The following is a 288,358-nucleotide window of genomic DNA, read 5'->3' as shown; positions in this document are numbered from 1 at the left end:
ACCCTTTTTCAAAATTGATTGCCTCTAGTTTTGCTCTTCCCCACAAGTGGAAACACTCTCTCTTTGTCTACTCTATCAAAACCTTTCATAATTTTAAAGACCTCCATTAGGTCACCCCTCAGCCTTCTCTTTTCAATGAAAAGAGACCCAGCCTATTCATCCTTTCCTGATATGTATAAACTTGCATTCCTGGTACCATCCTTGTAAATCTTTTGTGCACCTTCTCCAGTGCCTCTCTACAATATGGCGACCAGAACTGTACACAGTATTCCAAGTATGGTCTAACCAAGGTTCGATACAAGTTTAGCATAACCTCTATTTTTCAATTCTATCCCTCTAGACGTAAACCCTAGTGCTTGGTTTGCTTTTTTATGGCCTCATTGATCTGCGTCACAACCTTGTGATTTGTGTATTTGTACTCCCAGATCCCTTTGTTCCTTATTTTTCTTATTATCAAAATGTAATACCTCACACTTACCTGTTAATAGAATTAATTAGAGCATAGCTGTTTTTTCTGCAGTGCAGGCTGAGGAAATGGGAGATGGAAAATTGAGGTGCCACAGTGCCATCACTGGAAAGTGCTTGTAATTAAACAGAGACAACTTCGCATAGACTGTTAAAAACATGTGGTATTTTGGGTAGGAAAAGACCAAATGGTCCACCTAGCCTGTCACTGTTGTGATTCCTTAAGTTTCATGATTAAGACACCCCCTATTCACCAGGAGCCATGGAGTAGATATAAGCTATTTCCTCTGGTGGGGGAATGCAGAATGGGGGGCACAATCTTAAATTTAGAGCTAGTCCATTCAGGAGTGAAATCAGGAAGCACTTTTTCACAAAGGGTAGTGAAATTCTGGAACTCTCTCCCCCATAAGGCTGTGGATGATAGCTCAATTGAAATTTTTAAGACTAAGATCGACAGATTTTTATTCAGTAAGGGTATCAAGGGACATGGATCAAAGGCAGGTAAATAGAGTTGAGAGACAGATCATCTATGATCTAATAGAATGGTGGAATAGGCTCAAGGGGCTGAATGGTTGAGTCGTGCTCCTATGTAATTCCTGGGAGAAGCAAAATGTCTGATGAACACACAAGGCCAATTAGGGGCAAAAAAAATCAGGAAAATTCCTCTCTGATCCCTCTAGATGATCAATCGAAACTAGTCTAGGAGACTGCATTGATCATGACATATTATTTGGTACCTACCACTTGTATGACGTGATCTCTGCACCAGCCAGGAACCGATCCACCTCCTTTGAAGGTATGCAGTGAATCAACACTTGCCACACAAGCTGGCAGCTTGTTCAATAGGAATACTATAACAACAACAACATCTTGTATTTATATAGTGCCTTTAACATAGTAAAACATCCCAAGGCGCTTCAGAGGAACATTATAAAACAAAATTTGAAACCGAGCCACATAAGGAGATACTGGGACAGGTGACCAATAACTTGGTCAAAGAGGTAGGTTTTAAGGAGAGCCTTAAAAGAGGAAAGGGAGGTGGAGAGGTTTAGGGAGGGCCTTGGCAGCTGAAGGCACGGCCACCAATCGTGGAGTGATTAAAATCAGGGATGCTCAAGAGGCCAGAATTGGAGGAGCACAGATATCTGAGGGTTTTGGGACTGAAGGAGATTAGAGATAGGAAGGGGCGAGGCCATGGAGGGATTTGAAGACAAGGATGAGAATTTTAAAATCGAGGCGTTGCTTAACCGGGAGCCAATGTAGGTCAGCGAGCACAGGGGTAATGGGTGAATGGGACTTGGTGTGAGTTAGGACACAGGCAGCAGAATTTTGGATGACCTCAAGTTTATGGATGTTAGAATGTGGGAGGCCGGCTAGGAGAGCATTGGAATAGTCAAGTCTAGAGGTAACAAAGGCATGGAGGAGGGTTTCAGCAGCAGATGAGCTGAGGTAGGGACCTGGGGAAAGAGGAACTGCCTTAACATCTAACCTATTCCTGCCCTTGTCAAATTTATAAGCGTAACTCCTAGTCCTCCCCAATCTATTTAATTGAAATAATTTGTCAATATGTACTCTTTTCCCTTATAAATGCCAACATACCAATTTATAATGCAAAATGTTGACAGGAATGCGTGTAGGTATAAGATTGTTAATATATTAATTGATCTCCTGTGGTGTTGCGCACAGGAAGTGAAGACGAAGTATTGTCTTCAGATGATGCAGGGTTAAGGAGTGGGGTATAATTGGAGAAAGTCTAAGGGGGTAACTGGGACACTGGAGGCCAGAAGAGCAAGAAGCATGACTGGATAGAGAGAGGGAGGGAATGGAAGAGCGAGGGGATTGGAGAGGCGGAGGGGAGAGGGAGGAAGATGAGGACGGGGTGAAGGAGGGGCAGGAGAAAGAAATCACAGGGATGAAAGAAAGGGGGATATTGGGAGGGAGCGATGAGCTGGGAGAAAGGCAAGACTGGAGACTGTGGAATAGAGGTGAAAGGTGGAAAATGATGGAGGGGCAGGGATGGAAAATGTGGCAGAAAAAGAGAAAGACGTATCTACTCTGCAAGTAACATCAGACACCAGCTCAAACTCTCACTTCCAAATATTTTTGCCAGCAGAATAAGAACCATTAAACGTTCTTATTAAAAATACTCATAGAAATTTGAAGTTGGGCTGTGGACCAGCAATGGGGTGAAAAACTTGGCTGTCTGGTTGAGCAATGGACAAAACCAGTAGGATGAGGCCTATAACGATGAAGATGAGGGAAGGGAAAAGGAAACCAGCGTAGTCGAGAGTGGACCACAGAATAGGCGAATGGAAGGGATCAAGTCAAAAAACTGAACTAATTCTCTTGAATTCACATACAGTTAACCATAGTCCTATTTTTTTTTGTAAATTTGGATATTGTGCCTCCTATACCCAAGTCCAGATCTATCCATATATGACATAATAGTCCCAATATTGGTCCTAGGGGTCATTGCTGTTTACATCCTTCCAGTCCAAAAAGTATTCCATTAACTACAAATTGCTGTTTTCTGTCTTTTAACCACCTTCCTATCCATGCTGCCATATTTTCCTTAGCACCATGTGTCTTAATTTTATCAATAAGCCACTTATGGGCCACTTCATCAAAAGCCCATAAGTGACTTTACAAATCCATATACACAACACCCACTGGTTTTCCTTTATCAGTGCATTTTATTATTTCTTGGGGATAAGACCATCTTGCGGTCTAATTTTGTCCTCAAGGCCAATAATATGTGCATGAAAAGGAAAATCAAATGGCAGGTCAAGAACAAAAACTTGCATTTATATAGCACATTGAAATGTTTTACGACATTAAAGGTGCTATATAAATGCAACTTCTTGAGACTACCTCAATTTTGGCATTCATAACTTGCTTCCTGCAGCTTTGTTAAAACTTCAAATTTAATTTTTTTATCATTTGGAGAAACTATCCAGTTCAGTCTATTACTGAATTTATGAAACTGAGAATGAGGTTTCAGTGATTCGACATGTCATTGCTGCTTTGTCTATATTGTCATTAAAAAAGTAAAAGTCATCTCTTCTGAACAGGTGATCAAAATGGTGAGGAAAACATAACAATGATGTTAAAGAAAGCACATGACTGCAGAAAGACGGCAGAGAATGCTGCAAAAGCACTACTAATGAAACTTGATGGTAGCTGTGGTGGAGCGTGTACTGTAACAGGATGTAGTATACAGCCATGGGAAAGTCTTTCTTCTCACAGCCACACCAGGTGAGTAATATGATTTCAGAATTTTGCTCTGCAGCCAGATTGTTTTGCATAGGGATTCTTATTAGTTCAACTTTGCTATTCCCTTAAAAAAATCACTAAGATTATTTTCTCACTGTCTATCTTAAAACACAGCCGGTGAAGAACCACCACAGAAGTAACCAAACAAATCAGTGAAATTTCTTCAAGTCTTTTCATTGACTGTTGATTCCCTCCATTCCATTACCTATCCCCAAAATTAAAATTGAATGTCATAAGTACTATAACAATTACATAATTTTGGGGGGGGACAACACGAAGCTTACCTGTAAAGAAGCTATTCTATGTTAATGGATCCAAGATGTTTTCCCTGCACGGATCTGTTCTTTTTTCTGGGCTGCAATTTGAATTCTTCTTTGTTCCCAGTGTTTGGAACGTTTAACTGAGTCTTTTTTAAAGAGTCCTTGCTCCTGTTAATCAATTCTATATTCAAGAAAGACATCCATCCATAGGAGTTGTAGTTAAGAGTTTTCCTGAGGAACTACAATTGCCAGAGTGCACTGTGACAACCTGTACTCCATGACTATGGCCTGGACTTTGTGGTAATAATAATGGTGAGGCTATCAGCAATGTTCCCTCTAATTTTGTTTGGCCCTGTGTGGCCTCTTTGGCCCGCGCAGCCCCTTATTCAAAATACTGCGCATGCATGTGTTTGTATTGAAAAGCCGGCTGCGTGGGTTCCTTGGACAGAAAACATTGGCTATCAGCACTCACCGTCATTATGTCCGCATGTGTGCAGTTAAACATGGAAGTCAGGAAGTTGCTGTCCGATTTGCCCTGCTCCTCCACAAGCTTTGATACACCAGTACCTCATCGAGAGATTCGGCATTCAAACACATGGGGCCTGAATTTTCGATCGGAGGCTTCCTGCGGGCAGATGCCTCCAATTGGAAAAAATCTACGCACTTAGATGTTGGCTCTGTAGGTCCCGAGACTTGTGATCCTGGGCCTCTGCTCTACGAAATGCACAGAGGCCCAGGTATCCCAGGGGCGCATGTGGTTCGCAAGTGCCCCATGGATCACTTGGGCCGTGGGGAACCAATCAAAGAAGGGAATCCCCCTTCACACTTTTGACAGTTCTCTATGCACGGATCTGTCAAAAGTATGAATGGGGATCACTTAAAAAAAAAAGTTAAACATTAAATACATTTAAAAAAAAATCACATTTAAAATTACATTAAATTAAATATTTTAAACAAATGTAATTTTTTTCAAAAAATAAAAAAAATTTACAGGGCTAAAAATAAACTTACCTTTTTTAAAAGTATTTTAAAATTATAAATGAGTGAATTTTTTTAAAACTCTTATGCTGGTAAAAGCAGGCCTACACCTGCGACCCCTGTGTGACGAGGTGGGTAAGCACCCATAGGGGCTGCGCAAGTGCCGGGGTTAGACATGTGAAGCGCATGAAGAACTCTTGACAGATCGCATGCATGCCCGGGAGAAGGGCTTCCGTGGGCAGAGAGTTCCGCTTTCTGCACAACTTCGTTGGGGTTACTAGATTTCGTAATAAACCATACGTGAAGGGCGTGAAATTGCGGTACTTACCCACTAGATACCCACTAAACACGCCAAAAAGAATTTGGGCTTGACCATTCAAGTGTAAGTTAAATTTTAATGGCGTGCAAGTCTTTATAGCTACTAAACAACCTCTCTGGCACTGAAAATTTACTTTTACAGGTGCAGAGTCTCATTCCTTCAGATTATTGGAAATTAAAAACTTTTTCTTTTTCTCTTTTATATCTCTCTCAGTCCCATCTTTCTTTCTCTCTTATTTTGTTTTCTGTACATGATTTTACATTGAATTAAATGTTCTAACTTACACTTCCTGATTTAGACTTTGCATGTCTTAGTAAGGATTCTTCAATCTGATTGGTTGAAGAGATGAATGTACCGTTTCTCCTGCAGTCTGTGTCTTATTATACCCAGACACAACATTGGCGACAAGGCAAGTTCGAACCTACCTGCAACTCTGCATCACCTCCCGGGGATTCGTTCCTGGAGATCAGTGGATTGGAGGTCAAGGCCAGAGACTCGGGCATCGACCACGGGCAACCGCCCAGTCATCCAGCAGAGAATCGAGAATTGCGGGGGAGGCTGTCGAGAGCCAGGCTTGGCTTTCCAGTCAAGGTGGTCCAGCAAAACGGGCTGGCAACAGGTAGTGCGCAGAGCCTTCCCGGACAGCGGCGGGCTAGAGCCCGACCGAGCGGCACAGCAAAGGGCCGAGCAGCGTCGACGGGGGGGAGAGAGAGAGAGAGAGGGCAGAGCGCACAGGGCGCAGCCGATGTTCAGGGGCCAAGCAGCGTTGGAGAGAGGGAGAGAGAGACGCGCAGAAAACCGCGAGGCGCCGCCATTGCCACGAGGACCGCCGAGAGCGGCGTTGGCAGCAGCGCAGGAGAAGCGCGCGAAACCTACAGGGCGCCGCCATTGCCACGAGAAACGCTGGGAACAGCGTTGGCAGCAGCGGGGGAGGAAGGAAAGCGCGGGAGATGCCATTTTAAGCCATTGGGAGACGCCATTTTAAACCACACCCAAAATGCCAAAGAGTGGCAGTATCACCGCATTTGACAATGAAGTCGAAGATTGGACTACATATGTCGAACGAATAGAGGTGCACTGCAAGGCAAATGAGGTGTCAGATGACAAGAAAGCATCGGTATTGTTAAATTTAACGGGTGCAAAGACGTATGGTTTATTACGAAATCTAGTAACCCCAACGAAGCCAATGGAAAAGAGTTTTGAAGACATAGTAACGATACTACAGGGACATTTAAACCCCACACCGCTGCTGATAGCAGAAAGATTCCAATTTCACAAACGGAACCAGCATAAAGATGAAAGCAATGCTGATTATTTAACAGAACTGCGCAAACTATCGAAACACTGCCAGTTTGGAGCGGGACTGGCAGATACCTTAAGGGACAAGTTTGTGTGTGGGCTTCAAAGTGAAGGAACCCAGAAACGGTTTTTATCTGAAAAGGACCTTACGCTGAAAAAGGCTTTCAGCATTGCGGTATCATATGAAGCAGCAGCACGGGGTGCTGCAGAGATACAACAGAGACCGCAAGAATATGGCACAAACGAAATGTCATATGGAACAGAGAAGTGCTATCACTGCGGCAGAACAACACACGACCAGAATGATTGCTGGTTCAAAGACAAAGTGTGCAGACAGTGTGGAAAAGTAGGACACATAGCACGAGTCTGCAGGCCGGGAAAGAAAACCAGCAATAAGAAATCTACCAAAGGAAAGTACAAGAAGGTACATAAGATGACGGAGAATAGTTCAGACGAACAAAAGAGTGATAACGACTCCAAAAGCAGGGAACCGAGTTGTCTGAAACTACATAATGTGATCACAACGGAGGATCACCGAACCATTTGGGTCACTCTCAAGATAGCAGGAGTCCAGGTAAAGATGGAATTGGACACAGGATCAGCCCAACAGTCATAAACCGACGGGACTACGAGCGGCTATTCTCACACATACCCTTGAGAGACACAAAAATTATTTTGAAGATGTACACGGGGCAAAAAGTCTACCCCAAAGGAAAAATAAGGGTGACCGTTATATATAACGGTAAGGAAACACCAAAACTAGACCTGTATGTATTGCAAGATGGAGGACCACCATTACTGGGACATGAATGGATCCAGAAAATACAACTGGATTGGCATTCCATACAGGCACTGACTGTGGCTGACAAAAAGGATGACGACGTCACACCTGGGCGACTGTCAAAGATCCTAACTGACGCGAAAGAAGTGTTCCAGCAAGGACTCGGAACACTAAAAGGCATGACAGCGACGATTAAAATTGAAGAAAACGCAAGTCCAAAATTTTTTAAGGCCAGACCGGTACCTTATGCGATCCGCCCAGCCGTCGAAGCAGAGCTGGAGAGTCTGGAACGTTCAGGTGTACTGTCCAAGGTAGACTGGAGTGAGTGGGCTACACCCATCGTCCCTGTGATGAAAAAGTCATTGAGCAGCACGCCTGGGGAACCAAGGAAGGTTCACATCTGTGGGGACTTTAAGGTAACAGTGAACCCGGTCCTTCACACCGTACAATATCCACTTCCGCGGATTGAAGATATTTTCGCCTCGCTATCTGGAGGGAAACGCTTCACTAAGATTGATCTGGCCCAGGCGTATCTGCAAATGGAGGTAGAAGAAGCATCAAAAAAATACCTCACAATCAACACCCATAAAGGTCTCTACCAATACAACCGGCTGGTATTCGAGGTAGCATCAGCTCCGGCTATTTGGCAGAGGGCAATGGAACAAGTCCTGCAAGGGATCCCAGGGACCCAGTGTTATTTGGATGATATCCTGGTCACGGGCGAAAATGACAGCGATCACCTTGCCAACCTGGAGCAGGTGCTCACTAGATTGCAGGAATATGGGCTCCGAGCTAACCGCCCCAAATGCGAGTTTTTAGAAAACAGATCTCGTATTGTGGCCACGTTATCGATAATGAGGGGTTACATACGTCCCCAGAGAAGATTGAGGCAGTAGTTAAGGCTCCAGCACCGGAAAATGTGTCACAACTGAGGTCGTTCCTCGGGCTGGTAAACTACTACCATAAGTTCTTGCCAAATTTGTCTACAATACTACACCCACTGAACACCCTACTGCAAACTGGGGTGCCATGGAAGTGGAGTGATGAATGTAGACGAACTTTCCAGAAGAGCAAAACACTAATCACATCGAAAGAGGTAATGTCCCATTACAACCCAGCATTACCAATTCGGTTGGCATGTGATGCGTCACCCTACGGCATTGGAGCGGTGCTGTTGCACAAATTCTCGGACGGCTCAGAGAGGCCAATAGCCTTTGCGTCACGATCACTAACCTCAGCCGAGCGTAACTACACCCAGATTGACAGGGAGGCCCTCCGCCTAGTGTGGGGAGTGAAAAAGTTCAATCACTATCTGCATGGGCAGAAATTCACCTTGCTGACTGATCACCAGCCTCTTGTCTCCATTTTTAATCCGAAGAAGGGCGTTCCGGTGATGACTGCGCAACGACTACAAAGATGGTCACTTTTTCTAGGGGCGCACCACTATGAGATTGAATATATGGGCACGAAACAGCATGGAAATGCTGATGGGCTATCACGCCTGCCACTGCCTACTGCGGAGGAAGCACCAGCAGTGGATCCTGTCGAAATATTCCATTCGACTATAGTTGAATACCTACTGGTAACTAACGCTTGTATCGAAAAGGAAACCCGAAATGACCCGACACTGTCTCGGGTATATGATTTGACGGTGAAGGGATGGCCAGCACATGGCGACTCACTGTTGCCAGCATTCTCGACAAGGAGAGAACAGCTGTCAGTGTGCCGGGGGACCTTGATGTGTGGATCCCGAGTGGTAATTCCACCCAAGTTAAGGGATAGAGTGCTCAATGAGCTTCAGGAGGGTCATCTGGGAGGGGTAAAAATGAAGAGCCTAGCCAGGGCTTATGTGTGGTGGCCGGGAATCGATAAACAAATCGAGGACCTGACCAAGAGCTGCTCAGGCTGCCAGAAAGTCCAAAATGCACCACCACAGGCCCCTCTACACCCATGGGAGTGGCCCTCATCTCCATGGCAACGGGTGCATATTGATTTTGCTGGTCCATTCATGGACTCGATGTTTTTAATAGCCGTGGATGCGCACTCGAAATGGCCTGAGGTCATCAAAATGTCCTCCACCACCACGGAGAAAACTATTGCAGTCCTACGGACCATTTTTGCCAGGAATGGCTTGCCAGAACAGATTTGCTCCGACAACGGACCACAGTTTGTGTCCGAAGAGTTCCGGAGGTTCTTGAAAAAGAATGTGGTAAGGCATTACACATCCGCCCCGTATCATCCAGCCACAAATGGATTGGCTGAGAGGTTCGTACAAACCTTTAAGAAGGCAATAAAGGCTATGTACAATGACAACATTCCGCTGCAGCACAAGGTGGACAATTTCCTGTTCGCCTACCGGAATGCGACACATGCAGTCACCAACCAGGCCCCAGCCATGATGTTCTTTAACCGAAGGTTAAGATGTAGCCTGGTGTTGCTCAGACCAAACGTACGAAGAGATGTTGAGAGTAAGCAATTCCAGCACATCCATGAGAAGCCAACAAGGAGCTTCAATGTAGGGCAACCAGTCTTGGCCCGCGACTACCGAACAGAAAAATGGCAGCCAGGAACGATATGCACACGGCAGGGCCCACTAAAGTACACAGTGGACGTTGAGGAGAACATCTTGAGACGCCATGCTGACCAGATCCTAGAGCCACAGGAACAAGTCAACCCCATGCCTCGCCCATACGTACCTGGTGATGAACCCGACGTACAGGTCGCATCTACCCCAGAAACAGTAGCATCGGAAGCTGATGAACCAACCGACGACAGGGGACCAGAATCGCCTCCGCACCAAGAGCAAGACACTCGGGAAAGGCGCTATCCAGAAAGGATCAGGAAGCCTCCCCAAAGACTGAATATATAAATAGACTATTTTCAGCTAATGTTGCATGTTAAAAGTGTTAATTGTAATTAGTTTGATATTTAATTGTTAAATGGGTGTTATGGTACTGTTAATCTAAAAGGGGAGGAATTGTAATGTATGTACCTTTAAGGGGGGAACTACTTTTTACAGCTCATGTATACTGTAGTACCGGCAGTGACCACACCTGTATATAGCACTGAGTAGTAATCTGTACAGTCAGTTCCACTGTGAGCCACGTTGAGTAAACACCTGTTGTACCGTTTCTCCTGCAGTCTGTGTCTTATACCCAGACACAAAAATGCACTGTTGCTTGCCCTGTTCAGACAGGTCCCAGATCCCCTGTAGAGCCCGCTGAAATGGATCTCTAATTACTGTAAGTTGCCACACAAAAGCCCACAAAGTCTGTGGGCAGCCGTAAACGTAATGAATGGCAAGCACTGATGGTTCGGTGCTGACTGCGAAATTTATGAACAACTGAGGCACGTGCTGTTTTCAGTTATAAGATGGTTTAATACAAATTCTGTTGTTTGTGATGAGATTTCAAGTGTCACTGAGGAGGGAAGATGGTTTTGCTAGGGCTAAAGTGTTTGTGCTTTTGGGTTCTAGTAAAGGCTGTCTTCATTTTGGACATAGTTCTTTAGGACCAAGCTGAGTAAGACAAAGGATACTTTGATCCTTCTCCCCTTTCTTCAATGGCAGAAATACAGTTTAATTTTGGGGCATACAGTTCTTCATGGTTTAGAATTCCTAATGTGATTTAGGACCAAACTATGAGGTGGATTTGTGATTAAAAGAAGGGGGGAAGGCTTTGACCTACACTGATCTGTCATTGGAGGGGATAGTCAGCCTCCCAGCAAACGCATCTCTTTACCAAAGCTTCTCAACACTTTGGATGGTATCGAGCTTCTTGAGTGTTGTTGGAGCTGTACCCATCCAGGCAAGTGAAGTGTATTCCATCACACTCCTGACTTGTGCCTTGGGGAGTCAGGAGGTTAGCCACTCACCACAGAATACCCAGCCTTTGACCTGCTCTTGTAACCGTGGCATTTTTATGACTGGTCCAGTTGTTTCTGGGCGTCAATAGCGACTCTTTCCGCCCCCCCCCCCCCAACCCCCCAAGATATTGATGGTGGGGGATTCAGCAATGGTAATGCCATTGAATGTTAAGGGCAGGTAGTTAGACTCTTTCTTGTTGGAGATGGGCATTGCCTGGCACTTGTGTGGTGCAAATGTTATTTGCTACTTATCAGCCTTAGCTTGGATGTTGTCCAGGTCTTGCTGCATGCAGGCATGGACTGCTTCATTATCTGAGGAACTGTGAATGGAACTGGACACAGTGAGCTATGGGAGGCCTTCAAGGAGAAGATAATTCAGGTACCATCTAGATATAGTCCTATCAAGGGGAAAGGAAGGGCATCCAAAGCTAGAGCTCCCTGGATGACTGAAGAAATTGGCATTAAAATGAAACAAAAAGGAGACTTATGATAACTGTTAGGTGCGTAATACAGTAGAGAATCAAGCAGAATACAGCAAGCGCAGAGGAAAACTGGAGAAGGAAATATGGGCAAAGAGAGGAAAACTGGAGAAGGAAATATGGGCAAAGAGAGGAAAACTGGAGAAGGAAATATGGGCAAAGAGAATTTATGAGAAGATTAGCGGGTAACATAAAAGGGACTACTAAAGTATTTTATAAACATATAAAGAGTAAACGGATAGTCAAAGGAAGGGTGGGGATGGTTCGGGACCAAAAAACAAATCTTCCTGTGGAGACAGAGGGCATGGCTGAGGTACTAAATGAGTACTTTGCATCTGCCTTTACTAAAAGAATGGATGCTGCAAATGTTGCAGTAAAGGAAGAGGGGGTGGAGAAAATGGATAGGATAGAATAGATAAAGAGGAGGTACTTAAATAGCTGTCAGCACTCAAAGTAGAAAAGTCACCAAGTCCAGATTGGATGCATCCAAGGTTGCTGAGGGAAGTAAGATGGAAATAGCGGAGACATTGGCCACAATCTTTAAATCCTCCTTGTATACGGCCGGGAGTGGTGTCAGAGGACTGGCAAATATTACATCACTGTTCAAAAAGGGGGACAGATAAATCAGGTAAGTACAGACCAGCCAGCCTAACGCAGTGGTGGAGAAACTTAAGAGACCAGAACTCAAGGTCTTCTCTTGGCAGCTTTTTTAAAGGGTCACAAGGGAACTATAAGTTCTGATGATGGGTGAAATCTAAAATGTTAACCTTCTTTAGATGCTGATTAACCTAAATATTTTTTGTTTTCATGTTGATAGAGATTTCTTTCTTGCAATTTTCTTCCTGTATGTGTTCGCCTCACTATAATTTTTCTTGGGTTTTATACATAAGAGCATTGAATATAAAACAAATAAGTGACGTGAAATTTGTTCAAAACATTCATTCCTTCATAGTTGCAGCATTCCTGTAGTTCTGGGCATCCTACCCAATCATTCCCGCCTCCTAGTATGGCCCCCATTTTTGCTCTCTCAGGTCTATGGGGTGCAAATTTGAGCATATCTGTTGCATAACTTGTTTATTTATCCATCACAAGATCTGGTTGGGCCACATTAAGTGCTTTTGGGTCTCGCTCTCTGTCAAAACTGTCCACTACCCTAGGATCATCCTGGAGAACTGGATTCATACCTGGCACAAAAGAAGATGGTTGTGGTTGTTGGAGGTCAATCATCTCACCAGGAGTTCCTTGGGGTAGTGTTGTGGCCAGACTATCTTCAGCTACTTCATCAATGACCTTCTCTCCATCATAAGGTCAGAAATGGGGCTGTTTTATGATTGCAGTATTCAGCTATATTCACAATTCCTCAGATAATGAAGTAGTCTGCTTATAACAGGACCTGGACAACATCCAGGCTTGGGCTGATGAGTGGCAAGTAACATTCATGCCACACAAATGCCAGGCAATGACCATCTCCAACAAAAGAGAACCTAACCACCTGCCCTTGACATTCAGTAGCATTACCATCGCCGTGTTCCCCAGCAGCAACGTCTTGGAGATCACCATTGACCAGAAACTTAACTGGACCAGCCACATAATTGACATTGCTACTAGAGCAGATCAAAGGCTGTGGCAAGTGGCTCACTTCCCGACTCCACAAAGCCTCTCCATCACCTACAAAGCACAAGTCAGGAGTGTGATGGAATACTTTCTAGTTGCCTGGATGGGTGCAGCTGCAACAACAGTCAAGAAGCTCAACACTGTCCAGGGCAAAGTAATTCGCTTAATCGGCACCTTATCCACTAGCCTGAACATCCACTCCCTCCATCACCGGCGTTCCGTGGCTGGATAAGGGAGAACCAGTGGATGTGGTGTATTTGGACTTTCAGAAGGCTTTCGATAAGGTCCTGCATAAGAGATTAGCGTGTAAAGTTAAGGCACATGGGATTGGGGGCAAGGTATTGACTTGGATAGAGGACTGGTTGGCAGACAGAAAGCAAAGAGTTGGAATAAATGGGTCTTTTTCCGAGTGGCAGGCAGTGACTAGTGGGGTACCGCAGGGATCGGTCCTTGGACCCCAGCTATTCACAATATATATTAATGATGATCTAGACAAGGGAACTAGATGTAATATCTCCAAATTTGCAGACGACACAAAGCTGGGTGGGCATGTGTGCTGTGAGGAGGATGCCGAGAAACTCCAGGATGATTTGGACAGGTTGGGTGATTGGGCAAAAGCATGGCAGATGCAATATAATGTGGATAAATTTGAGGTTATCCACTTTGGTGGCAAAAACAGGAAGGCAGACTACTATCTGAATGGCAATAGATTGGGAGAAGGGGAAGTGCAACGAGACCTGGGTGTCCTTGTGCACCAGTCGCTGAAGGTAAGCATGCAGGTGCAGCAGGCGGTTAAGAAGGCAAATGGTATATGTTGGCCTTCGTAGCGAGAGGGTTTGAGTACAGGAACAAGGATGTCTTGCTTCAGTTGTACAGGGCCTTGGTGAGACCAGATCTTGAGTATTGTGTGCAGTTTTGGTCGCCTTATCTGAGGAAGGATGTTCTTGCCATGGAAGGAGTTCAGCGAAGATTCACCAGGCTGATACCTGGGATGGCAGGAATGGCATATGAGGAGAGATTGGGTCGATTGGGCTTGTACTCGCTGAAGTTTAGAAGAATGAGAGGGGATCTCATTGAAACTTATAACATTCTGACAGGACTGGACAGACTAGATGCAGGAAGGATGTTCTCGATGGTCGGGGAGTCCAGAACCAGGGGTCACAGTCTAAGGATAAGGGGTAGGCCATTTAGGACAGAAACGAGGAGGAATTTCTTCACCCAGAGAGTGGAATTCTCTACCACAAAAGGCAGTAGAGGCCAATACATTAAATATATTCAAGAAGGAGTTGGATATATTTCTTACAGCTAAAGGGATCAAGGGGTATGGGGAGAAAGCAGGGACAGGGTACTGAATTTGGATGATCAGCCATGATTGCATTGAATGGCGGAGCAGGCTCGAGGGGCCAAATGGCCTACTCCTGCTCCTATCTTCTATGTTTTATGAGTATGTGCTATCTACAGAATGCACTGCAGCAACTTGCCAAGGATTCTTTGGCAGCACTTCCTGAACCCGCGAGCTCCACCGCTAAGAAGAAGAAGGGCATCAAGTGCATAGGAACACCATTACCTCCACGTTTCCCTCCAAGTCGCATACCATTCTGACATAGACATACGTATATCATTCTTTGTTCACCATCTCTGGATCAAATTCCTAGAACTCCCTACGTAACAGCACTATGGGAGCACCTTCACCACTGCAATGGTTCAAGAAGGCGGCTCACCACCACCTTCTCAGGGCAGCTAGGGATGAGCAATAAATGGTGGCCTTGCCATGATAACCACATCCCAAAAGTAAATTTATTTAAAAAAAATCCTCTTACATTTTAACTGTGCATTTTTTTCTTTTTCAGTCTGCTTTCCTAGGGCCTTGCTTCTAGTTAATTTTGTTTGGTTTTAATGGCCTATCTTGCTGATTTATATACGGACTGATTCACAACTGCTACCTATAACACATCTCTTCTGATCGGATACCTGTTCTATTCAAACTAAGGTGCATATAGCAGCCTGGTAGTAATGAAATTCATGTTCAACTGGTTAGCATTGGCACCAACTTTAACAGAACGAGTGTGTGGTAAACCACTTTTATCGTTCACTATCGTTACACTATAGTTATCACTGGTATATCGTTACTCTATGGTTATCACTGTTCACACTGTTGTATCACTATACGAGGTCGCCTCTTGTCACGCTGCTATACCTGGGCTGACCACTGCTGACTCCGCCCATGACTCCACCTACCTGCCCAGGTATAAAGGTAGTCGACTGGCTGGCATTCCTCCTTGTTGTATCCGATCACCCACGAGGGTGGGCTCTGTTATTTAGCCAATAAAAACCTATAGTTACTTTCTTAACTCGTCGCTTTTCATTGGATGAATTGATAGGTATATCAATTTTATTGGCTAAATTTTAAAATGTCGACACTTGAGCAGTCAAATGGCCAGCCAAGCGACCAGCCAGACGCCCAGCTACAACAGCCACAGCAGCCGGCCTGGCTGCGAGCCCTCAGACTACCGTACCTGGACCTAAACCCACAGGCAGCAAACTCAGCCCTCGACTTCGAACACTGGCTGAGCTGCTTCGAAGCCTACCTGGGAGAATCCGGCGTGCCTCAGAAATCCATGCTAAGAGTTCTGAACGCCCAAGTGAGCCCTAAAGTATTCGCACTCATCCGGGACCTTAAAACATACGAGGACGCCATCAACTGGCTGAAAAGACAGTACCAAACCCCGGTAAATTCCATGTATGCCAGACACCTCCTAAGATCCCGCCCGCAACAGCCAGGAGAGCCCGTGGAGGAATTTTTACGGGTGCTACAAGCACTCGGCAGAGACTGTAACTTTAAAGCGGTAACGGCGGCAGAAAATACTGAAGACAATGTCCGCGATGCCTTCGTGAAAGGCCTGCGGTCCGACTACTCACGGCAAAGACTAGAAGCAAGGGACCTCGACCTGGACAAAGCTGCAGCCCTCGCTCTCTCTCTAGAGGTGGCCCATCGGGACCTCGAGGCATACTCAAGGTACTGTAACTCGCGACCCTGGGACTTGGGACCGACCCCGACCACGATACCCCCCGCAGCAACCCCCCTGGGATCTACCTCAGCATCGGCGTCCCGGACCCGATCGAGACCGCCACCCCCGGTACCGGCTCCAACATCGGACCCCCGCGATCGGGCCGCCGGCTGCTTCTTCTGCGGCCAGGCGAAACACCCGAGGTCGCGCTGCCCAGCCAGGAACTCTACCTGCTCAAACTGCATGAAGAAAGGCCACTTCGCTAAGGCCTGCAGAGGTGGATCATCAGAGGCCAGCAGTGCCTCATGCGAGCTGTGGGGGCGGCCATCTTCCTTCAAGGCAACAGAGGCCAGCATCCCCACATGTGAGTCATGGGGCGGCCATCTTTGATACAGGCAACCGACACCAGCAGTGCCTCATGTGAGTTATGGGGGCAGCCATCTTCTCCGCCATTTTGTCCAACCTCGTGGGAGACGCCATTTTACCCACCACGCCCGACCGCCACCGTGCCTCTAGACCCGACTACCGCCTCAACCGCAGACTACAACAACTCGCTCAGCTATACACTAGCCTCCGTCACACTGGACCAGGCCCGCCCGCATCACCTGTCCAAGTCGATGATGGACATCAAAGTAAACGGCCACGCCACGACCTGCCTGTTCGACAGCGGAAGCACGGAGAGCTTCATCCACCCAGACACGGTGAGCCACTACTCCCTCCCTGTCCTGCCAACGCGCAACCGGATCTCGATGGCATCGAGGTCACACGCCACAGATATCAGCGGTTACTGTGTTGCGACCCTGTCGGTTAAGGGTACGGAGTATAAAAATTTTAAACTCCTCGTCCTGCCCCAGCTATGCGCTGCCATCCTACTAGGCCTAGACTTCCAATCCCACCTCCAAAGCGTCACGCTAGCATACGGCGGACCCCTCCCCCCACTCACAGTCGACAACCAGCAGATTTTAAACCGCCCACCGCGCAACACCTGCGGCCTATCCACCCTCAAGGTCCCGCCACCTTCCCTGTTCGCTAACCTCACCCCCGACTGCAAACCCGTCGCTACCAAGAGCAGGCAGTACAGCGCCGGGGACAGAGCTTTCATTAGCTCTGAGGTGCAGCGTCTCCTGAAGGAGGGCATCATCGAGGGGAGCACCAGCCCCTGGCGTGCCCAGGTCGTGGTCGTTAAGACCGGCAATAAAAACCGCCTGGTCATCGACTACAGCCAGACCATAAACAGGTACACCCAGCTGGACGCATACCCCCTTCCCCGCATATCTGATATGGTCAATCAGATTGCGCAGTACCGGGTATTCTCCACCATCGACCTTAAGTCGGCCTATCACCAACTCCCTATCCGCCCTGAGGACCGCCAGTATACAGCCTTCGAGGCAAACGGCCGCCTCTACCACTTCCTTAGGGTTCCCTTCGGCGTCACCAACGGGGTTTCGGTCTTCCAAAGGGAGATGGACCGGATGGTTGACCAGAACGGGCTGCACGCCACGTTCCCCTACCTAGATAACGTCACCATCTGCGGCCGCGACCGGCAGGACCACGATGTTAATCTGGAGAGATTCCTCCGTACGGCCCAACGGCTGAACCTCACCTACAATAAGGATAAATGTGTGTTTAACACCTCGCGCCTTGCCATCCTCGGCTGTGTAGTAGAGAACGGAGTCATCGGCCCCGACCCCGAAAGAATGCGCCCCCTCATGGAGCTACCCCTCCCCCACTGTCCAAAGGCACTGAAGAGAACCCTGGGGCTCTTCGCCTACTATGCCCAATGGGTGCCGAATTATGCGGACAAAGCCAGACCCCTCATGAAGTCCACATCCTTCCCCCTTACGGAGGAAGCGTGCGCAGCCTTCTCCCTCATTAAGGGAGACATTGCCAAGGCCACAATGCACGCAGTGGATGAGTCCACCCCCTTCCAAGTCGAGAGCGATGCATCCGACTTCGCCCTAGCCGCCACCCTTAACCAGGAGGGGAGACCGGTGGCCTTCTTCTCAAGGACCCTACAGGGCCCTGAGATCCGACACTCGTCGGTCGAGAAGGAGGCCCAGGCGATTGTGGAGGCGGTACGACGCTGGAGGCACTACCTGGCAGGCAAACGATTTACCCTCCTTACCGACCAACGTTCGGTCGCTTTTATGTTTAATAACAAGCTGAGGGGCAAAATCAAGAATGACAAGATCTTGAGGTGGAGAATCGAGCTCTCCACCTATGATTATGATATCTTGTACCGGCCAGGTAAGCTGAACGAACCCCCCGATGCTCTGTCACGAATTACATGCGCCAGCGCGCAAAGTGATAGACTTCAGACCCTCCACAACGACCTCTGCCACCCCGGGGTCACCAGACTTTACCACTTCATTAAGGCCCGCAACCTGCCCTACTCCATCGAGGAGGTCAGGACCATGACCAGGAACTGCCAGACCTGTGCCGAGTGCAAACCGCACTTCTTTAGGCCGGACAGAGCAAGCCTGATCAAGGCCACCCGCCCCTTCGAGCGCCTGAGCATCGACTTTAAGGGGCCCCTCCCGTCCTCTGACCGTAATGTGTACTTCCTCAACATTGTTGATGAGTACTCCCGTTTCCCCTTTGCCTTCCCCTGCCCAGACATGACCAGTACCACGGTCATTAAATGCCTGAACGACCTCTTCGCCTTGTTCGGGTTCCCAAACTATATACATAGTGACCGGGGCTCCTCCTTCATGAGCGAGGAACTCCGTCAGTTCCTACTAGCGAGAGGTATTGCTGCAAGCAGGACCACCAGCTACAACCCCCGAGGGAACGGCCAGGTGGAAAGAGAGAACGCGACGGTATGGAAGGCCGTCCTCTTAGCCTTAAAGTCTAAGGGCCTCCCAACCTCCCGCTGGCAGGAAGTCCTCCTGGCAGCGCTGCATTCCACCCGGTCACTACTTTGCACTGCCATCAACGCCACCCCCCATGAACGAATGTTTGTTTTCCCCAGGAAGTCGACTACGGGAACCACGCTACCAACCTGGCTGACCTCTCCGGGGCCCGTCTTGCTGCGAAAGCACGTGAGGGCCCATAAAACGGACCCCCTGGTCGAGAGGGTGGACCTCCTGCACGCCAACCCCCAGTACGCCTATGTGGCATACCCAGACGGGCGGGAGGACACAGTCTCCTTACGAGACCTCGCACCCTCGGGCACTCCGGAGACACCACCTTCACCCCCCCCCCACCACCCCCCCAATTCCAGCCCAGGTAGATGGCATGCCGGAACCCCACGAGCCTTCGCCGACCACGCAGACACCAGCATTAACACCGGATAATGCAACACCGCCGCTGCGACGATCAGAAAGGCTTACGAGGCCTCCGGACAGACTGACATACCAGAACTGGTAGTACACTTCACCCCGCCGGAATCAAATCTAAACAAGGGGTGAATGTGGTAAACCACTTTTATCGTTCACTATCATTACACTATAGTTATCACTGGTATATCGTTACTCTATGGTTATCACTGTTCACACTGTTGTATCACTATACGAGGTCGCCTCTTGTCACGCTGCTATACCTGGGCTGACCACTGCTGACTCCGCCCATGACTCCACCTACCTGCCCAGGTATAAAGGTAGTCGACTGGCTGGCATTCCTCCTTGTTGGATCCGATCACCCACGAGGGTGGGCTCTGTTATTTAGCCAATAAAAACCTATAGTTACTTTCTTAACTCGTCGCTTTTCATTGGATGAATTGATAGGTATATCAAAGTGAAAGGGACACAGAGGAATGGAGGCTAGCTATTTAGATGTACTTTGAGGAACTGACAATGAATGAAGGTTACTGGTCTTGGCTGTAAAGTAACTACTCTTGATAACTACCTGCAATGGGTTATACATTCCTGTGCTGTAATTTTACCATAGCACAATATTATCCCCCCCTCCCTATGCACACTTATATTTCTTGTGTCGATCTTTATTTTTTCATTCATTTTATGGATATGTTCTTGATTAAGTGAAATCACTCTGCCTTCATTAAGGAACTTTAGTTTTTTAAAAAACTCAATTTTAGTGAAGGAGCTTGGATAAAACAGGTGTTTTGCAGTCATAGTATGTCTTTGAAAATATAGTAAGCTGATTTTAAAAGTTTTATATGACTCAATTAATATTTTAACACTAAGGCCTAGAAATTCAGTGTAGCCACTTTTGGGGCGGTAAAGTCGGGCGGCCGCTAAATTTTGCGCCTGGCGCAAAGTCGCGCCCCCTTCGCCAATATTCAGTTGCAACGCCCCAAGAGGTTGCTGCTGCGCTAAAACAGGCGATGCACGACTATCTTTAGGCGCTAAGCCGGCGGTGCTGAGCGATACCCCCGAGGCCGGGCGCAGCGCAGGTGCGGCGAGTTCTTGATTGACGGCAGACACTCTGGCGCCGGTCATCTCTTAAAGGGGGAGGGTCAATTTGTTTGCCTGCCACGCCCTGCACACTGCAGCCCTCAACCTAGGCCTGACCACTTCAGCTTCACCTGTACAACGCCCAGGACTATGGAGAAGGCCAGGGAGAGAGCGCAGCGCTTCAGCGACGGAGACCTGAGGGTGCTGGTTGGCGGAGTGGAGCGCAGGTGCCATGTTTTGTTCCCAGAAGGTGGCAAGAGGCCGCTGCCCAGCGCCTACCGGAAAGCCTGGAGGGAGGTGTCCAACAGGGTGTCTTCCAACAGCATGGTTGCCAGGACTCCTGTGCAATGCCGGAAGAAGTTCAATGACCTCACTCGGGTTGTCAGGGTGAGTACCCTTTCCAGTGTCCTCCTCATCCTTGCATGTGCACCTCACTTTATGGGCAAAGGGACCTGAAAGCCCTAATGGCCAGCCCTCATTCAGCAGCTATGGGACTGGCATGAAAATCAAGTGCACATTCAGCACTTTACACACTGTCCAAGCTATTCGACCATGGGAGGCAGTGCAGACAAGATCAGGGCTACACACTGTACTTAGAGGCCGTCCTTTCTCTTGCAGGCCAAGGTTGCGCACAACCGGCGCAACCGCACTGACACCGGCGGAGGCCGTCCTGACCTCAAAGAGCTCTCCGACCTCGACCAGCGTGTGGAGCGCACTATGGGAGTCCGGCTGATTGGCCCCGTCGCCAGTGGAGATGCCGACCCTGTTCTGGGCACCAATGGTAAGGGCATCACCTTTTGGACCTCTCTCGTTCCACTTGCGCATCAGATCAGCATCCTTTGCCACTGTCCGACCAATGCGGTGAATGGCACCACTCATGCCTCCCTCGCTGCCGCCCTGTCCTCACTCTAAAGCTACTCTTGTGCCTTCCTGCTTTCAGATGGTAAATCGCCAGGTGAGGAGGCGGGCCCTCAAGCTGCCACTGTCAGCCCTTCGGAAGACGAGGAGGAGGAAGAGGAAGCCGGCCCATCAGTGCCACCCTCAGCCGCGCCAGCCCATGGCGATGTAGGGGACACGTCTTCCCTGGAGGGGAGCCGGGGGGAAGGGTCGGAGGAGAGTGAAGCTCCGGGGCCCAGCGGCCTGCAGCAACGCGGGAGGGGTAGGGAAGCTCGGCGGACTTCTCCCCAGAGGGTGAGTGCGGCCTCCAGTCCTGCGACGGTCAGCGCAGAGGAGGTGCGCCTCCTAGAGGAAATGGCCGTCCAGGCTGTGCGCAGGCACATTGAGCTCATGGCTGCAGTGGCAAGGATGCCTGACTCCATAGAGTCACTGGCAAGGAGTGTGCAGGAATTCGGGGCAGCACAGGCCAGGAGTCTGCAACAATTCAGTGCAGCACAGGCCAGGAGTCTGGAACAATTCAATGCAGCACAGGCCAGGAGTCTGCAGGACATCGCGGCAGCACAGGCCAGGAGTCTGCAGGACTTCGCGGCAGCACAGTCGGCTTCTAGCCAAGTGCTCAGTCGTGCCGTCCATTCACTGGCTGGTGTCATGCGGACACAGACCAGGGCCACACGGGCACTAACTGCTGCCACCCTCGCTGGATCAGCCAGGCATCGCAAGGGCACTCGCCGCGCAGCAGCAGCCCAGCAGCCTGTCCTTCAGCTGTTTGCTGCGCATGCTGCAGTGCTGGCCCGTGCGAGTGCCAGTGTCTCAGGCGACCAGCGAGCACCTGCGATCTGCCAGGTTGCCACCATTCCTGCAGCCGACACTGCCACTCCACCATTGCAGCTGCCACGAGCTGCTGGACAGACTGCTGCCGCCCAGCCAGAGTTGGAGCAGTCAGCAGCCGGCCACTCCAAGGCCAGAGCTGGTGCAGGCCGACCCCCAAGGGCATCTGCCGTCTCGCCATCTGCCCCTCAGCAGTCTTCCTCCAGCCTTGCTGCAGCCACTGGGCTCGCATTGAGGAGGAGCAGCAGGGCGGGCAAGGGCCAGGCAAGGATGCGCAAGGCATCGCCCTCGCAGGCCAAAAAGTAGAGGTATGCACAAATGCCTGGTGTTTGTTGTAAGGCCGACACTGGTGCAGTTGTTTTTGTGTAAGGCCGAGACTGGTGTCTTTATTTCTTTATGTAAGGCCGAGACTGGTGTCTTTCTTTCTTTTTGTAAGGCCGAGACTGGTAGTTTTGTGTTTTTGGAGGGGGCTTCTCCACATGAGCATGTAATGTGGGAAGGGCGGAGGTTTTCAATAAATTATTGTTGTTAAATTGCAGTGTGCATGGTTTTTTGGTTAAGTCCTGGTTGCCCTGCTCGGCTGAGGGCTTGTGGAGCGGCTACATTCATCTGCTGACATTGGCACAAGCCAGTCCCTGAGAGGGGGCCTAGAACCGACGTTCAATAAGCCGGCGACGGGCAGCCCTTGCACTTTGTGCCTCCCTCCTGTGCTGGTCCTCCTCCTCCTCCTGCTCCTCCTCCTCAGGTGGCCCTCCAATCTGTGGTGGCAGTGGCTGAGTCCTGCGGATAGCCAGGTTGTGCAGCATGCAGCAAACGACCACGAAATGGGAGACTCGCTCCGGCGAATACTGTAGGGCTCCACCAGAACGATCGAGACAGCGGAACCGTTGCTTCAGGACGCCGATTGTTTGTTCGATGATATTCCTGGTCGCTTGATGGCTCTCGTTGTATCTCTCTTCAGGGGTGCTGGGCGCACGGAGCGGGGTCATCAGCCAGGTACACAAAGGATAGCCTTTGTCCCCGATAAGCCATCCGCGTGGGTGAGGCTGGGCCTGGAACATGTCTGCCACAGAAGTCTGTCGCAGGATGAAGGCATCGTGGCTGCTGCCTGGAAAGTGGGCATTGACAGCTAGGATGAGCTGCCTGTGGTCACACACCAGCTGTACGTTCAGCGAATGGTCGCCCTTCCGGTTGCGGTAATCCTCGGCATTCTCCAGAGGTGCCCGCAAAGCCACATGCGTGCAGTCAATGGCGCCCTGCACCATGGGGAAGCCCGCGAATGCTGCAAAGCCCATTGCACGCTGTTGCTGCTTGGCAAGGGCCATGGAGAAGGAGATGAACTGACGTCTCCTTTGGAAAAGGGCATTGGTCACCTGGCGGATGCAGCAATGCACGGCGAACTGGGAGATGTTGGCAATGTCCCCAGTAGCGGCTTGGAAGGAGCCGGTGGCATAGAAGTTGAGAGCCACCGTCACCTTGACTGCCACCGACAGAGACGTCCTGCTCCTCAGCTGTGGCTGCAGATCACCGCCAAGCAGGTGGCAGATCTCTGTGACCACGTCCCTTCTGAATCGCAGCCTCCGAACACACTGCTCAGACATGTTGAGATAGGAGAACTGCTGGCGGTATACCCTGGGTGGGTAAGGCCTCCTTTGCCGACGCCTGTTGCCCCCTCTCCGTCTAGCCAGGGCTGCCACTCTCTCACGGCGTCTGTGAGCCCTTTGGATGTAATTGAGAAAGCCTGCGTTGACACCCATTGCAGCCCCCATAATATGCTGGCAAACAATGAGATGTCAATGAAGGCAAAGACTACTGGAAATCTGTGGCCTGAAGCCAGAAGTACCTGTCCGAGTGTTGGGCCAAAGCAGAAAGCTATCTACCTTGGTCTCTCTCCAAAGATCCGTTTCGCAAGAGGGAGTGCTGCAAAATGGCAGCCTTTTATATTGCAGGAGGAGTGCCCTTTAATTTGCGCGCCCCGCATCGGCTGAGCACCGTTCCACTTCACAGTCGCTAGGGGCGTCAGGCGCACAATGGGGCGTTGCCACTGAAGTTCCGGTTTGGGGCGCACAAAGGGCGTTGCACGAGGAAATGACGTCATGATCTGCGCGCGCAGCGGAGCGCGCACAAAGACTTTGCGCCGGCGCTAAATCTCGAGTGAAGTTGGGGCGAGGCGCAGTTCTCGCTGCGCCCGGGCGCTACCCGCCTAGCGCCCGACATCTCCTCCTAAGGCGCTAACGGCTGGCGCAACCAACTGAATTTCTAGGCCTAAGTATTTGACACAAATGCTTCTGTTCCTCAGCAGAGCTTTAATCTTATGCATGTGCACTATATGCAACAATCAGAAGATAATAGAAATTATATTTGAATTTGTTCACAATACAATCTGAGGGATTAAACTAACAGCAATAACCAAGTTTAAAAAAAAACCTAGATCAGTCGGAAGATATGCTTTAAAATATCAGTTATTTGGAGTCATAAAATTTCTTGTTGATACATTGATTATATTTGTTGTCTCTTTAGCACTACAAGCTCAACTGCTAGTAGCTGTGATACAGAATTTACAAAAGAAGATGAGCAGAGATTAAAGGATTATGTCCAGCAGCTCAAGAATGACCGAGCGGCAGTCAAGCTAACTATGTTAGAGCTAGAAAGTATTCATATTGATCCACTTAGTTATGATGTTAAACCTCGAGGAGATAGTCAACGACTTGATTTGGAGAATGCAGTTCTAATGCAGGAACTCATGGCTATGAAGGTGAGCAGAAGAATCTCCTACTTTTAGCATTTTAATAGCTTATTTTACAAAATATAATGAAATAGTAACTGCATTTAAAAGCTATTGCCTAAAGGTAACTCAGTAGGCTGATACTACATTATGAAGCAAAAACAGAAAATGTTGGAAGTACACAACAGATCAGTCAGCATCTTTAAAGAAAAAGGGAGGATAATGTTTTGAGTATAATCTTTTATCAGAACAGCCTATTGCAGTATAATGCTTAAAGTCAGATTCATGTCTAGAAACTAGAAGGCAATATTTTATACCTGTATCTTAAATATTGCAATCTATATTTGTTTTATAATACCTTTACTAAATGAGTTTAAAAACAAGAGAAAACATTTGTTGATTTTAGTGAGTGAAGAAATGAGGTTTCATTTTCGCTGTGTGATACCAATAAACAATAGTCTGTTAGTGTACCTTCATCACTGATTGGAAAATGATACCCAGATTAAATAGTGATATAAAGAAAAAACTGAAAATGCTGGGAGTACACAAAGTCCAGCAGAATCTATGAAGAGAAAAGACAGATTAAATGCTTTGAGCGTAGATGTTTTTTTCAGAACTAGAAGTTGGGTGTTGTGCAACCTTTACAGGACTGAACAAAATGAAGGAGGGGAGAACAACAGGTAAAAATCAAGTCAGGAAAGCTGACTGCTATCACAAAGATGCAATTAATTGGTTTAATAGTCTGTGACTAGTTGATTTTAAATTGTAATGGAATGTAAATATGCTAGGTATAAAAGGATCATCTAATTTAGAGGCTGAAAAGCATCAGTAAAACAAAAAGGATTAAAACAACTGCAAGACATGAATTTATAGAGTGCCTTATCACATTTCTCAGAAATGCATCAAAGTGTTTCCGATACAATAAATTATTTTGAAATACAGTGACTGCTATGTATGTAAACCTGCCATCCATTTTGTACACAGCAAGATCCATGAACAACAATCAGTTGATGATGAGTTGATCTGTTTTTCATGGTGTTGGTTGAGATGGTTGAAATAGGAATGTTGGCAGGGCATTTGGAGAACTTGCTGTTCTTTAACTTCTACTTGAACCACAGGAGTAATGTTTCAATGGAAGGAAGGTAATCAAGTAGAAAGTGCCAAGCCACAGGGAGGTCAGGATCATGTTTTTGGACAGAATAAAAATGTAGGCCAAAGTTATAGAATAGTACAGCACAGAAGGAGGCCATTCAGCCCATTGAGTCTGCACCGGCTCTTTTGAAGAGCAACATGGTTAGTCCCACTCCCCCACTCTTTCCCCGTATTCCTGCAATTTTTTCTCCTTCAAGTATTTATCCAATTCCCCTTTATTGAATCTGTAACCAACACCCTATCAGGCAGTGCATTCCAAATCCTAACCACTTGTTGCATAAAAAAAGTTTTTCCCTCATGTCACTTCTGGTTCTTTTGCCAATCACCGTAAATCTCTGCCCTCTCGTTATCGATCCTTCAGCCATTGGAAATAGTTTTTTTATTTACCGTTTATGACTTTAAACACCTCTATCAAATTTCTCCTTAGCCTTCTTTCCTCGAAGGAGAACAGCTCCAGCATCTCCAGTCTATCGACGTAACTATAATCCCGCATCTCTGGAACCATTCTAGTAAATCTCTTCTGTACCCTCTCCAAAGTCTTCATGTCCTTCATAAAATGTGGTGCCCAGAATTGGACAAAATACTCCAGCTGGGGCTAAACTAGTCTTTTATATAGGTTTATCATTACTTCCTGGCTTTTGTACTCTATGGCTCTATTTATAAAGACCAGGATCCCATTTGCTTTATTAACTGCTTTGTTAACCTGTCCTGCCACCTTTAAAGATTTGTGCACAAACACCCCCAGGTCTCTGTTTTTGCATCCCTTTATGTATTGTGTCTCCTCATTCTTTCTACCAAAATGTATCACCACACTTTTCTGCGTTGAATTTCATCAGCCTGTCTATGTCCCCTTGAAGTCTATTACTATCTTCCCCACTTTTTAACTACACTTCCAAGTTTCATGTCATCTGCAAATTTCGAAATTGTGCTCTGTATCCCCAAGTCCAAGTCATTAATGTACAGTATATCAAAAACAGCAGTGGTCCTAGCACTGAACCTTGGGGAACTGCACACTATACCTCCCTCCAGTCCAGCCATTCACCACAACTCTCTTTTCCTATCACTTATCCAATTTTGTATCCATGCTGCTACTGCCCCTTTTATCCCATGGGCTTCAATTTTGCTAAAACGTTTAATGTGTGGTACTTTATCCAATGCCTTTTGAAAGTCCATATTCACAACATCATCTGCACTGCCCTCATCCACCCTCTCTATTACCTCATCAAAAACTCAATCAACACAATTTGCCCTTAACAAACCTGTACTGGCTCTCCTTTTAGTCCATGCTTGTTCAAGTGGCTGTTAATTTTCTCCTGTATTATTGTTTCTAAAAGCTTCCACACCATCTGTAATTGCCAGGTTTATTCTTCTCTCCCTTTTTTGAACAAGGGTGTAACATTTGCAATCCTCCATGTCCTTTGGCACCACCCCTGTATCCAAGGAAGATTAGAAGATTGTGGTCAGCACCTCCACAATTTCTACCCTTACTTCCCTCCGCAACCTAGGATGCATCCCATCCAGACCGGGTGACGTAGCCACTTTAAGTGCTGCCAGCCTTTCTAGTACCTCTTTATTTTTTATCTCATCCAGTATCCCAGCAACTTCCTCGTTTACCGTAGCTTTGCCAATGTCCTCTTCCTTCGTAAACACTGATGCAAAGTACTCATTTAGTACCTCAGTCATGCCTTCTGCCTTCACCACTAGATCTCCATTTTGGTCCCTAAATTGGCCTCACCACTCCTGTGACAACCCTTTTCCTGTTAATATGCCTATAGAAGACCTTTGGATTCCCTTTTATGTTAGTCGCCAATCTATTCTCGTACTATTTCTTTGCCCCTCTTATTTCCTTTTTCACTTATCCTCTGTACTTTTTATGTTCAGCCTGATTCTCCCTTGGATGCCCCAACTATAATCTTTCAAAGTTCTCTCAATTCGGGAACCGTTCTTTAGATTGCACCACACCTTAGGAAGGATATATTGGCCTTTGAGGGAGAGCAGTGTAGATTTACTAGAATGATACCTGGACTCCAAGGATTAAAATACGAGAAGAGATTACACAAACTAGGGTTGTATTCCCTGGATTTAGAAGGTTAAGCAGTGATTTGATTGAAATTTTTAAGATATTAAGGGGAACAGATAGGGTAGATAGAGAAACCATTTCCATTGGTTGACAAGTCTAGGTCTCGGGGACATAGTCTAACAGTTAGAGCCAGGCATTTTAGGAGTGAAGTTAGGAAACACTTCTACACACAAAGGCTGGTAGATATTTGGAACTCTCTTCCACAAATAGGAATTGATGCTAGATTAATTGTTAATTTTAAATTTGAGATTGAATTTTTGTTAACCAAAGCTATTGAGGGACATGGAGCGAAGACGGGTATATGGATTTAGGTCACAGATCAACCATGATCTCATTGAATGGCAGAACAGGCTCGAGGGGCTAAATGGCCTATTCCTGTTCCTATTAGGATTACGTGGTATAGTGGGCTAGATAATTAATGTGGACCCAAAGCTTGAATATTTTTGACACATGCATTTAACACACGCTAATACATCTTTTTATGATGTGAAACTTATATTTCTGTCATTTGAAGGAGGAAATGGCGGAACTCAAAGCTCAGCTTTACTTGATGGAAAAGGAGAAGAAAGCACTTGAATTGAAGCTGAGCACTCGAGAAGCCCAGGAACAAGCTTACTTAGTGCATATTGAACACCTGAAATCGGAGGTAGAAGAACAAAAGGAGCAACACACGCGATCTCTTAGCTCAACCAGCAGCGGAGGAAAGGATAAACAAGTCAAAGTAAATTTCACCATTAGTCTAGTTGATAAATACAGTGCAAGAAGCATGATAATACAACACTGATGCTGCTTAAATGATTCTTTCAGTAGACAAGTATACACTGAGCTAGAAAAGAATTGCTGACTCTGAACCTGCTGATACCAACTGCAATATTTTCCTCAATAATTCTCTTCTCCTAACCTCTTAATCATTAACTGTACCTCAAATCATACACTCATTGGAGGAGAAATTCAGTAGGTTGCGCCACCCGTTAGCGCCTTAAGATGGCGCTAAGTGGGTCGCAAGCCAACTGGTGCCCGGGCGTGGCACTGCCCATGTTTCCCGCTAAATTCCGCGGGACGTTAGTAGTGGCGCTAACCGTTAGCGCCGCTGCCGATGACGTCATCAGTGTGCGCAGCGCCCCGCTGATGCCCCGGCTGCGATATTTGGCAGCACCCCCTGATTTACCGCCGGACGCTATGTCCGACCGGTTCAGGAGGGCCTACCTGCGGCCGGGGAGGCGCAAATTAAAGGCGAGGTGCGGGGCGGCCATTTTTGTTGTTGGCCGCCTGCCAGCACCTGCCTGCGCTCACGTCCCCGGCCTCCTGAACCCCCCCCCCCCCCCCGCGGAGTGCCGGCTGCGCTCCAAGAGCCCGGCACTTCTCGGTGCCGGGCTCTTTTGCCTGTACTCCTGATCCTCGGGGGCCCAGCTGGGCCCCAGATCGCACTGCACAATGCCCCTCCCCTTTAAGAAGGGGAGGAAGGCCTGACATACCGCAGCGCGACGTGCCGCAGCGTGTGGCGCTGCGGCACGTAGCGCCACGATATTCACTTGCAGTGCCCCAAGAGGGATGCGGGGCGCCTCCAGTACCGCCGCGCTTCCCTTTGGGGCGCAACAACTCAATTTCCGGTGCACGGGCGCAAATGCTTCCGGGGCGCTACTTTTAGCACCCTGGCGAGGCTGGCGCCCCAAACGGGGCTATACTCAATTTCTCCCCCATTCTGTCTTCCACTGGGCACTTATTTCTTTTTCTTTTCTTTATTCCCTCTCTATCACACACAAGCACTCATTGACACACATACACATGTAATACCCACTGGAAATGTTATGTACGCTAAGTATGGTTATCAATCTTTAACTTAGACACTGTATTATCATTGTTATAAACCCCTGGGTTAAAGTTGCCATGTGAAGGTACGGCAAGAACTTTTAAGGACACAATGTGACTAAGAGCAGACTTTCCATAATTCTGCACCAGTATCAACTGTTGCAGACAGTGAGGCTGCGCTGTCTCCAGGCAGAAACCCCAGGAGGAAGGGGTGGAGTCGGGTTTTTCGAGCGGGAAAAGCTGCAGAGAGTGACTGGAAGAGGAGAGGGCAGGAGCTCTGAAAAGAGGGCTCAGGAGGCAAATGGCTGCCGCATCCCGTCCCGGGCTTCCAAACTCGGCCGCCGCTCTTCGTATTAGTAGCACTGCATCCTGAACTGGCTGGCTGCAAGTCACCAGTACCGGGGGATCGTCGTCTGAACCCAGATCTGCAAGGCAGAGGTCTGGGGAGAGCTGCTTGCCTCGTGCTGATGGGGAGCTACTTGGAAAAGCTGCAGAGAGAGAGAGAGAGAGTCACCAACTCCAGCGGCTGCTGTGTGCTCTGCATCCAGAACTCAAAGTGGGATTCAGTGATCGTGAAGAGAATTCAACGAAGGGGTTCGGAGTCGTAAGTCTTGCAGACATTATACATACCATGAGCTCCAACTTAAGCGCGCCAACGAAAGAGTGCACTCGAATTTGGACACAGGGACAGTCCTTTGAATCCATGTAAATGGAGAATGTATGTTTATTATGTCTAGAGTCATTCTAATGTATGCAAATGTCTAATTTAGTTCATTGACCTGTAATCTTCTTATACTGTCTGATGTTAAAACTATAAAGTAAGATAGTTAGAATTAAGCCATTGTAGTAGTGATCTCCTTACTGCACTACAGAATACTGTCTACAACAGAGACCACATCTCACATATATCTAAAGAACCGTGAAGGGGTTACACACAAACTACAGAAGAAAAGTTGTAGAGAAGCCTATCACAAGATTACAAATAATTGTTGCCATGACATTAATCTTTCTGTGATATTTTACTTGGCGGAGGTGCCAATAATTATAGATACTTCTAAGGACAATCAATGCCATTCCTCCAAGATGAGCCATCTCTCTGTCTCCCACCCTCATGCTCTCTACATCTTCAAGACTTTTCTTCCTTTGTGTGCTTGTGAAAACCGTTCTCCCATTCATTTCCAAACCCCCCCTTTCATCTACCACCTCAATTTAACTTTAAACCATTTAAAATTCACTTTGTGCCTGCTGAAACACCTCTTTATCAATCTTGCCATTCCCTCTCATCCTTGCAGTAAGTTTAACCGCAAGACTGTCCAGGCATTCCGAGATCCACCGAAAGTGGTTTATTCACTTCCTGTGTGTTTACAATGCCTTGATGGCATCACCACATGGCACTCTCGTAGTTGGGAGTGGAGGTGAAATTTACGTGAGGCTGCTGGGAAGGAAGGGAGGAGGCCCTCTGTTTACATCAGGACATGTCTCTTCTAATCTCTGCCGTGCCAATGTAACCCAAATTCCTTCTGTGTCCATTCGTTTGTGCATTTTGGCTGCTGCTCCGTAAGAGCCCATTACTTCTATCCACATTTTTCTTTCTCTTTTTTGAGCCCTTCCCTGCTGTCTCATTTCCTTCCTGTCACCCAGTCCTGCTAGCTTTCATTTCTCCTGGTTACTCCCCCCCTCGCCCCCCCATACCAGTGTATTTCCCTCCAGAATGTCAGTTCAATCACAAATAATTCCTTTCCATATACAACCTTATTGTGGATTATTGTATTGACATTCTGGTTCTGACTGAAACTTGGCTCGTGGGTGACAACAACATGCCACTTGCTAAAGCCTTCCATACGAGCTATGCTTTCCACTAGTTGCCCCTGCCCAAACTGCCATGGTGGTGGTGTAGCCCTCATCACCAAGTCATACCTTAGTCTCTCCCCCTACTCCTCTCGTCCTTTCATCTCTTCTGAACACCACCTTTTTCTATCCCTTTCACCTCTCTGCTAAAATCCTTGTTGTCTGCAGCCCTTCCCAGCCCCATCATGAGTTTCTCCCTGAGATATTCTCCCTGCTTTCCTCCCTCAGCCTCTGCACTGAGTGACTGTGATTTCAATCTTCATCTCTGCTCCCCGCCCTCTTTCCTCTGAATTCACTGACCTCTTGCCCTCCTTAAACTTTCCAACCCATATTCACGATCACCTCCTTGACCTTGCCATCTCCCATTTCTCTACTCCCATGGTGTCTATCGCAGACAAGACCATCTCTGACCATTTCCTTGTATCCCTCGATATTCATATCTCCTTTCCTCCTTCCAACCCCACTTCTTTCTGTGTCCATCCCTGGAAACAACTCTTCCCCCCCCCCCCAAGTCACTTACAACTGTACTTACTAAATCCCAACTACCTAGCCTTTGGGCTTCCATTTGCCACAATGCTGCTGAAGCTGTTAGTCTGTCTGACCACTCCCTCATGTCTACTTATTATGCCCTTGTCCCAGGAAAACCTTTACTCCTAACCCAGTCGATCTGTCAATCTCCTGTTTCGCCCCAATTTTTGCTCACTCAAATCTGAGGAACATAGACTTGAGCATATCTGATGCACAGCCAGTCATCACCAGATCTGGCTAGACCATATCAAGCACTATTGGGCCTCACTCTCCTCTATCGAAACTACTTATTACTTCAATATAATTCTGAAGAGTAAAGATGACCTCCGGCTTCTTTTCTCCACTACCAACCGTCTCCTTAAATTCCTCTCCCCTGCGCCCTTCACCCTCACCTCCAATAATAAGTACGAGGAGCTTGTGGGTATCATTGTCACTAAAATTGAGATCATCCATTCAGCTGTCTCTGCTGCTTCCCCTTGCCCACCGGGCCAAACATCCCCCAGACTCCGCCTCCCCCCTCGTAACCCGAATTTACATATTTTCTAGTTTTTCCTATCTCCCCTCATGCCCTCTCTGAGCGCATATTATCCATGATGCCCACCTCCTGCTCCCTTAACCCTATTCCCACTGATTTCATCCTCCTTCCTGACCATTGTCTCAAACTCAACCAGACTATTTGGGCATCATATTCGACTCCAAGCTGAGCTTCCGACCCATATAAAACTCGATAAAGCGGGCAGTAAGCAGCATGGATACAAAATTGGCTACGGCATAGAAAACAGAGTTGTGGTGAATAGCTGTTTTTCAGACCGGAGAGAGGTATACAGTGGTGTTGCCCAGGGTTCAGTGATAGAAACAGATTCAATAGTAGTTTTCAAAAGGGAATTGGATAAATACTTGAAGGCGAAAAAATTGCAGGGAGAGATGGGAAAGAGCCGGGTAATGGGACTAGCTGGATTGCTCTTCGAAAGAGCCAACGCAGACTCGATGGGCCAAATGGCTTCATTCTGTGCTGCACTATTTTATAATTCTATGATATACTTCATCACAGAGAGTGTAAACTTGTACCTCTGTACTTATCATCCACCTCCACCTCTGCCTTAGCTGATCTTCCGTTGAAACCCCCATCCCTGCCTTTGTCATCTCCAGACTCCACTCTTACCAATGTTCTACTGGCCAGTCTTTTATCATCCACCCCCGTAAACATCAGTTGATCCAAAACTCTGCAGCGCATAATCTATCCTGCACCAAATCATGCTCACTTAATGCACCTGGCTGACCTACATTTGCTCCTGATGTCCCAACGCCTCAAATTTGAAATCCTCATGTTTAATTATCTTCACAGCCTTATCCCTCTCTATCTCTGTAGTCTCCTCCAGCCCTCCAAGAACGTTCTGTTCCTCTGATTTTGGCCTCTTGTGCATCCCCCCCTTCCTTCGCTCCACCATTGGTGACCATGCCTTTAGCCGTCTGGCCTTCGTGCTCTGAAATTCCTTCCCCAAACTTCTCTACCTCTCCACTTCCTCTCTCCAACTCCCTTCTTCATTAAATGCTCTCCTTAAAATCTATCTCTTGATCAAGCCTTTGGTCATCCCTCTTAATATCTCCTCCTTTGGCGCAACATCAATTTTTGTCTGATTATGCCTGTGTGAAGTGCCTCGAGATGTTTTTCTGTGTTAATGGCACTGTAATTGCAAGTTGTTACTGATAATGATGTTGAAGAGGTGCAAGGACAGGCATTCGCAGATTAGATCATAAAATACCAGCATTGTTTGGTTCTCCTGAAGAGGAACCAATGGTTTTGGGAGAAGTTTGAGATTACCATATAGACTTGTGTGTAAGATAAGAATGTTCTTTGCTTCTAGAAGGAGAAAACTTGAAATTACCTGTAGTTTGATAAATGTACACTAGTAGCATATTTTGCTTTTATACTTTTATGCATATGAAGGTAAGGGATATTAATGCTGGGGAATGAAACTCGTCTATTTCAGGGACCCAATGTCAGCATCAAGCACTCTTGAGTCTGGTCTAGAACAGCATTTTTCATTTGAACTGATTTATGACTACTTCAGTTACAAGTATAATTCTTAATTGCAGTACAGGTTAGCGTCCTGAATCCGGCAACCTCTGGACCGAGGCCAAGCTGGTTTTCGTGTTTTCCGGACTTCGGAACATGTTTCTGATGTCCGAAGTCCGGAAATATCGCAACCTGGGCTCGGGCGTCTTCGGACATCAGAAACACGTCCCGAGTCCAGAAATGCCTGGGCCCAGGTTGCGATATTTCCGGTTTTTGGACGTCACCTTGTAGTTCTTCTCCTCGCAGGCCTTCTAGTCCTCGCTTCTTCGCAACGCATGGTAAGCCTCCCTCTCTTGTTTTTGCAACGCAGTACTCTGTAACTGTACTTAATGTGAGCTTCCCGGCCTGTATCTTTTGCTGGTGGTGGAAACGGTTTGACAGGGTGTCCGGATTCCGGAACATTTTACAGATTCCGGACGACCCTGCCACCAATCGTTCTGGATTCCAGAGCATTCCGGAATTCCGGATATTTTAATATTCTTAAGCAGCTGGTGACACAGTATGCTGAAAGATGAAGGGACTCTCTTCATTGCTCCATAAACTTTTCACGTAGGACAGTTGTAAACCTTTTTGGTTCATTCATTATAGCCTGAATTGAACATATGTGCATTTGATGTTACTTCACCATTTATATCCCAAAGGGTGTATTATTTCTGACTCTTTCCTTGTTTTTTTATCTATCAGGAATGCAGTGATGGAATAACACATCCTGTAACACTAGCTGAACTCAGAACATACAATGACAGTGAACTTGCAGTTGAGTTAACAAATGCATTGAGGCGGTGAGTGGAGTTTTCATCAGATGAATGTGATTTCAGATGCATTAAACCATCTATGTACTTTTTACTTTTTAACAGCAGTGAACTACTTTACTATTTAGTTTTGTTTCTTGTCATAAGTTAATTCTATTGCCATAGAATGAATTTGTCACCATCATTCTAGGGTCAAATTTAGTACTGCAGTGTGCATGCAAACATTTTCTATGTCACACAATATTCCAGAGTATTGGTAGTATTTATCTGTTAAAAATATATTTGATTCAAACAAATTGAGTTGCTAAAAGAAAAATAAGCAAAAATGGATTAGAAATTAATTTTTAAATTTTATTTTTGTTTCTATTAACTTTTTTGTCCATGGAGAGAAAATTGCTGCAGCATTTGTGCTGCTCCATGTAAGGCATTTTCCTCCCACAAAATCCCTCTGGCATTCTGTCCCACTTGGCTTGAAAGCACATTGGAAGTCCATTTAAATTACCTTTTTTGATCTAGCAAAGGAAAGCATTGACTTGTGCTGCCAAATAGAACAGAGTTCCTCAAGGCACAATGTGTAGGTGCCCATGCCAATGTTCCCTTAATTAATAGAATTCAGCTGCAAAGCAATATACAGTCGTTGAATTTTTTTTGTTTTCCCTATGTTTTGGGGCAAAAATTGCTGCTGTTCGATATTCTTCACATTTTGAACAATAAATTATATGTTTCTCACCCTAAGCCTTGAAAGGTATATTTGCTATGCTAACATAGATATAATTTACTAAATACTGCTTATTATTCCGTACTACATATGCAAATTGGGTTAATTACAAAGACTTGCCCAATAGCTCCTGGGAGAATACTGGCAGTAAATGGTCCAGTATTAAACATGTGGGTACTTTGAATTTGGCTTCAGGGTATAATGATGCATTATTAATTTTCTTAACACAACGGAACAATAATAACTACATGCAAATTTTAAACCAGTACATTATCTTCAGGTTTGGTTTTACTCCACAAGCTATGCATCCACATTATATGAGGTGGAGGATATAGAAAGGTTTCAACATAATAAAGCAGTATAAATACATATTTAATACCAAATTCCACAATGCTAACAAATGTTTTAGTGGTTGGCTGAGCATGCAATACTGGATTCTGCAGATACAGGCCCAATTATTGTTTCAGCCTCCCCACGTTTATCTGTCTTCCTCAGAAAATTCCACTGTGTTGCTGTTGATAACTAATATTTTAAATTTCTAAAACAGTTTTTAATTCAGCTAAAATGGTCTGATGCCAGTCAGATAGCAACAATGTCAGATTAATACTAGTAACCTTTATTCAAGCTCCATGTGCCTAACTTGCAAATATTGAACTGTTCTTTAGTTAAATAAGCAGTACACAATATTTTAATTTCTATACATTTCTTTATGTCAGTTTTTAGGTATTGTTTCAGACAACTGACAGTAATAAGCCAGCCAATGTCAAGCCAATCCTGCTTGCTACATAGATATTAATATTCTGTTTAGTATTCCAAATATATGTTGGATTTGAATGTTAAATTTGCTGAATCGATTGTCTGGAATTCTAAATACCTTAAATTCAGCAAACCTGCATTTGGTTGAGCCACATCAGATCTTATTACGAGATCAGAACCAAGTCAAATTCCATCACCTGCAATAGCTTCTCTTCCCGCTCCTGCATCGTTACCTCTGGTGTCCCCCAAGGATCTATCCTTGGCCCCATCTATTTCTTATCTACATGCTGCCCCTTGGCGACATCATCTGAAAACACAGCGTCAGTTTCCACATGTATGCTGACGACACCCAGCTCTACCTCTCCACCACTTCTCTCGACCCCTCCATGGACTCTAAATTGTCAGACTGCTTGTCCGACATCCAGTTCTGGATGAGCAGAAATTTTCTCCAATTAAATATTGGGAAGACTGACTCGTTCCCTAACCACTGACTCCATCCCTCTCCCTAACATCTGTCGCAATCTTGGTGTCATATTTGACCCGGAAATGAACTTCCGACCACATGTCCATGACATAACTACGACCACCTATTTCCACCTCCGTAACATCCTTGCCTCAGCTCATCCACTGCTGAAACCCCCATACTGTTGTTACCACTAGACTTGACTATTCTGAGGAAGGATGTTCTTGCCATGGAAGGAGTTCAGCGAAGATTCACCAGGCTGATACCTGGGATGGCAGGAATGACGTATGAGGAGAGATTGGATCGATTGGGCTTGTACTCGCTGGAGTTTAGAAGAATGAGAGGGGATCTCATCGAAACTTATAAAATTCTAACAGGACTAGACAGACTAGATGCTGGAAGGATGTTCCCGATGGTCGGGGAGTGCAGAACCAGGTGTCACAGTCTAAGGATAAGGGGTAGACCATTTAGGACTGAAATGAGGAGGAATTTCTTCACCCAGAGAGTGGTGAACCTGTGGAATTCTCTACCACAGAAGGCAATAGAGGCCAATTCATTAAATATATTCAAGAAGGAGTTGGATATATTTCTCAAGGCTAAAGGGATCAAGGGGTATGGGGAGAAAGCAGGGACCGGGTACTGAATTTGGATGATCAGCCATGATCGCATTGAATGGTGGAGCAGGCTCGAGGGGCCGAATGGCCTACTCCTGCTCCTATCTTCTATGTTTCCAATGCACTCCTGGCTGGCCTCCCACGTTCTACCCTCCGTAAACGTGAAGTTGTAGGAATGTCTAATTCCTATCAAAAGACTGAGGTCGACTCAGGCGATCAATCAAAAGATGTTTAATGTAAAACTAACTGGCCTAGAAATTCAGTTGGGCGCGCCAGCCGTTAGCGCCTTAGTGGGAGTAGATCTCGAGCGCTAGGTGCTTATCGCCCGGGCGCAGCGCGATCTGCGCCTCTCCCCAACTTCAGGACACATTTAGCGCCGGCGCAAAGTCTTAGCGCGCGCCCTGCTGCACGCGCAGATCATGACGTCATTTAATAGTGCAACGCCCTTTGTGCGCCCCAAACCGGAACTTCACTCGCGCCGGCCCATTGTGCGCCGGGCGTCCCGAGCGACTGTGAAGTGGAATGGTACACAGGCCAGCCGGGCCGGGGGGAGCGCTAATTAAAGGGCACTTACCCAGCAGTATAAAGGCCAGCCATTTTGCAGCATTCACTCTTGTGCAACGGTTTTTTGGACAGAGACCAAGGAGGAGAGTTTACTGCTTTGGACCAACACTTGGACAGGTATTTTTGGCTCAGGCCAGAGCTTACCAATTATCTTAGCCTTCATTCAGAGCTCAGTGTTTGCCAGCATATAATGGGGGCTGCATTGGGTGGCAACGCTGAATTTCAGCCTTATGCCAGAAGGGCTTACAGACGCCGTGAGAGAGTGGCAGCCCTGGCTAGACGCAGAGGGGGCAACAGGCGTCGCCAACTGAGGCCTTACCCACGCAGGGTATACCGCCAGCAGACCTCCTATCTGACCATGTCTGCCGTGATGTGTGTTAGGAGGCTGCGATTCCGAAGGGAGGTGGTTACAGACATCTGCCGGCTGCTTCAGAGAGATCTGCAGCCACAGCTGATGCGCAGGACGTCTCTGTCGGTGGCAGTGAAGGTGACGGTGGCTCTCAACTTCTATGCCTCCGGCTCCTTCCAATCCGCTACTGGGGACATCGCTAACATCTCCCAGTTCGCCGTGCATTGCTGCATCCACCAGGTGACCGAAGCCCTTTTCAGAAGGAGACATCAATTCATCTCCTTCCCCATGACCCTGGACAAGCAGCAGCAGCGTGCAGTGGGGTTTGCAAGAATAGCGGGCTTCCCCATGGTGCAGGGCGCCATTGACTGCACGCATGTGGCTTTGCGGGCACCTCTTGAGCATGCCGAGAATTACCGCAACCGGAAGGGCTACCATTCCCTCAATGTACAGCTGGTGTGTGACCACAGGCAGCGCATCCTAGCTGTCAATGCCCGCTTTCCAGGCAGCAGCCACGATGCCTTTATCCTGCGACAGACAACTGTGGCTGACATGTTCCAGGCACAGCCTCCCCCAAGAGGATGGCTTATCGGGGACAAAGGCTATCCTTTGTGTACCTGGCTCATGACCCCGCTCCGCGCGCCCACGACCCCTGCTGAAGAGGCATACAACGAGAGCCATCAAGCGACGAGGAGCCTCATAGAACAAACAATCGGCGTGCTCAAGCAACGGTTCCGCTGTCTCGACCGCTCCGGGGGAGCCCTCCAGTATTCGCAGGATCGAGTCTCCCAATTCGTCGTCGTTTGCTGCATGCTGCACAACCTGGCTATCCGCAGGACTCAGGCACTGCCACCTCACGTTGGACCACCACCTCAGGAGGAGGAGCATGAGGACGACGAGGACGAGGAGTACCAGCCCAGGAGGGACGCACAAGGTCCAAGGGCCGCCCGCCATCGGCTTATTGAATGTCACTTCTAGGCCCCCTGTCAGGGAATGGCTTGTGCCAATGATAGAACATGATTGCAGCCGCTCCGCAAGCACTCAGCCGGTTAAGGCAACAAACACTTCAAAGATCAAACATGGACAATGTGAATAAATAAAATGCTTTATTGTACAAACTCTGGGCCCTTCCCACATGAAAACCAAAAACAGAGGAAACCCCCAAAAAACACTCAAACACATTACTCGCTCCCACAACCTGGGGAGGATTAACAAAATAGGGCAACTAAAATGGCCGTCATTCTCGGCCTTCGTCCAAAACAAACATCACATCATCGGCCTTCAAAAAACAAGCATCCAATTCTCGGCCTCAAGAAGCAAACACAAATGGCCACACATTCGACTTTTTGGCCCGCTAGGGCGATGCCTTGGCCATCTTTGGGTGGCCCCTGCCCGCCCTGCTGCTCCGCCTCAAAGTAAGGCCATTGGCTGCTGCAAGGCTGGGGGCAGGCTCCTGAGGGGCACATGTCGTGACGGCAGATGCCCTTGGGGGTCGGCCTAGTCGAGGTCTGGGCGTCGAGCGGCCGGCTGTTGATTGCTGCAGCTGTGGCTGGCCAGCATCGGTCGCTGCAGCAGCTCCTGGCAGCTCCACTGGGGGAGTGGCAGTGGCGGCTGGAGGAATGGCGGCAAGCTGGCGGATGGCAGGCGCTTGCTGGTCGCCTGAGACACTGGCACTCGCCCGGGCCAGCACTGCAGCATGCGCACCAATCTGCCGAGGGACAGACCGATGTGCTGCTGCAGCGCGCCGGGTGCCCTGGCGATGCCTGGCTGACACAGCGAGTGTGGCAGCAGTGAGTGCCCGTGTTGACCTGTTCACTGACCGCAGCAGAGCAGCCAGTGACTGGACGGCACCACTAATCACCTGGCCAGTCGCTGAAAGATCTGCCCGGTATTCCGCCCGACTGGTGGCCTCTAAGGGCCCGAACTGGGAGCCTCGATAGAGAGGGAATCGATGGACTCAGGCAACCGTGCCACTGCCGCCACGAGCTCCGTGTGCCGGCGCTCCGAGTCCGCGGACAAGTCTTCGAGGCGTTCCATCTCCTCGGCGAAGAGCATCTCCTGACTGGAGGCCGGACTCTCCCTCTGGGGAGAAGGCCGCCGAGCTGGCCGGCCCTTCCTGCGTTGCTGGAGGCCGCTGGGCCCAGCAATTGGACTCCCCTCCGACGCATCCCCCCTCTGGGGAGAAGGCCGCCGAGCTTCCACCCCCCTCCCGCCTTTCTGCAGCACGCAGGTCCCAGGAGCTCTCCTCCCCTTCGACACTTCCGCCACGCTGCCCTCCAGGGAAGACGTGTCCCCTACATTGGTCTGGGCGGCCGCGGCTGAGGGTTCCCCTGATGGGCCGCCTTCCTCTTGCTCCTCCTCCTGCTCCTCCTCGGAGGGTCTGTCACTGGCAAGTTGAGGGACCTCCTCTTGACCATCTGAAAGCAGGAAGGCACAAGAGTAGCTTTAGAGTGAGGAGAGGGCGTCAGTGCGGGATGCATGAGTGGTGGCATTCAGCGCATTGGTCGGACAGTGGCAAAGGATGTAGATCTGATGCGCAAGTGGGACGAGAGAGGTGCAAAAGGTGATGTCCTTACCATTGCTTCCCAGAACAGGGTCGGCATCTCCACATGCAACGGGCCCAATCACCCGGCGACCCATGAGGCGCTCCACGCGATGTTGCAGGTCGGTGAGTGGCTGGATATGGGGTCGTCCTCCCCCGGTCGCAGTCCGGCTCTTGCGATTATTCGCCAGCTTGGCCTGCAAGAGAAAGGACGGCCTCTAAGTACAGTGTGTCGCCGTGATCTTGTGTGCACTGCCTCCCATGGTGGAATAGCCTGGCCAGTGTGTCGCCATGATCTGGTGTGCACTGCCTCCCATGGTGGAATAGCCTGGCCAGTGTGTCGCCATGATCTGGTGTGCACTGCCTCCCATGGTGGAATAGCCTGGCCAGTGTGTCGCCATGATCTGGTGTGCACTGCCTCCCATGGTGGAATAGCTTGGCCAGTGTGTTCAGTGCAGAATGTGCAATTGATGCTCATGCCTGTGCCATAGCTGCTGGATGAAGGCTGGCCATTAGAGCTTTCAGGTCCCTTTGCCCATAATGTGAGGTGCACATGCAAGGATGAGGAGGTCATTGGAAAGGGTACTCACCCTGACAATGCGTGTGAGGTCATTTAACTTTTTGCGGCATTGGGCACTGGTCCTGGGGACGTCGCTGTTGGCTGACAGCTTGCTGGCGACATGCCTCCAGGCTCTCCTGTAGACGCGGACCGTCGCCTTCTTGCCATTGTCCGGGTACAAAACATGGCGCCTCTTCTCCACAGCAGCAAGCAGCACACTCAGATCACGCTCTGAGAAGCGCTGCGCACGTTCACGGGCCTTCTCCATGTCTTCAGGCGCTATTTGGGTCCAGCAGCAGTGTTCAGGCCTAGCTGGAGGGCTCCACTATCCAGGGCGTGGCAGCAGACACAGTCGACCCTTCCCCCTTAAGAGCTGGCCGGCGCCAGGGTGTCTGCTGTCAGTCACGAGATGGCCGCACCTGCGCTGCGCCCGGCCTCGGCGCTATCGATCACCACCTCCGGCTTAGCGCCCAAAGAGAGGCGTCCAACAGCAGTTTTAGCGCTCGCCCGAACTAGTAGGGCGAAGCTATCGGAGAAGTGGCCTAGATTTGGCGGCGGCCACAAACTTTAGCGGACGCCCCACTTTAGCGCCCCAAAAGTGGCGTCAATGAATTTCTAGGCCACTGAGTTTAACAAACAAATGCATGAGAACTACGAATACAGGTCTAGTCAGTTCGGAGGCTCCACAAGGACTGCTCCAGCGGTCCCGTGGACGGCGTCATGACATCATCACATTTTTCCCGCTGTTGGAGGATCACGTGATTAACGGCATGACGTCATCGCGTTTGCCCGCGCTCTTAAAGGGACCGCGCTCTGTACATGCAAACAGTATATACAAAGATACAGGTTCAGGCTGTAGCTGACAGATTGCTAAAGGGAATTATGTACAGTTGTTCAGAGTCCCTTAGTGGCTCTGCCACAAAGTCATCCAAAACTCGGCTGCCCGTGTCCTAACTTGCACCAAGTCCCGTTCACCCATCACCCCTGCGCTCGCTGACCTACATTGGCTCCCGGTTAAGCAATGCCTCGATTTCAAAATTCTCATCCTTGTTTTCAAATCCCTCCATGGCCTCGCCCCTCCCTATCTCTGTAATCTCCAACCCCACAACCCCCCTCGAGATATCTGTGCATCTCTAATTCTGCCCTCTTGAGCATCCCTGACTTTAATCGCTCAACCATTGGTGGCCGTGCCTTCTGTTGCCTAGGCCCTAAGCTCTCTAATTCCCTGCCTAAACCTCTCGTTCCTCCTTTAAGATGTTCCTTAAAACCTACCTCTTTGACCAAGCTTTTGGTCATCTGCCCTAATTTCTCCTTATGTGGCTTGGTGTCAAATTTTCTGTCTTATAATACTCTTGTGAAGCGCCTTGGGACATTTTACTATGTTAAAGGCGCTATATAAATACAAATTGTTGTTGTTGATATGCAGTGTTTATTTTTGTTAGTTTACCTTTAAAGTGTCATTCACAGTAGCAACCAATGCAAGTGAGGAGGAGGAGGAGAAAGGAAATACTGTGAGCATGCAAGGAAGGGAGGTGGCAGACATTTTTCGCTCCCTGCTAAAAATAAAGACTGCCAGAGGCAATAGAACTGTTTGATTTAAAATGCATGCCACCGAGTAGCAGGCTTTGCATCATTTGTTTGGATGTTGGTGCTGGTATGACCCCTGCTGGCTGGTTTAAAATGTGCATGTATTGTTACATGAACCTAAATGCAAATGTTTAAAGTTTTGACATACTGTATGAGAAACTTTATTTTAGAAATTATTGTTGGAGGTAGCTATAGAAAAGACTTTGATTCTGAAAAATACTAGCAGAACTCAAAAGTGGATAAATCACCAGGCCTAATAGCAGAGGCTCTGAACACGATATTTCAATGCTCCTTAAATATATAAATTGCACAAGGGGACTGCTTGGTGGATAGGAAACAAAGGATTTGGTTTAATGGGTTTTGCTGATATTGAAGAGGGTTGGAAGTGGTGTACACTAAAGCGGGAGGGACAATGTTGACTCCATCTTTGTTCTCTTTATCTAGTTGATTTGGACTTGGGTAAATGGAGCACAATATCAATGTTTGCTGATGACACAATAGTAGGGGTTTTGGCAAACATAAGAACATAAGAAGTAGGAGCAGGAGTAGGCCATACGGCCCCTCGGGCCTGCTCCGCCATTCAATAGGATCATGGCTGATCCGAATCTAGACTCACGTCCACTTCCCTGCCCTCTCCCTATAACCCTTAATTCCCTTCTCTGCTAGGAAACTGTCTATCTCCGTTTTAAATTTATTTAATGTTGCAGCTTCCACAGCTCTCTGGGGTAGCAAATTCCATAGATTTACTACCCTCTGAGTGAAGAAGTTTCTCCTCATCTCAGTTTTGAAAGGGCAGCCCCTTATTCTAAGATTATGCCCCCTAGTTCTAGTCTCACCCATCAGTGAAAACATCCTCACCGCATCCACCCAATCAAGCCCCCTCACAATCTTATACGTTTCGATAAGATCGCCTCTCATTCTTCTGAACTCCAATGAGTAGAGTCCCAACCTACTCAACCTTTCCTCATACGTCAACCCCCTCATCTCCGGAATCAACCGAGTGAACCTTCTCTGAACCGCCTCGAGAGCAAGTATATCTTTTCTTAAATATGGAAACCAAAACTGCACGCAGTATTCCAGGTATGGCCTCACCAATACCCTGTATAACTGCAGCAAGACTTCCCTGTTTTTATACTCCATCCCCCTTGCAATAAAAGCCAAGATTCCATTGGCCTTCCTGATCACCTGCTGCACCTGCATACTAACTTTTTGTGTTTCATGCACCAGGACCCCCAGATCCCTTTGTACTGTAGCACTTTGCAGTTTCTCTCCATTTAGTTAATAACTTGCTCTTTGATTTTTTCTGCCAAAGTGCATAACCTCACACTTTCCAACATTATATTGCATCTGCCAAACCTCTGCCCACTCACTTAGCCTGTCTATGTCCTTTTGCAGGTTTTTTATGTCCTCCTCACTGCTTTCCCTCCCATCTTTGTATCGTCGGCAAACTTGGATATGTTGCACTCGGTCCCTTCCTCCAAATCGTTAATATAGATTGTAAAGAGTTGGGGTCCCAGCACTGACCCCTGTGGAACACCACTAGTTACTGATTGCCAGCCCGAGAACGAACCATTTATCCCAACTCTTTGTTTTCTGTTAGATAACCAATCTTCCACCCATGCCAGTGTATTACCCCCAATCCCGTGATTTTTTTTATCTTGATCAGTAATCTTTTGTGTGGAACCTTGTCAAATGCCTTTTGGAAGTCCAAATACACTACATCCACTGGTTCCCCTTTATCCACCCTGTATGTTACGTCCTCAAAGAATTCGAGCAAATTTGTCAAACATGACTTCCCCTTCATAAAACCATGCTGACTCGGTCCTATTAAATTATGTTTATCCAAATGCTCTGTTACTGTTTCCTTGATAATGGACTCCAACATTTTGCCAACCACAGATGTTAGGCTAACTGGTCGATAGTTTCCAGCTTTTTGTCTACTTCCCTTCTTAAATAAGGGAGGCCTGTGAAAGACTTCAGAAGGACAATGACCAGTTAATGAATGGGCAGGCAGGTGGCAGATACAATTTGATGTGGAATGTTATGAGGTAATGCACTGTAGGCAGAAGAACAAGGTATGGAACCATAACAAGTTGCATTTATTTAGCACCTTTAAAGTGGAAAGATATTCCAAGATGCTTCTTAGAGGTGTAATCAAAAAATTGGATGCCAAGCCAAATAAGTGAGATATTGGGGGGTAACCAAAAGCTTAGTCAAAGAGGTGGGTTTTAAGGAGGGTCTCCATGGAGAGGGAGGTGGCAAAGCAGAAGGGTTTAGGAAAGAAATTTCAGAGCATGGGACCAAGACCGCTGAAGGCACGAGCAAAAGGAAATGGGGAGGCACAAGAGACCAGAATTAGATATATGTAGAGTATGGGAGGCGGCGGGGAGCGTGGGGGTGGTGTTGGTTATAGGGCTGGAGGAGCTTACAGATATAGGGAGGGGTGAGGCCATGAAGGGATTTCAATACAAGAATGAGAATATTAAATTTGAGGTGTTGGGGCACCAGGAGCCAATGTAAGTCAGCGAGGAAGGGTGGTGGGTTAGCAGGACTTGGTGCGGGATAGGATGCAAGCAGCAGAGCTTTGGATGAGCTGAAGTTGATGGAGGGTGGCGCATGGGAGGTCAGCCGGGAGAGCATTAGAATGGCTGAGTCTGGAGGTGACAAAGACATGGATGAGGGTGTCAGCATCAGATAAGCTGAGATAGGGACAGTGGCAGGTGATGCTACAGAGTTGGAAGTAGATTATCTTTGTGATGGAGAGCATATGGAACCAGAAGCTCAGCTTGTGGTTGAATATGATGCCGAGGTTGCGAGCGATCTGACTCAACCTGCAACAGTGGCTAGGGAGGGTGATGGAATTGGTGGTAAGGGTATGGAGTTGGTGGTGGGGGCAGAATCATAGAATCATGCAGCACAGAAGGAGGCCATTCAGTTCATCGTGCCATTGCCGGTTCTTCAAAAGAGCTATCCAATTAGTCCCACTCCCCTGCTCTTTCCTTATAGCTCTTTTTTTTTCCTTTTCAAGTATTTATCCAATTCCCTTTTGAAAGTTATAATTGAATCTGCTTCCACCACCCTTTCAGGCAGTGCATTCCAGTTCATAACTTGCTGCGTAAAAAAAATGTTTCTTCATGTCGCCTCTGGTTCTTTTGCCAATTACCTTAAATCTGTGTTCTCTGATTACTGACCCTTCTGCCACTGGAAACCATTTAACATAGAAACATAGAAGATAGGAGCAGGAGTAGGCCATTCGGCCCCTCGAGCCTGTTCCGCCATTTAATGAGATCATGGCTGATCATCCAAATTCAGTACCCTCTTCCTGCTTTCTCCCCATATCCCTTGATCCCTTTAGCCTTAAGAAATATATCTAACTCCTTCTTGAATATATTTAATGAATTGGCCTCAACTGCCTTCTGTGGTAGAGAATTCCACAGGTTCACCACTCTCTGGGTGAAGAAATTCCTCCTCATCTCAGTCCTAAATGGCTTACCCCTTATCCTTAGACTGTGACCCCTGGTTCTGGACTCCCCCACCATCGGGAACATCCTTCCTGCATCTAGTCTGTCTAGTCCTGTTAGAATTTTATAAGTTTCAATGAGATCCCCTCTCATTCTTCTAAACTCTAGCGAATATAAGCCTAATCGACCCAATCTCTCTTCATACGTCATTCCTGTCATCCCAGGTATCAGTCTGGTGAATCTTTGCTGCACTCCCTCCATGGCAAGAACATCCTTCCTCAGATAAGGTGACCAAAACTGCACACAATACTCAAGGTGTGGTCTCACCAAGGCCCTGTACAACTGCAGCAAGACATCCTTGTTCCTGTACTCAAACCCTCTCGCTATGAAGGCCAACATGCCATTTGCCTTCTTAACCGCCTGCTTATTTATTTATTTACTCTATCAAAATCCTTCACAATTTTGAACACCTCTATCAAACCTGCCTTTAACCTTCTCTGCTCTAAGAACAGCTCCAGTTTCTCTAGTCTCTTCATGTAACTGAAATCTTTCATCCCTGATACCATTCTAGTAAATTTCCTCTGTACCCTCTCGAAGGCCTTGACATCTTTCCAAAAATGTGGTGCCCAGAATTGGTCACAATACTTCAGCTATGGTCTAACCAGTGTATTTTAAAAGTTTAGCATAACTTCCTTGCTTTTATACTCTATGCCTCTATTTATAAAGCCAAGGATCCCATATGCCTTTTTAACAACCTTCTCAATGTATCCTGCCACCTTCAAAGACTTGTGTACATACACCCCTAGGTCTCTCTATTCCTGCACCCCTTTAAAATTCTACCATTTAATGTATATTGCCTCTCCTCATTCATCCTACCAAAATGAATCACTTCATATTTTTCTGTTAATTTTTTTTCTGCCATGTGTCTGCCCATTTCACCAGTCTTTGTCCTCCTGAGGCCTGTTACTGTCCTCACTGTTTACCACATATCAGAGTTTCATGTCATCTGCAAACTTTGAAATTATGCCTTGTATACCCAAGTCCAATCAATATATATCAAAAAGAGCAGTGGTCCCAACACTGACCCCGGGGGACACCACTGCACACATCCTTCCAGTCTGAAAAACAACTATTCACCACTACTCTCTGCTTTCTGTCCCTTAGCTAATTTCGTATCCACTCACCCACTGCCCCTTTAATCCCATGGGCTTCAATTTTGCCAACAAGTCTTATGTGGTACATTATCAAATGCCTTTTGAAAGGCCATATGCACAACATCAGCTGCACAACCCACATCCACCTTGTCGGTTACTTCATTAAAGAGTTCAATCAAGTTAGTCGAACACGATTTGCCTATAAAAAATCTGTGCTGGCTTTCATTTATTAACCCGAAGACGATGGCTTTGGTCTTCCCAATATTTATCTGGAGGGAATTGTGATTCATTCAAGACTGGATGTCGGGACAGGCAGTCTGACAATATAGAGACAGTGGAGGGGTCAAGAGAGGAGGTAGAGCTGAATGTCATCAGCATACATGTGAAAACTGACGGCATGTCTGTGGATGATATTGCCAAGGTGCAGAATGTAGACGAGGAAGAGAAAAGGGCCGAGGATATGGATCCTTGAGGGAGTCTGGAGATAATGATGCGGGGTGGGAAAAGAAGCCATTGCTGGAGATGCTTTGGTTATAATTGGATAGGCAAGAGTGGAACCAAGTGAGAGCAGACTCAACAGAAAATGCTAAAGGAACAGAGACCTAGGAGTGCAGATACATAGGGAGCGATTTTGTGAATGGGGGTGCGTTGGAGGCGGGACTGCTGCTTGTCGGGTTTTAGTCCTGCCTCCATCGATTTGTGGCCAACCCACGCTATTTTCCCTTGATTTACCTTGTTACGCCCACTCAACGGGCTTAGCAGGCCAATTAAGGGAAAGCCGGTTGCAGAGCACGTCAACGTATGACGTTTCATCTGTCAAATGAATTGTCATAGTTTGACAGCTCTGTGAAGCTGTCAAACAGTGACATTCTCTGCAGTTTGATGAGGTCTTGTATGCAAGACCTCATCAACCTTCTTTCTTTTACAAAAATGAGATAGTTGTTGCATCTGAGAATGCAACGGTCATCTCTCATCTGCAACACGGAGGTGCGAGACTCTCCGCATACAAACTGACTGAAGCCCGCAGGAAGAAACAAAGGTAAGTACACTTTTAAAAACACTTTGCACTTACCTCAGATACTCACCTCTACACTCTTGCACCCATCACTTACCTTCACACCACACTTTTGCACCGACCCCCGCAGACCCAGTACTTGCCTCGATGAGCTGGCGTGTTTTGGAGCCCTCGGGAAGCCCGCACTTGTAAGGGCAAAAAGGGGATAATCCTATTTTCTGTCGGTTAACTACCTGTTAACAGGCAGTTAATAGGTTTTAATCCCTTCCCGCCTCCAAGGAGACGGGACCCGGTGTGGGATGACTACCAGCCTCCTAGGAAGATGGCATGGAGGTGGGTTGGGCACCCGCCCCTAAATTCTGCCATTTTCCCGGCTGTCCCGCCTCACCAGGGCTGGCAAAATCACCCCCTAAGGTTTGAGTACAGCTTGATCAAGCCAATTTTTTTAAAAAACACAATTTAGGGTTTTATAAATAGGAGCATAGAATAAAAAAGCAAAGAAATCATGCAAAATGTGTACACGGCAATGATTAGGCCCTGGTAAGAGTACTACGTGCAGATTTGGGTGCCCTATTATAGAAAGGCCAAAGCCACAGAAGAGCGCACATCGTAAACTTACCAGGGACTAGAAACAATAGTTATGAGAAGAAACTTAAGATGCTGGGACTATTTCCACCGAAGTAGAGAAGGCCAAGAGGAGATTTAATAGAGAGATTTAAAATTATGAAGGGTTTATTTGGGTGAACAGAGCAAAATCATTTCCTCTGGGTGGAAAGATAGAAAACAGGGTGTGGTTGAAAGAAGAGTAGATAAAAATTTGAAGTGGAGGGAGATACGGGGCTATGGGGAGAGAGCAGAGCAGTGGCATTAGTTTTGGATTGTTTCAACGAAGAGCCATCACAGGTATGATGGGTCAAATGTCCGCTTTCTATATTGTAAACTTTTATGGAATCCTTTACTACAAATGGTTGTTGAAGCCATGTCTAATCATTAGTGAGTGAAAAGAGCAAGGAAAACTGAGCTAGCGTGGAAAGCTAATACCAGCATAGGCATGATAGATTGAATGGTCCTTTTCTGTACCAAAATTTGCATTATTTTATTCTGTTTAATCTTGTGTTTTGGTTGACACAGAGAGAAAAAACTGAAATCTCGTGTGCAGGAATTGGTAACTGCTTTAGAAAGAATGACAAAAAGCAGTGAAGTGCGACATCAACAGTCTGCAGAGTTTGTTAATGATCTCAAAAGAGCAAACAGGTATGGGATTTGGTACTGCAAAAGAATAGAACTGATATTTGAATGTGGTACTTTTCCTAGCAAAGCAGTTGCTAATGTGTCATTTCAAGTGCTGAAAAGTTAGCTGGTTGGGAGCAGGACTGTTGTTTTCAGGGATGGATATAAGCTGAGAATATCAAATACAAAGTTTAAATAGTGGCTATCATCTAGACAGGTAGAATCACATGACAGTTTTCATTTTCACAGCAATGTAAACCATGTGAACTTAACCATCCCCGTGCTGTAAGTTCTCTTTTACACTGGAGCTTTCTGTGCGAATCTGTTCCACGAGCTGACTCCCCACATTTGCACTGCTGAATCCAGCTCCTTTGTCTCAGTGGCAGAATTGTAGACCCAGTGTTTCGTGGGTCTACAATTTTGCCCCTGTGAAAATGGAACCTAATATAGTAATGTAAATAGCTCATGGATGACAGACCCAGAATTCAAACTAAACAAGTACCCTTGCAAAAGCATAGAATGTACAGCACAGAAACAGGCCACATTCTCGCAACTCTGTAAAGAAATTCCTCCTAAATTCTTTATTTAATCTGTTAGTGGCTATGTTATATTTATGTCCCCTTGTTCTGGACTCACCTACAAGTGAAAACAGTTTGTCTACATCCACCCTATCGAACCCCTTCATAATTTTAAAGATGATTCTATGAGGTCTCCTCTTAGTGTTCTCTTTTCCAGAAAATAGAGCCCCAACCTGCTCAATCTTTTCTCTCAATCCGTTTAGTTCTGGTAACATCCTTGTAAATCTTTTCTGAAGTTTCTCCGGTGCATCAGTATTCTTTTTGTAGTATGGAGACCAGAATTTCACACAGTACTCCAAGTGTAGTCTAACCAAGGTTCTACATAAATTTAACATTACCTCCCTGGTTTTGCATTCTATTCCTCTAGAAATGAACCCCAGTACTTTGCACTCTTTATGGCCTTATCAACTCGTGTTACTACTTTTAATGATTTATGTATCAGTATTCCCAGATCTCTGTGCTTCTCTAACCCATTTAGTTTCTTGCCTTCCAAGGAATAATTAGGATCCTTATTCCTCCTGCCAAAATGAACCACCTCACACTTGGCTGTATTGAATTTTATTTGCCATTTATCTGCCCACTCTGCAGGCCTGTTTATGTCTTCCTGTATTTTGGTGCAGTCCTCCACTTTATTAGCTATACCCCAAATTTGGTATCATCTGCCAATTTTGACGTCTTACCTCCATTTATGTATATGGTGAACAACAATGGTCCCAGCACAGATCTCTACCAAACACCACTTCCCACTTTCTGCTAGTCCGATTCTCCCATAATCCATAGCTGCTCTACTGTTGCACACTAGCATTTGTGTTTTCATTTCTTCTTTCTAAGTACAGTATGTTTGTGCTTCTTGTCTTGATGTACATCATCTTGTGATTTCTCTAATATAAAAAATAAGATTTTCTTTCTCACCACCTTTCCTGAAGGCACTGCATCTTGCTCTGGTATAGTTCCCTAGACACTGGCAGCTCTCTGGTACCTTGTCCGTGTGCCATTTTTGTGTGTGAGCCTAGACAATGGGTGTCACCAGCCTATTTGGCCAAGCTTGATCTTGTTCACATCTGATTGACACATTTCCAGTACAGTCAAGATAATAATCAAGAGCAGTAAGCCTGACTGATTTGCTTCTCTATGCCCATCTCTTCCTAGGGTGCTGAGGCCAATTGTCGCACCCCAACTATTGTTTTGGCCAATGTTCTACTGGTCAGCCAGCACAGGCTACAAATAGGACCCGAGAGCTTCTGGTCTGTATGGCTTTGTGCCACACGAAGCAGTGCCTCAACCCAATGGTGATAAAGGGGGGGGGGGAAGGCAAACTTTCAAAAGAAATTCTTATTTCTAATAGCCCTTTTTTCTATATCTCAATTTAGGGGGACTGTATGCCACAGTGGGGGTTAGCACTCTGTCCTATCACCTTTGAGACCTAATTTAGGTCAGTCTGATGGAAAGAAGGTTGTCCTGTGTACCGGGTACGGTAACATATTGGTTATGTTAATGGACTAGAAATCCAGAGGCTTGGACTAATGATCCAGAGACCGCGAGTTCAAATCCCACCATGGCAGCTGAGAAATTTAAATTCAGTTAATTAAATAAATCTGGAATAAAAAGCTAGCATCAGTAATAAAACTATCGATTGTTGTTAAAAACCCATCTGGTTCACTAATGTACTTTAGAGAAGGAAATCTGCTGTCCTCACCTGGTCTGGCCTATATATGACTCCAGACCCACAGCAATGTGGTTGACTCTTAACTGCCCTCTGGAAATGCTCTAGCAAGCCACTCAGTTGTACCAAACCGCTACGAAAAACAAGAAAAATAAAACCGGACGGACCACCTGGCATTGACCTAGGCACCGGCTCCGAACACGACAATGGCACGCCCGGCAAAGTCCTCCTCACTAACATCTGGGGACTTGTGCCAAAATTGGGAGAGCTGTCCCACAGACTAGTCAAGCAACAGCCTGACATAGTTATACTCACGGAATCATACCTTTAAGCCAATGTTCCAGACTCCTCCATCACCATCCCTGGATATGTCCTGTCCCACCGGCAGGACAGACCCACCAGAGGTGGTGGCACAGTGGTATACAGTCAGGAGGGAATGGCCCTGGGAGTTTTCAACATTGACTCTGGACCCCATGAAGTCTCATGGCTTTTTTGTCAAGCATGGGCAAGGAAACCTCCTGCAGATTATCACCTACCGCACTCCCATAGCTGATGAACCAGTACTCCTCCATGTTGAACACCACTTAGAAGAAGCACTGAAGGTAGCAAGGGTACAGAATGTACTCTGGGTGGGGGACTTCAATGTCCATCACCAAGAGTGGCTCGGTAGCACCAGTACTGGCAGAGTCCTGAAGGACATAGCTGCGAGATTGGGCCTGCAGCAGGTAGTGAGAGAAACAAAGGAAGATCGTTGTGGTTGTTGGAGACCAATCATCTCAGCCCCAGGACATTGCTGCAGGAGTTCCTCAGGGCAGTGTCCTCGGCCCAACCATCTTCAGTTGCTTCATCAATGACCGTTCCTGTATCATAAGGTCAGAAGCAGGGATGTTCGCAGATGATTGCACAGTGTTCAGTTTCATTCACAGCTCCTCTGATAATGAAGTGGTCCGTGCCTGCATGCAGCAAGACCTGGACAACATTCAGGCTTGGGCTGATAAGTGGCAAGTAACATTTGCGCCAGGCAATGACTATCTCCAACAAGCAAGAGTCTAACCACCGCCCCTTGACATTCAACAGCATTACCATCGCCAAATCCCCCACCATCAACATCCTGGGGATCACCATTGACCAGAAGCTTAACTGGGTCAGCCACAAGAGCAGGTCAGAGGCTGGGTATTCTGCGGCAAGTGTCTCACCTCCTGACTCCCCAAAGCCTTTCCACCATCTACAAGATGCAAGTCAGGAGTGTGACGGAATACTCTCCACTTGATTGGATGAGTGCAGCTCCAACAACACTCAAGAAGCTCGACACCATCCAGGACAAAGCAGCCTGCTTGATTCGCACCCCATCCACCACCTTAAACATTCATTCCCTCCACCACTGGTGCACTGCAGCTGCAGTGTGTACCATTCACAAGATGCACTGCAGCAACAAGCCAAGGCTTCTTCAACAGCACCCCCCAAACCCATGACCTCTACCACCTAGAAGGACAAGGGCAGGAGGCGCATGGGAATATCACCTCCTCCAAGTTTCCCTTCAAGTCACACACCATCCTGACTTGGAAATATATCGCCGATCCTTCATTGTCCCTGGGTCAGAATCCTGGAACTCCCTCCCTAACAGCACTGTGGGAGTACCTTCACTGCACGGACTGCAGCGGTTCAAGAAAGCGGCTCACCACCACCTTCTCAAGGGTAACTAGGGATGGGCAATAAATGCTGGCCTTGCCAGCGACACTCACATCCCAGGAACAAATAAGAAAAAAGGAAGTGAACTTCTATGATTCAGATTAAAGCATGCTATTGAGACCCAGCTAATGCTGAGACTGGGCAGCATAAATAAAACCAATTATATATATTTAAAAATCCTACAAAAATTCAAAATGCATAATGTAAAAATCATAAGTACCTTTATTGTACTGCAGTATTATTCCTTGCCTAATGGAAACGCCATAAAGAATTGAAAATAGTTTGCACATCTGCAGTGTTTAAACCTCTGAATCTGTTGTACTGTAGTATTGTACAGTACAAGTGAAAAATGCTCTTACTGATTTTTTTTCTTTGTATGAATGGTAGGCGCAGATTTCTAGTTCTTTAAAGCCTGTTCAGATGACATTGTTTTCATGTAAGTGATAAAACTGCCCATGAGGTGCATCCTGCTTCATATAGGAACTGTGATACAATTTATTAGGGAAAATATGTTGTGTTGGTTGAAGGAATAAGAAACAGCTGAGAAGTGTTCAGTGTAATGGAAAGAGGAGCAAGTAAACTAATAAGAATGACTTCACCAGTGGGGTTTAGTTGTACTTTAAATGGGTTAAGCTTTCTTGATTCATAAGTAACACAAATCTTTCTAAGTACAACATTTAGAAAATATTAAATTAAGAATCAATTCCTACACATTTGTTTGAATAATGTCAACAAATTTGTTTTTATTTACTATTAACACTTCAAGATTGAATGTTCAGTTCAAATTGATTTGTATCCTTCCCTATTGCAGCAAGATGTGTAATCAGCCTAGGGTGTGAAAGTGACAAATGCTTATGAGGAAGATGGGCTTTACAGCATAAATCCAAACTTTACAAAGTGGAATAACAATGGTTTGGTCACATTTACAATTTGTAAATTGTGTTGACTCTTTTTAATTACAGTAACTTAGTAGCAGCCTATGAGAAAGCAAAGAAGAAACATCAAAACAAACTGAAAAAACTGGAAGCACAAATGATGGCCATGGTGGAGAGACATGAGACACAAGTGAGAATGCTAAAACAGAGAATCGCGCTGCTCGAGGAAGAAAACTCTAGACCCCAAACAAATGAGACATCACTGTAAGAAAATAGACTGATGGCTGCTGTAAATTCATCAGTTCTGCCACATTGACTCAGAAGACTTAAATATGAGGATAAGAAAAGTGATTTTGGCACCTTCTGATTAGTGTGAACTTATCCAGTTACCACATGTAAAGCACCAGCATAACATTATGGGGAAAAATACTTTTAATAAAAATGACAAGTGGCAATGGACCAAATCTGGGACACCAGTAAATCAGCTCTTAGCTGTGCCTACAAACATTTTTGAACATTATATTTCCATCTCAAAAGAAACATGCATATTTTAATATTGTCTAAATATGGCAAATGGACATCTATAACTTGCTTTGCAAACAGCTTTGTGTTATCACCACGTTGTACCAAATAGGCACATAACTGTATAGCAAGGATTTGAGGGTTTAATAGATGCTGCTGCCAGCTGCTTATGTTTCAGTCATTAATGTTCAATTCAAATTCATGAAAATTACAAATATGTTCTGTCAAAAATGTTAAATCATCTTCATCACACAATGAGGCTGTTGTGTTGCAATTATCAAGGTTGACATCATGTGAAATAATTCTTCTGGTGAAGACTGGAAATAAGTGTTTCATGTGATATTGATGCAGAACCAGGAACATGGCAAATTAGCTGAAAAATGCCTCAAACCCCTCTGGGCTACATTTATACTTAATTCATTACTGTTTTATATGGATTTTAATGTACTGCATCTCACCCACAACTTAAAATTAGCTAGTCCATATTAGCTATCTATAGAATGGACTACCTCATGGTTAAAAATGGATTATAGAAAAATGATCCTGAATATTTTCCAGTACTTTATATTGGACATAATTGTGTTTGTTGTTCATAACTCTGTTCAACTAATCATTTTACCAGAATTGAATTTGCCTAGGACACAGCAGATGGCATTGGGTTTGGATATTCATTTTATTCTGAACCAAAATAACCCAGGACGTTTGAACACAAAGGCAGATCAGAACTGGCCAAATTGGTTCCATTAGTACAAATACAAGGTTGCTGAAACTTCTGATTTAATTTGCTAGCTCCACATATGATGGCTGGTTAACCACACAGATAAAAAAAGCCATGGGACTCTTGTTCCTTTAGGAAACTTCTGGTGCACATCCAGATGGCCTTTCTTCTCAGCTCTATATCATGTAATTTCTAGACAGCTATAGCTCTTTTTCTCCCATTGTGAGAATGGCTCAGTCAAAAGAGAAGCTTCTTCTCAACCTGCACAGAAGAACCTATAATTATTTTAATGGCATTTTGGGGAAATTCATTTTGCTGTCTAAGGAGATGTGGGTGAGGCCTCAGAAATCAAAACCTGCTACATCCTGACTAGTTCTTGCTTCTGGTACATGGAGTAGGATAAATTGGAGAGAGGGAAACTTTACCTAGGAAGTTCTGATTGGCAGGGGAAATATTTTAGATTTAAACGTTTTGAATACAAGCAACTTTGTAGGCCACGTATCTCTATTTCTTGGGACATACCAGTATCCTTTTTGTTTGTTCAGCTCCAGAGACTGATGTTGCAAAAGATTTTGATGAAGCTATTGCACATTTCAGCATTGCCATTTTGTTCAGGTTTATATTATCCCCATTAATTGAGAACAAATTCTTTGTGACTTGAGTCATAGTCACCCATAATTAAAAGTTGTACAAATTTTGTAATGACAGATGAAAATAGCTCTCAGTTGAGTTTTTATTTAAACCCAAATGCACCCTGGATTGGAATATCTCCTCAATGCAACTTGCCTAATTTAATATCTTTGAGAAACTGCTATCCACTTGCATAATTTCCACCAGTCAGGATATTGGGAAATTGCTGATGCTTAACACACCTGGCCAGACAGGACAATCCTCACATTCTGAATTAATTTTCAACACCATGACCCAATCAGGCTGCTCTTGATTTGCTATTGAACAAGATCTGCTGATCTTCTAGGAGTACCTCCCAAATTATGAAAACTATTCTGCTATTAACTATGGTTTTTGCTGTAAGAGCCATTTAGTTCCTTGGTGAAATTGCCATTCCTCATTTAATAGACTAAAGAAAGAACTTGCATTTATATAGTACCTTTCATGACCTCAGGACGTCCCAAAGTGCTTTATAGTCAATTTTGAAGTGCAGTCAATGTTGTAATGCAGGAAACGCAGCAGCCAATTTATGCACAGCAAGGTACCACAAACAGCAATTAAATAAATGACCAGATCATCTGTTTCAGGTGCTGGATATGGGATAAATAGACTAGAATAATCCTTTGCCTTTCCTTTTTTTAAATTTTCCATTGCTTTGGAGGTTAAGTGCCTTTTTGTGTCAAACACCACAAGATGGAAAAGGAATTATGTAAATTTAAAAATAGCTTTGGCATGGAACAGTTCATAAAGCCCTCTACCATGAGACTAACATTTTGAACTTCTCTATCTTCAAACAAAATTCAGTCAAAGATGACACTAATGCATCACTCTTTGCTACCAGTTGGGACAAGTTATTAGATGAGTGACCACTGTCTAGCACAGAGGCCTGCTGAAAAAGATATACCTGTGGCAAATTAGTGCTTATATCTGATTTTGACCTCAAGGCAAACTGGTGCTCCCATCTTTTAATGAGGTACAGTTTGGAAAAGGTTAACGAGCAATAATAGTTGAAGTCTAATTTTAAACTCACATTTAAGTATAGTAATCATTTTTAAAAATTAAGATATACTCCCCATACCCTATTTTCTCTCTACCATTCTCAAGTTTCTTTATTTTCACTTGAGAGGAATACAGTTCTGAGTATGTGTCATCTGTCCTGTCTTAGAATTAAACATGCACATAAATTTGGGGCAATCTTGCAATCATTGTAAGGAAAGTGGGACTTTATTAGTCTCATTGAGGAACCTTACAGTAGATACCTCTTGCAGTCAAAAGAATTGCCGCTTACTGGATGGTGCAGGATGGAAATATTGGGTTGTCCTGGCCCAAAGGGTTACTTATTAGAGGTGTTCTTCCTAATTGGTTTACCTAAACTACCTATGGTATGTGGAATACACTTTATTTGAAAAATCACTTAAAGGTGAATACATGTAACCACTTTTCTCAGTTCTGATTTCAATTTAATAATTGTCTAATATGTTTCAATGTGTTTGAAAATCATGTTTCTTCCAGGAAAGTATTTAAATAATTTGTAAATTGCTGCAAAAGAAAGTTAGTTTTATTTATAGTTTAAAAGTACAATATGTGAGTTAACAGAACAGGAAATTATTTATCTCATTGAACTTTGTTCCATTTACACGTATTATAGAAGACAGGAGCTGCTGTCCACAGTATAATGTAGATATTCATAGTGCCACTGGAGAGGCCATAACCTTTCCTTTGATGGCATGAAATGGGATGGAGGGCTGTGAGCACCAAAGTGAATCCCATCTCTATTATGAATTAAATGTGTGGCTACAATCCTTTATCATGCTTCATTGGAGTGCCATTTCAAAACCAACCATCTGTTCCCAGTCTACCTCTGATCAGAATTTGAAATCATGAAACAAGAGAAAAGGAGGGCTGAAAGGCACTAGTACGTTTATATGCATTTCCCTTCTTATTTATTATGCATTTGGATTATGTAAATTCAGTAGAATACCATTTCCTTTTGTATAACATTGTGTTGTAAAATTGAAGGGGTTTTTTTTTGGGTGAAAGAATTCTGAATTTGGAGCTAGACAGGTGGACAGAGAACAGGAGGAATGTCACAAGCCAGGATGTCAAATATATGACTGCACTAATGGCTTAACTTCTATATTTAAATTAATATGTACAGCTGTTTTGTAACAAGATATTGTGATTGCATTTACCTGCAAAATGTCCAAATGGCTGGCACCTACACCATATTAGTTTGTTCCAGTTCTGTTGGAATTAATTTGAGAATTTGAGCACCTCATCTTTGAGGGCTGTGATGATTTTTATATATCCTATTGTATTTAAGTTTATAACTGCTTTTTTTTTAGTTTTCCTAGTTGCTGTAAAATGTAAAACTGTTTGATTTTATAGAATTGTACAAACTCTGCATTTATTTATATGAAGAGACATTTATAATACTTCTATTATTTTCCAAAAGACCTTGTATCTAGAATAAATACTTTTATTGACAACTTGTAGTGTTAATGCTTTAGCAACATTTTGAGACTCGTATATACCCGTTAAAAACCTTTACTTGATCACCTATGGGTAAGGTAGCATACGGGTTATATTACTGGACTAGTAATCCAGAGGTCTGAACTAATAATCTGGATTAAGTGAGTTTAAATTCCACCAAGGCAGTTTGTAAATTTGAATTCAGTTAATTAAATAAATCTGGAATAAAAAATAGTACGAGTATTAGTAATGGTGACCATGAAGCTATTGGATTTTTGTAAAAACTCAGCTGGTTCACAAATGTCCTTTTAGGGAAGAAAACCTACCGTCCTTACCCGGCCTGGCTCCCGACCCATGTCGTTGACTCTTACCTGCCCTTTGAAATGGCCTAGCAAGACGCAAAGTTGTATCAAACCACTACAAAGTCCTCCTCACTAACATCTGGGGACTTGTGTCAAAATTGGGAGAGCTGTCCCTAAGACTAGTCAAGCAACAGATTTCTACTCTCAGAATTGTACCCATCAGCCAACGTCCCAGACTCCTCCATCACCATCCGGGATATGCCCTGTCCCACCGGCAGGAGAGAGCCAGCAGAGGTGGTGGCACAGTGGTATACAGTCGAGAAGGAGTGGCCCTGGGAATCCTCAATATTGACCCCATGAAATCTCATGGCATCAGCTCAAACATGGGCAAGAAAACCTCTTGCTGATTACCACCTACTGTCCTTCTTCAGCTGATGAAACAGTCGTCCATATTGAACACTACTTGGAAGGGCACAGAATGTACTCTGGGGGACTTTAATGTCTATCACCAAGAGAGGTGTGGGAGCACGACTACTGACCGAGCTGACTGAGTCCTAAAGGACGTAGTTGCCAGACTGGGCTTGCGTGGTGGTGGTGAGAGAACCAACACGAGGGGAAAAACCTACTTGACCTCATCCTCACCAACCTACCTGTCCGTGACAGTATTGGTAAGAGTGACCACAGCACAGTCCTTAAGGAGATGACGTCCCGTTTTCACATTGAGGATACCCTCCATCGTGTTGTGTGGCACTACAACCATGCTAAACTATTCAGATTCAGAACAGGTGTAGCAGCAGCAGAATTATAAGAAATAGGAGCAGGAGTAGGCCATTTGGCCCTTTGAGCCTGCTCCACCATTCAGTAAGATCAGGGCTGATCTTCTACCTCATCTCCACTTTACTGCACTATCCCCATATCCCTTGATTCCCTTAATATTCAAAAATCTATCGATCTCTGCCTTGAATATACTCAATGAATGAGCATCTACAGCCCTCTGAGGGTAGAGAATTCCAAAGATTCACCACCATCTGAGTGAAGAAATTTCTCCTCCTCTCAATCCTAAATGGCCGACCCCTTATTCTGAGACTGTGACCCCGGTTCTAGACTCCCCAGCCCTGGGATACATCCTCCCTGCATCTACCCTGTCCAGCCCTGTAAGAATTTTGTATGTTTCAATGAGATCACACTTCATTCTTCTAAACTCTAGAGAATATAGGCCTAGTCTACTCAATAATGTTAGTCAAAACGTCATGATAGGGGTGGGTTAGGGATGGGACACCACCTTCATCCTTGCCCTAGACAATCCCCCATCCCAGAAATCAGTCTGGTGAACCTTCGTTGCACTCCATCTATGGCAAGTATATCTTTCCTGAGGTAAGGAGACCAAAACTGTACACAATACTGCAGGTGTGTTCTCAAGGCCCTATATAATTGCAGTAAGATGTCTTTTCCAATATACTCCAATCTTTTTGTAATAAAGGCCAACATACCATTTGCTTTCCTAATTGCTAACTTTTTTGTATTCCACCTCATGACCCTGCACATCCCTCACTCTACCATTATCATCAATCCAGGGAACCAACCCTGGTTCAATAATAATAATCAACTTTATTGTCATTGTTAGTGCACAAGTGCAGTACAACGAAATGTAGGCTTGCGGCTCCTGAGAGTGTACATTTTGATTAAGACATTTAACATTCAACATTCATTTGGCTTGTAATACATAAACATAATAAAGTGCATTGGCAGATGTGCAGGCTTTAGAGTTTATTTGTAGAGTTCAGTAGGATGACAGCCCTGGGAAAGAAGCTGTGTGGAAGAGCATGCTAGGAACATCACCACATGTACCTGAAAATGAGGTGCTAACCTGGTGAAGCTGCAACACATGCATGATAGCAGTCACAGAACTAAGTGATCCCACAACCAATGGATCAGATCAAAGCTCTACAGTCCTGCCATTTCCAGTCGTGAATGGTAGTGGACAATTAAACAACTAACTGGAGGAGGAGGCTCCATGAACAGCCCCATCCTCAATGATGGCGGAGCCCAGCACATGAGTGCAAAAGACAAAGCTGAAGCATTCACAACCATCTTCAGCCAAAAGTACCAAGTGGATGATCCATCTTTGCCTCCTCCTGAGGTCCCCACCATCACAGATGCCAGTCCTCAGCCAAATCGATTCACTTGATGTGATATCAAGAAATGACTCGGTGCACTATGCAGCAAAGGTCCTGACAACAGCTCGACTAGTGCTGAAGACTTGTGCTCCATAACTAGCTGCACTTCTAGCCAAACTGTTTCAGTACAGCTACATCTACCCGACAAATTGGAAAATTGCCCAGGTATATCCTGTCCACAAAAAGCAGGACAAATGCTGTAAATACTTTGTAATACATTGTCAATCCAATCCGGCAAATTACCGCTCCATCAGCCTACTCTGAATCATTAGCAAAATGATGGAAAGTGTTGTTGACAGTGCTACCAAGCTGCACTTACCAATAATCTGCTCACCGATGCTCAGTTTGGATTCCGCCAGGACCACTTGGCTCCAGACCTTATTACAGCTTTGGTCCAAATGTGGACAAAAGAGTTGAATTCCAGAGGTGAGGGTGACTGCCCCTGACATCAAGGCAGCATTTAGCAGAGTCTGGCACCAAGGAGCCCTAGAAAAATTGAATTCAATGGGGATCAGGGGGAAAACTCACCACTGGTTGTATTCATACCTAGTGTAAAGGAAGATGAATGCAGATGTTGGAGACCAATCATATCAGCCCCAGGACACTGGCATTGTCCTAGGCTCAAACATCTTCAGCTGCTTCATCAATGACCTTCCCTCCATCATAAGGTCAGAAGTGGGGATGTCTGCTGATGATTGCACAGTGTTCAATTACATTTGCAATTCCTCAGATAATGAAGCAGTCCATGCCCATGTGCAACATGGCTGATAAATGGCAAGCAAAATTCAACAAGAGGGAGGCTAACCACCTCCCCTTGACATTCAGTGCTGTTACCATCATTGAATTCCCCACCATCAACATCCTGGGGATGACCATTGACCAGAAACTTAACTGGACCAGCCATATAAATACTATGGCTTCAAGAGCAGGTCAAAGGCTCTGTATTCTGCAGTGAGTGCCTAAATTCCTGACTCACTAAAGCCTTTCTGCCACCTACAAGGCACAAGTCAGGAGTATGATTGAATAGTCTGCACTTGCATGGATGAGTGCAGCTCCAACAACACTCAAGAAGCTTGACTCCATCCAGGACAAAGCAGCCCGCTTGATCGGCACCCCATCCACCACCGGCGCACCGTGACTGCTGTGTGTACTGTCTACAATATGCACTGCAGCAACTTGCCAAGGCTTCTTCGCCAGCACCTGTAGGGGTTCACAAAATTCCCCTATTTTCCCTGAAGATCGGGAAATATTTGTCCATGTCGTGGATGAAGAATTATGTGTTTTGAATTGCCTCTGGGTAGGACAGTGTTTTTAAAACATACCCAGAATTGTGAAAGGCTGCATTGGGCAGAGCAGCACTTGGGCAACATCAGGATCTAAGACAGTACATTTTATTAAAAATGGTACCTCTGAGTTTTGAGCTGTGTATAAATCACAAAAGGTTTTAAAATGGCAGTCAGAAAGCATGGCCAAAAGACAAAAGCAGCTCACAGCTCGTGGAGTATGTCTGTGAAAAAGTGGGAGGATCAAATACAGTGGCAGTCAGACCTGCCAATCAAAGGGAGTTCCCTTCTCAGAAGCAATTGATGTTTGTTTATTGACTTAAGGGATTAACTCACTTGAACTAAACCGCAGAACAATCGGCTCTGTTTACACAGCAATCTAGCCCCATTTCAACACCACTTATACCCAATGGATATATCTAAACTCCGGAAAAAGGACGTTGATAGGGGACAGATCAGTACGGATGGGTTTGAATCACCCATTACTCAGAACAATAGGGCAGTTGGATTCCCTTTTGTTTTAGCCCAGGTGAACTCCGGATGTGGGCGGGTACACTTCGGCCCCAGAGTGCAGACACATTAAACCACTCCAACCACTTTGAATCAGCCAATCACAGTCCTTCTCTTGTATATTGGAACTTTTGGGCGCGAGTTTTGCACACAGACTTTTTCAGCGCCAAACAGGAGTTGGCAGGATATAAAAGATAGCTCCTGAGAAGCTATCTCTCTCTTACTTCGCTGGACCACAGGTGAGCAGGTTTTCTGACTCCTCAGCAAGGCAACCTAGTAAGGAGTTAGGGGTGGTAATTTAGGGGAAATTGCTAAGATTGTTTAATTAACATTGTAGACATTTATCCCTCGTTTTTGCCGTCTGCCTTCCCCTGTTAAGCAATTTACTGTAATTACTGTGTTCATGTGGTATAGTTTAAAATTTGATTTTAGTTTAATAAAGTTTGACTTTCTCACACCCAGACCAGTTATCTGTTTTAATATATCATTAATGATAAGTCCTCCAGTCAGAACTGGAAGGTGGGGTAGCGATTCGAAACCGCTGTTTGGAAATTGGTTTAAGGGTAGCAGGCAAAGGCTGCTGACCAGGTAAATTACCGTAAACCAAGTAAAGGGTTGGAATTGGTCAGAGTGCAGGCAAAGCTGCCTGACCAGGCGAATTACCGTAAACCACGGAAAAGGTGCCCCCCTACAAATTGGCGACCGCGGCAGGACTGGAGGCAGTTTTTGATATGATGTGGTCTGGATCTGGAGAAAGCATCAGCTATTGCTCTTGTTTTTAGCCTGTGGGAAGCCCTGCAGAAGTTAGCGGCAGCATTTAAGCTGACCTATTATAGTATAGGTGGCTGGGCTAAGGAGGGTGAGATGAGGGTGCAGGAGGAGGTTAAAGAGGCCAAGAATCGGGAGTCCCAGCTTGAAAAATGCCAGGCGGGGGTAGAACGCCTCATAAGAGAGGTGAACAAGGCCAGAGATAGTGGGATGAGGGTGCGGGAAGAGAATGCACGCCTCACACTAGAGGTCATGAAATGCCAGGCATTTATAGAGCACCTTGTGCAGGAAGTCACAGAGGCGAGGGACAGTGAGATGAGGCTCCAGGAGGAAAACGCACACCTCATCCAAGAAGCTAGCGAGGGCAAAAGCCATGCAAGGAACAAGATAGAGTTCCTAAAGTACCAAACTTACAGTTCAAAGAGGAATGAGATGAGACTGCGGGAAGAGGATGCCCGCCTCACCTCAGAAGTAACAGAGCAGGAGGAGAAGGTTAGGGAGGTAAAGGCAGCTTATAAGCTGGCCTGCGACCAAAGGTTTAGTGGAGCAGATCATACCCCATGTAACAGAAAGATAGAGAGTTTGGGTATGGAGTTAAGGAGGACTAAGCTGCTTAAGCAGGGGAACAGGGAAGGAGAGTTCTGGGACCCCTGTAGAGCAGGTCCGGTAGCAGAAATCCGGGACAAGGGAGGCACATGGAATAGTTTTGGCCCCAGACCAAAGGCAGGTCCAAGTCCAAAATTCCCCATTTAAAGCCACCCGGGTAAGAGAACATGAGTTTGCTGACCAGGCAAGTTCAAGTACAAAGCCTGTAAGGACAGGCGCTGTGGCTTGTTTCCAGGGAAAAGTTGTCCAGCCACAAATTGGGACACTTCCCTGCCCCAGTGTAACCTAAATTTTGGCCAAAGCTTAAATTCGAACCAAAGTTTAAATTTAAACAAGTTATGTGGCTCAGAAACAAAGAAACAGCAACCTGAGATTAGAAATCTGCAGGCTGCTGCCAATCCATCCACAGAGACTGCCCGCGCATGCGCAGTTGCTGGTCTGGAGACAGGAATCCCCCAGTCTAATGAACAGCAGGTTTGCTCAGGTGCAGTCGCGCGCCTGAGGGGAGAGGTTTCCCAAGACCAGGTTCGCGCAAGCGTAGTTCCCCAGCCCATACCCCCAGCGGATCCTCCTCAGTTTTCTGGCGCGGTTGCGTGCCTGAGGGCAGAGTTATGCCAACAGGAGGTTCGCGCAGGCGCAGCCGCGCGCTTGAGAGGAGAGGTTTCTCAACACCAGGTTCGCGCAGTCACGAACTTGGAACCCCCAGCGGCTCTTGCTCACCATGAGGCTGAACGCGCAGGCGCAGTAGCCTGCTTGGAAGACCCAATGGTTCTCCCTACCCTTTTCAGAGAAATTGTTCGCGCAGGCGCAGTTGCCTGCGGGACCCCAGCGGCTCTTTCTAAGTTTTCCTGCGCAGGCGCAATCGCCCGTTTGAAGCCAGAGGCTTCACAGCCTCTGCCGCGGGACTCCGAGGAGGAGGTTTGCGCAGGCATAGTTGCCGACGGGACCACAGCGGCCCTTTTTCAGTGTTCTTACACAGGCGCAATAGCCTGCTTGAATACAGAGGCTTCACAGCCTCTGCCGAGGGACTCGGGAGGAGATTCGCGCAGGCGCAGTCGCCTGTTTAAAGGGACCAGCTTCCCAGCCCGCTTCTAGAGTGGTCCCCCCATGATGTGGGACCTGGGGAGGCAGTGATAACAATTCCTCTTTCAGGGGAGCTGGTAACAGGTTCTGGACATGGGGAGGAAAATTTCCAGCCACCAGCAGCGGGTGGTGAGGGAATACCTGCCCCCATTACAGGAGTGGGTAGGGAAAAGGAGACAAACCCGGAGTACCGGCAGGCTGCCAGGTATATTATACAGTCTGGGATGTTTGCATCAGGGGGAGAAGGTTCCCAGCCAGCTAGGGCTGCGACCCAGGCTCAGGGTCCGCCAGCCAAAGTTTCACCCACAGAGACACCCCTCAGAAGGTCTCAGCAGGTCCGCAAGCCCGAGACAAGATGGTCACCCACTTTACAGTGGAGTAAGGCAGGCTCCCGAACCAGGGAGAAGCCAAAGAACAGGGGTCCCCAACCAGCAGCCATAAGCTGCGAGGGACCAGAGGCAGGAGGCAGTCCAGCTTTGCTGCAGCCAGCAGTAATCTGCGACAGTGCCAGAGATTAGCCTGGCCGTCCGGAGATGGGCGGCATTTGTATTATAGCTATGTGTGTATATAGCTTGTTTAAGGTGTAAATTGTAAGTTTAGAATTAACTGTTGTAGTTTAAGTTTAAGTTTAAGTTTATAAGTGTGCCAAATGTTTGTATTTTTGGTCCGAGGTCGAGGGACCCGACCATTTCTCCACCTAAGGCAGCAGGTCAGTGAGACCTGGCTGTATGTCCTTTTAAGTTCTTTTGCAGGAGCGTGGAAGAAGAAGCAGCCCTGTTCGCCCAGCCTGAGCTGGGCATCGAAGGAAGATATGGAGATACAGAATGTTGGGGATCACCTCGCCACTGGACAAATCCAGAGGGAAACCCCGCAGCGACCTTTGGGAGAAACCGGACAGGGTCCGGAGGAACTTGCCTACTCCTCCTACACGGAAGAGATGGCCCCAGCTGGGTGGGACACGGCCCCCAACCCAGCACTATCCTGACTGAAGTTCACTTGCAGGAAACCTTGCTGTTGAGGAGTCATGGTGGGGAAGCGCGGGCGCCTTGTCAGATAGGAACGCGTTCCCTGGGAGTGGGTGGTGATGGCCCAGGAAAGATTGTAAAGGGGAGGGGGAGACCCAATAGTCGCGTGGGTGCGTTCGGGGAAGGGAGGAACTCACCCGGGGCCCACGGGCAAAGTTAGAGTGTAAGTGTGGCTGGGGAGGATGAGTGGGTGGCCGGATCTGGGATCCAAGTTTGAGTGTGGGGCCAGGGAGAGCCACCACACAGGCACCCATCATTTTCTGCAGCCAGTTGAGGGAAGACGGGAGGGGGAGGGACTGGGAGTCGCGATCCCATACTCCCCAGTCTCGGTCTGTGCCAAGGTAATTTTAAACATGAGGGGCACCCCGCCTCCACAAATGCACAAGGGAACGGCTCGGGGCTGGTGGAGCAGGCTGGTCTGTAAATCCATTCTGCATGTTTTAAAGGTTTAAGACCATTCAAGGGGGTTGGAGGAACATTTACTGCCCGGGAGGGAGGAGCAATACCCACTTGAATTTCGCGACCCATCATTGGCATGTGATGGTCGGGGTTTGTTTAAGCATGTTGTTCAAGTTTTTTGTATTTTGTGTTACAGCCCCAAGTTGAGTAGAGGCATAGGATCCTCTCCATGCTTGGGATCATTTTGATTACATTGTATGACTAAGATTGCAACATTTTGTAATAAGTTTTAATGTAACAAGTGATGCAGGGGTATGAGAGCCCTTATTGTAAATTGATGTATCTGTACGATGCCTACCGTACCACAGTTTTTTCTCAAATTTGAGGGGAATAGACGGGACGGGGATCAGTGGTAGGTAGCTGTTAGGTAAATACTGGGGATGGTTGTTTGTCGGGGGCTCAGAAATTTTGCACACTCCTTCGAGTGGATACTACAATCAAGTTGGAAGTATCAAAAGGGCGGAATGTAGGGGTTTGCAAAATTCCCCTATTTTCCCTGAAGATTGGGAAATATTGGTCCACATCGTGGATGAAGAATTATGTGTTTTGAATTGCCTCTGGGTAGGACAGTGTTTTTAAAACATACCCAGAATCGTGAAAGGCTGTGTTGGGCAGAGCAGCACAACAAGTAAGTTTAATTTTTTAAGGGTTTTTTAAACTCTTGGGCAGTTTAAACCGGAAGTAGAATCCGGGTATAAAAGGGGAGGGGCTAGTGCAGTGCATGGAGTGCTTTGTGCATTGAGTGCTGTTGGAGTTTTGCTAAGTGGGAGAGTTCGGATAAGTGGGAGGTGAGGGTGTGTTTTTTGCTCTGTTTTGTTCCCCACTCCCAGGCTTAGACAGCACTGCGGAGGCGGAGCAGCGAGACGAGTCAACCAAACAGGCTCCACAGACAGTATTCAAGGAGGAGGTTGGTGATCAGCTGGTTGGTTGGTTTTCTTCCTTCTCTTCTCTTTCATACCTTTAAGTTGGTAAGTCCTATTGAATAGTGGTGTGATATTATCATATATATCCGGGCAGGGTCTTCATAACTAATAATAAGAAATTTAATTAATTATATAGAATGGAGCAGGTGATGTGTTACTGTTGCGAGATGTGGGAGCCGGTGAACCCCATTGAGGCTCACGGTGATTACATCTGCGACAAGTGTTTGCTGCTAGAGGAACTCAAGTTCCATGTTATGGAGCTTGAGACCGAGCTTCAGACACTGCGACACATCAGGGAGGGGGAGAAGTTCCTGGACTCTATGTTTCAGGAGATGGTCACACCTATGAAGTAAATTACTGCAGATGTAGTCCGTGGTCAGGGACAGGACGGTGTGACTACGAGTGAGGAAGGTACAGGGATCCAGGATGTAGTGTTGAAGGAGACGCAGCCCTTGTTCTTGTCCAGCAGGATCGAGGTTCTTACTCCCTGTGAGGGCAGGAGCGGGGACTGCAGGGAGGATGAGCAACCTGGCCACAGCACCGTGGTACAGGGGGCCATTCAAGTGGAGGGAGTAAAAAGAAATGTTGTAGTGGTAGGGGATAGTATCATTAGGGGGATAGATAGGGTTCTCTGCAGTCAAGAGCGGGAGTCCCGAAGGCTGTGTTGCCTGCCTGGTGCCAGGGTTAAGGACATCTCTTCTGGGCTGGAAAGAAACTTGGACTGGGAGGGGGAGGATCCAGTTGTCGTGGTCCATGTTGGTACAAACGACGTAGATAAGACAAGGAAGACGGTTCTGTTAAAGAAGTATGAGCAGCTAGGGGTCAAATTAAAAAACAGAACCTCAAGGGTAATAATCTCTGGGTTATTACCTGAGCCACGAGCGAATTTGGCTAGGATAAATAAAATTAAAGAGTTAAATGCGTGGCTCAAAGACTGGTGTGGGAGAAATGGGTTTTGCTTCTTGGGACACTGGCACCAGTACTGGGACAGGAGGGAGCTGTTCTGTTGGGACGGACTCCACTTGGCCAGTGCTGGGACTACAGTCCTGGCGAATCATATAACTAGGGCTGTAGAGAGGGCTTTAAACTAATTAGTGGGGGGGAGGTTTCTAGAGAGCAAATAATAGAAATGACAACAGAGAAGGTCATAGACTTAGGTAGCAGTGGGGGAATTAAAAAACAGGATGTGTCAGGGAGGGACAGAAGGTATGGAATAAAAAGTAAAGTACTAAAAAGGGAAAAAACAGGAACTAAGTGTTACAAAACATATTTGAAAGTTCTTTATCTGAATGCACGTAGCATTCGTAACAAAATGAATGAGTTAACGGCACAAATAATGACATATGGGTATGATCTTGTGGCCATTACAGAAACATGGCTGCAGGGTGACCATGACTGGGAATTAAACATACCAGGTTATTTAACAATCAGGAAGGGCAGGCAGGAAGGGAGAGGAGGTGGGGTGGCTATGTTAATAAAGGAAGGAATCACTATAATACAGAGAAATGATATTGGGTCAAAGGAGCAGGATAGTGAAACAGTTTGGGTGGAGATAAGGAATAATAAGGGGAAAAAAACACTAGTGGGTGTAGTCTATAGGCCTCCGAACAGTTGCAACTCTGTTGGACGGAGTATTAATCAGGAAATAGTTGAGGCTTGTAATAAGGGAACAGCTATAATTATGGGGGATTTTAATTATCATATTAACTGGACAAATCAAATTGGGCAGAGCAGCCTTGAGGATGAGTTCATTGAGTGTATTAGGGATGGGTTTCTTGAGCAGTATGTAACTGAACCGACCAGGGGGCAAGCAACCTTAGATCTGGTCCTGTGTAACGAGACAGGATTAATTAAAAATGTCCTAGTAAAGGATCCCCTTGGAATGAGTGACCATAACATGGTTGAGTTCCATATTCAATTAGAGGGTGAGAAGGTTGGATCTCAAACAAGCGTGCTGAGCTTGAATAAAGGAGACTATGAAGGTATGAGAGCGGAATTAATTAGAGTGGACTGGGAAAATAGATTAAAGGGTAAGACGGTACATGACCAGTGGTGTACATTTAAGGAGTTATTTTACAACTTCCAAAAAAAATATATTCCACTGAGGAAAAAAGGGTGTAAAAGAAAAGATAGCCATCCGTGGCTAAGTAAAGTAATTAAGGATAGTATCCGACTAAAAACAAGGGCATATAAGGTAGCCAAATCTAGTGGGAGGATGGAAGATTGGGAAGTCTTTAAAAGACAGCAAAAAATAACTAAAAGATTGATTAAGAAAGGGAAGATAAATTATGAAAGTAAATTAGCAAAAAATATAAAAACAGACAGTAAAAGTTTCTATAGTTATATAAAAAGAAAAAGGGTGGCTAAGGTAAATGTTGGTCCCTTAGAGGATGAGACTGGGAAATTAATGGTGGGAAACATGGAGATGGCAAAAACACTGAACAATTATTTTGTATCAGTCTTTACAGTAGAGGACACTAAGAATATCCCAACACTGGACAAACAGGGGGCTCTAGTGGGGGAGGAACTAAATACGATTAAAATCACTAAGGAAGTGGTACTTGGTAAAATAATGGGACTCAAGGCGGATAAATCCCCTGGACCTGATGGCTTGCATCCTAGGGTCTTGAGGGAAGTAGCGGTAGGGATCGTGGATGCATTGGTAATAATTTTCCAAAACTCACTGGACTCAGCAAAGGTCCCGGCAGATTGGAAAACTGCTAATGTAACACCCTTATTTAAAAAGGGTAGTAGGCAGAAGGCTGGAAACTATAGACCTGTTAGCCTAACATCTGTGGTTGGTAAAATGTTAGAGTCCATTATTAAGGAGACAGTAACGGGACATTTGGATAAACATAATTTAATAGGACAAACTCAGCATGGTTTCATGAAGGGGAAGTCATGTTTGACAAATTTGCTTGAGTTTTTTGAGGAAGTAACATACAGGGTGGATAAAGGGGAACCAGTGGACGTAGTGTATTTAGACTTCCAAAAGGCATTTGACAAGGTGCCACACAAAAGATTATTGCTCAAGATAAAAAATCACGGGATTGGGGGTAATATTCTGGCGTGGGTGGAGGATTGGCTCTCTAACAGAAAGCAGAGTGTTGGGATAAATGGTTCATTCTCAGATTGGCAACCAGTAACTAGTGGTGTTCCGCAGGGGTCAGTGCTGGGTCCCCAACTCTTTACAATCTATATTAACGATTTGGAGGAGGGGACTGAGTGTAACATATCAAAGTTTGCAGATGATACAAAGATGGGACGGAAAGTAGTGAGTAAGGAGGACATAAAAAACCTGCAAAGGGACATAGACAGGCTAAGTAAGTGGGCAGAGATTTGGCAGATGGAATACAATACTGGAAAGTGTGAGGTTATGCACTTTGGCAGGAAAAATCATAGAGCAAGTTATTATCTTAATGGCAAGAAACTGGAAAGTACTGTAGTACAAAGGGATCTGGGGGTCCTGGTGCACGAAACTCAAAAAATTAGTATGCAGGTGCAGCAAGTGATTAAGAAGGCCAATGGAATGTTGGCTTTTATTGCTAGGGGGATGGAATATAAAAACAGGGAGGTATTGCTGCAGTTGTACAAGGTATTGGTGAGACCGCACCTGGAATACTGCATACAGTTTTGGTGTCCATACTTAAGAAAAGACATACTTGCTCTCGAGTCAGTACAAAGAAGGTTCACTCGGTTAATCCCGGGGATGAGGGGGTGGTCATATGAGGAGAGGTTGAGTAGATTGGGACTCTACTCATTGGAGTTCAGAAGAATGAGAGGCGATCTTATTGAAACATATAAGATTGTGAAGGGGCTTGATCAGGTGGATGCGGTGAGGATGTTCCCAATGATGGGTGAAACTAGAACTAGGGGGCATAATCTTAAAATAAGGGGCTGCTCATTCAAAACTGAGATGAGGAGAAACTTCTTCACTCAGAGGGTGGTAGGTTTGTGGAATTTGCTGCCCCAGAAAGCTGTGGAAGCTACATCATTAAATAAATTTAAAACAGAAATAGACAGTTTCCTAGAAGTAAAGGGAATTAAGGGTTACGGGGAGCGGGCAGGAAATTGGACATGAGTCTATGTTCGGAATGGTCATGGCCCTGTGGGTAGTGGAGTGGGCCCAGGGGCCGTGTAGCCTTGTTCTGCTCCTACTGTGTTCTAATTCTGTGTTAGATTTCAGGAGATGGTTTTATTCCTGTTCCTGGCTGGGGTGGAGATCGCCTTTACAGAAGGTAAGTACTGTAGAAAATATAGGGACAGAGTGATCTCCTGGAAGAATTTCGATCGCCTAGATGGGTCGGAGAGGAATTTCCCAGATTTTTTTCTCCCAAATTGGCCATTGGGTCTTTATCTGGTTTTTCGCCTCTCCCGGGAGATCACATGGGTTCGGGTGGATGCAGAGTGATAGAAGATTTGAGGTTAGGATCAGATCAGCCATGATCTTATTGAATGGTGGAGCAGGCTCGAGGGGCCGATTGGCCTACTCCTGCTCCTATTTCTTATGTTCTTATGTTCACTTGGGCAACATCAGGATCTAAGACAGTACATTTTATTAAAAATGGTACCTCTGAGTTTCGAACTGTGTATAAATCACAAAAGGTTTTAAAATGGCCATCAGAAAGCATGGCCAAAAGACAAAAGCAGCTCACAGCTCGTGGAGTATGTCTGTGAAAAAGTGGGAGGATCAAATACAGTGGCAGTCAGACCTGCCAATCAAAGGGAGTTCCCTTCTCAGAAGCAATCGATGTTTGTTTATTGACTTAAGGGATTAACCCACTTGAACTAAACCGCAGAACAATCGGCTCTGTTTACACAGCAATCTAGCCCCATTTCAACACCACTTACACTCAATGGATACATCTAAACACCGGAAAAAGGACTTTGATAGGGGACAGATCAGTATGGATGGGTTTGAATCACCCATTACTCAGAACAATAGGGCAGTTGGATTCCCTTTTGTTTTAGCCCAGGTGAACTCCGGATGTGGGCGGGTACACTTCGGCCCCAGAGTGCAGACACATTAAACCACTCCAACCACTTTGAATCAGCCAATCACAGTCCTTCTCTTGTATATTGGAACTTTTGGGCGTGAGTTTTGCACACAGACCTTTTCAGCGCCAAACAGGCAGGATATGAAAGATAGCTCCTGAGAAGCTATCTCTCTCTCACTTCGCTGGACCACAGGTGAGCAGGTTTTCTGACTCCTCAGCAAGGCAGCCTAGTAAGGAGTTAGGGGGTGGTAATTTAGGGGAAATTGCTAAGATTGTTTAATTAACATTGTAGACATTTATCCCTCGTTTTTGCCGTCTGCCTTCCCCTGTTAAGCAATTTACTGTAATTACTGTGTTCGTGTGGTATAGTTTAAAATTTGATTTTAGTTTAATAAAGTTTGACTTTGTCACACCCAGACCAGTTGTCCGTTTTAATATATCATTAATGATAAGTCCTCCAGTCAGAACTGGAAGGTGGGGTAGCGATTCGAAACCGCTGTTTGGAAATTGGTTTAAGGGTAGCAGGCAAAGGCTGCTGACCAGGTAAATTACCGTAAACCAAGTAAAGGGTTGGAATTGGTCAGAGTGCAGGCAAATTACCATAAACCACAGAAAAGATGCCCCCCTACACACCTCCCAAACTTGCGACCTCTATCACCGAGAAGGACAAGGGCAGCAGGTGCATGGAAACATCACCACTATGCAGTTAAATATTAAGGGGGATTCCATTGTCCGGCGTTGCCAGTGAAGAGCAACACTCACAAGGAGCGCATCTGGGGAATTCACAGAATCAATCCTTGTATCTATTCTTACCATAGGAAGAAATATTTTGTACACATTACCTTGCTAAAATATGTGGTTGTACCATGATTATGATAATTCATTGTTTAAGGATTAATAGTATGTATGAGTGGGAAGGATAATACAATATTATTTGTTCTGACATCAACAGGCTTCAATAGTATTTTCCTGGGGGGGAAAATTGGGTAAAGGAGACATCATCCTCGATATATGTAACTGTAGTTACCTATTTCCATTAAATTTGTTATTTAAAACGATAGAAAATAAGACAGCATACAAATACTAAGAAAAATAGCTGGATGTGACATAGGTGACTGCACTGTTATGGTACAAAATTAATGACATCAAATTCATTAGTTGAGAATCAATCCAATTGTTCTCAGTAGATGACTGGTACAGATTCGAAGCATGCAGGATTGGAGCTTGCAGGCAAGTCCAAGGAAACACTGAACCAACATCACCCTGTGGGCTCTGGACACAAACCTGCTGCTTTAGTAAATCAAAAGGGCTTCCATTCTATTAATGTGCAACTGGTGTGTGATTACCAGCAGTGCATCATGCAGGTTTGTGCCCACTTTGCTGGCAGCTGCTGTGACACAGTCATCTTGCATCCCTTAACTTTTAGCCCCTATACAGCAAGTGCGAGGCTGGGGACAAGAGCTATCCCCTAAACACTGGGCACATGACTTCTCTCAGGAACCACGCTCAGTAGCCAAACTGCACTACAACCAGTTTGATAGGCTAACTCTGCTCGATCCACGGCTCAATTAGAACCGTTATTGAGCAGGCCACTGCAGTCCTCAAGCAACTACTCAACTGTTTAGACAGGTCTGGTGTGTTCTAATACAGCTCAGATAGTATGTCCCATATAAGTTTGTTGTCTGCTGCATAACTTTGACCTGCAACTGGAGCAACATGTGGAACCACTATTGGACGAGCACCTTCAGAGAGACAAGGGATACAACATAAAAAATGAGATGGAGAATGGTGAAGGAACAAAAGGGCCCCAACACCTGCCTACTAAAAGAAAGACAGACCTGCATCTATATAACGCCTTTCACAAACGCAGGATGTCTCAAAGTGTTTTATAGCCAATAAAGTACTTTTGAAGTGCAGTCATTTTATAATGTAGGAAATGCAGCAGCCAATTTATGCATAGCAAGCTCCCATAAACAGCAATGTGATAATAACCAGAGATCATTTTTTAGTGATGTCGATTGAGGGATAAACATTGGCCAGGACACCGGGGATAACTCCTCTGCTCTTCTTCGAAATAGTGCCATGGGATCTTTTAGGTCTACCTGCAAAAGCAGACAGAGCCTTGGTTTAACGTCTCATCCAAAAGATGGCACCTCCAACAGTGCAGCACTTCCTCGGTACTGCACTGGAGTGTCCCAACCTAAATTTTGTGCTCAAGTCTCCTGGAGTGGGGCTTGAACCCACAACCTTCTGACTCAGAGGCAAGAGTGCTACCAATTGAGCCATGGCAGCCAGAAACTTAGAAGATAGGAGCAGGAGTAGGCCATTTGGCCCCTCGAGCCTGTTCCGCCATTTAATGAGATCATGACTGATCATCCAAATTCAGTACCCTGTCCCTGCTTTCTCCCCATAGCCCTTGATCCCTTTAGCCTTAAGAAATATAGCTAACTTCTTCTTGAATATATTTAATAAGTTGGCCTCAACTGCCTTCTGTGGTAGAGAATTCCACAGGTTCACCACTCTCTGGGTGAAGAAATTCCTCTTCATCTCAGTCCTAAATGGCTTACCCCTTATCCTTAGACTGTGACCCCTGGTTCTGGACTCCCCTGCCATCGGGTGTCAGGGCGAGGCTGGTTCTGGACCCAAGTGTAGACAGACGAGGCGAGAAGCAGGTATGCAGTCTTAAATAAAAGTACTTTACTAGAATCACACAGGTAAACAGTTACAAACATAGGCGCTCAAGACAAGCTACCACTAGGCAAATGGCTTGTCAAGACTGAGCACAGAGGGAAGAAACCACAGAACTTAAATACAAGCAAAAACAGGTGAAACCAATAAACCAGATGAAAGGCAGTTAAGTAAACTAGCAACAATTTAGCAAAGGGAAACAAACAAGTGAAGGTGCCATCTAGGGGTTACTCAGGGAACTAACCGGCACCCTCACAGGACCCCCTCCCCTAGGAACGGCTCCTGACATTCCTCCTGGACGATCAGGGTGGCGACGGCGAAAATCCCTGATGAGTTCAGGATCCAAAATGTCCCGGGCCGGAACCCAGGAACGCTCTTCAGGACCATAACCCTCCCAGTCGACCAGGTATTGAATGCTCCTCCTCACCCAGTGACTATCAAGGAGGCGACAGACAGTGTAGGCTTGCTGACCGTCAATCATGCGGGGCGGGGGGGAGGTTTGGAAGCAGGAACCAAGGGACTGGTAAGTACCGGCTTGAGGTGAGAGACGAGAATGTGGGATGTATCTTCATTGAACGAGGAAGGAAGAGCCGGTAGGCCACAGGGTTTACTTTTTCCAAAATCCTAAAAGGTCCGATGAACCGGGGAGCCAACTTGCGGGACTCCACATGGAGCGGAAGATTCCGGGTAGACAGCCAGACCTTCTGTCCGGTCCGGAACCGAAGAGCTGGGTGGCGGTGTCGGTCAGCCTGCACTTTCTGCCGAGAAGAAGCGAGCTGCAAGGCGGATCGGACCCTCCTCCAGGTACGGCGGCAGCGTTGGACGAACCCCTGGGCAGCTGGGACTCCTACCTCCCTCTCCTGTTCAGGGAAGAGTGGCGGCTGGAAGCCATATTGACATTCGAAAGGTGAGAGGCCAGTGGAGGAGCTCTGAAGGGTATTGTGCGCGTACTGTGCCCAGACCAGATACTTGCTCCAGGTGGAAGGATTGGAGGACACAAAGCTTCTTAGCACCCTCTCCAGATCTTGGTTGGTTCTCTCAGTCTGGCCGTTAGACTGTGGGTGGAACCCAGAGGAGAGACTGACGGAAGCGCCCAGGAGGGAACAAAAAGCCTTCCAGAACCTGGATGAGAACTGGGAACCATGGTCAGAGACGACATCCAGGGGCAAGCCATGGAGGCGGAAGACATGTTGGACAACCAGCTGGGCAGTCTCTCTGGCAGAGGGAAGCTTGACAAGAGGGACGAAGTGAGCAGCCTTGGAAAAGCGATTGACCACAACCAGGATGGTAGTGAATCCCTCAGATGGAGGTAGCCCGGTGATGAAATCCAGGGCGATATGAGACCAGGGATGGCTGGGGATGGGCAAGGGATGCAGGAGACCAAGCGGAGGTTGTTGGGATGTCTTGTTCTGGGCACAGATGGGACAGGCGGAGACAAAGGCCCGGGTGTCAGCTTCAATAGAGGGCCACCAGAACCTCCTCTTAAGGAACTTGAGAGTCCGACGGATCCCAGGATGGCCAGTCAATCGAGAAGAGTGCCCCCATTGAAGGACCTGGGCGCGCACCTGACTGGGGACATAAAGGCTATTAGGAGGGCCTCCTCCAGGGTCAGCCTCCTGACGTTGGGCCCCTCGCACCACAGTCTCAATCTCCCATGCGACGGGAGCAACGATGCAGGAACTGGGGATGATAGGTTCCGGGGTCCGGTCCTTTTCCAAGGGGTCAAACTGTCGAGAAAGGGCATCTGGTTTGAGGTTCTTAGACCCTGGGCGGTAAGACAGAAGAAAGTTGAACCGGTTAAAGAAGAGAGCCCACCTGGCCTGCCGAGGGTTGAGGCGCTTGGCGTCCTGGATATATGTCAGATTTTTATGGTCGGTCCAGACGACAAAAGGATACTCTGCTCCCTCCAACCAGTGTCTCCACTCCTCCAAGGCCAACTTAACTGCCAAGAGCTCCCTGTTGCCGACATCGTAGTTACTCTCTGCTGGCTTCAGGCGATGGGAAAAGAAGACACAGGGATGTAGCTTTTGGTCCTTAGGGGAGCGCTGGGACAGGACAGCCCCGACTCCAATATCCGAGGCATCCACCTCTACGATAAAGGGCAGGGTGGGGTCAGGGTGTACCAGAATGGGAGCAGAGGTGAAACGCTGTTTGAGTTCCTGGAAGGCCTGTTCCGCTTCGGAAAACCAACTGAACCGTAAAGACGAGCCCTTGGTCAATGCAGAGAGGGAGGCGGCAATGGATCTGAAGTTGCAGATGAAGCGTCTGTAAAAGTTGGCGAATCCCAGGAACCGCTGAACCTGCTTAACCGACGTGGGACGCGGCCAGTTCAAGATAGCTTGAACCTTGCTAGGGTCCATCTGGACGCTTCCACAGGAGATGACGTAGCCCAGGAAGGTGACCTTAGAAACGTGGAATTCACATTTCTCAGATTTGACAAAGAGATGGTTCTCCAAAAGCCTCTGCAGAACCTGTCTGACGTGTTGGACATGCTGCTGGGGGGACTTTGACAAGATGAGAATGTCATCCAAATAAACAAACATGAACTAGTTCAGCAGGTCCCGGAGCACGTCATTGACCAGAGCTTGAAAGACAGCAGGAGCATTAGTGAGATCAAAGGGCATGACGAGGTATTCCCTGGTGTGGAGATGCTGGTGTTGGACTGGGGTGGACAAATGTAAGAAATCACACAACACCAGGTTATAGTCCAACAGCTTTATTTGAAATCACAAGCTTTTGGAGCGCTGCTCCTTCATCAGGTGAAGTGGGGAGATGCATAAAAACACAGCTTATATAGTCAGAGAATAATGTCAGATGTTTACAGGTAATCTTTCTAACTGCCATTTATCACACCTCGGCAGAGAGATAATCACAGCAATCAAATGTTTAAATGGTGTCCAAACAGGTCAGTCAGGAAAACATTACATCAAAGAGCAATGAGGTGGGGTCACAAGGGGTCAAATGTTGCAGATGCTGGGGTCTGTATGAAAAACAAAAAAACAGACAACAAACATTTTTTTTGCTGGAAATCACAGCAGGTCCGGCCGCATCTGTGTGGAGAGAACAAGCCAACGATGACTCGAGTCTGGATGACCCTACGTCAGGTGGGGTTACATGTAGCATGACATGAACCCAAGATCCCGGTTCAGGCCATCTTCATGGGTGCGGAACTTGGCTATCAGTTTCTGCTCGATGATTTTGCATTGTCGTGTGTCTCGAAGGCCGCCTTGGGGAATGCATACCCGAAGATCGGAGGCTGAATGTCCTTGACTGCTGAAGTGTTCCCCGACTGGGAGGGAACACTCCTGCCTGGCGATTGTTGCGCGGTGTCCGTTTATCCGTTGTCACAGTGTCTGCATAGTCTCGCCGATGTACCATGCTCCGGGGCATCCTTTCCTGCAATGTATGAGGTAGACAACGTTGGCCGGGTAACATGAGTATGTACCATGTACCTGGTGGGTGGTGTCCTCACGTGTGATGATGGTATCTGTGTTGATGATCTGGCATGTCTTGCAGAGGTTGCTGTGGCAGGGTTGTGTGGTGTCGTGGTCGCTGTTCTCCTGAAAGCGGGGTAGTTTGCTGCGAATGATGGTCTGTTTGAGGTTAGGCGGCTGTTTGAAGGCGAGTAGTGGAGGCGTGGGGATGGCCTTAGCGAGGTGTTCGTCGTCATCGATGACATGTTGAAGGCTGCGAAGAACATGGCGTAGTTTCTCCGCTCCGGGGAAGTACTGGACGATGAAGGGTACTCTGTTGGTTGTGTCCCATGTTTGTCTTCTGAGGAGGTCTATGCGATTTTTCGCTGTGGCCTGTCGGAACTGTCGATCGATGAGTCGAGCGTCATATCCCATTCTTACGTGGGCGTCTTTCAGCGTCTGTAGGTGTCCATCGCGTTCCTCCTCGTCTGAGCAGATCCTGTGTATTCGCAGGGCTTGTCCATAGGGGATGGCTTATTTAACGTGGTTAGGTGGAAGCTGGAGAAGTGGAGCGTCATGAGGTTGTCCGTGGGCTTGCGGTAGAGTGAAGTTCTGAGGTGTCCGTCTTTGATGGAGATTCGTGTGTCCAAGAATGAAACCGATTCTGAGGAGTAGTCCATGGTGAGTTTGATGGTGGGATGGAACTTGTTGATGTTATCGTGTAGTCTTTTCAGTGATTCTTCACCGTGGGTCCATAGGAAGAAAATGTCATCGATGTATCTGGTGTATAGCGTTGGTTGGAGGTCCTGTGCAGCGAAGAAGTCTTGCTCGAACTTGTGCATGAAGATGTTGGCATATTGGGGTGCGAATTTGGTCCCCATGGCTGTTCCGTGTGTTTGGGTAAAGAACTGGTTGTCGAAGGTGAAGATATTGTGGTCAAGGATGAAGCGGATGAGTTGTAGGATGACGTCTGGAGATTGGCTGTTGGTGTTGAGTACTGAGGCTGTCGCAGCGATGCCGTCATCATGGGGGATACTGGTGTAGAGTGCCGAGACGTCCATCGTGGCGAGGAGTGTTCCTGGTTCGACTGGTCTGAGGTATTCCCAGTGACCGCTAGGGGTGATAAAGGCAGTCTTCCATTCATCCCCCTCCCTAATGCGGACCAGGTTGTACGCGTTATGGAGGTCAAGTTTGGAGAAGATGGTAGCTCCCTGCAGCTGCTCAAACGCTGAAGCCATCAAAGGGAGAGGATAGCGGTTCTTAATGGTAATTTTGTTAAGCCCCCGATAGTCTATGCAAGGCCTGAGACCACCATCCTTCTTCTTTACAAAAAAGAAGCCAGCACCCGCTGGGGAGGTGGAAGGGCGAATGAAACCTGTAGCGAGGGCTTCCTTGATGTATTCTTCCATGGAAACTGATATACCTATCAATTCATTCCATGAAAAGCGACGAGTTAAGATAGTAACTATAGGTTTTTATTGGCTAAATAACAGAGCCCACCCTCGTGGGTGATCGGTTCCAACAAGGAAGAATACTAGCCAATCAGTCACCTTTATACCTGGGCAAGCAGGCGGAGCTATGGGCGGAGTCAGCTGAGGTATGCCTAGGTATAACAGCGTGCGTGGCAAGAGGTAACCTTGTGTAGTGATAACAACAGTGTAAACAATAGTGAACGGTTGTGAACGATAACAGTGGTTTACCACATTCACCCCTTGTTTAAAATTGAGTCCGGCGGGGTGAAGTGTACTACCAGTTCGTGTATGTCAGTCTATCAGGAGGCCTCGTAAGCCTTTCTGATTGGCGCAGCAGCGGCGGCGGTGGTGCAGTATCCGATGTTAGTGCTGGTGTCTGCGTGGTCGACGAAGGCTCCTGGGGTTCCGGCATGCCGCCTACAGGAGCTGGATTTGGGGGAGTGGTGGGGGATAACGGTGGTATCTCAGGGGTGCCCGAGGGTGCGAGGTCTCGCAAGGAGACTGTGTCCTCCCGCCCGTCTGGGTATGCCACATAGGCATACTGGGGGTTGGCGTGCAGGAGGTTCACCCTCTCGACCAGGGGGTCCATTTTATGGGTCCTCACGTGCTTCCGCAGCAGGACGGGCCCCGCAGAAGTCAGCCATGTTGGTAGCGAGGTTCCCGTAGTCGACTTCCTGGGGAAAACAAACATTTGCTCATGAGGGGTGGCGTTAATGGCAGTACAAAGCAGTGACCGGATGGAATGGAGCTGGTGGTCCTGCTCGCAGCAATACCTCTCGCGAGCAGGAACTGGCGAAGTTCCTCGCTCATGAAGGATGAGCCCCGGTCGCTATGTATATAGTTCGGGAACCCGAACAAGGCAAAGAGGTCATTCAGGCATTTGATGACCGTGTTACTGGTCATGTCTGGGTAGGGGATGGCAAAGGGGAAACGGGAGTACTCGTCAATAATGTTGAGGAAGTACACATTACGGTCAGAGGACGGGAGGGGCCCCTTAAAATCGATGCTCAAGCGCTCGAAGGGGCGGGTGGCCTTGATCAGGCTTGCTCTGTCCGGCCTATAGAAATGCGGTTTGCATTCGGCACAGGCTTGGCAGTTCCTGGTCATGGTCCTGACCTCCTCGATGGAGTAGGGCAGGTTGCGGGCCTTAATGAAGTGGTAAAGTCTCGTGACCCCGGGGTGGCAGAGGTCGTTGTGGAGGGTCCGCAGTCTATCAACTTGCGCGTTGGCGCATGTACCTCGTGATAGAGCATCTGGGGGCTCGTTGAGTTTACCAGGCCGGTACAAGATATCGTAATTGTAGGTGGAGAGCTCAATTCTCCACCTCAAGATCTTGTCGTTCTTGATTTTGCCCCTCAGCTTGTTATTAAACATAAAAGCAACCGAACGCTGGTCGGTGAGGAGGGTAAATCGTTTGCCTGCCAGGTAATGCCTCCAGCGTCGTACCGCTTCCACAATCGCCTGGGCCTCCTTCTCGACAGAAGAGTGTCGGATCTCAGGGCCCTGGAGGGTCCTTGAGAAGAAGGCCACAGGTCTCCCCGCCTGGTTAAGGGTTGCAGCTAGGGCAAAGTCGGATGCATCGCTCTCCACTTGGAAAGGGATGGACTCATCCACTGCGTGCATTGTGGCCTTCGCAATGTCCCCTTTTATGAGGGAGAAGGCTGCGCATGCTTCTGCTATCAGGGGGAAGGAGGTGGACTTCATGAGGGGTCTGGCTTTGTCCGCATAATTGGGCACCCATTGGGCATAGTAAGTGAAGAGCCCCAGGGTTCTCTTCAGTGCCTTTGGACAGTGGGGAAGGGGGAGCTCCATGAGGGGGCGCATTCTTTCGGGGTCGGGGCCGATGACTCCGTTGTCTACTACGCAGCCGAGGATGGCAAGGTGTTAAACATACATTTCTCCTTATTGTAAGTGAGATTCAGCCGTTGGGCCGTACGGAGGAATTTCTCCAGATTAACATCATGGTCCTGCTGGTTGTGGCTGCAGATGGTGACGTTATCTAGATAAGGAAACGTGGCCTGCAGCGCGTTCTGGTCAACCATCCGGTCCATCTCCCTTTGGAAGACCGAAACCCCGTTGGTGACGCCGAAGGGAACCCTAAGGAAGTGGTAGAGGCGGCCATTCGCCTCGAAGGCGGTACACTGGCGGTCCTCAGGGCAGATAGGGAGTTGGTGATAGGCCGACTTAAGGTCGATGGTGGAGAATACCCGGTACTGTGCAATCTGGTTGACCATATCAGATATGCGGGGCAGGGGGTATGCGTCCAGCTGGGTGTGCCGGTTTATGGTTTGGCTGTAGTCGATGACCAGGCAGTGTTTATTGCCGGTCTTAACGACTACGACCTGTGCACGCCAGGGGCTGGTGCTCCCCTCGATGATGCCTTCCTTCAGGAGTCGCTGCACCTCAGGGCTAATAAAAGCTCTGTCCCCGGCGCTGTACCGCCTGCTCTTGGTAGCGACGGGTTTACAGTCGCGGGTGAGGTTAGCGAACAAGGAGGGGGGCGGGACTTTGAGAGTGGAGAGGCCGCAGGTGGTACGTGGCAGGCGGTTTAAAAACTGCTGGTTGTAGACTGTGAGTGGGGGGAGGGATCCACCGTATGCCAAAGTGACACTTTGAAGGTGGCATTGGAAATCCAGCCCTAGTAGGATGGCAGCGCAGAGCTGGGGCAGGACGAGAAGTTTAAAGTTTTTATATTCCGTGCCCCTAACCGACAGGGTCACCACACAGTAGCCGCTGACGTCTGTTGAATGGGACTTCGACGCCATCGAGATCCGATGGCGTGTTGGCCGGACAGTGAGGGAGTAGCAGCGCACCGTGTCTGGGTGAATAAAACTCTCCGTGCTCCCGCTGTCGAACAGGCAGGTCGTGGCGTGGCCGTTTACTTCGATGTCCATCATGGACCTGGACAGATGATGCGGGAGAGCTTGGTCAAGCGTGATGGAGGCCAGTGTATGGCTGAGTGAGCTGCTGTAGTCGGCAGGTGAGGCGGTGGTCGGGTCTGGAGACAAAATGGCGGCCGAGTGCGGCGAACAAAATGGCGGCGCCCATGACGCGGATCCCCACGAGGTCGAAGTTGGACAAAATGGCGGAGAAGATGGCCGCACCCATGACTCACATGAGGCACTGCTGGCATCTGTGGCCTTGATCAAAGATGGCCACCCCCACGACTCACATGAGGCACTGCTGGCGTCTGTGGCTTTCCCCCTGCAGGCATTTGCGAAGTGGCCTTTTTTTCCGCATCCGGAGCAGGTCGCGTTCCTTGAGGGGCAGCGCGCCCTTTGATGTCTCGCCTGGCCACAGAAATAGCAGCTGGCGGCCCGATCGCGGGGCTCCGCTGCCGCAGCAGGTCCCGAGGGTGGCGGTCCCAATCGATTCTGGGACACCGACGCCGTAGTAGGTCCCAGGGGCGGCGGTGCGAGGGGTATTGCGGCCGAAGTCGGGCCCAAGTCCCAGGGTCGCGCAGCACTGTACCCGGAGTACGCCTCGAGGTCCCGATGGGCCACTTCCAGGGAGCGAGCGAGGGCTGCAGCTGCTTTCAAGCCGAGGTCCTTTGATTCGAGCAGTCTTTGCCGTGAGTAGTCGGACCGAAGGCCTTTCACGAAGGCATCATGGATATTTCCTTCAGCATGTTGTGCAGCCGATACAGCTTTAAAGTCACAGTCCCTGCCGAGTGTTTGTAGCGCCCGTAAAAATTCATCTACAGACTCTCCTGGCTGTTGCGAGTGGGATCTTAGGAGATGTCTGGCATACATTGAATTTACTGGGCTCCGGTACTGCTCTTTTAGCAGGTCGAGGGCCTCCTCGTATGTAGTAAGGTCCCGGATGAGTGCAAATACTTTAGGGCTCACCTGGGCGGTCAGAACTCTTAGTTTGTCGGCTTCCGATGGCACGCCGGAGGCTACCAGGTAGGAGTCAAAGCAGCTCAGCCAGTGATCGAAGTCGAGGGCTGAATTCGCTGCCTGTGGATTTAGATCCAGGTACGGCGGTCGGAGGGCTCACAGCCAAGTCGGCTGCTGGGGCTGTTGTAGCTGGCCGTTTGGCTGGTCGTTTGGCTGCTCCAGTCCATTCATTTCAAAATTTAGCCAATAAAATTGATATACCTATCAATTCATTCTATGAAAAGCGACAAGTTAAGATAGTAATTATAGGTTTTTATTGGCTAAATAACAGAGCCCACCCTCGTGGGTGATCGGTTCCAACAAGGAAGAATACTAGCCAATCAGTCACCTTTATACCTGGGCAAGCAGGCGGAGCCATGGGCGGAGTCAGCTGAGGTATGCCTAGGTATAACAGCGTGCGTGGCAAGAGGTAACCTTGTGTAGTGATAACAACAGTGTAAACAATAGTGAACGGTTGTGAACGATAACAGTGGTTTACCACAGAAACATTCTCAGGGCCAGAGAGAGAGTAGAGCCGACCCCAAGGGGGGCTAGTGCCAGGCAGGAGATCAATGGCACAGTCGTAGGACCGGTGTGGGGGGAGTGTAGTGGACCGCCTCTTACTAAACACAGCATTGAGGTCCGAATATTCAGGGGGCACATGAGCAAGGTCCAGCTGATCAGCTGGCTCGGGAGAGGAAGGACGGGGCAGACTAGGGAAGACCTTAAGACAGTTGGCAAGACATGAAGGACCCCACTCCAGCACAGTCCCGGCAGTCCAGTCAATGTGAGGGTTGTGAAGAGAGAGCCACGGATGTCCAAGAACGAGAGGGAGCTCAGGTGAATCGATAAGGTGAAACTGCAGCAACTCTTGATGTCTCTCCCCTACTTGGACATGTAATACTCCAGTGATATGATGAATACGCCCAGAACCAAGGGGTCTGCCGTCGAGGGCGGTGACTTGTAAAGGCTTGTCAAGGCGGGAGAAAGGAATTTTCAGGCTGCGCACAAGGGTGGCATCGATAAAACAGCCAGCGGCCCCAGAGTCAATAAATGCCTGGAGGTTGTACTGTTGTCCCTCCCAAGAGAGACGAGCGGGAAGCAGGGTTTGGAAGACAGAAGGGGTAGGAGAAGGGATTTGATCTGTTCGTATTTTCCCAATCCTCCTGGCTTTTTCCTGAAGCTCAGGGCATGTGGCTCTGAGATGGCCAGACAGGCCACAGTAAAGACAACGCCCCTCTCTCAATCTCCTCTGTCTCTCAAACTGGGAGAGCCGAGTTCTGCCGAGTTGCATAGGTTCCTCTTCGGCGCTAACAGGTGGACTCGGGGGTACTTGGAAACTCTTGGTCAGATTCGAAACATCGGGAGATCTCACCTCTGTGGAAGTAGTGAATCTCCTCTCTCTACCATGCTCCCGGAGGCGGTTATCCACTCTGATGGCAAGGGAGATGAGCGTGTCAAGGTCCTCCGGAACCTCTCTGGACACCAGTTCATCTTTGATAGATTCGGAGAGGCCATGAAGTTACGTGGAGAGAAGGGCCTCGGTGTTCCAGCGGCTCTCCGCAGCGAGTGTGCGGAACTCAATGGCGAAGTTGGCTACGCTGCAGTTGCCCTGGCGGAGATTCAAAAGTCTCTTAGCTGCCTCCCGTCCACTCACAGGATGGTCAAAGACTTTGCTCATCTCTTCGACGAAAAGGAGAATGTTCGAGCAGACGAAAGATTGCTGCTCCCAGATAGCGGTAGCCCAGGCGAGAGCTTTTCCCGAGAGTAGTGATATGATGAACGCTACCTTAGAGCGGGGTGTTAGGAACATGGAGGGTTGGAGTTCAAAAACTAGGAAGCACTGGGTCAAGAAGCCGCGACACTTGCCCGGATGACCGTCATAGCGCTCTGGCGCGGGTAGGTGAGGCTCTCGGTGAGTCTGGAGATCGGCGACTGGTGGGGTAGCGCCCAAAGGAACTGACTGAGGAGGAACATCCTGAGCAGAAGCCACAGCGGCTGGGTGTTGAATGGTCTGAGTCCACGTATCTACCTTGTCCGAAATGTTTTGGAGAAGTTGCTCAAGGCGGCTGAGGAAAGCACCTTGATGGGAGAGAATAGAACAAAGTTTCTCCATCACTGCTCGGTCCATACTGGCTCAGTCTTGCTGTCAGGGCGAGGCTGGTTCTGGACCCAAGTGCAGACAGACGAGGCGAGAAGCAGGTATGTAGTCTTAAATAAAAGTACTTTACTCGAATCACACAGGTAAACAATTACAAACATCGGAGCTCAAGACAAGCTACCACTAGGCAAATGGCTTGTCAAGACTGAGCACAGAGGGAAGAAACCACAGAACTTAATTACAAGTAAAAACAGGTGAAACCAATAAACCAGATGAAAGGCAGTTAAGTAAACTAGTAACAATTTAGCAAAGGGAAACCAACAAGTGAAGGTGCCATCTAGGGGTTACTGAGGGAACTAACCGGCACCCTCACATTGGGAACATCCTTCCTGCATCTAGTCTGTCTAATCCTGTTAGAATTTTATAAGTTTCAATGAGATCCCCTCTCATTCTTCTAAACTCCAGTGAATATAAGCCCAATCGACCCAATCTCTCTTCATACGTCATTCCTGCCATCCCAGGTATCAGTCTGGTGAATCTTCGCTGCACTCCCTCCATGGCAAGAACAGCCTTCCTTAGATAAGGTGACCAGAACTGCACACAATACTCAAGGTGTGGTCTCACCAAGGCCCTGTACAACTGCAGCAAGACATCCTTACTCCTGTACTCGAATCCTCTCGCTATGAAGGCCAACATACCATTTGCCTTCTTAACTGCCTGCTGCACCTGCATGCTGTAAGAGTTTCGCAAAATTCCCCTGAAAACAAGAGAAACATTGGTCCACATCATGGATGAAGATTTATGTGTTTTTGAATTGCCTCTGGGTCAGATCAATGTTTTGAAGCATGCTCAGAGCCACGAAAGACTGCTGGACTGGACTACAACGGAGTCGAGGAAGTATTCACACACATTGAGAAGGAACGTCTTTTAAGGCTTGTGCTTTTGAGCCCGGTCAAAAACAGAGGTTTACAGCTTGTAATGTGTTTGTGTGAACGACCTGTCAATCAAACCAGGGAGGTCAGGAGTTGCCTACTTGACCCGAGGTCGATTATGGCTGGCTATGATTCAGCAGCCAATCACAGTCCCTTTTTTGTGTACTGGTCAGACAGAACGACAGCAGAATGAAAGACCTGTCAATCAAACCAGGGAGGTCAGGAGTTGCCCACTTGACCCAAGGCCGAGTATGGCTGGCTATGTTTAAACAAGCAATTCAGCAACCAATCACAGTCCTTTTGTTTGTGTACTGGAACTTTAGGCGGGGATTTTTCCAGACAGAGCGGCAGCAGCAACAGGTATAAAAGATAGCTACTGAGAAGCTATCGGGGCTCTTTTTACTTCGCTGGATCACAGGTGAGCAGAGTGTTCTGACTCCTCAACAAGACAACCTAGCAAGGACTTTGGGGTGGTGATTTAAGGGAATTGCTAAGATTGTTTAAATAACATTGTAGCCATTGTATCCCTCGTTTTTGCCGTGTGTACCCCCTTGTTATATACTTTTGTTGCATTTACTATGTTCGTGTGGTATAGTTTATATTTGATTATGGTTTCTTTAGTTTAATAAATTTTGACTTTGCTCATATCCAAACCAATTGTCCGCTTTAACATCATTAATTGTAAGTCCTCCAGTCAGAACTGAAAGGTGGGGTAGCGATTCGGAACCGCTGTTAAAATTGGTTTACAGTGCAGCAGGCAAAAAGGCTGCTGGCCAGGTATGTTACCATAAACCAGGTAATAGATGCCCCCCCTACAAATGGCGACCCAGATGGGACTGGAGGCAGTTCTTGATTTGATGAGTGATTTGGATCTGCAGCAAGCATCAACTCTTCTCTTTCTTGCTTTCAGTCTGTGGGCAGTCCTGTGGAAGGTAGTGGCAGCGTGTAGGCTGACCTATCGGGGTATAAGTGGCTGGGTTAGGAAGGGTGAGAGGAGAGAACAGGAGGAGGTTAAAGAGGCCAAGAGTCAGGAGTCCCAGTTTGAAAAATGTCAGGCATTTATAGAGCGCCTGGTGCAGGAAGTCACTGAGGCCAGAGATAGTGAGATGAGACTGCGGGAAGAGAATGTCCGCCTCATCTCAGAAGTAAAAGAGCAGGAGGAAAGGTTTAGGGAAGTAAGGACAGCTTATAAGCTGGCCTGCGCCCAAAGGTTTAGTGAAGCAGATCATGGCTCCTGTAGGGCAGAGATAGAAAGCCTGAACATGGCTTTAAAAGCAAGGGGGATGATTTGCATGATCAGCCCGAAGGCAGGTCAGCCGGATTTTACTGGCAGCCCAAGTGAAACCATCCCACAGGCAACACCCAGGGAAGGGCTGGATAGGTAATTAAAGATCCCGAGACCGCAGCCCACAGCCCCGAGTCTCCAGGGGCTCTGGCGGCAAGACGGGGTGGACAATGAGGTGGTAGGAGGACGCCAGCAGGTCCCGCTAGGCAGGCAGGGACCAGGACCAGTGTACCCCCTCCGACAACGGAGGTACGGTCAGCCCGTGAATGCTAATGACCCAGGGGCTGTTCAGAATACCTTCCTCGTGCCTTATGATACCTCACAGCTCAGAGGTATGGTGAAACACATTCCCATGCTCTCTGAAAAGGGAGACCCCTCACTGCACTTCCAACAAGTAGACCAGGCAGCCGGTGTTAACGGCTGTGATGATGAAGAGAAAGCCAGAATGTTGCTTTTCTTTGTGGATAGCAGGCTCTATCAGACCCTCTCAGATGAGGCCAAGAGAGGGCAGAAGGGTTTTGAGGACATGAAGGAGGAAATACTGGAAGCCATGGGTGCGAGCGACGGCAATCCGTTCGATCGCGTAAGAAAAACACTGCAGCAGGAAGGGGAGACTCCACAGGCATTTGCAGATAGGCTGTGGCCAGTCTACAACAGTGCGTGTACAGGGGGACAAGATAGAGCACAGCTGAACCAGCGGCAGCGGACCCAATGGCTTCGTTGCCTGGTGTACAATTGCCTGCCCCGGATAAGAGCAAAAGCTGATGCTTGGTTTGACTCCCGAGACCCCCTAGCTACCGAAGGGACTGTAATCCGGCAGCTCACGGTAGCATTTAGGAACGGGAGGAATGGGGAGAACCCCCAGCAAAAGGGTAAGGTCCACGAGGTTAAACCTGGGGATCGATATAGGAAAGAATGGCACCAGGAGGGGAGCCATCCCTCCCAGAACAGGGTCACTTGTTACAAGTGCGGGGAGGAGGGCCACTGGCGCAGGGATTGTAAAAAGCCTGGGAGAAATGATACAGCCAGGAATGCCACAGCCCCAGGCCAAAGGGTAGAGACAGGAATTTCCCCCGCCTCAGTCGAGTCGCTACTGGAGGCAATGCGGTTTCTCCTGACCAACCAGGGAAGGGGAGCAGCCATCAGTGGTGCTACAGCCCCCTCGCCCACCTCTGCCTCCCCACAATGACTGGAAAGAAAGGGGTTTAAAGTCAACCCCAACCAGGCAGCTGGGAGTGAGCCTGAGAATAGGAATCCTCAGCCCACAGCAGGCACAAGTTCTCAGGCAAGTGCGGTGGCTTGTGTGGGGGGAGGAGCCATCCCTGGGCAGAGTAAGCTGTTTAAGCCAGGGAACAGGGAAGGAGAGTTCTGGGACCCCTGTAGAGCAGGTCCAGTAGCAGAAATCCTGGACAAGGGAGGCACAAAGTGGATAGTTTTGGCCCCAGACCAAAGGCAGGTCCAAGTCCAAAATTCCCCATTTTAAGCCACTCGGGGAAGGGAACATGAGTTTGCCCACCAGTCAAGTTCAAGTTCACAGCCTGTAAAGACAGGTGCTGTGGCTTGTGTTCAGGGTAAAGTTGTCCAGCCCACAAATTGGGACACTTCCCTACCCCAGTGGGACCTAAATTTTGGCAAAAGTTCGAATTTGAAATGGTTAGGTGGCTTAGGAACAGAGAAACAGCAGCCTGGGATCAGAAATCTGCAGGCTGCTGCCACTCCATCCACTGAAACAGTTCGCGCAGGCGCGGTCGCGTGCCTGAGGGGAGAGTTTTGCCAAAAGGAGGTTTGCGCAGGCGCGGCCGCCTGTTTGAATACAGAGGCTTCACAGCCTCTGCCGCGGGACTCCGGGGAGGAGATTCACGCAGGCGCACTCACCTGTTTAAAGGGACCAGCTTCCCAGCCAGCCTCTAGAATGGTTCCCCCTATGATGTGGGATCCTGGGGGGGCAGGGATAGCAATCCCTCTTGCAGGAGACATAGGGAGGGAGCTGACACCAGGTTTTGGATCAGGAGAGAGAGATTTGTACCAGCAGGCTTCCAGATATATTATACAGTGTGGGCTATTTGGACATGGGGGAGAAGGTTCCCAGCCAGCTAGGGCTGTGACCCAAGCTCAGGGTCCGCCAGCCAAAGTTTCCCCCACAGAGACGCCCCTCAGAAGGTCTCAGCAGGTCCGCAAGCCCGAGACAAGTTGGTCACCCACTTTACAGTGGAGTAAGGCGGTCTCCCGAACCAGGGAGAAGCCAAAGAAGAGAGGTCCCCACTCAACAGCCAGAAGCTGCGAGGGACCAGCAGCAGGAGGCAGTCCAGCTTCGCTGCAGCCAGCAGCAATCTGCGACGGGGCCAGAGATTAGCCTGGCCGCCTGGAGACGGGCGGCATTTGTATTATAGCTGTGTATTGATTGTGTTTTGATTGTAGCGTGGTTTTAAGATGTATTTTAATTTTAGAATGTTTTCAAATGTTTTGAGTTTAAGTGACAAGTGTGCCAAATGTTTGTGTTTTGGTCCGAGGTCGAGGGACCCGACCAAGCCTCCACCTAAAGCAGCAGGTCAGGGAGAGACCTGGCTGCATGTCCTTTTATGTTTTGCAGGAGAATGGACGAAAACCAAGGCGCAGCCCTGTTTGCCCAGCCCGAGCTGGGCATCAAATGAAGATATGGAGACAGAGTGTTGGGGATCACCTCGCCACGGGACGAATCCAGGAGACCCCGCAGCGATCTTCGGGAAAAACCGGACAGGGTCCGGAGGAACTTGCCTGCTCCTCCTACAGGGAGGAGATGGCCCCAGCTGGGTGGGGCACGGCCCCCAACCCAGCACTATCCTGACTGAAGTTCACTTGCGGGAGACCTCGCTGTTGAGGAGTCATGGTCGGGAAGCGCGGGCGCCTGGTCAGATAAGAACGCGTTCCCCGGGAGTGGGTGGTGATGGCCCGGGAAAGATTGGATAGGGGAGGGGGAGACCCAAGAGTCGCGTGGGTGCGTTCGGGGGAGGGAGGAACTCACCCGGGGGCCCGCGGGCAAAGTTAGAGTGTAAGTGTGGCTGGGGAGGATGAGTGGGTGGCCGGATCTGGGATCCAAGGTTGAGTGTGGGGCCAGAGAGAGCCGCCACACAGGCACCCATCATTTTCTACAGCCAGTCGAGGGTAGATGGGAGGGGGAGAGACTGGGAGTCGAGATCCCATGCTCCCCGGTCTCGGTCTGTGCTAAGACATATATTTTAACCATGAGGGGTACCCTGCCTCCACAAAGGGACAAGGGAACGGCTCGGGGCTGGTGGAGCGGACTGTTGGGGAAAATCCATTCTGTGAGTTTTTAAAGTTTAAGACCATTAAACGGGGGGGGGGGGTGGAAGGAATATTTACTGCCCGGGTGGGAGGAGCATTACCCACTCGAGTTTCGCGACCCATCATTGGCACGGAATGGTCGTGGTTCTATTTCAGCATTTTGTTTAAAATGCTTAATTGGAGTTGTTTTTTGTATTTTGTGTTGCAGCCCCAAGTTGAGCAGAGGCGTAGGACCCTCTCCGTGCTTGCGATAATTTTTGATTACATTGTGTAACTTAGATTGCAACATTTTGTAATAACTTATGATGTAAAAAAAAGGTGATTGTAAATTTGGTTTACACTGTATAATTTTATAAGCGTGTAGGGGTATGAGACCCCTTATTGAAAACTGAAGTATCTGTAAGATGCCTACCGTACCACGGTTTTGGTTTTCTCGAATTTTGAGGGGAATAGACGGGACGGGGATCAGTGGCAGATAGCTATTAGGTAAATACAGGGGATGGTTGTTTGTGAGGGGGTCAGAGAATTTTGCTCACTCCTTTGAGTCGATACTACAATCAAGTTTGAAGTATCAAAAGGGGGGAATGTAAGAGTTTCGCAAAATTCCCCTGAAAACAAGAGAAACATTGGTCCACATCGTGGATGAAGATTTATGTGTTTTTGAATTGCCTCTGGGTCAGATCAATGTTTTGAAGCATGCTCAGAGCCACGAAAGACTGCTGGGCTGGACTACAACGGAGTTGAGGAAATTCGTGGAAGTATTCACACACATTGAGAAGGAACATCTTTTAAGGCTTGTGCTTTTGAGCCCGGTCAAACACAGAGGTTTACAGCTTGTAATGTGTTTGTGTGAAAGACCTGTCAATCAAACCAGGGAGGTCAGGAGTTGCCTACTTGACCCGAGGTCGATTATGGCTGGCTATGATTCAGCAGCCAATCACAGTCCCTTTTTTGTGTACTGGTCAGACAGAACGGCAGCAGAATGAAAGACCTGTCAATCAAACCAGGGAGGTCAGGAGTTGCCCACTTGACCCAAGGCCGATTATGGCTGGCTATGTTTAAACAAGCAATTCAGCAACCAATCACAGTCCTTTTGTTTGTGTACTGGAACTTTAGGCGGGAATTTTTCCAGACAGAGCGGCAGCAGCAACAGGTATAAAAGATAGCTACTGAGAAGCTATCGGGGCTCTTTTTACTTCGCTGGATCACAGGTGAGCAGAGTGTTCTGACTCCTCAACAAGACAACCTAGCAAGGACTTTGGGGTGGTGATTTAAGGGAATTGCTAAGATTGTTTAAATAACATTGTAGCCATTGTATCCCTCGTTTTTGCCGTGTGTACCCCCTTGTTATATACTTTTGTTGCATTTACTATGTTCGTGTGGTATAGTTTATATTTGATTATGGTTTCTTTAGTTTAATAAATTTTGACTTTGCTCATATCCAAACCAATTGTCCGCTTTAACATAATTAATTGTAAGTCCTCCAGTCAGAACTGAAAGGTGGGGTAGCGATTCGGAACCGCTGTTAAAATTGGTTTACAGTGCAGCAGGCAAAAAGGCTGCTGGCCAGGTATGTTACCATAAACCAGGTAATAGATGCCCCCCCTACAATGCTTACTTTCAGCGACTGGTGCACAAGAACACCCAGATCTCGTTGCACTTGCTCTTTTCCCAATCTATTGCCGTTCAGATAATAATCTGTCTTCCTGTTTTTGCCACCAAAGTGGATAACCTCGCATTTATCCACATTATACTGCATCTGCCATGCATCTGCCCAATCACCCAATCTGTCCAAATCATCCTGGAGTTTCTCTGCATCCTCCTCACAGCACACACACCCATCCAGCATTGTGTCGTCTGCAAACTTGGAGATATTACATTTAGTTCCCTCGTCTAGATCATTAATATATATTGTGAATAGCTGGGGTCGTAGCACCGATCCCTGCGGTACCCCACTAGTCACTGCCTGCCACTTGGAAAAAGACCCGTTTATTCCAATTATTTGCTTCCTGTCTGCCAACCAGTTCTCTATCCAAGTCAGTACCTTACCCCCAATCCCATGTGCTTTAACTTTGCACGCCAATCTCTTATGCGGGACATTATCAAAAACCTTCTGAAAGTGCAAATACACCACATCCACTGGTTCTCCCTTATCTATTTTACCAGTTACATCCTCTGGCAGCAACTTATTGAAGAGTGTTTCAACTGAATAATCCTGCATTAACTGTAATGTCCAACGCCTATCCCCACCCTCCAATAATTGACTTTACTACTTTACTAGCTTACACAAAAACCTACACACGATCACCCCGGTGTGAGCTCAAAGTGCCTGCCTTAAGTGACCTCATACCTATTCTAGTGCTCCTATGAAGTGCTCCCAATAACTTCAGCATAGGAGAGGGAAGGCTGCTGTGGCTCAAATGGGGGCTCTTGAGTTACTAATGGTCAGCCAAATTAGGAGCTTGGGCATGAGAGGGCCAACTGCAGCAGCTTGATAGCTGCCAAGGGCAGTCTGCCCCCAGCTAGCACTACAACCAGTTTGATAGGCTAACTGGGTGGGCGTTAGTTGTGGGTGTAGCATGTGTGCTGTCATCTTGAGAGAAGGCAGTGTGTTCCACTCCCATTGCACTATCTGGTTGCTGCTCAGCATTCCCACCGATCTGTGGGAGAACAGACTAGGAAATCCATAATCTGACTGAAGCACCTGACCATTCGGTCTTCCAGCCTGTCCAAGGCAGAGGAGGTAGTGGAGCTCAATGTCTGCATAGCCCCATTGTGAGCATCCCTGGCAGATGCTATTTACTGGTGCCATAGACACCTACAAGGAGGACCTAGCTGCAGCATGCATTGAGATGATCATACACTGTATGGTTGACTGCAGAGTGTTGATGCTATGCATCAGAATCCCACACCATGTTGCTGTAGCTCCCTGGCAGGTTGTCCAATACACTGAGCAATTGTTGGTATACAGAAAGCATTTTTCATTTGATGGCTGGGCTCCTAAATTCTGCATCTCTGTCCTTTCCAGCAGAGGTGCGACACAAACAGCCTCCAGCAAGCCATTTTCTGGGCTGTCCTTCCTACTTGCATCTGCTCCACTCACTTGTTCTCTGTGAATCACTCTGTGCAGACCCCTCTAACTGACAATCCATGCCAGGGTGTAAAATTTCTGTATTGGTGCTCGTGTGGCTACAGAACCTAGAAAAAGCACAGAATGAGAAGAGTTAGTATGTAATGGCAAGGGTAAGCAGCAGCAAATGGGTGGCAGTGCAGATGGTGTATGTGTGAGCTAATGAGTTAAATGGAAAGAGAAAAAGAAGAAAATGCCCAAACGCCCCGCTGTGCATGGCATCCAGCCTTGCTATCACCAATGCTGCATGTCCTCCCTCTAAAGTCAAAAGGAGAAAAAAACTGTTGGTTAGCGCCTCGGGGGGGCGCGCTAACAACTTATCGCCCGAGCGTGACGATTTTAGCGCAGCCCGCGAAATTGACCTGGCGGTTTGCGGTGGCACTAAACACTACCGCCATTATCATCTGCGCTCGGAGATTACGATGTCATCCAAACGCGTAGCACCCTGGACCGGAAATTGAATCTCGCCCCCTGCCTCAGCGCCTGGCGCTAGGAATGACAGGTAGAGGGGGACAGTTTGCAGTCGGCTGGGAGCTGGGGGAGCGCTGTTTAAAGGCGTGCACTTCCTGCTTTTTCCTGTTAACAATTCTGCATACGCAGGTTGAGAGAGGGAGAGAGGCATCTAGACATTTAACGCTATCCTACTTGAAGGAGTTTTGTTCGTCAGCAAGGCTTTTCAGTTTCCCATTTCCGTGAGCTTTATTACTACCACTTTTAGAAGGTTTAATGGGGGCTGTACTGGCACGGGGCCACGTCCTCCAGCTTCACCCTTGGAGGCAGCGGAGGCGGAGAGAGAGAGTGGAAAACGTGGCCAGAGGGAGGAGGGCTAACAGGGCTCTGCACATGAGACCTCACCCTCCATGGGTATTCCAGGAGCAATTTTCATACATTAATCTGTCTGAGGAGCAGTGTTTTAGAAGGCTCCACTTCAGCAAAGAGGTGGTCACAGAGCTCTGCCACCTCCTGCAGTCAGAGCTCCAGCCTCAGCTCAGGACCAGGATGTCTCTGTTGGTGGCAGTAAAGGTGACAGTGGCTCTCAATTTCTATGCCAACGGTTCCTTCCAGGCTTCAACGGGGGATATTGCGAACATCTCCCAGTTTGCTGTCCATTGTTGCATCCGGGAGGTCACAAATGCTCTCTACAAAAGGAGAAGGGAGTACATCTCATTCCCCATGACCCAAGACAAGCAGCGTGAATGCGCATGTGGCTTCGCTAGGATAGTGGGATTCCCCATGGTTCAGGACGCCTTTGACTGCACGTACGTGGCATTGCGGGCACCTCATCACAATGCAGAGGTGTTCTGCAACCGCAAAGGCTACCACTCTGCATGTTCAGTTGGTGTGCGACCACAGACAGCGCATCTTTGCCATCAATGCCTGTGGTGTATGTGCCTTTAAGAGCAATTATGGTGTATGTGCCTTTAAGAGCCCCAGGTGTGCGTAATGCCGGTAATTGCCACTTGGGCTATATAAGCCTGTGTATTGTGTATATCCTTTAGAAACCCCCCCCCGCCAGACTTGCTTAGTAAATACCTATGAACCAACTCCTGTCTTCAGTGTCTTTATCTACACACGGACACTACAGTGGCGACGAAGTGGAAACGGACTTACCTGCAATTTGGCAGCACCTCAAGGACATCGATTCCTCCAGCGTCCAGAAGACTCAAGGAAGTAAGAGAAACTGTGGTTTCACCAGCTGGCCAAGCTGGTGACAGGTACTGCGCTAATCCTTCCTGGGCGTCAGGCTGGAGCTCCAGCGGCGGGCTCTACAGCTGAGACAGGCAGCGAAATCGGAGGCAAGCAATAACGGACTGGGAGGGTGCACTCGAGAGACGGCCGGCGCGGCAAGCAGGTCAGCGTTTAGACCTCCGTCGGGAACGAGTCTCCAACAGTGAATAAACGGAAACCACAGTAAAACAGCGTTGTTATCGGTAGCAGCGGCGGGAAAGCGGCATATCGTTGCTACAGAGAGAGAAAAAAAAAGCGCAGGAAGCGCCATATCTTTTCTGAAATGCCTAAATCTGGTAATATTGAGGCTTTTGATGGCGAAATAGAAGATTGGACCACATACGTGGAAAGAGTAGAGGTTTATTGCACTGCAAATGGAATAACGGATGAAAAAAAAGCTTCAGTACTTCTGAACTTAATGGGCGCGAAGACATACGGGCTGTTATGAAATTTAATCACTCCAGCCAAACCAAAGGACAAGACTTTTAAAGAAATTGTTGATACCCTGCCGGAGCATTTAAACCCAACACCGCTGCTGATAGCGGAACGATTCAAGTTCTTCAAGAGAAATCAACACAAGAATGAAAGTAACGCTGATTACCTAACCGAATTAAGAAAGCTATCAAAGTACTGCCAATTCGGAGCAGGACTATCGGATTATCTTCAAGACAAATTTGTTTGCGGTCTCTTAAGTGAAGGAACACAAAAAAGACTGCTTTCTGAAAAAGATTTAACATTGGACAAAGCTTTCAGTATGGCTGTATCATACGAAGCAGCAGCAAAAGGAGCTGCAGAGATACAACAAGAGACACAGGACTTCGGCACCCATAAAATGACACAGGAGTTCGGAAGATGTTATCGCTGCGGCAGATCCACCCATAACCAGAGGGACTGCTGGTTCAAGGGCAAAGCATGCAGGCAATGTGGTAAGATTGGACACATTGCACGGGTATGCCAATCTGGACAAAATAAATCCACTGACAGAAAACAAAAAATCAATAAAGAAAAGTACAGGAAGGTACAAATGATGACGGACAATAGCTCCGAAGACCAGAATAGCGATAGCGACTCCGGAAACAAGAGACTAAGCTGTCTCAAATTACATAATGTACTTGCCAAAGAGGATTACCAAACCATTTGGGTTACCCTCACAATAGCAGGGTCCCCAGTTAAAATGGAGCTAGATACAGGATCAGCTCTAACCGTAATAAATCGACGAGATTACGAGAGGCTATTTTCGCATATACCTCTAAAAGACACATCCATTATCTTAAAAACATATACGGGGCAGAAAGTCTACCCCAAAGGAAAAATAAGGGTGCCTGTGGTATACAACGGCAAAGAAATACAAAAGTTGTATTTATACATTCTACAAGATGGTGGTCCACCATTGTTGGGACGTGAATGGATAAGGAAGATACGTTTAGACTGGCACTCCATTCAGGCACTGACGGTGACCAGTAAGGAAAAAAACAATGATGACATCATACCTGAACGATTAAAAGACATCTTGGCCAACGCCAAAGAAGTGTTTCAAGAGAAACTAGGAACCTTGAAAGGCATCACCGCCTCAATAAAAGTGGAAGATACAGCAATTCCAAAATTTTTTAAGGCAAGACCGGTGCCATACGCAATACGTCCGGCAGTCGAGGCAGAGCTGAAGAATTTGGAAAAGGCAGGCGTATTATCCAAAATAGATTGGAGCGAATGGGCAACACCCATCGTTCCAGTCATGAAAAAAACATTGAAAAATAACTCTGAGGAACAGAAAAAAATTCGCATCTGTGGGGACTTTAAGGTGACTGTAAACCCGGTCCTTCACACGGTACAGTATCCTCTTCCGAGGATAGAAGATATTTTCGCCTCACTATCCGGAGGGAAACGTTTCACAAAAATTGACTTGGCACAGGCATATCTACAGATGGAGGTTGAGGAGACCTCTAAAAAGTATCTCACAATAAACACACACAAAGGCCTGTACCAGTACAATCGACTGGTTTTTGGAATAGCATCAGCTCCAGCTATCTGGCAAAGAGCTATGGAGCAAGTCCTGCAAGGGATTCCGGGGACTCAATGCTACCTAGACAACATCCTTATAACAGGAGAAAACGACAACGAGCACCTTGCCAATTTGGAGCAGGTGCTCACTAGACTGAAAGAACGAGGCCTACGAGCAAATCGCCCCAAGTGCGAATTTTTCCAAAATCAGATATCATATTGTGGCCACATAATTAATAAGGAAGGGTTACATAAGTCACCTGAACAAATTGAAGCAGTTATAAAAGCCCCAGCACCTGAAAATGTTTCACAATTAAGGTCATTCCTGGGATTAATAAATTACTATCATAAATTTTTACCGAACTTATCAACTATTCTACACCCTCTTAATGATCTTCTACAGACAGGAGTGATTTGGAAATGGAACGAAGACTGTAAACGTGCCTTCCATAAATGTAAAGACTTAATCACATCCAAGAAAATTTTGGCTCATTACAACCCATCACTACCAATCAGACTGGCGTGCGATGCATCCCCTTACGGCATAGGAGCGGTATTGTCCCATAGATTCCCTGATGGCTCGGAACGGCTGATAGCTTTTGCGTCACGCTCATTGAACTCAGCTGAGCGTAACTATGCCCAGATAGACAGGGAAGCACTCAGCCTGGTATGGGGAGTGAAGAAATTCAACCATTACCTACACGGACAAAAATTTACCTTGCTGACTGACCATCAACCCCTCATCTCCATATTCAACCCTAAAAAAAGGTGTCCCCATTATGACGGCACAAAGACTACAGAGGTGGTCCCTTTTTCAAGGGGCACACCAATACAACATTGAATACAAAGGGTCAAAACAGCATGGAAATGCTGACGGTTTATCACGCCTACCGTTGCCAACGATAGAAGAGGCACCTACAGTAGACCCAGTAGAGATATTCCACTCTACCATAGTGGAATGTCTACCGGTGACAAATTCTGCCATTGAAAGGGAGACAAGAAATGACCCTACTCTCTCACGGGTCTACGATTTAACAATGAAGGGATGGCCAGCACATGGCGAACCACTGTTGCCAGCATTCTCGCAAAGAAGAGAACAGCTGTCAGTGTGCCGAGGAACCTTGATGTGTGGATCCAGAGTGGTGATTCCACCCAAACTCCAGGATAAAGTGCTAAAGGAGCTTCACGAGGGGCATCTGGGTGGAGTGAAAATGAAGAACCTAGCTAGGGCGTTTGTATGGTGGCCAGGTATCGATGGAGACATCGAAGACATGACCAAGAGCTGCCTAGGATGCCAGAAGGTCCAAAATGCTCCGCCACAGGCCCCTCTACATCCATGGGAGTGGCCCTCATCTCCCTGGCAAAGGGTGCACATCGACTTTGCTGGTCCATTTATGGACTCAATGTTCTTAATCGCAGTTGATGCACACTCCAAGTGGCCGGAGGTAATAAAGATGTCCTCCACCACCACGGAAAAAACCATCACAGTATTAAGGACCATATTTGCCAGGAATGGGCTGCCGGAGCAGATATGTTCTGATAATCGACCGCAATTTGTGTCCGAAAAATTCAGAAAGTTCTTAAAGAACAATGGGGTAAAGCACTACACGTCCGCCCCATACCATCCCGCCACCAATGGATTGGCTGAAAGGTTTGTCCAGACCTTCAAGAAGGCCATCAAGGCCATGGGTAATGAAGACATAAAACTTCAGCACAAGGTGGATAACTTCTTATTTGCATATAGGAATGCAACGCATATGGTTACTAACCAAACTCCCGCCATGATGTTCTACAATAGAAACCTAAGATGCCGGCTGGATTTGGTCAAGCCCAACATCCGAAGGGACGTGGAGAACCGGCAGTTTCAGGGCATGAATGAAAGGCCAACTAGGGCCTTCCAGATAGGCCAACCGGTTTTGGCCCGGGACTACCGTACCGAGAAATGGCAGCCTGGAACCATCTGCACACGATTAGGACCACTGATGTATACCGTGGACATCGGAGACAGCATAATAAGGCGCCATGCTGACCAAATCATCAAGTCATCCGAAAAGGGACAACCTACACCACCACTCTATACATCTAACGATGAAGTAGAGATACCCATATCTACCTCCGATCCGGTGATACTGGAGCCCGATGAACCCGACACTGGCCTTCAAGCCGAATCAGCCTTGCCAGAAGAACCTACTACACCACCAGAAACTACTACACCCCCGAGGCGTTATCCGGACCGAGTCAGGAAGCCTCCTGAGAGACTAACTTATAATTAATTAATACAGCAATGTATATTATTTTGCATATAACATGTAATTAATAATTACTTAAAATATGATGTACTAGTTAGCTAGAAGGGGAGGAATTGTGGTGTATGTGCCTTTAAGAGCAATTATGGTGTATGTGCCTTTAAGAGCCCCAGGTGTGCGTAATGCCGGTAATTGCCACTTGGGCTATATAAGCCTGTGTATTGTGTATATCCTTTAGAAACCCCCCCCCAGACTTGCTTAGTAAATACCTATGAACCAACTCCTGTCTTCAGTGTCTTTATCTACACACGGACACTACAATGCCCACTATCCTGGCAGCAGCCACGATGCTTTCATCCTGCACCAGACTGGTGTCCCAGACCTCTTCCAACCACCGCATCACCCTCGTGGCTGGCTCCTTGGGGACAAGGGTTATTCACACTGCACCTGGCTGATGACACTGCTCCGTAACCCCAACACTCTTGCTGAGCTCGCATTACAATGAGAGCCATAGCGCCACCAGGAACCTCACTAAACAGATGATCAGCGTGCTGATGCAACAGTTCCGGTGTCTTGACCACTCTGGGGGAGCCCTGCAGTACTCCCCTGATCGAGTATCGATTTTCATTGTTGTGTGCTGCATGCTTCACAACCTGGCCATTCCGAGGACCCAGCTATTGCCACCTCAGGAGGAGGGAGAGGAGGAACATAAGAACATAAGAACATAAGAAATAGAAGCAGGAGTAGGCCAATCGGCCCCTCGAGCCTGCTCCGCCATTCAATAAGATCATGGCTGATCCGATCCTAACCGCCAATCCACTATCACAGAACCATCTCCTGAATCTAACAGAATTAGACACACAAAATAGGAGCAGGATCAGGCTACACGGCCCCTGGGCCCGCTCCGCTACCCACAGGGCCATGACCGATCCGAACCTAGACTCATGTCCAAATTCCTGCCCGCTCCCCGTAACCCTTAATTCCCTTTACTTCTAGGAAACTGTCTATTTCGGTTTTAAATTTATGTAATGATGTAGCTTCTACAGCTTTTTGGGGCAGCATATTCCATGGACCTACCACCCTCTGAGTGAAGTAATTCCTCCTCATCTCAGTTTTGAAAGAGCAGCCCCTTATTCTAAGACTATGCCTCCTAGTTCTAGTTTCACCCATCATCGGGAACATGCTCCCCGCATCCACCCGAACCAACCCCTTCACAATCTTATATGTTTCAATAAGATCGCCTCTCATTCTTCTGAACTCCAATGAGTAGAGTCCCAATCTACTCAACCTCTCCTCATATGTCCATCCCCTCATCCCCGGGATTAACCGAGTGAACCTTCTTTGTACTGACTCGAGAGCAAGTATGTCCTTTCTTAAGTATGGACACCAAAACTGTACGCAGTATTCCAGGTGCGGTCTCACCAATACCTTGTACAACTGAAGCAATACCTCCCTATTTTTATATTCTATCCCCCTAGCAATGAAAGCCAACATTCCATTGGCCTTCTTAATCACTTGCTGCACCTACATACTAACCTTTTGAGTTTCGTGCACCAGGACCCCCAGATCCCTTTGTACTTCAGTACTTTCCAGTTTCTTGCCATTAAGATAATAACTTGCTCTACGATTTTTCCTGCCAAAGTGCATAACCTCACTTTCCAGTATTGTATTCCATCTGCCAAATCTCTGCCCACTTACTTAGCTTGTCTATGTCCCCTTGCAGGTTGTTTATGTCCTCCTCACTCACTACTTTCCCTCCCATCTTAGTATCATCTGCAAACTTTGATATGTTACACTCGGTCCCCTCCTCCAAATCGTTAATATAGATTGTAAAGAGTTGGGGACCCAGCACTGACCCCTGTGGAACACCACTAGTTACTGATTGCCAGTCTGAGAATGAACCATTTATCCCAACTCTCTGCCTTCTGTTAGACAGCCAATCCTCTATCCATGCCAGACTATTACCCCCAATCCCGTGATTTTTTATCTTAAGCAATAATCTTTTGTGTGGCACCTTGTCAAATGTCTTTTGGAAGTCTAAATACACTACGTCCACTGGTTCCCCTTTATCCACCCTATATGTTACTTCCTCAAAGAACTCCAGCAAATTTGTCAAACATGACTTCCGCTTCATAAAGGAGGATGAAGAGGAGGATGAGCAGCAACAACGTGGGAGGGAGGTGCTCAATGTTGCTTCTGCAAGGGCTGTTTGTGAACGCCTCATAAGACAGCACTTCTGATGAATGAAAGAGAAGATGGCTTTTGGGATCAACAAGCACATCATTACAGCCATCCAGCAGCCCCTATTACCGGGCAAAGTTCCAATGAGTAACAGGAAATTTGTAATGTTTCAATAAAAAAAAATTTTCTGAACAACTGTGTCTTATTAAGCACAACCAATAACAAACAAACACAACAATTCATTAACAAACAAAACTGGTTCTTACCACATCAAAATAAGTCTTTACATAGTGAACAGTATATTTACATACACACCCAACTTTGGTACAAACACTCCCCCCATATGTTCGAAAAATGTTAGTTATTCGGCCTTCTTCAATGATCTCCCTCCCCTTCGCACTTCCCCCCTTCCAACCCTACTGCTCCTCTGTAATGTGGCCCCAGTGGCTGCAGCAAGGCTGAAGGAAGACTGCTGAATCTCGGATTCTGAGACTGCAGGTGGCCTTGAAGGATGCCCTCAACCAGCTCTGGACCTGGAGGGCTCGGCTGCAGACTGCACCAACTCTGCATGGGTGGCAGCAGTCTGGGCTGGCTGTGTTACAGGTTGTGGCAAGTGCAATGTTGGAGTGGCAGTGGTGGCAGCAGGAATGCTGTCATCCAGAGAGAGGACAGCACCTTCCTGCTTGACCGACACACTGCTCAAGCACAGATTGCTGGCCTGCTGCGGCACTGTGAGATCCCCGGTGGACTGTGGGCGACCCAGCGACGATGGCAGCAGTCAGCGGTTGCATGCCATCAATCTGAGACTGCATCAGAGCAGTCTGAGATTGGATGGCACCAACCAATTACTCGATTCCAGCACTAACCGTTGTGTTGCCTCGGCCTGTGCTGCAAACGATGCTGCCACCTCACCCATGACACGCGACATGGGGTCTGGGTCCCCACGGTCTCTCTGCAAGTCAACCATCCTCTGCAACAAGTTAAGGATGGGTTCAAGGGTTTGCGCACAGATGACAGCTGTGCTAGTGGCGGACTCCTCCACGCTCCTAGCCAGTGCATCCATACTCTCGGGCACCCTTGCCATTGCACCCATGTGCTCAGTATGTATGCGCGTCGCCTGAGTATTCATCGCCCCGATATCGAGGTCCTCATCCGAGTCCTGTGCAGCAGAACTCATGCGTGCACTCACCCTCTGGGGAGATGGTCCCCGAGCTTCCCTTTCCCCATGGCATAGCTGCAGCCCGCTGGGTTCCGGAGCTTCACCCACAGCAGAGCCATTTCCTCTGCTCCCCTCCAGTGACCGCGTGGCCCCAGTATCGGATGTCTCGCCCTCGGGAGACGCAGGCAGTGAGGCTCCAGCTTGGCGTTCTTCCTCATCTCCTGCATCGCTGCCACTGGGAGGCTGAGGGACAGGCTGGTCAGATGGTGGCTCACTATCTGAAAGCAGGAAGACACAAGAGTGGCTTTAACGTGAGGGCAGGGGGGCAGGAAGGGAGCAAGGAATGGAGACAGTATAGTTAGATGGAAAGTGGGAAAGGCTCGTATTACGAGGGGGGAGTGGTATGAAAGAGGAGAGAGAGATGATTAACATACTGTTGCTGTACCCAAGGCAAATGTAGCGCTTGATTTAGCGCTCCAAACACCTCCAGGGGCGCCGGAGACTAATTTCCCGGTCACCGGCGATAATTTGCGCCGGGCGCTAAATTTTGAACCTGCCCGATATTAGCGCCCCAAAATGGTCGATACTGAATTTTTTTCCCCCAAAGTTTGTAACGTAGCCTCTGTTCTTGAAATCTGCTTCTGAATGTGTGCTAGCTTCTCCTGCAGAAAGAATGAGAGTGAGTTAGTGTGCGCCCTGTTGCAGGGTTCTGAAGATGTGTGAGGCAGCTTAATATAGTGCTGATGCTTAGTGGAAGAAACAGCAAGTGTGGATAAGAGGGGAAAGTTGTTGTGAGGGTAGTAGCAGGCATTCAGTATGTGAGTGCAAACAGAAGGAGGTGTAGTGGTTTCCCATTGTGATTTGAGGAGAGGCTTGTGAAGTGTTCATGCTGGGGCTAAAGTGTGGTGTTGCAGAGCTATGAAGAGGAGTCTGACCTTGGCAATACTGGTAAGCTCATTAAATTTCTTCTTGCACTGCAGCTAGGAACTAGGGCCTAGAAATTCAGTCACGTTTGCGCTCACTTATGGGCTATAGAGTGGTTTGCGCCGGAAGTTTTTTCGCGCCCGAAATTCAGTTGGTCTGTAACATCGACGTTAGCCGGTAGCGCTGCGCCGGCATCGATGACGTCATCGGTGTGCGCAGCGCCCCGGTTCCAATGCAATTCCGGTCCGACCGCCAAATTCAGTTGCGGCCGCCTCTCCCGTGGCGGCCGCAAACAGCGTTTGCAAAACGGTGCCTTGCAGCTCCGAGAGGCCGGCGCATAAAGGTGGAGGGGCAGCCGGCCGCTTTCCCGGGGGCCGCCTGGCCGCACCTCCCTCCCTGGACTCCTGCACCACCCCCCCGCGGCATTGGTGTGTCACTCCCGCGAGCCCGGCACTTCTCCGTGGTGCCGGGCTCATTTGCCGGGGGAATCCAGCGGCGCTCTCACAGCTGCAGGCAGCTCCTCCTTAAGAGAAGGAGGAGGCCTGCAGTACCCCAGCCTGCTGCACCGCATCGGGTGCCGCAGCGGCAGCTGGACGCCTGAAACTGACATTCTTCGCCCCAAACGAGGCGGCCAAACCCTCCAATAGCGCCCGCTTCCATGTTGGGGCGGCGCAACTGAATTTCAGGCGGGCGCTACGGGAATCCGGCCGAGCGCTAAATTTCGGGCGCTAAAGACCTGGCGGGGCTATACCTAATTCCTAGGCCTAGGACTTTTAAAAAAATAAGACCCCAACACTTAAATCGATCGGGCCTCCCACCTATATCATCAGGTAGGTGGGAGGGCCCACAGCCCACCCAATCTCCACTCCACACCAAAATTGACCCCCATATCTCCAAAAATCATAAATGGGCACTCCAAGATTATATGAACTAAAGTAAATTTTGATTTATATGCAACTTGTCAAATTCGCCCTTTTACATTCTATTCGATATAAAATAGCCATAATATATTTGCTTGTAATTTGGATTAACCTTGGCTTTGTATTAAGGGATGCCTGAATGCTGTCGACAAATTCCTTTCCTTTTAGAATGGAACATTAAGACTCGAAATATTCACGGAGCTGCTCCCACTCTGTGGATGTAACTTCACCAGAAGGGTAGTTGAAACTCTGTCTACATGTGTAAATGGACTTTCCGCTGCACTTCCGGTGAAGTTACAGTGGCAGAGTGAGAGCAACTCTGAGGAAGTTCTTGGCCTAACATTGGTAGGCTTTCCCTATCTGCACTGAAGCTATACATAGTGCACTAACTGTGGGGGAAGAAAGTGGTTATCCTCAGATACAAACTGAGGTCTGTCCATCCAGACCTTGAATCTATCTCTGTAACTACCTTCAGTGCTGTAGCACCCCACCCCCCGCCCACTGTGTTCCTCTTGCACATCCCCATGCTCTTTGCTCCACCGTTGTCGGCACTGCTTTCAATCACCTGGGCTCCATGCTTTGGACTTTCCTCCCTAAACCCCTCTGCTTCTCAGCATTCCCCTCCTCCTTTAAGACCCTACTTGAAAACCACTTCTTTGATTAGGCTTTTGGTCACCACTCCTTCTTTGGCTTGGTGTGCCTTCTTTCTTTGTCAGTGTGAAGCACCTTGGACTGTTTTTAGACATTAAGGCCTAGAAATTCAGTATCGCCACGTTTGGGGCGCTACAGCCGAGCGTTCACTAAATTTAGCGCCCGGCGCAACTTAGCGCCACCTTCGCTGAAATTGAGTTGCATCGCCCCAAGAGGTTGCTGCTGCGCTAAAGCAGGCGGTGCACGACTATCATAAGGCGCTAAGCCGGCGAGCCAAGGCGCTACCACCGAGGGCGGGTGCAGCGCAGGTGCGGCGAGTTATCGATTGCAGGCAGACACGCTGTCGCCGGTCAGCTCTTAAAGGGGGAGGGTCGATTTGGTTTGCAGCCACGCCCTGCACACTGGAGCCCTGATTCTAGGCCTGGACAGACCTGCTTCGACATCGTTACGCCCACGACCATGGAGAAGGCCAGGGAGCAAGCACAGCGTTTCAGTGAGGGTGCCCTGAAGGTTCTGGTTGGTGCAGTGGAGCGCAGGCGACCTATCCTCTTTCCTGACAGTGGCAGGAGGCCGCTGCCCAGCGAATATAGAAAAGCTTGGAGGGAGGTGGCACACAGAGTGACCTCCAGCAGCATGGTCCCTAGGACACCAACGCAATGCAGGAAGAAGTTCAACGACCTCACTCGGGTTGTCAGGGTGAGTATCCTTTCCAGTATCTTCTTCATCCCTGCATGTGCACCTCACTTTATGGCCAAAGGGTCCTGAAAGCCCCAATGCCCAGCCCTCATCCAACACCTATGGGACTCTCATGAAAATCACATGCACATTCACCACTTGACACACTGTGAAGGCTATTCCACCATGGGAGGCAGTGCAGGCAAGATCACCACTTGACACACTGTCAGGGCTATTCCACCATGGGAGGCAGTGCAGGCAAGGTCACCATTTGACACACTGTCAGGGATAATCCTCCATGGGAGGCAGTGCAGGCAAGATCACCACTTGACACACTGTCAGGGTTATTCCACCATGGGAGGCAGTGCAGGCAAGATCAGGGCTTGACACTGTCAGGGCTATTCCACCATGGGAGGCAGTGCAGGCAAGATCAGGGCTTGACACTGTCAGGGCTATTCCACCATGGGAGGCAGTGCAGGCAAGATCACCACTTGACACTGTACTCAGAGCCCGTCCTTTCTCTTGCAGGGCAAGCTGGCCCACAATAGGAGGTAGCAGCAACGGACTGGGGGAGGCCGTCCTGAACTTAAAGACCTCAGCGACCTGGAGCAGCGAGTGGAACGGATAATGGCAGGCCGGCTGATTGGCCCCGTCGCCACTGGAGATGCTGACCCCGTTCTGGACAGCAATGGTAAGATCATCACCTTTTTGACCTCTCTCTTTCCACTTGTGCCTCACACCAGCATCCTTTGCCACTCTCGAACCAATGCAGTGCATAGCAGCACTCATGCCTCCCTCGCTGCCGCCCTGTCCTCACACTAAAGCAACTCTTGTGCCTCCCTGCTTTCAGATGCTGATTCACCAGGTGAGGAGGCAGGCCCTCAAGCTGGCACTGTGAGTGAATCGGAAGGCGAGGAAGAGGAAGCCGGACCATCAGTGCCACCCTCAGCCGAGGCAGCCCATGGCCATGATGAGGACACGTCTTCCCTGGAGGGGAGCAGGGGGGAAGGGTCTGAGGAGGGTGAATCTCCGGGGCCCAGCGGGCTGCAGCAACGCGGGAGGGGTAGGGAAGCTTGGCGGCTTTCTCCCCGGAGGGTGAGTGCGGCCTCCAGTCCTGCGACAGTGAGTGCAGAGGAGGTGCAGCTCCTTGGTGAAATGGGCGCCCAGGCTGAGCGCAGGCACGTTGAGCTCATGGCTGCAGTGGCAAGGATGCCTGACTCCATAGAGTCACTGGTAAGGAGTGTACATGAATTCGGGGCAGCACAGGCCAGGAGTCTGCAGGACTTCGGGGCAGCACAGGCCAGGAGTCAGCAGGACGTCGCTGCATCACAGGCCAGGAGTCAGCAGGACGTCGCTGCATCACAGGCGGCTTCCAGCCAAGTGCTTAGTCGTGCCATGCAGTCACTGGCTGGTCTGATGCAGACACAGATCAGGGTCACACAAGCACTAACTGCTCCCACCCTCGCTGGATCAGCCAGGAATCGCCAAGGCCCTCGCCGTGCCACAGCAGCCCAGCAGTCTGTGCTTCAGCAGATTGCTGCGCATGCTTCAGTGCTGGCCCGTGCGAGTGCCAGTGTCTCATCCGACCAGGGAGTGCCTGTGCTCTGTCAGGTTGGCAGCATTCCTGCTGCCAACACTGTCACTCCTCCAACGCAGCTGCCACCACCCGTAGGACAGACTGCTGCTGCCCTAGCAGAATTGGAGCAGTCAGCAGCCGGGCCCTCCAGGCCCAGAGCTGGTCCAGGCCGTCCCCCAAGGGCATCTGCCGACTCACTATCTGACCCTCAGCAGCCTTCACCCAGCCTTGCTGCAGCCTCTGGGGTCCCATTGCGGAGGAGCTGCAGGGCGGGAAGGGGCCAATCTCGCAAGCGAGGCAGATCACCCTCGCAGGCCAAAAAGTAGGAGGTGTGGCAAAATGTGGTGTTTTTTTCTCTGAAGGCCGAGGATGTTGTGTTTTTTTCTCTGAAGGCCGAGGATGTTGTGTTTGTTTTTTATGAAGGCCGAGGATCATGGTCATTTTTGTTTAACTGTTTTGTTCATTGTCTCCAGGTTGTGAGAGCCAGTTATGTGTCTGACTGTTTTTTGGGGGGTTTCTCTGTATTTGTTTGTCATGCGGGAAGTGCACAGAGTTTGTTAAATAAAAAATTGTCTTTATTCAGATTGTGGATGTTTGCACTTTGAACTATTTGTTGCCTTGACTGCCTCAGGGTTTGCAGAGCTGTTCCATTCATGTTCTTTCAATGGCACAAGCCATTCCCTGAGAGGGGGCCTAGAACCGACTTGCAATAAGCCGCTGACGGACGGCCCTTGCACTTTGTGCCTCCCTCCCGTCTTGGTGCTCCTCCTCCTCCTCTGGTGGTCCTCCAATGTCTGCTGGCAGTGGCTGAGTCCTGAGGATAGCCAGGTTGAGCAGCATGCAGCACACTACAACGAAATGGGAGACTCGCTCAGGCGAGTACTGTAGGGCTCCCCCGGAATGGTCCAGACAGCGGAACCATTGCTTCAGCACGCCGATTGTGTGCTCAATGATGTTCCTGGTCGCTTGATGGCTGTTATTGTATCGTTCTTCAGCAGCGGTGGTGGGCGCACGGAGCGGGGTCATCAGCCAGGTGCACAAAGGACAGCCCTTGTCCCCGAGTAGCCAGCCTCCTGGGTGAGCCGGGGCTTCGAAAATGTCTGCCACAGAAGTCTGGCGCAGGATGAAGGCGTCGTGGCTGCTGCCTGGAAAGCGGGCATTGGCAGCTAGTATGAGCTGCCTGTGGTCACACACCAGCTGCACGTTCAGCGAATGGCACCCCTTCCGGTTGCGGTACTCCTCGACATTCTCTAGAGGCGCCCGCAAAGCCACATGCGTGCAGTCAATGGCGCCCTGGACCATGGGGAAGCCCGCTATTCTTGCAAGTCCCATTGCACGCTCTTGCTGCTTGTCCAGGGTCATGGGGAAGGAAATGTACTGACGTCTCCTTCTGAAGAGGGCATTCGTGACCTGGCGGATGCAGCAATGCACTGCGAACTGGGAGACATTGGCAATGTCCCCAGTAGCAGATTGGAAGGAGCCGGTGGCATAGAAGTTGAGAGCCACTGTCACCTTCACTGCCACCGACAGAGACGTCCTGCTCCTCAGCTGAGGCTGCAGATCTCTCTGAAGCAGGTGGCAGATCTCAGTGACCACCTCCCTTCTGAATCGAAGCCTCCGAATGCACTGTTCCTCAGACATGTTGAGGTAGGAGAAGTGCTGGCGGTATACCCTGGGAGGGTAAGGCCTCCTGTGCCGACGCCTGTTGGCCCTTCTCCGTCTGGCCATGATTGGCACTCTCTCTCGGCGTCTCTGAGCCCTTTCAATGCAATGCAGAAACCCAACGTTTCCACCCATTGCAGCCCCTATTATATGTGGCCACTCAAGGCTATGGCACTGAAAAATCAATCCAACTGCAAAGCTCTGGCCTGAAGCCAGAAGTACCTGTGTGAGCGCTGAGTCAAAGCAGAAAGCTCCCTCCCTTTGTCTCTCTCCAAATCTCTCTCTCTCACACAGAAGGAGTGGTACAAAATGGCTACCACAAAGAATGCAGGAAGAGTCCCCTTTAAATAGCGCCCCCCCAGCCCCACAGCGACTGGGAGCCATTCCACTCAACCAGTCGCTGCGAGCGCCAGGCGAAAAGAAGGGGGGAGCCACTGAAGTTCCGGTTCGGGGCGCACCAAGGGCGTTGCACCATGAAATGATGTCAGGATCTGCTCGCGCAGCTGAGCGGGCGTTGCGGTTTTGCGCCACCGCTAAGTCTTCACTCAAGTTCGCGAGAGGCGCAGATCGCGCCGCGCCCGGGCGCTAGCCGCTTCGTGCCCCACTTATCGCCCTCTTAAGGCGCTAGCGGCTGGCGCTACCAACTGAATTTCTAGGCCTAAAGGCGCTATCTAAATGCAAGTTGTACAAGAATAGAAAAAATAGCATTTTTGTAAACTTCAATTAATGTTGGTGAAACTATGCAGATGGCAACTAAAATTTGTGACTTTGTAATTAATGGTTTTAAAATCAAATGGAAGCAGGTATAATTTCATATGACAGCTGTGTAGGAATGAATAATGTGTCTCTCACACCAAAACACCTGTTCGGATTGGAAATTCAGCTTCCAGTATTGTCGCGATACAGGCAATTGCTTAAGGCAAAAGTTGCAGACCCCAATGCCAATTCCTGCCTTAAATTACTCCCACAGAAAACCAGCTGAATATTAAGAACATGAGTCTGAAAACAAGTAAATCCTTCTCTCGACCTGTATCATAAAAATATAGAAACATAGAAAAATAGGAGCAGGAGTAGGCCATTCGGACCTTCAAGCCTGCTCCGCCATTCAATATGATCATGGCTGATCCTCTACCTCAATATCTCTCTTCTCTTAGGCAGTCCCTCGGAACCGAGGATGACTTGCTTCCACATTAAAAATGAGTTTGCAGGTGACTGATTAGTCCAATGCGGGACCTACAGTCTCTGTCACAGGTGGGGCAGACAGTGGTTGAAGGGGCGGGTGGGTGGGGTGCTTGGGTTGACATGCGCTGCTTGTGCTTGGCTTCCACTTGCTCCCGGCGAAGAGACTCGAGGTGTTCGGCGCCTTCCCGGATGCTTCGCCTCCACTTTGTGCGGTCTTGGGACAGGGATTCCCAGGTGTTGGTGGGGATGTTACACTTTTTCAAGGAGGCTTTGAGGATGTCCTTGAAGTGTTTCCTCTGCCCACCTGGGGCTCTCTTGCCGTGCCGGAGCTCCGAGTAGAGCGCTTGTTTTGGGAGTCTCGTATCGGGCATGCGGACAATGTGACCCGTCCATCGGAGCTGATTGAGTGTGGTCAAAGCTTTGATGCTGGGGATGTTGGCCTGAGCAAGAACACTGACGTTGGTGCGCCTATCCTGCCAATGGATTTGAAGCATCTTGCGGAGGCAGCGTTGGTGGTACCTCTCCAGTGCTTTGAGGTGCCTGCTGTACATGGTCCATATCTCTGAGGCATACAGCAGGGCGGGTATCACTGCTGCTCTGTAGCCCATGAGCTTAGTGCCAGGTTTGAGGTCCTGGTCTTCAAAAACTCTCTTCCTCAGGTGACCGAAGGCTGCACTGGCACACTGAAGGCGGTGTTGGACTTCGTCGTCGACGTCTGCCCTTGTTGACAGTAGGCTCCCGAAAGTGGTCCACGTTGTCCAAGGTCTTGTCGTGGATTTTGATAATCGGGGGGCAGTACTGTGTGGCGGGGGCAGGTTAGTAGAGGACCTTTGTCTTACGGATGTTTAGTGTAAGGCCCATCCTCTCATATGCTTCGGTGAAGGTGTTGACGATGGTTTGGAGTTCGACCTATCTCAATACCATATTCCCGTTCTCTCCCCATACCCCTTGATGCCTTTTGTGTCTCGAAATCTATCTCCTTCTTAAATATATTCAGTGACTTGGCCTCCACAGCCTTCTGTGGTAGAGAATTTCATAGGTTCACCAGCCTCAGTGAAGAAATTTTTATCAATTTTTATAGATCTGTCCACCGTGCTTGCAAAGAACTAAAAGACCTTCAATAATATCAAATTTACTACCTGCTACTGAGGCATCAGATGCTGGATGATTTACCCTCCCCACCCTCCAGCCATACTCAAAATTCTGAAGGAAGATGCTTAATTTCTCTTTGACATTCCTGAGTCATTGTACTATAATGGCCTTGGGGTGGCATTGACTAGGGGCTAATGTTCTGTGGGCTCACAGCTTCCAACAAAGCAGAAATGTATCTCTCTTACCATCAAGGAAAACTCCACCCTCTTATGCTGGTACGTGGCAACAATAGCCCAGAGAGGGAGTAGGACACAGACACACAGCTCCCTGCAAGGACAGCAGGAAACCCCACCTTAAATGCATCAACATGCAAGCCTCGTGAAACCCGCCAGCTAATGGAAGGCGAGGACTACTAGATCCAGGAGGTAAGTGCCTTTACACTTACCTCCTCGATCCAGCATCCCTGCCTCACCCACCCCCCCCCCCACCATCGGAGAACCTCTCCATGAGGCCTCCAATCTGGCCCCCCCCCACAGGCCTCTGATTTCCCCCCAAGCTCTTCCGGCCCTCTGATGTTGTCTGCTTCCCTCCCCCCCGCCCCCCACCACCCTCCCCCACCCCACCACCCCACCTGCTCCTCCTGGACCCACATGCTCCTTCTGGCCCTCCAATGATGCTCTGAACCACCCCTGCCCTTCTCCTGCAACCCCTGATCTGTTGCTCCAGCCCCTGATCATTGCCTACGCAGCCCCCCACGCTCCTCCTGCCCCCTATCGTTGCCGCCACCCCCCCCGGCTCCTCTGGCCCCCTATCGTTGCTAACCCCACCCTTACTCCTTCGGTCCTCCCCGTGCTCCTCCGGCCCCCTGGCCCCTACGCAATTCCTCCCTTCCACTCTGCAGCCTAATGCCGCAGGCCTCTCAATCTGGCTGGCTGCGGGTGGGAAACAGAGGTATCCCCTGCAAATCAGGCCCTGCTGTTAAATTCAGCAGTGCCTGCGGGAAACCCGTTCTTGTGGGTTTCCCGACCATTTCCGAGCCCACCCACCTGCTCCCAACCCGCCAAACTATTAAAATCAGGGCACTATTTCTGTCTTACATTCCTTTTGTTGGACAAAGGGAGATGTGGAAACTTCTTTGAGCCTTCCTGATAGCTTCTTACAGCTATACTGCATCTGTCATTTGTCCCTGCTTGCTCATTGAGCAATGCTGAGCTAAGAGGAGCTATGGTTATCCCTTTGGCCAATGTTCCGCCTAATTTTTTTTGGGTGCGCAGTCCCTTCTTTAACGGATTGCGCGGCCATTCAAAATTTCATACATATGTGAAATGTCCCATTAAAAGCAGGTGATCGGCATGTGTGGGACCTCCAGACAGCTGTGCGGCCACGCAGCTTAGCAGTAACATTGCCTGTGGCCATAACTTTCTATCTGCAGACTCTGGAGGAGCACAAGGATCAGAGCTGGCATGCTCCATTAGAATGTGTCCTTATGTCACCACCCACACTTACAGGGCAAGGCTATTTTATCTAGAAAAACCTGCATGCAGATTAGGCCCTGATTTTAACTCCAGGTGGATTCCCCGCTCAGGCCTGAGTTAAAATTACAGTCGGGTCTTAATGATGTCTGTAGGATAGAGTGTACCTGTAGGATTTAGTGAACATTATTAAGATTCTATAACCATTTTTATATAACTATAATATGTGAAATTGTATGTTAAAAACCTAAAAAGCCTGTATAAATTGGCGAATGGCTGTGACCAAAGCTGGATGGGAAAATTATGCCAACCTGACTAAAAACTTCTGTTTTAAATTACTGAAGTAATGGAATGTAGTGCTAAGTAAACACGGAGACTGTCGGGGACATGGAGTTCAGTAATGTTATGGAAAAGAGATAAGAGCTAGAGGAGAGAAATAAGAGTTGGAGCCTTCATTTTAGAAACTGCAGAATAGACAAACACCTCAAGGATGTTCTGTAAAGTGAAGTTCTTAGATAAGGGTTGTTAAGTATGTGTATTGTATTGAACAATTAACACAAAGACTTAAACGTATAACTCAAACAGGTCTTTACTGGTTGGAGGTAGGGACTATACGTAGGTCTTTACTTCATGCCCACAGGCGGGAACTGAGGGGAGATCAGTACCCACAGTACTATTTATACCCCTATGGCCAGGAGTGGTACTGCGTATCACTACGCCCTACAAGTAGTGCAGTCCTGTCCATAGGTTCAAAGTAGCACACATATTACATACACAACATTCCTCCCTTCCTAGCTTTACAGTCATCTCCCCATTTAACATAACGTAATAACATATATACATATATAACTTCAGGTTTACATAACAGAATAACATAGGTACATAGATAACTTCATGTCAAAACAGATCACAGATTCAGTCTCTGCGGAAAACAGTTCACAGATTCAATCTCTGTGGTGTAGTCGGTTCACGTTGCTGGAGTGACTCATTCAATAGTCCTTCCATGGATTTAACAGTTTGAACTTCCGAACTGAATTGGCTCCGTTCGGAGGGACCACGTGTGTGATCTGGTAGAGGTAATAATGGTTCAGATGGGTCATCTTCTGTTTCGACTTTTCCTTTTCTGCTTCTTGGAGACTCTCTGGGCTCCACTGTCAGCTGCCAGCTGCATGCGCAGTTCCTCCTTCTCATCCTCCTTTTTCCGTAGTAGAGCCACCTTCTCCCGATGTTCCGTAGACTTTCGGTGCTCCTCCATGATTTCTGTATGGTGGGAGTCGAAGTTACAAGTTGGGCAGGACAGGACATAGTAATATTCGGTGTCGTCCTGATCTAGGCCAGCGAGAGGGTCTTCTATTTCCTCCATACCCAGCTGGGCGTTAGCCAGCTTTTGTTCCAAGTCCAGACATCTTTCCTGAAGAGACTTCTTCATGCGTACCTCTTCATCCAGCTTTTTCTGGGCTTTCAGCAAGTCGTTTACTAATGACCTCATTTGAGATTTTACTACTTCAACTTCTTTTGGAGATTGATTGATCGGACTATGCAATCCCTCTACCGGAGCAGCTGTTTCAGCGGTCTGTTGTTCTACGTTGACGTGAGTCAGCGTACTTTTGGCATCCAAGGGCTGCTCTGTTGCAGTCATCTCAGTCTGTGTTGCCACCTCAGCTCTTCCAATAACCTTTGAGAGCTCCGAACCCCTTTCGTTTGAATATTGAAGTTCGTGTTCAAGTTTTTCCCATTTCAGAGTCCTGTCCTTCAGCATATGCAGGAGTTGGCTGACCGTTAACTCCTCTGACATCAGACGTTTTGTGTGCTCCTGCTCCATTTTCTCCATCAGCTGCTTCTGTTGTCTTTCCAGATTCTCCAACTCTATATCAAAGAACTCTTTCGTTGCATTCAACTCTTGCTCAAAACGGCGAAGCATTTGTTCTAATTGCTGTTGTAGTTTGAAATGGAGTTGAGTTCGAGCCCGGTGTCCCTCAGAAATGGGCACATCAGTAGACTTGCCAGACTCAGAATCCACAGTTAAACTATGTTGTTGTTGCTCAGTGGAATTCTGTGCTGAAACTTTGTCTTTTGCACCTGAGTTGGGCTTACCATCATCCGTTCCAGAGTCTGGGCCGACTATCTTCACCGAGTTCTCACTCATTATTGTTTGTAGGAAATGCCAGTCCATATTCATTTTCCTAATCCACTCCCGTCCTAGTAGTGGAGGACCTCCTTCAGATATCACATATAAGTCCAACCGGTGGTGAACTTTATCTTTGTATTTCACCTTGACCTCTATCTTCCCGATGGGGAATACTTTTTGCCCCGTGTATGTCTTCAGTATCAGATCCGCATCCCGTAGTGGAATATGCTTGAAAAACTTTTGATAGTCATGCTTATTCATGACCGTCAACGCCGATCCGGTGTCCACTTCCATTTTTACTGGGACCTTTTCAATCGGTAGCGTTATCCAAATAGTTTGACGGTCGGCTTCATTGCTCACGTTGTGAATTCTTAGACCGTCCAGTCCTCTGCCTTTGGCGTGTGTGTCCGACTTCTGTTCCTTCAGACTCTTCCTATTTGCGTCATGTACCTTTCTGTCCCATTTTTGTGAGGACTCATTATTGTTGCACGTCGTTCCTGACCGGCACACTTTAGCTATGTGCCCGATCTTGCCACATTTCCAGCATTCCTGGTTTTTACCCCAGCATTGCTTTTGGTCGTGTGTTGACTTCCCACAACGATAGCATTTGGTGATATTACCTCGTTTAGGCATCTTCTCTTCTCGAGAACAACACAAGTATTTCTTTACTTATTATTAATTTTCCTCTCTTCTTGAGAACACCACAAGTATTGCTTTACTTATACTTATTTTTCCTCTCTTCTTGAGAACACCACAAGTATTGCTTCACTTATTTCTTGTTTCTGAAAATTCTTATTAATTTTCTAAGATGGCGGTTTCCCGCTTCTGCCTTCTTCCCCAGCGGTTTTCCCGTGAAAAATGGCGGCTTTCCCGCGCTTCTCGCTCTCCCCGCCCACTTCAATGGCGGTTTTCACCCGTTCCCCGACGCTGACTTTCAGCCCGACTGCGGCCCTTATCTCCTGTGTGATCGATAGCCCGCGCTGTGCACCGCGGCTCTCGCACCTTGAGCTTCTGCAGCCGCCGCGCCTTTCAGTCCGAGTGCGGCCCTTATCTTTGGTCCCGATCGCTGGCCCGCGCTGCGCCTCGCACTTGAAGCGGCTCCCGGCCTCTGGCTCACCCGCTCGCGCGGCTCTTGCTCGCTCCCTCCCGGGCTCTGGCTTACCCGCTCGCGCGTTTCACCGCGGCTCTTATCAGGGATTGCGATCGCCCTTATCTTCTCCAACTTCCCCAGCCCTGTCTTTGCAGCCAACGCTGCACGGCTTACCCCACCACCTAGGTTGAACAAGGAAACTGCAGAAAGACTTCTGTCAGTCGCTGGAAGCTGTCAGGATGGCTGCTGCACTCCAGTGCTCAGTCGCTGATGGAGGCTTCAGAGTCCTAAAGCCTGTCGCTTCTAGTGGGGTGGTGATGTTTGAAACCTCTCTTCAACTGCCGCAGGGTAAGAACCTGACTCGTCGCCAGTGTTAAGTATGTGTATTGTATTGAACAATTAACACAAAGACTTAAACGTATAACTCAAACAGGTCTTTACTGGTTGGAGGTAGGGACTATACGTAGGTCTTTACTTCATGCCCACAGGCGGGAACTGAGGGGAGATCAGTACCCACAGTACTATTTATACCCCTATGGCCAGGAGTGGTACTGCGTATCACTACGCCCTACAAGTAGTGCAGTCCTGTCCATAGGTTCAAAGTCGCACACATATTACATACACAACAAGGGTATTTTGTTATGCAAAGAAAGAGGCTTAGTGGAACTAATGAGGTCATAAGATGATTGACAAGGAAAGGAGGGGCATTTTCTAGGTGTTAGAAAGCTAATTACTGCCATGTAGGCAAAATGGAGGGAAAAAAGATATAAATGAACAGCTATTGAACACTGAAAGCAGCGCGAAACTAGAGGATGAGAAGCTTCAGTCAACAGGACACAGCAAGAGATAAAAAGACCACGCCACAGTCACTCGGAAGGAACGCCAGGGTTCGATGAACAGACTGTGACTATCTTCTTGTTAAGTATTACTTCTTTGTACTGGATGTTTAATACTTAATAAACCTGTTTACTGATACACAATATACCTGGACCCAGAGTGGTTTGTGTAGTCACGGAAAATTATTCTAAAGAGCCTTTAAAAGCTACATGTCATTGGGCCACAACATGTAAAGAAGAACCCTTCTGGGTGTGTGTCCTTGCTGCCTGCTGAGGAGAGCAGGTTAAAATTACAGTTGTTGCGATCATGGCGGCTTTCGGACAGGGCGATTTTAATTGCCCACCCGCCAGGTTTCTGCTGAGTGAGTAGCGTTAAAATTGCCCCCAAAGATTCTAGAGGGAGGTCGTAACAGAACTATGTACCCTTTTATAGCCAAACGTGGGAACTGCTTCCAGAAAAGTGATGGCTCTGTCAGTGGCTGTGAAAGTAACAGCTATGTTGAACTTCCTGTGGCAAACTAGTTCCAAGCAATAGCGGGAGATCTCTGCCACATCTCCCAACCATATGTGCACATTTGCATCCTGACCCATTGTTTTATAGGGTCAGTGAATTCATTAAGTTTCCCTTTGCAAAGAAGCCAGCAGCAGGAAAGAACTTTCCACTTCTACCTGTGTGGTAAGATTCCCCAGAGAGCAGGACATAATTGACTATTGATATGGCCATATGTGCCCCTAACCTCAATGCAACTCCAATCATGAACAGAGAGGGCTTCCTCTTCATGAATATGCATTTGTTCTGTCACCATAGAATGATGCATTTGAATGCTTATTACATTGCAGCTGCCATGATTCATAGTACCACCGTAGTATCAGTCCGGTGGAACAACATGAGCATTCTTGTACACTTGGAAAGATGAACAGCCGGCAAAGTGCAGTGCATTCTCCCTCTGTAACGGTGCACAAAGTTTAAAGTGCAATTAATGTGTATCGTAAGCCAACACTGCAAAATAAAGCACAAGAACATAAGAAATAGGAGCAGGAGTAGGCCATTTGGCCCTTCGAGCCTGCTCCGCCATTCAGTAAGATCATGGCTGATCTTCTACCTCATCTCCACTTTCCTGAACTATCCCCATATCCCTTGATTCCTTTAATATTCAAAAATCTATCTAACTGTGTCTTGAATATACTCAACGACTGAGCCTCCACAACCCTCTGGGGTAGAGAATTCCAAAGATTCACCACCCTCTGAGTGAAGAAATTTCTCCTCATCTCAGTCCTATTCTGAGATTGTGACCCCTGGTTCTAGACTCCCCAGCCAGGGGAAACATCCTCCCAGCATCTACCCTGTCAAGCCCTGTAAGAATTTTGTATGTTTCAATGAGATCACCTCTCATTCTCCTAAACTCTAGAGAATATAGGCCTAGTCTACTCAATCTGTCCTCATAGGACAATCCCCCCCTTCGTTGCACTCCCTCTATGGCAAGTATATCCTTCCTTAGGTTAGGAGACCAAAACTGTACATAGTACTCCAGGTGTGGTGTCACAGGGCCCTATATAATTGCAGTAAGGCGTCTTTATTCTTATACTCAAATCCTCTTATAATAAAGGCCAACATACCATTTGCTTTCCTAATTGCTTGCTGTACCTGCATGTTAACTTTCAGTAATTCGTGTACAAGGATACGCAGGTCCCTCTGAATACCAACATTTCCCAATCTCTTACCATTTAAAAACTACTCTGCTTTTCTATTTTTCCTACCAAAGTTGATGACTTCACATTTCTCCACATTATATTCCATTTGCCATGTTCTTGCCCACTCACTTAGCCTGTCTATATCCCCTTGAACCCTCCTTGCATCCTCCTCACAACTTACATTCCCACCCAGCTTTGTATCCTCAGCAAGCCTGGATATATTACATTTGGTCCCCTCATCCAAATCATTGATGTAGATTGTGAATAGCTGAGGCCCAAGCACTGATCCTTGTGGTACCCCACTAGTTACAGCCTGCCAACCCGAAAATAAGAACATAAGAACATAAGAAATAGGAGCTGGAGTAGGCCATTTGGCCCCTTGAGCTTGCTCCGCCATTTAATGAGATCATGGCTGATCTGATCTTGAGCTTAGCTCCATTTCCCTGCCTGTTCCCCATAACCCTTCACTCCCTTAATGTTCAAATATCTGTCTATCTCCACCTTAAATATATTCATTGACCCAGCATCCACAGCTCTCTGGGGCAGAGAGTCCCATAGATTTACGACCCTCTGAGACAAGAAATTCCTCCTCATCTCAGTTTTAAATGGTCGACCCCTTATTCTGAAGCTATGCCCCCTATTTCTAGATTACCCCATGAGGGGAAACATCTTCTCTGCATCTACCTTGTCGAGCCCCCTCAGTATCTTATATGTTTCAATAAGATCACCTCTCATTCTTCTAAATCCCAATGAGTATAGGCCCAACCTGCTCAATCTTTCTTCATAAGTCAACCCCTTCATCTCAGGAATTAACCTCGTGAACCTTCTCTGAACTGCCTCTAATGGAAGTATATCCCTCCTTAAATAAGGAGACCAAAACTGTACGCAATACTCCAGGTGTGGTCTCACCAATCCCTGCTTGTATACTCCAACCCCCTTGCAATAAAGGCCAACATTCCATTTGCCTTCCTGATTACTTGCTGTACCTGAATGCTAACTTTTTGTGTTTCATGCAAAAGGACCCCCAGGTCCCTCTGTACTGCAGCATTTTGTAATCTCTCTCCATTTAAATAATAATTTGCTTTTTTATTTTTTTTACCAAAGTGGATAACCTCACACTTTCCCACATTATACTCCATCTGCCAAATATTTGCCCACTTACTTAGCCTGTCTATATCCCTTTGCAGATTCTTTGTGTCCTCTTCACAACCTGCTTTCCCACCTATCTTTGTATCATCAGCAAATTTGGCTACATTACACTCAGTCCCTTCATCCAAGTCATTAATATAGATTGTAAATAGTTGAGGCCCCAGCACTGATCCCTGTGGCACCCCACTAGTTACTGTTTGCCAACCGGAAAATGACCCATTTATCCCGACTCTCTATTTTCTGTTAATTAGCCAATCCTCTATCCATGCTAATATATTACCCCCAAAACCGTGAGCTCTTATCTTGTGCAGTAACCTTTTATGTGGCACCTTATCGAATTCCTTCTGGAAATCCAAATACAGGAAACTCTTGATTTACCGGCACCTAAATAACCGGAAATCTCTGTTAACAGGCAAAATTCAGGAGTAGGTTCAGGTAAGTTTTACTTCATATTAGTGGCAGTTCCTGGATCTATGGCTGTGTAACCGGGGTTCCTGCACTTGTTGCTAAGCAACAGGGATGCTTGGTCTGTGGCCGGGGTTCCTGCACCTGTTGCTAAGCAACAGGGAAGCCTGGATTTGTTGCTGTGTACGGAGCTCTCGTACCTTTTAACTATACCTCTCTGTAATCCAGACTTTTTGATAAACCGGCACCACGCCGGTCCCGTCGGTGCCGGATAAAAAAGATTTTCCTGTACACCACATCCACTGGTTCCCCTTTATCCACCCTGCTCATTACATCCTCAAAGAACTCCAGCAAATTTGTCAAACATGATTTCCCTTTCATAAAACCATGCTGACTCTGCTTGACTGTATTATGATTTTCTAAATGTCCTGCTACTGCTTCCTTAATAATGGACTCCAACATTTTCCCAATGACAAGATGTTAGACTAACTGGTCTATAGTTTCCTGCTTCTACCGTGAAGACTGATACAAAATATTTGTTCAAAGTCTCTGCCATTTCCCTGTTCCCCATTATTAATTCCCCAGTCTCATCCTCTAAGGGACCAACATTTACTTTAGCTACTCTCTTCCTTTTTATATACCTGTAGAAGTTCTTACTATCTGTTTTTATATTTCTTGCTAGTTTACTCTCAAGATCTATCTTCTCTCTCTTTATTATTTTTTAGTCGTCTGTTGCTGGTTTCAAAAAATTTCCCAATCCTCTGGCCTCCCACTAATCTTGGCAACATTGTATGCCTTTGTTTTCAATTTTATACTATCCTTTACTTCCTTAGTTAGCCATGGATGGTTCTCCCTTCTCTTAAAGTCTTTCCTTCTCACTGGAATATATTTTTGTTGAGGGTTATGAAATATCTCCTTAAATGTCTGCCATTGCTTATCAACCGTCTTACCCTTTAATCTATTTTCCCAGTCCACTTTAGCCAACTCTGACCCGTTTATTCCTACTCTCTGTTTTCTGTCTGTTTACCAATCCTCAATCCATGCTAGTATATTACCCCCAATCCCATGAGCCATAATTTTGTTCAATAACCTCTTGTGTGACACCTTATCGAAAGCCTTCTGAAAATCCAAATACACCACATCCACTGGTTCCCCCTTATCTATTCTGCTACTTACAACCTCAAAAAATTCGAACAGATTTGTCAAACACGATTTCCCTTTCATAAATCCGTGTTGACTGTGTCCAATCCTATTATTATTTTCTAAGTGCCCTGTTACCACGTCCTTAATAATAGATTCCAGCATTTTCCCTACTCCTGATGTCAGGCTAACTGGTCTGTAGTTCCCCTTTCTCTCTCTCCCTCCTTTCTTAAATAGTGGGGTTACATTTGCTACCTTTCAATCTGCAAAAACAGAAAAAGCTGGAAACACACAGGTCAATCAGCATCTGGGTAGAGGAAGAACAAATGATATTTTGGGTGCGACAAGCAAACAAACACAGTGGAATGATGTAACAGATCATTTCAGTCAAGTAATAGTATTAATTGAAGAAACAAAAGACATTAGATAATCAAAGGACATACATGTGAGACATCTGAGGAAAATGGGAGACAGAAAACATGGAGATCAGGTATGAAATTAAAACGGATTTGAAAACAAATATATAGCTAAAGTCTGAAGTCAGTGTTCAGACCAGAGGTTTGCAGGGTGCCTAGGAAAAAGATGAGATGTTGTTCCTGAAGCTTGCCGCCCGCTCTCACGACTTCAGCCGCAACGGCCAGCCACAGCTACGTGCCGACGCAACGGCGCAGGTCACGTGACCGCCCGAGCGCGGGCAAATGCGCTATCATCACGACGTGGTCACGTGACCACCTAAGCGCGGGAAAATGCGACCGAGCATGATGACGCCATCACGCTCTCCACAGGACTGCGGAGTCAGTCCTCGTGGCGTCCCCGCTGGGTTAAGACGTACCTACTGGCTCTCCTGCATCCAACTCCATTGTCTGCTGTATAACATCTGTTTCCTGCATTAAATAACTTATTGATTGTTCTCCTGAAGTCAAACTTGATTATTTAGTAGTCATTCGTCCGATACCTACCTAGGTGAACACGAACTGCTACATTGGTGACCCAACGACGTGAGTGCGGGGGGGGTTCAATACCTACATTGGTGACCCCGTATCCGTGAACGTTTTTCACGGATGAAACGAACAGCCTGAACCTCGTCTGCACAGAAGACAACCGATGAACAATCGACGAACAACAGCCGACGAACACCAGTTCCTACACTGGCGACCCAGTCTTTGCAAACGTTTTCGCAAAGGAAGCGCAGCCAACAACACCTACATTGGAGACCGATTTTACAGAGGTAGAGCACGACCAACGGCAACCGTCAAACACAAATGCCAACGCCTACAACTGGTGAGTTTTGTGATCGTCTTTCATAAAAGAAGCATGCTATGGAAGCATCAGCTGTTTCGCTGTCGCTACCGCCATTCAGGGAGCTGCAACCGCCCTCGTGCTTTCTAAAGGTAGAAGCCCCGTCCGTCGGGAACATCGATGCGGCACAGACCACGCACGTGCTTACGGTCTCCGTATTCGATATTTCTACCGCCACATGGTTCGTCCGCCTCTACGACATCTCCCAACGCAACAGCAAGCATGAATCCCTCCAAGTGCGGGGTCCGCAGGTTTTCGAGCCCACGGGATCGGAGCGCGCCCCCGCGGAGATGCCACGAGGACTCGCTCCTCTCAAAACACGAGGACTCGCTCCTCTCGAAACACGAGGACTCGCTCCTCTCGCAACACGAGGACTCGCTCCTCCCGAAACACGAGGACCCATCCCTCGCGAACCACGAGGACCCATTCCTCGTGAAACACGATGACTCATGCCCCGCCGACGATGCACCAGCCCGTCAGCCTGCTGGTTGTGTTACCTACCACACTTTTCGGCGAGACAAGAAGCGTGCCGCCCTCCCGGCTGTTTTCTCCTACAGCAAGAACAACTACAAGTGTTGCCGCCCTCCAGGCAGAGTTTACCCCTACCGAAATTCACAACAACCCGGACCGTTGCCGCCCTTTCTCCAGTTTTCTCCTTAACAAACGCAAACATCTACTGATGCTGCAAACATCAAGGACGGATCCAACGGGCATCTCGCGGCCGCGATCAGCCACGTGAAAGTTGCTGTCCTCACCGATCACTGATCAACGCAGCAACTTTTCACCCTCTGTTGTGTTATCGTCGTAGCACTATGGCACGCACCGTTCCGTGCGTTCCAGCCTCCCGATGGTTTCGCTCACCTGTCGGCGAGTTCAGCGACCTCGCCTGTCAAGTCCTTCTGGATCGCTCGTTTGGCGTTCCTGCAGAGTTCGTCAGAACAAGGACTTGTTTCAACATCAACGGGGACATCGCCCGTGTCTGCCCAACCTGCCCGTCACTCTGACAAGGCCTGCTGTTTCGCACGTCTCCACGGTCCTTCGCCTGACGGATATGTTTTATTCGCCACGACGTGTGTAAGGATCCGCTTACAACCAGCATCTTCAGATCTGGCCCACCAAGTCGAGACAGCACGCCCGCCGAGACCACTAACTCATCAGACCATCTCATCTTTGGACTTTTGTTAAAGCAAATTCTGGGGGGACGCATGTGGCGGTTCCTCCGGGTGTCCCTTACTATGAATATACATAATTCCCTTTAACTTACCTTTGTATGTACATATCTTACCTGTTTGGGCCGTTGCCCCTTTAACTTACCTGTTTGGGCCGTTGCCCCTTTAAGAACGCGACGTAACGCACTGACGTCACGTCGCGCGTCACGTAACACACCGAGATGCGAGCCGACCCAGCTTGGCCTTACACTCTCCTGACGGTCGCCGGCACAACTCGGCCTCCCGCTCCTGGGGTGGCCGCTGGCCCGGTTCGGCCTCCCGCGCCCGCGATGGCCGCCGGCCCGGTTTGGCCACCCGCTCTTGCGACTTCGGCCGCAACGGCCAGCCACAGCTACGCGCCGACGCAACGGCGCAGGTCACGTGACCGCCCAAGCGCGGGCAAACGCGCTAACATTCGTCCGATACCTACCTAGGTGAACACGAACTGCTACAGTAGGACACTGAGAAGTGAGAAACAGAGGGACCTTGGAGTGCATGTCCACAGGTCCCTGAAGGTAGCAAGACAGGTAGATAAGCTGGTTAAGAAGGCATATGGGATACTTTTCTTTATTAGCCGAGGCATAGAATATAAGAGCAGGGAGGTTATGCTAGAACTGTATAAAACACTAGTTAGGTCACAGCTAGAGTACTGCGTACAGTTTTGGTGATTGCACTAGAGAGAGTACAGAGGAGATTGACGAGGATGTTGCCATGACTGGAGAATTTTAGATATGAGGAAACATTGGATAGGCTGGGGTTGTTTTCTTTGGAACAGAGGAGACTGAGGAGAGATTTAATTGAGGTGTATAAAATTATGAGGGGCCTAGATAGACTGGATAGGAAGGACTTATTTCCCTTAGCAGAAAGGTCAATAACCAGGGGGCATAGATTTAAAGTAATTGCTAGAAGGATTAGAGGGGAGTTGAGGAGAATTTTTTCACCCAGAGGGTGGTGGGGGTCTGGAACTCACTGCTTGAAAGGGTGGTAGAGGCAGAAACCCTCATTGCATTTAAAAAGTACTTGGATATGCACTTGAAGTGCCGTAACCTACAAAGCTGGAAAGTGGAATTAGGCTGGATAGCTCTTTTTCGGCCGGCACAGACACAAAGGGGTCGATTTTCCTGAAGCTGTCGGGAAGAAGGCGGGACTACAACTTTCGGGTTTTAGGCCCACCTACTTCGACGTCCGGCCAATCCGCGTGATTTTCCCTTGATTGTAGTACCCACTTTCAAAAAGAGAGACAGAGTTAATCTGGGTGATAACAGGTCAGTTAGTTCAACATCTGTTGTACAGAAAACTTTGGAATCTTTAATTAAAGATGAAATTACTAAGGCTGGAAATTTCTGGGGTGGTAGCGGGCACGTGGGTCGTGTGGGAAAGTTGTTATTTTTGACAGTAGGTAGGGAACCCGCTGTCATCTCGCTCCCTTGCGCCTTTCCCACAGGTGCGTCTGTCATCACGGAATCGACCCGACCAGCAGCGGCGGGGGACCCAATTGAGATGATTATCATATAAGCATATGGAGGGAATCATCGGAGAACCTAGGGTCGATTTTCCCGAAGCTGTCGGGAAGAAGGCGGGACTACAGCTTTTGGGTTTTAGTCCCGCCTACATCGACGTCCGGCCAATCAGTGCAATTTTCCCTTGATTGACCTTGTTGATCCCGCCCAGCGGGCTCAGCAGGCCAATTAAGGGCCACCCGGCAACAGGTGACGTCACAGATGGCAATTTCATCCGTCAAGAGTTCTTGACAGATGAAATAGCAGTGTTTCACAGCTGTTTGAAGCAGTGAAACACTGACAGTCTGAGTTCTAACATGAGTCCTTCTGCACAGACTCAGTTAGAACTCTCAGCAGCACTCAAAGCTGAAGGCTGTCACTTTCCACAGATCGCAGCCGTTCAGCTTTAACTGCTGGCTGAGTGATGGGCTCCCGACGGCTACAGGAAGAAAGGCTGTTAAGGTAAGTACAGGTAAGTAAAAGTTCTTTACACACTTTAGACACACCAAACACACTTACCTTTGCACTCATGCACCTATCACTCACCTGAGCACCGACATCGCGACCCCTCCAACTCCTTCAACCCGACGGCCCACCTCATCGTCTCATGGAAGATAATGCTAATATTAAGAAAGCTGAAGACATGATGTATTACGATTTCTCCAAGCTGCATGAAGAATTTAATATACTCAATGAAGATGTATTAGCACTTCTGTCTGAAGAAGAGGGAAACACTGATCAGCACGACTGGTTTGATCTTAAATCAACCAGCATTAAGGACTATATCAAGGCCACGGAGCAGTGGATGTTAAAAATTCGTCAAGATGCTGATACAGCAGAGAAAGATAAGGTTGACGATGAAGTCGGACCAGACGATAGCATTTCAGAGACTTCCGCCAGACCGAGCAAAAATCGAAAAGAAGGTAGCTCTGTTTCTGGACGCAGGTCAGTCGCTTCTACCACAAGCTCGGCGCGACGCATGAGAGCGGAGGCTGAACGGGCGGCGTTGATGGCGCGTGCAGCATCTTTAGATGAGAAGCAAGCTCTTGAACGGGAAGAGGCCCAACTGCAGGTCCAAGAGGCCCAACTGCAGGCCCAACTGCAGGCCCAACAGGCCCAACTGCAGGCTCAACTGCAGGCCCAACAGGCCCAACTGCAGGCCCAAGTGCAGGCCCAACAGGCCCAAGTGCAGGCCCAGCGGGCCCAGGTGCAGGCAAAGAAAGAACGGCTGGAGATGAAAACAGCTATCGAGGTCTCAGATGCCAGGTTGAGTGCGTACGAAGATTATGAAGGCTCACAGGACGGCGGGAGCCACTGCCAGTCAACGTTGCCACATAGAGTTGGATCCAGGGCACCTTCAAGAGTTACAACAGAGCCCGAAAGCAATTCCCCGGCATTACAGCGTGGAAGAGTGGCCTCTCCACTAACAGGAGCACGTGATGCTACCCCAGATGTCAGACGGTCTAGACTAGACCCTGCTGATGACCACCAGAGGCCTGAAGACACAGGGAGAAGCCTATACCGAGTAATGCAACGTCAGAACGAAATTACAGAGATGCTTGTAAAACAACAGAATCTGTTTCGACTCCCTCAAAGAGACATACCAGTGTTCCAAGGCGACCCACTCAAGTATAAGCCCTTCATCAGATCCTTTGAACAAGCCATTGACTCCAAGACAGAGAGCAGCAGTGATAAGTTGTACTACCTGGGACAGTACACCAGTGGTAAACCACAAGACCTGGTCAGAAGCTGTGAACACATGAGACCGGGCCGGGGATACATAGAAGCCAGGAAGTTGCTGCAGGAGCACTATGGTAACGAGCTGAAGATAGCCACTGCATATATCGAAAAGGCTACCAAGTGGCCACAGATCAGATCGGAAGACGGAGAGGCATTGAACGCATATGTTCTCTTCCTCATAGGATGTCGCAACACCATGGAGGATGTTGAATTCATGGAAGAGATGGACAATCCTACGACTATGAGAATCGTCATCTCTAAGCTTCCTTACAGGATGAGAGAACAATGGAGAAGAACAGCCTTTGAGATAATGGAGAGACGGAAAAGTAGAGCCAGGTTTGCAGACTTAGTGAATTTCATAGACAAACAGGCTAAAATTGCTAGGGACCCATTGTTTGGAAACATCCAGGATGTCAGCCCGACCACCGATGGAAGAGTGAAAGCCAAGCCTGCTGAATCAAAGACTCTCAGGAAAGGTGGTTCCAGGGGAAGCAGCTTTGCAACTATCGTCACTCAGGCCGAGGAAGAAAGGCCCCAGAACTCATCTCCCAAAAAGAGCAGCACAGTGACGCCTGCTAATGCCTTTCAGAAGCCATGCTTATTCTGCCAGAAGAATCATACATTGGATTTCTGCAGCAACATCAAAGCACAGCCACATAAGGACAGAATCGAATTCCTGAAGTACAACGGCCTATGTTTTGGATGTCTCTCTCAGGGGCACCTGAGTAGAAACTGTAAGCAAAGAACAACATGCAGAGAGTGCACTCGGAAACATCCCAGCCTGCTGCATATCCATAAAGAAGAACAAGTCTCTAAGAAGAGTGAAGAAAACAATACCGACGAGAAGGTTGTTTCAAGTGCTCTGGTGTCGCTAGACCCAGAGACTTGTGGACTCACTGGGGCCGGTGACAGTGACTGTATTCTTGCCATCGTACCAGTAAGGATCAACTCTAAGAGGAGTGAGAAGGTTGTGGAGACTTACGCCTTCATGGATCCAGGTAGTTCAACAACGTTCTGCACAGAATCACTCATGCGACAGCTGAACGTTAGAGGCAGAAGAACAGAAATCCTATTACGCACCATGGGTCATGAGAAGTCAACGCAAAGCTATATCCTGTCAGACCTAGAAGTGTGTGGACTTGAAGAGAAGGATTTCATAGACCTGCCTAATGTTTTCACACAGAGGGAGATTCCTGTTAGAAAAGGGAACCTAGCCCTGCAGAAGGATGTGGATAGATGGCCCTACCTAGAAAAGGTGCGTCTCCCATACATTGAAGCAGAAATTGGCCTATTAATTGGAACCAATGCCTACAAAACTATGGAGCCATGGCAGGTGATAAACAGCAAGGATGATGGACCCTACGCCGTCAGGACAGCCCTTGGATGGGTAATCAATGGACCGGTAAGGAGAGATGATGGCCACAAGTCGAACAAGGAGGAACGACAAAACGTCACAGTTAACCGCATCTCTATCGCAAGCATTGAAGAGCTGTTGATACAGCAGTTCAACGCAGACTTCTCAGAACGCAGCTGTGAGGAAAAGACAGAGATGTCACAAGAAGACCATCAGTTCATGGGTTTGATGACAAGGTCTACACAGTTCATCGATGGCCACTATCACATTGGTTTGCCACTGAGAAGACAGACCGCGAAGATGCCGAACAATCGCTGCATAGCAGAGCAATGCGCCATCAATCTAAAGAGAAAGCTGAACAAGAACCCCGACTTTCACGAAGACTACAAAGACTTCATGAGAAACATCATAGCGAAAGGCTATGCTGTAAAGGTGCCCGAAGAACAGTTGAACAGAGACGATGGAAGGGTCTGGTACATTCCTCATCACGGGGTGTATCACCCAAAGAAGAAAAAGATCCGTGTAGTGTTTGACTGCGCCGCCTCATTCAGAGGAACTTCATTGAATGACCAGCTGCTTCAAGGTCCTGATCTTACTAATACCCTCATTGGCGTCTTGACTAGGTTTAGACAAGAGCTCGTTGCCATGATGGCAGACATAGAATCAATGTTCTACCAAGTCAGAATCCCTGACGAAGATGCTGATCTTCTGCGTTTCCTTTGGTGGCCAGATGGCGATGTTAGTGAAGCGATGGTGGAATGTAGAATGGCCGTACACCTGTTTGGAGCCACATCATCTCCCAGCTGTGCAAGCTACGCTCTCAGAAAAACTGCAGAAGATGGCAAGGGCAAAGCACCATCCGAGGCTGTGGAGACAATCTTCAGAAACTTTTATGTCGATGACTGTCTGAAGTCCGTGTCAACAGAAGACGATGCCATCGCACTGTCAAGAGACCTTAGAACTCTGTGTTCGAATGGAGGATTCCATCTGACTAAGTGGATAAGCAACAGCAGAGCAGTTCTAGCTTCTATCCCAGAAAAGGAAAGAGCCACTGAAGTCAAAGATCTGGACCTGAGCCACGATGTCCTTCCTATCGAGAGAGCTCTTGGTGTACAATGGTGCATCGAGTCAGACACGTTCAACTTCAGGATAATGGTGAACGAAAGACCATCCACAAGACGAGGGATTCTCTCCGTGGTCAGTTCCATCTACGACCCTCTCGGATTCCTGGCACCACTCATTCTGCCGGTGAAGCTGATGCTACGAGAGCTGTGTAGAGACAAGAGAGGATGGGATGAAGATATCCCAGAAGGTCAAGCTCAGAGATGGCACAGATGGCTGACAGATTTGCAACAACTTTCTAGCTTCAACGTCAGTAGATGCATCAAGCCCGCGAGTTTTGGAGTTACAAAGACGGCTCAACTACATCATTTCTCGGACGCCAGCGAGGACGGCTATGGCACGGCTACCTACCTCTTGCTGACAAATCAACAGGGCCAGAAACATTGTGCCTTCCTCATGGGAAAATCCAGGGTGGCTCCGCTGAAGCAGGTCACCATCCCGAGACTGGAATTGACGGCAGCGGTTGTTGCAGTTAAAGTTGACCAGGTGATGCGTAAAGAGTTACAGCTCCCATTAGAAGAATCTGTCTTCTGGACGGATAGCACGACGGTGCTGAAGTATATAGAGAATGAGAAGATACGCTTCAAGACCTTCGTAGCAAACAGAATCTCATCCATTAGAGAAGCTACACAACCATCTCAATGGAGGTATGTAAACACCTCATTAAACCCAGCAGATCAAGCCTCACGGGGATTGAAGGCTGAAAACTTCATGAGGAGTGAAACTTGGATACAAGGCCCAAGTTATCTGCTGGAAACAGAGAGATCATGGCCAGAAAGACCAGATATGCCAAGTCAGATTACTGAAGACGACGTCGAAGTCAAGAGATCAGTCACAGTAAATTTCATAACTACGAAAGAGAACTTTGACACAGTGAACAAGCTTGTTAACCATTTCTCAGGATGGCACCAGTTGAGGAAAGCAGTTGCATGGTTTCTAAGGTTGAAAGAGTTGCTGCTACACCTGAGCGGTAAGAGAAAAGAGTACCGAGCCACTATCAGTCAGTCTGAAAGTAACCCTGATAAGCAGAGAATGCTTCTGCAGCAGTATATGCATCAGCACAAGACCACATTGAGCAAGAATTCATTGACCGTGGAGGATTTGGCCAAGGCTGAGAAGGAGATAGTTTGCTTCAGTCAAAGACAAAGATACCCAGAAGAAACCGAAGCTCTACAGCAAAATACTCCAATCAAGAAAGGTAGTCATATCTACAAGCTGGACCCTACACTGCAAGATGGAGTACTGAGGGTGGGAGGGAGACTAAACAAACCTGCTATGCCAGAGGAGGCCAAGCATCCTGCTATCCTTTCTAAGGACCTCCGGGTTGCTACTCTCATTCTTCAGCATATACACCAGAGTATTGGACACAGTGGGAGGAATCACGTGCTTGCGAAGCTAAGACAAAGATACTGGATTCCAGGAGCTAATTCCGTAATAAGAAAAATACTCTCTGAATGTATTGTTTGCAGACGGTTACACGCTAGAGCTGGGGAGCAGAAAATGGCAGACCTGCCTGAAGACCGTTTGTTACCAGACAAGCCCCCATTTACAAACGTAGGGGTGGACTATTTCGGGCCTTTCGAGGTAAAGCGAGGACGGAGCCTTGTCAAGAGATATGGTGTGCTTTTCACTTGTTTGACCATCAGAGCAGTTCATATTGAGGTGGCACACACGCTTGACACTGATTCCTGTATTAACGCCTTGCGGCGCTTTGTCTGTAGAAGAGGACAGGTGTCCATTATGCGTTCTGATAATGGCACTAATTTCGTCGGAGCGGAGAGAGAACTACGGGAAGTTATTGAAGGTTGGAATCAGCTTAAAATACAGGAAGCCATGATGCAAACAGGAATTAAGTGGATCTTCAATCCTCCGGCTGCATCCCACCACGGAGGTGTCTGGGAAAGACAGATACGCACCGTAAGAAAACTACTCAGTTCTGTACTGAAGCAGCAAGCGCTGGACGACGAGGGACTCCAAACCGTTCTGTGCGAGGTCGAAGCCATCATTAATGACCGACCGATAACTGAGACATCAGATGATCCCAATGACCTCGAAGCCCTGACTCCGAACCACCTGTTGTTGTTGAAAACACAGCCAGCCATGCCCCCGGGAGTCTTCAAAAAGGAAGATCTGTATGCCCGTCGGAAGTGGAGGCAAGTTCAGTATATGTCAGACCTCTTCTGGACCAGATAGACAAGAGAATACTTACCTCTGCTACAGGAGCGTCAAAAATGGTCCAAAATAAAGAGGAACTTCATCGTCGGAGACATTGTCTTAATTGTGGATGATTCAGCCCCTAGAAATTCTTGGTTGATGGGAAAAATAATTAAGACCATGCCAGACTCCAGAGGCGTCGTTCGTCGCGTCTGTTTGCAAACCAAGACCAGTACCCTGGAGAGACCGATCACAAAGCTCTGCCTGCTACAAGAAGCAGCGTGAAAAGCTCCTGAACGAAAGAAAAAAGTGGACACTTGTATTGTAAATATGTTGAACTCATTAGTTTATGACTCTTAATGTTTGAGTAATTGATATGCTTCATGTGCCTAGTCAATTAGGGGCCGGAATGTAAGAGCCATAAAAGCTTAAGAAAATACTTTAAAATAGTGGCTAAATGGCATAATACAGTTAATTTACCTGAACGACTTATTGTATTAAGAAACCCCCTATTTTCTTGCTCCAGTAGTATAGTCCGACACCCCCTTCATTCTTGCCACAATGGAACAGTCCCTAAGCCACACATGGGTGCAGCCATCTTACAGTTTTAAACTGCACGTGGTGAAAGAGGCAGAAGCTGTGAGGTTTGGAGCAGTACAGTTTTTGACCGTGTTCGTTTATACGTGTTTGCTTTGTAATTCTGTTTGTTAAGTGTTATAGTAAACCGTTTAAAAGACAAAGCTACGTTTGGGAACGTTTTATTTCGACACGCGTCTACTCGATGTTAAAAGCCCCACAGCCCAGTGGCCTGCCTGTTTGGAAACTAAGAAGCGCCACTACATTGACTTTCTGTTTGTTTATTTGGACGATATTCTGGTTGCCAGCACCTCCAAGGAGGAACACCTCGAGCACCTTCGGGTCCTTTTCAGATGGCTTCAGCAGCACGGCCTCATCGTTAACTCGGACAAATGCCGTTTCGGCCTATCGCAACTGGATTTCCTGGGCCACCGCATAACCCCCACGGGGGCAACGCCACTTCGGGTCAAGGTGGAAGCAATTGCGGCGTTCCCGAAACCGAAATCCGTGAAAGCTTTACAGGAGTTCCTGGGGATGGTTAACTTCTATCATCGTTTCATCCCCAGGGCTGCACAGCTCATGCGTCCTCTATATGAGGCCCTCAGTGGCTTGACGGGAAAGGACCCTGTGGTATGGTCACAGGACATGGATCGTGCTTTCGAGGAGATGAAAGCCACACTCGCCAATGCGACCATGTTAGCACACCCCCTGCCGGGAGCCACCATCGCTCTCACGACGGACGCGTCAGACTATGCGGTGGGGGCCGTCCAGGAGCAGTGGGTCGACGGCGCGTGGCAACCCCTGGCCTTTTTTAGCTGCCAGCTACAACAGCATGAACGCCGGTACAGTACTTTCGATCGAGAGCTGTTGGCTTTGTTTTTGGCCATCCGCCATTTCCGTTTCCTCCTCGAAGGATGACGCTTCATCGCATTTGTCGACCACAAGCCATTGCTGTTCACAATGGCCAAGTCTGCGGAACCATGGTCGGCTCGGCAGCAACGGCAGCTGACGTACATATCGGAGTTCACCACCGACATCCGACATGTGGCCGGTAAGGACAACGTCGTCGCTGATTGCCTATCCCGTGCCGCCGTCCAGGCCGTCCAATTGGGCATTGACTACGCACAGATGGCGGTTGACCAAGCGGACGACCCGGAGACCCAGGGTTTTCGTTCGGTTCCAAACAGCCTCCAGCCGAGGGATGTGCCTTTCCATTCCGCAGGTACCACTCTGCTCTGCGACGTTTCGCTGGGTGCACCCCATCCGATCGTCCCGTCTAAATGGCGTCATACGATTTTCGATGCCTTACACGGCCTATCGCACCCTGGAGTGCGGGCATCGCAAAAACTGCTGGTCTCCAAATTCGGATGGAGGGGAATACGCAAAGACGTCAGGGACTGGACGAACACTTGTGTTGTTTGCCAACGGTCCAAGGTGCAGCGCCATGCCAGAGCCCCGCTCGCCACCTTCGAGGTCCCGGAACGGCGATTTGATCATATTCACATCGACTTAGTGGGACCACTTCCACCTTCCCGGGGCTTTACGTACCTTTTGACGATGGTGGATCGCACCACGAGGTGGCCGGAGGCAGTTCCCCTGACGTCCACCACATCTGCGGACGTTGCTCGAGCTTTCGTTTCATCCTGGGTAGCCCGTTTTGGTGTCCCTGCGGATATTTCATCGGATCGGGGGCCGCAATTTTCGTCCGAACTGTGGAACGAGGTGATTTCCGTGTTGGGCGTTAAACTCCACCGCACTACGGCCTATCACCCACAAGCGAACGGCTTGTGCGAGCGGTTCCACCGCTCCTTGAAGGCGTCGCTCAGGGCCAGCCTGCTGGATGCATCCTGGGTCGACAAACTACCGTGGGTGATGTTAGGACTCCACACGGCGCCAAAGGAAGATCTCCAGTCGTCGGCGGCGGAGATGGTTTACGGGCAACCGCTTCGAGTCCCAGGTGAATTCCTGCCGTTACCTATGCGACCATGGTCCGCGGCCACACAAAAGAGACCCTCCGGGATGCGGCCCACTGTTTCCGCCCAGTTCCGACCTCACGGCACGGTTTGCTTTCGTCCAACGTCCCGGGGGAGTTGTCGAAAGCCAAGTTCGTGTTTGTGCGCCAGGACGGCCATCGTACCCCGCTCGCACCGCCGTATGCCGGACCCTTCAAGGTTTTGCAGGCAGGGGACAAGAGTTTCGTGATTGACGTCGGGGGCAAACCGGATCACATCTCTGTCGATCGCCTCAAGCCTGCGCACCTGGACCTCGAATGACCGATCGAGCTGGCGCAGCCTCCGCACTGCGGCCGGCCGCCGGCTGCTACCACACCTGACAATGCCGTGCTGCCTACCAGTTCACCGCCTGCTCAGCGTTTTCCCCTCCGGGAATTTCGGAGTCGGTCCAACAGACTTGTCCGACCTCCTCAGCAATTGACTCTTTTCGTTAAAGACAATTCTGGGGGGGACTTACATAATTGTCTGTAACCAATGTTATTACCTCTATCATTAATTGTCTGTAACCAATGTTATTACCTTTCAAGTTGGCTCTGGTTAAACAGAGCTAGATCGACAACATCGCGATCTGACGCGATGACGTCATCACGTGGCGTCCCCTTTGGCGGGAAACGTGATGACGTCATGACGTCAGAGGTAGAGGGCGGGGCCAGCCAGTCCTCGTGTGGATTGAAAGAGAAAAGACCTGTTTTGAGCTTCTCCTGTAGTTTCTTGTTTTGTAAAGTTCTTAGACAATAAATTCAGTTTGTTAACTTCCAGTAAGTTATAGATTCTTTGTTAGGAGTGCAGAGACTCCTACAGAACGGTGATATATTTCCAAGTCATTGTATGTGACTTAGAGGGGAACTTGGAGGTGATGGTGTTCCCATGCACCTGCTGCCCTTGTCCTAGGTAGTGTTGGTTGTGGATTGGGAGGTGCTGCCGAAGGAGCTTGATGAGTTGCTGTACTGCATCTTGTAGATAGTACATTGTAGCCACAGTGATCCAGTGGTGGTGGGAGTAAATGTTTAAAGTGGTGGATAGACTGCTGATGAGATGTTTCTCACCTTTTTTTTCCAACTGTATGAATGTGCTTGTTTGTATTTCAATTCTGACGAAGGACCTGGTTAACTTCACATTTCTGTTACAGATACTGACTGAGCTGCTGTGTGCTTCCAGCTGTTTCTGGTATAGCAGTGTTTCAGATTTGTACATCTTACCGTATCCGTCCTGTAATGATCAATAACATGTCATTCTATAGTGGCATCCAGGAAGTCACTTTCCTAGGAGATAATCTATCTGGTAAAGGAATAGAGCCAGATATGGAAAAAGTAAACGCCATACTCAAAATGCCCCGACCCACTGACAAAAAAGGAGTGCTACGCATCATGGGGATGATAAACTTCATTGGAAAGTTCATTCCTAACTTGTCAGCCAAGACAGCCTGTCTGCAAGACCTGCTACATAAAACAAATGAGTTCACATGGACAGAAAGACATGAACAAGAGTGGATAAACCTCAAAACAGTGCTGACAACCACACCTGTACTCACCTTCTTTGACCCAACAAAAAGAATCAAAGTGTCAACGGAGGCATCAAAAGATTGCCTAGGTGTGGTCTTGCTACAAGCAGAGGGTGAAGATTGGAAGCCTGTTGCCTATGCCTCCAGGTCTATGGCTGTTACTGAGTGTCGATACGCCCAGATTGAAAAGGAATGTCTAGGCTTGGTAGTTGGACTAGAAAAGTTTCATGGCTACATATATGGACTTCCCACCTTCACAGTTGAGACAGACCACAGCCCTCTGGTTGCCATCATAAAAAAAAACCTGAATGAGATGTCTCCAAGGATTCAACGACTCATGATGAAGCTGCAAAGATATGACTTTGAACTGATCTACACACCAGGCAAATACATAGTGTTAGCAGATGCACTATCCCGAGCACCCACAATGAGTCATGTGAGCTCTACTGAAGAAGACGTGGATGTTCATGTGAGTGTGGTCACTGCTGCGCTGCCCGTGTCAGACACAAAATCAAAGCAAATAGCAGAAGAAACAGTAAAAGATACAGTATTACAAACAGTAATAGAGAACATTCATCATGGTTGGCCAAAAGGTTCCTGTCCAAAATATTTTCACATAAGGTCAGAATTGAGTGTCGCAAGTGGACTATTACTAAAACAGAACAGAATAGTCATTCCACAGGCTCTACGTCAAGACATGCTCAAAAGGATTCATAAGGGACACCTCGGAATTGAAAAATGCAAAAGGAGAGCAAGAGACACTGTTTATTGGCCTGGCATAAATAAAGACGTTGAGAACATGATAGGCAAATGTGAGACATGTCAGAAACACCAAAACAAACAAGCAAAGGAACCAATGATAGTAGCTGACATACCAACAGCAGCATGGCAAAAGGTTGGCATGGACCTTTTTCATTTAAATGGTAAAGACTATCTAATAGTGATTGACTACTATTCTAACTATCCTGAGATGGCGCTGCTCTCAAGCACCACAGCAAGCAGTGTCATAATGCATGTGAAATCCATCTTCGCCAGACATGGAATTCCCAGGATTGCCGTTAGCGACAATGGTCCGTGCTTCAACTGTAAGGAGTAGCAACAGTTTGCAGCACATTATGACTTTCAGCACATCACATCCAGTCCTTTGTATGCCCAGTCAAATGGTAAGGCAGAGAAAGGTGTTCAAGTTCTCAAGCAGCTACTGAAGAAAGCGACAGAAAGCAAGTCTGATCCTTATCTCGCCCTGCTGAGCTACTGAGCCTCACCTTTAGACTGTGGTTCTTCACCTGCTGAACTACTAATGGGTCACAAGTTGCGCACCACGCTACCCTGCTGTGCAAAAGAACAGCAAAGTGAGGAACTGAGACAGAGACTTCAACTGTTAAAGCTGAAACAGAAATCATACTATGACAAGTCATCCAAAACTCTAAAACCATTGACAAGGGATGATGTTGTCAGGATTGAGGATCCAGATGCATGGAACAGGAAAGCTACAGTTCTTGAGGAAGTAGGACCAAGGTCATACACTGTTAGAACTGAGGAAGGACAGATTCTCAGGAGGAACCGCCGTTCCCTCCTAAAAACACAAGAGACTATTCAAGACCAGATTGATGACAATGCCGCAACTGCATCTTGTCATTCACCGCCAGAACAATCTCATGAAGACACATCAGACTTACCCGTGTTGAGAAGATCCACACGTGAAGTAAAAAACCCTGATAGACTTAATCTTTGAGTACAATGTAAAGCTTTGAAAATGTGTTGACTGTTTTGAAAATGTTTATGTTTATAGAGCACTAACAAAAGTGTTACTGATATTATCTTTATTGTTTTCTTGAAAGTTGATTGATATTGATTTTGTTAAACCTCAAAGAAAGGGGGATGTAATGATCAATAACATGTCATTCTATAGTGGACACTAGGTGGAGCCGTAGAGCTGTGTAGAACTGTATATAGCTGTATTAAGACTACACTATCCAGCTGTATGTAGATTAAGACTACATTACCCATGAGGCACAAGGCTACCCACAAGGCAGCAGTCAAGATGGAAGCCTCTACAGATACTGTACCAGTCCACATGTGCTCAATAAAGTAACTAGCAAAAGCTAGCTGTGTTCATAATAAGAATGTCTATTTATTAATGAACATAAGACATCCTTCCAACAAATAAATTATATTTTCTCTAGTCAACAGAAATGAGCCTGCTGCAGGTAAAGGGGTAAAAAAAGGTGAGCTCCAGAGGGCAGAGATTGGGTTTCCTCGAATCACGTGGAAAGGTTGACAACCAGAGGACACAGATTTAAGGCAGAAGAACCAAAGGCAATATGAGGAAAAACTTTCTTATGCAGTAAGCGGTTAGGATCTGGAATGCACTGCCTGACAGGGTGGTGGAGGCAGAGTCAATCGTGGCTTTCAAATCTTTTATTTAAATCTGGTAATAATCGTAGCTTTCAAATGAGAATTGGATAAGTACCTGAAGGAAAGAAAATGCAGGGCTATGGAAAAAGGGCGGGGCAGTGGGATGAGCTGAAGTGCTCCTGTGCTAAAACCGTTCTGTGATCATGTAAAGTGGGCGGGGCAACACGGTCTCGCGCGTGATGTCACGGGTTGCGTCGGTGGATGGCCGCGGGCGCGAGCGAGAGGGTGAGCGGCGTAACTGCGACAGGTGAGCGAGAGCGCCGGCGGGTAGGGCACGGGGCAAAAGCTGCTTTCCTTCTGTTTAAAGGAAACAAATAGGCGGATACTTTTGCGGCCGGGGTCTCGCCGGCTGGTCCGTGTTCGGTCGCTGGTGTCGAGTGCGCCCTCCTTGGACTCACAGTGAGCGAGCGGGCGCGGCCTGTGGCGGGTGGGAGCCAGTCTCTCGCCCTTCCCCAGCCGCTCCTCAGTCATTCACCGTCGAGTTTGCACCTGCCGGCGGGCTCTCACCCCTCCCCTTTCAGGTAAAGGAAGGGGAGTTGTTGGGGAAGAGCTTTTGTGTTCTTTCTACAGTACTTCAGTGTCCGATGATATTGAACGTGGGACGCTATGCAGTGTGAATGTACCTTTTTACATGACTAGTAATACCCAGTATCTGAATAGTTTGGTTTTGAATGTAGTTTATAAACCAGTATTGACGCATTAACTGACTTCAGACTAGGCTTGTCCTGTTCTGCGTGATCGCCACTTGGGTTTGAAGTGGTCTCATCTTGCAATAAATAATTCAGAATATATTTATTTCTACTTGAGCAAGAACACCACAGCAAAGCAGTTTCTGCTGTGATGCCAAAGCTGGAGTATAACTGCATAAATCAGATCATCAGTGGCCTAAAAGTGGTGGGAGGGTTCCCCACCGGAAGTGCCAATTTCTTTTGAAGCTCAAGTCTCCAGCTCCTGTTAGATGTGCAGCATTATGTCCTCATCATATTGAACAATGTGAGTGGGGCTAAATACCACATTCATAATTGTAGACAGCAAGTGTGTTTGGAATGCTAGTACAAATTGGCTTTCTGTCCTCACTTTTCTGACTGGAGTGTACCTGTTCCCTATGTGCAGAATAACTTAGTGGTCCCTCCTTACATTTAATCACTTATACCAATATGCATTTCTTTTTATGGTTTATTAATGCCATCTGAACTTGTTACCATGTGTAGCTCTATGGAACTTAACTCTTGTAGTTGTAGAATAATATAATGGGAGTTTTTGTATTTACAAAAGGTTCCAGTTATGTTATCAACATCTTGATTTTAAAATCCTCATCCTCTTGTTCTAAATCACTCCATGGCCTCGTCCCTCCCCGTCTCTAACTTCCTCCAGTTCTAGTACTCTGCATTCTTCCAATGCATCCCACACTTCCTTTGCCCCACCATTGGTGGTTGTGCCTTTAGCCGTCGTGGCCCTGTGCTTTGGAATTCCGTCCTTGAATCTCCTTTAAGACGCTCCTTAAAACCTACCCTTTTGACCAAGCTTTTAGTAACGTGTCCTAATATTAGCAGCTCTGATTGGACACTTATCAGCTCTGATTGGACACTTATCTGGGAAAGGAGTAAATCTAAGGCCCACTCAACAGTGGCCTGAGGTGTTAATTGGTTAATTATCCGAGAGGAGGTCATTTACAATCACAAAGTACCTGCTATTGTCAGAAATGGCCCGCTTTGTCCTCGGAAGCGCATTATGACACCTTGAGTATCATTCTATTCAGTTCATCAGTGTGGCAAGCAGCCAGATAGGCTTTTGAAAGCCCCTCTGGTTAAAATGTGAAGATTAGGCCCCAGCTTAGGCTAAGGATATTTACTGAGAGCTGTTTTGAGACCAATGGGCAAAGGGCAAGGTGCTTCACAGTTAGACATCATTCCTAAGCAAGAGCAGCAAAAGGAGTTAGTGGATGTTGTGTATGTACCTTTTAAGGGAATAACTGGTCTCAGACTGCAGTACCGGCAGTGACCACCCCTGTATAAAAGGCCCTAGCAGGCTTCTGTAGTTTCAGTTTCCAGGTTGTCTCCATTCAGTAAAGACTTGTTATAATCAACTCCTGCAGTCCGTATCTCAATTATACACGGACATAATACTGGCGACGAGTAAGAAACGAACTTACCTGCAACTCGGCAGCACCTCAGACGGCGTTATCGAAGGTCGAAGCCAGAATAAATAAATAAATAAATAATCCAGAGAAACGGGCGTCGACTGGGCAACCGCCCTCCAAATCATCGAATTGAAAAGTTGCAGGAGAGACTGTCGAGAGCCAGGCTTGGTTCTCCAGTCTGTGGTTTCCCAGCTAATCGGGCTGGTGGCAGGTAGTGCACTGATTCTTCCTGGGCTGCGGCGGGCTAGAGCTCGATCGGGTGGCTCTGCAACGGGGCTGGGCAGCGAGTCGGGAAGCCAAGAGAGAGAGAGAGGGTGGAGCACACAGGGCGCGGCCGGTGCTTCGAAGCCGGGCAGCATTCGGACCTAAGAAGAGGGAGGGAAGTGTCCCAGAGGGTCCGTTCCACGACTGGAACGGTTCTTCAATTAAAGGAGCAAATATTGAAGCGCGATAGAAAAATAAAAATACCGCGGAGAGCAGCGGCAGCGGCGGGAAAGCGCGGGAGGCGCCATCTTAACTCGGCGGGGAAGAAGGAAAAGTGCGGGAGGCGCCATTTTGATCCATCGGGGACGAAGGCAAAGCGCGGGAGGCGCCATCTTAGATTTTCAAGATGCCAAAGACTGGCGATATCACTGCCTTCGATAATGCAATAGAAGACTGGACCACGTATGTGGAAAGAGTCGAGGTATATTGCGAGGCAAACGAAATAGCCGATGAGAAAAAGGCATCGGTATTGCTAAATTTAATGGCCGCAAGAACGTACGGCCTATTGCGGGACCTGATTACTCCAGCCAAGGCGAAGAGTTTTAACGAAATTGTTGCTATCCTACAAGAACACCTAAATCCTACACCGCTGCTGATAGCAGAAAGATTTAAATTCCACAGGAGAAATCAGCATAAAAATGAGAGCAATGCTAATTACCTTACGGAACTGCGCAAGCTATCAAAGCACTGCCAGTTCGGAGCAGGACTGGCAGATACCTTACGGGACAAATTTGTCTGTGGACTCCTGAGTGAAGGAACCCAGAAGAGGTTACTCTCAGAAAGAGCTGACGCTAGATAAGGCTTTCAGCGTGGCAGCATCGTACAAAGCAGCAGCAAGGGGAGCTGCGGAAATACAACAAAAGCCACAGGAATACGGCACCCACGAAATGACACAGGGATTTGCAAAATGTTATCGCTGCGGCAGAACAAACCATGACCAGAAGGACTGCTGGTCCAAGAACAATATGCAGGCAATGCGGAAAGATGGGACACATTGCACGAGTTTGCAGGTCTGGGAAGAAGATCAATGACAACAAAAAGGCTACTAAGGAACCGTACAGGAAAGTACAAAAGATGACTGACAGTAGTTCCGAAGACCAGATGAGCGATAGTGAATCCGGGAACAAGAGACTAAGCTGTCTCAAACTTCACAACGTAATCGCAAAAGAGGATCACCGAACCATTTGGGTCACCCTCACGATAGCAGGGTCCCAAATCAAAATGGAATTGGATACAGGATCAGCGCTAACCGTCATGAATCGACGCGGCTATTCTCACACATACCCTTGAGAGAGACATCCATTGTCTTGAGGACGTATACGGGGCAAAAAGCATACCCCAGAGGAAAAATAAGGGTGCCTGTCGAATACAACGGCAAGAAAATACGGAAATTGTATCTCTACATTCTGCAAGATGGTGGACCACCGTTATTGGGACGTGAATGGATCAGAAAGATAAGTTTAGACTGGCACTCCATTCAGGCACTGACGGTGGCTGGTAAAAAGGATGACGACGTCACTCCTGGACGATTGTCAACAATCTTAGCTGACGCCAAAGAGGTATTTCAACAAGAACTGGGCACTCTTAAAGGCGTAACCGCCTCGATAAAAATAGAGGAGAATGCAATTCCCAAGTTTTTCAAAGCAAGACCGGTACCATATGCAATTCGCCCAGCCGTCGAGGCAGAGCTGGAGAATGCAGGCGTGTTATCTAAGGTAGACTGGAGCGAGTGGGCGACACCCATTGTTCCTGTCATGAAGAAAACGTTAAACAATAAGTCTGAGGAGCCAAGGAAGGTTCGCATCTGTGGGGACGTCAAGGTGACGGTGAACCCAGTCCTTCACACAGTACAATATCCTCTTCCAAGGATAGAAGATATCTTCGCCTCACTATCTGGAGGGAAGCGTTTTACAAAAATTGACCTAGCACAAGCATATTTGCAGATGGAGGTTGAAGAATCCTCTAGGAAGTATCTCACGATAAACACTCACAAAGGTCTTTACCAGTATAATCGACTGGTATTCGGAGTAGCATCAGCTCTGGCGATATGGCAAAGAGTGATGGAACAAGTCCTGCAAGGGATTTCGGGGACTCAGTGTTACTTGGACGACATCCTAGTGACAGGTGAAGATGACAGTGAACACCTTGCCAACCTAGAGCAGGTGCTCACTAGACTACGTGAACATGGGCTACGAGCCAATCGCCCCAAGTGCAAGTTTTTTAAGAAACAGATATAGTATTGTGGCCACGTGATTGATGAAGAGGGGTTGCATAAGTCCCCTGACAAAATTGAAGCGGTAGTTAAGGCACCAGCGCCTGAAAATGTGTCGCAACTGAGGTCATTCTTCGGATTGGTGAATTACTACCATAAGTTTTTGCCGAATTTGTCCACAATTCTGCATCCACTGAACACCCTACTACGAACGGGCGTAGCATGGAAATGGAGCGATGAATGTAAGTGGGCCTTTCAGAAGAGTAAGGACCTAATCACTTCAAGAGAAGTATTGGCTCACTACAACCCATCACTATCGATAAGACTGGCGTGTGATGCGTCTCCCTACGGTGTTGGGGTGGTACTGTCACATAAATCCCTTGATGGTTCAGAGAGGCTGATAGCTTTTGCGTCATGCTCGTTAACTTCAGCCGAGCGTAACTACGCCCAGATTGACAGAGGCCCTCAGCCTGGTGTGGGGGGTGAAGAAGTTCAATCATTACCTGCACGGTCAGAAATTTACTCTACTAACTGATCAACCTCTCGTCTCCATTTTCAACCCTCAAGGGCGTACCGATAATGACGGCACAACGGCTGCAGAGGTGGTCCCTTTTCCTAGGGGCACACCAATATGACATCGAGTACAAAGGAACTAAACAGCATGTGAATGCTGATGGATTGTCACGCCTACCGTTGCCGACGGTGGCAGAAGAACTGGCAGTGGATCCAGTGGAGTTATTCCACTCGACTATCGTCGAATGTCTCCGTGACGAATGCAAACATAGAAAAGGAAACACGAAATGACCCGACACGCTCCTGGGTCTATGATTTAACGGTGAAGGGATGGCCAGCACATGGCGAACCACTGCTGCCAGCATTCTCGCCGAGAAGAGAACAGCTGTCAGTGTGCAGAAGAACCTTGATGTGTGGATCCAGAGTAGTAATTCCACCCAAATTGAAGGATAGAGTGCTCAATGAGCTTCATGAGGGTCATCTGGGAGGGGTAAAAATGAAGAACTTAGCCAGAGCGTTTGTGTGGTGGCCGGGAATCGATAGAGAAATCGAAGAGATGACCAAGAGCTGTACAGGATGCCAGAAGGTCCAAAACGCCCCACCACAAGCCCCTCTACATCCATGGGAGTGGCCCTCATCTCCATGGCAAAGGGTGCACATTGATTTTGCTGGTCCCTTTATGGACTCGATGTTTTTAATTGCGGTGGATGCACATTCAAAGTGGCCAGAGGTAATAAAAATGTCCTCAACCACCACAGAAAAAACTATCACAGTCTTACGACCCATATTCGCCAGGAATGGGCTGCCTGAACAGATTTGCTCTGACAATGGACCACAGTTTGTGTCTGAAGAGTTCCGGCGGTTCTTAAAGAACAATGGTGTTAAGCATTACACATCTGCCCCATATCATCCAGCCACTAATGGATTGGCCGAGAGGTTTGTTCAAACATTCAAGAAGGCTATCAAGGCAATGTGTAATGAAGATATACCCCTACAACACAAGGTGGATAACTTCTTGTTTGCCTACCGGAATGCGACACATGCGGTTACCAACCAAACTCCAGCCATGATGTTCTTCAATCGAAGACTACGATGCCGCTTGGATTTGGTTAAGCCAAACCTCAGAAGAGATGTGGAGAACAGGCAGTTTCAGAATATGAATGAAAGGCCGACCAGGAATTTTAAGATAGGTCAACCAGTTTTGGCCCGGGACTACCGCACAGAGAAATGGTAGCCAGGAACGATCTGTACACGGCAAGGACCTCTAATGTATACCGTGGACGTTGGAGAGAGCATTGTAAGACGCCATGCTGACCAGATTCTAGAGTCACTGGAAAACATCAACTCCACACCACGATCTGATACACCTGGCGATGAAACCGAAGTACCAATTGCATCTACCGCAGAATCGGTGATATTGGAAGCAGACGAACCAAACAACGACATTGATCCACTCAACCTTGCCAGAAGAACCTGATATCCCAAAGAGGTGTTATCCAGACAGAATCAGGAAGCCTCCTCAAAGACTGAACTTATAATTGCTTAACTTCAACCAATGTATCTAGCAACCGTAATTGTAATTAGTTATTATTTAGTTGTTAAATGAATGTTATGTACTGTTTATCTAAAAGGGGAGGAATTGTTGTGTATGTACCTTTTAAGGGAATAACTGGTCTCAGACTGCAGTACCGGCAGTGACCACCCCTGTATAAAAGGCCCTAGCAGGCTTCTGTAGTTTCAGTTTCCAGGTTGTCTCCATTCAGTAAAGACTTGTTATAATCAACTCCTGCAGTCCGTGTCTCAATTATGCACGGACATAATAGATGTGACCACAGAGAGGTAAGTTTTAAGGAGGCTTTTGGAGGAGAGGAGAGACTAATAATGGCCTGGAATTTGCGGTCCTGATGATTGCGAACTCTGGATAAGCATAATTTAATCGGACAGAGTCAGCATGGTTTTACGAAGGGGAAGTAGTGTTTGACAAATTTGCTCGAATTCTTTGAGGACGTAGCAAACAGGGTGGATAAAGGGGAACCAGTGGATGTGGTGTATTTGGACTTCCAAAAGGCATTTGACAAGGTGCCACACAAGATTACTGCACAAGATTAAAAAATCACGGGATTGGGGGCAATGTACTGGCATGGGTGGAGGATTGGCTATCTAACAGAAAACAGAGAGTTGGGATAAATGGTTCATTCTCTGGTTGGCAATCAGTAACTAGTGGTGTTCCGCAGGGGTCGGTGTTGGGACCCCAACTCTTTACAATCTATATTAACGATTTGGAGGAAGGGACCGAGTGCAACGTATCGAAGTTTGCCGACAATACAAAGATAGGAGGGAAAGCAGTGAGTGAGGAGGACATAGACAGGCTAAGTGAGTGGGCAAAAATTTGGTAGATGGAATATAATGTTGGAAAGTGTGAGGTATGTACTTTGGCAGAAAAAATCAAACAGCAAGTTATTATCTAAATGGAGAGAAACTGCAAAGTGTTACAGTACAAAGGGATCGGGGGGTCCTGGTGCATGAAACACAGAAGGTTAGTATGCAGGTACAGCAGGTGATCAGGAAGGCCAATGGAATCTTGGCTTTTATTGCAAGGGGGATGGAGTATAAGAGCAGGGAAGTCTTGCTTCAGTTATACAGGGTACTGGTGAGGCCACACCTGGAATACTGCGTACAATTTTGGGTTCCATAGTTAAGAAAAGATATACTTGCTCTCGAGGCAGTTCAGAGAAGGTTCACTCGGTTGATTCCGGAGATGAAGGGGTTGACTTATGAGGAAAGGTTGAGTAGGCTGGGCCTCTACTCATTGGAATTCAGAAGAATGAGAGGCGATCTTATCGAAACATATGAGATTGTGAGGGGGCTTGATCGGGTGGATGCGGTGAGGATGTTTCCACTGATGGGTGAGACTAGAACTAGGGGGCATAATCTTAAAATAAGGGGCTGCCCTTTCAAAACTGAGATGAGGAGAAACTTCTTCACTCGGAGGGTAGTAAATCTATGGAATTTACTAGAGTTGTGGAAGCTGCGACATTAAATAAATTTAAAACTGAGATAGACAGTTTCCTAGCTGATAATGGAATAAGGGGTTACGGGGAGAGGGCAGGGAAGTGGACGTGAGTCTAAGTTCGGATCAGACATGATCCTATTGAATGGCGGAGCAGGCCCGAGGGGCTGTATGGCCTACTCCTGCTCCTACTACTTATGTTCTCAGCAATCAACGTCATTTTTGCCTTTGAATACTGACCGCAACTTCAGGATTTTGCGCATGCGCAGCCTAACGTGGAAATGCTGAAGTTGCAGTCTATTATTCACTGCTCCTCCACAGGCTGCGCTGTGTCTCTCCCCCCCCCCCCCCCCCCCCCCCCCTCCTCGAGCTGACAATGTGAGAAATCTCAAATCATGGAAACTGAAACTTTGGCTCTTTTGCAGTAATACCAGTGTTAAATATCCCATTAAAGGTTGGATCCTTTTGGATTAGGTGTAACTGGGGTTTGACTGCTAAACAAAGGTTATGCCCCTGAAAAATTTAATTGTGAAGTGTCAAATTTATCCATTTTAATAAATTAACATTTTTAAGAAAGTTTGTTCATCTTTATTTCAGGTTTGCCTTTTCCCCTGAGAGCCCCAATCATCTTTCATTTTTAAAAAGTTATAATCAAAGGAGCTTACCCACTTCCTGGTTTGCTATTTGTGAGAATTCTGCGTTTTGATTGGCTGCTTAGTCAGCTTGTTGATGTCACAGCAGCTCTTCGCTGGGAATCCCTATTAACTTCAGTTGATTTTAGTTACACGTCGGAAAACCTGAAATTCTCGCCACAGAGATCGCAAAATCTTTGTGTGAAGCTTACTTCGGGGCCAGCAGCGAATGCCTGCTTCGCCGCCGATCGCAAATTTTGGGCCAGTATAAATTTCCTATGGTGTTTGTCCACAGTCAGTTGTTGAAAGAATATTGAAGATGGTGACTGACTTGGGAGAGAGACTTCAGAAACTTACTCCACAGTCACCTAATGGTCAGAGCTTGCAACCACATTGTGATAATTGACAGCAAAATTGAATGGAAAATATTGACAGAAAAGTATGTCCAAAATTGTGACAACAGGAGCGGAAGTGTGCGCCCTACACATTTATATTAAAAAAAAAAAAAAAAAATCTCAATCTAAAAATAAAAGAAATACTTGAATTTATACAGCGCCTTTCATGACCTCAAGACGTCCCAATATGCTAGTTGATTTGCTGTGCAGTTGCATGTGGTAAGTCAGAGAATGTGGTCACTGTTGTCTGTTTCGGATTGCGTTTCTTTCTCTGGTCTTGTTCTTTCTGTTCCTCTTTGTCTCATTCTCTCTCTTCTCTCTAACTCTGCTTCTCTCTTCCTGCTTGTCTTTCTTCCTTTTGGGTGGTAGGTGGTGAATGGTATATATACCATGGTGTGGTGGAGAAGAGTCACCAACTGCTGCAGGCTGCATTTGGGGTAGGGGTTGCGTGGAAAATGTGGCTCGCTTCCCTCCAACAAAGTTCCCTATATGCTTGGTTTTACTATACTTGGTACTCGGCATTCGGGGTGAATTTTGAATTATATACTGCTGAATATATTTAATGTACAACTCACTGGGATACCGTATGGATAATTTTTAATCAATATGGTGATCATTTATAAGGGATGTAGAATTAGTAAATATTGAGGGATTATAGGTGTCAAGAATGATGAAACATGTTGGTGCAAACTTGTGAAATATTACAGGAAACTTCGTGATATCCGGCACCAACTGGACTGAGCTGCTGCCGATCTATCAAAACTTCCAGATAGACCAGCGCTAATGTTGAAGGATGCGGAGGTTTTCATCTCCGTATGACAACAAACACTGTTGCTTGACAACAAACACTGTTGCTTAGCAACAGCTTGTAAACACTCGGCCCGTACCTTGGAAGCGTCTCTGAAGCTGTTGCTAAGCTACAGAGACATTTTCCAGAGCCTGACTTTAAAAAATGCTAGGAGAAGAAAAAAAACCTAACCAAAACGGCGGCTGATTTCTGCCGTTAGATCGAGGTTTCCGGACATACAACCTCCGGATAAACCAAAGTTTCCTGTATTTAAATTTCATTTTGAACAGTGAAACTCAGCCAAGCAGGAATTGTAGTTTTGTTTGAATACTAGTTATGTTATTGGACATTGTGTAGAATTGATTTAAGATACTTTTTATGTAAAAACTTTCAACATCATTCTTGTTTCCATAGATCTAATATGTCGAGGCCTACAAGTGTGTCCCCACGACCTGGCAGTGCCCAGTCAAGCCAAGCTGCCTCTAAAGCCAAAGGATTTAAGGATATTCGGATTGAAGAAGAAGTGAAAATTGCAGTTAACATCGCCCTAGAGAGATTCCGTTACAGTGATCAAAAAGGTGGATGCAGTAAAAGTGCATTTGTTGCTGAAAAATTCTTTTTAATTTTCTTTGGTATTAATATTTGTATAAGGAAACTGGGATTGTTTTGAAAGTCATTGGTTAATGGTTTTGATTTCGTATTGTCTGATTAAAAACTTAATTGAAAAATAAAATAATTTATAAGCTAAATTCCATATTTAAGTTACTGTCAGATATTTTGCTTACACCATGTGCATTGCAAAATAAATTTCCTTTTAATCATTTTCTCGGGACTATTATTGAAGGAAGGAACTTGAATTTATTTAGTCCCTTATCACAACCTCAGGACATCCCAAGCGCTTCACTATCAATGGATTATTTTCGAAGTGCAGTCAGTATTATTAGATAGACAAACACAGCAGCTACTTTGTGCACTGCAAGGTCCCACAAACTATGTGAATGAATAGCCAGTTAATCTGTTCTTGTTGATTTGAGAGAAAAGTTGGCCAGTACACCTGCCTTTTGAATACTGCTGAGAGATATTGTCTAACTGCGCAGCCTTGGCTCAGTGGTAGCACTTTTGCCTCCGACTCAGAAGGTTGTGGGTTCAAGTCCCACTCGAGACTTGAGTGCACAATCTAGACCCAACAGTGAGGGAGCACTGCATTGTCAGAAGTGCCGTCTTTTGGATGAGGCGCTAAATAGAGGCCCCTTTGTCCTCTCGGGTAGACATAAATGACCCCATGGCACTCTTCAAAGAAGAGCACAGGAGTTGTCCCTGGCCAATATTTATCCCTCAACCAACATCACTAGTCATTATCTCATTGCGGGACCTTACTGTGGGCAAATTAGCTGTCAGATTTCCTACATTACAACAGTGACTACACTTCAGAAGTACTTCATTGGCTGTCAAGCGCTTGGAGAAAAATCAGTTTTGACAGTTAACAAATGTGCAAGTTCATAAAGGCATTCAGTGCTCAAAAGGGTTTCATTTCAGCGATGTGTGCCAGTGGCAAAACATTATAAAAGATACTATTTAAATGTAAGTTCTCTTCTCTGAGCAAGCAAACAGGGCCTCAGTTTAACATCTCACCCAAGAGATGGGACCTTCCTCAATTCTGCACTGACACATTCCCTCTGTACAACACTGAGGCATTAGCCTTAAATTGTGTGTTCTAGCCTTCAGGCTTGAACACACACAATGTTCTGAGTTACCGTAGACAGCTCTGTTACCAGTTGAGGCAAGCTGACTTGTAAGCACACAACCGATCATGCCTGTGCTGTTTTTCTGAAAGAACTATCCACTTAGTTCTGTTCCCTGCCCTTTCCCTATACCTTAAGATTTTTACAATATATGTATCCACTTCAGTTTGGACCTTATTATGGATTCTGTTTTCACCACTTTTTAAAAGCTTTATCAACTTGTCCTGCCACCTTTTCAAATATGTACTCACTAGATTCTACTTCCACAACTGATTCTGGTAGGACATTCCATGTCCTAACAATTCTCTGCATAAAATGAATAAATTCTTCTAACTTTTTTTTGGTGATGACCTTCAATTTATGCATTCCAGTTAATTCTTTGACCAGTCTTTACAGTAAGCCATACTCATTTTTGTGCTGTCTGCACCATTTGCCTTTTACAAATCTGTGCTGGCTGTCCTTGATTAATTCATAACATGCATATGAATTTTATTCTGGATTATGGCCTCTAGAAGCTTGCTTACTACTGATGATGGGCCTATCTCTGATCTCTAATCTGTCTTGAGCAGAGGTGTTACGTTGGTGACCATCCAATCCTCTGGCACAACTTAAGCTGTGAGGAGGACACAAAGAGCCTGCAAAGGGATATAGACAGGTTAAGTGAGTGGGTAATAAGCTGGCATATGGAATATAATGTGGGGAAATCTGAGATTATTTCCTTTGGTAGGAATAGGAAAAACAGAAGATTTTTTATATGGTGAGAAACTATTAAATGTTGGTGTTCAGAGAAATGTAGGTGTCCTCGTACAGGAAACACAAAAAGTTAGCACATAGGTACAGCAAGCAATTAGGAAGGCAATTGGCATGTTGGATTTTATTGCAAGGGGGTTGGAGTACAAGAGTAAGGAAATCTTGCTACAGTTATACAGGGCCTTGGTGAGCCTACACCTGGAGTACTGTGCACAGTTTTGGTCTCCTTATCTGAGGAAGGACATACTTGCCTTAGTGGCGTTGCAACATAGGTTCACTAGATTGATCCCTGGGATGAGAGGGTTGTCCTTTTGAGAGATTTAGTAGATTGGGCCTCTATTCTGGAGTTTAGAAGAATGAGAGGTGATCTCTTTGAAACATAAGATTCTGAGGGGGATTGACAGGATAGATGCGGAGAGGTTGTTTCCCCTGGCTGGAGAGTAGAACTGGGGGCATAGACTCAGAATAAGGGGTAGCCATTTAAGATTGAGATGAGGAGGAATTTCTGCACTTAGACGGTTGTGAATCTTTGGAATTCTTTACCCCAAAGGGCTGTGGATGCTGAATTGTGTATGTTCACGGCTGAGGTAGATAGTTTATTGGACTCTAGGGGAATTGAGGGATATGGAAATCGGGCGGGGAAGTGCACTTGAGGTCAAAGATCAGCCATGATCTTACTGAATGGTGGAGCAGGCTCGAGGGGCCGTCTGGCCTCGTCCTGCTCCTGATTTTTGTGTTATTAACTTCCATAGCCAGGGATGTTTGAAAGATTGTGGTCAGATGTTCTATTTTTTCTTTGGTTTTACTCTATTTCTTTTTAATCATCCTATCTAATTGCTGCACTTTCTCTTTTACCTTTTCATTCCCACTATCAAACCTTTATGTGAAAACTGAGGCAAAATCTCCACTACTCTGAGAAGTTTTCTTTTCAGTTTCTAGTCAGCTTTATAACTGGGACTATAAATGCTATATCTCGTGTACAGTGGTTTGCCAGAACTTTTTACTGTGAGTCTCTGATGCACCAAGTTTTGATTGCAACCAAGTCACTGGACAGGGTAGACGCAAGTAGTTTTCCAACAGGCAAAAATAGAAAAACGCTTTGAATCACTCTGGGCACCTCCGCTGCATGCACTACTGGGGGTGGGGGGAGTTATAGGCCAGTATTGGTAGGGAGCTGGAGCAGGTTGGCTACCAATGCTCTTGACTGGAGAATGGGGCATGGCACAGGAACTTGAAAGAAGGAAATAAAAAGGTGAAGGAATTTTTGAATGAATGTATAGAGGAAAATTGATAGTTGGGCAGTAATCCCATTTAATGGGTAAGATATCCTCACACTCTGGAGGACTGAAATTCTAGCAGTTTATTATCTAAATTCAGTTAATTAAATCAATCTGGAATAAAAGGCTAGTATCAGTAATGGTGACCATGAAACGACCAGATTGTTGTAAAAACCCATCCGGTTCACTCGTCCTTTAGAGAAGGAAATCTGTAAATCTGCTGTCTTTACCCGGTCTGGCCTAACTGTGACTCCAGACCCATAGCAGTCTAGTTGACTCTGCTCTCTGAAATGGCCTAGCAAGCCACTCAAGGGCAATTAGTGACGGGCAATAAATGCTGGCCTTGCCAGCGAGGCCCACATCCATGGAATGAATAATAAAAAATAAAAAAAATACCAAGATAAGATTCCCAACCTGGAAATCCTTCCCAAAATTTACCTTCTATAATATACACTTTGAAGTTAGAGTTTTGTTTTGGTTCCATTTCTCTTGTTGCCAGCAGATGCCCTGTGTGTGGAGGCTATTGCCCTTGTATAGTAAGCTTTCACTCTAGGGAAGGTTCATTGCTTTGTAAGAACTAGGATGAACTAATAAACATGACTGAGGAAAGAATGTTTCACCATTAATTGCAAAGTTAGGGATTTTAGCAGTATGCTGCAGAGTCTCTTTCTGTGATTTGATGTACTAAAGGCATTTCAAATTGTAAAAACTAGATAAAATATTACATAACTGACATTTGCACTAGCTATAACTGATCAGTTTTTTTCTTCTAGAAATGGAATTTCCATCCTCCTTGACTAGTACAGAAAGGGCATTTATTCATCGTCTTGCCCAGTCCCTTGGCCTGATCTCTAAAAGCAAAGGGTGAGTCGCAAAGAGTTGGGACATGTTTGATGCTTATATGCTATAGTATCCTTCTGTTACTAGTTTTACTGAATACATTGTTCAGGGTAAGTGATGCAGAGTCTTCTAGTTAATAAATAACTAGAACATAAATGGATCACAATTAATATGCGTTTTTAAATATATTTACATTCAAAGCTATGTATTTAACTCTTCAGTCTTCCCACTAAAGATGTAAAATACACGTGAAAATAAATCAATTATTGTTAAAGGTGCTGTGTTGTATGCACGAAGTAAGCAGAAAGATTGTTGCAACTTAATAGCTCCATCAGGCCAAATAAAGCCCCCAAAATGAAACAATCCATTTGCTACCTGCAAATCAAACACTTGTCAGCAAAAGCCAAATGGGTTAGAGTTACCTAGTACAGTACTGAAGAACTCGCTGCCATACCTTAACTGCCCACAAAAAAAAGCAATAAAACAACTACTTTTGTGGGAGTTAATTACCTTTTATCTCCATGTGTGTAGAAAATAATTCTTGGTGGGGGAGAGGGGAGAAATTTGCATTGGGGGGGGGGGAAAGCCTAGAAAAAAGCTCTAAACTCTCAAGTATTAACAGTTGAGTTGATTTATGAAGCAGTGCATATTCTCCACTTAAAATAAATTTACAGGTGGACAGATTAAAATAAACACTATCTCTCAACCTGTATGAGAAAATAGAGCCCTTATGTCCTGAGAGATATTCACCTTGTGCTATAGTGAAGTAACAGGAATCCACTTGTAGTTTTCCATATAACCTAGTTCTAAGAGTTACTGTTAATCAGATTCATTATAGTTAGTTGGTCATTATTTGGAATAAACTCTCTGTTCTTGACCCCCAAACCGCACTCTATTTAAATCCCTTCAGTTTTTTTTCACTCTACCCACAGTACTGGCAGTGCCCTGGTCAAAGTCACCAATTATGTCCTTTTGTGAGGGTGGTACGTTATCCTTCCTTGACCTCAGTGACCTTTTCAAGGCCTTCATTATGATTGACCATTCTAATCTGTTCTACTTTGTTCACCTTAATGTATCACTGTCGTCTGGTTCCATTCCTACTCATCTCAACATAGCCAGTAGTACTCCTGCAGAGTGTTCTCCCGCCCTCACACAGTCACTCTTGGTTTGCTCAAGCCTCTGTCCTCGCACCTCACTGCCACTCTTTATTATCTATATATTGCCTCTTGTCAACATTATCTTTAAGCATGGGATCAGCTTCCAAATTTACACTGGTGATATTCCAACTTTCCTCTCTACCATCACCTTGATCTCTACGATGGTTACAGTGCCGTCCAACTGCTTTGTCTGACATCAAGTTGTGGATGAATCAGAGTTTTCCTATTTCATTGGCTAGAATAAAGCCTTCCTGTTAGGCTTCTGCATGAAACTCTGCACCCTAGAACCTGGTTCCACTTTCTCGTTCCTTCCCCAGCTGTTCTCTCAGAATAGACTTGACAGTGTACAATCTCTGTCCTTTTTGACCATTGGCTGAGCTTCAAACCTCACATTTGACCCATCACTATGACTGCCTATTTCAAGATCCTATATTATCACCTGCCTCCATCGCTACTTACCACCACCACCACCACCACCACTGAAACTCTCCAAGCCTCCACATCCAAACTCGACTTCTACAATGACCTTCTTGCCAGCATCCCACAAACTCCATCGCTCGCATCCAGTACTAAATCCTGCTCGTCTATTGCCTATGTTCTCGCCAGCTACTTCTGGCTTCGCACCTCTCAACATTAGTTTCAAAACCTTTGTTTATAAATTTTCCAAAGTCTCGCACCACTCTTATCATTCACTCTTCCAATGCTGACCTGCTGTGTCCTGTTTCCCCTCACCAAAACACACTCTGCTCTAAAGGTAGCCAAATCTTCAGCCATAATGCCTCTGTAGTTTGGAAATCTTTTTCTAAACACCACTGTCTTGCTACAAACTCCTTACCTTAAAGCAGACTCGGACCCTGTCCTTGGTTTGCTTTTTCTTCTTTCCTCCCAACTGGTCCACGTGACGTGTTCTAGTGCATGTCGCTACATAAGTGCACGTTGGTACAGTTTTCAGTGGATATTTTTATTACATTGTCTATTCAAATGGAGCTGTGAACACTGTTATGAAGAGAAAGCAAAATTGTGTTCAAGAAGTTGCAGAGCAGGACTATTCTGCAAGTATTGCAGCATTTTGGTTTAGGTACACAAAATAATTTGTTTTATAAGTTATGAAATAATTTTAATATCGTGTAACATTTTTCATTAATGATTATTTTAGTTCACAGTTCATGAGAGCCATACTGCAGTAAAAAATGCTTTTCGTACAGCAAAGTTCCCTTTTTTATGTTTACAGTGTTTTGCTGTTTAAAGTTGTTTGAGCAACGGTCATTAATTCTTTTCTTTCAGAAAAGGGGCACACAGGTTTCTTACAATAAAGAAAAAAGATGGTTCCGAGATGGCTCAGGCGGTCATGACCTGCACGCTAACTCACAGTATGAAACATGCCATACGCAATCTAATTCAGAGGTTTCCTGTTACTAATAAAGAGCGCACAGATCTTTTACCCAAAACTGAACGTGGAAATGCATTAACTGTTGAAGCCGGTATGTATTACTGTTTATTTTGGAGGGAGGAAATAAACCTATTTGGCAAGCTCATCTCTCCGTTTTAATGATTAAAAATAATCTTGAAATTAAATTGGTCATTTTTTGCAGAGTACGAAACTAGCAGGTGGAGGTGAGGTTGATTACAGGGCTTTCTGACTTTTTTGTTGCTGAAAATTCATTTAATACCATAATATTTAATTACCTAGATTTTCTAATTGCCATTATCTATATATATAAAGCGGCTCTTCTGTCTGTCCCGATGTCTGTCTGTCCGTTCTCTATACGTTTGAAAGTTACAGAGCGTGCGTCGCCTCAAAAGAAAGCTTGCGATTCCGGACCGGTCATAGGCGTATTTACGTTTCGGCCGGACAAAAATCCCGCCCGCGGTATCCCAAAAACGTTCAGCGTTCCGCTCATTAGCATCTCATTAGCGACCGTGTGACGTCGAGGTCGACCAATTGGACGGCGGGTTCCTTCCTATAGTTGTGTCGAGTGACTCGACGATTGACCAATCCTACGCTTCGGTGACCTGACCGGTCGACCAATCGGTGCGTGTGTGGGCGGGCCTTATCCTTCTGAACCGAGGTGAGTGGCCGCCATCTTGATTTTTCACAATTTTTTCCCCCACACTTTCTGTGTGTTAGGGAACTAAGGTAAATATTTTAATGATGTGTTAGGGAATTAAATAACAATTTAATGGGGGGGTGGGAGCCTCGGGAAATCGCGGGGGGGGGGGAGCCTCGGGAAATCGCGGGGGGGGGAGCCTCGGGAAATCGCGGGGGGGGGGGTGGGAGCCTCGGGAAATCGCGGGGGGGTGGGGGGAGCCTCGGGAAATCGCGGGGGGGTGGGGGGAGCCTCGGGAAATCGCGGGGGGGGGTGGAGAGCCTCGGGAAATCGCGGGGGGGGGTGGGAGCCTCGGGAAATCGCGGGGGGGTGGGGGGAGCCTCGGGAAATCGCGGGGGGGTGGGGGGAGCCTCGGGAAATCGCGGGGGGGGTGGAGAGCCTCGGGAAATCGCGGGGGGGTGGGGGGAGCCTCGGGAAATCGCGGGGGGGGTGGGGGGAGCCTCGGGAAATCGCGGGGGGGGGGTGGAGAGCCTCGGGAAATCGCGGGGGGGGGGAGTGCCTCGGGAAATCGCGGGGGGAGCCTCGGGAAATCGCGGGGGGGGGTGGAGAGCCTCGGGAAATCGCGGGGGGGGGGAGTGCCTCGGGAAATCGCGGGGGGGTGGGGGGAGCCTCGGGAAATCGCGGGGGGGGGGGGAGAGCCTCGGGAAATCTCGGGGGGGGGGGGGGCGGGAGTGCCTCGGGAAATCGCGGGGGGGGGGGAGAGCCTCGGGAAATCGCGGGGGGGGGAGAGCCTCGGGAAATCGCGGGGGGGGGGAGAGCCTCGGGAAATCGCGGGGGGGGGGGGGAGAGCCTCGGGAAATCGCGGGGGGGGGGGAGAGCCTCGGGAAATCGCGGGGGGGGGGGAGAGCCTCGGGAAATCGTGGGGGGGGAGCCTCGGGATATCGCAGGGGGGGGAGAGAGCCTCGGGAAATCGCGGGGGGGGGAGCCTCGGGAAATCGCGGTGGGGGGGGGGGGAAGAGCCTCGGGGAAATCGCGGGGGGGGGGGCGAGCCTCGGGAAATCGTGGGGCGCTCGCGCTGACCGTGCATGCGCCGCCTGCACTGACCGCGCAGGCGCCGCCCGCCCGCCCACAGCGGCCGTCCATCAGCCGCGCGATATGCGGGGGACCTCGGCTCCGGACCTCGGGCGCTAGGCAGGGGGAGGGGCTGGAGAGAGGGGAGTGGGGGAGAGGAGGGAGGGATAGGGCAGGGAGAGGACATGACGGGGAGAGGGGGACACACGGGCAGGGAGACCAAGCGCCCCAAAATTGCCCACTGACCGCGCATGCGCCGCCCGCCCACAGCGGCCGTCCATCAGCCGCGCCATACGCGGGGGACCTCAGCTCCGGATCTCAGGCGCTAGGCAGGGGGAGGGGCCGGAGAGAGGGACAGAGGGGAGTGGGGGTGGGCGAGGGGAGGGAGACGGGAGAGAGAGGAGGGGAGGGAGGGATAGGACAGGGAGAGGACATGACAGGGAGAGGGGGACAAATGTAAGAAATCACACAACACCAGGTTATAGTCCAACAGCTTTATTTGAAATCACAAGCTTTCGGAGCGCTGCTCCTTCAGGTGAAGTGGAGAAATGCATAAAGACACAGCTTATATAGTCAGAGAATCATGTCAGATGTTTACAGGTAACCTTTCCAACTGCCATTTATCACACCTCGGCAGAGAGATAATCACAGCAGTCAAAGGTGTGAATGGTGTCCAAACAGGTCAGTCAGGGAAACATTACATCAAAGAACAATGAGGTGGGGTCACAAGGGGTCAAATATTGCAGATGCTGGGGTCTGTATGAAAAACTAAAAAATAGACAAAAAACATTTTTTTTGGCTGGAAATCACAGCAGGTCCGGCCGCATCTGTGTAGAGAGAACAAGCCAATGTCGACTCGAGTCTGGATGACCCTGCGTCAGGTGGGGTTACATGTAGCGTGACATGAACCCAAGATCTCGGTTAAGGCCGTCCTCATGGGTGCGGAACTTGGCTATCAGTTTCTGCTCGACGATTTTGCGTTGTCGTGTGTCTCGAAGGCCACCTTGGAGAATGCTTACCCGAAGATCGGAGGCTGAATGTCCTTGACTGCTGAAGTGTTCCCCGACTGGGAGGGAACACTCCTGCCTGGTGATTGTTGCGCGGTGTCCGTTCATCCGTTGTCGCAGTGTCTGCATGGTCTCGCCGATGTACCATGCTCCGGGGCATCCTTTCCTGCAATGTATGAGGTAGACAACGTTGGCCGGGTCACATGAGTATGTACCATGTACCTGGTGGGTGGTGTCCTCACGTGTGATGATGGTATCTGTGTTGATGATCTGGCATGTCTTGCAGAGGTTGCTGTGGCAGGGTTGTGTGGTGTCGTGGTCGCTGTTCTCCTGGAAGCTGGGTAATTTGCTGCGAACGATGGTCTGTTTGAGGTTAGGCGGCTGTTTGAAAGCGAGTAGTGGAGGTGTGGGGATGGCCTTAGCGAGGTGTTCGTCGTCATCGATGACATGTTGAAGGCTGCGAAGAACATGGCGTAGTTTCTCCGCTCCGGGGAAGTACTGGACGACGAAGGGTACTCTGTTGGTTGTGTCCCGTGTTTGTCTTCTGAGGAGGTCTATGCGATTTTTCGCTGTGGCCCGTCGGAACTGTCGATCGACGAGTCGAGCGTCATATCCCGTTCTTACAAGGGCGTCTTTCAGTGTCTGTAGGTGTCCATCGCGTTCCTCCTCGTCTGAGCAGATCCTGTGTATTCGCAGGGCTTGTCCATAGGGGATGGCTTCTTTAACGTGGTTAGGGTGGAAGCTGGAGAAGTGAAGCATCGTGAGGTTGTCCGTGGGCTTGCGGTAGAGTGAAGTGCTGAGGTGTCCGTCTTTGATGGAGATTCGTGTGTCCAGGAATGAGACTGATTCTGAGGAGTAGTCCATGGTGAGTTTGATGGTGGGATGGAACTTGTTGATGTTATCGTGTAGTCTTTTCAGTGATTCTTCGCCGTGGGTCCATCGGAAGAAAATGTCGTCGATGTATCTGGTGTATAGTGTTGGTTGGAGATCCTGTGCAGCGAAGAGGTCTTGCTCGAACTTGTGCATGAAGATGTTTGCGTATTGGGGTGCGAATTTGGTCCCCATGGCTGTTCCGTGTGTTTGGGTAAAGAACTGGTTGTCGAAGGTGAAGACATTGTGGTCAAGGATGAAGCGGATGAGTTGTAGGATGGCGTCTGGAGATTGGCTGTTGTTGGTGTTGAGTACTGAGGCTGTCGCAGCGATGCCGTCATCGTGGGGGATACTGGTGTAGAGTGCCGAGACGTCCATCGTGGCGAGGAGTGTTCCTGGTTCAACTGGTCCGTGGGTGCTGAGCTTCTGTAAGAAGTCTGTAGTGTCGCGACAGAAGCTGGGGGTTCCCTGTACGATGGGTTTCAGGATGCCCTCGACATATCCAGAGAGGTCCTCACACAGGGTTCCGTTGCCTGATGCGATAGGACGTCCAGGTGTGTTGGCTTTGTGTATCTTTGGGAGGCAGTAGAAGTCACCCACGCGGGGAGTACGTGGGATGAGAGCATGTAGGATGCTTTGAAGGTCTGGATCGAAGGTTTTGATCAGTCTGTTGAGTTGGCGGGTGTGTTCTTTGGTCGGATCTGCGGGTAACTGTCTGTAGTGTTCCTGGTTGTCCAGTTGTCGGTATGCTTCTTTGCAATAGTCCGTTCTGTTCTGTATGACGATGGCACCTCCTTTGTCTGCTGGTTTGATGACGATGTTGCGGTTGGTCTTGAGAGCGTGGATGGCGTTGCGTTGTGCTCGGGTGACATTCTGGACTGTCTTGTGAGTGCGGCTGATGAATCTGGCATTGATGCATCTCCTGACAGCTTGAGCATACATGTCAAGCTTAGGGCAGTGACCCTCCGGAGGGGTCCAATTTGACTCTTTCTTCTTTGGTCGCTGCACTGCGGATCCCTCTGCTGTTCCGGATCATTGATTGTCTCATTGGGTTCGCTGCTGACATCTTGGGATTTGTGGAAGAATTCCCGGAGCCTCATTCTCCTGATGAATTCTTCTGTGTCTGCCGCGAGACCGATGGGGTCCATTTTGGTGGTGGGGCAGAAATTGAGCCCTCGGCTGAGAACTTCAATTTTGTCTGGTTGAAGGGTGTGGTCGGACAGGTTGACGATGGATTTCCCTGTGGTTTCAACCGTGGTACCGGGGGAGGCTTGGTTGCTGCCGCTGGTGATGCCAAGTTTCTCAAGCTTCCTGTTCTTGGTGTGCATGTAGGTAGCATAGTTCCGTTGCCTTGTTTGTTTGGCGGTGTCTCGTAGCTGGTCTGCTGCGTCCTGAGCACAGGCTGAGAACATGGACTCCATCTCGGTTTCGAGGTTGCGGCGTCTGCTGTAGAGCTGGTGTACGAGATGGTTGAGGAGTGTGCGAGAGGTACGACGGCAGAGTCTCTCAGCGTAGTCTGTGTTGTAGGTAGACTTGAGTGGGTTAGTGATCTGTAGTCCTTTCGGGATCTTGTCTGCTTTCTTGCATCTCTGTCGAAACTTGATGTCTGTGTCGATATGCGCGATCTTCTTGGAGATCCTCTCCACTTCACCTGAAGAAGGAGCAGCGCTCCGAAAGCTTGTGATTTCAAATAAAGCTGTTGGACTATAACCTGGTGTTGTGTGATTTCTTACATTTGTCCACCCCAGTCCAACTCCGGCATCTCCACACCAGGGAGAGGGGGGACACACAGGGGCAGGGAGACCAAGCGCCCCAAAATTGCCCTCGCGCCCCAAAATTGCCCTCGCAACGCGGGGCTCCCCAGCTAGTCTATATATATAAAGTGGCTCTTCTGTCTGTCCCGATGTCTGTCCGTTCTCTATACGTTTGAAAGTTACAGAGCGTACCGACGCGCGCGTCGCCTCAAAAGAAAGCTTGCGATTCCGGACCGGTCATAGGCGTATTTACGTTTCGGCCGGACAAAAATCCCGCCCGCGGTATCCCAAAAACGTTCAGCGTTCCGCTCATTAGCATCTCATTAGCGACCGTGTGACGTCGAGGTCGACCAATCGGACGGCGGGTTCCTTCCTACAGTTGAGTGTCGAGTGACTCGACGATTGACCAATCCTACGCTTCGGTGACCTGACCGGTCGACCAATCGGTGCGTGTGTGGGCGGGCCTTATCCTTCTGAACCGAGGTGAGTGGCCGCCATCTTGATTTTTCACGATTTTCCCCCCACACTTTCAGTGTGTTAGGGAAGTAAGGTAAATATTTGAATTATGTGTTAGGGAATTAATTAACAATTTATTTGAGTTTTATATTGTGTTTAGCAACCCCCCCCCTCCTCCTCACCCTCGCGCAGGGGGGACTCAGGGCCTGAAGCGCAAAAAATTTCCCTCTCTCTCTCTCCTCCTCTTCCCTCTCTCTCCTTCTCCTCTTCCCTCTCTCCTCTTCCCTCTCTGTCCTTCTCCTCTTCCCTCTCTGTCTCTCTCTACTTCCCCCTCTCAGGTTTCACGGTGTCGCGGATGGAGCGCGGGCGGGCCGCCCGAAGTTTCCCGCTCGCTAACGGCCGCCAAGCCGCCCTTGCCTGCCGCTCGCACTGACCGCGCATGCGCCGCCCGCCCGCCGCAGCCGTCCATCAGCCGCGCGATACGCGGGGGACCTCAGCTCCGGTCCGTCCCGGCCTCAGAACCCGACCACGCCTTAAGCGCTAGGCCCCGCACGGCCGCTATCGCAACGGCACCGGACCTCAGGCGCTAGGCAGGGGGAGGGGCCGGAGAGAGGGACAGAGGGGAGCGGGGGAGGGGAGCGGGGGAGGGGAGGGGTGGGGGTGGGCGAGGGGGTGGGGGGAGGGAGACGGGAGGGAGGGGAGGGGAGGGAGGGATAGGACAGGGAGAGGACATGACAGGGAGAGGGGGACACACAGGGGCAGGGAGACCAAGCGCCCCAAAATTGCCCTCGCAACACGGGGCTCCCCAGCTAGTTTAAAATAAATGGGTTACTGTTGTTAAAAATATTGCTGATTGGAAAATTATAGTATACAGATGTAACTGAAAAACGCATTTCTGTTTTTAAAAATAGATTTTGGTATCTGGTTTATATTTTAGAAATTTACAGACAATCCACTCTACTCTGCTTTTAGCTTTCAAAACATTAAGTGATTCACACTATTCAGCAAAGGTGTTTTTAAAAAAAAAAAAAAAAATGGAATGAAACTTTGGAAGGTTGTGACAATCTTAATGTATTTTGCCAATTAGCATTTAAATTCATGGTATTTTGTAGATTGAAAATTTATAAAATATTTAGAGCAATAGAATGACAGTTTCATAGAAACATAGAAGATAGGAGCAGGAGTAGGCCATTCGGCCCCTCGAGCCTGCTCCGCCATTCAATGCAATCATGGCTGATCATCCAAATTCAGTACCCGGTCCCTGCTTTCTCCCCATACCCCTTGATCCCTTTAGCCTTAAGAAATATATCCTACTCCTTCTTGAATATATTTAATGAATTGGCCTCTACTGCCTTCTGTGGTCGAGAATTCCACAGGTTCACCACTCTCTGGGTGAAGAAATTCCTCCTCATTTCTGTCCTAAATGGCTTGCCCCTTATCCTTAGATTGTGACCCCTGGTTCTGGACTCCCTGACCATCGGGAACATCCTTCCTACATCTAGTCTGTCCAGTCCTGTCAGAATTTTATAAGTTTCAATGAGATCCCCTCTCATTCTTCTAAACTCCAGCGAGTATAAGCCCAGTCGACCCAATCTCTCCTCATACGTCATTCCTGCTATCTCAGGTATCAGCCTGGTGAATCTTCGCTGAACTCCTTCCATGGCAAGAACATCCTTCCTCAGATAAGGTGACCAAAACTGCACACAATACTCAAGATGTGGTCTCACCAAGGCCCTGTACAACTGCAGCAAGACATCCTTGTTCCTGTACTCAAACCCTCTCGCTACGAAGGCCAACATACCATTTGCCTTCTTAACCGCCTGCTGCACCTGCATGCTTACCTTCAGCGACTGGTGCACAAGGACACCCAGGTTTCGTTGCACTTCCCCTTCTCCCAATCTATTGCCATTCAGATAATCTGCCTTCCTGTTTTTGCCACCAAAGTGGATAACCTCACATTTATCCACGTTATATTGCATCTGCCATGCTTCTTCCCACTCACCCAACCTGTCCAAATCATACTGGAGTTTCTTGGCATCCTCCTCACAGCACACACGCCCACCCAGCTTTGTGTCATCTGTAAATTTGGAGATATTGCATCTAATTCCCTTGTCTAGATCATTAATATATATTGTGAATAGCTGGGGGCCAAGGACCGATCCCTGCGGTACCCCACTAGTCACTGCCTGCCACTTGGAAAAAGACCCATTTATTCCAAATCTTTGCTTTCTGTCTGCCAACCAGTTCTCTATCCAAGTCAATACCTTGCCCCCAATCCCATGTGCCTTAACTTTACACGCTAATCTCTTATGCGGGACCTTATCGAAAGCCTTCTGAAAGTCCAAATACACCACATTTCAAAAAAGGTGGTAGAGAGAAAACGGGGAATTACGGACCGGTAAGCCTGACATCGGTAGTGGGGAAAATGCTAGAGTCCATTATAAAAGATGTAATAGCAGAGCACTTGGCAAAAAGTGACCGGATCGGACAAAGTCAACATGGATTTACAAAAGGTAAATCGTGCTTGACTAATCTACTGGAATGTTTTGAGGATGTAACTGGTAAAATAGTTACTGTTCTAATAGTATTGAAATCGCGTGACAAACACTAATCATTGGGAGTCAAGGCTCGCCAAAGTCTGAAGAGCTTGCATGTAAGGTTGCAATAGTTACTAATCTCTACATTGTTGGTCCAAGTCTTAAAAATATGTATCCATTTTTACAGGTTCATGTTGCACAAGTCTGTCATTTTATGAGAAACATTGTAATATTTTGTGTAGATAAGCTATTTTTAGTTTTTATGTTGATTTTTCAAGCTGTGCTTCAGTTAGTTGCACTTGTTTGCCCTCCCAGAAAACAACCGAGAAATGAATAAGACCAGTGGTAGACTCAACAACGGCATTCCTCAAGTTCCACCAAAACGAGGAGATTCCGAATTAGATGCCTTCAGACAGTCTCTGCCTGTTTTTGAAAAGCGAGATGAAATAGTGAAAATCATAAAAGAGAACAGAGTGATTTTAATAGTTGGAGAAACAGGATCTGGAAAAACTACACAGGTGCGACCCCCTTAATTTGTCAATAACTTTTTTTTATATTGCCTTATATCAAAATGCCTCAAAGCAATTCACACACCCACAGCTCTTTTGAGTGCAGTGGCTGTTATATGGGAAAACATAGATCCATTAAAACTTGGTTATATGTACTTTTTTTAATATGTAGAATTTTCTTTTGGAAAATTTTCAGGAGACGCTTGTGTATTTTATGGCGTGATGTCACTTGTATTTATTTTTTGGTGAAGTACAAATCTCCATTTTATATCCTCTGCTTTGTATGCATTGATACTTGTTGACTTAAGCCCCTGTGCTTTGGCTTTTGGCAACCTGTGCATCAGTTCTTTGGATTTAATTAAGTGGTGTGTGACTGTACAGGAGCAGTGTGCACTCTATTTTCAGCAAAGCAAAACTTCAATTATATGAATTTCTTAATGGTTTGTAGACTCCTAGTCCTAAGTATGGCAAGTGGGTCTATGTGCACATCATTCATGGTTAATCTAAAAAATTGACTTTTGAAGTTCTTCTCATGGGTAAATTTGTAATGTTGGTATCCCAACAGAAGTCTGAAGATCTCTAGTTCATTTTATTTTGGTTGAAATGGTGGTTTTTTTGATTGAAGAAGAACCTCTAAATTTCATGCTGCAAACTTTAAAATGGCTGTGTGGTGCAGTAACAGCTGCATCACAGCCATGGAACAGTTAGCATAGCTTTTGTTTTCTTGACTTAATTATATTTAATATAAATGTATATTTCCCCAAGTTTAAAGTATAGATTGCTAAGGGAGGATTGAAATGTCAAATTAGTTATTCACCTTTTTCCAAAAAAAAAGGAAATGTTAATATTTGAGAGCTTTTTTAAACTTACCTTTGCTTAAGGTTCTGAAAATGGAGTAATAGAGGATTTTCATGTGATTTTTAAAAAATGTGTTCATTTATAGTAGAATTGTATATAGAATATATTCTGCCAATAATTCATTGATTTTTATAAACCTTTATCCCTTTGATATTTTCTCACCTTTAGTCACTCCTACAACACTTGATTTCATGATTTCAGATAAAGCCTTTTACAGTTGCTGTTTAGTAGTGTGTGTGTTTTAATGTTGCTTTGATCTTTACCTCTGGAAAATATATGGTGCTGGAGATTTTTTCAAAGAGCATGTGATTACAAAATAGAGTCACAGGCACAATATTCTGAAGCTTTCCAAATATTTTTGCAACAGTTACTGCGCTTTTATCTCATTAAAACATATAAGATTCTGAGGGGGATTGACAGGATAGATGCGGAGAGGTTGTTTCCCCTGGCTGAAGAGTTTGAACTCGGGGGCATAGTTTCAGGATAAGGGGTCGGCCATTTAAGACTGAGATGAGAAATTTCTTCAGAGGTTTGTGAATCTTTGGAATTCTCTGCCCCAAAGGGCTGTGGATGCTGAATTGTTGAGTATATTCAAGGCTGAGATGGATAGATTTTTGAACTCTAGGGGAATCAAGGGATATGGGCATTGGGTGGAAAAGTGGAGTTGAGGGCGAAAATCAGCATGATCTTATTGAATGGCAGAGCTGGTTCGAGGGGCTTTATAGCCTACTCCTCCTAATTTTTATGTTCTGAGTCTGTCTCTTAATTTGAGTGTGGCTATGTTCACTCATTATCGTATTATTTTTCAGATTCCCCAGTTCCTTCTGGATGACTGTTACAAGAATGGAATACCCTGTCGTATATTCTGTACTCAGCCCAGGCGACTTGCAGCTATTGCTGTGGCAGAAAGGGTTGCTGCAGAGAGGGGTGAGAAGATTGGGCAGACTATTGGTTACCAGATTCGACTGGAGAGCAGGTATAACAGAAGAAGCTGCTGAACCCAAAAGTGCACTTGACATTTAAGTTGCTAATGCAGAATTCTTTTTATTTCAGGGTTTCCCCAAAGACACTGCTGACATTTTGTACTAATGGAGTACTTCTTCGAACACTAATGGCTGGAGACGGCACCTTAGCAGCTGTCACACATGTGATAGTAGTAAGTTTATTAGAATGATGCATCCATCCATTTTCCCTAACTGAAATAAATGAAATGAAAACAGAAACTGCTGGAAATATAGGTTCTTCAGCACCTCAAAAAGAAGTGCTGTTAATATTATTTTGGCTGTGGACCCTTTCTCAGAACTGGAAGGTAGCCCTGAAAATAAAAAAAGGCAGATTAATGTGTTTGGCTGTAGACCCTTTGTTACAACTGGCAACTGGAAGATAATTAAACCCTTTTACAGGGCTCAACAAAAATGAAGGAAGCTGGATAAGAATAGGTTTAAGGAGTTAGGACTAAATAAAACGATCATCTCGGTGAGACAGTGAAAAGCATTTTTAGAAAAAAGGTGGCAGTGGAGGCATGGAAATGGGGGCAGACATGGTCAACAGCCCTGTCACCCACAGCTAAGTGAAAATCTTAGTTGAGGGAAAAAAGCACTGGTATGGAAAGTGGTTAACACAGCAGATACTATGGCAATGGAGAAACAAGGAGAAAGGGATGGAAACTTTGCAGAGTGGAGTGGGACCACATACAGCATGAACCCAGCACCAAAGCACATCTCCTTATACCGATTCTTACCTGTTTCCTTCATTTTGTTGTGCCCTGTAAAGGGCTTGATTATCTTCCTGTTACCAGTTGTAACAAAGGGTCTAGAGCCAAAACCTGTCTTTTTTATTTTCAGATGCTGATAGACTGAATATCTATTTCCAGCATTTTTTATTTTAGATTTATAGTTTGTTTCTCTTTATCCCTGCTGTGAAATAAGTGGCCACAATGCAAAATGCTAATTGTAATATAGCAATATAGTTAATTTACTAAAATAAGCAATTCTTGAAATATTTACAAGATAATCTGGTGGTGTACTGTATTGGTTTTAGCCTACATATTGGGCTTCCCAACCAAACCAATTATACTGGATCGGAGGGTGCCAGATGCTTGTTCATGGAAGGAAAGTCACAGGAACTGCTCGTGTGTCCCTTCTAATGGGCAGGTTACATTATAACAGAGTCCTGGAAGCAGATCATCTGTTTGGCTGAAGAATTGTGCCTCTTTTTTTAGGGCAGGAGAGTGGAAGGAGGGAAGCAAGTTTAAAAAGGAGAGAAAATGCAAACTAACCAAAAAAAGTCTTAGTTTTGAAAAGGGTAGTGTTATACTTTTTTAAAACAGAATTTGATTTATATAGCAATTTTAATGAAAATTACCAGTGAATTTTTAATGTTTTGAAGGATTAGTTGCTTCTACTACAGTACCATTATATTTGCTCTGAGTGTCTTAATTCAGAAAAACAGCACCAGTATACTGCCACTGGATGGCAATGACAGGCTCGCATAGTTTGTAAAGTACATTAGCACACTCTATTGTTAGAGTACTAGAGCTGCAGTTGACTAAATGCAGGAAACTCGTTTAAACGGCACCTAAATATCCGGAATTCTCTATTAACCAGCAAAAATCTCACTCTGAAAACAACACCTCAATAACCGGCAATGTTGCCAAGTCCGAGTCCGAGTCTCCCGCGGTGGCCGAGTTAGTCAGTGGGAGCAGTTCTCCAAACTGCCACTACTCGGCTTCTTGGCGCTGTCAGAAGTCGGAACATCTCAATACCCCTGTAACAGAAGTCTGACTCTCCCGCGCTGCCAGTAATCTCTTCTGATCTGCCATTTTACAGGGGTACTGTGTGTCTCCCACGCTGCTGGTAGTCATTGCATTGCATTACCCTCAACTGGCAGTACTGTACTTAATCAAGCATCTTCCACCATCCATTTAACACAACATTCTGTAGGTTGATTTGTATACTGCACATTTCTTGATTTTTTTTATTTTTCTTTGTTTAAAAATAGCCTCGGTAGATAACCCTCTCCGTCATCCGGCAACACACCGGTGCCGGATACCGAAGAGTTTCCTGTAGTGGTAAATTTGACTACAGAAAGCTAACCTTAGCTACCTCAGCAAGTTTGGATTTTACTTTTGTGCTAACCAAGTTGTAGCTTGATCACTAATTTCTTTTTTCACTTATTTCCAGTTAATTTCTTCTACCCTCCTCCTATTGTTGTATCTTTCTGAAATGTTTCTTCTTTGAAACAGTAAGGCTGTATGGTCTGTACTATTGTATCTCCAGGGTATGCCTGCTTTCTGTTGTCTTGTGCTCCAGGCAGCTGCTTCATTAGAAACTATGGGGAAATTTGTTTAGTGAGAGCATTTCAGTTCAATTGACAGTCCAAGCTGGGACTTGAATTTGTGATCCAGCATTCAATCTGCACAATTAACTAAAATGCGTGGATTTTTTTTTGTATGAGTGTCTTACTGTTAAAGTATTTCTCGCACTAGAGAAGGGAATGGGAAATGGCAATAACCAATCATTTCTGCTAGGCTGTATACTGAAGCCTTTTGGTTTATTCTGGTCTACTGAGATGACTTCCTCTGTAATGAACTGCTTACTGAACAAGCAGTTGGAGGGGGAAGAAAGGGAAAATGGAGACCGGGATAATCATGCATGCTAACTAGAAAATGCTGCCCAACAGCTTCACAAAAGCTGACAGCCCCAGAAAAGCTGACGAGTACAAAATAGCTCTGAGTTTAGTCCTCGTGAAGATGAGTTGTGCTGTAAACGCAGGAGAATATGGGCAGATAAATTAAGCTGCAGGTATAAGCAACATTTTATCACCATTAGTTGGGGAAAAATCCTACCGCACAAGTGTGATTTGGTGCAATGGGGAATTTAGAGTTTCCTGATGGGAATGACTGTTGAAGGTGTGAGATTTCTTTTTGTAATGGGATCTGGGACATGTCTCCAGAAAGGTTTAAGTTTTGACACTTAATTTTTGCCATTTTGGAATCCAAAAATAATTTCTCCTGGAAGGGTTAGAGGTTATAAACATGAAAAAACTTAATTGTATGGACTTCAATACAAAATAAATGGGTTAATACTTAGTTAAAATAATGGATAGATAAATGTGTAAACATTTGTCCAATATTATCACCAATAACTTTTGGTCCATTTTGCTCTTTTGAACAGATTAACAAGGTCTAATTTCTTCTTGATATAAAAACCATCACACATTGCAATCATTAATAAAGTAAAATGCAAAGAAACGTGCTTTCCAGGAACAGCCATGAGCTGAATTGTATGCTCTGAATGTCTCCAGTCTGGGGGAAGCTGTTGCAGTCTTATTTATTAGCAATTTTTCATATTTTTCCATGCACGTTAACTGCTTTAATATAGGTGTTATGGGCTCTTTTCCCCAGTTACTTCATGGCAACAAAGGGATCTCAACCATTTGTTTATAAACTCAAAACAGCTAAATTACAGAACATAACTGGGCACTCTCACAAACAAGCCAACAGTCTGCATCACATATCACAACAGTGCACTATTAAAATCCTAAATATGGACATTTCAGTGAAATTTGTTTAAATTAAGTAAAGATCGTCACTGTTTCTATGATCTATTTCCAAACGTAGTGCAGTGGCAGGCATGCTCAATATTAAGTCAGGTAATCTGGAAAATATTCTCCTTACCTCAAAAATGTGGCTGCAACTAGTCTTGAACAAAATAAGGGTGAGGAAGTGATGTTATCAGAGGCCCGAAACTAGAAACCGCTACATAGACCGGCCGGAAAGTAACGTAATCGGTGACCCGGAACTGGACGTAGCTACATGGGGTCACTATTCATTCTGAGAAAATAAACATTCATCAAGACAAAAGCTGGGTATGCTCCAGAAGGTTCCTTTGAGGAAAATTAAAAGATTTTAAAAGCTGCATTTTAGCAGCTTATTTCTTCAATCTAACTTCTTTGGGGACAAACGCTAAATAAAAGCAACTGTAAAAATGATTCTCAGAAACCATTACCTCATCTTAAAACTTTTCTACCTTAAGTTTATGCACAACCAATAGTAAGGTGAAAAGTTGGTTGCATCTGTTTTCAGTTCTCTTTCCAGCTGACCTCATGGGTTCTGACAGCCTTCCAACTGGTCTAATTGGTTCAGACTGACTTTCTCCAATTCCAGTGAGAAAAGCTGATTTTTTTCTTGTGAAATGCTGACACATGGGTTGAAAAGCTAATGACCTGTTGGATAACAAATGAAAGCTATGGTATGGTTATTCAAGAACTGAACAGCTCAACAAACTGACTCTGCTTCCTTGCAACTCCGATCAGGACTTGTGGAGTAGGACTTGAACATTCCTAATAAGTGCCACTGAAAGATAGAGCACTAATATGCAGCACCACTTTGCTTAACCTGGTTGAATTCATCCTACAAATGCATAGGCTATTCACCACGTGAATTAAATGAATTACATTAAGTGATAAATGTGTGTGGAGAGGTATATGCTATGCTAACTGAAAACAGTAGAAGTTGTGCAGATTCAAAATTGGATATTACCATACTTTTGTTTTGTTAAGTGTACTATTATTGCTTAAGAATACATACCCATCCTTTCTTTTTCCCTTTTTGTGTGACAGGATGAAGTGCATGAGCGAGATCGGTTTAGTGATTTCTTATTAACTAAACTGAGGGACCTGATGCAGAAACATCCATCTCTAAGACTTATACTTTCTAGTGCAGCTCTGGATATTAATCTCTTTGTCAGATACTTTACTGGCTGTCCTGTAATTTACAGTAAGTAAAAGTTGGTAAACAACATTTAATATTTACCTAGTATCCTGCACTAAAATAAAGCCCCCTTTTCTATTATTTGCTTTGCCAAGGCCTCAAGATGATTTGGATGACTATCAATCTTCCTTTTATTTTAAAGTCTCATAAGTTCAGTTAACCAATATTTGGTATTACCTGGAGGTTTGTCTCCGGCAGTGGGGCAGGGCGGGTGGTGTCTGAGCGATCGCCCGTTGTGCTCGGCGCCTGATATTCAGTTCCATTGTAGTCAGTGGGGCGGAGTGTCGGGTGCTGCGGGCGGCTGGTCCGGTGCTGCCTGTTTTGTGCTGTTGCCCGAGAAGAATTTCTAGGCCTAAAATCAGTGTGTGGCTTTTAGGGGAATTGCAAAAGTATCTGGGGTGAAGGATTCTACAGAGAAGTGCTCTATTGAGGACTGGCTTAAGCTGTTCCAATCAGTGACAGTGAACACTTCCTTTGTTCTTGGCATTGATAGCCTGCATTAAGTACTGATACTTTGTACTGTTATTCTGTTGCACTCCATATTTTGTGATTTTGTTGTATTTCACTGTTGGGAATATAGCTAATGAACGAAAGCATTAATGTTATCTCTAGTAGTATAACGTAAAGTGTGTTTGAAAAATGTTAGTCTAGTATTTGGTAATATTATGCTGTGTTCTGTGCCACCTCTCCCCAAAAGGGGTGGTGCGCATTATATCCTAACGTTCCTTAAGTTTCAGAGAGGGAAGAGTTCCATTGCATGCACTGTGTAGTATGTGAAAAATTATGACAGGAAGTGTGCGTGCTTTTATTTAGCTTGGAAGCTCCATTGAGAGCATGCCCTTGTTTCAAGGCTGTCCTGACAACAGCACTGCAGGTTTTGAATGGTTTGGATGGGTTGAATGATTACCTGGGAAGATGCCAAGTATAGGATGTATTGTGGTGCATCCAATGTTACTAATAGTAAGCTGATATTTTGTACTGTGTATTACTTTTGAAAGGGAATTGGATAAATATTTGAAAGGGAAACATTTGCAGGGCTATGGGGGGAAAAGCAGGAGAGTGGGACTAATTGGATAGCACTTTCAAAGAGCCAGCACAGACACGATGGGCTGAATGGTCTCCTTCTGTGCGATACCATTCGCTGATTCTTTGATATTAAGAGTAGACCTGTTTAAAGTAAGATAGTTTGGTAAAATATTAACATTTGCTACTCCAGGTAAACATGGTCACAAATTTGAGTTATAAGAGGAAATTTAAACTGTTGCTAAAATGGCACTAATTGGCACTAAATTATCAGTATTACTCAGACTAGAAGGGTGGCTGGTATGGGAAATAAAAATGTCAGTGATGCAGTAGGAGATGCTTTTCTACACTGGGTTAAGGTACATTGGACGAAGCAGAGGGAACGTCTCTGCATCCATGTTGTACCTACCTGGGGATGCTTTATGCTGACACTGGTTGCTTAAAATGAAGATATGCTCCCATTTCCCATTGTGAACAAAAATAATCCATATTGAGGTTTGGTACAGTGTAACTTTGACCTTGGTATATCATGCTGTGTGCACTACTCACATATGTCTTCTATCTATATATATAAAGCGGCTCTTCTGTCTGTCTGTCTGTCCGCCTGGTCTCTGTACGTTTGGAAGTTACAGAGCGTACCGACGCGCGCGTCGCCTCAAAAGAAAGTTTGCGATTCCGGACCGGTCATAGGCGTATTTACGTTTCGGCCGGACAAAAATCCCGCCCGCGGTATCCCAAAAACGTTCAGCGTTCCGCTCATTAGCATCTCATTAGCGACCGTGTGACGTCGAGGTCTTCCTACAGTTGAGTGTCGAGTGACTCGACGATTGACCAATCCTACGCTTCGGTGACCTGACCGGTCGACCAATCGGTGTGTGTGTGGGCGGGCCTTATCCTTCTGAACCGAGGTGAGTGGCCGCCATCTTGATTTTTCACGATTTTTTCCCCCACACTTTCTGTGTGTTAGGGAACTAAGGTAAATATTTTAATGATGTGTTAGGGAATTAAATAACAATTTAATGGGGGGGGGGTGGGAGCCTCGGGAAATCGCGGGGGGGGGGGGGGGAGAGCCTCGGGAAATCGCGGGGGGGGTGGGGGGAGAGCCTCGGGAAATCGCGGGGGGTGGGGGGAGAGCCTCGGGAAATCGCCGGGGGGGGGAGCCTCGGGAAATCGCGGTGGGCTCGCGCTGACCGCGCATGCGCCGCCCGCCCGCCGCGGCCGTCCATCAGCCGCGCGATACGCGGGGGACCTCCGCTCCGGACCTCAGGCGCTAGGCAGGGGGAGGGGCCGGAGAGAGGGACAGAGGGGAGTGGGGGCGAGGGGGTGGGGGAGGGTAGGTGGGGGGAGGGAGGGAGAGGGGGGAGGGAGAGGAGGGGAGGGAGAGAGGACAGGGAGAGGACATGACAGGGAGAGGGGGGACACACAGGGGCAGGGAGACCAAGCGCCCCAAAATTGCCCTCGCAACGCGGGGCTCCCCAGCTAGTATCTTATGTATGTATGCAGTGAGCATTGTGAGTCAGTGGAACAAAATGTTTTTTGGTATTAATTATGGACACTTGCAGCAATTAAAAAAAAAAAAAAAAAGTAATTCAGGGGATGTGAATATCGCTGGCAAGGGCAGCATTTATTGCCCATCCTTAATTGCCCTTGAGAAGGTGGTGGTGAGCCGCTGCCTTGAATCTGCAGTCCGTGTGGTGAAGGTACTCCCACAGTGCTGTTGCGTAGGGCATTCTAGGATCTTAACCCAGTGACGATGAAGGAATGGCGATATAGTTCCAAGTCAGCATGTTGTGTGACTTGGAGGGGAGCTTGGAGATGGTGGTATTCCCATGCTCCTGTTGCCCTTGTCCTTCTAGGTGGTAAGGTAGCGGGTTTGGGAGGTGCTGTCGAAGAAGCCTTGGTGAGTTGCTGCAGTGCATCTTGTAGATGGTACACACTTTAGCCACGGTACGCCAGTGGTGGAGGGAGTGAATGTTTAAGTTCGTGGATAGTGTGCCAATCAAGCGGCTGCTTTGTCCTGGATGGTGTCAAGCTTCTTAAGTGTTGTCGGAGCTGTACTTATCCAGGCAAGTGGAGAGTATTCCGTCACACTCCTGACTTCTGCCTTCTGGATGGTGGAAAGGCTTTGGGGAGTCAGGAGGCAGAATACCCAGCTTCTGACCTCTTGTAGCCACAGTATTTATGAGGCTGGTCCAGTTAGGTTTCTGGTTGAGGGTGACCCCCCCCTTCCCCCCCCCCCCCCCCCCCCCCCAGGATGTTGATGCTGGGGGATGTCAAGGGGAGGTGTTTAGATTTTCTCGTTGGAGGTGGTCATTGCCTGGCACTTGTGTGGCGCGAATTTTACTTGCCACTTATCAGCCCAAGCCTGAATGTCGTCCAGGTCTTGCTGCATGCGGGCATGGACTGCTTCATTATCTGAGGAGTTGTGAATGGAATTAAACACTGTGCAATCATCAGCGAACATCCCCACATCTGACCACTTATGATGGAGGGAAGGCCATTGATGAAGCAACTGAAAATGGTTGGGCCTAGGACACTGCTTTGAGGAACTCCTGCAGTTTTGTCCTGGGGCTGAGATGATTGGTCTCGAATAACCACAACCACCTTTGTTTGTGCTAGTTATGACTAGCCAGCGGAGAGTTTTCCCCTGATTCCCATTGACTTCAGTTTTACTAGGGCTCCTTGATGCCACAATCTGTCAGATGCTGCTTTGATGTCAAGGGCAGTCACTACCATCTCACCTGTGGAATTTAGCACCTCTGTACATGTTTGGACCGAGGCTGTAATGAGATCTGGAGCTGAGTGGTCTTGGCGGAACCCAAACTGAGCGTCGGCGAACAGGTTATTGGGGAGTAAGTGCCTCTTGATAGCACTGTTGACGGCACCTTCCATCATTTTGCTGATGATTGCGAGTACACTTACGGGGTGGTAATTGGCCGGATTGGATTTGTCCTGCTTTTTGTGGACAAGACACACCTGGAAAATTTTCCACATTGTTGGGTAGATGGCAGTGTTGTAACTGTACTGGAACAGCTTGGCTGGAGGCACGGCTAGTTCTGGAGCACAAGTCTTCACTACAGCTGGGAAGTTGTCGGGGCTCATAGCCTTTGCTGTATCCAGTGCGTTCAGCCATTTCTTGATATTACGTGAAGTGAATCGAATTGGCTGAAGACTGGCTTCTGTGATGGTGGGGACCTCAAGAGGCGTCTGAGATGGATCATCCACTCGGCACTTCTGGCTGAAGATGGTTGCAAACGCTTCACAACTGGATGTGTCAGGGCTGCAGAGCTTTAATCTGATTGTTGGTTGCAGGATCACTTAGCTCTGTCTGTAGTATGCTGCTTCTGCTGTTTAACATGCATGTAGTCCTGTGTTGCAGCTTCCCCAGGTTGGCTCCACATTTTAAGGTACGCATGGTGCTGCTCCTAGCATGCTCTTGTACACCCCTCATTGAACCAGGGTTGGTCCCTGGTTTGATGGTAATGGTAGAGTGAGGAATATGCCGGGCGATGAGGTTACAGATTGTGGTGGAATACAATTCTGCTGCTGCTGATGGCCCACAGCGCCTCATGGATGCCCAGTTTTGAGATGCTAGATCTGTTCTGATCTATCCCATTTAGCACGATGGAGGGTGTCTTCAGCGTGAAGACGGGACTTCGTCTCCACAAGGACTGTGCGGTGGTCACTCCTACCAATACTGTCATGGATGCATCTGCGACAGGTAGATTGGTGAGGATGAGGTGAAGTAGGTTATTACCTCATGTTGGTTCTCTCACCACCTGCCGCATGCCCAGTCTGGCAGCTATGTCCTTCAGGACCTGGCAGTTCGGTCAGTATTGGTGCTACTGAGCCACTCTTGTGCCTAGGTGGATGTTTTCTGAGCGGTTAGTGTTTAAATAAAGAGGATGAAAGAATTTTGTTAAACTAGGCAAAGATTTGTTTCATTTTGAGAATTGTAATTTTAGGTAGTCTCATTACTAAATAAAGGTTACCAAGTAGGGAAGTGGATTATGTGTATATTTGTCACTCTCTGTTTAAGACACAAGACATCAGGGGAAAATTGGAGCTTAATGTACTCGGGGATGGTCACTTCTTTGGCTGGTCACTTCTTTGGCTAACATGTGGATGGCTCCTCTTGAAGCCAGTTGCAAGACAGGAACCAAAAGGAGTATGTTTCCTTTCACTTTGGCTTCATGAATACTATAGGGAAAAAAGTTTATTTCCATGACGGATCAGGGTGATGTGCTCTGGTGGGGTGTTATAAGTTGGCCCTAAGATGCAAGTTACTAGACTCCTGCTGCCACTTTTTTACACTATGTTGCTTTGGCTAGATTCTTCCCTGAACAGGATCTTGTCATTGTCCCATAGGGTAAAATCAACTGGGATACTCTTTCTTTAAAAAGAAGACTTGCATTTATATGATGCCGTTCACATCCTCAGGACATCCCAAAGCGCTTTACAACCAATGAAGTACTTTTTGAAGTGTAGTCACCGTTCTATTGTAGGAAACGCAGCAGCCAAGTTGCGTACAGCAAACTCCCACAAACAGCAATGTGATAATGACCAAATAATCTTTACTTTTAGTGTCGTTTAAGCAGGTTAGTCGGAGGTTACTTGAGTTTTTGGAGCAAGTCACCTGCTCTGTTAGTGAGTGAATAGTGAATTGCATAAAAGGGACTTAGCGAGGTGACAATTTTGAAAATGTGTGATAGAACTTACAAACCTTGTCAAACTCTTGGTCATGGTATACTAATATATATATAAAATATTGTATCAAGCATACAACAAGGCAGATTCAACTATGGATTTTAATCTTTGGTGCCTTTCTTTCAAGTTCGAGGGAGACCATTTGAAGTAAAGGAACTATTTTTGGAGGACATTTTGCATACTACTGGGTATACAAATAAAGAAATGTTGAAATATAAAAAAGAGAAACAGCGAGGTAAGCTCAAATACATATACAGCACCTTCCCTACCTGACTCCTTGATTCCAATGAAATGAAATTTTATTGAGCCACCAGGCTTGAGCATTGGTCCAGTTTTTGTAAGATTTTAACCTAACGATAGTATATTGTAATGTGTTCCACTAATACCCTGTGTTAAAATTAAACATACTTGGAATAATTCATTGTATTAAATGCTGAGAATAATTATATTTTATCTTCTTAGAGGAAAAGCAACAAACAAATTTAAGTGAATGGTATAAAGCTAAGGAGACCAGCAGTGCCAGCAGATCAGAGTATCAAAGACAAAGATTTATCCCAAGCCTGACAGCAGAAAACGATTTGCTTGATGATGGTGGAGACAGTGTATTCAGTCAATTGGTAATTTGGCTAATTTCTAAATGAGTGTCTTACGACATTTCTATGGATTCTTAGTCATCCAGCAATGGATGTGCTGCAGTAGTGGGTGACCAGAAAATTTCCTTTCTTCCCAAGATGCCATGGTTGAAACCAAACATCCTGTGCGATGAAGCTTGAGTGCCAATGTCAATAGAGATTGTGATTCGCTCAGGCCTTCTTGTATCCGTGTGTTAATGGAGACACGGAATGCAGGAGTTGGTTTAACAGGTGTTTACTGAACAAAGTCTGGAGGTGAACTAAAAGATACAAGACGCTATACAGGGCTTATATACCCGAGTGGTCACTACCGGTATTACAGTACACAGGGGCTCTTAAAGGTACAGACACTACAATTCCTCCCCTTTTAGATAATTAGTACATAACATTTTTAAGTAATCATTAATTAACATGTTTACAAGAACAATAATCTACACATTTGCTGCAGTTAATCAATTATAAGTCAGTCTCTCTGGAGGCTTCCTGACTCGGTCCGGATAACGCCTCGGTGGTGTAGTAGTTTTCGGTGGTGTAGTAGGTTCTTTTGGCAAGGTCGATTCGGCTTGAATGTCAGTGTCGGGTTCACCTGGTTCCAGTATCACCGGATCGGAGGTAGATACTATGGGTATCTCTGCTTCATCATTAGGCGTATAGAGTTGTGGTGTAGGTTGTCCCTTTTCGGATGATTCTATGATCTGGTCAGCATGGCGCTTTATTATGCTTTCTCCAATGTCCACGGTATACATCAGCGGTCCTAGTCATGTGCAAATAGTTCCAGGCTGCCATTTCTCGGTGCGGTAGTCCCGGGCCAAAACTTGTTGACCTATCTGGAAGGTTCTAGTTGGCCTTTCATTCATGCCTTGAAATTGCCGGTTCGCTACGTCCCTTCTGATGTTTGGCTTGATCAAATCCAGCCGGCATCTTAGTCTTCTATTGAAAAACATCATGGCGGGAGTTTGGTTTGTAACCACATGTGTTGCATTCCTGTACGCAAACAAGAAGTTATCTACCTTATGTTGTAGATTTATGTCTTCATTACCCATGGCCTTTATGGCCTTCTTGAAGGTCTGGACAAACCTTTCAGCTAATCCATTGGTGGCGGGATGGTATGGGGCGGACGTGTAGTGCTTAACCCCATTGTTTTTTAAGAACTTCCTGAATTCTTCGGACACAAATTGCGGTCCATTATCAGAACAGATCTGTTCAGGCAGCCCATTCCTGGCAAATATGGTCCTTAATACTGTGATGGTTTTTTCCGTGGTGGTGGAGGACATCTTTATTACCTCCGGCCACTTGGAGTGTGCATCAACCGCGATTAAGAGCATTGAGTCCATAAATGGACCAACAAAGTCGATATGTACCCTTTGCCATGGAGATGAGGGCCACTCCCATGGATGTAGAGGGGCTTGTGGTGGGGCGTTTTGGACCTTCTGGCATCCTAGACAGCTCTTGGTCATTTCTTCGATGTCTCCATCGATTCCTGGCCACCACACAAACGCTCTGGCTAGGTTCTTCATTTTCACTCCACCCAGATGCCCCTCGTGAAGCTCCTTTAGCACTTTATCCTGGAGTTTGGGTGGAATCACCACTCTGGATCCACACATCAAGGTTGCTCGGCACACTGACAGCTGTTCTCTTCTTTGCGAGAAGGCTGGCAACAGTGGTTCGCCATGTGCTGGCCATCCCTTCACTGTTAAATCGTAGACTCGTGAGAGAGTCGGGTCATTTCTCGTTTCCTTTTCAATGGTAGAATTTGTTACTGGTAGACATTCCACTATGGTTGAGTGGAACATCTCCACTGGGTCCACTGTAGGTGCCTCTTCTACCGTTGGCAACGGTAGGCGCGATAAACCGTCAGCATTCCCATGCTGTTTTGATCCTTTGTATTCTATGTCATATTGGTGTGCCCCTAGGAAAAGGGACCACCTCTGTAGCCTTTGCGCTGTCATAATGGGAACGCCCTTTTTAGGGTTGAATATGGAGACGAGGGGTTGATGGTCAGTCAACAAGGTAAATTTTTGTCTGTGTAGGTAATGGTTGAATTTCTTCACTCCCCACACCAGGCTGAGTGCTTCCCTGTCGATCTGGGCTTAGTTACGCTCAGCTGAGTTCAACGAGCGTGACGCAAAAGCTATCGGCCGCTCCGAGCCATCAGGGAATCTATGCGATAATACCGCTCCTACGCCGTAAGGGGATGCATCGCACGCCAGTCTGATTGGCAGTGATGGGTTGTAATGAGCCAACACTTCCTTGGACGTGATCAAGCCTTTGCATTTATGGAAGGCACGTTTACAGTCTTCGCTCTATTTCCAAATTACTCCCGTTTGTAGCAGTGCGTTAAGAGGGTGCAGAACAGTTGACAAGTTTGGTTAAAATTTATGATAGTAATTTATCAATCCCAGGAACGACCTTAATTGTGAGACATTTTCAGGTGGTGGGGCTTTTATGACCGCTTCAATTTTTTCAGGTGACTTATGCAACCCTTCCTTATTAATTATGTGGCCACAATATGATATTTGTTTCTGGAAAAATTCGCACTTGGGGCGATTTGCTCGTAGGCCCCGTTCTCTCAGCCTAGTGAGCACCTGCTCCAAATTGGCAAGGTGCTCGTTGTCGTTTTCTCCTGTTACAAGGATGTCGTCTAGGTAGCATTGAGTCCCCGGAATCCCTTGCAGGACTTGCTCCATAGCTCTTTGCCAGATAGCTGGAGCTGATGCTACTCCAAAAACCAGTCGATTGTACTGGTACAGGCCTTTGTGTGTGTTTATCGTGAGATACTTTTTAGAGGCCTCCTCAACCTCCATCTGTAGATATGCCTGTGCCAAGTCAATTTTGGTGAAACGTTTCCCTCCGGATAGCGAGGTGAAAATATCTTCTACTGTACCGTGTGAAGGACCGGGTTTACAGTCACCTTGAAGTCCCCACAGGTGCGAATTTTTCTCTGTTCTTCAGATTTATCATTATTCAACGTTTTCTTCATGACCGGGACGATGGGTGTTGCCCACTCGCTCCAATCTACCTTGGATAACACGCCTGCCTTTTCCAAATTCTCCAGCTCTGCCTCGACTGCTGGACGAATTGCGTATGGCACCGGCCTTGCCTTAAAAAACTTGGGAATTGCCGCATCTTCCACTTTTATTGAGGCGGTGACGCCTTTCAAGGTTCCTAGTTCCTGTTGAAACACTCCTTTGGCATTGGCCAAGATGTCTTTTAATCGTTCAGGTATGATGTCATCATTTTTTTTCTTACTGGTCACCGTCAGTGCCTGAATGGAGTGCCAGCCTAAACGTATCTTCCTGATCCATTCACGTCCCAACCGCGGTGGACCACCATCTTGCAGAACGTATAAATACAACTTCTGTATTTCCTTGCCGTTGTATACAACAGGCACCCTTGTTTTCCCTCTGGGGTATACTTTCTGCCCCGTATATGTCTTCAAGATAATGGATGTGTCTTTCAAAGGTATATGTGGAAATAGCCGCTCGTAATCCCGTCGACTTATGACGGTCAGAGCTGATCCTGTATCTAGCTCCATTTTAACTGGGGACCCCGCTATCGTGAGGGTAACCCAAATGGTCTGGTGATCTTCTTTGGCAATTACATTATGTAATTTGAGACAGCTTAGTCTCTTGTTTCCGGAGTCGCTATCGCTCTTCTGGTCTTCGGAGCTACTGTCCGTCATCATTTGTACCTTTCTGTACTTTTCCTTATTGATTTTTTTTTTCCTGTCCGTGGATTTTTTTTGTCCAGATCGGCATACCCGTGTAATGTGTCCAATCTTTCCGCATTGCCTGCCTGCTTTGTCCTTGAACCAGCAGTCCCTCTGGTCATGGGTGGATCTGCCGCAGTGATAACATCTCTTGAAACCCCGTGTCATTTCATGGGTGCCGAAGTCCTGTGGCTTTTGCTGTATCTCTGCAGCTCCTCTTGCTGCTGCTTCGTATGATACAGCCACACTGAAAGCCTTGTCCAGTGTCAAATCTTTCTCAGAAAGTAGCCTTTTCTGTGTTCCTTCACTTAGGAGACCGCAGACGAATTTGTCTCGTGGAGAATCTGCCAGTCCTGCCCTGAATTGGCAGTGCTTTGACAGCTTTCTTAATTCGGTGAGGTAATCAGCGTTACTTTCATTCTTGTGCTGATTCCTCCTGAAGAATTTGAATCATTCCGCTATCAGCAGCGGTGTTGGGTTTAAGTGCTCCTGTAGGGTATCAACAATCTCTTTAAAATTCTTGTCCATCGGTTTGGCTGGAGTGATTAAGTTTCGTAACAGCCCGTATGTCCTTGCGCCCATCAGATTTAGAAGTACCGATGCCTTTTTATCATCCTCTACTTCATTCGCTGTGCAATATACCTCCACTCTTTCCACATATGTGTCCAATCCTCTATATTACTATCGAAAGCAGTAATATTGCCAGTCCTTGGGCATTCTGAAAATCAAAAATGGCGCCCCCCGCGCTTTCCTTTCTTCCCTGCCGAGAAAAAATGGCGCCTCCCGCGCTTTCCTGCCGCTGCTGACAACGCTGTTCTCCGTGGTTTTTATTTACACAGATATTTTTAATAGTTGGAGACTCGTTCCCGCTGGACTCTCTGGGACTTTTCCCTCCCTCTGCTTGGTCCGAACGCCGACCTGCTTTGCAGCGCCGGCCATCTCCCGAGTGCTCCACCCTCCGTCTCTGTTTGCCTCCGCCTTCCGACTCGCTGCTCGGCCCCGCTGCAGAGCCACCCGATCGAGCCCCAGCCCGCCGCCCAGGAAGGATTAGTGCAGTACCTGCCACCAGCCCGGCTAGCTGGTGAAACCACAGTTTTTTTTTCTTCGACCTTCGTCTGAGGAATCGATCTCCTTGAGGTGCTGCCGAATTGCAGGTAAGTCCGTTTCCAATTCGTTGCCACTGTTGTATCCGTGTGTTAATGGAGACACGGAATGCAGGAGTTGGTTTAACAGGTGTTTACTGAACAAAGTTTGGAGGTGAACTAAAAGATACAAGACGCTGTACAGGCTTATATACCCAAGTGGTCACTACCGGTATTATAGTACACAGGGGCTCTTAAAGGTACATACACTACACTTCTAGTTAAGCGTCTGTTGCTGTTGCATTGTAACAGCTGGTTTGACCTTTGGTCAATTCCACTTTGACCATTTTAATCAAAATGGAATGAATAAGCAAAACATATACAAAAAGAAGAATGAAATGGCCATAAAACCCATCCTACCAGACACAGTGCAACCACGTACACCATTGACCCACTATGAATCTCCTGGGAGAAGCAAGAGAAAAGGGGGAACAAATTCTATGGCCAATTCAGGAAAAAATCTGGAAAATTCCTTGCTGACTCCCTAAGATGTCAAACGAGGCCCTATGAGACTGAATTAGCCCTTAACTACTCCTAGACCCAGCCAACTAGCAGTTTACCCTCAATAACTGGAAATTGCCCTCTTTTCTGAGGGAACTAAAGAACTGAAAAATAGTGCTGAAGCAAATAGCAAATGTTACAGTAACAAAACTACTCATCAGAAATATCTTTAGTACTATATATCCCAAAACTATAAAGATAATTTTGATTGAAATTAGACATTATTTTCTTTTGATTTTTGCTGGTATTGGTCCTCTTCTAGTTTCCTCTTTCTCATTCTCTTTTTGCCCTATTTATTTTTTACCCAATTTTTCTTTTCTGCACCTAAAATTTACATTAAAACTTGTTTTCTTCCATCTCATCTTCTGATTGGCTAAAAACAAGCTCCAAAGGCATACCGATCAAATATCTGTAGTAACAATTTAATTGCTACAACTGAAGATGAAGGGATTTTGGTTTTCTCCTAATCTTCAAACACTCTGGTGTACAGGTTGCATTTTCTGGTAACACCAACATTGGTACAGCTGTATCTAGATGAAAACTGTGAAGCTGTATTAGTGATTATTCCATAATAAGTTGGCTTACTTTTTAATTGGTTCCCTCCAAAAATTGCTGGGCTCAGCTTTCTTATAACATTCACAGATAACTATCAAATTATGATGCTTGAAGATTAATGCTCAACCTATGTTGAACTGTTTCACAAGAGATGGAATCATTGAAATTATATTTTGTGTTGCAATGTGTCTGGGCAAAATCAAACTTTAATAATTATGTAGCAATGGCTTTTTGGACTCATTAACCTTTTCCGGCCCATGAAAATGTCAAAATTTCAAATTTTCTTTGTTGTTTATATTTCAATGTATGATACCTTTAAATTTTCTGTGCAGCTGCACACACAGTATCTTAGAGAGAACATTGCTTGTAATCATTCATATTGCACACCTATGACATACTGATGATGCTGTTCATACTTGCTAACAAAATGGCTTTCTGAAAGGATAAAGATTGCCTATTATTTGAATTACTGCCCTAGGTGTACAGTTGTACTTCTAGTAGCCATATTGTCAATTTTCTCCCCTTTTCTTTACTTCACAGAACGAAAAAGATTTTAATTCTCTTGAGCCTTGGCTTATAAAAGAAATGGATGCATGTCTCTCAGACATCTGGCTTCACAAAGATATTGATGCTTTTGCCCAACTCTTTCATCTTATTTTAAGTGAAAACGTCAGTGGTGAGTTTTCTTTTTAGGGTAAGTTTTCTGAGTATATGCCAGCAGTAAGCTACCTTGCCAGCCTCTAGTGCACATTAAATCCCTTTATCATTTTAAACACCGCAATTAGATCTTATAAAACTCAAGGGAATACAACTAAGTTTATGCAACCTGTCCTCATAATTAAACCCTATAAGGTGCATCATTCTGGTGAATCTGTGCAGTACCTCTTCCAAGGCCAATACATCCTGAGGTTCTGTGGCCAAAACTGAAAAAGTCATGATATTGTGAAATATGTAATTTTTTTAATGTTACAAACCTTAATTTTGTCTATCATAAATTTCAGTTACTAAATATAGCAAGCAAAACTTTTTTCAAAAGCATTTTGACTAATTCGATTGAAGGTAGACCAATTTTCTTTAATTGGTAGGTTTTCCTGACTGCTCTTTCAGGATTGATTGTTATCATAAGTTCTTAGTTTATCACTGGTAGTTTTCTAGCCACTTTCTTCACTTCTATTCAAATGTGACCTACATCTTCAGTTTTCATTTGCTGCTGTTCATTTTGATCCAATTGAAGTGTGATAGAAAATGTATGATGGTGATAAGGAGATGTTAACAGAAAGTAAATGTGATACTTAAAGGAAGTGCGTGCATATACAAGAATTTTAATATGGATGGATAGAGATGTGTGTGTATATATATATATATTATATAGCTTTCATAGCTGTGTATAATGTGCCCTGGAGTGTGTTTTGCTCTAGGGAAATTAAGTTCTTTCTGTCGTCTGTAATTATACTTTGATCTAATAATTGCTTGCACAAGTGTTTCTTGGCTTTAAGTACACTTAGCTACTGTCTGTGAAGGCTTAGAATCTGTAGTAGGAATTGCTGCACTGTATTAACTTCTACAATCACTGCTTAGTCTGTAAAAACTCAACACATTTGGTGAGGAACTTAACATTTGCATAGCACCAATTGCTGCAGCTACGACAAGAGTCTCCGATTCCAAACTGTAATACAGTTAGACCTTCGATTAATGAGTGAAATTATTTTATATCTAAAAGCCTACTGTTCCATAATTCCTATGACCTGATATTTCTGTAAGTTATTCTATTATTTTTCTTACCTCTTGAATCTCACTGTGCTATGCATCATCTGTGGCTGAGAAAATAGACTGGAGATCTGCTCCTTTCCTTCTGCCATTGCTCCTCTGTACTTGAGGGTGGCTAGAGGTTACTGAAGCTCAGCTTTTTGTCTCCTTGTGGCCAAGTGCCTTTTTCCCCATTGCATCAGCTTTCCATTATGGTATGGATTTAATTTTTTTTAAATGTGTTGATAAATAAGCAGAGGACGCCAGTAGTAGACGCATCTATGCAGTAACATCTTATATGCTTAAAATATTTTCTTAAAGCACAACGACAAATTTCATAGCTGGTATTTGGGTGGTTTATGCTATGATTCTATTATATATCAATCTCTATCCAAATGAGTGTTGCTATTTTCAGTTGACTACAGGCACAGTGAAACCAGTGCTACTCCATTAATGATAGCTGCAGGCCGGGGCTTCCTCAGTCAAGTGGAACAGCTACTCAGCATGGGAGCAAATGTCAATGTTAAGGCTTCAAATGGCTGGTAAGGCAATTTGTTTCTTTCTTTACATATGCCTCTATGATGATTATATTTTGATTAAAAATGTGTGGCTTACTCAATTGCATTAGCCAAACATAGTCTCTATTAATAGATTGATTTAAGGTCGTTCCTGAACTGGAGATGATCTGAATATGGATTCTGTTTGCACGCTACTTTTCCAGACTAGTGGAGGTGATTATACTGCACTTAGAATTTTAATAAACTGAAAGCTGATAGTTTAGCAGAGAACAAATACTTCCAGTCATAATCAGAAGATTGCAAAGTTGGGTCTCGGGGCGCCCAGACAAATCTGCTAGCCTAATATGACAGGTTTCATCAATTGTCAGCTGGTGTACTGCTGAGAAACTTTCTACTTTTCATGAAATTCTTACTTTCTAAACAATTCTAACAATAAACTAAGATATTTTCTGGAATATTTTCGAATAAAATGTTACATTTTGTGTTCATGGATTCTAATGAGACTAAATCTTATGAGGATGCGCACGTTGCATAAGTTCCTGCAAATTATGTACCTCTTAAGTTTGCAGACGACACAAAGCTGGGTGGGCGTGTGTACTGTGAGGAGGATGCCGAGAAACTCCAGTATGATTTGGACAGGTTGGGTGATTGGGCAGAAGCATGGTAGATGCAGTATAATGTGGATAAATGCGACGTTATCCACTTTGGTGGCAAAAACAGGAAGGCAGATTATTATCTGAACGGCAATAGATAAGGAGAAGGGGAAGTGCAACGAGACCTGGGTGTCCTTGTGCACCAGTCGCTGAAGGTAAGCATGCAGGTGCAGCAGGCGGTTAAGAAGGCAAATGGTACAGGAGACTTTAGTTTATCCGGAGGTTGTATGTCCGGAAACCTCGATCTACCGGCAGAAATCAGGAGCCGTTCTGTTAGGTCGTTTTTCTTCTCGTGGCTTTTTTTTTCCAACAGTCAGGCTTTGGAAAGTCTCTTTGAAGCTGTTGCTAAGCTACAGAGACGCTTCCAAGGTACGGGCTGACTTTGAAGCTGTTGCTAAGCAACAGTGTTGTCAGATACGGAGATGAAAATCTCCGTATGCTTCAACATTAACTTTGTATGTCCGGCAGTTTTGATAGATCGGCAACAGCTCGGTCCCATCAGTGCCGGATATAACAAAGTTTCCTGTATATTGGCCTTCATAGCGAGAGGGTTCGAGTACAGGAACAAGGATGTCTTGCTGCAGTTGTACAGGGCCTTGGTGAGACCACACCTTGAGTATTGTGTGCAGTTTTGGTCGCCTTATCTGAGGAAGGATGTTCTTGCCATGGTGGGAGTGCAGCAAACATTCACCAGACTGATACCTGGGATGGCAGGAATGACGTATGAGGAGAGATTGGGTCGATTGGGCTTATACTCGCTGGAGTTTAGAAGAATGAGAGGGGATCTCATTGAAACTTATAAAATTCTAACAGGACTAGACAGACTAGATGCAGGAAGGATGTTCCTGATGGCCGGGGAGTCCAGAACCAGGGGTCACAGTCTAAGGATAAGGGGCAAGCCATTTAGGACAGAGATGAGGAGGAATTTCTTCACCCAGAGAGTGGTGAACCTGTGGAATTCTCTACCACAGAAGGCAGTGGAGGCCAATTCATTAAATATATTCAAGAAGGAGTTGGATATATTTCTTAAGGCTAAAGGGATCAAGGGATATGGAGAGAAGGCAGGGACAGGGTACTGAATTTGGATGATCAGCCATGATCTCATTGAGTGACGGAGCAGGCTCGAGGTGCCGAATGGCCTACTCCTGCTCCTATCTTCTATGATTAAGTGCTGAGCATGACATTTGTTGACCTGATTTAGATCCTGTTCAGCGAGATAAGGTTTTTTTTGGTCATTTAAAAAAAATAATTTGTGCCAGTAAATAGGCTGTTTTTGTATTTAACTACAAAAAAGGAAATGTATAAATCAACCAGAACTTGTATTTATATATATCTTTAGTGCAGTAAAATGTCCCAAGGTGCTTCACAGGAGCGTTATCAAACAAAATTGGACACTGAGCCACATAAGGAGATATTGGGTCAGATGTCAAAAGCTTCATCAAAGAGCATCTTAAAGGCGGAGAGAGAGGTTTTAGGGAGGGAATTCCAGTGCTTAGGGCCTAGGCAGCTGAAAGCATAGCCGCCAATGGTGGAGTGATTAAAATAGGGGACGCACAAGAGGCCAGAATTGGAGTACTGCAGAGACCTCAGAGGAGGTTACAGAGATGGGGAGGGGCGAGGCTATGGAGGGATTTGAAAACAAGGATGAGAATGATAAAATTTAGGCATTGCCAGCCTGGGAGCCAATGTAGGTCTGTGAGCACGGGTGATGGGTGAACGGGACTTGGTTCGAGTTAGGATATGGGCAGCAGAGTTTTGGATGAGCTCAAGTTTATGGAACAGTATGGAAGATGCTATTGTGAGACTGCCTTTGCTAAAACTGGTGTCAGCATTGTTTTTAAACCTGTATACAAATATAGCTAGTTCCTTTATCAATGGAACAAGTTCCTTCAATAATTTGAAGGTGTGATATAATAGCAATAACAGTGTGCTGTATAGAGAAATTGAATGTAGTCTACACTGCTGTTAGTTTGTCTGGCTGTTCTCTATTCATAGGAACAGAAGTAGGCCCTTCAGCCCCTTGAGCCTGATCCACCATTCAGTTAGATCATGGCTGATCTGTATCTTAACTCCATCTACCTGACTTGGTTCTGTAACACTTAATAATACCCTTGATTACAAAAATCTATCAATCTCAGTTTTGAAATTTTCAATTGACTGTGCCTCAACAGCTTTTTGAGGGAGAGTGTGCCAGATTTCCACTACCCTTTGTGTGAGGAAGTGCTTTCTGACATCACCCCTGAATGGCCTAGTTCTAATTTTAAGGTTGTGTCCCCTCGTATAGGCTGGAAACTATAGACCGGTTAGCCTAACATCTGTGGTAGGTAAAATTTTGGAGTCCATTATTAAGGAGACAGTAACAGGACATTTGGATAATCATAATTTAATAGGACAAAGTCAGCATGGTTTTTTGAAGGGGAAGTCATGTTTGACAAATTTGCTGGAGTTCTTTGAGGAAGTAACATATAGGGTGGATAAAGGGGAACCAGTGGACGTAGTGTATTTAGACTTCCAAAAGGCATTTGATAAGGTGCCACACAAAAGATTATTGCTTAAGATAAAAAATCACAGGATTGGGGGTAATATTCTGGCATGGATAGAGGATTGGCTATCTAACAGAAGGCAGAGAGTTGGGATAAATGGTTCATTCTCAGACTGGCAATCAGTAACTAGTGGTGTTCCGCAGGGGTCAGTGCTGGGTCCCCAACTCTTTACAATCTATATTAACGATTTGGAGGAGGGGACCGAGTGTAACATATCAAAGTTTGCAGATGATACAAAGATGGGAGGGAAAGTAGTGAGTGAGGAGGACATAAAAAACCTGCAAGGGGACATAGACAGGCTAAGTAAGTGGGCAGAGATTTGGCAGATGGAATACAATACTGGAAAGTGTGAGGTTATGCACTTTGGCAGGAAAAATCGTAGAGCAAGTTATTATCTTAATGGCAAGAAACTGGAAAGTACTGAAGTACAAAGGGATCTGGGGGTCCTGGTGCACGAAACTCAAAAGGTTAGTATGCAGGTGCAGCAAGTGATTAAGAAGGCCAATGGAATGTTGGCTTTCATTGCTAGGGGGATAGAATATAAAAATAGGGAGGTATTGCTTCAGTTGTACAAGGTATTGGTGAGACCGCACCTGGAATACTGCGTACAGTTTTGGTGTCCATACTTGCTCTCGAGTCAGTACAAAGAAGGTTCACTCGGTTAATCCCGGGGATGAGGGGATGGACATATGAGGAGAGGTTGAGTAGATTGGGACTCTACTCATTGGAGTTCAGAAGAATGAGAGACGATCTTATTGAAACATATAAGATTGTGAAGGGGTTGGATCGGGTGGATGCGGGGAGGATGTTCCCGATGATGGGTGAAACTAGAACTAGGGGGCATAGTCTTAGAATAAGGGGCTGCTCTTTCAAAACTGAGATGAGGAGGAACTACTTCACTCGGGGTGGTAGGTCCATGGAATATGCTGCCCCAAAAAGCTGTAGAAGTTACATCATTACATAAATTTAAAACAGAAATAGACAGTTTCCTAGAAGTAAAGGGAATTGAGGGTTACGGGGAGCGGGCAGGAATTTGGACATGAGTCTAGGTTCGCATCGGTCATGGCCCTGTGGGTAGCGGAGCGGGCCCAGGGGCCGTGTAGCCTGATCCTGCTCCTATTTCGTGTGTCTAATTCTGTTAGATTCAGGAGATGGTTCGGTGATGGTGGATTGGCGGTTAGGATCAGATCAGCCATGATCTTATTGAATGGCGGAGCAGGCTCGAGGGGCCGATTGGCCTACTCCTGCTCCTATTTCTTATGTTCTTATTATGTTATGTTTTGGACTCCACCAGAGGAAATAGTTTCTCTCTATCTCCCCTATCAACTCCTTTGATAGTGAACACGTTGACATATGGAAGTGCCTCCATTAATTTCTTAAGAATTGACTCCTTGCACACATGCGGTGATCATACTTCGCGCAGGAAAGGGCACGTGCTAAAAATGCATCCGTTTTAGTTCTTATTTTTAAAAAAAAGTTGGTCAACAGTCCATTTATATCTCTAACTTTAAAATGTTAGTTTATAACTGTGCTCCCTAATACAATTTTGCAGCTATAGATTACTAATAGAGTCATAGAGTAATACAGAACGGATAGAGGCCCTTCGGCCCATCGTGTCCGCGCCGGCCATCAAGCCCTGTCTAATCTAATCCCATATTCCAGCATTTGGCCCGTAGCCTTGTATGCTATGGCATTTCAAGTGCACATCCAAATGCTTCTTAAATGTTGTGAGGGTTTCTGCCTCCACAACCCTTTTAGGCAGTGAGTTCCAGACTCCAACCACCCTCTGGGTGAAAAAGTTCTTTCTCAAATCCCCTCTAAACCTCCCGCCCTTTACCTTGAATCTATGCCCCCTAGTTATTGACCCCTCTACTAAGGGAAAAAGCTCCTCAGCATCCATCCTATCTATGCCCCTCATAATTTTGTACACCTCAATCATGTCCCCCCTCAGCCTCCTCTGCTCCAAGGAAAACGAACCCAATCTGCCCAGTCTCTCTTCATAGCTGAAGCGCTCCAGCCCTGGTAACATCCTGGTGAACCTCCTCTGCACCCTCTCTAACGCGATCACATCCTTCCTGTAGTGTGGCGACCAGAACTGCACACAGTATTCCAGCTGTGGCCTAACCAGTGTTTTATACAGCTCCATCATAACCTCCTTGCTCTTATATTCAATGCCTCGGCTAATGAAGGCAAGTATCCCATATGCCTTTTTTACCACCTTATCCACCTGTTCCGCCGCCTTCAGGGATCTGTGTACTTGCACACCCAGATCCCTCTGACCCTCCGTCTTGCCTATGGTCTTTCCATTCATTGTGTATTCCTTTGCCTTGTTAGTCCCCCCAAAGTGCATCACCTCGCACTTTTCCGGGTTAAATTCCATTTGCCACTGTTCCGCCCATCTGACCAACCCATCTATATCGTCCTGCAGACTGAGGCTACCCTCCTCGCTATTTACCACCCTACCAATTTTTGTATCATCCGCGAACTTACTGATCATACCCTTTACATTCATATCCAAGTCATTAATGTAGACCACAAACAGCAAGGGACCCAGCACCGATCCCTGTGGTACCCCACTGGCCACAGGCTTCCAGTCACAAAAACAACCTTCGACCATCACCCTCTGCCTTCTGCCACTAAGCCAGTTTTGTATCCAATGTGCCAAGGCACCCTGGATTCCATGGGCTCTTACCTTCTTGACCAGTCTCCTGTGCGGGACTTTATCGAAGGCCTTACTGAAATCCATGTATACCACATCCACTGCGTTACCCTCATCCACACACCTAGTCACCCCCTCAAAAAATTCAATCAAATTAGTCAGACATGATCTTCCCTTGACAAAGCCATGTTGACTATCCCTGATTAATCCTTGCCTCTCCAAGTGGAGACAAATTTTGTCCCTCAGGATTTTTTCCAATAATTTTCCTACCACTGATGTTAGGCTCACTGGCCTGTAGTTCCCCGGTTTTTCCCTACTACCCTTCTTGAATAATGGTACTACATTAGCGGTTCTCCAGTCCTCTGGCACATCCCCTGTGGCCAGAGAGGTCCTGAATATATGTGTTAGAGCCCCCGCAATCTCCTCCTTTGCCTCACACAGCAGCCTGGGATACATTTCATCCGGGCCTGGGGATTTATCCATTTTTAGGCCAGCTAAAACCGCCAATACCTCCTCCCTCTCGATGTTAATATGTTCGAGCATATCACAGTCCCCCCGCCCTATTTCTATGTCTACATCGTCCTTCTCCACAGTGAAAACAGATGTAAAAAATTCATTTAGAACCCCTCCTACATCTTCCGGCTCCACACACAGATTGCCACTTTTGTCCCTAATGGGCCCTATTTTTTCCCTAGTTATCCTCTTACCCTTAATATACTTATAAAACATCTTCGGATTTTCCTTTATTTTGCTCGCCAGTGTTATTTCATGGCCCCTCCTTGATCTCCTAATTTCTTTTTTAAGTATCCCCCTGCACTTTTTGTACTCCTCTAGGGCTTCCTCCGTCTTTAGCCTTTTGTATCTACCAAAAGCCCTCCTTTTTTTCCTAATCCATTCTCATATATCCCCTGACATCCAAGGTTCCCTGTGGTTTTTGGAACCACCCTTGACCTTTACGGGAACATGTTGCCATTGTATGATCTCAATCTCCCTTCTGAAAGCCTCCCATTGCTCCGATGCGGATTTTCCTACAAGTAGCTGATCCCAGTCCATTTTGGCCAGATCCTGCCTTATCCTATTAAAATCGGCCTTCCCCCAATTTAGAACCTTTATTTCCAGCCCATCCCTGTCCTTTTCCATGACCACCTTAAATCTTACCATATTATGGTCACTATCACCAAAGTGCTCACCTACTAGCACTTTTTCCACTTGGCCGGCCACATTCCCTAGAATTAGGTCCAGTACCGCCCCCTCTCTTGTAGGACTTTCTACATGCTGGCTCAAAAAGCTCTCCTGGATGCACTTTAAGAATTCTACACCCTCTGAGCCTTTCACACTCTGACTATCCCAGTTAATATTGGGGAAGTTGAAATCCCCCATTATTATTACCCTATTATTTGCACATTTCTCTGAGATTTGCCTACATATCTGTTCCTCTATCTCCCCCTGACTGTTTGGAGGCCTATAGTACACTCCCAGCAAAGTGCTTGCCCCCTTTTTGTTTTTAAGCTCCACCCATATGGCCTCATTAGAGGACCCTGCTAATATATCATCCCTCCTTACTGCAGTAATTGACTCCTTAATTAATATTGCGACACCCCCTCCTCTTATACCTCCCCCTCTGTCGCGCCTGAAGATTCTGTACCCCGGAATATTGAGCTGCCAGTCTTGCCCCTCCCTCAACCATGTCTCCGTGATAGCAACAATATCATACTCCCATGTGTTTATCAACACCTTCAGTTCATCCACCTTATTTGCAAGACTCCTTGCATTAAAATAGATGCCATCCAGCCTTGCCCTTATATATTTGCCCTGTCTACCAAGCTGACTTGTTTTTTTCTCCATAATTGGCAGCACATCCCCCCCATTTCAGCTCCCCTCTGTATCCCATCCCCCTGCCAAGTTAGTTTAAACCCCCCCCAACAGTGCTAGCAAACCTCCCCGCAAGGATATTTGTCCCGCTCTGGTTCAGGTGCAACCCGTCCGACTTGTACAAGTCCCACCTTTCCCAGAAGCAGGCCCAGTGATCCAGGAAAGTAAAACCCTCCCCCCTACACCAACTCTTTAGCCACGCATTCATCTGCTCTATCCTCCCATTCCTATACTTACTAGCACGTGGCACTGGGAGTAATCCAGAGATTACAACCTTTGAGGTCCTGCTCTTGAATCACAAGAATTTTGTAGTAAACTCTACTTAAAAGAAACTTGTCTTGCCAAAACAATCAAGAATAAGTTGAATGGCTTTTAATTGGTCTGAATACAGGTCCAACATAGTTTGGACTTTGGTTGCTCTCTCAATATTGGTGAATATGACATGCTAATGGTTATGTATTTCAGGATATGTTGCACTGAGATTACATCAAGAAAGTTTCCTTTTAAATGTTTTAATCATCTCAAGGAGGAAGGGGTGGGGTGCATCTTGAAGTTAGCTCTATCGTGTACTACCCATATTACAGAAATAAATTAAGTTTTTTTTCAATATTTCCAGGATAGCTTTGGACTGGGCTAAACGGTTTGGTCAAACTGAGATTATAGATCTTCTAGAATCTTTCAAGTAAGTACAGGAATTGTAATTAGCTGTATTTGCCACATCATTCTGAATACAGAATCTATTAATCACATTATTAAAAGTAGGGAAAAACCTATTTAAAGAAGTGGTGTTGCATTACAGTTACCTTTTTTGCACTCTTCGAGAATGTGTGCGTGCTTCAAGGTGATGAATGATGGGAATGGAACTTCCATTTTAGGCACTGAGGGCGGAAATTGGATAACGCTGATAAATGGGTGCGGGCATTGCGATGCGCGATCTACTCGTGCGCGTTAAAAGGAGCACATCAAATTCGTGCTGTGCAACTTTACATGATTGTAGCGCACTGACAGGCTGTGGGCTCAACAGGGGGGCCGAAGTTCTCAATGCTTGCCCCTTCAAGGCAATCTATCTTTTTTAAAGATGAGCTGCCTTCTGGTGATGCAAAATGTTAAGTGCTTCAGCACAAACCCAAATGGCTCAACAGAGCAGGGAAAGTGCATCCAAGGTCTCAGATGCTGCACTTGAGGCCTTTGTGCAGGGGGTCAACACTGGAAAGGAGGTCCTCTACCCACAGGAGGCCCTCCAGAAAGAAAGATGTGGGACAAAATCACCGAGGCTGTCACTGCCAGCAGTATCACCCCCAGAACTTGGCTCCAGTGCCCAAAGAAATTTCATGACCTCAGACGAACTGCACCACCAGTCTCTCTCACTGCGCAATGCATGACCCCCCGCCCCCACCCCAATCACACACCTACCCCAACAATCTCTACCAAACACAAGGCACGCCTTACATTCCTTGCTACATCTCGCCCCCAGCGGCGGGGCTGAAAGAATACAAGATGCCGATATCCTCATACGTTCTATCCAATTCGCATCCCAATTCCCCTTCACCCCATAATCTCTTCTGATTTACAAGCTGCACATGGTGTAAGCATGCACCTCTTGCTTTACCCCTCTCCCTCATCACAATCCTACCCTTGTGCCTTCCTCATTTCAGACACCCAAGAAATCCAGCCTGCCAAGCCAGTGGTTGGCCAAGAAGTACTGCATAGCCATTTGCACTCTTCCCCCACTGAAAGTCAGCAGTCAGGCTGCAGCCACTGGGGTAGCACTGCATAACATCACTAGGATAGGCAAAGGCACACGCAAGACAGTCACTAAGGGAATGCACAAGGGTGATAAGCTGATCTTTTGATGTAGTATTGGATGTATATATGGATAAAGTTGGATTGGAAAGTTTGCTTTGTGGTTTTTATTTCAGCATTGTCAGGAGGATGCTGTGATGGTCAGTAACAGAGAGAATGTAAAGTGTGGTACAAATGTTGAAAGGGGAATTGGGGTTGTGTTCCCTGGTACTGCAGGCGGATGATTCAATGCCGGGTATCCCGGCAGAATGGGGCTGTCTGGGTTGCTTCCTCCTCCTCCTCCTCCTCCCTCTGCTAGCAGCTTGTCCCCTCCATCTCCATGTTATGCTGCAGCCCAAGGGGGACTGGAACTAGAGTCCCCAGGCCTGGGAGCAAGTGGTTTTCTCAGCGGCCTTCCTTTAAAAAGCCAAAGCCTTGCAAACATCCTGCACACTTTAACAACTTTTTGAATGTCTTGCACCAAACCACTACTCTAATAAAATTTAAAGAAACCGGTACAAAATCAAAAATCTAAACTTACATCAAAGTTGCCTGTGTACCTTTAAGAAGCGCTGGTAGGGGTTCTGCTTTGGAGAGGGCGTTGAATGGAGCGGCGACATCCAAAATAGCAGGTCGTGCGTCAATTCAGCGTTGCACGCTGATTGACGTCACAATCTGACTAATTACTATTTTTGCAGTGAGCGCAGGCAACGACAGTGCTGCTGGCCTGCCCAAAATGGTAGAAGCGAGGCAGCCGCTATTTTATTAAATCCTAAACTGGCCTTATCAGCCAAATTTCACAGCCAATGTGTCAACACAACCATCTGCAGCGTGAAGCTTCCTCCAAAATGGCGGAACAATGTGTGTTAACCCTCAGCTTCAACAGAGCATCCCATATTGCACCAATGTGATATTTCTATTTGTTGTACCAGGCACTTTTGTTGTCCAAGTGAGATGCCAGTATCAAATTAGGTCCAGTTCTGTCCTGGCACATTGTGCGTTATTCAGTCCTTGCCTTTGTACTTAAATAAAGCCCATATATGTTTTATGTATTTCTGACACTGTGTGAAATCATAATTGTGCTGAAGTTCAAACTACAGGTAGTGAAAATGTTCTTAAGTAGCTTAAATAGTTTACGCATGTTGCTAATATTGAGCAGCTTGCTAAAAAATGTTATTGTTGTGCACAAGTTCTTCAGTGGAATTAGGAAATTTGGATGAGTGTATCCTGGTGCAATCAGACGGTGGAGAACTAAGTCAAGAAGATAAAGAAGTTCTAAGCGTCTACCACCACAGCTTTGACGATGAGAAAGTAGACCTGGATCTAATTATGCACCTTCTTTATAACATCTTTCAAAGTTCTGATGATGGTAAGTAAGCCATTGGCTTGAGCAACTCTTAGATCTCTTTTCAAATTGATTTTTCACCATGCTAAATTTTTGTAGCATAATTTAATTTCAGCTGCTGCATGCATTACATCTCGTCCTATTTGTTCAAATTGGAATGGAGAAAATTTAGAAATATTTGAATATTACATAGAATTTACAGCACAGAAACAGGCTATTCGGCCCAACTGGGCCATGCCGGCGTTTATACTCCGTACAAGCCTCCTCCACCCCTCTTCATCTAATTCTTCTCAGCATAGCCTTCGATTCCTTTCCCTCGTGTTTATCTAACTTTCCCTTAAATGCATCTATGCTATTCACCTCAACTACCTCTTGCGGTAGCGAGTTCTACATTCTAGCCTCTCTCTAGGCAAAGAAGTTCCTCTTGAATTTTATCTTGGATTTATTAGTGACTATCTTATATTTATGGCCCCTAGTTTTGGAATTAGGTTCCCCTTGTCCTCACCTTTCACCCCACCAGCCTCCACATTCAACAAATCATCCTCCGCCATTTCCACCACCTCCAGCGTGATCCCACCACCACACACATCTTCCCCTCCCCTTTCAGCATTCTGAAGGGACCACTCCCTCCGTGACACCCTGGTCCACTCCTCCACCCCCAACACCCCTTCCCCTTCTCCTTCCCACTGCACCATCCCGTGCAAGCGCAGGAGATGTAACACCTGCCCTTTTCCCACTGTCCAGGGTCCCAAACACTCCTTCCAGGTGAAACGGCAATTTACTTGTACTTCTTGCAATTTAGTATACTGTATTCGCTGCTCACGATGCGGTCTCCTCTACACTGGGGAGACCAAACGCAGATTGGGTGACCGCTTTGTGGAACACCTCCGTTCAGTCCGTAAGGGTGACCCCAGACTTCAGGTCACCTGTCACTTTAATTCTCCGCTCCACTCCCACTCAGACCTCACTGTCCTCGGCCTAACGAAGTTCAATGTAAGCTGAAGGAACAGCACCTCATCTTTCGATTAGGCACTTTACAGCCTTCTGGACTCAACATAGAGTTCAACAATTTCAGACTATAATCTTGGCCCCGATATTTATTTATTTTTCTTTTTTGTTTTTTCTCTCACATGGCAGCTGTTGATTCTGCCATTGCCATTTACACCTCATCTAGTCATCTTTTTTTTCTTAACTTGTCCCATTACCATCACCTTTTGCGTTGCACCATCATCCCTTTTGTCTTTTAATCTCTCCTGTCTTCCAGCCTATCACAGACTTTCCCTTTGTTCTTTTCTCCCCTCCTCCCTTTCCCTGCCCCTACACTTGCTTAAAAATCTGTTACTTCTCTAACTTTTTCCAGTTCTGACGAAGGGTCATCGACCTGAAACGTTAACTCTGTTTCTCTCTCCATGATGCTGCCTGACCTGCTGAGTGTTTCCAGCATTTTCTGCTGTTGTTCCACATTTTTATCAACTTTGGAGATCAGAGAGGAAAGGATGAGTACTCATCAAAATTACAGGAATATTACTTGCATGTATCATTCAATAGGATTTAGTAGTACAATAGTACATCACCCTGTGTTTTATAACATTACTATGACCAAAATTATTTTTACTTTTAATGTGTCTTTACGGCTATATTTCCAGGTGCAGTTTTAATTTTTTTACCAGGATATGATGAAATTGTAGGACTCCGAGATCGCATTCTCTACGATGACAAAAGATTTGCAGATAATTCTCATAAGTAAGTTTTGAAAACTTGTATCTACAGTTTTCTGAAATAGGAAGTTAAATAAATATTTATATTATTTATAAAATCTGTTTTCAATGTACTACAAAATAGTGTGCATTTACACATATGGTATATAGAAATGTGTCTTCTGTTACTTACAGTAGATACTAATCAGTCAGTACTAGAACTATATATTTATCATCAAGAATGTGTTTAGCATATCCAAAAGAAAAATACATAATCTTTGGGATGAAAATATTTTCCTCAATTCTTTCCCTCTTCCCAACATAAAGTTTTTGTAGGTGATCGAACAGGAACCCAGGCTGACTCTCCTCCTGGGTTAAGGAAAGGAACTGATCTAATTGTAATGTTTCTACTGCCACCCTCGATTTAAATGAACTAACCCAGCACAGCCACCAGGGGCGGTCTCATCAAAACTGTTTTAAAGAAATGTAGCTTCAGTCTTTGACCCTTCACTGAGTCCAGTATAAAAGACTACATGGGAATACTCTGGCTTTGCAATTTAAATTTACAGTATGTTTATTGGAATTGAACGTTTGGTCGATATCCCCAAAATATTACCAACATTAGATTAAATATACGATACACAGCACCTGTTTGGACTCTTAAATAGAAATTCAAGAATTATAAACTGAACAGCTAAATTCTGGATACATAAATTTGTTCACAAAAGGTATATATTTGCATATATAATGCTAGTATCTCAGTGTTTATAATGGAGTTTTGGGAATATACAGAAAATAATCAGGCATATTCAGCTACTTTGGCAAGAATGAAGCCAGATAAAAGTTCAAAAAGATAACAGTGCATAACTTAGTCATATACAGCATATGCGATGAGTAGACAAATATCTCTTAAATACACAAAAGTAGTTGTGTAAGTGAAACTGATATAATTAATTGTTTTTGCAGATATGCCTGGTAATATATGCATTGTAAAATTAGTATGTTCTCTTGGTGTATATGAAAATTGTTTAAATTTAATTAACTCAAAATGCAAACTAACATTTAAACCATAAAATACTTTTTTCCCTCTTAGGTTACAGGTTTTCATGCTTCATTCCAACATGCAGACGTCTGACCAAAAGAAAGTGTTAAAGAACCTACCTAGTGGAATTCGTAAAATAGTGAGCTCAAAATTATTTAAAATAAAACCACTGATTTAAGCTTTATTCTTTCCTTCACTTACAGCATAATTGATTGTTCTGTCTTATTTCAGATTCTTTCCACAAATATTGCAGAGACAAGTATTACTGTCAATGACGTGGTATTTGTCATTGATTCTGGGAAAGTGAAAGAGGTAAGTTTTAATCAATGCACATCAAAAGATTTCTGCAATACTATGAACGTGGAAATACTTAATTGTTTCAATGACATTTTTGTTCCAGAAATCATTTGATGCACTAAACTCCGTCACAATGTTAAAAATGGTATGGATTTCTAAAGCGAGTGCTGTCCAGAGGAAGGGAAGGTATAATGATTATTCAATTTTTGTGAATTTAAAGCTATTTGTGAGAATGTAAGGAGATAGTTACTTCAGCCAAGCTGTTCAGCTATGGCATTGGCATCTACCTGACAATGTAAAAGATTGCCCAGGTATGTCTTAGCCTCAAAAAATAGGGTAAATCTAAACCAGCCAATTACTGTTCTATTAGTATCCTTCCAATCGTCAGTAAAGTTATGGAAGGAGTGCCATCAAGCAAAACCTATTCACTAATCATCTATTTATTGACGCTCAGTTTGGGTTCCACCAGACCACTCGTATCACTGCAGCCCTGATCCAGATGTGGATGTGATGCGCCAAAGACTGAGGTTAAGCGAGTAACAACCAGGCTTTTATTAACTAAAGAATGAAGGTCTAGTCTCGAGTGGTCGACCCGTCCAGAATACTAAGGGACTGGGAGGTAGTCACTTATATACCTGGAATAGTGGGAGGAGTCAGCCGAGGCATGTCCAGACCTGTACCTAGTGGAATACACATACACATACAGACAGGTATAACAGTGGTTTACCACAGGATGCAAGAGCTGGATGTCAGAGAAGAGGTGAGAGTAGCTGGCCTTGACATTAAGGCAGCATTAGCGGGAACAATAGCATAGTGGTTATGTTACTGGACTAATAATCCAGAGGCCCTGACTAATGATCCAGAGTCGTGAATTCAAATCTCACCATGGCAGCTGGGGAATTTCAGTTAATTAAATAAATCTGGAGTGAAAAAGCTAGTGCTAAAAATGGTGACCATGAAACTACTGAACTGTCATAACCCATCTGGTTCACTAATGTCCTCTAGGGAAGGAAACCTGCTGCCCTTACCCAGTCTGGCCTATATGTGACTCCAGATCCACAGCACTGTGGTTGACTCTTAACTGCACTCTGAAATTGGCCGAGCAAGCCACTCAGTTGTATCAAACCACCAGGAAAACCTTCACCTCATGGACTGCAGAGGTTCAAGGCGGCGGCTCACCACCACCTTCTCGAGGGCAATTAAGAATGGGCAATAAATGCCTTGCCAGCGATGCCCACATCCCGTGAATGAATTAAAAAAAATTAGACTGTATATGGCACCAAGGAGCACTAGCAAAATTTAAGTCTGTGGCACAGTAACAGTGGTTACATAGTAACTGTGTTCATAAGTAAAACCGACCAGTGGGTAGAGTCATACCTGACACAAAGGAAGTTGGTTGTGGTTGTCAATGGTCGGTCATCACTACAGGAGTTCCTCAGGGAAGAGTTCTCGGCACAACCATCTTTAGCTCGTTCATCAATCTCCTTCATCAATCTAAAGGTTAGGATTGGAGCTGTTTGCTGATAATTCCATAGTGTTCTGATCTATTCACAACTCTTCAGATATTGAAATATATACAGAAAATGTTGGAAACACTCAGCAGTGCAGGCAGCATCTGTGAAGAGAGAAACAGAGCCACAGATGCTGTCTGACCTAAGTATTTCCAGCATTTTCTGTTTATATTTCAGATTTCCAGCATCTGCAGTATTTTGCCTTTTCCTCTGATAATGAGATGTGTGAAAGAGATGAATATCAGGTTCCGATCTCTGGCTGGGAGGGGAGAGGGAGGGGAGGGGGGGGGGGAGGGGGAGGAGGGGGGGGGAGGAGGGGGGAGGAGGAGGGGGGGAGTGGGGGAGGACGGGGGGGGAGGAGGAGAGGGGAGGACGGGGGGGGAGGAGGAGAGGGGAGGACGGGGGGGGAGGAGGAGAGGGGGGGAGGAGGAGAGGGGAGGAGGGGGGGGAGAGGGGAGGAGGAGGGGGGGAGGAGGGGGGGGAGGGGGAGAGGAGGGGGGGGGGCGAGACGGCCGGTTGCCAGGGTGACGCTTGACGCTCAGCAAGCCCCGCCCCCCGGCCGAGCCAGAGAGAGACGTCGTGTCTCAGCTCCTGCTGCGCGCGCACCCTAGCGGCGCTGGGCTGAGGCTCGGCCCTCCAGCCTTCGAGTGGGGCCGGGAGGTGCCTAGCTCGGGCGTGGGTGTGAAGGAGAAGCCGAGGCTTCGAGGCCTACCTGGAAAAACGGGGAAAGGTAGGAAAATTAATGAGATTAGATAAGTTAATTCGTTTCTAAATCATTTTTTTTTAAAACAATATGTGTTTTAAAAGCAACGTTTTTTTTTAAAGACGCAGAAAGCGGGAAAAAGAAAGGAAAAGTTTGGAATCAAGATGGCGGCGACTCACCTCGGTTCAGAACGATAAAGCCCAGCCACACATGCACCGATTGGCCCGGCGGCACACGCCAGCAACCCGGCGTACGATTGGTCGAGCTCGAGGTCACTCTGTTGCTAATGAGCGGATAATGAGATGCTAATGAGCAGAATGTTGAAGGTTTTTGGGATACCGTGGGCGCAATTTTAGCCCGGCCGAAACGTAAATACGCTTAAAACCGTCTCGGAAGCGTAAGCTTTCTTTGGAGGTAACGCGCGCGTAGGTATGCCCTGTAACTTTCGAGCGCATAGCCCGCCAGACGCACAGGCGATGACAGACAGAATGACAGATAGACAGAATGACAGACAGAAGTACCGATTTATATATATAGATAGAAGATAGATATAGATATTGGGCAGTACTGCCACACTCCTAGATGCAAGCTGCCCAGACTGCTTAAGGGAGTGACTAGCACTCAAAGAATATTAAAGCAAGACCTAAACTTGTAACACTGCTATGAAAAATATCAGTTAAAAGTTGCTTTTTCCTTTGATCAGCCAGATATTGATTGATTTGAATGATTTCCAAATTTTTTTGTCTTACGAATGTTGTCTTTTGCAAAATGAAATTTTGTGGAATGTTAAATTGTTCAAAACAAAGACAAGAATAGTTTGTCTTTTATTACTTGTTTAACTACACTGTATTCCTGTGTGTTTTTAACAGGGCAGGTCGCTGCCGACCAGGAATTTGTTTTCACTTATTTAGTAGATTACGATTCCAAAACCTGTTAGAGTTCCAGACTCCAGAGTTGCTACGGATGCCACTGCAGGTGTGCGTTTGCTTTATTGCTCATATAATACTTTTTTCTAATGTATAATTGTAAATGTTTGTCATTTTCTTCTACCATAGTGTTAAATGGTGGAGTGAATTTTGAAATAAATAAGTCACCACCCTTACAGAAGTTTTTTTTACTAGAATAATGCAATTGAGAGAAGATGGGCACTGCAAGTTTTTTCCCTCATCTAATGCGTTTCATATTGGATGTGTCTGAAAGTATTAAAGCATCATTCTCACTCTGATGAATTAACTATCTGTAAAAAGACATAATAAAAATGGCTGTTCCAAACTATGGTTATGTAATTGATTAATTTACATGTTTGTATATCCTTAGGAACTTTGCTTACATACCAAATTGCTAGCTCCAATCAATTGTCCAATTGCAGACTTTCTTGCAAAAGCACCAGAGCCCCCACCTTCACTTATTGTTAGAAATGCTGTTCAGATACTCAAGGTAAGAGACATTTATCATCTAATAAATGAGGAATAAATTTTAAAATACAGTATCGGGAACAAATTTGTTGCACTAATTTTCATTCTAGACTATAGATGCCATGGACAGCTGGGAAGATCTAACAGAACTCGGTTACCACTTAGCAGATCTTCCTGTGGAACCTCATCTGGGCAAGATGGTTCTTTGTGCTGTAGTTTTGAAGTGCCTTGATCCTATTCTCACTATTGCCTGTACTCTGGCCTATCGAGATCCATTTGTTCTACCAATGCAACCTTCACAGAAGCGTGCTTCCATGTTGTGTAGAAAGCGCTTTGCTGCAGGAACGTTCAGTGATCATATGGCTCTTTTAAGAGCTTTCCAGGTGGGTTTTTAAAATTTATTTTGTGGCACCTGAATATCTTGTATTCACGAACAGGAGTGCAGAACTTCATAGTGATGCTAATTTTTTTTAAAATATCAAATTAACATTTATTTACATCACTCCATTCTGAAATTCCTGCCTTCCATATTTGAGGAAATGAACACCTGGCAGGTATATAGTGTACTGCTTTGTGAACTAAATGTAACTAGCAAGCTTATTATGAATAGTCCTCTGCCACTGGAGGAAATAGAGCTTTATCTCAATGTGTTTGGTGCGATATTGTGAAAAAGTTGGTATTCCAAGATTAATTTTAAAAAGGTAGACTTATGTTAATTCAGTCAGCGTTTACCAGTTTTGCCTTGATGCTCAAGTGATGGGTGTATTTTTAGATTCCCAACCAGAAATTTGTGTTTGAGTAGCAAGGTCCCTTGTTTTTTGTGGTATGTATCAATGATCTAGACTTGAATATAGGGGGTATGATTAAGAAGTTTGCTGATGATACTAAAATCGGCTGTGTAGTTGATACTGAAGAAGGAAGCTGTAGACTGCAGGAAGATATCAATAAATTGTTCAGGTGGGCAGAACAGTGGCAAATGGAATTCAATCTGGAGAAGTGTGAGGTAATGCATTTGGGGAGGGCTAACAAGGAAAGGGAATACACATTAAATGGTAGGACATTGAGTAGTGTAGAGGAACAAAGGGACCTTCGAGTGCATGTCCACAGATCCCTGAAGGTAGCAGGCCAGGTAGATAAGGTGGTTAAGGCATACGGAATGCTTACCTTTATTAGCCGTGGCATAGAATACACGAGCAGGGGGGTTATGCTTCAACTGTATAAAACACTAGTTAGGTCTCAGCCAGAGTACTGCATGCAGTTCTGGTCACCACATTACAGGAAAGCTGTGATTGCACTAGAGAGGGTACAGAGGAGATTTACAAGGATGTTGCCGGGAGTAGAGAATCTTAGCTATGAGGAAAGACTGGATAGGCTGGGTCTGTTTTCCTTGGAACAGAGGAGGCTGAGGGGAGACCTTATTGAGGTGTATAAAATTGAGGGGTCTAGATAAAGTGGATAGAAAGGACCTATTTCCCTTAGCAGAGGGGTCAAAAACCAGGGGGCACAGATTTAAAGTAATTGGGGGAAGGTTTAGAGGGGATTTGAGGGGAAATCTCTTCACCCAGAGGGTTGTGGGGGTCTGGAACTCACTGCCTGAGGGTGGTAGAGGCAGGAACCTGAACCACATTTAAAAAGTACTTGAATGTGCACTTGGGATGCTCTAACCTGCAGGGCTATGGACCAAGTGCTGGTAAGTGGGATTAGCTATCATCCTGGTAAATTTATGCTATGTGCTCTTTATGACTTTAATATCTGTGCAGAGTCCTCTTAACTGTGGCATAATCATTGCCTTGTACAAATTGCCTTGTAAGCTCCTTGCTTTTCTATCCTATTCCTCTTTCAACTGCTATTTGTGAAACCCTAAATGCTGTTTGCCTTTTTTTGGCTTCACCTAACTGCACTTGCACCTTCAGGGGAGTGATCTATTTTGATAGCAAAATACTGCAGATGTTGGAAATCCGAAATAACAGAAAATGCTGGAAAAACTCAGCAGGTCAGGCAACATCCGTGGAGAGAAATTTGAGTTGACGTTTCGGGTTTGACCCTTCTTCAAAATCCCTTGTGTCTCTTTTCATCCATACCCTTCTATTGCGTGTATACTCCCCTTCTTTGTTTTTCCTCTTCAAATGTATTAACCTCACACTTTGCCACATTAAATTGCACCTGCTACCTGTCTATGCTCTTCTGATGTCTTTACAGTCCAAGTCATTTATATACACTTATTAAGAGTGGGCCTAGCACCTATTAGCTGTAACCGTGTTTCCTGTCCAAAATCAACTTTCTATTGTGATGCTACATTTCCTCTATATAGCATATTTTGTTGCTACAAGCCTTCTGAGACAATTTATAGAATTGTATGCATTCTCATTATCCATTCAGTTGTGGTTAACTTGTAACTATGGCTAGTCTTTACATATCTCTTTCTATTGTTTCTATTCTTCTGATCACTGTTTTAAAGTGTTTAATTGTCTAATTGAGGTCTTGAAGGAGTAGATAGAAGTATTGGAGAGCAGACTTATTTTACTAATAGGTTTCAGTAAATGTGAATGGTTCAGTGATAATTTATGTTGAATGAGACAGCTGAGAGGACCAGCTATGCTTGGGGAAATGGGAGAAGACCGGAGAGAAAATGGGTAACAGTAAGGAGAAGCTTTAGGCCAAGTGAAAGGATCAATGGCATAATCTGGAGATAATACAAAGGTGTTACCTGGAGAAGATGGGAAATGAAGGACTTGGTGCAGTTCAAAGAAATGAGGGAGAAAGCGGAGGTGTGGCAGGAAATTTGGTGAGATATGTTGACTTTTGGTGAGGCTAGTTTAGCAGTTTCTTTCTACTAGGTATAGTGATTTGGGACATTGTGACTTTGAATAAAATTGTGCAAGAAAGGGATATTGGTGGCTGTTAAACATATGGTGATAAATGGCATGAGAGAGAAAGAGTTGGAGATACTCAAAAGTAGGTCTAGGCATCTTGCCATGAAATTGAAGGAACATTGTGTGAAGTTATGCATTTTCCATGTTATTAGCCTTTGGTAAAGGCATTGATTTCAAGACAACCAGAAATTCGGGTCTCCACGAGTGAGTACGTGCTGGGTACTCACCCGTGGGCCCGATGGAAGTGCCGGTTTCTTGCATGCACTGCGCATGCGCGGGAAACCGGCACTTCCGTTCCTCTGAAAGCAGGGGTTCAGAGGTCGAACGCACGCACGGGGGAGTCGAACTTACGTTTTTTTTTACAGGTTTCTCCGGGAGGGTAAGTCTTTAGAATTTAGAAATGTAAAAAGCAGGCGTAAGGCTGATAATATTATCAGACTTGTATGTTACAAATCATACAATCTTGATGAAATGGACTTGGATTACAGTTTGATTGGTTCCTGAATCTAGTGTTCTACAGTTACACAGAATATTGACAGGGTGCTCTGGAAATGCCTGAAGAAGTTATCAATGTTCTTGTTTTACTGTTACTGCATATAAATGGACTTGAGACAACCATTATGAATCTTGCTGATACTGAGGAGAGACATCTAAAATGACTAAGTTGTGTTCAAAGACTATAATCTGTGAATTTTTGTTCATTCTTGGGATGTGGGCATCACTGGTAAGTTGCCTGATTTGATACAACCGAGTGGCTTGCTCAAAGGGAAATTGAGAGTCAACCATATTGGTGTGGGACTGGAGTCGCATATAGGTCAGACCAAGTAAGGATGACATGTTTCCTTCCCTAAAGGACATTAATGAACCATTTGGGTTTTTAACAACAATCCGATAGCTCTGTGGTCATTTTTTTTTAATGGATACTTGTTTTTCTTTTCCAGATTATTTTAATGGTATTCAAATTCTCAAACTGCCATGGGATTTGAACTCGCGTTCTCTGGATTATTAGTCTTGGCCACCGGATTACTAGTCCAGTAACATAACACTGCACTACTGCATATTTTGAGTCGTCCCTTGAATTTCTATAAGGAACATTTCTATACTAAGCACTGTACTAAATATGATAACGAGAATGGATAGTTTTTGTTTTTGGTTGTGTTGAGTTCAGTAATGAAATTTTCATTTTCCAGATGAAAATTAATGGCACTGGAGTTCTGTAAGACCCAGATCTTGGATGCCACAGCAATATTGGGTGATATTCGGGAAGTCGATCAAAAGTTGCTGCTGAATTGGGAAATAACATATTTAAATTTAACAATGTGATAGTTTGATTATTTTATCTGTGATTTTAGATACTCGTTTTACTTTGAAATATTTTGTTTTCTTTCAGGCTTGGCAAAAGGCTCGCAGTGATGGTTGGGAGAGAGCATTCTGTGAAAAGAATTTCCTTTCTCAAGCTACAATGGAAATCATTATAGGCATGAGAACACAATTGTTGGGACAGCTCAGAGCTTCAGGTAAGCACAGGTTAGAGGTGAATGTAATGCAGGCTGAAATTTAATAACTGGATGTCCGTAGCCAGCCGAACTACTTTGAAAAGCGAACCACAACTATCGGTCACCATTGAAACATCATGGCTTGTTGCTTGTTGGGGGATGACCTTTGTGCCAATTCTTGTTAGTGATGTTGGCTTACTCTACTTTCATTTCTAAGATATGTCCCTCTGCTCACAAAGAAACCACTTGCTAATAAAATTAACTGACAAGAATTAAATTGGTTTTAAAGTAGTACACATGCAGATATCGGGGCACTATACAGTCTGATGTATAAACTGCGCATTCATGTTTTAGAGATTTTATTGAAAATAGAGGTATGTTTACATTCTGTAAGTATCTGTACTTCAAGCTACACTGGTGTTCTTTAAAATCTGAAACCCAAAGTAATGTTTGATTTTTCAAGCATGTTTAAAAATGCAAATGAACTGCAACTGTAGTGTTGCTGCAAAGTAGTTTATTTTTGCCTTGACACTGCAGTTGCAGTGTAAATGCAGGTTGATACGCTTATCAATTACTCCATAAAAGGCGATGAATTAGGAAAGTAATGAAGAGGTTTTTATTAACTAAAGAACAGAGCATGCCTCTCGTGGCCAACTGGTTCCAAGAAGGAAGTGGGTTGCCGAAACACCCACCTTTATACCTGGTCATGTGGGCGGAGCCAGCTGAGGCATGCATTGGTACACAGCGCCAACCAGAGGTAACAATATGCAATAACGATAACAGTAGGATACAATAACAGTGGTTTACCACATTCACCCCTTGTTTAAAATTTAGTCCGGCGGGGTGAAGTGTACTACAAGTTCGTGTAGGTAAGTCTATCAGGAGGCCTTGTATGACGTCCTGATCGTCGTGGTGGCGGCGGCGGTGGTGCAGTATCCAACGTCGAATCTGGTGTCTGGGTGGTCAACGAAGGGTCCTGGGGCTCCGGCATGCCGTCTACAGGGGTTGGGTTGGGAGAAGTGGTGGGGGATAACGGTGGTAATTCAGGGGCACCCGAGGGTGCGAGGTCTCGTATGGAGACCGTGTCCTCCCGCCCGTCTGGGTACGCCACGTAGGCATACTGGGGGTTGGCGTGTAGGAGGTTCACCCTCTCGACCAGGGGGTCCGTTTTATGGGTCCTCACGTGCCTCCGCAGTAGGACGGGCCCAGGAGAAGTCAGCCATGTCGGTAGCGAGGTTCCCGATGTGGACTTCCTGGGGAAAACGAACATTTGCTCATGAGGGGTGGCATTAGTGGCAGTACAAAGCAGTGACCGGATGGAGTGGAGCGCCGCAGGGAGGACCTCCTGCCAGCGAGAGGTCGGAAGGCCCTTAGATTTTAAGGCTAAGAGGACGGCCTTCCAAACCGTCGCGTTCTCTCTTTCCACCTGGCCATTCCCCTGGGGGTTGTAGCTGGTGGTCCTGCTCGTAGCAATACCTCTCGCGAGCAGGTACTGACGAAGTTCGTTGCTCATGAAAGATGAGCCCCTGTCGCTATGTATATAGCTAGGGAACCCGAACAGGGCGAAGAGGTCATTCAGACATTTGATGACCGTGGTACTGGGCAAGGGATGGCGAACGGGAAACGGGAGTACTCATCAATTATGTTGAGGAAGTACACGTTGCGGTCAGAGGAGGGGAGGGGCCCTTTAAAATCGACGCTCAGGTGCTCGAAGGGGCGAGTGGCCTTGATCAGGCTTGCTCTGTCTGGCCTATTATAAAAATGCGGTTTGCACTCGGCACAGATTTGGCAGTTCCTGGTCATGGTCCTGACCTCCTCGATGGAGTAGGGCAGGTTACGGGATTTGATGAAATGGAAGAACCTGGTGACCCCCGGGTGGCAGAGGTCATTGTGGAGGGACTGCAGTCTATTAACCTGCGCGTTGGCGCATGTACCACGTGATAGGGCATCTGGGGGCTCATTGAGTTTCCCGGGCCGGTACAAGATATCGTAATTGTAGGTGGAGAGTTCAATTCTCCACCTCAAGATCTTGTCGTTCTTGATTTTGCCCCTCTGCTTATTATTGAACATAAAAGCAACTGAACGCTGGTCAGTGAGAAGGGTAAACCGTTTTCCGGCCAGGTAATGCCTCCAGTGACGCACCGCTTCCACAATAGCCTGGGCCTCCTTTTCGACAGAGGAGTGTCGAATCTCGGGGCCCTGGAGGGTCCTTGAGAAAAAGGCCACGGGTCTCCCCGCCTGGTTAAGGGTCGCAGCTAGGGCGAAGTCGGATGCATCGCTCTCCACTTGGAAGGGGATGGACTCATCCACTGCGTGCATTGTGGCCTTCGCAATATCGCTCTTGATAAGAGTGAAGGCTGCACACGCCTCTGGTGTCAGGGGGAAGGAGGTGGATTTGATGAGGGGCCTGGCTTTGTCCGCATAGTGGGGCACCCACTGAGCATAGTAAGAGGAAAAACCCCAGGCATCTCTTCAGTGCTTTTTGGCAGTGGGGGAGGGGGAGCTCCATAAGGGGGCGCATTCTGTCGGGGTCGGGCCCGATGACTCCGTTCTCCACTACGCAGCCGAGAATGGCAAGGCGTTTGGTGCGAAACATACATTTCTCCTTATTGTACGTTAGGTTCAGCCGCTGGGCCGTATGGAGGAATTTTTCTAGATTAACGTCATGGTCCTGCTGGTCGTGGCCGCAGATGGTGACTTTATCCAGGTAGGGAAAGGTGGCCTGCAGCGCGTTCTGGTCAACCATCCGGTCCATCTCCCTTTGGAAGACCGAAACCCCGTTGGTGACGCCGAAGGGAACCCTAAGGAAGTGGTAGAGGCGGCCGTTCGCCTCGAAGGCAGTATACTGGCGGTCCTCATGGCGGATGGGGAATTGGTGGTATGCTGACTTAAGGTCAATGGTGGAGAATACTCTCTATTGCGCAATCTGATTGACCATATCAGATATGCGAGGAAGGGGGTATGCGTCCAGCTGAGTGTACCGGTTTATGGTTTGGCTGTAGTCAATGACCAGGCGGCGTTTATCGGTGGTTTTAACGACTACAACCTGGGCTCACCAGGGGCTGGTGCTCCCTTCGATAATGCCCTCCTTCAGGAGCCGCTCCACCTCAGAGCTAATAAAAGCTCTGTCCCCGGCGCTGTACCGCCTGCTCTTGGTAGCGATGGGTTTACAGTCGCGGGTGAGGTTAGCGAACAAGGGAGGGGGGGGGACTTTGAGTGTGGAAAGGCTGCAAGTGGTGTGCGGCGGGCGATTTAAAAGGTGTTGGTTGCAGACTGTGAGTGGGGGGAGGGGTCCACCGTATGCTAATGTGACACTTTTAAGGTGGCACTGAAAATCCAACCCTAGCAGCACGGCAGCGCAAAGACGGGGCAGGACAAGAAGTTTAAAATTTTTATATTCTGTGCCCCTAACCGAAAGGGTCACCACACAGTAGCCGCCGACGTCCATTGAATGAGACTTAGACGCCATAGAAATCCGATGGCGCGTTGGCAGGACCGTGAGGGAGTGGCTACGTACCGTGTCAGGGTGAATAAAACTCTCTGTGCTCCCGCTGTCAAATAGGCAAGTGGTGGCGCGGCCGTTTACCGTGATGTCCATCATGGACCTGGACAGATGATGAGGCAGGGCTTGATCCAGCGTAACGGAGGCCAGTGTATGGCTTAGTGAGTCGATATGGTCGTCCGACGAGACGGTGGTCGAGTCCGGAGACAAAATGGCAGTTGAGTGCGGCAGACAAAATGGCGGCGGCCATGATTCAGGTCCCCACGCGGCCGGGGGTGCACAAAATGGCAGATAAGATGGCTGCCCCCACGGTTCGCACGTGGCGCTGCTGGCGTTCGCGGGTTTCCCCCTGCAGGCATTGGCGTAATGGCCTTTCTTCCCGCAGCCCGAGCAGGTAGCGGTCTTAGCCGGGCAGCGTGCTCTAGGGTGTTTTAACTGGCCACAGAAATAGCATTTTTGGGCCTGGTTACGGGGCATCGCTGCAGTTGGTACCGGGGGCGGCGGTCCCGGTTGATTTCGGGACATCGCTGCAGCAGTTGGTACCAGGGGCGGTGGTCCCATGTCCCAAGGTCGCGATGGCCATGGCGCGGCGCCGTTACGTGAGTATGCTTCGAGGTTTCGGTGGGCCGCATCTAACGAGAGCGCAAGGGCTACGGCCGTCTTCAGGTCGAGCTCCTTGCTTTCGAGCAGTCTCTGCCGGGAGTAGTCGGACTGGAGGCCCCTAACGAAGGCATCACAAGTAAGTCCCTCCGCGTGCCCCGCAGCCGTTACCTCCTTACAGTCGCAGTCCCTGCAGAGTGTCTGTAACGCCCGTAAAAATGCCTCTACCGATTTCCCCCGGTTGCTGCCTGCGGGATCCCAAGAGGTGTCTGGCGTAAATCGTGTTCACTGGGCGCGTGTATTGCCCTTTTAGTAGTTCGAGGGCCGCCGTGTACGTAGTAGTGTCCCGGATGAGTGTATATACTTGAGGGCTCACCTGGGTGGTCAAAACTTTTAGTTTGTTCTCCTCCGATGTCACGGCGGAGGCTTCTAGGAAGGATGCAAAGCAGCTCAGCCAGTGTTCGAAATTGGTCGATGAACCCGCTGCTTGAGGGTCGAGGTCCAGGCATGCTGGTCTGAGGGCTCGCAGAAACGCCTGCTGTTGTTGCTGTTCAGGTGTCGACATTTTACTTTTAGTTAATAAAATTGATACGCTTATCAATTACTCCATAAAAGGCGATGAATTAGGAAAGTAATGAAGAGGTTTTTATTAACTAAAGAACAGAGCATGCCTCTCGTGGCCAACTGGTTCCAAGAAGGAAGTGGGTTGCCGAAACACCCACCTTTATACCTGGTCATGTGGGCGGAGCCAGCTGAGGCATGCATTGGTACACAGCGCCAACCAGAGGTAACAATATGCAATAACGATAACAGTAGGATACAATAACAGTGGTTTACCACACAGGTTGAATCCAGTGTCCGGACCTGAACTGACACTGGAAGAAACCAGTTTGGGACTTCCAGGGAAGGGAGTCTCGCTCCCACTTCATATCCCATCAATCTCTCCTGTGCTCATCTCTCACTGCCACCAAATTCTCTGGAAACCGCTAACTTTTCTTCCTTTCGTTGCTTCTCAAACCTTTCACTACTTGTTCTCAACTTTACCACTCATTCGCTACTACCAACCTCTTTGCAGCTTCACTTTTCTCTCCCTTTTCCACCTAAAATGTGTCAATCCTCCGCGCCACTCGAGCCAAACTTCCCAATGTACATTCATCTGATCGTCATGTATTCAACTTCATCCTTGCATTCAAACCAGCAGAAAAACTAACACACAAGTATGACTTTCTCTAATTTTTATTATGTGATAGATATACAAAATATTTTATACAAATTATGTTCAATATGCTGTGACTGAAACTATGATGAATATTAAGTTTGGAAAACATTTTTAGGTTTAATTATCCTACACATGCTAAAAATAAATGAACACTTTTTATCTGTAATATATTAAAAGACTTCCATATAGCATGCACCTCTTGTAAGTGTCAGACTTATTTCCCATCACATTTTTTCCATCATAGTTGACAACACACTTATAGGGCTGGATTTTCCCTGCGGAGACGGGATGGCGGGTTCCAGTCCCGGTCCCGCTCCTGTCTATAGCTGTTCTCAAGGATTTTCCGTAGATTGGCAAGCCTGCCCTGCGGGGTTCCTGGCCAATTAACAGGAAGCGGGTCTGATGACATCATTTGATGACGCGTCATCAGCCGGTTTCCTTAAAGGGACCAGGACCACATTCATTTTGACAGTTGTGCTGTCGGTGTTCTGCAGCATTGAGGTGCTGCAAACACTGACCAGCACTACACAGAGGTGCACGTCTGCACCCAGGCTCACGCATGACTCCCTCCATATGCTTGTGAAGGGAGTCACAGCAGGCAGGGAGATTCTCTTCCCTTCCCATGGGCGGAAGAGACCTCCCCAGGAGATCAACGCAGTCTGGTTGCACATTGCACAGCAGGACACAAGCAGGGATGTCGTCAGGAGGACCAAGCTGCAGTGGCACAAACCTTTCAATGGTCTCAGTAGATCACGGAACGTTACTGCAATGCCACACTCAACCTCACCCTGCTGTGCCACTCATCACATCCCCATCACTCTGCCTTCCCTGCCCTACTCCTGCACATCTATACTCACACCAACTTACCTTGCACCTCCACTCATCTCCCGCTATCTACATTATCACGTCCTCGTCCTACTGCAAGCATACCAGCTAACAACACACAAGGGTAGGCACTTGAGAGGTTTAGCCAATGTTCATGTGAAGTTTCTGGTGATGTGTTGTCATACAGTGAAATCTCTTTTTTCAACACTTCACCTTATTGGACAGATCTGTGCGCACCTTGAGAAGTGTCTTACTGAGTTCCAGTGAATGTTGAGACATAACTCCTCCCCCCACCCCCCGCTATAGTGATGTGTGTGCATGGAATGGCTTGGACATTAAAGGGATGCTTTACGGTGCTGGTGTGGGGTGGTGTCAACCTGGCGTGTCATGTGGCAGCCAGGTTTTACAACGTCAAGTGAAGTAAATCTGGCCATGGTGATGTCATCGCTGGCCTACCGGGCAGCAATGTTATCAGGGGCTGATGCCCTGTGTAGCATCAGGTGATGACGGAGAAGGTTGGTGATGATGTTGGTGTGCCTGGTAATGTTGGTATTGGGGCTGATTGTGGAAGGATTCAGAGGACCAAGGTGTGTTTTTTCCAAGGGCACTGATGTTGCTGCAATAGATGGCAGCTGCAGGTGAGATGACAGAAGCAATCTGTCAATGGTGAGAGAGGCTGTTCCAGTGAGGTGGCACTGATTATACAGTTGGTTCTAAACACTTGCAAGCTAAAGAAATCTCTCTCTGGTCTTACAAATGCAGTAACCAACAGTTTCTGAGCTCTGAAACTGAACATAGAGTTATACAGCACAGAAAGAGGTCCTTCGGCCCATCGCATCCGCGCCGGCCATCATAATCTAATCCCATTTTCCAGCATTTGGTCCGTAGCCTTGTATGCTATGGCATTTCAAGTGCTCATCCAAATGCTTCTTGAATGTTGTGAGGGTTCCTGCCTCTACCACCCTTTCAGGCAGTGAGTTCCAGATTCCAACCACCCTCTGGGTGAAAAAGTTTTTCATCAAATCCCCTCTAAACCTCCTGCCCCTTACCTTGAATCTATGCCCCCTTGTTATTGACCCCTCTACTAAGGGGAAAAGCTCCTTTCTATCCACCCTATCCATGCCCCTCACAATTTTGTATTCCTCAATCAGGCCCCCCTCAGCCTTCTCTGCTCCAAGGAAAACAACCCCAGCCTGTCCAGTCTTTCTTCATAGCTGAAGCGCTCCAGCCCAGGTAACATCCTGGTAAATCTCCTCTGCACCCTCTCCAAAGCAATCACATCCTTCTTATAGTGTGACGACCAGGACTGCACACACTACTCCAGCTGTGGCCTTACCAGCGTTTTGTACAGCTCCATCATAACCTCCCTGCTCTTATATTCTATGCCTCGGCTAATGAAGGCAAGTATCCCATATGCCTTTTTAACCACCTTATCCACCTGTTCTGCTGCCTTCAGGGATCTATGTACATGCACACCAAGGTCCCTCTGATCCTCTGTCTTTCCTAGGGTCTTACCATTCATTGTGTATTCCCTTTCCTTGTTAGTCCGTCCAAAATGCATCACCTCACACTTTTCAGGGTTAAATTCCATTTGCCACTGTTCCGCCCATCTGACCAGCCCATCTATATCATCCTGTAGCCTGAGGCTTCCCACCTTGCTATTTACCACCCCACCAATTTTCATGTCATCTGCGAACTTACTGATCATACCTTTTACATTCACATCCAAATCATTAATGTAGACCACAAACAGCAAGGGACCCAGCACCGATCCCTGTGGTACCCCACTGGACACAGGCTTCCAGTCATAAAAACAACCTTCCACCATCACCCTCTGCCTTCTGCCACGAAGCCAGTTTTGGATCCAATGTGCCAAGGCACCCTGGATCCCATGGGCTCTTACCTTCCTGACCAGTCTCCTATGCGGGACTTTATCATAAGCCTTACTGAAATCCATGTAAACCACATCCACTGCACTACCCTCATCCACACACCTAGTCACCCCCTTGACAAATTCAATCAAATTGGTCAGACATGATCTTCCCTTGACAATACCACTTCTGCAGCTGCCAGCTTATCAGATACATCAAAGCAGACTCAACTCACGACAAGGTGAGCTGGCATGTTCCCTGAGCAGCGGGTAACCCATGGGGAGTACGTAAAATTGCATGGTAGCCTCAAAATAGCATTATATTGGCTGTTAACAAGCCATTTAATGATCTAAATTGTCTCCTCTGCTGCTTGGTGTCGGGTTAGTTCTGCGCAGACTGACCCGACACCTGGGAGACTCGCGTAGAGACGGGTTGACGGCGAGTTTCCTACCCACTGTCAATCTTCACTATTTTGACAGCGGAACGCCTCCAAACCTGCCCTCTGAGCGCTGGCAAAATCCAGCCCACAGTGTCAGCTGTGGCTCAGCGGGTAGCACTCTCGCCTTTGAGTCAGAAGGTTGTGAGTTCAAGTCCCACTCCAGAGACTTGAGCACAAAAATCTAGGTGGACACTCCAGTGCAGTGCTGAGGGAGTGCTGCACTGTCGGAAGTGCCGCCTTTCGGGTGAGACGTTAAACCGAGGCCTTGTCTGCTCTCAGGTGGAAGTAAAAGATCCCATGGCACTCTTGAAGACGAGCAGGGGAGTTATCCCCGATGTCCTGGTCAATATTTATCCCTCAATCTAAATCACTAAAAGTAGATTATCTGGTCATTATCATATTGCTGATTGTGGGAGCTTGCTGTGCGCAAATTGCTGCCATGTTTCCTACATTACAACAGTGACTACACTTCCAAAGCACTTTACAACCAATGAAGTACTTTTTGGACGTCTGGTGGTCGTAAAAGGCGTTATATAAATGCGAATCTTTTTTTCTTTTCATTGTTATTCTCTGGCTCAGTGAGCAACACCGTAGGAGATTTACTTATTCAATGATTACCTGATTCTCTGTAAATACAGAATAATTCACAAATGTGCAGAGTGAGGGATATAGGAAGAAGTATGAGACCTACAGAAGTGCCAGGGAAAGGGGGCATAGTCTCGGGATAAGGGGTCAACCATTTAGGACTGAGATGAGTAGAAATTTCTTCACTCAGAGGGTGGTGAATCTTTGGAATTTACTATCCCAGAGGGCTGTGCATGCACAGTTGTTGAGTATATTCAAGGCTGAGATCGATAGATTTTTGGACTCTTAAGGGAATGAAGAGATATTGGGATCAGGTGGGAAAGTGGAGTTGAGGTTGAAGATCATCTTGAATGGTGGATCAGGCTCGAGGGGCTGTATGGCCTACTCCTGCTTCTATTTCTTATGTTCTTATACTATGTTCCTACATTATAACTATGTTCCTACATTATAACAGTGACTACACTTCAAATGTACTTCATTGGCTGTAAAGCGCTTTGGGATGTCCTGGGGTCGTGAAAGGCGCTATAGAAATGCAAGTCTGTCTGTCTTCATGATTCAGTTCCCAGAACTATTTTCCCACTATACCAGTCGTCGCGTATAGCAGGCAAATCACGTTTGCATGAACGTGCCCGTGTACATTTAAAACTCTTGTATCTCAATTACACAAAATTAGGGCCCGTGAGATTGTGGATAATATATTAATATGGATTGAGGATTGGTTAACGGACAGAAAACAGAGTAGGAATAAACAGGTCATTTTCAGATTGGCAGGCTGTAACTAGTGGGGTACCGCAAGGATCAGTGCTTGGATCTCAGCTATTTACACTATATCAATGACTTAGATGAGGGGACCGAGTGTAATACATCCAAGTTTGCAGACGATACAAAGTTAGGTGGGAAAGTAAGCTGTGAGGAGGACACAGAGTCTGCAAAGGGATATAGCCAGGTTAAGTGAGTGGGCAAGAACATGGCAGATGGAATATAATGTGGAGAAATATGAGGTTATCCACTTTGGTAGGAAAAATAGAAAAGCAGAATGTTTTTTAAATGGTGAGACACTAGGAAATGTTGGTGTTCAGAGGAACCTGGGTGTCCTTGTCGATGTTCCCTCTAATTATTTTTTGGGCTGCACGGCCTCTTTAACGGGCTGCGCGGCCCATTCAAGATTCCACGCATGCGCAGTTTTTCCATTTAAAAGCCGATAAACCAGCTGCGCGGGAGCTCCAGAGCGCAAGGGAACATTGGTCCTTATACACGAATCACAGAAAGTTAACATGCAGGTACAACAAACAATTCGGAAAGCAAATGGTATGTTTGCATTTATTACAAAGGGATTGGAGTATATAAGAGTAAAGAAGTCTTACTAGAATTATATAGGAAATAACAACAGAAAATGCTGGAAAAACTCAGCAGGTCAGGCAACATCCGTGGACAGAAATTTGAGTTGACGTTTCGGGTCGAACCCTTCTTCAAAACTGGAAAGAAAAGATAGATCGGAGGCAGGGCTGCGATCGGACCAAAGAATAAAAGAAACAAAAGAAGTAAAAAAGAGACAATAAAAGGTATTCGAAGCTAGACGAGATGGTAATAGGCTGAGATTGGGTGTAAAGTGTACTGGCAGGGCAAGAGATAGCTGCCAGGTGTGAGAGAGAAACAAAAGGAAAGGGGGGGGGGGGGGGAAAGAGTTGAAAAATTACAAGTAAAAATGAAATAGGGGCCGAGGTTATGATCTGAAATTGTTGAACTCGATATTGAGTCCGGAAGGCTGCAGAGTGCCTAATCGGAAGATGAGGTGCTGTTCCTCGAGTTTACGTTGAGCTTCCGTGGAACAATACAAGAGGCCAAGGACGGTGAGGTCCGAGTGGGAATGGAGCGTTGAATTAAAATGACAGGCGACCGGAAGCTCGGGGTCACCCTTACGGACTGAACGGAGGTGTTCTGCAAAGCGGTCACCCAATCTGCGTTTGGTCTCCCCAATGTAGAGGAGACCGCATCGTGAGCAGCGAATACAGTATACTAGATTGCGAGAAGTACAAGTAAATCGCTGTTTCATCTGGAAGGGGTGTTTGGGGCCCTGGACAGTGGGAAGGGGGGAGGTATAGGGGCAGGTGTTACATCTCCGCTTGCACGGGAAGCTGCCAGGCGAAGGGCTGTTTGTGTCAGTTCTATCTCCCGCACTTCTGCCCTCACCCCTGCCCCTCCCTCCCGGAACCACGATAGGGTTCCCCTTGTCCTCACCTTTCACCCCACTAGCCTCCACATTCAACGGATCATCCTCCGGCATTTCCGCTACCTCCAAAGTGATTCCACCACCAAACGTATCTTCCCCTCCCCTCCCCTTTCAGCATTCCGCAGGGACCGCTCCCTCCGACATCCTAGTCCACTCCTCTATCACCCCAAACAGCCCTTCGCCTGGCACCTTCCTGTGCAAGCGGAGGAGATGTAACACCTGCCCCTATACCTCCCCCCTTCCCACTGTCCAGGGCCCCAAACACCCCTTCCCGGTGAAACAGCGATTTACTTGTACTTCTCGCAATCTAGTATACTGTATTCGCTGCTCACGATGCGGTCTCCTCTACATTGGGGAGACCAAACGCAGAGTGGGTGACCGCTTTGCGGAACACCTCCGTTCAATCCGTAAGGGTGACCCCGAGCTTCCGGTCGCCTGTCATTTTAATTCAACGCTCCATTCCCACTCGGACCTCACCGTCCTTGGCCTCTTGTATTGTTCCACGGAAGCTCAACGTAAACTCGAGGAACAGCACCTCATCTTCCGATTAGGCACTCTGCAGCCTTCCGTACTCAATATCGAGTTCAACTATTTCAGATCATAACCTCGGCCCCTATTTCATTTTTTCTTGTAATTTTTCCACTCCTTTCCCCCCCCCCCCCCCCCCTTTTTGTTTCTCTCTCACACCTGGCAGCTATCTCTTGCCCTGCCAGTACACTTTACACCCAATCTCAGCCTATTACCATCTCGTCTAGCTTCTAATACCTTTTATTGTCTCTTTTTTACTTCTTTTGTTTATTTTATTCTTTTGTCCGATCGCAGCCCTGCCTCCGATCTATCTTTTCTTTCCAGTTTTGAAGAAGGGTTCGACCCGAAACGTCAACTCAAATTTCTGTCCACGGATGTTGCCTGACCTGCTGAGTTTTTCCAGCATTTTCTGTTGTTATTTAGAATTATATAGGGCCTTGGTGAGACCACACCTGGAGTACTGTGTACAGTTTTGGTCTCCTTACCTAAGGAAGGATATACTTGCTTTAGAGGAGTGCAACAAAGATTCACTAGACTGATTCTTGGGATGAAGGGGATTGTCCAATGAGCAGAGATTGAGTAGACTAGGCCTATATTCCCTAGAGTTTAGAAGAATGAGGTGATCTCATTGAAACATATAAAATTCTTAAAGGGCTTGACAGGGTAGATGCTGGGAGTATGTTTCTCCTGGCTGGGAAGTCTAGAATTAGGGGTCACTGTCTTAGAATGAGGGGTTGGCCATTTAGGACTGAGATGTGGAGAAATTTCTTCACTTAGAGGGTGGTGAATCTTTGGAATTCTCTACCCCCAGGGAGCTGTGGATGCTCAGTCGTTGAGTATATTCAAGACAGAGACCGATAGGAAACCTAAGGGAATCAAGGGATATGGGGATAGTGCGGGAAAGTGGAGTTGAGGTAGAAGATCAGCCATGATATTGAATGGCGGAGCAGGCTCGAAGGGCTGAATGGCCTACTGCTGCTCCTATTTCTTATGTTCTTAATCATAGCTGTTATTTGCACATTTGTGACTGGGAATCAAGTAGTAGCATGCCAGAGCTTAAATCCTATTTACCAGCATCACCTTTTTGTTGCTGCTTCTACACATGGGGTTTCTCGGAGGCAGACTGAGGATGTATTTATCATGACTCACTGTCCAGTTTCAGAAAAGATTCAAAGTTTTTGGTTTCAGTCAGGAAGTTGGTCAGTGTGACAAAAAAATGCTTTCAACTTTCAAATAATTAAAAAGAAATTAACATCTGGCTTTTTTCCAATTGGTACTTGAGGACAAAATCTTGGCGTATTCCTGAAGAGCTCGGGCCAGAACTTCGGGTCCCCACGGGTGAGTACGCGCTGGGTACTTACGCGTAGGCCCAACGAAAGTGCCGGTTTCGTGCATGCGCGGGAAACCGGAACTTCCGTTCCCTTAAAGGAAGGGGTTTCACAGGTCGAACGCGTGCGCCGGAGAGGCAGCGCGTACGCCTGGAACTTCCGTTTTTTTTGCAGGTTTCTCCGGGATGGTAAGTCTCCAGGAGCTACGCTTCTAAAAAGTAGTCGCAAGGCCTGCTTTTAACAAGGTAAGTGGTGAATTAAGTAAAATTAAAACATTTTTTCCACAGGTTTATTATTTTTAAATACTTTAAAGAAAGGTAAGTTTATTTTTAGCCCTGTTAGAAACTGTAATTAATTTTTTCAAAAATTTAAATTGTTTAAGTTATTTTATGTAATTTAGTTATTTTAAAAATGTGATTAAAAAAATTTTTTTTTTGAAGTTTTAGTTATGTTTTGGGGCTGAATTGTATTCATAGATTTGACGGGTCTTCCTGTCAAATCTATGAATACAGATTCCCTGCTACCATTGGCTCTCCATGGCCCACGTGATCCCAGGGGACGCTTCGAACTAACTGCGCCCCTGAGATACTCAAGCACTGCGCGCCGGCAGTTGGAGCAGGCCCAGGATCGGAATCCCACGCGGGCCCACAGCACAACGGCGCTAGGTAAGTGCAGGTCGGAGGCTTGCACCCACGGGAAGCCTCCGACCCGAATTTCTGGGCCAATATAGTTGTAGTTAATTTTACTGTAATTTTCTATTTGATTTTTATTTTTATAAATATATTGAATACCAGTTTGACTCGATTGTTTTACATCCTTATTGTTTTCCTTTAACCTATGTTTAATATTGCCTCTCAGGTTTCGTGAGGGCACGAGGGGGAGGTGACATTCGCGATGTGAACACAAACTCTGAGAATTGGGCTGTGGTGAAAGCTGCATTAGTTGCAGGCATGTACCCAAATCTCATTCATGTCGATCGAGAGAATTTAATGTTGACTGGGTCTAAAGAAAAGAGAGTCCGATTTCACCCTACCTCAGTTCTCAGCCAACCACAGTATAAGAAGGTAGGACTTGTGCTTTTTGCCATTGGAAGATTAGTCTGGGATCTTTTTCAACATCTAATAAATGTGGAACTTTTTAAAATCTGTTGATCTGTATGTTGAATTTAGATGAAAAATAACATTGTTATTTGGCCACTGCATTCAAATATCTGTAGTATTTCATTTTTTATTTCGTAGCTAAATAATTATTTGTGAAAGTGTATATTTATCTCTCTAATGTACAAGCTTAATTTTGTATTAGATTCCACCAGCAAATGGACAAGCTGTGGCTGTTCAAGCACTGCCCACTGACTGGCTTATTTATGATGAAATGACGAGAGCACACAGAATAGCTAATATACGCTGCTGTTCTGCTGTAACACCGATCTCTGTGGCCTTATTTGGTGGTCCAGCTAGACTATCAAGCAGTGCATTACAAGAGCCCTCTTCTCCTCGAGGTAACACATACAGTGAGTCAAAATTATTTCTTAATAAACTTTAGTATGTTTTTATTCACAAATGTTTGTCATTTAGTTAAATTTCATTGTACTTCCAAAATCTAAATAAATGTTTTTGTACTTCTAAGTATAAGTTAGAGAACAAAGAAAATTATTTTGAAGCCAGCTTTATGAGCCCTTTGAAATGTATTCCGTAGATTAAAAATTGCATTTGCATGATAATTATCCATTTCCCAGAAAATAATTAGAACGTCAACTTTTTCATTGCTCTCTTCAGTTTTATCAAATGACCAAACAAATGAGCATTTGTTTAATAAATGTTCGTTGTATATAACTTTTTTTGGGGGTGGGTGAAAGGAGTAGGTTTTATATTTCTCCTCCTTTCTAAATCCAGACTCCCAGGTCTTTTGCCAATCCATTAGCAGGCTCTGTGGTCTAGAACAATCTGAAGTGGTCAGATTTGCTGATGGTGCTAAACTGTGAGAAACAGTGGAATCAAGAAAGCAGCACCCAAGTTGCAATGAGTTGGATTAAATATGTATGTGGGCCGATCAATGGCAGATGAAATTGAATGTGTATAAGTGCAAAGTACTGCACATAGGATAGAAAAATAAGCAATGAATGTACTCAGTGAATGGTGTTAAAATAGCTACATATGAAGTGGAAAGAGACCTAGCAGTTTTAGTAGATTCAATATTTAACATGCCCAACCAGAAGTCAACAAAACCAATAGAATGTTAAACTACATAGTCAAAAGAGAAGAAATATAACTGAGGAAATTGTGCTCAACCTTTACAGTTCTCTGGTTAGATTACACATTGACTACTGCATCTAGTTCTGGTTGCTGAGATATAACTGAGATTCAGCAACGGAGGCAGTACAGGACAGAACCATAAGGCTGACCCCTAGTGTCCGAAGACTGAGTTGTGAGGAAGTATTAGAGAGGCTTGGGCTTTGCACCCTGGGAAAGTGGCATTTGAGAGGTGATCTTATAGAGGTATATAGGATGGTAAATTTTATGAAAAAGATAAATCTGGAATATTACAATAAATTGAGAGTAGTGCAAGGAGACATGGTTCAAGCTCTTAAAAAGTAACTTTAGGACCGATATCAGGAAACTCTCCACGCAGAGAATGAGAGTATTTGAAATGGTGCTTCTCAAAAACCAAAACCCCTTTATGCATTAAACAATTGGATGCTGCAATGGGGGTACTATAGAGAACTTCTGGTTGGATAAGCTAATATGGGCTGAATGTTCTTCCTCATCTATAATTATCTTGTAACTTTTCCTTTCTCCCCTCCTAGTGGGAAAGTGCAAGGCTTATATTTGCCTGATGGCACAGCTGAAAGCAGGAATGCACTATGTAGGGAATCAAAAGTTCAAACACACTTTGTGGCATAGAGGGTATGAGCTGCAGTTTGCTATGGCACTGCATAATATAATAGCCTATAGAAGAAAATGTGTTCAGTCTTTAATCATATCCAGCTCATATTTAGTAAAGAGTCAGCAATTTGCTGTGGATTTTTGCATGTTTACTTTGCTTGCCAAAGTGGATATGGTTATAACATAATTACAAGTATACACAATGAAAATTATTATTGCTGTAAGTAGATAGCTTTTTGTTTGAGTTTTAAGCATTAAATGTGTCCCTCTTCATTCAACAACTAAATGTTTTTTTAGTTTTTTTTTTAGCCAAGTAGGCTCTTGTTTATCCATTAATGTAAAGATGTTGTACATGCTATGTTGTACATCTTTCTGAAATTCCATCAATCTAGAGTGGAAAGAAAAAGTTGTTTTACTGGGAGGCATTGAATATTCTGTTCCTAAGTTTTGGGTTTCAGAATTTAAATAAAAAAGTAGAGTAAAACATTGGGTGATTTTACTAGAAAGAAAGAACGAACAAACTTGCATTTATATAGCACCTTTCACAGCTTCAGGATGTCCCAAAACGCTTTACAGCAATGAAGTACTTTTGAAGTGTAGTCACCATTGTAATGTAAGGAAATGCAGAACCCAATTTGTGCACAGTTAGGTTCCGCAAACAGCAATGAGATAATGACCAGACATTCTCTTTTAACGATGTCAGTTGAGGGACAAATATTGGCCAGAAGACTGGGAGAAACTCCCCAGCCCCTCTTCGAATAATGCAGTGGAATCTTTAACGTCCACCTGAGAGCAGATGGGGCTTCGGTTTAATGTCTGACCCAAAAGACGGCACCTCCAACAGTGCAGCACTGCAATGAAGTGTTAGGCCTAGAAATTCAGTTGTTTGCGCCAGCCGCTAGCGCCTTAGGAGGAGGAGAAGTGGGGTGCTAAGCGGCTAGCGCCCGGGCGCAGCGCGATCTGCGCCTCTTGCGAACTTCAGTTAAGATTTAGCGGCGGCGCAAAACCTTTGCGCGCGCTCAGTTGCGCGCGCAGATCCTGATGTCATTTCATGGTGCAACGCCCTTTGTGCGCCCCAAACCGGAAATTCAGTGGCGCCGGCCTATTGTGCGCCTGGCGCCCCTAGCGACTGGTAGAGGGGAACGGTTCCCAGTCGCTGCGGGGCGCGGGAGGCGCTAATTAAAGGGCACTCCTCCTGCAGTATAAATGGCAGCCATTTTGCACCACTCCTTCTTTGTGTGAGACGGATCTTTGGAGAGAGACAAAGGTAGAGAGCTTTCTGGTTTGGCTCAACACTCACACAGGTACTTGTGGCTTCAGGCCACAGCTTTGCACTTGTCTTTAAATTCAGAGTCAGCATTGATTGGAAACATATAATGGGGGCTGCAATGGGTGGAAATGTTGGGCTTCTCCATTGCATTCAAAGGGCTCAGAGACGCCGTGAGAGAGTGCCAGTCATGGCCAGACGGAGAAGGGGCAACAGGTGTCGGCAAAGGAGGCCTTACCCACCCAGGGTATACCGCCAGCAGTTCTCATATCTGAACATGTCTGAGGAGCAGTGTGTTCGGAGGCTGCGATTCAGAAGGGCGGCGGTCACTGAGATCTGCCACCTGCTTCGCGGAGATCTGCAGCCACAGCTGAGGAGCAGGACGTCTCTGTCGGTGGCAGTGAAGGTGACGGTGGCTCTCAACTTCTATGCCACCGGCTCCTTCCAATCCGCTACTGGGGACATTTCCAACATCTCCCAGTTTGCGGTACATTGCTGCATCCGCCAGGTGACCAATGCCCTTTTCAGAAGGAGACGTCAGTTCATCTCCTTCCCCATGACCGTTGACGAGCAGCAAGAGCGTGCAATGGGCTTTGCAGCATTAGCGGGCTTCCCCATGGTGCAGGGCGCCATTGACTGCACACATGTGGCTTTGCGGGCACCTCTAGAGAATGCCGAGGATTACCGCAACCGGAAGGGCTACCATTCGCTCAACGTGCAGTTGGTGTGTGACCACAGGCAGCTCATCCTAGCTGTCAATGCCCGCTTTCCAGGCAGCAGCCACGATGCCTTCATCCTGCGCCAGACTTCTGTGGCAGACATGTTCGAGGCCCGGCCTCACCCACGAGGATGGCTTCTCGGGGACAAAGGCTATCCTTTGTGCACCTGGCTGATGACCCCGCTCCGTGCGCCCAGCACCCCTGCTGAAGAGGGATACAATGAGAGCCATCAAGCAACCAGGAACATCATTGAGCAAACAATCAGCGTGCTGAAGCAATGGTTCCGCTGTCTGGATCGTTCCGGGGGAGCCCTACAGTACTCGCCTGAGCGAGTCTCCCATTTCGTTGTCGTGTGCTGCATGCTGCACAACCTGGCTATCCGCAGGACTCAGCCACTGCCAGCAGACATTGGAGGACCACCAGAGGAGGAGGAGGAGGAGGAGGACCAGCACAGGAGGGAGGCAGAAAGTGCAAGGGCCGCCCATCGGCGGCTTATTGCAAGTCGGTTCTAGGCCCCCTCTCAGGGAATGGCTTGTGCCAATGGCAGAAGATGAATGTAGCCGCTCCACAAGCCCTCAGCCGAGCAGGGCAACCAGGACTTCCAAAAGAAAGCATGGACAGTGCGATTTAAGATTTTTTTTTACTATGATACCCCTGTGCCCTTCCCACATGACAAACTAATGGAGAGAAACCCCCCCCCCCAAAAACACAAATACACCAGTCTCGGCCTTTACAAGTAAAACAAATATACTAGTCTCGGCCTTTAAATATGGAACAAATATACCAGTCTCGGCCTTTAAATATGAAACAAATACACCAGTCTCGGCTTTTAGAAGTAAAACAAAACATTTGGCCACACCTTCTACTTTTTCCCCTGCGAGGGTGATCCGTTTCGCTTCCGTGACTGGCCCCTACCCGCCCTGCAGCTCCTCCTCAATGGGACCCCAGTGACTGCAGCAAGGCTGGGGGAAGGCTGCTGAGGGTCAGATGGTGAGACGGCAGATGCCCTAGGGGGTCGGCCTGGGCCTGGAGGGGCCGGCTGCTGACTGCTCCAACTCTGCTTGGGCGGCAGCAGTCTGTCCAACAGCTGGTGGCAGCTGCAATGGAGGAGTGACACTGTTGGCTGCAGGAATGCTGCCAACCTGACAGATCACAGGCACTCTCTGGTCAGCTGATACATTGGCACACGCACGGGCCAGCACTGCAGCATGCGCAACAATCTGCTGAGGCACGGGCTGCTGCGGCACAGCGAGTGCCCCGGCGATGCCTGGCCGATCCAGCGAGTGTGACAGCAGTTAGTACCCGTGTGGCCCTGGTCTGTGTCTGCATGACAGCAGCCAGTGAATGCACGGCACGACTGAGCACTTGGCTAGAAGCCACCTGTGAAGCAGCGAAGTCCTGCTGACTCCTAGCCTGTGCTGCCGCGATGTCCTGCAGACTCCTGGCCTGTGCTGCACTGAATTGTTGCAGACTCCTGGCCTGTGCTGCACTGAATTGTTGCAGACTCCTGGCCTGTGCTGCCCCGAATTCCTGCACACTCCTTGCCAGTGACTATGGAGTCAGGCATCCTTGCCACTGCAGCCATGAGCTCCGTGTGCCTGCACTCAGCCTGGGCGCCCATTTCCGCTAGGAGCTGCACCTCCTCTGCGCTCACCGTAGCAGGACTGGAGGCCGCACTCACCCTCCGGGGAGAAGGCCGCCGAGCTTCCCCACCCCTCCCGCGTTGCTGCAGCCCGCTGGTCCCCGGAGCTTCATTATCCTCCGGCCCTTCCCCCCCCCCCCCCCCCCCCTGCTCCCCTCCAGGGAAGACGTGTCACCATCATGGCCATGGGCTGCCTCGGCTGAGGGTGTCCCTGATGGTCTGGCTTCCTCTTCCTCCTCCTCTATGTCTGACTCGGACACAGTGCCAGCTTGAGGGGCCACCTCCTCACCTGGCGAGTCACCATCTGAAAGCAGGGAGGCACAAGAGTTGCTTTAGAGTGAGGACAGGGCGGCAGCGAGAGAGGCATGAGTGCTGCTGTGCACTGCATTGGTTCGATAGTGGCAAAGGATGCTGGTGTGAGGCGCAAGTGGAAAGGGAGAGGTCAAAAAGGTGATGACCTTACCATTGGTGCCCAGAACAGGGTCAGCATCTCCAGTGGCGACGGGGCCACCCAGCTGGCCTGCCATGATCCGCTCCACTCGCTGCTCGAGGTCGCTCAGCTGTTTCAGGTCAAGACGGCCTCCCCCGGTCTGTCGCTGCTGTCTTCTGTTATGTGCCAGCTTGGCCTGCAAGAGAAAGGACCGCCTCTAAGTACAGTGTCAAGCCCTGATCTTGCCCGCACTGCCTCCCATGTTCGATTAGCCCTGACAGTGTCAAGCCCTGATCTTGCCCACACTGCCTCCCATGGTCGAATAGCCCTAAGTCCTGATTGCGCAAGTGCTTTTCATGACAGTCCCATAGCTGCTGGATGAGGGCTGGCCATTAGGGCTTTCAGACCTGTTTGGCCATAAAGTGAGGTGCAGATGCAGGGATGAGGAGGATACTGGAAAGGGTACTCACCCTGATAACCCGAGTGAGGTCGTTGAATTTTTTCTGGCACTGGGTTGGTGTCTTGCCAACCACGCTGTTGGACGTGACCCGGTTTGCCACATCCCTCCATGCTTACCGATACTCGGCGGGCAGCGGCCTCCTGCCACCCTCAGGGAAGAGGATATGGCGCCTGTGGTCCACTGCGCCAACCAGCAGCCTCAGGTCACCCTCGCCGAAGCGCTGCGCTCTCTCCCTGGCCTTCTCCATTCTCCTGGGCGTGGAGCTGTTCCAGAAGCAGTGTTCAGGCCTTGCCTTAGGGCTGCAGTGTGCAGGCGTGGCAGCCAAGCAATTCCACCCTCCCCCTTTGAGTGCTGACCGGCGCCTGACTGTCTGCCCTCAATGAGCACCTCGCCGCACCTGCGCTGTGCCCGCCTTCGGTGTTTGCGCCCCGGATCGCCGGCTTAGCGCCTAATGATAGTCGTGCATCGCCTGCTTTAGCGCAGCAGCAACCTCTTGGGGCGATGCAACTGAATATCGGCGAAGGTGGCGCTAAGTTGCGCCGGGCGCAAAAGTTAGCGAACGCCATGCTGTAGCGCCCCAAACGTGGCTATACTGAATTTCTAGGCCTTAGTCTCTTAACATGGAAACTTAAAAATATGATAAACTTAGTTCAGGCAGCTGTTTCTGAAGAAATCTGATTAAAAGATGTACTTATTACAATTTTTTCTGTCCTATATTATGTGCAGTAGATGGTGTCACCAATGACAGCAGTGATAGTGAAATGGAGGACAAATCCACTTCAAAGATGGCAACTTTGAAGCTAGAAGAGTGGCTGAATTTTAAAATAGATCCAGAAGTAAGTCATTTCTGAATATATGTTCTTTTATTTTAGACTAATAACTGGCATGAAAGCAAGCTAACCAGTACCACAAATCTGTACTGCTAACAACAGTGTAACACTTATAAATTGGTTGTCTTTTCAAGATCTTATGCTGATTTCACATTTTCTATGACAAAATGTGTAATCTCAAAGTCCAATTTTCTCTGAACTTTTTCAAAAAAACATGCTAAGATTTCTTAAGTTAGGTAATTTCATTACAAAACAAATATTCTTTGCAAATTATCTCTCATTTAAATTGTTTTTATTTGAATTAAAATGCTCTGGTACCTGCTTGAAAAGTTGCATTCCATTATGAGGCTTGTTTCTTTCAAGACTAGATGGTTGCAGTCATCAGGTTTCAGAATTGGACCTGTACTTCAGATTAAAAACTAAACAGACAGTCTGAAGCTGCATTCGCACTACAATTATAGTGTTGCTGAAGGAAGCAGATATACGCCACATAACTTCAGATTCAAGTTGGTCCCTGACACTGCATTTACATGGAGCACAGGGATGCAGGAGTTCAGGATTAGTGGTCAGAGACAGGCTTTGTGTTATACCATGTGATCGTGCTGTTCTATCCGGCAGTCTTTTTCCAGCTTGGCTATCAAACATCATTATCAACTGACACCAAGGGACTTTTGGTACTTCATGGTGTTGAACAATCACTCAAAACCTACTGGGGCAAGGATGAAGATGGTGTCCCGTCCCCAACCCACCCCTGTCCCTGGTCATGACGTTTTGACCAGCATTAATGAGTAGACTAGGCCTATATTCTCTAGAGATGATCTCCTTGAAACATTCAAAATTCTTACAGGGCTTGACAGGGTAGATGCATGGAGGATGTTTCCCCTGGCTGGAGAGTCTCGAACCAAGGATCACAGTCTCAGAATAAGGGGTCGGCCATTTAGGACTGAGATGAGAAATTTCTTCACTTGGAGGGTGGTGAATCTTTGGAATTCTCTACCCCAGAGGGCTGTGGAGGCTCAGTCACTGAGTATATTCAAGACAGAGATAGATAGATTTTTGAATATTAAGGGATATAGGGATAGTGCAGGAAAGTGGAGATGAGGTAGAAGATCAGCCATGATCTTATTGAATGGCGGAGCAGGCTCAAAGGGCCAAATGGCCTACTCCTGCTCCTATTTCTTGTGTTCTTATTATACTGCTGGCATAGATGTATCTGGCTGCAAAGATGTACTTGCTTTTTGAAACAGGTCCTTGAATCTGACATGGTTGATGTACATGGGCAAGAAGTACTGTTAGAGATTGCATGGATAATCATAAATTTGCTGTTTCTGAATATTCTCTTGACTGAAGTGCCAGTCAAGTCAAAGCGTTCTCATAATCTAAAGTTAATATTAGCTCAGTCAAGAGCCCCCTATGTGCATGAAGTTTATTATGAAAGGACTTAACTTGATGTCAATAGCTATGAAGGACCTGGCAAACCTTTGGTTTAGATAAGTCAGTGATAATGATCTCAGCTGTTGTCCCAAGACAGCTTTTGTTGTGCAAGTTCTGTCTGCATTGGCTGATGTACTTAGATGATTTTGCTGATTTGGATTTTAGGCTGATTGAATCAACAAGGTTCCCAAGTCTTTTGTGATTGGGAAAGAGGGTGAGGATATATTACCTTTTAGCACTCTTAACTTGACATCTTATCTATATTAGTATAACTTTAAATCTATAGTTAAGTGCATGAAACTCCCTGACTCTTTCCTTTGACCTGACGATGCTTGTATGATTGATAGCTGCTTGCTGTTTACTTGGAGCAAAAATACTAGCCCCCACCTTCTCATATGTAATTATACAATTTCACAGGAATCACATTTTGTAATCAATTCAAGTTTGAAGTTTTAATATGGATTGGAGGGTAGCTAATGTAACCCCGCTATTCAAAAAAGGTGGTAGAGAGAAAACGAGGAATTATAGCCTGACATCGGTAGTGGGGAAAATGCTAGAGTCCATTATAAAAGATGTAATAGCAGAGCACTTGGAAAACAGTGACAGGATCGGACAACGTCAACATGGATTTACAAAAGGTAAATCGTGCTTGACTAATCTACTGGAATTTTTTGAGGATGTAACTGGGTAGAATAGATAAGGGAGAACCAGTGGATGTGGTGTATTTGGACTTTCAGAAGGCTTTCAATAAGGTCCTGCATAAGAGATTAGCGTGTAAAGTTAAAGTACATGGGATTGGGGGTAAGGTACTGACTTGGATAGAGAACTGGTTGGCAGACAGGAAGCAAAGAGTTGGAATAAACGGGTCTTTTTCCGAGTGGCAGGCAGTGACTAGTGGGGTACCGTAGGAATTGGTGCTAGGACACCAGCTATTCACAATATATATTAATGATCTAGACGAGGGAACCAGATGTAATATCTCCAAGTTTGCAGACGACACAAAGCTGGGTGGGCATGTGTGCTGTGAGGAGGATGCCGAGAAACTCCAGTATGATTTGGACAGGTTGGGTGATTTGGCAGATGCAGTATAATGTGGATAAATGCGAGGTTATCCACTTTGGTGGCAAAAACAGGAAGGTAGATTATTATCTGAACGGCAATAGATTGGGAGAAGGGGAAGTGCAACGAGACCTGGGTGTCCTTGTGCACCAGTCGCTGAAGGTAAGCATGCAGGTGCAGCAGGCGGTTAAGGCAGCAAATGGTATGTTGGCCTTCATTCGAGTACAGGAGCAAGGATGTCTTGCTGCAGTTGTACAGGGCCTTGGTGAGACCACACCTGGAGTATTGTGTGCAGTTTTGTTCGCCTTCTCTGAGGAAGGATGTTCTTGCCATGGAGGGAGTGTAGCGAAGATTCACCAGACTGATACCTGGGATGGCAGGAATGACTTATGAGGAGAGATTGGGTCGATTGAGCTTATATTCGCTGGAGTTTAGAAGAATGAGAGGGGATCTCATTGAAACTTATAAAATTCTAACAGGACTAGATGCCGGAAGGATGTTCCTGATGGCAGGGGAGTCCAGGGGTCACAGTCTAAGGATAAGGAGTAAGCCATTTAGGACAGAGATGAGGAGGAATTTCTTCACCCAGAGAATGGTGAACCTGTGGAATTCTCTACCACAAAAGGCAGTTGAGGCCAATTCATTAAATATATTCAAGGAGGAGTTTGATATATTTCTTAAGGCTAAAGGGATCAAAGGATATGGGGAGAAAGCAGGGACAGGGTACTGAATTTGGATGATCCGCCATTTAATGAGATCATGACTGAACAGGCTCGAGGGGCCGAATGGCCTACTCCTGCTCCTATCTTCTATTTTTCTACAATAGGTTGATATTTTAACAATGAAACTGTGTTCTGCCATGTCTAAAGTTATTTCTTGTGGGTTATTTGTGCAGGAATTCTGGATTTCAGTCTCCTGTACCGCCTTACAATAAATTGCTGTTTCACATGGGCATTTAATTTCACAAAAAGCATTCTGCTCAACCAAGTGTCAATGACCCTAATTCTGTTTATAAGATTGAAGAATAGAAATGTACTGCATGGTAAATTATTGTAATTAATAATTTGTAGAATAAACTAACATTTTAATCATTAAGATGCCAACTAAATGTGGCTCAATCCTAGGTCTATTGGAGTTTCCCACTCAACAAATTTTCGTGGATTTAATCTTCAACCAGCACCATCAAAAACAGAATAGCTGCTCATCCATTCATTTGCTGATTGTGGAACCCTGCTGTATGCAAATTAGCTGCCATATATGCTTACATAAGTAATTACACTCCAAAATTAATCCATTGGTTGTAAAGTGCTTTGAGATGACCTGAGGATATAATAATGAACTGTATAAATGCAAGTTCATTAATTGTGCATACTTGTGTTTTTCTTTACTAATGAATTTTCACAATCTATTTTGTTATAGGCAGCTAGTCTTATCTTACAGTTGCGACAGAAATGGCATAGTCTGTTCCTGAGACGAATGCGTGCTCCGTCAAAACCTTGGACTCAGGTAGATGAAGCAACCATCAGGGCAATCATTGGAGTCCTTAGCAGTGAGGAGCAAGCAGCAGGGCTGCAACAACCTTCTGGGATTGGACAAAGACCAAGACCTATGTCTTCGGAAGAGCTTCCAGTCTCATCATTTTGGAGGTCGAACAGTAGGAAGAGCTCAGCAGAAACAGAGTTTTCAGATGATTCTTCCAGTGTGGAATTTAGGGAAAGGTAGAGCTTACAGCAGTACTACACAATTGAACAGTAATTGATTTGCAAAATATCTAGATGTGGACAAGCTATATTTTTAGCGTCTAATCTTAGATGTTACTAAAACAAAATTTACATGGAGTAACACCACAGCTTGCGCCATGTATTGTCTGATGACAACTGGATTACTCCATTAAATTACTAGGTAATCTCTAGATTATGTAGTGGTCTGTGCGTACCCAAATAAGTTTAATAGAACAAATGAAGGAGGAACATTGGTATAAATGAAAATAACTCAAGTTGTTAGTAGAAGGTTGAACCCCTATGGACTGCACTTCTTAGTAACAGTAATTAAATAATTCATACATCGTCATTCCCAAGCACACTGTTATCTTTCAAGCTAATGGCCCAGATTTACCTGCAACGGTGAGATTGGCGACGTACGTTGTAAATTTCAACATCTTGTGTGCTGATCTTGCCGTTGATAACTTCCTCTGTATTTTCCTGCATTTCTAATTAGAATGCGCTGAACCAAATATGGCGGTGAATAAGTTGCACAACCAATGGCCAATACATCCCTCCTGCCGTTAATGGTGCAATTTCTTTGCCATGGTGGTAAAATGCAACATTTTAACTTGGTGGCAACTGCTAATGATTCCTGCCAATTTGATGTAACATAGGAATTGTCTTTTCCAAATTTTGTTGAAGTTTTAAAAGTTCTGTTTCTGTAAAACAAATAAAGTATAGATGCGTCCATAACATGGATCAGTAGAATGAAACCTAATTCTTCTTTACCCTTATTTTAGTTGACTATGTGATCTGGTTGAGCAATTTCTTTAATCATCTCAAATATCCACAAACCTTATAGCAACGCGCAGGGAAGTTTCACACCTGTCTGATGTTTTCCCCTATTTTAAACATCTTTGTTCACTAAATTAACAATACAATGTTAGTAGACATGAGAATTTATTGTGCTTGTAAATTTGAGGAAGGTTTCTTTGAACCCATGGTTGGTCAAAGGTCTCTGTTCTGTTCGCTATCAATCAAAATATTTGAACAATTGACCCCTGCAATTGAATTCCTCCATGCCATGTGGAAATTCAAGATTTCAAAAGAGAAGGTAGATGACCAGACTGATCTTCATGTGCCTGACTGGTGAGAGAATGATGTCAATTCCTAGCAAGGGTTCATTAAAAGAATCCGTTTTAATTTAAGTGCTATTTTTAATGCACTGCTGACAACTATCAATTGATTTAGACTGCACATACTATGGATTTTACGTTGCATATTATGTTAAAACGTAGCTGCCAACCAATTAATCCACTGTGTGCCTAGGGTGGCCCCTTGCCGCCCTGGCTATTAACACCAGTCAGTAACTCGTTTGGTTAGATCACATGGGGTTATACTCTTTAGTCACAAGTTAAATGTACAGTGTCATTTGCATACACTGCATAAATTTGCCATTCATTAAACATAGGAACAGCAGTAGGTCATTCAGGCCCTCGAGCCTGTTCTGCCATTCAATTACAGGGAACTTTGTTATATCCGGGACCGAGCTGTTGCCGATCTATCAAAACCACCGGACATACCAGCGTTAATGTTGAAGCATAGGGAGATTTGCAGCTCCGTATCTGGCAACACACACTGTTGCAACAGCTTCTAAACAGTCGGCCGTACCTTAGAAGCGTCTCTGTAGCTTAGCAACAGCTTCAGAGAGACTTTGCAGAGCCTGACTGTTGAAAAAAAAGCCACGAGAAGAAAAAAAAGCCACGAGAAGAAAAAAACCTAACAAAACGGCTCCTGATTTCTGCCAGTAGATTGAGGTTTCCGAACATACAACCTCCGGATAAACCAAAGTTTCCTGTAGATTGTGGCTGATCTGTATCTCAACTCCATTTACCCTCCTTTGTTCCATATCTCTTGATACCCTTGCATAATAAAAATTTGCTAATCTCAGTCTTGAAAATTTCAATTGACCCAGCATCTGCAAACTTTTGAGATCGTTTCCAAATTTCCACTACCCTTTGTGTGGAAAAAGTGCTCCCTGATTTCACTCCTGAATGGCCTAGCTCTAATTTTAAAATTATGTCCTCTTGTCTCTGGATTCCCCCACCAGAGGAAATAGTTTCTCTGTATCTACCCAATCAAATCCCTTAAGCATTCAAGGGAATACAAGCCAAGTTTATGTGACCAGTCCTCATAATTTAACCCTTTAAGCCCCAGTATCATTCTGGTGAATTTGCACTGTACCTTTGCAAGGCCAATATATCTTTGCTGAAGTTTGGTGCCCAAAACTGAACAAACCACTCCAGATGGGATCTGACCAAGACTCTGTACAACTAAGCATCACTTCCTTACTTTTGAATTCCAACCCCCTTGGTGTAAAGGTCATCATTCCATTAGCCCTTTTGATTACTTTTTGTACCTGTGCACTAGCTTTTAGTAATTTGTGTACATAGACACCTAAATCCCTTTGCCCCTCCACAGCTCCTAGTGTCTCACCATTAAGAAAATATTCCAATTTATTTTTCTCAGATCCGAAGTGGATAACCTCACATTGCCCCACGTTGACCTCCATCTGTCATGGTTTTGCCCACTAACCTGGTCTGTCTGTCTGTCTCTTTGCAACTTCCTGCTCCCATCCACACAACTTACTGTGCCTCCTAACTTCGTGTCATCTGCAAACTTGGATATACAACTTTCTAGCTGTGGCTCAGCGGTAGCACTCTCGTCTGAGTCGGAAGGTTGTGGGTTCAAATCCCACTCCAGAGATTTGAGCACATAATCTAGGCTGACACCTTAGTGCAGTGCTGAGGGAGTGGTGCACTTCTGGAGGTGCTGTCTTTTGGATGAGATGTTAAACAAGGTGGATGTAAAAGATCACGTGACTATTTCGAAGAAGAACACTGGAGTTCTCCTCGGTGTCCTAGCCAATATTTATCTCTCAACCAACATCACTAAAAAAATTTTTATCTGGCCATTATCTCCATAGCTATTTGTGGGATCTTGCCGTGCACAAATTGGCTGCCGTGTTTCCTACATTACAACAGTGACTACACTTCAAAAGGTACTTTGTTGACTGTAAAGCGTTTTGGAACATCCTGAGGTCGTGAAAGGTGCTGCATAAATGCAAGTTCTTTCTTGCTTTCTTTTCCTTCATCCAAGTCATTAATATGTATGATGAAAAGCTGATGCCAGATTACAGATCGCTGGAGAAATACCACTTGTCACATCCCGCCAATCAGAGAACGAACCCTTTATCCCTACTCCCTATCTCCTACCTCAGCCAATTACTGACGCATGTCACAAGGTTACCTACAATTCCATGCACTCCTTTTTGCTAATGATCTCTTATGTGGAACCTTATCAAATGCCTTTTGGAAGTTTATATAGACAACATTCATAGACACTCCCCTATCCACCTCTTCAAAAAATCCAAGTAGATTAGTCAAGAGGAACCCTGCAGTCTTCACTGCAGGAGAGGAGGTGGGGGGGGGGGAAAGAGAAAGGAAAACTGACCAAGGCTAATACTCGTTCAGGCAGAGAGTTACATCAAGGAGTGAGTGACAGGACTATTTCCCTATTCCACATGTGTCCCTGCATCAACGTTTGCTTCCCTGCTCCTTCAATAATAGTGTATGTAACATGTGTGTCATCTCCTAATTTTGTGCTGCCAGTTTTTCTGGGGTCTCTGGAGGCATAGAGTGTGCCTCCAAAATTCCACTGCCGGGTTCGAGCCAACTGCTGGCCTTTAAGAGGGTCTGCAGCACAGTAAGGAAGTTTGAGTTCTGGAAGTTTTTCCAGTTCTGACGAAGGGTCTTCGACCTGAAACGTTAACTCCGTTTCTCTCTCCACGGATGCTGCCCTGGCCTGCTGAGTTTTTCCAGCGTTTTCTGCTGTTATTAAGGAAGTTTGAGTGTTTTTGGACCAAATCTGAACTTCCTTTGGTCAGTAGATTTGAATTGAGCAGTTTGGCCATTTAAATACATTAACATAATCAAGTAACTCCAGTAAGATGGGTCTCTATTCACATAGTGATAATTAAACCACACAGCGCAGGGCCATCCTGAACCGCACATGTCTCTGCTTTGATCTGAGGTATGAAAATTAGCCAGACTGTAATATGTATTCATATAATTTGCAGAAACAGTGAGCAGTGACTGACTTAAACATGTACTACATTCAGCAAGAAAAAAATCTAATAATTTAACGTAGTCAAAAAGACTTCATTTTTGTCACACCATCTAACAAGTCAATCCAAGTATTTGACACAGATCACTAAATCAAGCCATCCCATTCATTTCCAAACATGCTGTGTGATTTATGGTCTTGTGGTAGTGGCCTTGATTGACACCTGTGCTGTGGTGAAGATGCGAGTTGTGTCTCAGGAAGGGGCAGGGCCAATTACTCTTGATGGACAGTTCTATGGCCAGGAGTTTCCAATTTTTCACTTATTTTGCTGTTTGCACTCAGCTCAGTGATCAATCTGAAGCCGGCAGAGTGTCTGAGCTAAATCAGTAGTTTTGTGGTAGCAATTCACTATGGAAGAAGTGAGCAATCATATTTAAAGGATTAGTCTTATGTTGAGAAATAGCACAGGAGAATTGTAAAGGTTGTACTTACATTTGGTTTCTTGCCTGAGCCTCGGCTTAATAGTGTATATTCATCCATCTTCAGATTCAGATTAGATTTATTTGCCATATGTAACAAGTACAATGGAATGCTTGTTCCCCGTAGGGACACGTCAGCTATACATACAGCGCTGCGTTCAGAGTCAATACAATGGCTTCCCGTGGCAGTGGGAGCACGATGTCTCTCAGCCGCTCCGTCCTCCTCTTCACCGCGGCCTCCTCCTCACTGTTGCCGGCTCCACGTGTGGTGGCCTGCTTCTCCCGCTCTGGCCACCATGCCCGGCTCCCCTCCTCCCATCCGGACTGCGAGTTACTCGAAATGGAGCTGCCGGCCGACGTGCTGCAGCGTGTCGTGAGTTTGCTGCTGCTGCTCGTTGCGCTGCGTTCCTCCACCCGACTTGCCGAACACATCGTCGGGATGTGAATGCTCCAATTCAGCCTCCTCTTCACCGTCGCCGGCTCCACGGCCTGGGGCCTACTTCTCCCTCTCAACTGAAGATAAGGAGTTCATATGATGTCATGTATATTCCAGTAAATCAGAGTACTGTGGTAAGGATTCTCTGTTCAACTCCAGGTCTTGCTACCTTTACCTAGATATTGGACAGGTCTGTAGGGGGTGAAAAGCCTACTTGTTAGCATTGTCATTCACCTTGAATCCAAGGATCTATCTGCTGCTAAAACCTCAGAATGCGATAAACATTACCCTCTTGCAACAACTCCCACTTAAAAAAAAAAAAAGGGTTTTCTGTATATTATATGGGTAGCTTGCTATCCCTGTACTTTTTTAGGTGTAAAGCACGAACCACCATGATGTTGATATATGAATATAAAATGGTAATTTTTTTAAACATTCACTGGATGTGGGCGTCGCTGGCAAAGCCAGCATTTATTGCCCATTCCTAATTCTCCTCGAGAAGGTGGTGAGCTGCTACCTTGACAACTGAATGACTTGCTAGGCCATTTCAGAGAGGCATGTAAGAGTCAACCACATTGCTGTGGGTCTGGAGTCACACAGGCCAGACCAGGTAAGGACAGCCGGATTCCTTCCCTAAAGGACATTCATGAACCAGATTTTTACGACAATCTGGTAGTTTCATGGTCACCATTACTGACACTAGCTTTTTTATTCCAGATTTATTTAATTAACTGAATTTAAATTCCACAGCTGCTGTGGTGGGATTTGAATTCACATCTCCGGGTCATTAGTCCAGGCCTCTGGATTACTAGTCCAGTAACATAGCCACTATGCCCCCGTTCCCATAATATGATAATATATTGGACAACTGGGCTATAATACAAAAATAAATCAATATCATCTTCAAAGATGATAGAATCAGAATTTTGCAGCACAGAAGTAGGCCATCACTACTGTGCTGGGTTTCAAACAGCTATCCACTTAGCTCCTTTACCCAGCCTTTGCTCCATATCTTGAAAAATTTTATTTTTTCAAATATTTATTCACTTACCTTTTAAAAGCTTTTTATTGATGCACATTTTCAAAAATGGTATAAACCAGCAGTTTTCTTTTTATAGGGTTCAGTTGAAGTCACAGCAGCAGCAACGATACAAGGAGAGGGGCTTCCTCTATCCTAAGAGGAGTTCTGATGACAGGTCAGATCAGTCATCTGTAAAATCGACAGACAGCAGCAACTATCCCAGCCCCTGTGCCAGCCCATCTCCACCACCTTCAGGCAAGGTAAGTTTTTTTTTTAAATGCTCTCTTAGAATCATTGAATGATTATCTTAATCTGTGCCCTTCCATTGTCGTAACATTCAGTTGAAATAGTCTATCACCACTTTCCACCATCTACAAGGCACAAGTAAGGAGTGTGATGGAGTACTCTCCACTTGCCTGGATGAGTGCAGGCACCTTAAACATTCACTCCCTCCACCACTGGCGTACCATGGCTGCAGTGTGTACTATCTACAAGATGCACTGCAGCAACTCGCCAAGGCTTCTTCGGCAGCACCTCCCAAACCTGTGACCTCTACCATCTAGAAGGACAAGGGCAGCAGGCAGGCGCATGGGAACACCGCCACCTCCAAGTCACGCACCATCCTGACTTAGAAGTAGATTGCTGTTCCTTTATCGTTGCTGGGTCAAAATCCTGGAATTGCTTCCCTAAGCACTGTGGGAGTACCTTCACCACACGGATTGCAGTAGTTCAAGAAGGCGGCTCACCACCACCACCTCAAGGGCAGTTAGGGATGGGCAATAAATATTGGCCTTGCCAGCGACATCCAGATCCCATGAACGAATAAAAAAGAAACTTTAGCACTTCATAATCTTCAAGACTTTTATCAGGATATCACTTCATTTCAACTCTTAAACGGAAAAATAAATCCCTACATTTACAGTATGAAATGGGCAATAGTTAATAAGAAATGGTCTATTTGTCCTTCAACTATGAAGATGTAACCATAGCACTTTTTTTGGCAGATTTGAATCTAAAATGTATGTACCTAATCTGTATTTGTTGCTGTACTTGCATAGCTGATCTTAATTAAAACAAGTAAATCTTGTATTAAAAATGAGAAGATGCAAGTTTTGTGTGGCCAGTGGGATTTTCAGAAGATGAAATAGTTGATTTTATATAGTTCACATCCCAAAGCGCATCAGTCACACAAGTATTTTTGAAATATAGTCACTGTTGTAATGTAGGCAAAACGGCAGTCAGTTTTTTTTTACAGAAAAGCCTCTTCACGTTGATATCGTTTAATTAAAAATCAGTCATCCGAGTTTCTCAAATAACATTTCTCAATTTGCTGAAGAATCCGATTCCTCATTAGGTTGTGTGATTCCCATTATCAATATTCACATTTGTGATTCCCATAGAGGATAAGCTTTCAGGCTTTACTGGTCATTTGGGGAATGATGAAAACCATCAGGATCCTTCTCGCATTGCTTTAAATGTGCTGTCAATCACCAAGGAGCGGTATAGATTGCATTTATTGTTGAGATTGTATCTTATAGTCCTGCCACTCAGGCAGACAATGTCATGAAGGGCGTTTCATTATAGTAAATTAAGATATGTAGTCGTTTCAATTACTTTCATATTGCAAAATGGCATAGCATTTTTTGCAGGTTGTGGTCATTTTTCCTCGGAGCACGATCTCCTGTATATTTAGTATACTCTGAAAGTAAGATCATAACATAAGAACATAAGAATTAGGAGCAGGAGTAGGCCATATGGCCCCTTGAGCCTGCTCCGCCATTCAATAAGATTTTCGACCTCAACTCCGCTTTCCCACCCAATCTCCATATCCCTTGATTCCCCTAGAGTCCAAAAATCTATCTCTCTCCGCCTTGAATATAATCAACGATTCAGCAGCCGCAGCCCTTTGGGGTAGAGAATTCCAAAGATTCACAACCCTCTGAGTGAAGGAATTCCTCCTCATCTGTCTTAAATGGCCAACCCCTTATCCTGAGAATCTGCTCCCTAGTTCGAGACTCCAGCCAGGAGAAACAACCTCTCAGCATCTACCCTGTCAATCCCCCTCAGAATCTTGTATGTTTCTGAGATCACCTCTCATTCTTCTAAATTCCAGAGAGTATAGGCCCGATCTACTCAATCTTTCCTCATAGGACAACCCTCTCATCCCAGGGATGAATCAGTCCTCATAGTTTAAGGGTAAATTGCAATGTACTTGTGTTGTAGTCTCTTTTCAGACAGCTTTGCAGCTAAAGTAGTTGAGTGCTGACTGCTAACTAGAAAATTGCAGATTTTGAGTCAGAGGATCATAATATCCTTGGGTGAAGGAATTCTGTCTGTTTTCAGTCATGCTGTTAACTGGAGTGTATTGGCAACATGGAGGGAAAGTTCTGAAATTTGATTCAGACCACTGTGGTAAACCACTGTTTGTATTCCTGTTTGTCCTGTTTGTATTCCATTGTGTACATGCCTGGACATGCCTCGGCTGACTCCTCCCACAGGTCCTAGTATAAAGGTGACTGCTCCCCAGCCCTTAGTATCATGGACCAGTCGACCACGCGAGGCAGACCTCCATTCTGTTGTTAATAAAAGCCTTTAGTTACTCTTCTAACTCTCAGTCTTTTATGAGTAATTGATAGCGCATCAATTTTATTAACAACAGAATGGAGGTCTGCCTCGCGTGGTCGACCGGTCCATGATACTAAGGGCTGGGGAGCAGTCACCTTTATACTAGGACCTGTGGGAGGAGTCAGCCGAGGCATGTCCAGGCATGTACACAGTGGAATACAAACAGGACAAACAGGAATACAAACAGTGGTTTACCACAACCACCACCTGCTACCCAGTATGGAGAGCAGTCTTCTCTGACCAGCACCTACTCTCAGGACTTGACTTTGGAACAGGATGTAAAAAGATTAAAAAGTAACAATCATGTAATTTGTCTTTAGGGCTCTAAATCTCCGTCACCGAGGCCAAATGTACCAGTTCGCTTTTTCATTTTGAAGAGCAGCAACCTTCGTAATCTTGAGATTTCTCAACAAAAGGGAATCTGGTCCACTACACCCAGCAATGAACGAAAACTAAACCGTGCATTTTGGGAAAGCAGCATTGTGTATCTAGTATTTTCTGTGCAAGGATCAGGGCACTTCCAGGTGAAAATTTTACTTTATAGAAATATTTAACAGCAGTGTATTTATTCTCTTCAATTAGGTTGCATGTTATGAATTACTCATAATAAAAAAAATCCTTTTTTAAACTTATTTTCTTAAGTACCTTCCCATTAGACACTTGATTTAACAAATAAGCAAATTGTGAATTATCTGTGCCACATTCATTGTTCCATGAGTTGAATTTTGAATCGCTTAAGTAATTTGCTTTTTCAGCTTCTGAGAAGCATCACTTCATTTCATAGTATTTGTAAAAAGACTGCGTTGTGCAATAATTTGTTAGTCATAACGGCACAGAAGGAGGCCATTTGGCCCATCGAGTCTGTGCCGGCTCTCTGTAGAGCAATCCAGTCAGTCCCATTCCCCTGCTCTATCCCCGTAGCCCTGCAAGTTTATTTCCTTCAAGTGCCTATCCAGTCTCCACTTCCACCACCTCTGTCGGCAGCGAATTCCAGGTCGTCACCACTCGTTGCGTAAATGTTTTTTTCCTCACATTCCCCCTGGTATCTCTTGACCAAAACCTTAAATCTGTGTACCCTAGTCCTTGTACCATCAACTAGTGGGAAAAGCCTTTCCACGTCTAGCCTATCCAAACCTGTCATAATCTTGTACACCTCTGTCAAATCACCCCTCAACCTCCTTTGCTCTAATGAAAACAAATCCAGCTTCTCCAACCTGTCCTTGTAGCTAAGATCCCCGGAACCATTCTGGTAAATCTCCTCTATCTCCCTTGTCATCCAAGGAGCCCTTGCTTTGGTTCCCTTGCCCTTCCCTCTTGTTGGAATGTGCCTAACCTGTACTTGGTACATCTCTTTAAAGATCACCCATTGTTCTGTTACAATTTTTCCTGTCAGTCTTTGGTTCCATTTTACCCTGGCTAGATCCTTTTGCATCCCATTGAAGTTAGCCCTATTCCAATTTAGAAGTTCCATTCTAGATTGTTCCTTGCTCCTCTTCATTGCTAATCTAAATCTTATGATACGATGATCACTCGTACCCAAGTGTTCTCCCGCAGACACTTGGTCGACCTGGCCTACCTCATTCCCCAGCACCAGATCCAGCAATGCCTCCTTCCTAGTTGGACTAAGAACATACTGGTCAAGGAAATTCTCCTGAACACATTTCAGAAATTCCTTTCCCTTTACCCTAGCATTATCCCAATCGATATTTGGGTAATTAAAGTCCCCCAATATCACCACTCTATAGCTCTTGCATATCTCTGCGTTTTCCCTGCAGATTTGCTTTTCTACCTCCTCCTCACTATTTGGAGGCCTATAGAATACCCCCAATAGCATGATCATACCCTTTTTGCTCCTGAACTCTAACCAAATGGATTCTGTCCTTGGCCCCTCAAGAACATCCTCCCTTTCCAACACTACAATGTCTTCCTTAATCAGCACTGCCACCTCACCTCCCTTTATTCCTTCCCTATCTTTTCTGAACACCTTGTACCCTTGAATATTAAGTGCCCAGTCCTCTCCATTTTTAAGCCACGTTTCTGTTATTGCCACACGGCTAATTGTGCTTGTAGCTCACCAACCTTATTCACCACACTTTGTGTGTTTATGTACATGCATTCTAAACCCATTTTTGATTTTTTGTAGTCTTTCTTTGTCTGCTCCTATCCAATATGGTACTACTTCCGCCTCTAGTAGTACTTTCTTCTCTAGCACTATCCAACACACTCACTCTTTTATGCACCTTATTCCTCTTTTCTATGCCTAAATGCTGGTGCCCATCCCCCTGCCAAGCTAGTTTAAACCCTTCCCAACAGCACTAGCAAACCTCCCCGTGAGAATATTGGTCCCGGCTCTGTTGAGGTGTAACCCTTCCGGCTTGTACAGGTCCCACCTTCCCCAGAAACGGTCCCAATGCCTCAGGAATCTAAAGCCCTCCCTCCTGCACCATCTCTCCAGCCACGCATTTATCTGTTCTATCTTCCTATTCCTGTACTCACTAGCACGTGGCACCGGGAGTAATCCAGAGATTACCACCTTTGAGGTCCTGCAAAATTGTTTCCTGTGCTGTTTTATTTAAGTTGCTTAATTTACAGTACTGGGTAATTAAATCTAACTGAGAGATTAACAAAAATAAAACGAAGAACAACCTAGTTTTGAATAATATTTACAATAACAGATTTTTCAGTAAAAAAAAACCATGTGGATGCCAAGTTCCATTCAGAAAGCACTTACAAATCTTCAGGAATTACTATCAAAACATTTTGTGCCAGAGGGAGTTTTGTGTAGTCTCCCCTCATGCTGACATTGTTTCTCCTTCTCATTGGCCTCAAATCTGTATTTTGTTTTCCTCTTCATGCAATCTATGTTCCTCTTCCAGTCTCATTTCTTCTCGATTAAAACTCTTGCTCCTTCAGCTGAAATTCTCTCACTTTTGCTTCCACTGCTAAACAGGCCATTTCAATTTCTGCCTCCTGATCTGGTTGACATTTTTAATTATTGCTGCTTCTGTTCACTATGAAATTTTAAATGCTTATGGGAATTCGATTTATGTAAGGAATCCCCATAAGCATATTAGGAATGACCTAAAAAAAAATTGCTCTGCTTTCTTTAGGGTTTTGCCAGAATGATCTCTGAGATAGGGCGGGAGAGAAGCCAGGAGTGGGGTTCTGCCGGGCTAGGAGGCGTCTTCCGAGTGGAATGGATAAGAAAGGAAAGCCTTCCTTTCCAATATGCCCACCATCTGCTCAACCCATGGAATGACAATAAGAAAGTCCAGATAAGCAGAGATGGACAGGTATGATCTAACACTCAGTATATGTACATTATGTGCTTTCTTGCAAGATATTTTTCTTACAGAAGAGCAGTTGTACTTCTGTATCAGTTTAATTTTGCATTTGGATGAATTTTTTTGATCTCTAAGAAATGCTCACAAAAATGTTTTTTAAATTGCGTATACGAGTCTTGTCAGTTCTGTATGGTAGGCGAATGGTTTAATTTGATCAGTTATTTGAATTTGAAGCCTACACATGAGTGCTTTAAGAATTGGGCTGGTTGTTACTCAGCTGTTCGTGCACTCCATTTTTAGAACACCTCAATGCTGTAAAATGATGCAGGGTGATGTGGGATACCTTCCCAAGTGTAGTGATGTCCACAACACACAGGCGTAGGCAAAAGACATTGGTGTTTGTAGGAATATCATCATAGCCCACTGTGCGATGCACATTAATGGTATCATGTAATTTGCACCCATTTGTTAACTGTTACAATTCTGATCTGCTCATCTTAGTTGTAAACAAAATGTCCTATTCACTGGAGCTGCACCTGAATAAGCACGACCTTGATGCCAGTCATGTTAGTGCACTGCAGTATTTCCGTCTTCCTCGCTTCCTTAAATTTCATGAGATTATATATGCCTTTGGAATTTTCATGTGCTCGTGGTAGATAGAGCGTTGCCATTTTGCAGCTGTATTAATGAGCACAACTGCACTGCACACTTTAACTTCAGGTGGCATTCATTCTAAATATGATGCTGCATTACCCTTTTTGATGTGGCTGTCAATATTTTGGTCCAAATGCACATCATAATTGAGTATGCTGCTCAGGTGTATGAAGTTATTCATGGCATTTAGTTTTGCATCTCATAGAATGATCTTGGGTTTATTGTAAGGTTGATAGGTACAGTTTGATGTGTAACTTTGGTCTTTTTTGAACTGATATTTTATAGATCAGGTTTGAACTGGGAGTATACAATGCAAGCAGGGATTCTAATTACTGAAGCATCCCTTTCATAATATATCCCAATATGATGATACATGGATAGCTAGATCTTTATATATTACTGTGTGTTGTGCTGGAACCTTTTACTGGATTTATAGTACTGTGGGGAGAATTACTTTTAATCTAAAGTCCACCACCTCCCAATAAAAGTTAAATTAAAAGGATCTTTTCTGCAGAAAATTTCTCTTATAGTTGTGGGACAATTGTTTGGAAATCATGAAAGCATGTGCAAGACAAATACTGTTAGACAGGTGGGTTTGTTCAAACAGTTAAGATAAGTTCTTTTGATTACTGTTGGCAATAGTTCATGCTAACTAAACCTGTCAATAACCTTGTACATGAAACTGCTGGCTGTTTAGTATCCAGTGGCAGCTTAAAGTATAGAAAATGTTTTTATTGTAATTGCCCAATGGAATGCTGGTTATCCAGATGCTACCTACTTAAATTGACTCACAAAACAAGCTAGATCTCCTAACATATCTTGAATGTAAATATATCTCATATTATACTGTACATCACTTTCTGATATTGCCACACTAATTGAATGGAATCAGTTATCCAAATTATTCAGTTAACTAAACTGGGATATTTCCCAAACTTTAGGGAGAAATGTTGTCCGAATGTGTTAGACCATATGTTGTACTAACTCTCCAGGACAAACCATTAACTTCAGAGAATGTAATCCTGGTTATTCCAATTTTTAGACTTTGATTATTATATTTAGCTTCTCTAATCCCCATACACACACAATGCATTGTATTTCTTAAGTTAGTGTATCTTTAGTACATAGAAACATTTGATAGCTTTTCCCCTGTCCTCCAAGTACAGTATATATTTTTTGTCAGTCCTAGTCTTATTTTATTTCATTTTTCATTTATCTTTCTTGCCTTTTCAGAGGGGTCAGCAGGCACCTGACTTTCAGGCCCCTTTGAAAGTTGGCTTTGAGCCCACCAATGAAAACTCCACGATTTAGTGAATGGTCAAATGTTTTATGTTCGGCTAAGCCTATGTTTAGCAAGTTCCCAATCATGAGAACGACCTGTCTCACCACACAAGTACACTGTTACTCTGGGGGGGGGTTATGCCTTTCACATAGTACTTTTTAAAATTTACTTTATCTGCTTACTTGAGATAACTGGATAAGGTTTGAAAATATCAAGGGAATAGACTTGCTTTATGTGTCCTATACAGGAACTGGAGCCACAGGTTGGGGAACAGTTGCTGCAGCTCTGGGAGCGAATTCCTGTAGGAGGGAAGCTACCACAGACAGATAGCAGACTCGGCATATTTGGGGAGGTAATGTTGGTTGGTCTAAAGTTATGTTCTCATTTTACTAGAATAGATAATGAATCTTATGACCGGCTGATATTGTGACATCCAGTCTATGGATGTTTCACACTAATAGATTATTGCACACTTTGAAATAACTTTTAAACTGCATGATGTGTTCTGCAACTATTAAAAAAATTCCTGTCAAAATATATTCCTGGAATAAATAGAATATGGCACTGGGTGATCTGTTCCAATTGTTTCTTAACTTGTGAAAAATTCCTTCATAATTCACTTGTGAAACAACAGAAACACCATTAGTGGTGTAATATCCCATCATTTTCAATTATAATGCACACTTCCCTACCACCCCTGTTTGTAAAACTTCCTTTTTGGAACATAATGTATAGCAGACAATATTGTACCAACATTTTTCAGTACGGCTCACATTGTACCACCTACAAATAGTAATACTGTATTACTACGTACTGGCATGCAGTATAAGAAACTATGGTGCAACAGAACAAATAGTTTTTATCCATGTTATTCCAAGCTCAGGACTAGTAGAATAATTTTGCATTTGGTTAAATGTCACTGGTAAAATACAACACAGCACAACAGTTTTGTAAATCAAATACAGGAAACTTTGAGTTATCCGGAGGCGAACCGTCCGGCAAGAATCAGGAGCCGTTTTTTATTCTTTTCGTTTCTTTTCTTTGAACAGTCAAGCTCTGCAAGGTCTGTAGCTAAGCAACAGCTTCAGCTAGAGACGCTACAGAGATGCTTGCCGACTGTTTAGAGGCTGTTGCTAAGCAACAGGGTTTGTTGATTCATACGGAGATGAAATGTTTCAACATTAGCTCTGGAGTGTCCGGCAGTTTTGAGGGAACGGCAGCAGCTCGGTCCCGTCGGTGCCGGATAGCACAAAGTTTCCTGTACCTTTTCTCCATCTCACCTCTTGGGGTTTTTGTCAGTGGATTCTGGCAGCCCTTTCAAGTGACCATTCTTCATGTGTGGGTCTAGACACTGAGAATCAGCAGGTGATTTGACTGATCTAGAAAGCATCCCTGCCGAGCCTGACCCTGATCACACCTATTGTCCACACATACACTTGTACTAGGGGTCACTGGATAGTGATCAGGTACAGGAACCTTGGCCCTGGCTGATTTTTCACTTCCCTCACCTAGGTACCCCCTGGTCAATTGTGGTGGAGCACAACATGTCCAGTTACTGAAGAACAGCAATCAACAAAGCAAATATAAAGCTAAACTATATAAAACTGCAGTTTACAAATGAGAGGAAGTCACCCTTGATGTACAATATTCTGGTCAGACCACATCTTAATTACTGTATCCAGTTCTGGTCACTGACACACAAGGGACATAGAGGTGGTCCTCTGACACCAGTGATCAATCTTGTGACTCTTCTATGAACTAAGTTATGAGGAAAAAATGGAGAAACTTGGGCTTCTCAGCCTTTCAATTAAGCAACTGAGAAGGGAAATTGTAGAGGTGGATAAAAACGGTAAATCGAGACACTATTTCACATTAAACTGTGTCATTAGGATTGGGAAATCACAGGTTCAAACTAGGGATAGGCAAATTTAAGCTTATTTTCACATTATGATCAATATAGGAAAAGAAGCAATTGTGTCCCCTACTGCTGCTCTGACTGAAATCTGCGACCTCAGCACACAGTGGAGATTGAATTTTGGACTTTCCTGATTTGAAATGAGTCAACTACTCACTGATAAACTTGATGAGCCACCAGTGAAGATTAATTGCTACCTGTCAATGTAAAGGTCCTCCACTTTCTTAGTTCATCTGCTTAGTTTGTCCAGACCCCTCTGAATGACATCAATTTTTCATTCTTGCCGCTTGTCCACATAACTTGCTGGTATTAGCAAATGTATTGGTAGATTGGCTGGGCACCCAGAACAAAACTCCTGCAGAACTTTACTAGTTTTTTTCCCATTTGTAATTACCAGTTCATTCTTGTTGGCAAATTTTTTCAATCCTGCTAGCTAATTTGCTTTTGACTTTGGAGAGGAATTTCCCAGATTACCCCCCCTCCCCACCCCCAAATTGGCCTGGGTCGTTTTAGTTGGTTTTCCTCTCCCAGGAGATTGATTTTTTTATTCGTTTATGGGATGTGGGCGTTGCTGGCAAGGCCAGCAGTTATTGCCTGTCCCAAATTGCCCTTGAAGGTGGTGGTGAGCTGCCATCTTGAGACACTGAAGTCCAAATGGTGATGTTACTCCCACAGTGCTTTTAGGTAGGGAGTTCCAGAATTTTGACCCAGCGATGATGAAGGGTCGGCGATATACATCTAAGTCAGGATGGTGTGTGACTTGGAGGGGAACTTGGTGGTGTTCCTATGCGCCTGCTGTCCTTGACCTTCTAGGTGGAAGAGGTCGCGGGTTTGGGAGGTGCTGCCGAAGAAGCCTTGGTCAGTTGCTGCAGTGCATCTTGTAGATGGTACGCACTGCAGCCACGGTGCGCCGGTGGTGGAGGGAGTGAATGTTTAAGGTGGTGGATGGGGTGCCAGTCAAGCGGGCTGCTTTGTCCTGGATGTTGTCGAGCTTTTTGAGTGTTGTTGGAGCTGCACTCATCCAGGCAAGTGGAGAGTATTCCACACACTCCTTACTTGTGCCTTGTGGATGGTAGAAAGGCTTTGGGGAGTCCGGAGGTGAGACACTCGCCGCAGAATACCTAGCCTCTGACCTGCTCTTGTTGCCACAGTATTTATATGGCTGGTCCAGTTAAGTTTCTGGTCAATGGTGACCCCCAGGATGTTGATGGTGGGGGATTTGGCGATGGTAATGCCGTTGAATGTCATGGGGAGGTGGTTAGACTCTTGCTTGTTGGAGATAGTCATTGCCTGGCATTTCTGTGGCGCGAATGTTACCTGCCGCTTATCAGCCCAAACCTGAACGTCGTTCAGGTCTTGTTGCATGCGGTAATGGACTGCTTCGTTATCTGAGGAGTTGTGAATGGCGCTGAACACTGTGCAGTCATCAGCGAACATACCCATTTCTGACCTTCTGTTGGAGTGAAGGTCATTGATGAAGCAGCTGAAGATGGTTGGGCCTAGGACACTGCCCTGAGGAACTCCTGCAGTGATGTCCTGGGGCTGTGATGATTGACCTTCAACCACCAGAACCATCTTCCTTTGTGCTAGGTATGACTCCAGCCAGTGGAGCGTTTCCCACCGATTCCCATTGACTTCAGTTTTACTAGGGTTCCTTGATGCCACACCTGGTCAAATGCTGCCTTGATGTCAAGGGCAGTCACTCTTGCCTCACCTCTGGAATTCAGCTCCTTTGTCCATGTTTGGAACAAGGCTGTAATGAGGTCGGGAGCCGAGTGGTCTTGGCGGAGCCCAAACTGGGCATCGGTGAGCAGGTTTTTGGTGAGTAAGTGCCGCTTGATAGCACTGCCGATGACATCTTCCATCACTTTGCTGATGATTGAGAGTAGACTGATGGGGCGGTAATTGGCCGGGTTGGATTTTGTGGACAGGACATACCTGGGCAGTTTTCCACATTGTCGGATAGATGCCAGTGTTGTAGCTGTACTGGAACAGCTTGGCTAGAGGCGCGACTAGTTCTGGAGCACAAGTCTTCAGCCCGATAGCCGGGATGCTGTCGGGGCCCATAGCCTTTGCTGTATCCAGTGCATTCAGCCGTTTGTTGATATCACGTGGAGTGAATCGAATTGGCTGAAGACGGGCTTCTGTGATGGTGGGGACCTCAGGAGTAGGCCGATATTGATCATCCACTCAGCACTTCTGGCTGAAGATGGTTGCAAACGCTTCAGCCTTGTCTTTTGCACCCGTGCTGGGCTCCACCATCATTGAGAATGGGGATGTTCATGGAGCCTCCTCCTCCCGTTAGTTGTTCAATGGTCCACCACCATTCATGACTGGATGTGGCAGGATTGCAGAACTTTGATCTGATCTGTTGATTGTGGGATCGCTTAGCCCTATCTATAGCATGCTGCTTCCGCTTTTTAGTATGCCTGTAGTCCTGTGTTGCAGCTTCCCCAGGTTGGCATCTCATTTTTAGGTACGCCTGGTGCTGCTCCTGGCATGCTCGTCTACACTCCTTATTGAACCAGGGTTGGCCCCTTGGCTTGATGGTAATGGTAGAGTAAGGGATTTGCCGGGCCATGAGGTTACAGATTGTGGTGGAATACAATTCTGCTGCTGCTGATGGCCCACAACGCCTCATGGATGCCCAATTTTGAGCTGCTAGATCTGTTCTGAATCTACCCCATTTAGCACGGTGGTAGTGCCACACAACACGATGGAGGATGTCCTCAGTGTGAAGACGGAACTTCATCTCCACAGTGACTTTGCAGTGGTCACTGCTATCAATACCATCATGAACAGATGCATCTGCGACAGGTAGATTAGTGAGGACGAGGTCAAATAGGTTTTTCCCTCGTGTTGGTTCTCTCACAACCTGTCGCAGGCCCAGACTGGCAGTTATGTCCTTCAGGACTCTGCCAGCTCGGTCAGTAGTGGTGCTACCGGACCACTCTTTGTGATGGATATTGAAATCCCCCACCCAGAGTACATTCTGTGCCCTTGCTACTCTCGGTGCTTCTTCCAAATGGCGTTCAACATGGCTGAGTACTGATTCATCAGCTGAGGGAGGGCGGTAGGTGGTAATCAGCAGGAGGTTTCCTTGCCCATGCTTGACCTGAAGCCATGAGACTTCATGGGATCCGGAGTCAATGTTGAGGACTCCCAGGGCCACTCCTTCCTGACTGTATACCACTGTGCCACCACCCCTGGTGGGCCTGTCCTGCCGGTGGGACAGGACATACCCAGGGATGGTGATGGAGGAGTTTGGGACATTGGCTGAAAGGTATGATTCTGAGAGTATGACTGTCAGGCTGTTGCTTGACTAGTCTGTAGGACAGCTCTTCCAGATGTCGATGAGGAGGACTTTGCAAGTTTGACTGGGTTGGGTGTGCTGTTGACTTGTCCATAGCTGGTGCCGAGGTCGATGCCGGGTGGTCCGTCCGGTTTCATTCTTATTATTGTGTTTTGTAGCGGTTTGTTACAACTGAATGACTTGCTAGGCCATTTCAGAGGGCAGTTACGAGTCAAGCACATTGCTGTGGGTCTGGAGTCACATCTAGGCCAGACCAGGTAAGGACGGCAGATTTCCTTCCCTAAAGCACATTAGTGATCACATGGTTTCGGGTGGGGTGGAGTGTATACGTTGTGATACACAAGGTATTGCAATTGTGAGGGACAGGCTTAATGGACCAGATGATCTTTACCTGTCCGTCATTGTTTGAATCATAGAATATTACAGCACAGAAGGAGGCTATTTCGGCCCATCGTGTCTGCGCCAGCCACCAAGAAGCTATCCAGCCTAATCCCACTTACCAGCTCTTGGGATGCTCTAACCTGCAGGGCTACGGACCAAGTGTACATCCAAGTACTTTTTAAATGTGGTTAGGGTTCCTCCCTTTCAGGCAGAGAGTTCCAGACCCCCACAACCCTCTGGGTGAAGAAATTTCCCCTCAAATCCCCTCTAAACCTTCCCCCAATTACTTTAATAAATCTGTGCCCCCCTGGCTTTTGACCCCTCTGCTAAGGGAAATAGGTCCTTTCTATCCGCTTTATCTATGCCCCTCATAATTTTATGCACCTCAATAAGGTCTCTCCTCAGCCTCCTCTGTTCCAAGGAAGACAGACCCAGCCTATCCAGTCTTTCCTCATAACTAAGATTCTCTACTCCCAGCAACATCCTTGTAAATCTCCTCTGTACCCTCTCTAGTGCAATCACATCTTTCCTGTAATGTGGTGACCAGAACTACATGCAGTACTCTGGCTGAGGCCTAACCAGTGTTTTATACAGTTGAAGCATAACCACGGCTAATAAAGGCAAGCATTCCGTATGCCGCCTTAATCACCTTATCTACCTGGCCTGCTACCTTCAGGGATCTGTGGACATGCACTCCAAGGTCCCTTTGTTCCTCTACACTACTCGGTGTCCTACCATTTAATGTGTATTCCCTTGTTGGCCCTCCCCAAATGCATTACCTCACACTTCTCCGGATTTAATTCCATTTACCACTGTTCTGCCCACCTGAACAATTTATTGATATCTTCCTGCAGTCTACAGCTTCCTTCTTCAGTATCAACCACACAGCTGATTTTAGTATCATCTGCAAACTTCTTAATCATACCCCCTATATTCAAGTCAAGATCGTTGATATATACCACAAAAAGCAAGGGACCCCACTGGAAACAGCCTTCCAGTCACAAAAACACCCTTCCAGTCACAAAAACACCCATCAACCATTACCCTCTGCTTCCTGTCTCCGAGCCAGTTTTGAATCCAACTTGACACTTTGCCCTGGATCCCATGGGCTTTTAACTTCGTGACCAGTTTGCCATGTGGAACCTTATCAAAAGCCTTGCTAAAGTCCATATATACTACATCAAACGCACTACCCTCATCTACCCTCCTTGTTACCTCCTCAAAAAATTCAATCAAGTTTGTCAGACACGATGTTCCCTTAACAAATCCGTGCTAACTATCCTTGATTAATCAGCGTCTTTCTAAATGAAGATTTATCCTATCCTTCAGAATTCTTGCCAATAATTTTCCCACCACCGAGGTCACCACCACTGACTGGCCTGTAATTATTCGGTCTATCCTTTTCTCCCTTTTTAAACAAGGGTACCACATTAGCAGTCCTCCAACCTCCGGTTTGTATGTATGACTTAACCTTTTTAAACAAGAATTCCAACAGAGAACTTGTCAAACTTCTGAAAACCACTAACAAACCAGTTTACTTACCTCTTTGGTAAATTACAGTAGATTTCTGAGGTGTCACCTTTTGCTTCTAAATCCATGCTAATTTTCCCTTATGTGAACATTGACATGTTATACTTTTGAGCTCAGCCCCCCCTTACCATGGACGTTGAGCCAACTGCTTCTTGGCATAACATTCAATATTTTGCTGTCTTCAGGTACTAGTCCAGTATGCTGCTCCAGTATTTATGGAGCTTATAAAACATTAACCAGAGTCTTGCCAATTTTGCTTTTGTTAAATTGAGGATTTTAGGGTATATCCCAACTGGGCTAAATGGATTGTAGATATTGTTTGTGGTTTTTGACAACCTGTTTTATTGATCACTAGATTCCCAAGTCAAATTGACTGGATTTAGATAGTGTTCACATTTTTCATATCTGAATATATGAACTGAAAAATGTGTTTAACATCTCGCACTGTAGCTCTCGGACTATCTGAAAAAAGCTCTGCAGTGTAGCATTAAGCCACGCAGATCAGGAGGTCCCTGTGCTGGTAGCTGATCTCAGCCAGGGCATAGAAACATAGAAGATAGGAGCAGGAGTAGGCCATTCGGTCCCTTGAACCTGCTCCGCCATTCAATGCGATCATGGCTGATCATCCAAATTCAGTACCCTGTCCCTGCTTTCTCCCCATATCCCTTGATCCCTTTAGCCTTAAGAAATATATCCAACTCCTTCTTGAATATATTTAATGAATTGGCCTCTACTGCCTTCTGTGGTAGATAATTCCACAGGTTCACCACTCTCTGGGTGAACAAATTCCTCCTCATTTCTGTCCTAAATGGCTTACCCCTTATCCTTAGACTGTGACCCCTGGTTCTGGACTCCCTGACCATTGGGAACATCCTTCCTGCATCTAGTCTGTCCAGTCCTGTCAGAATTTTATAATTTTCAATGAGATCCCCTCTCATTCTTCTAAACTCCAGCGAGTACAAGCCCAATCGACCCAATCTCTCCTCGTACGTCATTCCTGCCATCCCAGGTATCAGCCTGGTGAATCTTCGCTGAACTCCCTCCATGGCAAGAACATCTTTCCTCAGATAAGGCGACCAAAACTGCACACAATACTCAAGGTGCGGTCTCACCAAGGCCCTGTACAACTGCAGCAAGACATCCTTGTTCCTGTACGCAAACCCTCTTGCTACGAAGGCCAACATACCATTTGCCTTCTTAACCGCCTGCTGCACCTGCATGCTTATCTTCAGCGACTGGTGCACAAGGACACCCAGGTCTCGTTGCACTTCCCCTTCTCCCAATCTATTGCCATTCAGATAATAATCTGCCTTCCTGTTTTTGACACCAAAGTGGATAACCTCGCATTTATCCACGTTGTATTGCATCTGCCATGCTTCTGCCCAATCACCCAACCTGTCCAAATCATCCTGGAGTTTCTCGGCATCCTCCTCACAGCACACACGCCCACCCAGCTTTGTGTCGTCTGAAAACTTGGAGATATTACATCTAGTTCCCTTGTCTAGATCATCATTAATATATAGCAGTAGGGCTGTATAGTTGACCTCAGTATCTCTAGTCTAGGGAGTTGAAAAGCCACTTAGGCTTCCACTCCTGATTACCCAATGTCTCAGGCTAGTAAGTGCACTTCTGTGGATGTCTCATGAAGTCAGTATCAGGTTCGCTGTGAAACCTGACGACATTAATTTCCAAGGCTACATGCATCGTGAGTACTATGGGCAGTACTCGTTACCAAGCTACAAAGGAGACATTCAAGCACTGGAGGCAGTGCAGAAAAAAGCCACAAGGCTGATCTCTTGTGTCAAAGGTCTGACTTATTAGGAACGACTGGAGAAACTTGGACTTTTCAGCTTGGAAAGGAGGCATCTGAGATGTGCTCTTGTAGAGATATACATGATAGCCAAAAGAATGGAAAAGGTAATTCTGGGATATTATTTTAAATGAGTAGGACATGGGTTCAAACTAGTAAAATGTAAATTTGGGACTGATGTCAGGAAATTAGTATTCACACAAGAGAAATCGATACATGGAATAGAGCTCTGGATAGCGTATTGGAGGTGAAAACCATGGCATTGAAACAATTGGATGCAGCAGTGGAATTACTTGGTCTTTCTGTATGGATGAATTAAGATGGGCCATGGTTTTCCTCAAACTTAATTATCTTGTGAAGAATGGTCACCTGGGTGAAAGTAGGGAGAAAAACTGAAAAACAGTCCATTTCCTCTTTTATAATATTTCCAGCCAGCTTGTCTCTGACCACAGGTGCTCAAGCTGTTTATCTTTGTGGGCCGTGTAGGTTGGTGCCATGTATCCTTGTGGGCCATATGTAAAGTTTAAATTCATGAACCCATTAATTTGCATTTATCGCAAGTTCAAAATACTAATGCATATTGGCTGTTCTGATTTGGGATTTATCTAACAATAAGGCAACATTGCTAACAATCATTGTCTCCAAACCTCTATGGTCCACAAAATCATAGAGAAACAAGTGAATAAGAAGCATAAGCACAGATAGGATTGAGGTGTATGGGCTTTGAGTGTTTAACTGACCTAAATATGCCACCTATTGCTTGTGTAATTTTTTTTCAGAAGTGGACCTCATTGCGATCTGCAACCCAGCCTGCAATCTTAGACTTATTTTAGTTACTCTCAACTGACATTTGCATGAATTGAAGCCCTCACTACATTTTGATTTAAATCTGTATATTATATAGTTAATCTATCATGGTTCACAATTATTTCTTAAGTCATAATTGTTCTTTACATTTGATACTCTGTAGTTTGCCCTTTTTTAAAAAAGTGTTAGGAGCAGGTCGGGATTTTTTATAATGAAGTGTATTGTACATTCTTTATGTTCACTCAGTTTAAATCTTTTCAATGCTGGAAAAGGGATGATGAGATTTGAAAAATAATTGAACTTGTGCAGCTTGAATCTTTTAAAAAATCTTTCCTGGTAGCATATCTCCTGAGATTGAAATTTGGTCCCTGGCCTGCTCTTAGCCAGCCACTAAGAGATGCCCAAGAGTGCATTTAGATTATCCTTGGCAATGTGAACTACAATTACTAATGTATTTTTCCTTCAGTCCTAGAGATCCTCCTATTCAGTTCACTTCACTTTGCAACAACTCTGGAAACTGCATTTTCTGACAAGTTTTATTTTGCAATACCGAAGATGCACAGGAGCCCAAAACCAGCTAACTCCCCATAGAACTTTGTAAACATAGTGAACTTCATTAGGACCAAGTTATGCTTAAAAACTGACAAAGGATTGATAGTTGAGGTCGGGGAGGGAGATGGGAAGAGAACGTTGTGTTTAATATTTGTGAAATTGTCTGATAAAGATAAGAAAAGTAGTTACGTCTTGTTGAACTGTGTTCTGTTGCTGTTTCTGAATTGTGAAGAAATAGTTTCCACAGCATTAGATTTAAGAGTATGAGTATGTGAAAGAGACTGTGTGCTTTTTCATTAGACTGCCTTAAGCATACATTTGTAAGTAACCTTTCCTCTACCAGAAGTGTTTTGTGTAGAGAGCTTACAAATTTAATTTCCTTTTAAAAGAAATTCAGTAGAACTACAGTATGAGGATTGAGCTTATTTTAGTTTTATTTTTGTCCTCGTGTATTTAAAAAGCAACTCAAGCTATTTGGAAAAATATACCCGCCAAACACAAGTCTATACTATAGATGTCAAATCAAATCTTTTGTCAAGTTTAAATTGTCTTCTGTTAAATTTTACAATATTGCAACTTACCTCCACCGTCCCAGTTGCAAGTTCACCTTATTGCGACTAGATTTTCCAGTAAAAATGGTACCAGATAGATGTATTTAATTGGAAAATGTTGTTTAATCTGATTGTAATACGGATGCAAACAGTTCATAACCCTTTGAGGAGGATTCTGTCTGTAAGTAAAATATTGAAAGTTATATTACAAACAATATATTTTCAAACAATTGTGCCAAGATGTACATCATTTGTGTTACTGGTTTACTGTGAGCCAAGGAGCCAGTAATAAGTAGATGAGAATTTTTAGTTATTAGCTCAAAAATACAAGAGCATTGTTAGTTAAAATGGTAGCCAAATTGAAACCTGTATAGCTGTTTAATAGATTGAGTTTAATCTTTGAAAATTTAAGCTTTGCACAGAAAGAAACTTGCTGTTCAGTGATTGTCTCAAAAGCTTTGGTAAACTTACAAGAAACGGTAAAAATGGCAGTAGTGTTGATCCATTATGTTGTCTGAAGTTTATTGTTGGTCATAATGCAATTTAGTTTAATGGTTATTAGCCTCATTTTAAACCTCTAAGTTCGCAATTATATCTGGTAGACTGTGAACTACTCAGCACTTTGAGGCATGTCATCACAATTTGAATACAAACTAGTAATCTATTTATTATGTTGCATACAATGCAATGTATTTTTTGGCGGGGAATGAATGAGATGGTTTTTCACAATAACATTAATGGGAGCATGTTTCATTGCTATGTAGCAAATGTATGCAAGTAAAACCTTTTCATTAAAATATTTCTTATAATAGACTAATTTTATGATCTCATCTAAAGTTCCATTTTTAATCAATAGAAGTGCTTAAGCCTCAACAAAGCCCTCATGAGGAACCAAAGTCTACATGAGTTTGATTGTAGACAGACAACCATTCCAAGAAAGAGTGAACTGTTTTGATTTGATGTACTAACTAGTAGTTCATCACTTGTATATAATCATAATAATTGTGGATGAAAATTCTACACTTGACTGTTGATACTAGAACTTTAGTCTAAGCAATGCAGAAGGCAGCCTGTTGATGCAGTGGGTTGATTTACTAATGTGCTTCACCATTGACTTGTAGAGTGTAACTTTGCATCAAGAAATGCAACAGCAAGTTCTTGACTTCATTAGTTGCTGCTGAATGGAGGTACAGGAAACTTTGTGCTATCCGGCACCCACGGGACCGAGCTGCTGCCGTTGCCTGAAAACTGCCGTACTCTCCAGAGTTAATGTTGAGAGATACGGAGATTCTTATCTCCGTATTTGACAACAAACACTGTTGCTTAGCAACAGCTTCTAAACACTCGGGTGTGGCCCTAAAGCTCTGTAGCTGAAGCTGTTGCTATAGCTACAGACCTTGCACAGCTTGACTGTTCAAACAAAGCAAAAAAAACAAACAAAAAGAATAAAAAACAGCTGCTGATTTTTGCTGGTGGCTCCAGATTGCCGGATAGCTCACCTCCGGATAGCACAAAGTTTCCTGTACATACATCCACACATGGAAGGAGCAGATATCTTAAGTGAATCCTCTCACTGCTCACACAACTCCTACTGGTTGGTTTGTTTGGCTTTGACATAAACCTTAAAAGCAGCTTGCCAGTCTGACATTGTAGAAAGACATTTTGTAGAATTGGAACTTACGAAATTAATATTTTAATTGCAGAATGAAACAATGCGGATTACAGAAATAGAAAACTTTCATCTCCTCTCTTTGTGATGGCTGGTAAGGGTCATAAAGCCAGATGAGATCGAGCAGTCTTAATCCAATGGACTTGAGACGGATGCATCATCAGCACTGTTAAGTTATATGGGAAATAGAAATGTTTATTGCAGCAGGAAGCACACTTAAAACGCAGTCATGCTTCAACCTTGATATTAAGATTGCATTTAATCAGAGAACTTGATGCTGTTACTCTGTTGAGAGGAACATTCTTCCATTTTTAGTAGTCATCTGTCACCTGGTATGAAAGTTGCAAAGTAATTTTTCTATAAATGCTGATTTTTTTTTGGCCATTTGTTTGCACTGTTGGTCAAAAAAACCTGTAAACGCCAAATGACGATTGGAAAAAAAAAAAAAATCTTAAAATAAGTTCCCAATAGTTGACTATACTGACTGAAACATTATAAATGATTTATGCCCCAAAATTTAGCTGCATAGCATGCATTATAACTTCAGCTGAGTGACATTTTGCAATGGGGGTAGTGAAAAATAAATGGATGTTATTTCCAATACAAAATGTACATATTGCTGCAGTGTGCAGTTATGTTTTTATTTTTGAAGTTTGACGATGACTTTTTTTAATGAAGGAATATAATTCAAAGAATAAACTAATTTGTTTCTACATTAGTGTGCAGTGTCTGGTCTGTTTTGTTGAAATTTGGTTTTTTTTAATTGGTGGATACTACATAGTAATACAAACACAGCATTTTAGAGTCATAGTGTTATACAGCACAGAAAGAGGCCCTTTGGCCCATTGTGTCTGCGCTGACCATCAAGCCCTATCTATTCTAATCCCATTTTCCAGCACTTGGTCCGTAGCCTTGTATGCTATGGCGTTTCAAGTGCTCATCTTGAATGTTGAGGGTTCCTGCCTCTACTACCCTTTGAGAGTTTCAGATTCCAGCTACCCTCTGGGTGAAAAAGTGTTTCCTCAAATCCCCACTAAACCTCCTGCCCCTTACCTTGAAACTATGCCCCCTGGTTATTGATCCCTCTACTAAGGGGAAAAGTTCCTTTCTATTTACCCTATCTATGCCCCTCATAATTTTGTACACCTCAATCAGGTCCCCCCTCAGCCTTCTCTGCTCTAAGGAAAACAACCCCAGCCTGCCCAGTCTCTTCATAGCTGAAGCGCTCCAGCCCAGGTAACATCCTGGTGAATCTCCTCTTCACTCTCTCTAATGCAATCACATCCTAGGACCCCAGCTGTTCACAATATATATTAATGATCTGGATGAGGGAATTGGATGTAATATCTCCAAATTTGCAGACGACACAAAGCTGGGTGGGAGGGTAAGCTGTGAGGAGGATGTCGTGAAACTCCAGTACGATTTGGACAGGTTGGGTGATTGGGCAGAAACATGGCAAATGCACTATTATGTGGATAAATGTGAGGTTATCCACTTTGGTGGCAAAAACAGGAAGGCAGATTATTATTTGAATGGCAATAGATTGGGAGAAGGGGAAGTGCAAAGAGACCTGGGTGTTCTTGTGCACCAGTCGCTGAAGGTAAGCATGCAGGTGCAGCAGGCGGTTAAGAAGGCAAATGGTATGTTGGCCTTCGTAGCAAGAGGGTTTGCGTACAGGAACAAGGATGTCTTGCTACAGTTGTACAGGGCCTTGGTGAGACCGCACCTTGAGTATTGTGTGCAGTTTTGGTCGTCTTACCTGAGGAAGGACGTTGTTGCCATGGAAGGAGTGCAGCGAAGATTCACCAGGCTGATACCTGGGATGGCAGGAATGACGTATGAGGAGAGATTGTGTCGATTGGACTTATACTCACTGGAGTTTAGAAGATTGAGAGGGGATCTCATCGAAACCTATAAAAATCTGTCAGGCCTGGACAGACTAGATGCAGGAAGGATGTTTATGATGGCCGTGGAGTCCAGAACCAGGGGTCATAGTCTAAGGATAAGGGGTAAGCCATTTAGGACTGAAATGAGGAATTTCTTCACCCAGAGTGTGGTGAACCTGTGGAATTCTCCGCCACAGAGGGTGGTGGAGGCCAGTTCATTAAATATATTCAAGAAAGAGTTGGATATATTTCTTAAGGCTAAAGGGATCAAGGGATATGGGGAGAAGGCAGGGACAGGGTACTGAAATTGGATGATCAGCCATGATCTCATTGAATGGCGGAGCAGGCTCAAAGGGCCGAATGGCCTACTCCTGCTCCTATCTTCTATGTTTCTATGGTGTGGCGACCAGAACTGCACACAGTATTCCAGCTGTGGCCTAACTAGCGTTTTGTACAGGTCCATCATAACCTCCCTGCTCTTGTATTCTATGCCTCGGCTAATGAAGGCAAGTATCCCATATGCTTTCTTAACCACCTTATCTACCTGTTCTGCTGCCTTCAGGGAACTATGTACATGCACACTAAGGTTCCTCTGTCCTTCCTAGGGTCCTACCATTCATTGTGTATTCCCTTGCCTTGTTAGTCCTCCCAAAATGCATCACCTCACACTTTTCAGGGTTAAATTCCATTTGCCACTGTTCTGACCAACCCGTCTATATCGTCCTGTAGCCTGAGGCTTCCCTCCTTGCTATTTACCACTCCACCAATTTTCGTGTCATCTGCGAACTTACTGATCATGCCGCCTACATTCATATCTAAATCATTAATGTACACTACAAACAACAAGGGAACCAGCACCGATCCATGTGGTACACCACTGGATACAGGCTTCCAGTCACAAAAACAACCTTCGACCGTCGCCCTCTGCCTCCTGCCACAAAGCCAATTTTGGATCCAAAGTGCCAAATTGCCCTGGCTCCCATGGGCTCTTACCTTCTTGACCAGTCTCCCATGCGGGACTTTGTCAAAAGCCTTACTGAAGTCCATGTAGACTACATCAACTGCACTACCCTCATCCACACACCTAGTCACCCCCTTGAAAAATTCAGTCAAATTGGTTAGACATAATCTCCCCCTGACAAAGCCATGCTGACTATCCTTGATTAATCCTTGCCTCTTCAAGTGGAGACTAATTCTGCCCCTCAGAATTTTTTCCAATAATTTCCCTGTTAGGCTCACTGGCCTGTAATTCCCTGGTTTATCCCTACTACCCTTCTTGAATAATAGTACTACGTTAGCTGACCTCCAATCCACTGGCACCTCCCCTGTAACCAGAGAGGTTCTGAAAATTTGTGTCCGAGCCCCTGCAATCTCCTCGCCTTACACAGCAGCCTGGGATACATCTCGTCTGGGCCTGGGGATTTATCCACTTTTAAACCCTCTAAAACTGCTAGTACCTCCTCTTGATGCTAATTTGTTCAAGTATATCACAATCCCCCTGCCTGATTTCTATGCCTACATCATCCTTCTCCATAGTTAACACATGCAAAATATTCATTTAAAACCTTACCTACATCTTCCGGCTCTACACACAGATTGCCACTTTGGTCCCTAATGGGCCCTACTCTTTCCCTGGTTATCTTCTTGCCCTTAATATACTTATAAAACACATTTGGGATTTTCCTTTTGCCCGCCAGTGTTTTTTCATGCCATCTCTTCGCTCTCTTTTTTTTTTAAGTACCCCACTGCACTTTCTATACTCCGCTAGGGCTTCCACTGCTTTTAGTTCTTGGTATCTGCCAAAAGCCTCCCTTGTTTTCCTAATCCATTCTTGTATCTCCCTCGACATTGTAAGATTTGCTAAATTTCTGCATCTCCCCGAAGGTGGTTATTAATAATTGAAAAGGGTACCCAAGATGGCGTTCGTGCCTCATGGCAGAAAGCCTGTGGGATTCCAAAATGGATTCTGCAGCGCAGACAGCTTGGGAGAAATCGAAACTAAGGCTGCATGTTTTCTGTGAAGAGAAACTTTGTGTTTTGGAACAAGACAGGACTCTGAATTATGCATTAGACTGAATTGGAGACGGATCTAATTGCAGTTTAGGCCTATAGTTAAGGCCATCAAACTGTCTGCATACATTATCGGAAACAGATTAACACAGTCATCGAGGTTGGACAAGCCCATCAAGGAACTTTCAGGACAATACAAGTCAATTATCGGGCCGGTAGATGCGATTACCGGCCATCTAAAAACCGTTAGTATGAATTGCTACCATTATTTTAAACTAGCCCGCCAAGTTTAAGACAAAGAACTAACCTGATTTGGCGTGAAGATAAGGGTTTTCGACGAAGGTATAATTGAAGGCCGCGGGTAGCATTGAGTTGAGGCAGCTAGTTCGTTCGGAGGAGGAGGTCCGTAGAGTTCGTTGGTTGGTGTGCTGGTGCTGCTCCTCGGGGCCCTCGTGGCCGCCGCTCTTTCCCCGTCCCCCGCTTACCTCCTGGCCTCGGCCCGTGCCCTTTTCGCACTCCATCTGGAACTGCCCCGGCACCGGGTCGGGCAGACACGGACAGATTCAGGCCAGGTGAGGCGGGATGCGATGAGGGGAGAAGGGAAAACCACCGAGGGGCAGACCGGCTAGAGAAGACCAAACGAGGGGAGGTTTCGAATCATCGGGCCGTCAGCCTCGGCCGACCTTCGAATATCTGCACACTAACTCAAACTGGCAGCTGTCGACGAAGAATCATCCCTGCAAGGTAAAGTACCCAAGCAGAGACTTTGACTTTGGGGTACTCGAACCTGGACAACGCCCTTGCAGCACCCGGAGACCATGTGACGACGGCAGGCTCCAGAGAGCACCAAGAGCGAACCCCGAACCCCACCGCTGTTTTGAATTGAGCAAACCCCGTTTTTGATTGGTGAGCATAGATTCTGACCCCTCAGCTTAATCTAGTTAGGTATAGGGGGTGGGATAAGGATAAGGGGATTGTTAAGATAGTTGTTTTCCCTCGATGTGCCATGTGTTCCCCATTCCCTGTATAAGTGCATTTGCCTGTAATGTTATAGTGGTAACTTCTTTTAAGACTGTATTAATTTTCCTGTTCAATAAAATCTTGGTTTTTGCTTGCATCCAAACCACCTGTCTACTCGAGTTTTCTGTATCGCTGCCTGTACCTAAGTCCGGTGTTTAGGACCCAGGGGCGTGGGAGCGATTCGAACTGCTCACAAACAGTCAGGGGCATAACTGACTGGGCGCACGTGCCACACCTGCCACCCCCTACAGAACTGGTGACCGAGGCAGGACACCAGCATCAGGGTTGCGATATGGTAGACAGTGGTTTGGATGAGCGAACCGTTATGGAGGAGAGGATTTCTAATTATGTGTTTCGCAAGGTGAATATCACTAAGAAGTGGATCACCACTCTTAAAGGCTGGGCGTCCGGTAGATGCAATAGCCAAGTGGACAGAGGGAAAGGAACACAAGAAGTCCTTAGAGAAGGCAATTTGGCTGATGTGCTTTAAAAAGCAGATCCAGCTTCTGGATGGGCTCGTTAAGGGAGTCAGCCCTGGAGATCCAGGATAAGGCTCTCGCAGGGGAAAAGTTGTTAGTAGCTTTGCAGGCTTTGAACCAAGAAAGAGTGCATCTAGTGAGAGAACACAAGGCCCAGTTGGAATATCTATGGTGCCAAGTCACTGAGGCCAAGGGAAATGAGTCAAGGTTGCGGGAGAAAAATGCCCGCATGGCAAGGCAGGTTAGGGAACAGCAAGAGAAAGTGCAGGAGGTAAAAGCTGCTTACAAGCTAGCGAATGAACAGGGGTTTGAGGAGGCAGACCACGACCCCTGTAAAGAGAGGATAGAAAATCTGAGTCGGGCCCTCCGGAAGGCAAAAGGCATGGTATGCCTCATAAGTCCAAGGGTAGGTCAGGCAGATTTTATGGGGAACGAGGGGAGAACAGTTCCAATGTCACCGGTAGTGCCTAGGGATGACCCGGTTGAGAGAGAGGAGACCTCACGACCACCACCCATAGCGCTAAGTTTCAGCGAGGTTTGGCAGCAAGGTGGGGTGGAACCTAGAGTGGAGCCAGAGGTGGAGGCAGAGCAATCCCCGCCCGAAAAGTTGGAACCGGAACCGATGTGCCCAGCACGGCATCGGAGGTTCGGCCCACCCGCCAATGGCGAAGATGAGGGACCCCTCCAAAACCAGTTCGTATTACCCTTTAACACCCAGCAGCTTAGGGTTATGGTCAACCATATCACAAAGCTTTCCGCCAAGGGAGACCCCTCGATCCACTTCAGGGAAATAGAGCAGACCGCCAGCGTCAACGACTGTGATGATGCTGAGAAGGCCAAGATGCTGCTATTCTCCCTGGAGAGTAATCTCCTCCAATCCCTCTCTGAAGAGTGTAAGAGGGGACAGAGCGGGTACGAGGAGCTTAGAGACGCGGTTCTGGAGGCCATGGGGATGGATGAGGGAATTCCTTTCTCCCGCGTGGAGAAGACGGTACAGCTCTCAGGGGAGACCTCGCAGGCTTTTGTGGACCGGTTGTGGCCGGTGTACCAGAAAGCCTGCCCGGGGACGCGGGACCGGGGATTCCTCAACGGGGATCCTCTGACGCATTGGCTCCGTTGTCTAGTGGCGAACAGCTTGCCACAGATCCGGGCCAAGGCAGAAGCCTGGTTCGACCCCAAAGATCCCCAGACCACAGAGGTCACAGTTATTAGACAGCTCACTCTGGCCTATAAAAACGGTAGGGGAGCTGATGCACACCCACCCAAGGGTAAGCTGCATGAGGTAAAACCTAGACCGGGTAGGAAAGAGTGGCACCAGGAAGGGAGTAACCCCGCAACACAAAGACCAATTGTTACGGGTGTGGGAAGGATGGTCACTGGCGGAAGGAGTGTAAGAACCCTTGGAAGGATAACAAGGGAAAGCATCCCACAGCCCCAGCCCAAAAGGCGGGGGTAGGGACCCCTTCCGCAGAGGTCGAGTCGCTTTTGGACGCCATGAGGTCCTTACTGACTGGCCAGGGGAGAGTAGCAGCCGCCACCGGTGCTCTCACCCCATCGGCCCCATCCAACCTACAGCCGTGACTAGAGCCGGCGCAGCCTGTGTATCTGTGTTCGCTCCGATATGATGAGTGGAGGAGACCCATGTTGGAGATGGAGGTGGAAAAGGTAGCGGGGACCTATCTGTTGGACACGGGGGCATCGCGCACCGTGATCTACTCCGCTAACCCCACCACTTCGCCTCTCTCCAGCGGGGTCCCATACAGTCTATCGGGGTTCACGGGTAAGGAACAGGCTGGCCCGGTCTCCATCCCGCTCGCCATTCGGGTAGGACCGCTCCGCTCCGAGTGGACGTGTGTCCTGATGAATTGGGAAGTGGAGGGTGGAAGAGGGGTCCTGGGGGCTGACTTTATCGTAGGTCACGGGATCCTGGTGGATTTGAGGAATCACTGCCTCTGGGGGGCAGGAAAAGTAAAGAACGGTGAGATCGTAGTTATCCCGGGTAAGGAAGGGAAGGCGACCCTCTGCACCATGAAGCCCAAAGAGGATTATAACCTTGGGCTCATGGTCAGCAACACCCCACCAGATTCCCAGGCATTTGTGCAGGCCCACCTAGCCACATTTGCCACGCACAAACACGACTGCGGGAGGGTCACAGGGTTTGAGGTCAGAGTAGATGGGGACCCCAGGGCCCAACGACAGAAACAGTATAACTTCCCCAGGGAAGCAGAGCCGGACATGGAAACAGCCATGTCCTCGTTAATACAGCAGGGAGTTCTGAGGCCGATAGCCACCCATGTAAACTCTCCGTTGTGGCCGGTTAGAAAACCGGACAATTCCTGGAGGGTCACGGTGAACTATTGGGTGCTCAATAGTAACATCCCAGCCTGTGCACCTACAGTGGCAGCAGTTACCGACCTGATAGGGAGTATTCCAGCATCCGCGACCACTTTCACGGTGCTGGATATTTCCAATGGGTTTTGGTCCATCCCTGTAAAGAGGGAGGACCAATACAAGTTTGCCTTTACGTTTAAAGGGCAACAGTACACGTGGAACTGCTTGCCTCAAGGCTTCCACAATAGCCCCAGCATCTTCCATCAGTGCATGGCAGACAGTTTGAAGGACTTTAGTCAGCCCAGACAGTTGGTACAATATGTGGATAACCTGCTCCTGTTCACTGATTCGAAAGAAGAGCATGGCCCACTATTGGCCGAACTACTGGAGCTGTTAGGACAGAAGGGTTTCAAAGTGAATCCCAAGAAGGCGCAGATCGGCCAGCATAAGAACATAAGAACATAAGAAATAGGAACAGGAGTAGGCCAATCGGCCCCTCGAGCCTGCTCCGCCATTCAATAAGATCATGGCTGATCTGATCCGAACCACCAATCTACTATCACAGAACCATCTCCTGAATCTAACAGATTTAGACACACGAAATAGGAGCAGGATCAGGCTACACGGCCCCTGGGCCCGCTCCGCTACCCACAGGGCCATGTCCGATCCGAACCTAGACTCATGTCCAAATTCCTGCCCGCTCCCCGTAACCCTTAATTCCCTTTACTTCTAGGAAACTGTCTATTTCTGTTTTAAATTTATGTAATGATGTAGTTTCTACAGCTTTTTGGGGCAGCATATTCCATGGACCTACCACCCTCTGAGTGAAGTAGTTCCTCCTCATCTCAGTTTTGAAAGAGCAGCCCCTTATTCTAAGACTATGCCCCCTAGTTCTAGTTTCACCCATCATCGGGAACATCTTCCCCGCATCCACCCGATCCAACCCCTTCACAATCTTATATGTTTCAATAAGATCGCCTCTCATTCTTCTGAACTCCAATGAGTAGAGTCCCAATCTACTCAACCTCTCCTCATATGTCCATCCCCTCATCCCCGGGATTAACCGAGTGAACCTTCTTTGTACTGACTCGAGAGCAAGTATGTCTTTTCTTAAGTATGGACACCAAAACTGTATGCAGTATTCCAGGTGCGGTCTCACCAATACCTTATACAACTGAAGCAATACCTCCCTATTTTTATATTCTATCCCCCTAGCAATGAAAGCCAACATTCCATTGGCCTTCTTAATCACTTGCTGCACCTGCATACTAACCTTTTGAGTTTCGTGCACCAGGACCCCCAGATCCCTTTGTACTTCAGTACTTTCCAGTTTCTTGCCATTAAGATAATAACTTGCTCGACGATTTTTCCTGCCAAAGTGCATAACCTCACACTTTCCAGTATTGTATTCCATCTGCCAAATCTCTGCCCACTTACTTAGCTTGTCTATGTCCCCTTGCAGGTTTTTTATGTCCTCCTCACTCACTACTTTCCCTCCCATCTTAGTATCATCTGCAAACTTTGACATGTTACACTCGGTCCCCTCCTCCAAATCGTTAATATAGATTGTAAAGAGTTGGGGACCCAGCACTGACCCCTGCGGAACACCACTAGTTACTGATTGCCAGTCTGAGAATGAACCATTTATCCCAACTCTCTGCCTTCTGTTAGATAGCCAATCCTCTATCCATGCCAGAATATTACCCCCAATCCCATGATTTTTTATCTTAAGCAATAATCTTTTGTGTGGCACCTTGTCAAATGCCTTTTGGAAGTCTAAATACACTACATCCACTGGTTCCCCTTTATCCACCCTATATGTTACTTCCTCAAAGAACTCCAGCAAATTTGTCAAACATGACTTCCCCTTCATAAAACCATGCTGACTTTGTCCTATTAAATTATGATTATCCAAATGTCCTGTTACTGTCTCCTTAATAATGGACTCCAAAATTTTACCTACCACAGATGTTAGGCTAACCGGTCTATAGTTTCCAGCCTTCTGTCTACTGCCCTTTTTAAATAAGGGTGTTACATTAGCAGTTTTCCAGTCTGCCGGGACCTTTGCTGAGTCCAGGGAGTTTTGGAAAATTATTACTAATGCATCCACAATCCCTACCGCCACTTCCCTCAAGACCCTAGGATGTAAGCCATCAGGTCCAGGTGATTTATCCGCCTTGAGTCCCATTATTTTACCGAGTACCACTTCCTTAGTGATTTTGATCGTGTTTAGCTCCTCCCCCCTATAGCCCCCTGTTTGTCCAGTGTTGGGATATTCTTAGTGTCCTCTACTGTAAAGACTGATACAAAATATTCATTCAGTGTTTTTGCCATCTCCATATTTCCCACCATTAATTTCCCGGTCTCATCCTCTAAGGGACCAACATTTACTTTAGCCACCCTTTTTCTTTTTATATAACTATAAAAACTCTTACTATCTGTTTTTATATTTTTTGCTAATTTACTTATCAATCTTCCCTTTCTTAATCAATCTTTTTGTTATTTTTTGCTGTCTTTTAAAGTTTTCCCAATCCTCTATCCTCCCACTAGATTTGGCTACCTTATATGCCCTTGTTTTTAGTCGAATACTATCCTTAATTTCTTTACTTAGCCACGGATGGCTGTCTTTTCTTTTACACCCTTTTCTTCTCAGTGGAATATATATTTTTTGGAAGTTGTAAAATAACTCCTTAAATGTACACCACTGATCATGTATCATCTTACCCTTTAATCTATTTTCCCAATCCACTCTACTCAATTCCGCTCTCATACCTTCATAGTCTCCTTTATTCAAGCTTAGCACGCTTGTTTGAGATCCAACCTTCTCACCCTCTAATTGAATATGGAATTCAACCATGTTATGGTCACTCATTCCAAGGGGATCCTTTACTGGGACATTTTTAATTAATCCTGTCTTGTTACACAGGACCAGATCTAAGGTTGCTTGCCCCTGGTCGGTTCAGTTACATACTGCTCAAGAAACCCATCCCTAATACACTCAATGAACTCATCCTCAAGGCAGCCCTGCCCAATTTGATTTGTCCAATTAATATGATAGTTAAAATCCCCCATAATTATAGATGTTCCCTTATTACAAGCCTCAACTATTTCCTGATTGATACTCCGTCCAACAGAGTTGCAACTGTTCGGAGGCCTATAGACTACGCCCACTAGTGTTTTTTTCCCCTTATTATTCCTTACCTCCACCCAAACTGTTTCATTATCCTGATCTTTTGACCCAATATCATTTCTCTGTATTACAGTGATTCCTTCCTTTATTAACATAGCCACCCCACCTCCCCTTCCTTCCTGCCTGTCCTTCCTGATCGTTAAATAACCTGGTATGTTTAATTCCCAGGCATTGTCACCCTGCAGCCATGTTTCTGTAATGGCCACAAGATCATACCCATATGTAGTTTTTTTGCCATTAACTCGTCTATTTTGTTACGAATGCTACGTGCATTCAGATAGAGAACTTTCAAATATGTTTTGTGACACTTAGTTCCTGCTTTTGCCCTTTTTATTACTTTACCTTTTACTCCATACCTTCTGCCCCTTCCTGACACGCTCTGGTTTTTAATTTCCCCACTGCTACCTAAGTCTATGACCTTCTCTGTTGTCATTTTTATTATTTGCTCTCTAGGAACATCCCCCCCACTAGTTAGTTTAAAGCCCTCTCTACAGCCCTAGTTATATGATCCGCCAGGACTCTAGTCCCAGCACTGGCCAAGTGAAGCCCGTCCCAACGGAACAGCTCCCTCCTGCCCCAGTAGTGGTGCCAGTGTCCCAGGAAGCAAAACCCATTTCTCCCACACCAGTCTTTGAGCCACGCATTTAACTCTCTAATTTTATTTGTCCTAGCCAAATTCGCTCGTGGCTCAGGTAATAATCCAGAGATTATTACCCTTGAGGTTGTGTTTTTTAATTTGACCCCTAGCTGCTCATACTCCTTTAACAGAACCGGCTTCCTAGTCCTATCTACGTCGTTTGTACCAACATGGACCATGACAACTGGATCCACCCCCTCCCACTGCAAGTTTCTTTCCAGCCCAGAGGCGATGTCCTTAACCCTGGCACCGGGTAGGCAACACAGCCTTTGGGTCTCTCGCTCTCGGCTGCAGAGAACTCTATCTATCCCCCTAATAATACTATCCCCTACCACTACAACATTTCTATTTACTCCCCTCCTCTTGAATGGCTCCCCGTTCCAAAGTGTTGTGGCCAGGTTGCTCATCCTCCCTGCAGTCCCTGCTCCTGTCCCCACAGGGAGTAAGAACCTCGAACCTGTTGGTCAAGAGCAAGGGCTGCGGCTCCTCCAGCTCTACCTCCTGGATCCCCGTACCTGCCTCACTCGTAGTCACACCGTCCTGTCCCTGACCATGGGCTACATCTGAATTAATTAACTTCACAGGTGTGACCACCTCCTGATACACAGAGTCCAGGTACTTCTCCCCCTCCCTGATGTGTCGCAGTGTCTGAAGCTCAGACTCCAGCTCATCAACATGGAGCTGGAGTTCCTGTAGCAGCAGACACTTGTCACAGACATAATCACCGTGAGCCTCAATGGGGTTCACCGGCTCCCACATCTCGCAACAGTAACACATCACCTGCTCCATTCTATGTAATTAATTAAATTTTTTATTGTTAGTTATGGACACCCTCTGCCCGATTTTAGATGCTAGTATCCCCTTTAATTAATTGGATTTAAATTAAATCAATCCCTCTAGTTACACCAGTTAAATGGTTTACCAACAGTCACTCTGCACCAGAAAGGCCTTATTAACTACAACCCACAGAGTTAAAGTTTGAAAAGAGCACCTAACACCCCACTTACCCTAACTCACACTTACCCAAACTCACAGCACTCTCTGATGACTGGTCTTTTTATACTGTTTGTTTGTTTACAGCCAAATGAGTCACCCCTGTTGATTGGTTAGAAAACTGGTTTCCACTGCCTGCTGTGCCAATTTACTCCTACTGCAATGTAACCTTGTTTTACTCTTCTTAAACCAACAGAATCCCAGATATTTAACTTTCCCCTTTACTTAAACTGCTTAAGTAATCTTATCAAGAATGATTTAAAGAGAAATAACAATTAAAGAACTCTCACACTTACCCAAACTCACAGCACTCTCTGATGACTTGCACTCAGTGCTTGCTCGCACTAGGACTGGTCTTTTTATACTGTTTGTTTGTTTATAGCCAAATGAGTCACCCCTGCTGATTGGTTAGAAAACTGGTTTCCACTGCCTGCTGTGCCAATTTACTCCTACTGCAGTGTAACCTTGTTTTACTCTTCTTAAACCAACAGAATCCCAATATTTAACTTTCCCCTTTACTTAAACTGCTTAAGTAAACTTATCAAGAATGATTTAAAGAGAAATAATAATTGAAGAACTCTCACACTTACCCAAACTCACAGCACTCTCTGATGACTCGCACAGTGGTGAAATTCCTCGGTCTGACCGTGCACGCCGGAGAAAGGGCTGGAGGTAAGACTGTCCTGGTGAGAAAGGAGAAAAGACAGCCCCTAGAAAGTCTGTCCGGGGCAGCGGGCGAGCCTTCAGCACAGGTTTTAAAACAGGCCGCTGGTTATATCAACCAGTGCAAGCTGTTTCAGCCTGAAAGGGGAAAACAGCCAGTTGGGGTAAGGTCTGAGGATAAAGATCCTCAGCCTGCAGCACAAGCGAGTTCACAGACTACACAAGCAGGCGCTGTGGCTTGCTTGAAGGGAGGGGCCATCCAGCCCATCGATTGGGACACGCCCCCACTCTTCTGGGATCCAGACGAGGGGGAGGGATTGAGGGCGAAAACCCCGCCCCTAACCCAGGTGTAGAGAGGGAGGGACCTGAGGTCGAAAACCCCACCCTGGACCCAGCCATGGGACCCGGGGGCGGAGACTCTCAGCTCGCAGCAGCAGGCTGTGAAAAGTTACCTGCCCCCAGCCCAGGTTCGGGAGGGGTCAAGCCTGGGGGAGCAGCGGCTCGGGTAAAAGGCCCAGCGGCCAAGACAGCCCCACCCGCCAAAGCCCCCAGAAGGTCCCCGCGGAAGCCCCAGCCAAGAAAGCCATGGTCACCAGCCCTCCAGTTGCCAAGGGCCGCCCCTCAAGCCAGGAAGAGGTCCAAGGACAGAGGTCCTCAGCCAGCAGCCTCGGGCTGCGAGGGACCAACAGTGAAGGACGGTGCGGTCACGCCGGGGGTAGCAGCGAGTCGCAGTCCGACCAGGGATTAGCCTGGCCACCCGGAGACGGGCGGCGGTTGTATATAGTTTCGTCTAAGTTTAAGTTTTGAGTGAGGTGTAATTATTTAGCTTAAGTTTGGGTGTTTAGCTTAGGTTAAATAAGGTGATTAGTAGTTTGAATAAGAAATCTGCCGAGAGTGTATATTTGGGTCGAGGTCGCGGGACCCGACCATGCCTCACCAAGCCAGAGAATCTCTTTGGGACCTGGCTGCATGTTTTTACATCTTTTTGCAGAAAGATTTTCGGGATGGAATGGATTGTGATCCTATTCGCCCTGATCGGGATGAGTAAGGAGAGGAGGGGCGACGTCCAGGACTCCCACATCTATGGGTGTTCAGGAGATACGGCGCCCCTGGCGATCGACTGGAACGGCGAATGGGATGCGGAGGAGACCGCCGTCTACTTCCACGAGGGAAGGTGGCCAGGATGGTTGGGGTCCAATTCATCTCAGTATTCCAGCAAAACCGGATTCATGTACGGGGAAGCCTCCCTCCTGTGCCCCCGGGTACGAGTCGTTACCACGAGGGTCAGCGTCACCGTTGGAAAGTGAATATGTTTGACGTGTAAAGGACACATTCCACTGGATAGATGGTGGTGGCTCAGGAAGTTGAGCAAGGACATGAGGAACCCTGAAGTCGAATGGGAACGTTTGGGTAATAACACCCATCGGACAATTACTGGGACTCATGGAGGACTAAGTGTGTGTTGGGGCAAATGGTGTGAACCGGACCAAGGGATTTACATCTGTATGTGGGGGTCAGAGACGGTCTGCCCCGCGGGCATATCCATTGTTTTCCACCGGCAGTGGCAAGATGCCGGGGAGGGGATAAGGTGGAATACCAGCCTGAAGGTGTGTGCTGTCCCATACACCCAGATCCCAGTCAATGCCACTGAGCTTGTGCCCCGCCCACTGCGCAGGCGGCGAGGTTATCCAGAGAAGGTTGCCCCACCGCCACCAAGGGACCAGGAAATGGGTTGGTACTAGTCCCCACTGATCAGATGCTGTACCAGGGGGTACACTACGCGGTAGCCTCTGTGATTTTAAATCTCACGGCGGTACATTTACCGGAGTGGTGCCCCAAAGAAACAGAGCAGTTATACCAGGCCCTATTAAAGGACATGTTCAAGAAGTTTTACGAGTTCGATTTTGCCCACGTGGACAAGACCGAACTCTACACCACACACCGAGAATTTTTGGGTAACCCAGGGAGACAAAGGAGGGGTGTATGGAATGATGTTTTTACTGCGTTTAATACTGGGTCCTCTGTCATCAACAGCTTGGATGACATAGAGCTGCAGACCCAGATAAATGGTTTAAAAACGCAATTAAAAAGGATATTACTGGATGAGAACAAGGTAGTGGGCTCGGAGTTGCATGAGGACCAGGCCATGATGGTCCATTTAAAGGAGATCATAGCCGAGTTGGAAAAGCACGCAAAGACGGTAAATGCTCTCATAAGGGAGGACAGAAATGCTTCTGACCAGGCTGCGCAGAATGAGGTGTGCGTGTTATACGGGGCGTGGTTACTGGGTGAGGGCCGCAGTAACCTGGAGGATTTAAAACAAGGTTTGGTCCCCTCCTGGAGTAGCAACAAGCACCTCGCAGCCCTCCACCCTTTTGAGAATGCATTGAGCCCGTGCCAACTCCGGCTAGCCTCCGAAGCCTATCCAGTCCCCGTGGATTGTGGGTGGTCCAACCACACAATCATGGGAGTAGTAGTTAGGATGCCAGTCATGGGTAGGACAGCCCGACCCGCGCCGGTATACAGGATTAAGAACATTGGAGTCATTCAAGGGGGTGCACACTTTCGTTTCACAGTGGTCCCACCTTACATCATAAAGTGGGAGCACGCTATGACAGGTACTGACCTCTCAGGGTGCTGGAGCTGGGGAGCACACATAATCCTGTGTCCCCAGCACTTGAATGCCTTTTCAAGACCGCAGTGTGGGTTCAGAGCTGCTGACGCGAAGCCTATAAATTGTACCATGGAGGCAATGGCACAAGGCCATGTTCCCCCGCAGGTAGCATATATAGGAGGTGGGGCATATTGTGTCACCACCGGCGCGTCCCACTACCAGCATGGACAGCATAGCTGGTGTCCGGTCAGTGACAGCAGTTTCTGTTTTAAACCGGAGGCAGAAGTTCAAGTGGCCCAGGAATGAATTGTCCCCATTCCCGAACCCTCCACTGTTCACCTCACTGTGCAGGAGAATTTTACGAACTTACAAAAGTACATAGCGCACTTTGGCTACGAAATTCCCCCTCTCCCTAAACATTTGACCAAAATTCTAAAAGCCATTATAGTTTCACAGAAACATTTTCACACTCTCGAGCAGAAAAGAGTAGAGATAGGGACTAAGATATTTGATATTGTGACTCCACCCTGGTGGAACCTTTTCAATAATATAGAGGTCCCTTCGTGGATCAGACTGGCTTCCCACATTCTCGTGGTTTGCCCGTTAGGGATAGTGCTGTATTTAGTTTGCATTCAGTGTAAGGGAAAAGGTCGGTGGTCAGAATTCCGAAACCAGAGCTTTTGGAAAGAACATTATGTAAAGGTGGAGGAAGATACACCGGTTTAAGTCTTTTTCTCCGTATTTCGATTAAAGAAGTGTTGTTTCTTTGTGTTTGTTTTTTAATTAAAGGTTTTCTTTTGTTGGTTGTGTTGCAACGCGGTTTAATAAAGATATGTGTACCAAGTGGTGCAGGGATGTTAGACCCCCTCCATGCTTGGATGTGTGTGTAAAGTCTGTAATTTTACTCTCTGTATGCTGATGTACGCTACATTTTCATGGAATGGGAAGTGCATGTGTCGTGGGCATATTAGATAGATAATTACAGGGGAAGGTTGACTAAGGCGGGTCAGAAAAATTTTGCTCACTTTAAAGTATGTTACTTCAAGCAAGTTTTAGTATCACGGGAGGACTGTAAGATTTGCAAAATTTCTGCATCTCCCCGAAGGTTATTATTAATAAAAGGGACCCTGCATGGACATTTTAAATTGAAAAGGGTACCCAAGATGGCGTCCGTGCCTCGTGGCAGAAAGCCTGTGGGATTTCAAAATGGATTCTGCAGCGCAGACAGCTTGGGAGAAATTGAAACTAAGGCTGCAGGTTTTCTGTGAAGAGAAACTTTGTGTTTTGGAACGAGACAGGACTCTGAATTATGCATTAGACTGAATTGGAGACGGATCTAATTGCAGTTTAGGTCTATAGTTAAGGCCATCAAACAGTTTGCATACACTATCGGAAACAGATTAACACAGCCATCGAGGTTGGACAAGCCCATCAAGGAACTTTCAGGACAATACAAGTCAATTATTGGGCCGATAGATGCGATTACCGGCCATCTAAAAACCGTTAGTATGAATTGCTGCCATTATTTTAAACTAGCCCGCCAAGTTTAAGACAAAGAACTAACCTGATTTGGCGTGAAGATAAGGGTTTTCGACGAAGGTATAATTGAAGGCCTCGGGTAGCATTGAGTTGGGGCTGCTAGTTCGTTCGTTCGGAGGAGGTCCGTAGAGTTCGTTGGTTGGTGTGCTGGTGCTGCTCCTCGGGCCCCTTGCCCTCGTGGCCACCGCTCTTTCCCCGTCCCGCGCTTACCTCCTGGCCTCTGCCCGTGCCCTTTTCACACTCCATCTGGAACTGCCCCGGCACCGGGTTGGGCAGACATGGACAGATTCAGGCCAGGTGAGGCGGGACGCGACGAGGGGAGAAGGGAAAACCACCGAGGGGCAGACTGGCTGGAGAAGACCAAACGAGGGGAGGTTTCGAATCATCGGGCCTTCAGCCTCGGCCGACCTTCGAATATCTGCACACTAACTCAAACTGGCAGCTGTCGACAAAGAATCATCCCTGCAAGGTAAAGTACCCAAGCAGAGACTTTGACTTTGGGGTACTCGAACCTGGACAATGCCCTTGCAGCACCCGGAGACCATGTGACGACGGCAGGCTCCAGAGAACACCAAGAGCGAACCCCGAACCCCACCGCTGTTTTGAATTGAGCAAACCCCGTTTTTGATTGGTGAGCATAGATTCTGGCCCCTCATAGCTTAATCTAGTTAGGTATAGGAGGTGGGATAAGGATAAGGGGATTGTTAAGATAGTTGTTTTCCCTCGATGTGCCATGTGTTCCCCATTCCCTGTATAAGTGTATTTGCCTGTAATGTTATAGTGGTAACTTCTTTTAAGACTGTATTAATTTTCCTGTTCAATAAAATCTTGGTTTTTGCTTGCATCCAAACCACCTGTCTACTCGAGTTTTCTGTATCGCTGCCTGTACCCAAGTCCGGTGTCTAGAACCCAGGGGCGTGGGAACGATTCGAACCACTCACAAACAGTCAGGGGCATAACTGACTGGGTGCACGCGCCACACCCGCTACCCCCTACAACATCCAGGGTTCCCTGGACTTGTTGGTCCCACCCTTGCCCTTTATGGGAACATGTTGGCACTGTACTGTCTCTTTCCTTTCTGAATGACTCCCGCTACTCTGATGTGGATTTTCCTACAAGTAGCTGATCCCAGTCCACTTTGGCCAGATCCTGCCTTATCATATTAAAATTGGCCTTCCCCCAATTTAGGACCTTTATTTCCGGTCCATCTTTGTCCTTTTCCATGACTACCTTAAATCTCACCGAATTATGGTCACTGTCACCAAAATGCTCTCCTACTGACATTTCTACCACTTGCCTGGCTACATTCCCTAGAATTAGGTCCAGTACCGCCCCTTCTCTTGTAGGACTTTTTACATGCTGGCTCAAAAAGCTCTCCTGGATGCACTTTAAGAATTCCGCACCCTCTAAGCCTTTCACACTCTGACTATCCCAGTTAATATTGGGGAATTTGAAATCCCCTGCTATTATTACACTATTATTTCTACTCTTTGAGATTTGCCTACATTTCTGTTCTATCTCCCCCTGACTGTTTGGGGCCTATAGTACACTTCCAGCAAAGTGCTTGCCCCCTTTTTGTTTTTAAGTTCTACCCATATGGCCTCATTAGAAGAACCTGCTAAGATATCATCCCTCCTTACTGCAGTAATTGACTCCTTGATTAATATTATGACACCACCTCTTTTACAACCGCCTCTGTCTCGCCTGAAGATTCTGTACCCCGGAATATTGAGCTGCCATTCCTGCCCCTCCCTCAACCATGTCTCTCTGATAGCAGCAATATCTTACTCCCATGTGTTCATCAACACCTTCAATTCATCTGCCTTACTCGTAAGACTCCTTGCATTAAAATAAATGCGATCCAGTCTTGCCATACTCCCTTGTGCCGTTACATATTTGCTTTGCCTTCCAGACTGACTTGTTTCTTTCCTCTATATTTGGCTGTGCATCACCCCCTACTATAGCTCCACTCCGTATCCCATCCCCCTGCCAAGTTAGTTTAAACCCCCCCCCCAACAGCACTAGCAAACCTCCGCGCAAGGATGTTGGTCCCGTTCCGGTTCAGGGGCAGATCCCACCTTCCCCTGAAACAGACCCAGTGATCCAGGAAACTAAAGCCCTCCCTCCTGCACCAGCTCTTTAGCCATGCATTCATCTGCTCTATCCTCCTATTCCTATACTCACGAGCACGTGGCACCGGGAGTAATCTAGAGATTACAACCTTTGAGGTCCTGCTTTTTAATCTGCTACCTAGCTGCCTAAATTCTTGTTGCAGGACCTCATCCCTCTTTCGACCTATGTCGTTGGTACCAATGTAAACCACGACCTCTGACTGTTCGCCCTCCCCCTTCAGAATGCCCTGCAGCCGTTTAGTGACATCCTTGACCCTGGCACCAGGGAGGCAACATACCATCCTGGAGTCACGTCTGCGGCCGCAGAAACTCCTGTCTGCACCCCTCAATATTAAGTCTCCTACCACTATTGCCCTTCCACTCTTACTCCTCCCTCCTTGTGCAGCTGAGCCACCCACAGTGCCGTGAACTTGGCTCTGGCTGCACTCGCCAGAGGAACCATCACTTTCACCGTTTCCCAACACAGAAAAGCGGTTGTTGAGTGAGATGCACTCTGGGGCTTTCTTGACTACCTGCCTGTCCCCTTCTGACTGGTGGTCACCCTTCCCTCTCTGACTGCACTTTCTTAAGCTGCGGGGTGACTGTGGTGTATGTAACCTGTTCCACCTTAAGAGAACTACCTGAAGAGATGTACTACTTTCTCTTGGCTGCTGTATACTGTAATACCGGTGGTGACCACACCGGTATATAAGTGTTGTGTAGGGATTTGCTGGGCAGTTCAGCCCTGACCTCCGAATAGTAAAGACCTGTTAAAGTTATTCTTGTGGTCTGTGTCCAGTGATTTATAATAAGCATAACTGGGACACACAGACTTAACAGTGGCGACGAATCCGATCTTACCCTGCGGCAGTTTTACATCCAAGGCAGCTTCGTCCTCAGAACGGGCGTCGAGACGAGGCATCCGCCCTCATCATCCTGCTGAGCACCATCGCACGGGAGGCATCGAGAACCCGGGTTAAAAAGAAAAATTCTGACCACGAAGCCCTCCATCAGCGACAGGCAGTGATCATCCCTTCTACCATGGTGGTGGGTAAGCCGATCAGCGACACGAGCAGAAAGTCGGCCGCGTTGACTGTGGAGTGGGGGAGGGAAAACGGAGGAAAAAGGGCGGAGAACTCGACCACGGCCGGTGAAAAGGGCCGGGCTGCAATCGAGGCCAAGAGGCGCATCGACTGGGGCAGCTTAAGGCCTTGAGAACCGCTGGGGAGGCGAGAACGGCAGCAGCATGGCAATCGCCATTGCAGCCAGCGGGGGGAAGAAGGCAAATGCGGGAATCCGCCATTGTAGTCGGCGGGGGAAGAAGACGAGCGCGGGAAAGACCGCCAAGCGCGGGAAGCCGCCATTTTAGTAGGCGGGGGAAGAAGACAAGCGCCGGAAGCCGCCATTTTGAGAAAAAGAAAAATTTAAAAACTTGCAAGGATGCCTAAACATGGGAACATTAATACCTTTGATAGCGATATCGAAGATTGGACCACGTATGTAGAATGCATGGAAGTTTATTGTAAAGCAAATAAGGTACCAGATGATGAGAAAGCACTAACCTTATTAAGCTCAATGGATGCGAAGACATACGGGCTATTGAAGCACCTTCTGTCACCAGATAAACCGGCGGATCAGACTTTCGCGAATATTGTTACTGTCCTGAAAAACCATTTAAACCCCACGCCGCTGATGATAGCGGAACGATTTAAGTTTTACAGAAGAACGCAGCTGAAAGACGAAAGCAACGCTGAATTTTTAATTGAACTGCGTAAGCTATCAAAGTACTGTCAGTTTGGAACAGGACTAGCAGATGCGCTGAGAGATAAATTTGTGTGTGGATTGTTAAAAGAAGGAACACAAAAGCGACTGCTTGAGGAGAATGATCTTACGCTTGATAAAGCTGTCACTATTGCAGCATCGCACGAAGCTGCAGCGAGAGGCACTGCGGAAATGCAGCTACGGTCACCGGAACTCAGCACCAATCAAATGGTCTTGGGTACAGTAAAATGTTATCGTTGTGGAAAGACAATGCACGATCAGAACCAGTGCTGGTTCAAAAATCAGGAATGCAGAAAATGTGGCAGGCTTGGTCACATAGCTAAAGTATGCCGGTCAGGAAAGAAGACCAGCAACAAAAAGTCACCGCAGGAAAAGTACAGAAAGGTACACAAGGTGACAGAGAACAGTTCGAACGAACAGAAGTCAAATTCAGACTCCAGCAGTAATGAACTGGGTAGTCTAAGAGTACACAATGTTGGTAAGGAAGCAGACCTCCAAACAATCTGGGTCACACTTCAGATAGCAGGAGTCCAAGTGAAGATGGAATTGGACACTGGGTCAGCATTGACGGTCATGAATAAGCAAGATTACAAAAGGTTATTCCCACATATTCCCCTACGGGATACGGAGATTGTATTGAAAACATACACGGGGCAAAGAGTATACCCCATCGGGAAGATAGAGGTAAAGGTGGTCCACAAGGGCAAAGAAAGCCGAGGAATGGACTTATATGTGCTACCTGAGGGAGGTCCACCACTACTGGGACGGGAGTGGATTAGGAAAATAAATATGGACTGGCATTCCTTAAAAGCACTAACGGTAGATTCCGGTAAAAAAGATGTCAAACCTAAACGATTGTCCAGAATATTGGACGATGCTAAAGGGGTGTTCCAACAGGGACTGGGAACACTGAGAGGAATTACGGCAAACATCAAGGTTGAAGAACATGCAAACCCGAAATTTTTCAAAGCCAGACCGGTACCTTATGCGATACGACCTGCTGTGGAAGCTGAGCTGGAAGGGCTAGAACGTTCAGGAGTACTGTCTAAGGTAGACTGGAGTGAGTGGGCCACGCCCATTGTCCCCGTCATGAAGCGTTCATCGAGCAACAAGCCGGGGGAACCGGGGAAGGTTCGCATCTGTGGAGATTTCAAGATCACTGTTAATCCGGTGCTTCACATGGTGCAGTATCCGCTTCCGCAGATTGAGGATATCTTCGCTTCGTTGTCTGGCGGGAAACACTTCACCAAGATAGACCTGGCGCAGGCGTACTTACAGATGGAAGTTGAGGAAGAGTCACGCCAGTATCTCACGATCAACACGCATAGAGGCTTGTACTGGTATAATAGACTGGTTTTTGGAGTGGCATCGGCTCCAGCAATTTGGCAGAGGGCCATGGAGCAGGTATTACAGGGAATTCCAGGCACACAATGTTACCTGGACGATATTCTGATTACAGGAGATGATGACGAGGAACACCTTGCAAATTTGGAACTGGTGCTCACCAGATTGAAAGAATATGGACTTCGAGTTGATCGCCAGAAATGTGAGTTCTTTCAGAAGCGGATCTCGTACTGTGGTCATGTCATTGACCAGGAGGGGCTTCATAAGTCTCCTGACAAGATCGAAGCTGTTGTGAAGGCTCCCGCTCCGGATAATGTATCCCAGTTGAGGTCGTTCCTAGGGTTGATTAACTATTACCATAAGTTTCTGCCAAATTTATCCACGGTGCTGCACCCGCTGAACGCTCTTTTGCAGAAGGGAGTACCATGGAAGTGGAGCGAGGACTGTAAGAGGGCCTTTCGCAAAAGCAAGGCATTGATCACCTCAGAGGAAGTGTTGGCTCACTTCAACCCAACGCTGCCTATTCGTTTGGCTTGTGATGCTTCTCCATATGGTATTGGGGCAGTACTCTCACACAAGTTGCCAAATGGCCTGGAGAGGCCAGTTGCATTCGCATCCAGATCATTGACCTCCGCTGAGCGCAACTATGCTCAGATAGATAGGGAGGCTCTCAGCCTTGTGTGGGGAGTAAAGAAGTTTAATCATTACCTGCAGGGCCAAAAGTTTACGCTTCTGACAGACCACCAGCCGTTGGTATCCATTTTTAACCCTAAGAAGGGTGTTTCGGTGATGACAGCACAGAGACTCCAGAGATGGTCCCTTTTCCTAGGGGCACATCAATAGCAGATTGAATTCAAAGGTACAAAGCAGCATGGTAATGCTGATGGGCTGTCGCGCCTGCCACTACCTACAGAGGAGGAGGCACCGACGGTTGACCCTGTTGAGTTATTTCACTCGACCATCATCGAATGTTTACCAGTCACCAATGCAAGTATTGAAAGAGAAACCAGGAACGACCCGACACTGTCCCGGGTCTATGAAGTGACAGTGAAGGGATGGCCAGCACATGGTGATCCACTGTTACCGGCATTCTCAGCAAGACGAGAACAGCTGTCCGTCTGTCAAGGAACATTGATGTATGGAACAAGGGTGATTATTCCTCCTAAGTTAAGAGAGAGAGTTCTAAAGGAACTGCATGAAGGTCATCTGGGGGGAGTCAAGATGAAAAGCCTTGCTAGGGCTTATGTGTGGTAGCCGGGTATCGACCAACAGATAGAGGATCTGACGAAAAGCTGCTCAGGGTGCCAAAAAGTGCAAAATGCACCTCCGATTTCACCGCTGCATCCATGGGAATGGCCTTCAACCCCATGGCAACGTGTACATATTGACTTTGCTGGTCCATTCATGGACTCCATGTTTTTAATTGCGGTGGACGCACATTCTAAATGGCCAGAAGTGATTAAGGGTCGGGCTGTCCTACCCATGACCGGCATCCTTCCTACTATACCCATGATGGTGTGGTTGGACCGTCCACAATCTACTGGGACGGGGTAGGCCTCAGAAGCTAACCATAGATGACACAGGCTTAATGCATTCTCAAATGGGTGGAGGGCTGCGAGGTGTTTGTTGCTGATCCAGGAGGGGACTAAACCCTGTTTTAAATCCTCCAGATTACTGCGGCCCTCGCCCAGCAACCATGCCCCGTACAGCACGCACACCTCGTTCTGCACAGCCTGGTCAGAAGCATTTCTGTCCTCTCTTATGAGGGCATTTACAGTTTTTGCGTGCTTCTCCAGCTTGGCTATAATCTCTTTTAAATGGACCATCATGGCCTGGTCCTCATGTAACTCCAAGCCTACTACCTTATTTTCGTCCATTAATATTTTCCTTAACGGTGTTTTTAAACCGTTTATCTGGGTCTGCAGTTCTATGTCATCCAGACTGTTGATGACAGAGGACCCTGTGTTAAACGCAGTAAAAACATCATTCCATGCTCCCCTTCTTTGTCTCCCCGGATTACCAAGGTACTCGCGGTGTGTGGTGTACAGTTCGGTTTTGTCTACATTAGCGAAATCGAACTCGTAAAACTTCCTAAACATGTCCTTTAACAGGGCCTGGTATAGCTGCTCTGTCTCTTTGGGGCACCACTCCGGTAAGTGTACCTCGGTGAGGTTTAAAATCACGGAGGCTACTGCGTAGTGTACACCCTGGTATAGCAACTGATCCATAGGCACTAGTACCAGCCCATTCCCTGGTCCCTTGGTGGTGGCGGGGCACCCCTCTCTGTGTGTCCTTGCTGTCTGAGTCGTGGGTAGGGGCTTTCGGGGGTGGGTCACAAGTTCAGTGGCATTCACTGGGATCGGGGAGTATGGGACCACGCATGCCTTCAGGCTGGAATCCCACTCCACCCCCTCCCCGGCATCTTGCCATTGCCAATGGAAAATGATGGATATGCCTGAGGGGCAGGCCTTCTCTGACCCCCACATACAGACATAAATCCACTGATCCGGTTCCCACCACTTGTCCCAGCACGCACTCAATCCCCCGTGAGTCCCTGTAATCGTCCGATGGGTATTGTTCCCCAATTGTTCCCACCTGACTGCGGGGTTTCCCATATTTTTGCTCAGTTTCCTGAGCCACCACCTATCCAAAGGAATCCATCCCTTGCATGTTAAACATACACGTTTTCCTACGGTGACGCTGACCCTTGTGGCAATGACCTGTACCCTGTGGCACAGGAGGGAGGCCTCCCCGTACGTGAACCCGGTCTGGCTGGAGTACTGAGTCGAATTGGACCCCAGCCACCCTGGCCACCTTCCCTCGTGGAAGTAAACGGCGAGCTCCTCCGCATCCCGTTCGCCACTTCCGTCGGTAACTATAGGTGCTCTCTCTCCCGAGCACCCATAGATGTGAGAGTCCGCCACGTCACCTCGCTTTCCAATGCTCATTCCTATCAGGGCGAGTAGGAGCACGCCCCCCTTCATCCTGAAATCCTTTTCCTGCAAAGAGACACAAGAACATATAGCCAGGTCCCGAGGAGATTCTCTGGCTTGAGTGAAGCATAGTCGAGTCTCGTGACCTCGACTTAAGTGCAAACATTCTTAAAAATACTACTACTATATTTAAAACTACCCATCACCTTATTTAAACTTAAACTAAACACCCAAACTTAGCAATATAAACTTACGTAAAACTATGTACATCCGCCACGCGTCTCCGGGCGGCCAGGCTAATCTCTGTTCGGGCTGCGGCACACCGCTCCCTTTGGTGTAGCCGCACTGTCCTGTACTTTTGGTCCCTCACAGCCTGTGGCTGCCGGCTGAGGACCTCTGTCCTTGGACTTCCCCCTAACTTGGGAGGCTGTCCCTTTAAAATGGGGAGCTGGTGACCATGGTTTCCTTGGCTGGGACATCCATGGGGACCTTCTGAGGACATTGGCAGGTGGGGTTTTCTTGGCCAGTGGGCCTTTAACCCAAACCGCTGCCCCCTCCGGTGCGGCCTGTGGACTTACCACTGCCGCTGGCTGGGGGTCCTCGCCCTCAGGTCCCAAATCTGGGTCCGGGGTGGGGTCTTCGCCCTCAGGTCCCTCGTCATCTGGATCCCAGAAGAGTGGGGGAGTGTCCCAATCAGTGGGCGGGATGGCCCCTCCCCTTAAGCAAGCCACAGCGCCTGCCTGTGCAGTCTGTGAACTTGCTCCCGCTGCAGGCTGAGGATTTCTATCCTCAGACCCTACCCCAACTGGCTGTTTTCTCTTCTCGGATTTGAACAGTTTACACTGATTAATATGGAGCCATTTGGTGCGCCGAGGCATCTTAATGGCGTATACCATGGGGCTTGCCTTGTCTACAATGCTGCAGGGCCCCATGTATAATGGTTCCAGACTCCCTATCCGAGCAAAATTCTTCACCATGACCTGATCCCCTACCTCCCACTCGTGGTGTTTTCGGGGTTCTAACAGCAATCGGTTACTCTGATGCTGCTTTCCCATGTACCCGGCCGCCTGCCCATGGGCCTGCTTAAGGTGCTCGAAAAGGTTTCGGGTGAACCTGTCCCGGTT

At 46.4% G+C, this 288,358-nt stretch overlaps 2 protein-coding genes across 10 annotated transcripts in view; both read left to right on the top strand.

Annotated features, from left to right (window-relative positions):
• Positions 1-59,606, top strand: part of mcc (MCC regulator of WNT signaling pathway) — a 450,686-nt gene extending 391,080 nt beyond the window's left edge. For all 3 annotated transcript variants that reach the window (XM_085987123.1, XM_085987125.1, XM_085987131.1), the window contains 6 exons: positions 3,537-3,720; positions 24,941-25,175; positions 28,892-29,098; positions 35,324-35,421; positions 50,305-50,427; positions 55,296-59,606. In XM_085987123.1, the coding sequence (XP_085843249.1) occupies positions 3,537-3,720; positions 24,941-25,175; positions 28,892-29,098; positions 35,324-35,421; positions 50,305-50,427; positions 55,296-55,476 (1,028 nt within the window). In that variant the 3' untranslated portion in view covers positions 55,477-59,606. The remainder of the gene's footprint in view (positions 1-3,536; positions 3,721-24,940; positions 25,176-28,891; positions 29,099-35,323; positions 35,422-50,304; positions 50,428-55,295) is intronic.
• An 81,223-nt stretch (positions 59,607-140,829) lies between these two features.
• ythdc2 (YTH domain containing 2) lies at positions 140,830-262,415 on the top strand. Of its 7 annotated transcripts, none has more exons than XM_085987102.1 (31): positions 140,830-140,939; positions 151,060-151,223; positions 155,188-155,278; positions 157,696-157,892; positions 166,470-166,672; positions 168,331-168,497; positions 168,575-168,677; positions 173,144-173,300; positions 179,152-179,259; positions 179,487-179,641; positions 186,104-186,239; positions 187,725-187,851; positions 196,171-196,236; positions 198,527-198,705; positions 200,328-200,424; positions 201,472-201,559; positions 201,652-201,732; positions 201,821-201,903; positions 204,801-204,906; positions 205,249-205,368; positions 205,457-205,729; positions 209,610-209,736; positions 223,701-223,906; positions 224,145-224,340; positions 230,972-231,078; positions 234,985-235,283; positions 241,427-241,589; positions 244,275-244,478; positions 247,065-247,247; positions 249,422-249,526; positions 259,397-262,415. In XM_085987102.1, the coding sequence occupies exons 1-31, from the start codon at positions 140,872-140,874 to the stop codon at positions 259,400-259,402; spliced, it is 4,365 nt and encodes a 1,454-aa protein (XP_085843228.1). In that variant the 5' UTR covers positions 140,830-140,871; the 3' UTR covers positions 259,403-262,415. The 7 variants fall into 7 exon arrangements, with proteins under 7 accessions (XP_085843228.1, XP_085843219.1, XP_085843214.1 ...); XM_085987093.1 differs by having other exon boundaries at positions 230,969-231,078; XM_085987088.1 differs by having other exon boundaries at positions 224,145-224,352.
• The last annotated feature ends 25,943 nt before the right edge of the window (positions 262,416-288,358 follow it).

Source organism: Somniosus microcephalus, chromosome 1 (assembly GCF_052327205.1).
Source record: "Somniosus microcephalus isolate GS21.2 chromosome 1, FLI_Smic_1.0, whole genome shotgun sequence".
NCBI classification, from domain to species: domain Eukaryota; kingdom Metazoa; phylum Chordata; class Chondrichthyes; order Squaliformes; family Somniosidae; genus Somniosus; species Somniosus microcephalus.
The sequence above is the reverse complement of the archived record's forward strand: the minus strand, read 5'-3'. Positions and strand labels throughout refer to the sequence as shown.

What these genes read in the sequence shown, in the direction of transcription:
- ythdc2 (XM_085987087.1), top strand. Translation starts at nt 140,872, where the DNA reads ATGTCACGGGTTGCGTCGGTGGATGGCCGCGGGCGCGAGCGAGAGGGT. An exon ending in CCGTTACAGTGATCAAAAAG is followed by an intron (nt 151,224 to 155,187) that starts GTGGATGCAGTA and finishes TTTTTCTTCTAG; the next exon opens with AAATGGAATTTCCATCCTCC. An exon ending in CTGTCACACATGTGATAGTA is followed by an intron (nt 168,678 to 173,143) that starts GTAAGTTTATTA and finishes TTTGTGTGACAG; the next exon opens with GATGAAGTGCATGAGCGAGA.